The sequence below is a fragment of the Macrobrachium rosenbergii genome, chromosome 23 (assembly GCF_040412425.1).
Source record: "Macrobrachium rosenbergii isolate ZJJX-2024 chromosome 23, ASM4041242v1, whole genome shotgun sequence".
Taxonomy (NCBI): domain Eukaryota; kingdom Metazoa; phylum Arthropoda; class Malacostraca; order Decapoda; family Palaemonidae; genus Macrobrachium; species Macrobrachium rosenbergii.
In genome coordinates this window covers 46,308,269-46,596,626 of record NC_089763.1, presented here as the reverse complement: position 1 = coordinate 46,596,626, position 288,358 = coordinate 46,308,269, and the positions used below count along the sequence as shown (strand labels likewise).

At 39.4% G+C, this 288,358-nt stretch overlaps 4 protein-coding genes across 32 annotated transcripts; 3 read left to right on the top strand and 1 right to left on the bottom strand.

The window, feature by feature from the left end:
• Positions 1 to 5,129: 5,129 nt before the first annotated feature.
• LOC136851597 (glycerol-3-phosphate acyltransferase 3-like) lies at positions 5,130 to 47,069 on the top strand. Of its 4 annotated transcripts, none has more exons than XM_067125920.1 (9): positions 5,130 to 5,257; positions 29,515 to 29,804; positions 30,362 to 30,532; positions 35,804 to 36,052; positions 36,871 to 36,973; positions 37,296 to 37,411; positions 38,944 to 39,052; positions 39,639 to 39,826; positions 46,797 to 47,069. In XM_067125920.1, the coding sequence occupies exons 2-9, from the start codon at positions 29,530 to 29,532 to the stop codon at positions 46,981 to 46,983; spliced, it is 1,398 nt and encodes a 465-aa protein (XP_066982021.1). In that variant the 5' UTR covers positions 5,130 to 5,257; positions 29,515 to 29,529; the 3' UTR covers positions 46,984 to 47,069. The 4 variants fall into 4 exon arrangements, with proteins under 4 accessions (XP_066982021.1, XP_066982022.1, XP_066982019.1 ...); XM_067125921.1 differs by lacking the exon at positions 5,130 to 5,257 and adding an exon at positions 5,560 to 5,623; XM_067125918.1 differs by lacking the exon at positions 5,130 to 5,257 and adding an exon at positions 5,604 to 5,627.
• Positions 47,070 to 71,291: 24,222 nt separating this feature from the next.
• brm (ATP-dependent helicase brm) lies at positions 71,292 to 205,498 on the bottom strand. Of its 25 annotated transcripts, XM_067125897.1 has the most exons (25): positions 205,219 to 205,358; positions 191,861 to 192,957; positions 190,813 to 190,991; positions 173,030 to 173,151; positions 172,178 to 172,316; positions 171,583 to 171,785; positions 171,081 to 171,378; positions 154,915 to 155,149; positions 143,805 to 144,031; positions 142,987 to 143,196; positions 142,207 to 142,401; positions 140,673 to 140,846; positions 140,033 to 140,146; positions 136,365 to 136,600; positions 123,420 to 123,586; positions 120,095 to 120,303; positions 119,752 to 119,934; positions 118,839 to 119,009; positions 106,293 to 106,406; positions 95,967 to 95,990; positions 92,871 to 93,082; positions 87,374 to 87,500; positions 77,038 to 77,206; positions 73,506 to 73,651; positions 71,292 to 73,164 (listed from the first exon to the last, which is right to left on the bottom strand). In XM_067125897.1, the coding sequence occupies exons 2-25, from the start codon at positions 192,951 to 192,953 to the stop codon at positions 73,162 to 73,164; spliced, it is 4,950 nt and encodes a 1,649-aa protein (XP_066981998.1). In that variant the 5' UTR covers positions 192,954 to 192,957; positions 205,219 to 205,358; the 3' UTR covers positions 71,292 to 73,161. The 25 variants fall into 25 exon arrangements, with proteins under 25 accessions (XP_066981998.1, XP_066982008.1, XP_066982003.1 ...); XM_067125907.1 differs by lacking the exons at positions 95,967 to 95,990; positions 205,219 to 205,358 and adding an exon at positions 205,459 to 205,498 and having other exon boundaries at positions 143,805 to 144,022; XM_067125902.1 differs by lacking the exon at positions 95,967 to 95,990.
• Positions 205,499 to 209,256: 3,758 nt separating this feature from the next.
• LOC136851594 (CLK4-associating serine/arginine rich protein-like) lies at positions 209,257 to 260,184 on the top strand. Its single transcript, XM_067125891.1, has 18 exons — positions 209,257 to 209,428; positions 218,722 to 218,841; positions 230,741 to 230,838; positions 231,307 to 231,485; positions 231,756 to 232,007; positions 234,109 to 234,284; positions 234,414 to 234,484; positions 234,767 to 235,111; positions 235,992 to 236,153; positions 236,798 to 236,909; positions 237,393 to 237,616; positions 239,185 to 239,227; positions 242,146 to 242,212; positions 247,390 to 247,495; positions 254,009 to 254,225; positions 254,903 to 255,081; positions 257,484 to 257,813; positions 258,334 to 260,184. Exons 2-18 carry the CDS (start codon positions 218,731 to 218,733, stop codon positions 258,377 to 258,379), a joined length of 2,718 nt encoding a protein of 905 aa, XP_066981992.1. The 5' UTR covers positions 209,257 to 209,428; positions 218,722 to 218,730; the 3' UTR covers positions 258,380 to 260,184.
• A 7,938-nt stretch (positions 260,185 to 268,122) lies between these two features.
• LOC136851592 (interleukin-1 receptor-associated kinase 4-like) lies at positions 268,123 to 284,157 on the top strand. 2 transcript variants are annotated; one of them, XM_067125888.1, is made up of 10 exons: positions 268,207 to 268,341; positions 268,568 to 268,804; positions 271,371 to 271,594; positions 274,813 to 274,982; positions 275,401 to 275,926; positions 276,207 to 276,321; positions 276,935 to 277,090; positions 277,314 to 277,469; positions 277,692 to 277,754; positions 279,042 to 284,157. In XM_067125888.1, exons 2-10 carry the CDS (start codon positions 268,589 to 268,591, stop codon positions 279,240 to 279,242), a joined length of 1,827 nt encoding a protein of 608 aa, XP_066981989.1. In that variant the 5' UTR covers positions 268,207 to 268,341; positions 268,568 to 268,588; the 3' UTR covers positions 279,243 to 284,157. The 2 variants fall into 2 exon arrangements, with proteins under 2 accessions (XP_066981990.1, XP_066981989.1); XM_067125889.1 differs by lacking the exon at positions 268,568 to 268,804 and having other exon boundaries at positions 268,123 to 268,341.
• The last annotated feature ends 4,201 nt before the right edge of the window (positions 284,158 to 288,358 follow it).

The window sequence follows — 288,358 nt, the reverse complement described above, 5'->3', positions numbered from 1 at the left end:
ATAGGCCATACACGTCTGACAAATGGGCACTTAATGAGCAGCCCACGTGGCCTGGCTCCAGAGTGCAAGGTGATGGTAACGGTTAAACATGTATTGTGTTAGTGTCCAAAGTATGACCAACAGCGACTGTCAACTTTTGGAAATAAATCAGTAAATGAAATTTTGTCAGAATCTTTTACATTTCAGTCGTTCCGATATTGTTATTCATGAGGAACTGTGGTTTGATAGATAAAATTTAAAAATAAGTAAATAATAAAAGCACGAAAACAGCATTTGTCAAATTTAAATTTAAATTTTTTAAAAATATTACTTAACTTGTTATGAATTTCAATATACCTTTTTAGTGTAGAAGCATGAGTAAATGTATTTATTGTGTGTATGTTTTACAGTATGAGAACGTGAGCCTATCTGGTATTTTATCCTAATTCTTCCGGCCAGAGTTCCTCGTTGGACGAGTCGGTAGAGTTCTCGGATAGCACTCTGCTAGGCCCGAGTTCGAGTCTCCGACCAGCCAATGAAGAATTAGAGGAATTTATTTCTGGTGATAGAAATTCATTTCTCGCTATAATGTGGTTCGGATTCCACAATAAGCTGTAGGTCCCGTTGCTAGGTAACCAATTGGTTCTTAGCCACATAAAATAAGTCTAATCCTTCGGGCCAGCCCTAGGAGAGCTGTTAATCAGCTCAGTGGTCTGGTTAAACTAAGGTATACTTTACTTTTTTTCTTCGGGCCAGTCTTGTAAGAGCTGAAAGTCAGCTCAGTGGTCTGGTTAAACTACTTTTATGCTACTACTATCGATGAACATTCCTGTTCTTTTAGATATTACAAAGTATTTGCAGCGAGACAGGTACCTGTCTTCCCTCCAAAACACACTAACTTGCATTGGAATCTTGACTGATTGGAGGAACGCTGGGTTATGTCAGATGTTACATTTTGCTGTCGTACACCAGATATATTTAATAACCGCTGCTCTTAAACCATACGTTCCATGCCCTACATATACATTGCCTTCAGCAGTCATGGGTTTGTTAGGTTTTCTTGCTTGTGGATACAGTCAAGAACTTTTCTTTTTTCTCTTATTAAAATTCAGTTTTAATACATGTGTAACGTTTTGCTGTATTTACACAATCATTTCAATATTGCATTCATTTCATATACTAGCATTCTGTTTTGTAGAAGAACGTTTTGTTTTGCAATACAGTGGAATGATACACAATATTTGCTCTACTTGCCCCATATGAGAACTCACCATTCATAGGGATGATTATGTATGCTTTAAAAAATGCGTTCTCTTTGAAAGTAGATTCGACAGCTTAGTGACATTGAACGGTAAACAAGACTCCATGAAAGCAAACTTTCAGGGGCTTGTTTCGTCCAAAATTTGTGTGTCTGCTAGCTGTCAACAGCTCGATGAAGAATGTGAGATTCGAGATACTGGCTCATTGGAAAGCAGTGCATTAATAAAATTGAATATTTGTATGTTAATTTGAGCATGAGATGTAATTTTATTCGTTTTGATATTAAAAATTGCATTTTAAATCATGAATAGTATATCCTCTAATTGTAACTCTGCATTTGATACAAAAGTAATCTTAAACGATGCTAAGTAAAAAGGTCGTAACATTTTTTTAGAACTGACCTGCGATGGATCACTGTATTGGATAAGAAGCCCGATGCAGGGCTCAGGTTTTTGTTTAACCAACAGACACTTGTTTGTCAGTCTGTCTGAAATGTATCGACAATGATGGTATATCCTTAAGTTGTGTTTTTGCACTCTTAGTGAACGTACCCTCAAAATCTGGAACATTCTGGTCGCTCTAATTCCTCCTTACAACAACGATGGATAACTTGGTGAGTTTTCCCTAGAATTTCAGATATTTGTCGTCATTGCAGAATTCTTCGGATGTAAGTAATAAGAGATATATTTTGATTGCATAGTGACGTCAAGGTCAGATTTGCCCTTCACGTCCTTATCATTTGGTGTAAGCAGTGATGTCACTTCAGTGTTGCACATGGGAAGTATTGCATCATTTGGTTTAGAATTCAACCTCACTAAGGGATGGGTTACTCTGTGTTACGTAAAGATTTTTAATATCTGTGCGGAAAGAAACTTGTTCATATTAGTTTATAGCTTGGTTTTTGCAAGGGCTTGTTTGCTTTTGATGGACTTTTTTTTTTTTTTTTTTTTAATTTGCAGCGTTTTACAAAAAACCATAGGTTCTGGTCTTGAAGTTCATTCGATTGGTCTTTAGTGCCGTTGAAGTTAAAAAAAAAAAAAAAAAAAAGCAAAAATAAGCATACGGATGCTGACTTTGACGATAAGATTTATTTAACCCTTACACGGAAATCGGAACTCAGTCTTGTTTGTACGTTTTTTTATAATCACTCGATGGTCATAATTAATATAATTATGGGTGATTTCCAAGTAATGAACATATACTTTGGGTCATAATTTTGTTAGTATTGAAGAAGAAAAATTTCCTTCTAATTAACAAATAAACGTGAACGAGAAAATTAAGCATGTGAGAAAAATTATATGATCATTAAGCGCAATTAATTTAAACTTTTTCCATTTAATATAAAACATCGGCTAGTTACATTAAATTTTCCCCTATTATTTAAAAAAACCACCGTGAAGTCGAAAACGGTCAGACTCAAAAGACCTAACTGGAGGTAACACTGTACAAGACAGTGATCTGTGATTCAGTTGCATGATTGTAGATGAACCACCTGTGGAGAAAACTTCCACAACATTACCCATTTCATACACCTAATAAGACTCATCAGCAGTATAACGAACGCCCTCACACTGTACCATTCACCAGGTCCTCATTGGACGGGTGGGTACCGCTCTCAGCTAGCACTCTGCTGGCCCCGCGTTCGATTCTCCGACCGGCCAATGAAGAATTAGAGGAATTTATTTCTGGTGATAGAAATTCATTTCTCGCTATAATGTGGTTCGGATTCCACAATAAGTTGTAGGTCCCGTTGCTAGGTAACCAGTTGGTTCTTAGCCACGTAAAATAAATCTAATCCTTCGGGCCAGCCCTCTCTAGGAGAGCTGTTGATCAGCTCAGTGGTCTGGTTAAACTAAGGTATACTTAACTTGTACCATTCACCTGTCTTGTACAGGCACACACTTCTTGGGTGATGAGATCCCTCCTTTTCAATATCTCATTCATATATTCTATACAGTCCTCTCTAGGTAATGTTCTTCTTAATCATTCATTCATTCATTCCTCCTAACGCCTCCAAGTTGTTCACCCTTTTCTCCAGCCTCAAGTCTTTCCACTTGACTTGACCACCCCAAAACACACATCCTTTCACAAGAGCTAACCAATACTATCTCTTTTAAATACAAATTTCTCATTAGTTCAGTTCTTCTTCTACCACACGCTAATAAATTGTTCATCTCTACATATTTTTTATTATCATTTGCAATCAGCATCTGCACTTCACTTCTAAAAAGGAAGAGTTGACTCAACAATCCATTCCAGCTTGGCTTCCATAGACACTCCAAACTCCCTACTTAGCTGGTCGCTGGTATAGTGGTTAGTGTCTTGGTTCTTCCTCAGATGTTGGGAGTTTGTGCCTCCCCAAGAACAGTGAAAAATCACTGACTCTGCATCATGATCAGTTATTGCTGCAGTGTGGGGTCTGTAGTGGGAGGTTGGGGTTAACCTGGCTGACGTTCACCTGAGCACCATAAGGTGGTGGAGAATTGAAACCAGTCAACTTCAACTTTAACTTTACTAATCTTTTGCACACATCCTGCTATCTTCCTTTCTGTATTCTATGACTCGCATTGTGTCTCTTCCTACCATCACCCAATATATTTACTCCCAACTACTTGCACAAATCTATCGCTTCCATCCTTCTGCCATTCTAACTAACATTTAGCATTCCATCTTCTGGTTTCCTATGTTCCCTCATAGCCGTTCTCAGCTTTCTCCTTTTGTAACTGCTCTCAAACTTTTGCTAGTCCCTGCAGTTACTCTTCATTGTCCCCAGTCCCCAGTCAGTAATGCGTCATCTGCAAAGCATCCGCCATCCCACACCACTATTCAGGACCTAACTTATCCCACAACTTTACACCTATATCTACTGCCCTCTTGACTTTCCATTTCACTCCCTCCATAATGGTAATGAACAGCCATAATAACGTTAAGACACCCTTGTCTCAACCAGTTTTTACACAGACCAGTCACTTTTCCACTTATGAGTCCTCAACAAATTTTTCACTTCCATTATAACAACTCCTGCTTCCGCATGATCTGCCTGTCAGTTCTCTTATAAACTTTTCTCTTCCCTTCGCTTTTAAACTTTTTTCGCACTGTTTCATAACAAATATTTGACCCCCACTCTCATCCTTGCCTGGGCATATGGGGTGGGTGGGGGACAGACAGATTTTGCGAAATGTTGGTTTTATTCCCATAGATTTTTAAGTTAAAAAAAAAAAAAAAAAAACACGTGGCCTGTGTACAGAGGCAATTAAAGGAAAGCAGTAAGGACTAGAAGAAGATAGCAAGCAGAAAATAAGGGGACAATGAACGTAGACATATTTACCATTACAACATCTAAGAGTAATCTTAGACTTGAACAATATCAGTCAAATGGTGAGGTTAATGAAGATGATTAGAATCTAGTGTTCTTTTTTTCTTTTTTTACCAGATACGTATGTCATTGTAATAACTACTATACCCTCTTAGATTCTAAATATCTTCACACTTTTTTGGATGCGCTTGCCACTACAAAGCCTATGATCCAAAAGAAGAATCAAATGAAGAAATTCTGATGCCCGTAGCATTATACTGACATTATCCACGTCCTGAATAACTTTACCTCGTTCTGGTAGTCCGGGTGCTGATTCAAATCCTGTCACGGGCTTGAGAATGTTCCCATTTTGTTCGTCATTTGCATCTTGGGATCTGTAGTGACAAGTATATCCAGAAAAATATAAAGAAGTCGAAAAGTTAAGAGGGCATCGTGATAATGATAATAAGAAAATATAGAAAACCGAGCAGTATGTAAAATGATGACTTACACGTGATATCCTTCATGCAATGTTACCTCTGGGAGAGAGGTAGCTTATCAAGTAGTCAGCTCTCTCTCTCTCTCTCAGCTTATCAGTATGCGTACTAATTATCAGGGACACTGGGTGGGTACGTGATTCTATAAGACAGTTTGTTGACAGTTTCGGTGCATCTTCGTCACCGCTGGACCAGAAATCCTCTTCTTTAAAGGTTTCGACGAGAGGTGAGACGCTGAAATCCCTCTTTTGCTTTTTTTTTCATTCTTCTTTAAAGTTATTCTAATTTTTTTTAATTCCACGTAAATTAAGTACATTTCAACCATTGCAGCTTGAAAACATTGTGCTTCAAGTGTGCAAGTGCATGTGCACCCTCCAAGAAATTGCTTTCAACCGTCGAAACTGGTTTTGAGGGAACCCGGCTGAGGTTACATAATCCTCCTCCTCCTCCTCCCCCACCTCCTCCTCTTCTTCTTCTTCTTCTTCTTCTTCTTCTTCTTCTTCTTCTTCTTCTTCTTCTTGCATTTAATCTCCTTGCAGAACAGTCATTGCCTTCAAGACCGAAGGTTTTAGCTTCAAACATCTAGAATGCAGTCAGTGTGTTATACCAGCCCGTGATTCCCTATGGCGTGTGCTAAATACTCCCATCAGCCCTTTCTGTTCACATTCAGTGTCTCAAGTGTATTTTTGTTATTACATGGCTCAGTTGTGTTTGCGCAGTTGAAAGAGAACTTCGATAAAGTGCTGGGGGTGCGCGTCAATGATGGAACGAGCAAAATCTCTCAAACAGGAAAGGACTTATTAAAACATGGTGATTGTTTAGTGAAAATCACTAAAAAGACTCGTCATTTTTACTGTTCGTTTTTCTCTCTTTTTTTTCCGAGTTGAGAACTTGTTTTGTTACCCAAAATTGAATATCTTGTATATGTTGCATTCCAGTTCATTTTTCTCCAAGTTTTTGTCTCTTGTCTGTTTCTGATGTCTGGTGCGGTAGTGTGAGTTGATGAGCTTGTTGATGTTATTTTAGAGCTGTTAGGGTCATTACGGATAACGGAGAACAGTAAAAACAACAGGAAAGCAACTGCTTGTTGCGTATCTTTATTTTCCGTATTTGTAGTAATCCGTTGCCTGCTTTATAATATATATATATATATATATATATATATATATATATATATATATATATATATATATATATATATATATATATATATATATATATATTATCAATCAGTCAGTTATATATATGTATATATGTGTGTGTGTGTGTGTGTGTGTGTAAAAGCAGGCAACAAGATAAAAGCGATGTACCCATGTCGACCTAATGTCTCAGAATAATCATTTGACTGGAATACCATACGGGAAAAAATACTGATTTTAGGGAGGCATAGTATCTTATTTAAAAGAAAGAAATTTAATCGTTAGCTTAAAATATTTACTAAAATACGAAGCAGGGTCAGTATACCATACGCATTTAGTTGTAGATAGTATCCACTTTTTTTTTTCGACTCGAAGCTGAGCGAGCTAAATCCTTCTAGGCTAGGGACATCTTTTCGCTGCTAAGCTTTGGAATTCTATCTATGCTTCTGCTTTTGCTCAAAACTAAACTTTTCTTCCTTTAAGCCCACTAAAACCATATCCCCTTTTCCAGGGCTTTAAAATGGCACTAGGTTAACTATAACATTGCCCCGTGCTAAATAAAAAAAAAATTAAGGCACCAATTATAAATTAAAATCCGTGGAAGTCATTATCAAGCCACCGTTTCGTGCTTTGGTTTTATGTTACCCAAGGTTACTTTCTCTCTCTCTCTCTCTCTCTCTCTCTCTCTCTCTCTCTCTCTCTCTCTCTCTCTCTCTCTCTCTCTCTCTCTCTCTTTCAGAGCTTGCCCTTGTGGGTAAGCCATGCCATACCGTCCTCACTAGCGACAGGTGCTGCGTCTGATCCCGAGTGAGTACGTAGCAGTCTGAGTCAGTCACTTCATTTCCCTATTGTGTTTTTGACACATAAGCAATGAATGGCGTACCTGGCGGTCAGCCAGTTGTAGCGGGTCGCAGCCATGGCTGGCAAGAGGCAGAAAAATTAGTACTATTATTATTATTATTAAAATAGTGATTCCTCAAAATATGCAACACCCACATCCTAATTTACAAACGCGAAAACCTCGACTAGATCATTCTTACCCAACTGTGGTAGAAGCATTTTTCAGTCTCTCTCTCTCTCTCTCTCTCTCTCTCTCTCTCTCTCTCTCTCTCTCTCTCTCTCTCTGATCTACAAGTACTCATAAACACATGAATATGGTGATATAAATGCTATTTATGATCCTAGAGTCATGAGCTACATAGTCCAACATTCATTGTTGATCTTTTGAAACTGAAGATAATCACAATCTCTGGAGAGGCGGGGAATAGAGTCACCTGATAAGACCAGTGATTATGTTGTGAACATTGAAATTTCAACTTTATCAGTTTAACCAACAGCTGATTGCTTGTACTTTTCTTACACTTGCATGCATAATTATGTACGGTTGTGAATATTGTAGTTTTGCTGGACGTTTTATTGTCTTTTGTCAGTAGCTGAGTTGTACACGGTATGTTGTGCATTCCTTTCTACCCTGAATCTGACTCACTACTAAGAACATACTTCACTTTTTAGGTTTACAGAGCCACGGAGGGTCTTCTACCGTGCCTTACCACTCTGGGTGAGGCAAGCGTCTTAACCAGTAAATTACAGAATAGGCTCAGACACTGAAACATATACATGTATATATATACACACTAGGAGATGCTCGCTTTTGCTAGTTCCCATATCAATAAAATAGTTCCTCATTTGACGGGTGGGTATCGTTCTCAGCTGTTCGATTCTCCGACCGGCCAATGAAGAATTAGAGGAATTTATTTCTGGTGATAGAAATTCATTTCTCGTTATAATGTGGTTCGGATTCCACAATAAGCTGTAGGTCCCGCTGTTAGGTAACCAATTGGTTCTTAGCCACGTAAAATAAATCTAATCCTTCGGGCCAGCCCTTGGAGAGCTGTTAATCAGCTCAGTGGTCTGGTTAAACTAAGGTATACTTAACTTCATATCAGTACCATACCTATACCCATATCTGTATCATACCCATACCCATATCTGTATCATAAACATACCCATATCTGTTTCATTCCCATACCCACATCTGTACCATACCCATGCCTGTACCATACCATATCCATACCTATACCCTTACCCATACCCATATTCCACCCTTAATAAATTCCCCTTCACGTTCCACCCTTAATAAGATCCCCTTCATGTACCACCCTTAATAAGTTCCCCCTTCATGTTCCAACCTTAATAAGTTCTACCTTCATGTTCCACCCTTAATAAGTTCCCCCTTTCATGTTCCACCCTTAAGTTCCCCATCATGTTCCACCCTTAATAAGGTCCCGCTTCATGTTCCACCCTTAGTACATCCCCCCTTCACGTTCCACACTTAACAAGTTCCACCCTTGATAAGTCCCCCTTCATGTTTCAACCTTAATAAGTTCCCCCTTCATGTTCCACCCTTAGTAAGTTCCCCCTTCATGTTCGACCCTTAATAAGTTTCCCTTTCATGTTCCACCCTTAAGAAGTTCCCCGTCATGTTCCAACCTTAATAAGTTCCCCCATCAAGTTCGACCCTTAATACATTCCCCCTTCATTTTCCACCATTAATAAGTTCCCCTTCATGTTCCACCCTCAATAAGTTCCCCTTCATGTTCCAACCTTAATAAGTTCCCCCTTCGTGTTCCACCATTAATAAGTTCACCCTTCACGTTCCGCCCTTAATAAGTTCCCCCTTCATGTTCCACCTTAATAAGTTCCCCTTCACGTTCCACCCTTAATAAGTTCCCCCTTCATGTTCCACCCTTAATAAGTTCCCCTTTAATTTTCCACCCTTAAGAAGTTTCCCTTCATGTTGCAACCTTAAGAAGTTCCCCTTCATGTTCCACCCTTAATGCATTTCCCTTTCATGTTCCACCCTTAATAAGTTCCCCCTTCATGTTTCACCCTTAATAAGTTCCCTATTATGTTCCAACCTTAAGAAGTTCCCCCATCATGTTACACCCTTAATATGTTCCCCCTTCATATTCCACCCTTAAGAAGTTCCCCTTCATGTCCCACCCTTCAGAAGTTCCCCCTTCATGTTCCACCATTAAGGAGTTCCCCTTCATGTTCCACCCTTAATAAGTTCCCCCTTCATGTTCCAACCTTGATAAGTTACCCCTTCACACTCCACCCTTAATAAGTTCCCCCTTCACATTCCGCCCTTAAGAAGTTCACCCTTTATGTTCCAACGTTAATAAGTTCCCCCTTCATGTAAAAGTCTTAAGAAGTTCCCCTTCATGTTCCAACTTTAATAGGACCCACCTTCATGTTCCACCCTTAATAAGTTCCCCGTTCATATTCCAACCATAATAAGTTCCCCTGTCACATTCCCCTAAAAATGTTCCCCTTCGTATTCCACCCTTAAGAGGTTCCCCTTCATGTTCCACCCTTAAGGAGTTCCCCCTTCATGTTCCAACCTTAATAATTTCCCCCTTCATGTTCCACCCTTCGTAAATTTCCCCTTCACGTTCCACATTTAAGAAGTTCCCCCTTCATGTTCCACCCTTAATAAGTTTCCTCTTCACGTTCAACCCTTAAGAAGTTCACCCTTCATATTCCAACCTAAATAAGTTCCCCCTTCATGTTCCACCCTTAAGAAGTTCCCCTTCATGTTCCAACTTTAATAAGTTCCCCCTTCATGTTCCACCCCTTAAGTCCCCCCTTCATGTTTGACCCTTAATAAGTTCCCCTTTCATGGTTCAACCTTAAGAAGTTCCCCCTTCATGTTCCAACCTTAATAAGTTCCCCCTTCATGTTCCAACCTTAATAAGTTCCCCCCTTCATGTTCCAACCTTAAGAAGTTACCCCTTCATGTTCCAATCTTAATAAGTTCCCCTTCATGTTCCACCCTTAATACATTCGTTCCCCCTTCATGTTCCACCCTTAATAAGTTCCCCTTCATGTTCTAATCTTAATAAGTTCCCCCTCATGTTCCACCCTTAACACATTCCCCCTTCATGTTCCATCCTTAATAAGTTCCTCCTTCATGTTCCACCCTCAATAAGTTCCCCTTCATGTTCCAACCTAAATAAGTTCCCCTGCATGTTTCACCCTTAATAAGTTTCCCCTTCATGTTCCACCCTTAATAAGCTCCCACTTCATGTTCCACACTTAATAAGTTCCCCTTCATGTTCCACCCTTAAGAAATTCCCCCTTCATGTCCCACCCATAATAAGTTCCTTCTTTATGGTCTAACCTTAATAAGTTCCCCCTTCATGTCCCGCCCTTAAAAAGTTCCCCCATCACGTTCCACCCTTAATAAGTTCCTCCTTCATGTTCAGACCCTAAAAAGTTCCCCCTTCACGTTCCACCCTTAATAAGTTCCCCATTCATGTTCCACCATTAAGAAGTTCCCCCCTCATGTTCCACCCTTAATAAGTTCCCCTTCATGTTCCACCCATAATAAGTTCCCCTTCATGTTCCAACCTTAATAAGTTCCCTCTTCATGTTCCACCCTTAATAAGTTCCCCCTTCATGTTCCACCATTAATAAGTTACCTCTTCATGTTCAACCCTTAATAAGTTCCCCTTTCATGTTCCACCATTAAGAAGTTCCCCCCTTCATGTTCCAACCTTAATTAGTTCCCCCTTCATGTTCCACCAGTAATAAGTTCCCCTTCATGTTCCACCATTAATAAGTTCCCCCTTCATGTTCAACCCTTAATGTTTCCCTTCATGTTCCAACCAGAATAAGTTCCCCCTTCATGTTCCACCCTTAATGTTTCCCTTCATGTTCCAACCAGAATAAGTTCCCCCTTCATGTTCCAACTTAATAAGCTCCCCCTTCACGTTCCACCATTAATAAATTTCCCCTTCATGTTCTACCCTAAATAAATTCCCTGTTCACGACCCAAACTTGATAAGTTCCCCCTTCATGTACCAACCTTAAGAAGTTACCATTCACATTCCAAGCTTAATAACTTTCCCCTTCATGTTCCGTCCTTAGTACACTCCCCATTCATGTTCCACCCTTAATAAGTTCCCCCTTCATGTTCCACCCCTAATAAGTTCCCCCTTCATGTTCCACCCTTAATTAGCTCCCCCTTCATGTTCCACCCTTAATAGGTTCCCCTACATGTTCCACCCTTAAGAAGTTCCCCCTTCATGTCCCACCCTTAATAAATTCCCCCTTCATGTTCCATCATTTATAAGTTTCCCCTTTATGTTTCAACCTGAATAAGTTCCCCCTTCATGTTCCACCCGTAATAAGTTCCCCCTTCACGTTCCACCCTTAATAAATTCCCACTTCATGTTCTACCCTTATAAGTTCCCCATTCATCATCCACCCTTAATAAGTTCCCCCTTCATGTTCCAACCTTTAGTACATTCCCTTTCATGTTCCAATCTTTAAGTTGCCCTTCATGTTCCACCCTTAGTACAGTTCCCCTTTCATGTTCCAACTTTCAGAAGTTCCCCTTCATGTTCCACCCTTAATAAGTTCCCCCTTCATGTTCCAACCTTGATAAGTTCCTCCTTCATGTTCCACCCTTAATAAGCTCCCCCTTCATGTTCCACCCTCAGTAAGTTCCCCCTTCATGTTCCACCCTTAATAAGCTCCCCCTTCATGTTCCACCATCAATAAGTTTCCCTTCATGTTCCACCCTTTAGAAGTTCCCCCTTCATGTTCCATCCTTAATAAGTTCCCCCTCATGTTCCAACCTTAATAAGTTCCCCCTTCATGTGCCACCCTTAATAAGTTTCCCCTTCATGTTTCACCCTTAATAATTCCCCATTCATGTTCCATCCTTAATAAGTTTCCCCTTCATGTTCCACACATAATAGGTTCCCCTTCATGTTCCACCCTTAAAATGTTCCCCCTCTCATGTTCCACTCTTATTAAATTCCTTCTTCATGTTCAGACCTTGAAAAGTTCCCTCTTCACTTTCCATCCTTAATAAGTTCCCCCTTCACGTTCCATCCTTAATACATTTCCCCTTCATTTTCCACCCTTAATACCTTCCCCCTTTATGTTCTACCCTTAACAAGTTCTCCCCTTCATGTTCCACCCTTATGTTCCCCCTTCAATTTCCACCCTAATTACATTTCCCCCTTCATGTTCCACCCTTAATATGTTCCCCTTTCATTTTCCACCTTTAATACATTTCCCCTTCATTTTCCTCCCTTAATACATTCCCCTTTCATGTTCCACCCTTAATACATTCCCCCTTCATTTTCCACCCTTAGTACATTCCCCCCTTCATTTTCCACCCTTAATACATTCCCTCTTCATTTTTCACCCATAATGTGTTCCCCTTTCATGTTCCACCTTAATACATTCCCCCTTCATGTTCCACCCTTAATACATTCCCCCTTCATTTTCCACCCTTAATACATTCCCCTTCATTTTCCACCCTTAATACATTCCCCCTTCATGTTCACGGGAAGGGTAGACTGGGGAAGATTGAATGGGGAAGTGAAGAGGGGGGAAGGGCTAAGGGGGAGGAGGAAAGGATACGGGAGAGGGGGAAGGGATAAGGGGAGGTAGAAGGAATAAGGGAGAGGGGAGAGGGATGGGAAGAGAGTAAGGGGGAGGGGATTATCGTTTTTCCATGAAGGAGTTGACATCGTGGGGAGAGGGGATGTGTTTAGGGACCACCCTGCTTAAACCGGTTTTTCGGGGCAGGGAAGTGAAGTGAGAGGAATGGGGACGCGCGCGCGCGCAGAAATACCTTTAAGGAAATTAATATAATAGACAGATATGTATATGTGCGTGTGCATGCGTACGCGCGTTTGATAATCACCGCAACACGTGATTTCAAGATGCTAATTACTGTAATTTAACTGCTCCTTCCTTTTCATAAATTGTAAATCTTTTTTGCAACCGTCTGCATGTTCGTTTGTACTGTCAACTTAGCATATATATTAAAATATAAATTTCTACCTCTGTGTATCATTCCTCTGGATGATGTATCGGAAAACTTAATATGGAACCGGCCAAGATTTACGTCCTCTTTCGTTTTTCCAATAAGTCATCATCATTTCTTCTGTAGAGCAATTCGCCCAAAATATTTGGCGTTTTCTGCCCATCTTTTTCCCTTACTGAGGTGGATAATGGCTCGCTGGAGAATACAGTAATTACTGAACAGTGTTTTTCAAAGAGGAATCATTTTGAAATTTCACGAAAAAATGTCGAAACATTATTTGTTTTTCTCATTCCCCGTTAATTCTTTCACATCTTGTTATCAGACTAAGTTTTTCATTGTCGAAAGGGTTCCATGAAATCATTTTATTCCTAAAGACGGTGTTTGTGCACAGTGCATTACTGCGTAGCCGTTTAATGAGTATTACTGCTGCCTAAAGACTGTAGCCCATCAACAGAACTTCTTATATGAAAAAAACTTTGCAGAATATTAATGAATATAAATTGATTAATGAAATCGACTTAATTTTAAATATTGTTACGCGAATTATGAGAAAGAGGAAAGCCATTAAGTGTTTAATAATATTTATGGAATCGGTCTGTTGATAAGTTTCTTATACATATATAAGACTGTTCTCAGGAGACTTTACTGAAGTCACGATAAAGTGAAAGAAAGTTCTATAAAACGAACGTATTAGCACTGCTTGAATTAGGACTGTTCCCAGTGAGATGTTAGTGTTTTGTACACCTGTTCTCATCCTGTGAGGCGTTGCGTCAGTCAACTGTACATACTTGGTAATGAATTCTATGCAAGTATTTAGAAGGAACGCTATCTGAACGAAATCAGTTTCTCTTCCCAAGGCTGTGTTGCCAACAAAGATAACTTGTTTGCTTCGCCTGCAGAGACTTGGTAATTAGGCATTAAGAAAATGTGACTTCATGTAATGTCTGGGGTATATATAGGATTACTACTGTATTTCATATTTTTCCTTGCACTGTTTTGGCGTAATTTGTCGTGCCTAACATGATCAATTTTCTTCATGCTACCATAGTCCCTCTTTTATAGTACTTATGAATTTTTCATAGATTCTTATGTTCCTAATTTTATTGTTTCTTCAAAAACTGCAAAGGCTTCGTTTAATCGTTTTGTCTTTAATGCAGTTTCCTAAGACTACTGCAGTTCCAGAACTACACTCATAGAGTATATACAGCCTTAGACAGGTAGACGAAAAGTCCCCGTGAATGTAATTTTTAATAATTTTTTTTTTTTTATCCACTAAAGTAAGATCAACTAAGAAGTGAATCTTGAGCTCTCTTTGATCTTGTGTCTCCAGAGACTTTGGTTCTCGGTAATTTCTTCCCAATCACATACTTTGCATGCACACAGGATGTATTTCACAGTCTAGGGTGGAGCAAAGGAGCTTCTCAACCACGGATTTTACTTCTTTCTTCAGTCACCAGCTAGAGGGCTGTGGAAGGTATTTAACTGCTTAATGCCTTATTTTCATGTGGAGGTAAAGTGACAAGTGGATAAAAACAGTTTAGTAAACGATAGAATGCTTTGGAAAATCTCTTAACTTTAAAAAACAAGTCATTTTAATACTAGGTGGTGCCCTAGATTCTGAGGTTATGCAGTCTTATTGCTACAGTTTATAGCTGCTTCTCAAGGTCGAGGGTATATTAAGGGCTTTTGTGCTATTAGACGTCAGCTACTTAAGAGGCGTCCGTGCAACCTTGACTCTTCAGTGCAAGAAAGACGCTGAGATTGTCGACAGACAATTTGATAAGTTAATCGGCTCCTCCTCCAGCTGACGTTTGCTCTTTGGCGTGATATCTTAATCTTGGAATAAACTAGTTCAAACGAGAAAGTCCTGTCAGTATCTCTCACTTCAGTTGCACTGATATTAAAAACCCCATAGGATTATCGTCTTTTTTGTCATGGAGGCTTTTTCATGTATCAGCAAGTTTTTAAACAATTACGAAATTTAGACTAAATTTCAGTTTTATTACAAAAATTTTGGTGTGTGGGTCTAGAGGCCCCTTATCTGAGAAGAAAATTATTTTCAACGTGCAACAAACATGAAAAGTTGTTGGGAAGTGGCTGTGGGTCACAATGAGGTTCGAGAATCTCGGAGAGTTTTTAGACTAAACATTGAAAATTTATGTGTGTGTGGGATATATTAAGTGGGTGACTGTGTCTTAACTAAATTAGGCGAAATTCTCCAGTGTAAAACAAACACTGGCCCCACAGTGGAAAATCATGCACATTCATGCACCTATAGAAATAATTGTGTATATAATATATATATATATATATATATATATATATATATATATATATATATATATATATATATATATATATATATATATATATGTGTGTGTGTGTGTATATATATATATATATATATATATATATATATATATATATATATATATATATATATATATATATATATATATATTACTGTGCAAAGTGTCGCACTCAGCTCTATAGAAGGAAATTCCACGATGATATGAATTGTTAGGAACAGGGATGGGCACCCATTTTAAATGTGCGTTCCCAAATCGGCCAAATCTTTCATAGAATTTGTTAACTTGCCAACCGAATTTTCCACGGAAGATATATTATTGGGTGTTTTATAAGTATTGGGATAGTTTATCTGTTAGTCTTTAAGTGTAATACTAGTTGCCATATACATCCACAATTTAAAATCGCTGTTTTTAGCACCAGTAAAATAGGCAACAGTAATTTAAATTTTTAACGGATAAATTAACCATCAGTTTTTTCAGTTTTTTTTCCATTGCGTTACGATATCCAGTCTCATTGTCGAGAATTTCTCGCAACGATAGCTCAGTTTATGGCTCTTGCCCGATGTTCTGGGCCTGATACACAATCTAAAAATGACACCGACTCCGAACCAGCACCAACAGGTGGTGGCTACACAGACAGAAGTACATTTTCTAAGTTTTATTACAAAAATATGACAAATTTTAAAAGTAATTTGTATTTTTCCTAACATACGAACCAGAGGTCGTTATATAGGAATTACCTTTAGTGCAAGCTGGAGCAGGGTATTCTTCACAACAAGGTTGTTTGGTAGTTGCACTACCGGTGGGAGAGGCGAGGGGTACCCTCACCACCTCCCTTTGCTGAGTCAATTAACCATTTGCCTTATAACCCAGGTAACAGAATGAGGGGTGGCTAGAGGTGGGCAGTTTATGTAAAGACCTCAGGTTTGTATGTTAGGAAAAATACAAATTTTACTCTTTAAAATTTGTCATTTGTTCCTACACGAATACAAACCATCGATCTTTGCATAGGAAGACCTCCAGATTGGTGGGAGGATCTGAGTAGGCTTCCTAACCAACTAGAGGTTCGCCTTACCTAGAGCTTTATCTTGGTCGTGTAATGTCCCATGCCTCTGATCAGGGGAACAAAAGCGTGCTTGACTGTCAGACTTCTGGACTTTTCAAAGTATTGAGTGTGAAAGCAGCATTACTCTGAAAAAGGCTTGGAAGAGCATTGCGTTGGAGACACTAAAGCTAAGATAAGTAATGGGTTAGTTTCATTGTCCATCCCTCTCTCCCCTTGCTAGAGAGAGGGCAGGATATGCTTTTGTTAGATCATTACAGTGAAAAATCAGAAAGGCTGATCACTCACCTGCATCTGTGTCAGCATATGTCAGTCTGGAAACCTACCCTCTGCCCACCGTGAGAGGAAGGGACGAGAAGAAGAAAGGTGGGAGGCCAGCCACACACACACACACACTTTCACTTCTACTACCATACATCTTAGACCAGATGCTACCTGTCCTGCTAGGGGAACTGGATAAGCTACACAACTTGTTGAGCTGCCACCGCAGGACCCAAGGAAAAGGTGTCCAAGGAACTATGGGCAATGTCCCCCAGTAAAAGGAGGTGAATGTCGTCTGACACGACCGCACTCCTGCCCTCAGCACCTGATATGCCGACTGGTTCTTCTTGAATGCGGGGGAGGGTGCAATACCCCTAACTTTGTGAGCTCTGGGCCAGAACGTACTTGAGTCCTCCTCGTTTGATGTTGAGTATGCCCACTCGAGAGTCTCTCGTAGCCAAAAAGATATTGTGTTTTTGGACACCTCTTTCTTGGTCTTGCCAGTGCTAACAAAAAGTTGTCGACACTCAGGCCTGAGTTGCTTAGTCCTTTTAAGGTAGTGCCACAGCACTCTAACAGGACAAAGTAGCATTTCTTCTGGATCATTACCTACAAAGTCCTCTAGGTAGGGGATCAAGAAGGACTCGAATCTGGCTTCAGTGACCGACAGATCTGAGCCTTCGCCATGAATTCCAGGATAAATTCAAATGAAACAGATTCCCATCCCCTCAAGTGTTTAACGTTATAAGAAAGACCTTGAAGTTCGCTTACTCTCTTTGCCGTTGCCAGGGCAAGCAGAAATACAGTCTTGAGGGTCAGATCCCTGCCTGATGACTCTCGTAGAAGCTCGTAAGGTGCACAAGTCAGGCTGCAAAGGACAAGGGTCACATCCCACTCAGGGGGCCTGAGTTCCCTGGGAGGGCAAGACTTTTCGAAACTTCTCATCAGCATGGAGATCTCCCATGAGGAAGAAAGATCTATGTCTTTTAGGCATAGAACCAAGCCCAGGGCGGCTCTGTAGCCCTTAATTGCTGTGACAGAGAGATGCTTCTCTCGGTGAAGGAAGACTAGAAGTTTCGCTATCTGCTGAATAGTAGCTCCGATCAGAGAGAAACCCTTTCACGACACCAACCACAGAAGATGGCCCATTTCCCTTGATAGACATCCACAGAGGATTTCTGCGGTTATCTGGACATCTCCGACGCTCTTCGGCGAGAAAAGCCTCTCTCTCTCTCTCTTAGGAGATGCTGGATAGTCTCCAGCCGTGAAGGGATAGGGATTCTATGGACTGGTGGAACCTCTCTACATGGGGTTGGCAGAGGAGGTTGTGCCATGGGGGGTGATTTCTCTTGGTGCTTCGGACAGCAGAGCCAGCAGGTCTGGATACCACTCGGCTTGCGGCCATTTGGGAGCCACCAGGGTCATTCTGTGATTCGTGGTGATCATTACCTTGTACTTGACAAAGAAGACAGAATGGAGGAAAAGCGTACTCATCGAGATTGTTCCATGGGTGCTGAAAGGTGTCCTCCGCCACAGCCCGAGGGTACAGGATGACTGAGCAAAACACCAGCAACTTCCTGTTGTGCCATGTTGCAAAGAGATCTATCACTGGTCATCCCCACAGACTGAACAATCTTTCCACAATGTCTGGGTGTAGAGACCATTCTGTCACTATCACTTGACCCTGACAGCTGAGTTTGTCTGCCATTACACACATTCTTTTTGCCTGGAATGTATCTGGCTGACAACTCCACTGTGTGCTATTGCCCACTCGTGCACTTGCACCGTCAACTAATGAAGTTGGAGAGACACTAGACCCCCTAGTTTGTTGATGTAAGACACTACCGTGGTATTGTCGCTCATGAGTACCACGGAGTGCCCCTTGACTTGATCCTGGAACTCCTGGAGAGCCAGAAAGGCTGCCTTGAGCTCCAGGATGTTGATGTGCAAGCGCTTGTCGTTCTGATTCCACATACCTGAGATTAATATCTCCTCCAGGTGTGCGCCCCATCCTTCCCTTGAGACATCCAAAAACAGAAGCATCCCGGGAGGGGGAGTGTGAAGTTGGACTCCTATTGTGAGGTTCCTGTCATCTAGCCACCAGGCTAGGTCCTGTCTCACTTCTCTCAAGAGAGGAATGGGAAGAGACGGTGAATCCCATTGCTTGAGATCAGAACTCCTTCATTCTCCATTGGAGGGAGTGAAGGTGAAGCAGCCCATGAGGGACCAGCTTCTCCTAAGACGACAGGTGACCGAGAACAACTTGCCACATTCGAGCTAATTGTTCCTGTTGGGACAGAAATAACTGCGCTGTCTCCTTGAACTTGTTGATACGGGAGTCTGATGGAAAGACTATCACTGCTCCTGTATCTATCAGCATGCCCAGGTACTTTATCCTCTGCTTGGGTATGAGGTCTGACTTCTTGAGATTTATTGCCATGCCTAGGCTGCAACAAAAATCGAGGAGATAGTCTCTGTCTTGGAGCAACTTCAAACAAGAGTTTGCCAGGAATAGCCAATCATTGAGATACCTCAGAAGACATATCCCATGCAAATGGGCCCAAGTTGAAACAAGGGTGAACACTCTCGTGAACACCTGTAGAGCGGTTGATAGCCCAAAGCAAAGTGCCCTGAATTGATACACTGTCCCGTTGAGGATAAAGCAGAGGTACTTGCGAGAGGACTGATGGATGGGTATCTGAAATTATGCGTCTTGCAGATCCACCATAAGCATGAAATCAGAATCCTTGATGGCTACCAGAACTGACTGAGTCGTTTCCATTTTAAATCAAGTCTGTTGAACAAATTGATTCAAAGCCGACAGGTCTGTGACCGGTCTCCATCCCCCTGATCCTTTCTCCATGAGAAAGATCCTGCTGAAAAAGCCTGGAGACTGGTCTGTCACGACTTCCACAGTGCCCTTCTTCAGCATCATCTTCACCTTGTTCTGAAGGGTGAAGTCCTTTAACGAGCAGGGAACATATGTTTGTAGATGGGCTGGAAGATTGATGAGAGGTGGGGAGACTCAAAGGGGAGTAAATAGCCCACCCAAAGGACATTCACTACCCAGGACTCCGCTCTGCGTTGCTGCCATGTTGCCCAATGTCTCAACAGGCACCTCCCCACTATTGGCATCATATGAAGGGGACCTCTGCCCCTAGCGTCCTCCTCCCTTCTTCTTCCCCTTACCTCCGCTCCCTAGATGGGTAGAGGAAGAAAAGGGGTGCTGTCTTGCACTCTTCCTGATGGCAGCCAAAGAAGGCTGGGTATTCTTGCAAGGGGCCTTAGGGACTTGTGCTTTCCTAGGACCTGCAGAAGAAGGGCCAGCCTGACTCGAGGGTCAGGCTGCAGTGGCACACGAAGGCCCTGAGGTTTTTGTCACTGTGCAGTGGACAAGGTGGTCATTGTCATCCACCCTGCAATGATCCACTGCAGCATCCACTTGTTTTCTGTCAAAGAGAGAAGTGGAATCCAGCAAAGGTCCATTTCTTAAGGGTAAGACTGATTCGGGACTTGCAAACTTCAGAACTCAGCAGAGAGCTGTGTCTCGCCTCTTAAGTATCAAGTTTGCCCATAGGTTAGCTGTCTGGTGGGCCAGGTAAGTAATGGTCTTACCTCATGACAGGAATAGTCTGTTAAGGTTATCCATTTCCTTTTGGGGAGTGATGAAGAGAAAGTGATAACCTTGGCTACTGTTGTAGACCAGTGGTTGATCCAAGAGACCGCTTGAAATGCTGCCATGGCAGCCATTTCCTGATGCAAGAGGCAGATGTTTTCTGCTTGGAGTTGCTCTAATGACAGACCTAGACTCCTAGACTGAGACGAACTAAGTCCGGGTCGATCTGTGCCATCGGGATTGACCTCTTTGATGGTTTGTAAAATTTATTATGATGGAGGAGTGGTGGAGGAAGCACCTCAAACGAGCAGCTGGCTCGAAGCGAGTTCTCCCTTCCAGAGACGAGAGAATTCACCTGACCCAGGTCTGATTCTACATGCTTCAACCATGGCAGCTCTATTGATGGTAGGGCTTCAAGGCCTGAAGGAACAACTCCCTCATCAGCCAGGGTCTCGTCGCCAAGGTTGTTGTACTGACAGATCAGTTTAACAGTCTCAGTGTAGGAGCTCTGCAGCTTTGGGGTATCCACATCCTTGGGGAGAGGACCTTCTGGACCTTCCAAGTCGCGGTCCTCCCAAGTGGTTCTTTCTGAGGATGAGAGACCTTCATCAGAGACGTACAAAGGGCTGCGATGGGAGGCCAAATCCTGATTGCCAACCAGAGTCCTGTGCATTCCACAGCTTCCTGTATAGCCCCAGGAAGTTGAAGGAACCGTGAGAGGGGCCTAGCACCTTTTTTTGATCTTCCATAGGCCAAAGCCTCGGCAGGAGAGGAAAGCCATGAACGATTGTCAACCCACGATAACGATCGGTGTACGGGTCTGGGAGAACTCCCATCACGCAAAGGTGAATGGGGGTTGTCCCTGGAAGAGCACGCATGCCCTTGCAAATGCACGCAGGAGCTATCCCGGGGAAAGCAGGCTCTCTCACGCAAACGTGAGCGAGAACTGCCCCTGGGAGAATGATTGCACCGTGTCATGCAAGAGCATGGTCTGTCCCAACGACATGTAGGACTTTTCTTCGAGGCTGAGGCCTCTACTGGTCTATCTAGTGTGCAAACCATAGGGTCAGCATCGCTGACTCAGGACCCTATCCTCCGAACATACAAGGCACGGTTTGATGAAGCCTCGTCCTGGGGTGGGGGCGACGTCTGCATACTGCACACCCATTCTCTCTTAGTAGGCTGTGTCTTGGCCTGGGGGCCGTGAACACTTATTGTAGCAGTGCCTTCGGGGGCATGGATCAAGGAGACCCATGAGCTTGGATCGACTGGGGCACTGGAATGTTTCCTGGACGACATTGCTACCAAGAGGGGAATGAGCCTCCAGGTCGAAACCTTGGAGCTCTGTACAGAGGAAGGATCTTTACTGGGCATCAGATGGTGTCTGGTACTGGTGCCCTGTGTATCAGCTGTGTTGTGGCTGGTCCAAGGGCGGCTGCTTCTGTGCCTCAGATGTCCGGGCCACCTGAGACATTGGTCCCCTGTCCTGAGACAGGGTATAGGCACATTCTGCACCTCAGATGTCCGGAGGCACCCGAGACGGGGGTCCCCTGTCTTGTGATGGGGGAGAGTTGTGGAGAGGTCTTTGTACTTGTTCCGGAGAACAAGACACGTCATGAGAGGGCCCAGGAGCCTTTTCACAGTCTAGAGCTGCCGCCCTTCCCCTCTTCGGGTCTGTCCACCTAACAGGACCCAAAGAAGAAGAGAGAGAGATGCAAGCCAGTGGAGGAGATACTGGTGATGTTGAAGGGGAACGGGGTCTCTTCCTTGATGTCCTCTCATGCTTATACCACTTCATCAATTCATCCAGGAGAAGATCCTTAACGTCAGGAGACATCAGAGGGGGCGTTGATGTTGATGGGACTGGATGAATGACCGAGGGAGCCATAACAGTTGTCATGGCAGTCTTAGATCCCATAACTGAAACTGTAGTCCCAGTTACTGATGCCGTAAAGATGGGGGGCTGGAAGGCCTAGGGATGGCCAGAGGTTCTTAAGATCTTGAAAGGTCTTCCTGATCTCCCCCAACCCTAAAAAAAAGATGGAATATCAGAGGCTTCCCCCCTTTGCCCAGAGGGAGAATGCTCCCCCCAGAGCAACTGGAGGAAGCCCTCGAGAGATTGTGAGAGGGCCCCGCTCCTCCATACCAACCCCCCATTGTTGAAGCACTAGGGGAATGTGGAGGAGTGATTTCTTCCCTAGATGAAGAAGCAGCAGATCGGAATTGCATGGGAAGAGACGAGGAGCTACCTGGCATCCTCAGATGAGAATATCCCTCCCAAGATGGATGAGCAGCCTTCTTGGATTTCCTTTTCCCAGCGAACCTCATCCACTGCTCTGGGGGCCAATCACAACACTTGGGACAAGTATTAGTCACTGAACACACTCGTTTGCGGCATTTGGTGCAAATGGTGTGTGGGTATACCTCAAAAGGTGAGGGGAAGCAATTGAAACGTCACTCTCCCACACCCGGGTAAAAGCGAGGTTTAGGCTTAGTAGGTGATTCTTGGGTTTGCATTATATCCAAGAATAAGAACAGATGTATCACAGTTATACTCCAAGCACAACAAAGGGAAGGAAAATCCAAGATAAGTGCAGGTAGAACAGCCAGGAAACATCCGGGCAGAGGAAGACAGGATTGGGTCCACTATTGACAAAGGCTATAAGGCAAGTGGTTACGCGACTTAGCGAAGGGAGGTGGTGAGGGTACGCTCACCTCTCCCACTGGTAGTTTAACTACTGAACAACCTTGTTGTGTAGAATAGCCTGCTCCAGCTTGCTCTGAAGGTAATTCCTAGTAAAGACCGATGGTTTGTATTTGTGTAGGAACAAAAACTAAATCACACGAAAAACATACTAAGCTATCTAAATTTACGTTAATTTTAATCAAGAAAAAAAGACGAATTCTGGACCACGTGCAATCAAGATTCAAAAACTACCAGATTTCTGACACAGTTCACTAACATTGCAACTTACTTAGGCTTGAGATTGTAGCCTGACTACTGGACATAATACATGTCGACGGAAAGCAACGATCGGCCTCAATTAAGTTGGATAAAACGAAGATACAGATACTTACTGTTTCAAAACAAGATCTAGCCAATGTCCGGCCTTCTAATTAAGAACACACCTGCTACGCATCTGACGTCTGTCAGCGCTGAGAGAAGAGTAAGCATGGAGCGTTTTGCAGTGGTTGCTACTACGTTTTTTCCAGAAATTTCCAAATTCCCAAATTTACAATCACATCACTACAAGCAAGTTTCTCAGATTCAAAACTGTAGTTAATTAAGAGTGCAACCTACAGTACACTTTTCAGGAATAAAAAGCACATAAAGGAAATAATAACAGCACCTTTTAGGTCAGAACCATTGCACAAGTATCCACGTCAGTCCAGCTAAAGACGTTGGGAAAATCCCTGCAGAAGATTTTGTCGACACTCATTATCGTTTCATTGACTAAAACACCGTAAAAGTATAGTAAATGAAAGATATTCTTACATGGTTTTAAATACCTTATAAATGATGCATAAAAAATACTTAGGAAATTTAAAGTTAATATTCACTTACAAAACTAGATATTACGTCGAGCAGGGTGAATCTCTACCATCTTTATCTCAGAAACATCAAATCAGAACCAGAGAAAAGAACAAATTTTGGCCTTTGCTTATTTACTATGTCAGTGAGACTTCTGCTGTTGCATAATTGAAGAAAGATATCAGGTTTATATTTTGTAACCTCGAGAGATACTCGTGTGTTACTAGTTGCATACATAAGGCTCTTTCTATTACGAGACTTCATACAGTTCATCACGGAGAACATTGAGTCACAAGAATTTGTGGAAGAAAAAAAATGGATATTAATGCTGTTGGAAGTATTTTAAAACATAAAATTTTCGGGAATATTCCGGATATTAATGCTGTTGCAAGTATTTTATAATTTTTTTGAAAATAGTATTCTCTCTGTAGTCAACAAATTTCTACTTCCAAACTTAGCTACTTTGAATTTCAGTCGGATGCATTTCAAAATCATGTATGTGTATCCATGAAAAAAATATCTGCAGGTTTAGTACATCCAGTTTAAGCTGTCTGGGAACTCAGTGAATTGTGCAGTCATTTTTAATTCTCAGAACTTAGAAAGTCATGTAGGGAATTACTCAACAGTTGACAGAGTGACGTTTAAAAAATTTTTTTAATACATTTATGGTATGTTATGTCATCCTTTGGGAGATCATGATGTAACAAAACAGGAAAACAACTTGTCCCGCCTGTTACCTACTCTCCTTCCCCCGTCACCAAGGCAGAATGTGATTGCCGTATAAAAGAAAATTTGAGATTTATCCATTTAATTATTTTTTTTTAAAGGAAGCCTCAGGTTTTGCGGCCCGGAAAGAAGGGGATAGAGGGTCACTTTCAGCAAGCTTGCCAAAGGGTTGCTGACACTATTTTACTTTTCTGTAAAAGAAAACTATTGAGATGGCTACATATCTGTCTATCTGCACTTTTTCTGTCCACCCTCAGATCTTAAAAACTACCTAGGCTAGAGGGCTGCAAATTGGAACCTTGATCATCCACCCTCCAGTCATCAAACGGACCAAATTGCAGTCCTCTAGCCGGAGTAGTTTTTATTTTATTTAAGGTTAAAGTTAATCATGATCGTGCATTTGGCACCACTATATGTGCCAACAACACAGGCCACCGTGGCTGAAAGTTTCATGGGCCGTGGCTGAGAGTTTCATACAGCATTATAGGCTGTACAGAAAACTCGATTGCGCTGAAGAAAGTTCAGCACATTTTTTACTTGTTATAGTTTGATAAACTTAGCAGTGGCTATAGTGAAACCTTGCTGTCTAAATTTATATTTTTCTTGATAATTCATATAGTGAAATATATTTATATATATATATATATATATATATATATATATATGTGTGTGTGTGCTTAAAAAATCACAGTAGATGCATGTGACTTCAATGTATAAGCGAATCCCACAGGAAAATGACAGGCAGAAATTCAGTACCAAGCGCTTTCACGTTTATTAACGCATCGTCTGCGTACAAATGAGATACAGATGAAAGGAAGGTTACAAAGTAAACAAGAAGAACAAGATGGTCAATTGTCAAAGGGTAATAAACAGAAAGATAATCCAGGATAATCTGGGATCAAGTAGTCACAAACTAAAACATAGGCCTAACCACAAGAGATACGAAAGTTTAGGCATACAAAATCCAAAAGCATGAATAAAATTAAATAGCAGATGGTTAATTGCCAAGGGGTAATAAACAAAAGGGTAACCCAGGAAAATCCGGGACCACGGGGTCACAAACTAGAACCTAATAACATAAGAGATGTGGAATCTTACCCATTCAAATTGCAGAAACATGTATAAAACTGAATACTAATTTTGCTTATATTTATCAACAACTTTTTTTATTATGAAGGCATCAGGTTTAAACAAACCAAGACTTAAATTTAGAACACTTTCATTACTTGACTTGATAAAAGAAGATTCGATGATATTCCTTTTAACAGTGCCGTTGCACGGGACTAAAGATCTTGCTTCATGTGCATCCACTGTGATTTTTTAAGCATAATGGAAACCACTCGCAACTTCTACACCTTTGTGAATTTTCCGAGCTCACCCATGCAATTTCATAGAAAGTTAAGTCGAAGTTTCAGCTTGTGAGATTTGGTAAGGGTATTGCAGAAAGACATCACGAACAGAATGAGGCTCGGAAAATTCACAGAAAAGGTGTAGAAGTTGCAAGTGGTTTCCATTATGCTTAAAAAATCACAGTAGATGCACTTGAAGCAAGATCTTTAGTCCCGTGCAACGACATATTTAAAAGGAATATAATCGAATCTTGTTTTATCAAGTCAGGTAATGAAAATGTTCTAAATTTAAGTCTTAGTTTGTTTAAACTTGATGCCTTTATAATTAAAGAAGTTGTTAATAAATATAAGCAAAATTAGTATTCAGTTTTATACATGTTTCTGCAATTTGAATGGGTTAGATTCCGCATCTCTTAAGTATTTGGTTCTAGTTTGTGACCGTGTGATCCCGGATTTTCCTGGGTTACCCTTTTGTTTGTTACCCCTTGGCAGTTAACCATCTGGTATTCAGTTTTATTCATGCTTTTGGATTTTGTATGACTAAACTTTCGTATCTCTTGTAGTTAGGTGTATGTTTTAGTTTGTGACTACTTGATCCCGGATTATCCTGGATTATCTTTCTGTTTATTACCCTTTGACAATTGACCATCTGTTAGTCTTGTTCTTTTTGTTTACTTTGTAACCCTCCTTTCACCCGTGTCTCATTTGTGCCCAGACGATGCGTTAATGAACATGAAAGCGTTAGGTACCGAACTTCTGCCTGTCATTTTCCTGTGGATTCGCTTATATATATATATATATATATATATATATATATATATATATATATATATATATATATATATATATATATATATATATATATATATATATAAATCCACGTCGGAAGGTGAGTGACAACCAGGACTTTAAGCAAGCACTTTCGTAGTTTATTCTACATTTTCAAGTTCACACTGAATACAAAAAAAGTTGACAGAGCCTTATATACAAAAACAAAAGGTGGGGGACGGGGTTACAGTTTGTTAATCTGGGCAGCATGTTCCTTAAACAAAAATGACAGGGACAAAAGATCAAGGGATAATCCAGGGTGGAGATTAACATTCCTGGTGGAAGTAGCTTCAATAAACATAGTCTCTAGCAAATTCCTATTCCAATGGTTGTTGACCTTGTAGATTATCGCTGACTTATCCTAGTTCATTGTATGGCCTGTCTTAAGCCAATGATTCGCAATGCCATTATTTGATAAGCCTCTTGAAATGGCATATTTGTGTTGGGAGCTTCATACTTTTAGTCCTTGTGATGTTTGACCAATATAAATCTTATATTACATTCTTTGCAAGGAATACTGTATACAATATTTTTTGAATTGGGTGGGCTATTCTTAATTAGTTTATTTCTCAAAATATTATTATATTTAAAAACTAAGTTAATATCAATAATTTTTAAAATGGACACTGCAGGAATGAAATTAAGATGAAATGGTAAACACAGAATATTCGTAAGTTCGTTGTTAACACTGATTGGATTGTAATGTCTTTTTTGCTTTGTTTTTACAAAGTTCTAAAAAATATGGAGGGTAACATAATGAATCTCCTACTTTATCAATAATTTTAAACTCCTCTTCCAAAAATTCGGGACTACAGATTCTAAGAGCTCTAAGATACATACTGGAAAATGTTGACACCTTGATTTGTTTACAGGTTTAGAGTAAAAATGAATATATGACAAATTATTCATGGATTTCCTATATACTTTAAAACAAAAATTGGTGTTATTTCTAATAACTAAGACATCCAAAAATGGTATACAATTATTTTCTTCATATTCTGTTGTGAATTTTATGGATGGTACAAGATTGTTAATTGTTTGCAAGAAATCAGGAATGTTTACATTTTGGTTTGCTCTACAAAAACAATCATCTACATATCTAACCCAAAACACCTTAGAGAATAAATTTCTTGGAATAAGTCTAGACTCAAAGAACTCCATGTAAATATTAGACAAAAGTGGCGAAAGAGGGTTCCCCATAGCCATACGAAATATTTGTTCATAAAAATTACCATTGAAAGTGAATTTACAATTTTTCTTATACAAAGGGATATCAAATTAATACTGTAATAACATTGGTAGGTAATTCTAGATCGTACAAGTCCAAATGTTGTGATAAATATTGCAGTAAGTCATCAATACGAACTTTAGTAAGTAAAGATGTCACATCAAAACTAGTTAATTTGTCTGTACTGGACAATTCAATATGGGAAAGTCTGTCACAGAAATCAACTGAGTTTTGTAAATGGGAATTTGAAATAGTACCCAGGATAGGTGATAGTAATTTTACTAGATATTTAGAAAGTTTATAACTAATAGAACCGGTGGAACTGATAATGGGCCGAATAGGAAAATCTCTTTTATGGGTTTTGATTAATCCGTACATGTAAAGTAAGACTGGGCCAATCGTTAATACTTTCTCTTTTATTGAATTTTTGGAAGAGGAGTTTAAAATTATTGATGAAATAAGAGATTAATTATGTTACCCTCCATATTTTTTAGAACTTTGTAAAAATAAAGCAAAAAAAGACATATTACAATCCAACCAGCGTTAACAATGAACTTAAGAATATTCTCTGTTTACCATTTCATCTTAATTTCATTCCTGCAGTGTCCATTTTAAAAACCATTGATATTAATTTAGTATTTAAATATAATAATATTTTGAGAAATAAACTAATTAAGAATAGCCCACCCAATTCAAACAATATTGTATACAGTATTCCTTGCAAAGAGTGTAATAAGATTTATATTAGTCAAACATCAAAAGGACTAAAAGTATGAAGCTCCCAACACAAATATGCCATTTCAAGAGGCTTATCAAATAATGGCATTGTGGATCATTGGCTTAAGACAGGCCATACAATGAACTGGGATAAGTCAGCGATAATCTACAAAGTCAACAACCATCGGAATAGGAATCTGCTAGAGACTGTGTTTACTGAAGCTACTTCCACCAGGAATGTTAATCTCCACCCTGGATAAGCCCTTGATCATTTGTCCCTGTCTTTTTTGTTTAAGGAACATGCTACCCAGATTAACAAACTGCAAACCCACCCACCTCTTTTGTTTTTGTATATAAGGCTCTGTCAACTTCTTTTGTATTCAGTGTGAACTTGAAAATGTAGAATAAACTATGAAAGTACTTGTTCAAAGTCCCAGTTTTCACTCACCTTCTGATGTGGATTTTAAGATATTCTCAAGCACGTGTCCCTTCATGCTGCATTGGATTATATGCATATATATGTGTGTGTATGCATATGTGTAATCACCTACATTCACAACTTTTTATACACATAATTCCACAAATACCCCTTAACATTCAATTCACTATACCTTGTGAATAAATTACACCCAAGGGGAATTATAACTTGTAAGTGCGTCTGTCCTGGCCAGGTTTTGAACCTGGACCTATGGTTTAGATAGTGATTGACAGCTGACTTGACCGAATGGTAAATGAGAAATACTGAATGCAGCAATAAAATACATGTGGGAACAAGTGTTGAAAATGAAATATATAAGACAGTAAAAACGTGGGAAAAAATAAGAAATAACACATTTACAGACGAGGCGTTTATTTTCAAACCTAGGAAAAGGGAGAAAAAATGATGCTGGACAGCTTTCCCGAAGTTCTGAAATATGTGGCGGATTACCAGCTGTTGGTGTGGGAAACCCTGAGACCGGTCATCCTCGGAGGTCAAGTCTTAGCTTTTTTCTACTTCCTCTTGGCGGCCACGATAGGCGGGAGGCTTAAGCTGCGCAAGAAGTACATCGACTTGTTGGACCACGTTTTCAATTTCGCCAGTTTCACTCTGTCCGAGAGTCCAGAGGAGGAAGACGATGAGGATTTGGCTTCATTGGAGGAGGAGGAGGATGAGGGGTACGTGACTCAAGGCTCGTGTCTGCTGCCTTCTTAGTCTCTTCTCTTTCTCTGGGTCTGGGCTAGAAAAGGGCACAATGAAGCCCACACTAGTGATTCAAATTTCTTTCAGCTCAACATTGATTTCTGATGAATATTAGTTTTGTAAAAGCTTTACTATTAGTAAATTTTTCCTTTATAAGTTTTTCATTGTACGCCCTTTTCATGGAGTGCTATTTTGATATTGTAACGTGGGAAAATTAAAATACAAAGTGGATAATCATCAACTAGAGAAAATTTATTAACTGCTCTTAGTGTGCACACAACTTAATTGACTCATTAGAACTGTCCCCCATCTAAATGGCAAGATCTATAGAGATTGGTGCTTACTGTGCACTATCCAGTCCTATTTCGGTGGATGAGGGGGATTGAAACAGAATATACAGTAGCAATCATTACAAAGTTTTTCAAATAGCGATTGGGAGTTTTTTGCCACGAATCCAGACAGTGAAACATTTTTGTGTGATTAGGCAATTTAATTCTATAAACTGGCATCACTATTTTTTGTCTTCTACTAGGGTGGTCATATCATCAGAATCACCTTCAGCTGGTTCAGTTTCAGCAACTGGATCCTTTAGCTTTCAAGATGCTATCCCATACATTACAGCTGGGATGAGGGCCGTGGTCCAGGATTGTGTTCTCACAAGCTTTACAAAGCCTGAGCTTCATACCTGGAACATGCTCTCGAGGTAAGGATATTGAATAAAATTTGCTATCTGAACTCCTATGGCATGTTTTTAAAGTCGATGAAATTAGCTTTCTAAAATTTGCACAGCTCTACACTTTTAAGGTAGAATGCACTTTTCAATATTGTACCTGTAAAATCTTACATGATTTTAAGATAATAAGAATGCATTGTCTTCAACTTGCACACTCCTCATGTTTTGTGGATAAACAAAAAGAGCTTTTTGGAACTTATGTTATTAGGCTCATCCATAGGATGAACGGCAACATTTGTTCACATGAACCCACTGACCACAGCAACACTAAATGCACAAACAGTAGGTTTTGAAAGAAGAAAGACCTCTCTGCATCCCAGAATTATGATCTTTTTTCCTATTATTGTGACATGCCATTCATTCGTCTTCATCCATCCATTTACTCATTCATTTTACTTTGCTTTGATGTGTTATGCTTTATATCATGGGTATATTATCACCTAGTTCATTGCCTTGTACCTTCAGGTCAGTGGCTTGTTTACTACTGTTATGTCCCATAGTGCACCCCACATGGTGCAGTGTAGACATTACTTAAGGTTATTTGCAGTGTCTCTTCAGCCCTAGATGCAGCCACTTTCATTCTTTTTACTGTACCTTCATTCATATTCTCTTTCTTCTTGCTATGCACCCTCGCCTAACAATTGTTTCATAGTGCAACTCCAAGGTTTTCCTCCTGTTACACCTTTCAAGCCGTTTTACTGTCAGTTTCCCTTTGAAAGCTGAACGACCTCATAGACCCCAATGTGCGGCCTTTGGCCTAAATTCCACATTCCAGTCCATTCCACCACTGTTATGTTACTCTTAAGTGCTCATCTATTCTCAGTATTTCATTCATTTTGATCCCAAGGTTCCTGTTCTTTGACCTTCAGGGTTTTCTGTAATGTTCACAAATCATGGGGATCCTTTTGATTTTGCCATTTAATTTTTACTTAGTCATTATTTGCTGTATTATTTTATGAATTTATTTTTTCTTTTGATTGCGTGGAAGCTTACTAGAGTAAACCTTGGAATTTTTCTTGTCACTACGGGGTTTATATCCTTATTCAGTGAATTTTCCTACTTACAGGGATTTGATCTACCAGTCCACAGTAACAGTTACCTTCAGTTCTCCATTGCTGTTTCAGCTTTCACTAGTGTATATTACCTCTTGCTGTAAATGAAATAGTGGTATTTGCATTATTGTGAGTAGTTTTTACCCTAATCCTACCACAGAGTACTTTTGTGGGTTCAGAGGGTATCTCCATATCATCTTTAAATAAGGACTGCATTTGAAGTACAGTACTGTACAGTATTCTTCCTGAAGGTGCTAGTAATATTCACCTCAGAAAACATGTTCAGTTTGTTTGTGTTATCAATCATAAATCATTGGTTTCTCTACAATCAGACATGAAGTCTATAAACATTATGTATCAAAATCTGCAGTTGGTGATTCTTCTGACTCTTCCTCATCTTGTCATGCCCACTGTTTGATTCAAGACTTGAGTCTCGTCAGATGAGGCTTCCACTCCTGTATTCCTTCCTCTTCACATGGAGGGGGCTAAGAATGAAGCATGTAGGCCATCTCCAGTCTTCACCTCCTCTTATCTTCTCGTGTGATGAAGTCTTGCCTCTAGAGAAGTCTCCTTCTTGGGAGAGATATTCTTGTCTCTTCATTGCTTGCTTCCTCAGCCTCAGAATTTGTTCCTCCTATTTGTCTTCTGCCTTCTTCTTTGATTGTGCCCTACCTTCTCTTTCATTTGGAGTTCCATCACCCAGTGGACACTTTATTCTGGGCTCACCTCACAAAAGAGGATGCATTTGTGTTCTAGAACTGGTACGTGGCCATGATTGATTTATTCATTGATACATAAAGGCTCTGGCCTGTGGACTTACACTTCACCTGTGCCATTTGCTGTCTGTGCATGTGTTAAGGACTACTACCATATCAGGCCGTGACACCTTCTAAATTGCATCATCCCGACCACCACCCCTCCTTTTCCATGCACTATATGGTCTTGACTTCTTACTTGTCTTGGCTGCTCCATTTTATTCAACTGTTTTAATGTACAGTATTCATCTACTCCAGTGTTCTTGCCCATGGCTTCTGCTATATCTACAGTTCTAACAAGACATAGTCTGCCTTGCCTTCAACTTTGGTTGCTATTGCAGAGCCTCATATAGAAGTCATTACATTTCCAAATTGCCATCAGACCCTTGGTTAGCCCAGTCCCACAGCAGGCTTGAGTATGTAAGTGCTTTCAATTCCTCAGGCCCAGTCATGATGCAAGTGCCAACAAATGGAGCTCTCTTAATTTTTTCCCCACTGGACAATTGTCTCATTACTCAAGCAAGTGGGGGTCAGATCTAGCAAGGGAGAACAAATTAGCTTCTTGGAGTTATGAGCAGTCTTCCTAAGCCTCCAAGCATTAATGACCATCTTGTTGGATTGTTGCCTCAGGGTCATATCTGACAATAGCCAGAGTTTCTTAGTCATTTAGCAGTAGTGATATCTTGGGCAGAAAAAAAATCATTTGACTTCCTTCAGAGTGGTTCCTCCACTGGATATCTTCACTGACAGGTGTGAGGGGCCTCCTCATTGCATCATTGCATTGTAGACTACCATTTTACTTTTATTCACAGCAAGACCAGTGGCTTGGGCAGTGGATCCCACTCACCAGATTAAGATGGTCTAGATATTTATACTTTCCCCCTATTCAGAATGCTTTGATAGGTCCTGTTGAAGTTTTCTTCTACAAACTCCTAGATGATACTCATCACCCTGTTTTGTCTGCAACAGGAGTGGCTTACACACCCACTGAACTTCATTGCGGACAATCCAAGAGCTCTTCCCACATGGAGGAGACTCCTTAGGCAGCTCCACTACACTGCATGCTTTCAGAGTCATCCAGAGTCCCTACAGTCTCCCCCCCTCGATTTGGGACCACCTTGCTCTCCGCTTGCAATAAAAGTACAGTAGTCTTCATTGTACAGGGAGACCTAGCGGGATACACCTGTAAGAGCCCTGTCGCACCGATCGCGGTCTCTTTCGAGCACACGTGTGTTCGTCATCAGAGGGGACAAAGAGAAAAACAAGAGCATCCCGTTTTCTCTCTCTCAAGGAACGCAACTTCTACCATACAATATCTCCGTCTGTTTCTCCCTAACCATTGTTGTCGCGATTTATGTACAATCACCACTACTTGCATTGCCATGCAAGCATTCTAATCATGTACTCATAATGTTCCACCGAATCTTCTGTATCAAACTGTGTGTATGTTTTTGTTTGTGAAGACGCCAAACGTCTCGCCTTTTCACGTATATTATGCTACTGCATTGTATTCATTAATCTGTCTCGAATCTCATGCAATTGTTCATATGTGCAATCTCCTGGCCTTTCCATTGATATATGTTTTATCATTGTACGTTTATTATGTCTCTCACAATCGCCATCTGTTTGTCTGCCGACAAACACAGATGTTTGAAACATTGCCTCTGTTTTGCCCTGTCTGCATTAGATGCTACTTTGCGGCTCGCACCAGCCAATAACAACTTCGAAGATTCTGTACATTCATTTACGGGCTGCTCTAGGAGCAAGAGCCTGTGCTGGCACAAGGCCAGCTAAATCTAAAACAACATGTACATTCATTCAGTAAGGAACCACCAATAAACCAGTCAACACCCAGCCAGTATGTCACTCAATCCCGTCCTTACACACCTCCAATGGACTGAATCTTTCCAGCCCTTTTCTTCTTGTTTTTTCCATCGTACAGGTTGCAAGATTTTTTCTTTTTTTTTTCAAAATTCAATTACATATTTGCTTTGGCAGGTTATTTTAAAAGACTGTTCAGATGTTTCACAAGACGACTTCTTGCAGCTCAAAAACAGGGGACACAAGACCTGAGAACCTTTCATCTTCCCCAGCTTTCAGGCTCACCATGAAGCTCTTTGCATACTTAGAGAGAGCACTTGGCATTGTTAGGACACCATGGTTAGATTTTATTTGCTTGATATATCACCCATTAATCTCTGTGTTTTTTCATTAAGACCAGTCATTGCGATGGGCCATGTTTTGCCAGCTGAGAGGAATACAGTTTAGTCATCCTCATCTTCCTCATGGCCTTCATTCCTCAGGAGTATGGTATATATAGAGGCATGTGTTTCCTGTACTACATGACTTCAAAGCTAATGTGTTTGCTGAATGTACAGTGTTTGGTTTTATGTTATGCATTACAGATCTTTTACTTTATGAAAGCTCCTGTGGTTATGGATAATTCAACTATTTTTTTAGCTACCAGACTCTGGAAGAGGAGGTGCTACATCATTGTCTTCTCTTCTTTTCCACTGGTTCTTGTCATCAACCTCCCTCCTAAATTGTGATTCTGGTTATTTTTGGAGAAACTACTGTATATCTTGCAATAAAATAGGTTTTTTTTTTTTTTTACAAATTTGTTAATGTTAAGTTTTAGTTCCTTCCTTCTTCCCTCGCTCTTCAGATGGAAAAACTGTATGTGCATTTTGAACTTGCAGTACAGTACTCAATATGCATTCAAGGCACCTTCTTGAAAAGTGTTCCTACATGATTTCAGAGTTAGTATAATCCGGTTTTAGGAGTTTACAGTACATATCTAACTTTCTTTGTAACTAAACAGAATGAACATGCGTCAATTTTTTCCAGAATGAAACTTGTATATTTGAAAAGTTACAGTTTCAGTATAGAACCTGCTGATTGTAGGTTTTACTGAATTCATGAATCTTGTGATTTTTTTTCTGTTGATGTCAAGAATTCAGCAGTGATGTTCCTATTGACAGTAGGGAAAGTGTGCTCAACTTCAGTTTGCCACCAGTTTAGCATCTTGATAAAAATGCTAAAAGATGCTGTCATAAGCATGTTTGACATTGTGCCTTACTGCATACTGTTTATTTTTTATTAGACATAAACATGCTAAAGGATTAATCTTGAAATATATGCCATGAAATTCGAACCTTATCTTGAACTAAACCCAACATAAATTTGTACATGCATGTTGAAGTACTGTTCCTCTTTAATGTAATGTGAGTTTTTTGTTTGTAAAAAAAGAGTCAGTCTGGAAAACTTGCTGATATTGTAGCAGTGATACTTATTTACATGTTCAAGACCACAATCATAATACAGCAGAAATGCAGAGGTTAGAACTTGAAATCTACTTTTGCCAGTGAATATGAAAAACAACTATACGTTGAGGGAACAAATTAATGAAGACCTTACCCATTAAATACTTGCAGAACCATCCGTCGAAGGAACCTCAGGCAAAGTCCTTCTCTGATAGCGTTTTGGCTGGTTGGTTTCATCATAAGATGGGCTATTCTGATGCCTGTGAGGGTTTTCCTCTTCCTCATCAGCCTTCCAACCCTCATAGTCCTCTGCATCGCTGTTGGTCTACTTCCCGACTCCAAGATAAAGAAGAAGATCAATGCTCAAGTTGTCATGTGGTCATTTGATTTTGTAGCAGGATCTCTCTCCGTCGTAGCAAGGTACAGGGATTTCAGGACACGTATTTCTTACTCGCTCATCTCAAACCAGGGGGTTATTCTTAGACAATAACTGCATTCTCCCTGCTATTTTACATATTAGAATATGCAGATAAACTCTTTGAGTATATTGTGAAACTTTTTTTCCAGTTTAACAGTCACTGAAAATATGATTTTAGTATGAAATGTCTGAGATACTGTATTTTTTCAGAATATTATGTACTTCCATATTTTTTATGAAACGAAAACTGTTGAATACAGTATTAACAAATAAAGTCCTAACCTCAGCAAACTTAATTTTGTTTACAGTGTTGGGATTCAGGCCTCATTATATCCCAGGCCGTATCGCATCAGCCTTTCGTTGTTGCATGTATCATTAACCCTTTCTTATCCAGGTTAGAACCAGCATTAGTGCAAAACCTCCCATGGCAAAGTAATTGAACTTTTCTGAGAAATACAGCAGCATTTTCCCAAACACTTCATACACTTTTGTTTGTACAGAGCTCCTGCATTGAACTTTTCATGTGATAGTTTCATTTCCTCTGTTGCAATTGCCTATCCTGAGTCTGTAAACCCTGACATTAAAGTTTCCACCCTCACTTGGTCCCAAGCCCAGATATATAAGGAGAATTGATCATTGTGTTAATGCTCATACTTTGTGAAATACCAAGTGTTACCAAATTTACTTCAGATCAAAGTAGGCAAATGCAAATGGCAGTGGGTCATCATGAAACCTGAAAGAGGATAGGGTAGAAGTATGTCAAATTTACTCTGAAATTACTTGCTGGATATTCTTACCCTACCTTTCTTGCCATTTTCAGGTTCCATAATACTGAAAATCGGCCAACGCATGGCATTGCAGTAGCAAATCACACGTCCCCAATCGATACAATGGTTTTGTCTACTGACCAGTGCTATGATATGGTAAGTGCTGTATTACTCATTGGCTTTTGTAAGTGCCTTTTGTTTCTCTTCATTATACACAAATTATAGATATTTCCACCATAAACCCTTTCTCCATACTGCAGGTGGCTCCAGAAAGTGTTAACCTTCTGATTCTCAACAAATCCTTTCATATAGAGACAGAGAAAGACTGAAGTCTTTATTTTAATAGCAAACATAGTGAGTGCTTCACATATCATCTAAAATAATAACCTACAAATCTCTTGTATGTTATGTTAGGTAGATGTCTGAACTATTTTATTGATAAATCTAGTATGAAAATAATACATTTTCTCCTTTGCAGGTAGGGCAAAAGAGTAAAGGTATACTTGGAGTTTTCATGACAGCCCTCTCCAGGTCATCCTCCCACATATGGTTTGACAGGAAAGAAACCCGGGAGAGATCAAAGGTTGCTCAGATGTAAGTTTATTATTACTTCTAACAAATAATTTAACCAGAACACTGGAGGTGACTTTCCTACCTCTCATAGATTGATCTGAGGATTATGTCATTAATAAGTATATTAAATCTTATTATCTAATATACATATTCCAACTCCTTAAAAATTGAATGATTGCATAAACTGAAAGAGTTGAAGATTCTGACCAAATTTCTATTAAGGATTATTCCAATACTTGTTATACATTAGAGAATGAAAACTGGACACCATAAAATTTCTTTATTGTTCTTTAGCATTCATGGTTAGGATTGGATCATATGGCTTATTCATCCTATACTCATTGGCCCAACGGATGTGACCAGTTTGAAGATGGGATAATATTATTACAATACAATGCGACATTATCTATGGAGAGATGACATCACAATCCAACAGTTGGTTTTAATTTGTTATAATCAGATCCATTATTCCACAATGCCTGCCATTTACTCAAGATGATGGGTTTTGGGGATAGTAGGAAATCACTGACAGGAGCTAGTATATTTGATCTGGTCATAGTAATTTTAGGCATTTCTTTAAGCTTATGCCCAAATATAATGTAATAATCCTAGTGCCTTCAAGGTTGTGCTGAGCTTCTCTCAGAAGCCTCCCAGTGCTCCCACCCATTGGAAGGTTCTAGGAGTCAGGGGGCTCAGATATAAGAAAACAAAAAGACCTAGAGGCAGCAGATCAAAAGAGAATCAGAGACGCTCCATAATCTGCTATTGGCCTTTTTGTCAACTCATAAATGCCTAAGCATCACACATTGAACAACGGAAGCACCTTTAGGTGGTATATTTATATAACCAAAAGTAACCAAAATTGACTAAAGCAGATGTGCAACTGTACAGTAAGCTTCATCATCTGTATATACAGGCAGTCCCCGGTTTACGACGGTTCCGACACGACGTTCGAGGTTACGACGCTTTTCAAATATATTCATCAGAAATTATTTCCTGGCTTACGACGCATGTTCCGGGGTTTATACGCCGATCCGACGGAAGAAATATGGCCCCAAAATGGCAGAATAATCATAATTTGAAGGTTTTTTTATGTAAAACTCAATAATAATGCAGTTTACATCGTTTTCAATGCACCCAGAGCATTAAAAGTAAGGTTTTCTTATGATTTTTGACGATTTTCGACGATGTTCCGGCTTACGACGATTTTCGGTTCTGACGGCGCGCAAGAACGGAACCCCCGTCGTAAACCGGGATACAATACTTTCACCGATTCACCCGTAAAACATTTATTCATTCTGTTTATCAACTCCATAATCTAGATGAGGCATATCTTTTGTATATCTTTTAAGTTACCAGAATGCTAAAATGCCCACCTTATTGCACCTGAGAAACAGTTGTGGGTTTTGAAAGGTAGAAATAACCAAAAGTTTGACAGATAATGGAGCTCAGCAAAGTTGTTACATAAAACCAGAAAATGACTATCAAGTACAGATAGGAAGTGAAGTAACAATCAGCGGCTGAAAAAAATCATCTTTATTCTTTCTCAACAGGTTGCAGAGTCATGCACAAGACACCACAAAGCCTCCTATACTAATCTTCCCTGAGGGTATCTGTGTGAACAATACAGCCGTGCTGCAGTTCAAGAAGGGAGCATTTGAGGTTCCAAGTATATTTTGTATTGCACCAGAGGTGTTATGTCACTATTGTTGTCAGTTGTATACAAATGATTTGCTACATAAAGTAAAAAATATAAATCTCAATACCGTATGAGAGTACAGTAATCTATGTAAAGCTCCGGAAAGGACAAATATTCTTCTTCATGCTTATCCTTCCTAGTTATTCCAACTTTTTACATTTGGCAGACATTGTCATGCCTGTAGTTTTTAGTGTTTTGCTTTATCGCTGATGACCATGTCTCAGTGTTTGACTTGACAATTAGAGTTCTAATGATTAGCTACTAGAAAGTTGTAAATTTTTTAGGAGTTTTTTGTAAGTGCCCCAACCAAAGTCAAGATGAGGCCTTGTAAAAGTTTTGTAGCCTTGGAGATAATTTCATGATTGGCTATCAAAGCTGGTGCTGAACCAGATTTCAGCATAAAGCTTGCAAACTTTACAGCCTTCAGGGTCCACGATTATTAATGAATAGATACCCATTACCTAATGTAGCCAACCAAAATTTGCTGCAACTCAGGAAAAAATTTGGACAAATTTCCGTTTTTGAAATTTCTATCATTTTCAATTTCAGATTGACAGTGTAATCTACCCAGTAGCCATTCGCTTTGACCGAAGGTATGGTGATGCATTTTGGCAAGAAGATCATTTTGGTGGGCACATTTTCAATATGATGACATCATGGGCTATTGTTTGTGATGTCTGGTATCTACCACCCATGCGCAGAGCAGAAAATGAGAGTGCTGCAGCATTTGCAAATAGGTAAAATACTTTGACTCATTTTAACTGTAATTCTCCTGGCTTTTGTGATTTATTGTACCTCATCCATTATTTGCAAGATTTATAACTAAAGTTAAATATAGAAGTATTGAAATTTAGTACAGTACAGTACTTGTAAGAACTTCCCTAAACTTAATAACAAAGACTATGGATATACACTTTACTTCTGTAGTTGTCAAAGGCTGAAACTGTGTTAGACTTTTCTCTTGTATTCTTCAATTAATTATAAAAATTAATTACACATAATCAGGGAAGCATGGTCATAATACATGCTCTGTATGTTGTTTTCTTTGTTCCATTACATTAACCACTACAGAAAGTGGGCAGTATAAACTGCAGACTAATTGTAAGGAAGGAGATGTTTATATATAATTATGTACACCTGTTTTATTTTCTGTTTATGTTCCATCATTGTCCCTGCTCATACTGTAGTTCTGTTCCTTGTTCATTATAATTATGAATGGCTGACAAGTGTGCTTGGTTTATTTGACAGGACAGTAAAAATCTCCTAAAATTTTAGGTCTGCATACATTTAGTATTTCATTGAATGCTTGCCATCTTCTGTGTGACTTTTTTTTTATTGTACTGATAAATGTCATAATTTCTTATGTCTTCCTCTTAAGCATTTTATGGTTTTTTATAATGTAATCACTTGTTTTGTCTTCAAGGGGTTACCTTCCGTGGGTCTGTCAGAGCTCCATGGTGACCAAACTAATATCAAAGAATTATCTTTTAGTCAGTCTCGTGGCCAGGTATTGTGTCGTAATGGTAAACACTATAACACTAGATGGAGTATGTATTGGACTCAAAGATTAGAGGGCTTTTTCCCTTATCTTACAGCAAAGCTGTACCCAGGTTCGTTCCTTCACCAAACCTGCAAGAAGAGGAAGTGATGAATGTGCATTCACAGTCCACCATATTGTCAACAATGGACGTACACAGAGACCAAGAAGCCATTGCTTTCCGTGGTCATCTTTGAACAGATTACAGTAGTTTTATTTGTCAGTGCTCCAAAATTCAGTAATTATGGAAACACCCAAAGAAGCAAGTTAAGTGCTTAGTTTTTAAGAGGTGCAAAAAAACGAACAGAATAAGGTTACTGCTGATTTATTGAGGACACAGGCGGTTTATATAGCGGCGGACTGACGTCACGCCGAGGAATACAATAAGAACTAGGGTGACCTGAGGTCAATAACATTTGACAATAAATACAATGAACAAATAGACTTTGAGTTACACAAATGGACAGTAACTAAGTTGAATATATTCTGATACCTGAGAAAAAGAAACACATAACATACAATTTGGTGACAGGTAAATATTTACATAAATCAATTTAAATGTTTGGGTATGACTGGATCTGCGTGACCCATTATCCTAGGAGCTGCGATCCTAGGAGGGGCAAAGAAAACGGTTGCCACCACAGAAAACCCGCTTAGCGGGGACTTTACAAATACTCCCCCCCCCCAAAAGACGTGGGTAACATCTGATTAATCACCGTATCTGCTGGGGTGCTGAAGGGTGCCACAGCTACGTGAAGTGAGCGGGGGGTTGTGCTGTGCTTGGGAGCGGCTGGTTGCGAGTGTGGGCGGATGTTTCCGGGGGCGGCCGCGTGTCCTCTTTCTGTGGCGACCCAGCTGCGGAGATGACTGCTCAGGCGGAGGGTGCGGTGCGGTGACGTATGTGCCCTCCTCCAGGAGGGCGGGCTTGATGCAGTCGACCGACACCCAGTCCTTTCCGTGCAGGGCGAACCGGAAAGCCTTGTTATTCCTCTCCAGCACGCGGAAGGGCCCCCTGTAGGGCCTGGTCAGTGGTGGGAGGACGGCGTCATCCCTGATGAAGACGTGAGCAGTGGAGGACAAGCCGGGCGTCTTGAAGGCAACAGATCTGTCGGTGTATGTCTGCTTACAGGAGGCGAACTTGCCGACTATATCACAAAGCCTCTGGGCAGATGGGTTGTGGCGGTCCTCTGTGACTAGTTCACCCAGGACTACGAGAGGCTCGCCGTAGATTTTCTCAGCTGCGGACGGGTCGCCGTTGGCTCTGGGGGCAGTTCTCAGCCCGAGGACCCACGACAGCTGGTATTTCCAATCCTCAGCGGTGCAGCGGGCCATGAGGGACGCCTTTAGGGACCCGTGGAAACGCTCGACCAAGCCGTTGGCTGCGGGGTTGTAGGCGGTGGTGGTGTGATGAGCTGTGCCCAGCAGGTGTGCCAGGGGGGACCACAATTTGGACAGGAAGACAGGGCCCTTGTCGGTGGTTATGTGGTCCGGGACGCCGAACCAGCTGATCCAACTGGAGAGGAGGGCCTCGGCGCATGCACTGGCGGTGGCTTCCTGCATGGGCGTAGCTTCGGGCCATCTGGTTGAGCGGTCGACAATTGTCAGCGATTATGACTGAGCACCGGCCATTTGTTAGCAAGAAAAGCCGGGTTTTCGGTTTTCACACACAATTTAACAATCCCAAAAGTTTAAAACTAAAACATTAACTGGGACTTAAAAGTTGTAAAGTCCCCGCTAATCGGGTTTTCTGTGGTGGTGACCTGTTTTCTTTGCCTCTCCTAGGATCGCAGCTCCTAGGATAACAGGTCACGCAGATCCAGTCATACCCAGTCATTTAAATTGATTTATGTAAATATTTACCTGTCACCAAATTGTATGTTATGTGTTTCTTTTTCTCAGGTATCAGAATGTATTCAACTTAGTTATTGTCCATTTGTGTAACTCAAAGTCTATTTGTTCATTGTATTTATTGTCAAATGTTATTGACCTCAGGTCACCCTAGTCCTCATTGTATTCCTCGGCGTGACGTCAGTCCGCCACTATATAAACCGCCTGTGTCCTCAATAAATCAGCAGTAACCTTATCCTGTTTGTTTCTTTTGCACCTCTTAAAAACTAAGCACTTAACTTGCTTCTTTGGGTGTTTCCATGATTATTGAATTTTGGAGCACTGACAAATAAAACTACTGTAATCTGTTCAAAAGACGACCACGGAAAGTAATGGCTTCTTGGTCTCCATGCACGTCCATTGTTGACAATATGGTGGACTGTGCATGCACATTCATCACTTCCTCTTGCAGGTTTGGTGAAGGAAAGAACCTGGGTACAGCTTTGCTGTAAGATAAGGGAAAACAGGTCACCCTGACTCCTCTGTCTGTACAAGTGACAATACATACAGATGCCTCATTGACAGGTTGTGGAGGACAGTGGGAAGAAGACATTTGAGGACTGTCAGGTGGCAGGAAGGTGGTCAGCTACTCGGAGGAATTGTCATATCAGTTTCCTGGAGCTGATGGCTGTCTTTTTGTCTCTCAAAAAACTCAAACCTCCAGAAGAGACACCCATTTTGTTGGTTCTCGACAACATGACTGCAGTGTCCTGCATCAAGAGGTTGGGATCACGTTCACCTCCTCTTATGGTAATGCTAGCTATCCTTCGGATGGTGCAAGCAAGGAAGTGGCACTTGTCTGCAATTCATCTAACAGGGTCTCTCAGTGTAATAGCAGACTCTCTATCAAGGAAAATGACAGCCTCAACAGAGTGGATATTGGACAACCACTTTTTTCAAATAATAGCTAACATGCTTCCACAACCGGAGGTGGACCCGTTTGCCACATACGAGAATCACAAACTTCCAGTGTACTGTTTGTGTCTCCGAAATTGGTGAGTCAAGCAACAGCAAGAGGTGCCTTCCTTCAAGACTGGAGCAAATGGAGGACAATGTACCTTTTTCCTCCAATGTCCCAGATTTCGAAGGTTTTGAGCAAGCTTCTAACCTTCAAAGGAACAGCTTATTTAATAGACCCAAATTAGCCAAACAGGCATTGATTCCTATTACTCCAACAGCGGGCGAAGAGATCAATTCCACTACCATCCACTGTTCTGTCCCAGACAGTAGGAGGGAAAGTCATCTACACATCCTTTCTGAGCCGAGACCTTCTTGTGTGGATTTTTTAAATATTGTCCACCGTGAAAATTACTCACCCAACATTACTAGGTAACTAGTGCAAAAACTATGGACATCATCTGTCTGACACTACCAGTCTGCATGGAAGATATGGTTAGGTTATATCCATACTGAGAGCCCAGTTGAGATCTCTATGGAAACACTTAAATTTTCTCATACACCTTTTTGAAGACAAACTCCGTGCTGTTACAACAGTCATGATATACAAGGCAGCATAAACGGAACCCTTGCTTTATGGATTCGGTATTGACTCTAGTATAGAAATTGTCGCTTCCCTCCTGCGATCTTTTGCACTACAAAGACCCGCTCCCGAAAGGCTCCCAACTAATTGGTCCCTGAACAAGTTGCTTAGATTTCTGTCAACCCCTCAATTCAGTGGACCCAATACAGGCACAACCACAACTCACATGCTGCAAAAAGTGACCTTGGTTCATCAGGTTCCATCATCAATTACAGAGAAATGGCCTGGAAAGACTGGCAGAAGCCGAGACAACAATGGGGAAAGGGAAACAACAAAACCAGCAAAATAACATTAAAACTAGTTTATTAACATTAGGTAATGTACATATTTACAAATGAGTCAAGTTTGGTCAAAAGTAATTATGTAAATCACATCAAACATACATAGTCCACGAGTCAATAAAAAAAAAATACCATAGATGTAGCAAAATTACAGTACTTTAAATAAACATTACCACAACAGCAAAAAGTAACAAACATCATATAAAAGAGAACAACATTTAAGCTACATCAAACAATAAGCAATACAGACAGCATAAATAATAATATCAGACAATCCACGGTATAACCAACTAACCATAGTAATATAATATACAAGTATCTGAAAAATCAATAAAGCAGCACAAATAACAATAAACCAAATTATCATAAATACCAATTCACTCATAATTCATAAATATCTGTAATAATAATTCACAATCCTCCTACAGTGCAAAACTGAACATCTCCCCAGAGATGTCAAGACCACTAACAAGGGTCACAGAGGATGACCATCAAAGGTCATCGAGGATGACCATCCGACAGCTGCCGTGAAGTCGTCAAAACCGCCTCATGACGGCAAACAGGAACATCTCCACGAAACACAGACATTCACAGCAGAGTCGATGCAACAGCCAAACTGTTGTCCCAGAGGAATGCCTTCTCTCCACTGATGACTACTGTTAGCCATCAACTCATCCTCAAACTCGAATGAAGTTCACATCCTCGAGCACTGTAGGGGCCAACAGGTAACTACTACCTGCTGTTAAACACATCCATGCTGCTAAGCTGTCTGGACCCTGACTTGATGATTACCCAAACTTGACTGACGTTCTGCCGATGAAAGCAACAGACGTAAACTATAAACACAAAAAAAAAACAGGGACCACCGGAGGAGGAGTGCACCAACAACAAGGAAACAATTGTTCCATACACAAAACAAGCACTAAGCCTTACAATTAGCAGGAGCTCGTATTAGTGAACTGGGCTCTCTTAGACGGGGATGATACATGACGCAAACAGTGGGCCATCAATTATTATTGTCCCCTGGCCCATCATTCCTGGCCAAGAATGAGAATCCTTTAAGAAGGAAATCTCCTATTTTGATGAAAACTCATAGCAGACAAACATTATCCCTGGTTCAGGCACTTAAGGTTTATCTAGAGGTCCGGCAAACATCCCAGACGGTCCGATTTTCCTACACCCTAGCACAAATAAACCAATCTCTCTACAAGGGCTGAGAATAATTTTGGTGTCCCAGGCAAATGCACACTCCTTTCCTAGGTCACATGATAGTGTATTAGGAAAGCAAGTATGTCTTTGGCCTTCTTCAGAAATGTGTCTTTCAAAGAAGTTTCCGAATGTACAGGGTGGTCATCAGAGACAGTATTCTTAAAACATTATTACCACGAGCTTGAACAAATTCGACTATACTGCATATCAGTAGGTGATATGGGTAGTCCTAACCCCATAAGCGCTACAGCGGAAAAACAGGGATCTTCTTGACGGGTGGGTATGCTAACTATCGCTTGAGGAAGGTGTGGCAATACTGCAACCAAACCCAGCATGCTTAGGTAAGTCACTGTTGAACTATATCTTAAAACATAAGTTCGTGTTTAGTTTCTTGTTCTTTATTACCAAAACTTATGGGGTATTTGGAATAAAGAATGGGGTTTGAAACTTATGGTTTGACCTGGGGCCAAAAATGTTTTTTCTTTGGGCTGTTAAGAGCTTTAGACATTTTGTCACCTGTCAATTTATTTTTAAAGCTCCTTGAGGATCAAACAAGCAACTACGCTGTCAAAAAATAGGTTTTGACGTAGGAAAAACCTATTTTTGGTAGTCACTGTTGAGTCCTCAAAACCTACCCACTTTCCTGACGAAAAGGCATGGAATTTGGGTGAGGGATCTTCCTGCATTGACCAACAGAGAGTAATGGATTCTTGGCCTCCATGCCAGTCCGTTGTCAACAATATGGTGGACTGCACATGCACATTCATCACTTCCTCTTCTTGTGGGTTTGGCAAAGGAAAGAACCTGGGTACAGCTTCACTGTAAGATAAAGGAAAGAGCCCCCTTATCTTTGAGTCCATTACATACTCCATCATGTGTTATAGTGTTTATCAGTATGACACAGTACCTAGCCACGAGATCGACTAAAGAGAATTTTTTTTATAATAGTTGGGTCACCATGGAGCTCTGACAGACTCATAGAAGGTAACTCCTTGAGAAAGAAACAAGCGACTACCAAAAACAGGCCTTTCCTACGTCAAAACCTGTTTTCTTTATATTTCCTCTACAACTATGTAAAAGAAATAGGAAAGAGGAAGAAGTCTTAATAAGGATTGAAAATAAATAATAGAGCTTAAAGCAGAATTACTGATCACTAAAATCTTTTTTTCTTATTATTCAGATAAAAACTTCAAAGCAGATAAAGAGCCTTTCAGTATTTATATTCATTCATATTCCACTTTTCCTATCACCAGAGTCAGAGCCCTCATTGCTCATCGTGGTGGGTTCGTTGAGTTGGCTTGGGATGGATCTATTAAACTGGCCCAAGGGTCTACAGAAGGATGGAAGGAGAAGCAGCAGCAACTAAGGAAACGGCAACAGATTCAGTATGCAAGAAATTTAAGTCAAAGTGATGATGAAAGTGTAATTAAAGCAGCGTAATAAGAACGTATGTTATATTTCTTTCCATTCAGTATTTTGTAAAATTTTTGTAAATTGTTATTGTCTAAATATAAGTACAGTATATATACTGTGTTCTCTATTCAAATATTTGTCTTATATCATATTTATGAATTTTGTTGCTTTATAATCCTATATACAGTGCCTCACCGACTTACGGCTACACTGACTTGCGACAGATTTAATCTTACAGCGATTTTTCAGCACCGATAATAGCATTTTACAGAACCATTACAGCATTTTACAGCACTGTAACTTGATGTTGCATCAAGTTACGGCGCCGTTAATGGCAAAATTAGGCATCATGTTAATGGCACTTACAGCGATGTAACTTGATTCAACATCAAGTTATGGTAACTTGATTCAACATCAAGTTACGGTGCCATTAAAGCACCGATAATACTGTACATAGAAATCCAGATCAGATGATAGTTATCAGAGTATGGCAAGACAAAATGCCCTTTATATGAAATATATTTTGAATGGTAAGTCTGCTACCTTTTCTATGCATCAAATAAATACATCCAAAAATTATCACTATCTGGCGTAGCAAACACTTTTGTATCTGGTCGTAATTTAATTGATGTTTTATTATATACAGTATATAATTAATGAAAACATATTTGGACAATAATAACTAATTGTATTTTAGAAGATTCTCCCAGCATTTTTCATGCATATTTTTTTCAAATGAATCTTATCTCTCTATTATGATATCTGTATTCTCCTTGTCAGGTGGGAGGACTGTTGGCTGTGAAAACTAGGAAATTAATAGGATAATTTAGTTTAAACCAACTGTTCGAGCATCCATTGTTTTCCATTCAGTTTTTTTTTCTGTCATTCACGTGCAAGAACATACTGGAGAGTGTTGTTGACATTTATGTTGCCTATTTGTATTGGCTTGATATTGATTTTTTTTTTTTGTTATTTAGGATGGATATCCTGAAAGATAATGGCAAAACATAGGATATCTAAGTGTAATACCCGTCTTTACTCTTTAGCTTATGATGGTCTCAATATGAACATAAATTTAGGAACAAGGATGTTCTGTTAACAACTGTTGCAGTCATTGTGCAGATTGGCCAAATGATGATGTGAATAATTATTTAAAGTATAAAAATAGATGAGAGGCTGAAAAGAACATAAAAAGAGAGCAGAGGAATTCTAAAGCTAGTATAGGAAGCAATGATAGAGGCAAGAGCTTTTCTAGTTTTCATGAACTGTCAGAGCAGCTCTTCTCCCTCTTCCAGTGTACCTAGTACTGTAATCCTTCGCTCTCTAGACTTTTTTTTCACCACTTAAAGCTCCCTGTATCGTTCAGATATGAGGTTTGGGAAATTAGTATCCAATGTAGCAAGTCTTAGGGCTGCACTCAAAAAGTTTTGGAGTTTACCACCACTACACTTGCTTTATTTCCAACCCAAATGAGCCATTCATTTTTGGTTTGCTCATTGTAGCAGAGCTGTATTAGGAAAAAATGTCCTAGCATATAAATTGATGGGGATAATGCAATTTGAAAGTTGCTAATTTTCAATCTTGTTTTTTTCTTTTTTTTATTGTATACAGACACATTTGTCCTTGCACCTTTTTCCCACCTCCTTTTCTTCGATGCGTGAATCAGTTATCACAATAGAGAGGTAAGATTCATTTAAAAATAAAAAATTTTTAATAAAATTTATTTTTTAAATACTTACCTCTCTATTATGTATCACATCCCTGACCTCCCCACTCATGTTGACTGAGAAAAAACTGAGTGGAAAACATTAGATGCCCAAACCAGTTGTTCACCAAAAGGGATGGGTCAATAGATGGTTCTATAGAGGGATGAATAAATTTGTTTGTATTTAGCATTTCCCAACGTTTTGTAAGAGAGAGAGAGAGAGAGAGAGAGAGAGAGAGTGTGTAATGGTCGTTGGTGAGTGCTTCGGTTGTTGGAAGAGGGATGAGGTCGTTAGTTTGTTTACGGCGCTGTCTGTCTGTGGAATATGTGAAGGATTTTTCGGTTTTGGAGTGAGTCTTGAGCTGAGTTCTGTGCAAGGCGGACATTGATGGTGGATTATTGTATGCTTCATGAGTCGTGTGTTTTCCGTTGGATGTCATTGTTGTCTGTGCATCTGTCTCTTTCTTTTTGCTCGTTTTTTTTGGTTGGAAGTCTGTTTTCCGGTTTTGTTTGTGTAATTTTGTCTACTGTGTTGGCGACCGTGGACACCCTTAACCATCTCCCAGCAACCGAGGATCATAGTGAGTATTGTATGTGGTTATATGTTCGGTGTATCTGTGTTGTGTATTGTTTTTTGTGTTTTAAAATCCCGCCACATTATATTTGGCGCCCAACGTGGGGCAGCTGGTATTGCAGCTGCAATTGAGATTGGTGGCTGGTAGTGTGACTGAAGAGAAGGATGGAAGAGGAACTGGTGAGGTTGAGAGAGGAGAATACGTGGTTGAGGGGTGAGAATGAGAGATTGAGGAGTCAGTTGGAGGAGATGGGGGGAATGCTAAGGAGTGCAAAAGAAGAAATGAAAGGGGAGATGAAAGAGTCAGAAGAGAGAATGGAAGAGCGGATGGATAAAAAGTTGGAGGGAATGATGAAAAGTGTGGAAGAAATGATGAAAGGTAGGTTCAAGGGTGGTTTTGGAGAAGGGGCTGTTGGAGGCAGGTCCTCTGGAACGTGTGAAGGGGCAAGAGAGAAAGAAAAGGAGGAAGAAGTGAATGGAAGCGTGAGTGATGAAAGTGATGTGGAAATAGGAAGTAAGAAACGAGAGGATGAAAGGCAGGGTAAGGAAAAGGGGAATGAAAAGCAAGGGAAGGAACGGAGGGAAAGTAAGGATAAGTCAGGGGAGGAAAAAGGGAAGAAGGGAAAGGGAAAGAAAATTGGTAAGAAGGGTAAGGAAGTGGGAAAGGCAGGAAAGAAGGGAGAGGGTGAAGGCAGTAGTGATAGTGAGGTGGATGGAGGGGAGTGGATAAAAGTGGATAAAAAGAGGGGGAAGAAGAGTGTAATGAGTAAGATGAATGTAAGTGCGGAAATGGACTCTTTGTATTCGGAAGAGGGTATGAAAGGACAGAGTGAAAGGAAGCGAAAGTGAGAAAGAAGTGAGAAAGGCTATGTATGTGAGGGAGGTACCCTGGTGTGAAAGGTATAATGAGTATGGAAGTAGGGATGTGCATGATTTCTTTAGGGAGTATGAAAGGTTTTGTCAGGATAAGTATGGGGAAAGTAAGAGAGTGTGGGCACGAGAATTAGGAGAATATTTGACTGGTTTTTGCTTGATATGTATAGGGTTATTATGAGTGTGGGAGATGTTGAGTATGACAAGGTGAAAGCTAGACTAGTTGAGCAAGCGAGGCGTATGAAAGCGAGTGTTAAGTATAAGAGGAAGAATGAATTTGATGAGGCAAGAATGAAAGCTGGGGAAACCTTGTCACTGTATGCTTGTAGGCTGGAGATGTTGGCAAGGAAGAAGTTTGGGGATGATGGGATAGATGAATTTAAGGAGTTAGTATGGAAGTTGTTAGGGACAGTGCCAGATGGAGTTAGAGAATTTGTGAACTTGAAGTGGAAGGAGAAGAAAAGATGGACGAATGAAAGGTTGACTTGGGGAGAAATTTTGGAAATTGTAGAAGATTATGAGCTTGACAGGGTTATAAAAGAGAGCAGAAGTGTAAGTGTAAGGGCTGGGGTAGATGAGAGAGTGCCAGAGTTTGGAAGCTTTAGGGATGCAGTGTTGAGGGGCCCAATGAGAATGGCCGATAGTGTAATAGATAGGAGTGTAAGAGCAAGTAATGTGGAGGTGCCAGTGAGGATGAATGATGGGTTTGTAAGGGAACAACGGGTTGGACGGGTTAGGGATAGTAGTGTACAAAGGGGAAGGTCGGTGAGTGGAAGTCGATATAAGTGTTTTAGATGTGGAAAGGAAGGACATACAAAGAATGAGTGTAGGTGGGCTTTAGGAGCGTGTTTCGGGTGTGGGCAATCGGGACATTTGGTAAGGAGTGTACGAAAGATAGGGGTTAAATGCTACCGGTGCGGACAGGTGGGTCATATTGCTAATGGTTGTAGGGTTTTGAGTGAATGTAATATGTGGCAACTGTGGTAAGAATGGGCATTATGCGAGAATGTGTTCAGAACCGAGAGCGAAGTGTGTCGAATGTGGAATGGAAGGGCATGTATCAAGTGTATGTAGACGAAAGAGGGTGACTGTGACAGCGAATTCGGGAAACTGAGTGTAAAGGGGGTTCAAATGGGTGGATCTCTCCAGGATGCAAGCGGTGCGTGTGACATGTACGTGAGGGGTTGTTGCATGAGGATCAGCGATTTGTTTTGATAGAGTATGGTAGGAAACGTAAGAAAGGGAAGAACGTAAGTGAACGGAATGATCGTAAGTTGTGTGATAGGGGTGTGAGTGCCAAAGTGAAAATGAGTGATAAAGCGTGTAATACGGATGAATGGGATGGTATGAATAGAATGTATAGCATATGCGGGTTTGATATAACTGAGTTGCCTGAACGTGTAGGGGTAAGTGAACGGTTGGAGGTGAGCGAAAGTGTAAGAGTAAGAGAGCGTAGCAGTGATAGATTAGTGATTGAAAGCATGAATGAATCATTGCAAGAATTGGAAAGGTCAATGAGCGAATGGGATGGGTTAGTTGAAGAATTGGGGGAGGTATTTGGGAACGAGTTAGAGGGTATAGGCTAGATGAGATTGTGGATGAAATTGAGAGTGGTAATAGTGAAGAAGATAGCGTGAATCTGAGAGAGAATGGAGGAGAAGATGTGAGTTTGAATGTTGCTAGAAGAGAGAATGATTCTGAGAGAATGATTGCGTGCCCACAAACGCGATCTAGAGAACCTGCTAGTGAGCATCCGTGGGGGTTACGTAAGGCGATTTGAATGCAGTGTGAAAGGTGTTGGTTAGGAAATGCTAAAAGGGGGGAGAATTATAGAGGGATGAATAAATTTGTTTGTATTTAGCATTTCCCAACGTTTTGTAAGAGAGAGAGAGAGAGAGAGAGAGAGAGAGAGAGAGTGTAATGGTCGTTGGTGAGTGCTTCGGTTGTTGGAAGAGGGATGAGGTCGTTAGTTTGTTTACGGCGCTGTCTGTCTGTGGAATATGTGAAGGATTTTTCGGTTTTGGAGTGAGTCTTGAGCTGAGTTCTGTGCAAGGCGGACATTGATGGTGGATTATTGTATGCTTCATGAGTCGTGTGTTTTCCGTTGGATGTCATTGTTGTCTGTGCATGTGTCTCTTTCTTTTTGCTCGTTTTTTTTGGTTGTAAGTCTGTTTTCCGGTTTTGTTTGTGTAATTTTGTCTACTGTGTTGGCGACCGTGGACACCCTCAACCATCTCCCAGCAACCGAGGATCATAGTGAGTATTGTATGTGGTTATATGTTCGGTGTATCTGTGTTGTGTATTGTTTTTTGTGTTTTAAAATCCCGCCACAGTTCAAACTAAATATAGTAGTCCCATTAATTTTCTAATTTTCACACTCAATCGTCCTCGCACCTGACACGGGGAATACAGCCATGAAAATAGGGAGATAATTATTTATAAAATAAATTTTTATTTTTAATTCAAGAAATTTTTCATTCATTCCAAAGCCATAATTCATAATTTCAAAAGGCAGACTGAAGAACCAGGCATGAACACATCTAAGCTAAGTTTCCGGTTACAGTAAATCTATAAGGAATGTCAAACATTTTAAAGATTAATTGTATTTTTCATGGGTTTACAAACCCCAGCATTTGTTTAGAGTATCTTTTTTAACAAGGTAGTCAGGTATCAACAGGTCGATGAGGGATGAAGGAATCCTCCAAATACGTGACTCTTTTGACCCCACTTTGCCTGCGACTGTAGGGACAAGTGCGGTTAGTATACCTTGGACAACACAGAGTATCTTCAAAAACTGTGATGTGTTCTTGCATGAACACAAACCCACGTATTTATTAAGACACTCCTTGGATGGGAGGTTTTTCCTCATAGAATGTGACTGATCCCATTCTGAAGGAATCAAAATGTGATATGAGTTGCTACATTCAGTCCGTATCCTAGTTGAAAGATTGGAGAGAATGGTCAATGTACAGGCAGGGGAAAGCTGACTTGTAATCTCTTATACAGTCCAACACCCATTGTGAAAGATTGATAGGACTGTGTCAGAGTTTGGTTCATCATGTCGAACCTTACTCCAAGAAAGGTTCAGGGGAACCTGACCGTACTATTTAGAGGACTGGAAGTCAAGGTTGGTAGGTAGGAGTATCATCGTCCAGGGGTGAAGGATTTGTTCTACACCAAGCATCCCCCCTGTTAAAGAGAGAACACTTTGTCAGACCTAAATCATCAGACAGGTGTTTGGTTGTTTAGCTCACTTGCATTCAGACTGCAAGAACATGGGTTGGATTGTCTGCAGTAAGGAAGGGCATCGGAGAGAAACTTTGTCCAGTCCTGCTTCCTGTCTTCAGTCTTTCTGTTCAACCTCTCTGACTATTGTCTTTGTAGTCCAACTGTGGGCTTAATCTCATTTACACCTTAAATCTGTGTACAATTCTTCATCTCATTTATTTTTTGGATATCTCTCTCTTGCTGTCCAACTTCCAGTTCTCTTTTTCCACTGTCTTAAACAATGACTGGCTGAAAGTACCCCAGTGCTTTGCTTGACAGCCTAAGTCTCATAAAATCAAATTGATATGTCTCTTTGCCAACCTAGTCTAAGCCTAAGTGGGATACAGACATGTTCAACAGGAGCTGGTAAAGCTGCACTACATCTTGAGTAACCACCTCCAGAAGTCAGAGGTCACATTCAAGAGATCAAAGGACAACATTCTTGGTAAACTCCTTGACCTCTTCTTCTGTGTCTGCTACATCAACGGCTTCCTCATCTTCTCTAAGAATAAGAAAGACAAATAAAACCATATCAAAGCCACATTGTCCCTACTTGGATATAATGGCTTAGTGGTATGCACTGACAAATGATCATTTGGGGTACCCTTCATCAAGTTCCTGGGTCATCAAGTCACAGAAAGCAGCACATGCCCCCTACACTCCAAAGTGTCGGCCATCAAGAAATACTCAACTCCAGCCATCATGAAAGGACTGTATAGGAATTCACAGGAATAGTGAACTACCACCAGTTCCTCCCAAGCACTGCACTAACAGTGGCCCCTCTCTGCAGTGCCCCCAGCAGAAATGGCAAGAGTCAACTGAGGCATTGCCTAGTGCAATGCCTTCAGAGCAACCAATGATACCTTGGCAACTGATACCAGTCTGGTGTTCCCCAATCCCAGAGCCAGACTCATGCTTGAATATTGTTTACATTTTATTGATTATTACAGTATAAGGATTGAAAAATTAGGTAACAGTAGTCAGAATATGGTGATTGACTGTTTTACTATTCCTTTTTTTTAAATGAACATATTTTGATATGTAACGGTATTTTTTTTATTGTAGAGTTAGGTGTTCTTCTTTTTGTTACCATATATTCATCCTACCATTTTCCAGTTATGTTTTGGTTTCCAATTTGAAAGTCATCCTATTTTCTGTGTACAGTATTGCATGAGTAATTATTGTTAGTTTCTGGGTTGTTTTGTTTGTTTACATTTTCTTTATACAGTTGGTAATTACATACCTGTATTTAGATTGTTCACTTGTGGTGTACTTGCATCTTGTATAGGCTATTTGTCAATCTTACCCATTTCTCATGTGAAAGGTAACCATATTGTTTGGAATTTTATCTACTTTTATTCCTATTTCTTCACCCTGTATGGTATTGTTCATCTTCAACTATAATTCTTTTGATTAATTAATTCTCTTTTCTATATAATTCTTATATTTAATATTTGTGGCATGCACATTGGAGACTGGTGAATTCTAATAATTAGGTAAATTCCATTGCACACTAATTGAAAGCTGTTAGCATGATAAGCTGCAGAATTTACTTGGTTTCCTTTTCAATACTGTATTTCTATCTTGTATACTACTTGGTGATCAGCTTTGGATTTAGGATTAGTTATTGTCGCTGTTAATTTGAGATTGGAGTTTCATTTTGCTTATTGATTGATTGATTGACCATGAAATTTAGGTTTCGAAGACCAAGCGCCAGAACCCATCAGGATTATTCAGCGCAGCGATGAAGATGAAATATATAAATTAATGATGTGATTGATAATGACAAGGTGAATGATAACATACTGTACTAGTAAAATTCAGTGTTAAAATATGAATGTAAAAAATAAAGAATGATATTAGATAAAAACCATAAAAAATAAATATAAAAATTTTATATTTAAAATATATACTAATATATAAAATAAATATGACAAATCTTTAATAAACATACTAAATTATATCTCATTAAAAAGATCATATTCTCTCAGATAACCCATAAGGTTATCTACCTCAACATCATTTAAAATTTCTAAAAGTCTTCCCCACTAATAAGTACTTTGCCCTAAGGCAATTAAATCTAGGACAGTGCACCAGCATGCACTTAACGGATAGCTGATCGCCACAGTGAACACAAACTGGGGCACTGGCTCCCTCTAAAATATAACTATGGGTGAAGCGGGTATGGCCAATCCTAAGCCGTGTTAGGAAGATCTTGAATCTTCTGTTATGATTAAAACCCGAACTCCAAAAATCAATACTTTTTCTCATATTTCTGTACTTCCTATTTGTGGATAAAATGGAGAAAGTCCACTTCTGGTATCCTCTAATAAATGGACGCATATCCAAATGTGGCACCTTACTACTGAAGAAATCACATCTTGCAGCATCCTTTGTGTTACTATCAGCCAGTTCGTTCCCTTCTATACCAGTGTATCCCAGGAATCCAACGAAACATAACTGATTTGTGGCGAACAGAGAGATAAAAAAGCCATTCCTGTGCCATTTGAATTAAGGGATGGGTAGGATTAAACTTCTGTAGGGCTTCTAAAACACTCCTTGAGTCACTATATATTACTGTGGATGTAAATTTCTTATCAGATGTAAGATTTAAAGCATCAACTATGGCTGTTGCTTTAGCAGTGAATATGGATGAGGAGTCTGGTAACTTTTTTATATGTGGTTCCCCTGCACACACCACTGCACATCCCATTCCATCTTCTGATTTTGATCTGTCAGTATAGATTTTCCTGTCATTTATATTGACTTCTTCCGGATGTTCTTTATTCTTTGTCTCTTTAATGCAGACATCTATTGCTGGAATAAACCATGGGGGGGATAGCAGGATGTTTAACTTGTAGGATCTTCTGCATTTTTATGCTTTCATCCCCCAGTTCACCCAGCTGTCTGATTTGAAATGGTATTGAAGATCTAGATCCAAAAAGACTTGAGTCACACCGTTTTAAGATCTCAAAAGAAGGATTCTCCTTTGAGTTTTTCAGGCGCATGGTGTGTCTCAGACCTAGCTCATGCCTCCTTAAGTCCAGTGGCAGCTGATGGGAGTCTACATAAAATACTTTCAATGGGTGAAGTTCTAAAAGCACCAGTGCAGATTCTTAGCCCTATATTATGCACAAAGTCCAGTTCCTTAAGTTTAGTGATCTCTTCACTTTCACTTTTAACTAGTCAATATGATTATTCCAATGAGCTTTTCATAACCTGCAGCGATTATCAAATTTTGGAAATAGACCAATAAAAGAAATTTTGTCGGAATCTTCAGCATTCTCAATAGTACTCATTTTAATGTTCATGAGAAGCTGCAAGTTAATTGGTAAAATATAAAAAAAAATCAATCAGTCAGTGTAATGAATTCAAAGACAAGTAAATATTATGATTTTACTTAATTTATTTAGAATTTTAATATACCATTTTAGTGAGTATATATGGAAGCATGAGTATAAATGTATTTATTGTGTGAATGTGTTCCAGTATGAAAGCATATGCCTTTTTACAGCTTTTAATTTCATTTACATTTTCGTTCATTCATCATTGACGAGTGACCTATTAGGTCCCAGTGCTATGCTTCTAGCCTAGACTTGTCATTTCATCCTAATCCTTCGGGCCTATGAGAGCTGATAGTCAGCTCAGTGGTCTGGTTAAACTATTTTTAATAATAATAATAATAATCAAAGACTATTCCTAAAAATTTTACTTCATAGAGTAAGGTAAAATAATTCCATTTAAGGTAAGAGTTGGAATGGTTTCCTTAGTTTGGAGCCTGCAGAACCGAACAGCGACAATTTTTGATTTGGAGATTTGAAATCCTTGCTCATCAGCCCACTTGCTTACTTTATCGATGGCTCTTTGCATGAACCTGCTGGTAGACACTGCATCATATCCTGTGCAGTACAGAGCCAAATCATCTACAAATAAAGAGCCTTTTACTGGTGATGATCCCTTTTCTAATACTCCATTAATGGCAACAGCAAAGAGGGTGACACTAAGGACACTACCCTGAGGAACTCCCTCTTCTTGTAAGAAAGGTCACGATACATGATTCCCAAGTCTTACCTTTATATGTCTTTCTGATAAAAACGAATTTATAAATCTTATGATTTTTCCTTTAATGCCCATCTTATACAACTTTTTTATAATACCAAAATGCCATGTGGTGTCATATGCTTTTCCAAATCAAAGAAAACTCCTATTGTTTGGCTCTGTTTAGCAAAACCTTGTTGTATTTGGTTTGAGAGCCTGAGCAAGGGATCTAAAGTAGATCTCGCTTTCCTAAAGCCAAACTGGAATGGAGAAAGCAATTTATTTGTTTCTAAGTATCATACAAGTCTGGTGTTAATCATCTTTTCCATCAGCTTACAAACACAACTGGTGAGAGCTGTTGGTCTGTAGATGCTAGGTAAAGAAGGATCCTTGTTTGGTTTCTTCATAGGGAGGATTAATGATAATTTCCAGCTCTTAGGAAGAATACCAGTTTCCCAGATTTATTTATTATATCTAAAAGAAAGTTCTCTGTTCTGGGAGATGTTTCAGCATTTCATATAGTATTTTATCGTCACCAGGGGCTGATGGATTGGTATTCTGCAAGGCATCTTTCAGTTCCTGCAGTGTAAATTTTGCATTATATGGTTAAAATTATTTTCAGAAATCTGGGCATTTCTAATGTCTTAGAATTCTCGAGAATAGCTCACGCTACTCGATATCCTTGAGAAATGTTCTCATAATTTTTCTGTGACCCTCTCTGGTTGGGTGATTAGGTTACCATTTATCTTAACGATAGGCAGAGGTTCAGAGACAAACTTACCATTTAGTTTTTTAATTTTCTTCCAAATCATTTTGGATGGTGATTTTGAGTTAATGCCATTTATGTAGAACATCTGTGACTTTTTGCTTTTTTAAAATATTTATTTTGTTTGGCCACAGCACGTTGGTAAATAACTTTGGCTTGTGCTGTTCCACTCCTCTTATATTTTTTATAGCATTTTCTAGTGATCTTTCTCATACTACTGCAGGTTTTGTTCCACCAAGGAACTGCTGGTCTAGAGGGCTTTCCTTTCATTGTTAGAATAGAGGCAATTGCACTGTTGATGGTAGTGTCACTAAAATAATTGTATGCCTATGAGATGGATGGAAATGATTTTACATTCTTCTCCATGAGAGCAGACTCGCTAAATTTCTTCCAGTCTGCTTCATCTACCTTCCATTTGGGAGGTGACTCAGATGGCTGATTCTTAACTGATTTTATATGAATTGGGATGTGGTCACTCCCATTTGGATATTCATTTAATGACCATTCATAATCAATGTAAATACTAGATTAGCAAATGCTCAGATCAGTAGCTGAGTAGGTATTGGAGTGGACATCATGGTAAGTCATGGCTCCATTATTAAGTACTGTATAGTGATATTATGACCATCCATAATACCCTCCAACATCCTACCCTTTGCATCTGCTGTGTTCCCACCCCAAATGGGGTTGTGAGCATTAAAATCTCCAAGGAGAAGGAAAGGAGTAGGAAGCTGATTGATCAGTAAATGAATATCATTATAAGTGGAATCCAGATCAGGAGGAAAATAGATGGAGCAGACTGTAATCTGCTTGTCTAAAACGAAAGTTACTGCTACTGCTTGGAGGTGAGTGTTAATTGATAGCAATGAGTGTTGCAACGATTTATGCGCAATAATTGCTGAACTTCCCTTAGCACTATCTCTGATTGGTGGTGGAGAATTATATATTCTGTAATTTAATCCAGGATTATATTGTGTGTTTCCAAGCTTAGTTTCCTGGAGACATACAATACTTGGGCTATGATCATGGAGCAGTACCTTCAGCTCTTCACTTCGAGCCCTAAGACCTCTACCGTTCCATTATAGTATTGACGTGAAAACTATTTTTTGGGCGTGGTGGAAGACCCTTTGGATGGAGCCTTCTCATTTACTCTCTTTTGTATATGAGCATTGTCAAGAGATGATTTGGAAAGGACTGGTCTTGACAGGTTTGGTTTATTAACTGTTGATTTACTGGTGTCATTTTGTTTCCCTTTCTTGTCAGTTTGTTTAAATTCAGGCTGGGGTTCTTGCATTGAGCTTAGTACTTCGTATCTATTACTAAGTGATCCATGTTTAATTAGATTTGAGGGAGGAGAGGATGAGGGGGAACGTCTCCTCTTTTGGTGGTTTTGCTCCTCAGTCTCCATTAAATCAGGCAGACTCTGCCTGAGACAATTCCAAGGTGGTTGGGTTTAGTGCTATCTTATCCACCTTGGAGGCTTGTGCTCTAGCCTCAACAGGCCAAGCACCTGACCCAGATGGCTGGGCCACTACCACAGGGTTGTTGCACCTGCTACATTAGAGGTTGCTGCCACTGCACCCCTAGTGGTAGAAAGGGGTTGTGGCTTAAGAACTTGAGCATAGTTCCTAATTGTCTTTTTGCAAAACCAATACTTATATGGTCTGTATTGGCTTTATTTAGTGCAGACAGTTCAAATTTGTAAATTTCACAATTTTTGTTATTGGATTTATGTTCCAGTTGACAATTAACCATTAAACGCCTATTTTATCATACGTCGACTAAAATTGTCTGTTGGGTGCCAGTGGACGTACCAACGTCGACTACAAAAATTTCAAAATCGGTCAACTTTGACTCGACCGAAATGGTCGAAAAACGCAATTGTAGCTAAAACTCTTACATTCTAGTAATATTCAATCATGTACCTTCATTTTTGCAACAAATTGGAAGTCTCTAGCACAATATTTCGATTTATGGTGAATTTTTTGAAAAACTGTTTTCTTACTCACGGGTGGTAACTCAGCTGAAAATTTCATAAATTCTTTCGTCATTTTGTCGTAATTTTTGCACTGTTCTATATTAGTCGTTACATAAAGTTTTATATATGAAAATGTGCGCAATTTCATGTACAATACAGCAAAATACAACCCATGGTTGTAGCTTTTATCAGTTTGGAAATATTTTCATATAAACCACGATAACTGCCAAAAATTTCAACCTTCGGTCAACTTTGACTCGACCAGAAATGGTCAAAAAACGCAATTTTAAGCTAAAACTCTTACGATCTAGTAATATTCAATCATTTACCTTCATTTTGCAACCAATTGGAAGTCTCTAGCACAATATTTCAATTTATGGTGAATTTCTGAAAAAACTTTTTCCTTACATCCTTTGCCAGAATTTCTTTCATCACGTTGTCGTAATGTTTGCACTGTTTTATATTAGTCGTTACATAAAGTTTTATATATTGAAATGTGCGCAATTTCATGTAGAATACAACAGAAAATAACTCATGGTTGTAGCTTTTATCAGTTTTGAAATATTTTCATATAAATCACGATAACTGCCAAAATTTCAAGCAGGTCAACTTTAACTCGACCTGGAAATGGTAAAAAACGCAATTATAAGCTAAAACTCTTACATTCTAGTAATATTCAATCATGTACCTTCATTTTGCAACAAACAAAGTCTCTAGCACAATATTTCGATTTATGGTGAATTTCTGAAAAAATTTTTTCCTTACGTCTTGCAACATTTGGTAACTTTCAGCCGAACATCTCAGAAATTCTTTCATGTTGTCGCAATGTTTGCATCGTTTTACATTAGTCGTTACATAAACTTTTATATATGAAAATGTGCGCAATTTCATGTAGAATACAACAGAAAATAGCTCATGGTTGTAGCTTTTATCAGTTTTGAAATATTTTCACATAAATCACGATAACTGCCAAAATTTCAACCTTGGTCAACTTTAACTCGACTGAAATGGTAAAAACGCAATTGTAAGCTAAAACTCTTACATTCTGGTAATATTCAATCGTTTAACTTCATTTTGCAATAAATTGGAAGTCTCTAGCACAATATTTCGATTTATGGTGAATATTTTAAAAAACATTTTCCTTACGTCACGCTGTAACTCGCCAAACATCTCAGAAATTCTTTGTCTCGTTGTCGTAATATTTGCACCGCTTTATATTGGTCGTTACATAAAGTTTTATATATGAAAATGTGGCAATTTCATGTACAATACAAAAAAAAATAACTCATGGTTTTAGCTTTTTATCGGTTTGAAATATTTCCATATAAATCACGATAAATTTAAAAAATTCGACTTTCCGGTCAACTTTAGCTCGAAGAAATGGTAAAACTGCAATTGTAAGCTTAAACACTTACAGTCTAGTAATATTCAATCAATTAGCTTCATTTTTTCAACAAACGGGAAGTCTCTAGCACAATATTTCGATTTATGGTGAATTTTATTAAAAAAACATTTTTTACGTCCTTTGCAGCGTCACAATTCATGCATCATTTTGTGATAATATTTTCTCTGTGTTGCTTTGATCGTTTTAAAATTTGTTATATACCAAAATCATCACAATTTAGTGTACAATACAACTAAAAAAATTAACTCATTAGCTTTAACCGTTTTGCTTACAGCAGCGTTTTTGTATACAATTATATACAAGTTTTTTTTTCGCTGTCATATATTCCAATACAGGCAGTCCCAAAATTACGGTTCCGATTTACGGCGTTCGGTTTTACGCTTTTCAAATATATTCATCAGAAATTATTTCCTGGCTTACTACGCATGTTCGAGTTCTGACGCAAACATTCGTTACGATCCGATCATAATAAAATATGGCCCCAAAGCGCAGAATAATCATAATTTGAAGTTTTTTTGATGTAAAACTCAATAATAATGCAGTTTTTACATCGTTTTCAATGCACCCAGAGCATTAAAAGTAAGGTTTTCTTATGATTTTTGACGATTTTCGACGATTTTCCGGCTTACGACGATTTTCGGTTTCGACTCATGAAGAACGGAACCCCGTCGTAAACCGGGACCGCCTGTATTTATATATGATAATGATATTTTTTCATTTCTGATGGTTGCATACTAAACTTCAGGCAATGATAAAAAAATGAGCCAAAAATGAACTCTTAATCTTAAAAACTAAGCGTGCTGTGATTTTTTGAAAAAACTTTTTTTTGGCTAACTCACGTGCAGACAGTTCAAATTTGCATAAAGGAGACATTTTTGTAAATAGGGCTTCCGGCGTTAAAGGGTTAACACATTTTACTTTTTTATTACAATCATCATCGTAATGGACACCAGAGCAATTTATACAAATTTTAGCAATCTCGCAGTTTTTAGATGAATGGCCAAATTTAAAACAATCATAGCACTGCATTGGTCTTTCCTGGAAAAGACATACTCGTACCCTTTCGGTCTTTCCTGGAAAAGACATACTCGTACCCTTTCATTTTCAGATATTACATAAGGTACTTCAGAGTCTACAAAGGTTAAAATGATCATGTTGGCAATAGCTGCCTTTTTCACTCTCCAAACTGAACTGGGGCTCATTTCTAGGATTTCTTCTTCTGTCATGTCATATAGGTCTTTATCAAGTAGTACTCCTCTCCCATAGCTAAAGCCTAAGTGGGGCTTGATCTTTGTAATCATTTCATCATTTTTAATGTCCAGCAAGGTCAGCATATATGCTTCAGTTGTGGATTTTGCATGAATAAGAATGGTGTTCTTCCCAAAACGAGAAATATCACTGCTCTTTATTCCTCCCACCTTTTTCTGGGGAAACCTACAAAAGTTTTCTTCCTTGGCTGAAGCTACCAGCCACATAGGAGGTTTAGGAGTCCTTACTTCTGCATTCTGATTTCTCTCTGGTTTATCCTGAGCCCATTTAGATGGCACATAAACGTCCATGTCTTTGGAGACTTTGTCTGTTGAGGGTCCTCTTATACTGTAGCTTGACCTATTTGTATGGCACTTATCATACTACTAGCCTTTAGAGCCTCATCATGGCTACTAAAGGTAAGGATTTCTCCAACAGTTCCAAATGATTTCAAAGCTGTTGAGAGCATTTCATAATCACAGCTGACTGATAAGTCTTCAATATGGAGCATTCTCAAATTTTTCACACAACCTGGCTGTGCTGAGGATTTAATTTTCAGTGAAGGTTTCTTATGCTTGAAGTCGTCATCAATGAAGCATGGCTAGAGGGTCCAGGGGAGGGGAAGTCAGGAGGGGGATCAGGAGATTTGTTATTACCTGTACTGCTGGCTGTCAAATTATTTTTGGAGAAGTTATCAACATTTGGAGAACTTTCAGTCTCCAAGGTGGGTGCAGAGGTCGTCATCTGTGCCAGAATAGCACCATCATAGGGCCCAGGGGTACTCAAATCCTTATAACAACTAGACATAAAGATTAGAGAGAGAAAAAATAAATAAATAAACCTGAAAACCTTAAAAAGATATCAGCCTTTCATGGGGTTTATTCTTCCACCAATGGCACAAGTGAGGACCAACTCTCAAAAGTCTGACCGCCTACCCTACGCAAGAGGGGATTAGAGTGGCCCAAGTGTAAGCCAAACGTGCTTGCTAGGACTGAGAGTATTACAAGAATATAATCATCCACACACTAATCATGTTATGGGCAAACCAGATAGAATGCAGAGTCCTATCCCCAGAGCCAGAACCCCCTGGAACCCATGGTCCAGCCGTAAAGAACAGTTCCGCCTTTGAGATATCAATCCAATATCTCTCAGGTCCGATCATTATCAGGTTGGTGATGGTCCTACCACAGTTCCCACTATTTAGCTTCAGATATAAACCCAATCCCAGCTTGATATCTTTTTCTGTTTATCAGGTCCAATGAATTTTACAAAAAGTGGAAATTCCACAAAAATTAATCCAAATATATAATGGCATATGGGACTCTTGGACTCAAACCCGGGAACAAATTCTTGGGGTTCAAGAGCCCATTCACCACGTCAAGGTGGTGCCACATCGATGGGGTCACTTTGCTTATTAACTCCTTGATATTTTGTTCAGTTCTCCTCCCATATTACTTCTTACATATTTTATTACCCTTTTCTCTCAGCCCTACATAAACAGTTTTTTTTAATGGTTTGTAGAATCCTCAGACAGTCAGGTATTAATGACTTCATATTTATTTTCAGTTTAGACTTTTTCTTATTTTTTCAGTTTCCATATTAATTTCTTTGAATTACTGATTGCATTGGTTTATTTTTTTCTGTTTTGTTTAGCCACCATTTTTGTAAGTACTAGATATTTTGGATGTCATTAAAGCCCCATATTTTGAAATCTGTATTGTACACAAAATTAAAATCATGCATAATGGTTTTAAACCACAATTAATATATTTTGGTGTCAGTTGTTTGGTCACTATCCACAGTACAGACACTACCCTACTTACAAACATTTAAGTTACGAACCCGATCATAAATTAAAATATGTTTGGAGTGCTCCCTTTGCCACCAGTAAGTTCAAATTTTGTTCTCCACAATTTATTTAGGTTTTATGTATCATTCGTATTAACCCTTAAACACCGACTGGACGTATCATAAGTCGAATAAAATTGTCTGTCAGGTGACGAGCGGACGTACCGTACATCGACTATGAAAAATGTCAACCTTCGGTCAAATTTGACTCTACCGAATGGTCGAAAAACGCAATTGTAAGCTAAAACTCTTACATTCTAGTAATATTCAATCATTTACCTTCATTTTGCAACAAATTGGAAGTCTTGGAAGTCTCTGGCACAATATTTTGATTTATGGTGAATTTTTGAAAAAACTTTTTCCTTACATCCGCGTGGTAACTCAGCCGAACATCTCAGAAATTCTTTTGTCACTTTGTCGTAATGTTTGCACCGTTTTATATTAGTTGTTACATAAAGTTTTATATATGAAAATGTGCACAATTTCATGTAGAATACAAAAAAAAATAACTCATGGTTGTAGCTTTTATCAGTTTTGAAATATTTTCATATAAATCACGATAAATAGAAAAAATTCGACCTTCGGTCAACTTTGACTGAAATGGTCGAAAACTGCAATTTTAAGCTAAAACACTTACAGTCTAGTAATAATCAATCAATTACCTTCATTTTGCAACAAACGGGAAGTCTCTAGCACAATATTTCGATTTATGGTGAATTTTTTAAAAAAACTTTTTTTACGTCCGCGTGTTACAAATTCATGCATCATTTTGTGATAACATTTTCTCTGTGTTGCTTTGATCGTTTTACAATTTGTTATACACCAAAATCATCGCAATTTAGTGTACAATACAAAGAAAAAAAAATAACTCATTAGCTTTAACTGTTTTGCTCACAGCACGATTTGTATACAATTATATAAGAAAATTTTTTTTGCGCTGTCATATATTTTATTATTTATATATGATAATGATATTTTTTTCATTTCTGATGGTTGCATACTAAACTTCAGGCAATGTCAAAAAAAGGAGCCAAAAATTAACTCTTAATCTTAAAAACTAAGCGTGCTGTGATTTTTTTAAAAAACTTTTTGTGCGCTTCGGCGCTAACTCCCGAACGCCGCCGGCATATGGCAGACACTTTCGTAGACAGAGGCTCGGCGTTTAAGGGTTAATAAAGTACTGTACTCTAAAATACAGTACAGTAAACCCCCCATAAACACTTTGAACTGCCTATTTTGATAGTTTAAACACAAAAACCCCTCTAAAAATGCTTGTACCCGAGTATTTTAATAGTTTTACCACAAAAAGAGCATTTAGTCATGAAAATGATATGAAAATACAGTAATTAGTGAATATTTCTAAGTGAAAAATACTGCAAATGGGCGAATTTTCCGTTAATAATGGGTAGATATGTTACATTCCACAGAGAAATCGGCGAATACTTGAGACTGCGAATACAGGGGGTTTACTGTACTGTATTGTGTTTTAGGAAGAAAAAACATACAGTACTGTATTGACTTTTATATCATCCTGTACTTAAATAGGTGTAAAGACCAACTTGCAAACAATTCAAGATACAAATGGCCATTTGGAATGTAACTCGTTCGTATGTAGGATAGTGTCTCTGTGCATTAGGGTCTGACTTTTTCTTTTTGTAAGTCAGTACCTTGAACTTTGAGTTTGGGAATATTTAATCTGGCATTTTAATGGTAAGGGTCATCTTTTAAACTGTTTTTACCATATTGATATTCTCACTTTGGTTGGTATATATTTTCAAGTCTTGCACGTTATCTTTTTTCATTGGTTCATCTTCAATATCAGTTTATGGTAAAACCACCATACCTTGACTATTATTTATTGTCATGGAACTTTTGACATTTACTTAGTAATTTTCATAATACGTTTTCTGACTATTGAATTGTGCTCGTTTTTTAATATTAACCATTCATTTTCTTTTGTCTGTCTAAAGTTATTTCTTTTGATGGCCATCTTGTTACTGAATTTTCAAGTTTTGGTGCTGATACTCGTTTTGAGAAATTGGAACCTTGGCCAATTATGGTTCCCAAAAAGGAAGTGAAACTACTCTCAATGAATGGATCAGACCCAGAACCAAGAGCAGAGCTTGACATCAGACTTTCACCACACTGCTACATCAGCTACTGAAATTCTATGGTGAAGAAGCAAGCCATTTAACCTCCCCCCATTTCTAAGTGTGTCCAGAAATGTTTACAGCCATGCAGGAGCCATTATTTAAAGGCCAATGATAATAGCACAAAGAGATGGTAAAAGGGGAGGGGGGGAAAAGCCTGGACAATTTATTTTCAGTTTATCATTTGAGCCAAGCTTTGAGAAATGTCTCTTAAGCCCATAAAGTAAGCTCACTTTTTGCATAAAGTTAATGGTGAACAGTTTTTTAACAAATTATTTAAAAACTTTAATGTTCAATACTTGGACCACCAGCATTTCCCTTTGACATACCAACTAGTATGACTTGTGTAGTAATCTGCCCTAAGTTTTGTATGTTTGCCCATATTTATTTAGAAGGCAAGTTATTTAATCTTTAAACTTTCATGTGTTACATATTGGTGCAGTGTGTTATGTTGTTTCTAAGTGTACTTTGTCAGATACTTTACATGATTATCATAGGTATAGTCAGCTACCTACATACCTGTACTTTATGGTGTAGAGTGACGTGAGTTTGTGCAGGAAGGACTGTTATAAATTTGTTCCTTCTTCAGCTATTCACTGTAATAATTACTTTATGTACTTTACACAAAAGTGTTGTATATACATTATATAATTGTTAGTTTACTCATACTTCAGATTACTGAATTTGGAGTCATATATATTCCTACTGCCACCCATCATACCTTTTTGGGTCTTAAAACCTGGCATTATGATGAACTAGGAAGTGCTGTTACTGCAAATATTAACATTCATCATCTTTTTCTAGTAACCATAGTCTACCACTACCCCTGATTTTGCTTTGTATTACGGAATTATTTTCTTTGCTTATGAAGGAAAGAAAACAGTGAATGTATGTGGAGGATAAGATTGAGTACAGTACTCAGAGTCCTGGACGCTGTTAGCCACTACCAGGTCTGCAGTCTAGGTGTACATGCATTCATGATGTACTTGTTTGCTTTTATTTTGTAAAGTTTATTGTACTTTTGCTGATCTCAACAAATGTATATATTTCATATCTTCCTGCTTCACCCACTTTACTTTTTCTTCTATGTTGTATCAGTATCATTATCCTGCCTTTATTTTTATATTCCTTGCTTGGTTAAATTTCAAAAGTTGGCAAACCTGATGAAAATATGTTGAGGTTAAGATCAAACACTGTTAAAGCTTAAACCACTAGCAGGTCTGAAGTCCACATCTGCATGCATTCACACTTTCCTGCTTTACTTATGTGTAACTGGAACTTGGTGTAGTGTTCTTTGGTAATTGTTTTTGTAATTTACTTCCTTTCCTAATAATTGTCATCCTTGGCCCTTCCCTTGTATTTCATCTATATATTATGACCAGGGTCAACATGCAGCTGTTGAATTGGAGACCTGTTACTTAAGATTTCTCGGGACTTTTTACTAGTAAAAAGTTGTCAGCATGCCAAGGCACTGCCCTCTTCCACATTCACATTTCCTGTTTCTCTTGATATCTACAATATTGATGTAGCCACTTGAACTGCATATACAGTACAGTATAAGGAGTTGTTACGTAGCTTTTTCAATTTTTTATGTACAATAGTCATTTTACTCTGTGGGAGCTTGCATACCTAGTTAGACTTTTTTTGTGTTGTTCTGCATGACTGTTATTTTCATGTTAAATATGCCAAACTTTTTAAGTACGGTGATACCTCAGTACTCATCTGCTTCAGGACTCATAGAATCAGTACTCGACACATTTTGACATGTACTGGACTGGCTAGCAATGAGGGTACGCAGGTGAAGATAGGGGAGAGAGGATACCCAGTCTCATTATTTGATACTACCCATTGTATTTCTGACCACAAAATGTGTGAAAAACCAAAGAAGTGAAGCAGGGTGGACAAGGTAGGTTACCAATATGAAAGGCTCTGGTTTGTATATCTGTGAAAAATGCAAATTACTTTAACAGTTTGGCATTTGTTCCTGTGGGAATACAAATGCTATGCCTCTCATATATGGAGACACTTCATAGTTGGGAGGAGTTGCTCAAAGGTTAGGGTGAGTACTTGCTCCTGGTGAGAATGTGTCAGCAATGAGCAGGAGAGCTACAAACATACCACCACTCCATGTAGCGGGGCAGCACTGTATGGCCCCACTCCATACCTTGCAGGCTGTGACTCCAACGAAACAAATCTAAGAGAATTCTCAGGTTCAATGAGGTGAAGGTAGTCCAGTGTCTCCATACTGCCGCCCTCATTGCCTGTTGGCCTGAGAAGGTCCTATGCCCCTCATGCTATGAGCTCTCAGACAGGCAGGAGGGTCTGCAGCTGCTTTGGGAGAACCCCAAGCCTTAGAAATAACTTTACATAGCCAGAAGGATATTGTATTCAGAGAATTCCCCATGCCCACAAAAAGGCACTTACACTCTGACCCTGAGGTTTTGTGATTTTTAAAGTCATATCTTGGGGCACAAATCGGGCATAACATCACCCAGTGCCCACTAACAATAAAAAAATCCTCAAACCTTGGGTTGGGGGCCGAGGGATTTTGTGTTTTAGCCACGAGCTTCAGAATGAGAAAAAACAAGAAAAAAAAGCAAGTCCACCTTTCCGAGTGCCAGATGAAATAGTTCCCAGACACTCTTGGCCAAGGCAAGGGCCAAGAGGAAGCCTCTTCATGGCAAGATCCCTGTCCTAGGATCAGGATAGGTTCTGGAATCCCATTAAGGGGGCTGACCTCACGAAGAGGTCATAATTGTTCGAAACTCCTCATAAGCATGAGAGATTTCCAAAGAGGTGGACAGGTTCATTCCCATTCAGCAAAAAATTTGCAAGAGAGCTGCCTGGTAACCCTTAACAGCAGACTCTGAAAGACCCTTGTCTCAACCAAGGAAAACCATAAAGTCTGCTACCTGTTGAAAAGAGGTACTGATCAGTGAGTAACCAATTTGCAACACCAATTGTAAAGATTTCCCACTTTCCTTGGTAGAAATTTTCTAAGGAGAGGCAGAGAGGACCAGATATTTCTTTGCTCTTCTGAGAGAAAAAAAAAAAAAAAAAAAAACTCTCGCAGTTGCTGGAAAGCCTCCACCTACAAAGTTGCAGCAATTGCACTAATCGATGGAACTTCTGGATGTGTGATTGTGAGAGAAGAGTGGGCCAAAGGGGATGTCCACTAGGAGAGAGAGAGAGAAGGTCCCCCTACCACTCAAGTGTGCAGTCTGCAAGGAGCCATCAGTGTCATATGAAAGCCTGGGGTGACATATACCATTTATCACCTAGTGGAAGAGACTGAATAGGGCAAAAGTGTATACATTGATTTTTTCATACAGATGTTGGAATGCATTATGCAGTTCAGGTCTGGCACCAGGGAGAAGACAGGAAGTTTATGGTTGTGTCTGGTCACAGATCAATCATCAGTGGTCCTCATAGATCAGTTTCTCCACTACCACCCGCTGTAGGGACCACTCCATCCCAACTACTTGGCCCCAGCAGCTCAGATAGGATGTTCTTTTTGTCTGGAATGTTCCTGGCCTTCAGTTCAATCCTGTGCATCAGTGTCCAATCGTGCATCTGGACAGCTGGCCAGCACAGTGATAACCCCTCAGTTGTTGGCATAAGCTACCACAGTGGTGTGTCACTTAGGACTACCACCAAGTTGCCTTGTAGATGTTGCTGGAATGTCTACAGTGCCAGCCACACTGTTGTCATTTTCAGTTTGCTGATGTGCAGTTTTTGCAGGACCAAGATCCACGTCCAAGAAGCAAACTCCCCTCTTAGATGGGCTCCCCCAGAGCATTTCCAGAGGGGCAAGCTTAGAGAGATCACAGAAGAATATTTTTGTCAGAGAGCCACCGTTCCGGTCCTTCCAGACCCCCTTGTTGAGGGTAACCAGAATGGCATTTCATTTGCTATTGCAGGAATCGAAGGTGGCTTCTCCCATTTGTTCCGAGTTTCTCCAAGGCCACAAGCCGACGCAAAATCACTTGCCATGGTCGAGCCAGTTGTTCCTTGTCCCCCAAGAATATCCTCTGAATTTCCTTGAGGTTCACAGTCCAGGGAGTTACTGGGATGGCCTTCACTGCTACGGTGTCCTGTATCATCCCAAAGTACTTGATCTGTTGCTTGGGAATCATGTTGGACTTCTGCCAGTTCACCAGTACATCCAAGTCTTGCAGAGGGACAGTTGTAAGAGGGCACTGTGGTTATTAACATTAAATGGGTGGAATAATGTTTACACTTATGTTCAACAATGTTTTAACAAAATATCTCAATGTAATTCAATGGACTTTTGATCCTATCTTAAGAAAACACCCAGTGGGTGGCATCTTGAGTTATCAATTATTGGTAATATCCATAATTATTAATATAAACAGAATATAAATAGTATCCATGGCAACCATACTGTTCTCATAAATTTTAAGTAGCACAGATTCACAAGAAAATGCAGCTCAACAGGAAGGCAGATCAGAAATAATATCACTTCTTAATTACAACTATATATTTGAAGACATGATATAAGTCCACATCTGTTCACATACTGATAACCATACAAGTATACAGAGCAGGAATTACCGCATGGAATGAGACTAATTACTGAAAGAGATTCTGTAGCTTTTTGGTCAAATACCACAAAGTACAATATTGCATACACAACACTACCATATACAGCATTCCATCCAAACTATACCATTCAGGAATCGGTAATGATTTAACCGAAATATAAAAAACCTTAATGAGCGTAGAATCCTATGCCATTACAAGGATAAAAATCATCTACATCCATCGAGTCAGTATTTCCATAAAAATAAATCCTATGATTACCTGACAAAATAATTATAAAACCTTCAATAAAGTATCTTTGAACTATGATTTCTATCAGATTACAGTGCTACATAGTGATCTGCCAACAAATAAAAAATATAATTTGTGAATTTATTATTTATAAATAAAGAAACATGACTAATTAATAACAAAACTTCTCCACCTACACGTTTATATAGTATGCCTCTTGATTGCTTCCTGAACTTCATTATTCTGCAATGAACTGACTTGAAATGTTACATATCAATAAACTGGAATCCTATTAAATCACCAAAATTAACAGACTAGTAAATGAATACTGTCTCAATAAATCCATACAAATTAAATTTGTAATGATACCGAGTTAACATTTTCAACTCATAGGTCTGGCTTAAATTTGAACTGAAGCTAAAACAATTTAATGCCTGTGTTCATTCACAAACATGTGATTGTCTACAGAAATTGAATTTACTTCACCATGTACCATGTACTTCACCATGTCTAAAGAAAAATAATTATGCATAGGCTACATATCTCAAATCTGAATTGAACAATCTATGAAAGTAATACAAGGACTTTATATGAAAAAACTAATTCTGTTTACAAGCATAATCCATAAATATCTATCAGCTTTCCCCACGGACCCTGAATTTATGATGATTCTGGAATTTTTGCATAAATTATTCCACACCTGAATCACTGAGAATTAAATGTATTACCATTAAAAATAAATATTGAGACTTTTCCTACTTTTCCAAACTTCACATAACCAAAAACTATATATATACAGAAATTATGAAAGCAATTATATCAACTCACCTCTCCTTAGATTCTTGAAATATTAACTGAAGATGCATTTTAAAACGCCTTTTAACATGAATACTGTCAAGCTACGAAAACGTTCAGGCACGATATTTATGTATTTGACAAATAATTTTATAATGCTTAAATTTTTTGAACATGCAAAAAAAAAAAAACCCTGATAAAAACCTATACAAAGTAATACTCAAGATAATCAAATGAATTAATTAATAATTATCTACTGCACTACTTATATTGTCAATTCACACTATCATAAATTCCCCTATGCAAATGTCAATGAACAGATGTCTAATAGTCGGTGGCATTATGTATTCCAATAACAAGATTTATATAAAATACTATTTAGCAAATTTGTATGCTACCCTAAAATTTTAAAGTTCATCAATAATAGTTTTAAATGAAAAACCTTGACCTTAATAATGGTATTCGTATCATCTCAAATTTACATATTTCATTAACTTTCTGAAACCCCATTTCACGTAAGCCAGAAAGCACCAAAAATTTTATGCAATTGGAGTCGGTTATAGTCGCATTTCCTAATGGCCAAATGAAAAAACAAATACAAGCAAGTAAAAATTAATGTCAGCATATTGGTACGTGACCTTCTGTGGTATGGCGACGACTTCAAACTATCAAACCACATACAGTACATCAATCATTAAAGCCACATTCTGTGGCTATCCCCCTACCCTGGTTCACACACCTTCATCAGCGCTACCATTTTCACTTCACTGAAAAAACAAAAATGTGAAATCAGTTTTGACGCATTACACTAACCAAATATATAAAAATAAAATGTATAAAATGAAAAACACAAGAGAGGCAAGCTGTACAACTACTGACACTCAATAACTGATGACTGGAAAAGATCCTCCCATTATAAAATACCTTTTAGGAAACCTAAGTTTGATTTAACACTTTACCTTGAAATTGTACATTCAATTCGTGCAGTATACTTGGGAATAAATTTGCATCCTGTGTATGTCATAATCCTTCTGGATGTAGCACAAACTACCTAACATTCAAAAATATTTAACCTCATTTATGTTCACTCTACCTCTTTCTTACTCACATCATCATCATCATCATCGTCATCATCAGAATCATCTGCATATTTTACTCTTTTCCTTCTTCCTCTGCCTTTTTCACCCTTGCTCTTTTTCCCTTTCTTCACTCTGGTTTCTTCCTCTTCATCATCATCGTCATCATCTTCCTCTTCTGTAAAAATATTTCTATACTGTCTCAAGAAATATTAAACAATGTATATGCACTTGAAAGACTTAACCAGTCTATACCTACAAGGAAAGTCTTGCTCCACTCAGGAAAAAATAGCTTTCCGTTAAAAAAATCAATATGACTCAACAATGAAAAAAAACTGAAATAACTACAACAGGCGTGGTTACTGTAAATCTAAAGTTAATTTTGCTACAAGCAAAACCTGAAAGCAAAAACAAACAAACAAACCTGCAGTTACTTCCAAGATCATCCAACAAAAAAAATTAATAGTAGTGTTCTGTAAGAAGAAGTGCAAATTTAGACACAATAAGGTAAAAAAAGTAAATATGATGCATTTAAGAATATATTTACAGATGTTCCTTAAAACTTCTGCTCTGTTGACAGCATGCTCATCCTCCATATAAAAGAGCCTTGATGGGACTGCAATTATGAATAAGGAAAAATGGAATCCAATAAGAAAGTGAAATACAATATATAATGAATAGAGTACTCAAACAACATTGGCAGTTTTAAGGTGAAGGTGTACTCTAACCAAACTGAGGTAACAAACATGCCAACTGCACAAGTATCTTCCTAATACAGTATGAAAACTAAATTCAGAAATATCACAAAAAATTTATTTGAAGGAGAGATGACATCCAAAGAAGTATATATCCAAGGAAGTATATATTTACTGTATTTCACAGCTGTGCCATTATTATTGAAATCCAACTATTTCAACTGAAAATTTTAACTCAAATTTTCAAAGTAATATAAACAGATCCTTTGTATGTGCCTTAATCCCCTAATATAGTGGTAGGTGGCAGACCAACCTTGATTAAACTAACTGCTTATTACAGGTGGTAGTCACTTGCAGTAACAAAGGCATTCCACTATGGATATCATTCACTGTAAACAATAAGGAGCTCATCACATGTTTTAGGAAAAACCGAAACCTCCTTCACATTCCTGCAGAAATTTTTTCCCTTCTTTTAAATAAACCAGATTTGTGCACTATGAGAAGGAAGGACAAGCAGTTGTACCTAACATTTGTGTTGTCCTGCAATCAATGACTTCAACAAACAACTGAGTATCCTTCAATAAGAAAGCAATTTGAGGATACCTAGAACTGGAATGACTTTCTACAACTGCTTTATGAATAAAAGCTTCCGTGGAGATGAGATTTGAGAAAATGCTTGTTCTGCAGCTGGAAATGATCTAGAGAAGCAAATTCAGGTGACCCCATTTCTTTTTCAATGGATTATCACCACCAACACCATTTTTACATCAACTTATTTCAATCCACTTGTCAAGAGCCCTTTCTGCCTCGAGTTCCATTTGAACCAAGTTTTAAGGCTATCTACTCCTATCCCATTCCAAGAACATGTCAAAACTACATAAATCCTTGATATATTGTGTATTTTCAAGCATTCTGACACTGCACCTCAGAAACATCCTCATTTTTAAGAAATTCCAGCCATAAATTTTAGCATTTGGTATTCTCACCTCTTTGAATGCTACTTCATTTTCTTTGAGAATGCCCATACCTCTGCCGAGTAGATTAGTACAGCTTTTTATGCACCATATTTCCCAGTTAACCAATATACTGCTTTCCCCCTTCTCTACCAGTTGTCCAACTATCTCTTTAAATCACATCCAAGCTGCTGCTACTAATTTTTTCCTTGTCATTACTGCTTTTCAATACCAATACCATTCATAATTCAGCCCTTTGTCCAGGTTAATTTTGCCTTTCCCCACAGCAGTGTCTTCATCCTCTTCCTCCCTTCACCATTAGGTCTTCTTACATTCTGATTTTATACCAACTCTTCTATGGGACTATGACTATTTTCCAAACCAGACTTTTTCTTCATTTCCTCTCCATTAACCATATCTTATTTTTCCCTGTACAGATTTTTAACCATCTTTTCCCTATTCCACTCCTTCTTCCCAGTTAACTACATCTTTTTTTCCCCCCCTCAATGGATTTTCAATCCCGTTCCCTGTAACATTTCTAACACCTCCTCCTCAGCTTTTTGTGTTACCTTTAGTTAATGTGCATCAGCAGGTCATAGGAGACTCCCCTTTCTTCACTTCTTTGTATCTTCAACTCAAATTTTGATATACCTGTCAACTGGTTCACACCAACCTGACTGCTAGAAGAATGACAACCTATTAAGAATTAACCACCAATGGAAGATGAAGTATCTAGAACTGACTAGAGTATTCAGCATGTATTTATTCTCTATGACTGCTGAGGTTACACTTATGTTAACTAAGTTGTTTATTAAGTAGGGAAATCCAGATACAAATGTTAGTGTAAAAGCCCACAAAAGGTCAGTGACTCTTGACAACAGGTGACTGTACACTGTGACAGTTAAAAGTTTGTGGAAGATTGGGAAACAATGCTAAACTACAATACAGTTCAGCTATACCAATAAAATAATATATATCAACAATTTCCAAAGTAGTTATGCTACAACCAAATACACTAAACTACCGAACTTAGATGATCCATGTAATAAAACAAAAAAATGGCATAAGCAAGTCTTGACATGCAACAATGATGTGCATGCTTAAAATATATGATACAAACGATAGAAATGGAATGCTCTCCAATGGAGTTGCTTCACACATCAAATACATCTATCTGGGAAATCAGGATTCTGGAACTGGTCTCATCTGACATGACTGACAAAAATACTTTCAAAATTGCTTGTACTGTGTAAAAGTAAGTAATATGTTGGGTCTTACTATGATCATCAGAGCTGACAATGGTCAGTGAAGTGAACTAAAATTTTTATTTTGTGGTCCGCTTTCTTTCTATAACAAGAGATGAAAAGAGATGCACCATATCAAGACACCTGATGAATAACTCCAAAGAGTGCCCCACAAAATGGCAACATTCAAAACCATACCACTGCTATACAGTAGTACCTATTCAATAATTACTTCATTTATGATTATCTTCTATCCACTATATAAACCAATGAACCAATGAGAGTATGTATGTAAAACAGAGCACATCTATGATAAGCACATCTTATGATTTCATTCATCATTCTGATATAACTTTTTCTGAAGTGACTGCTGAAAAATACAAAATTTCACCATTGGGAAAGCAATGCAACTGGCAATACCTGTAATAGCAAAATTCACCCTCTCACCATAGGAACTATTCTTTCAACTTACAGCTCGACGGTTAAACAATTTTGTGAGGATTTCTTATCAAGGACAATGTAGTACTGAGAACAGATGCCTGGCACAGATATGATTATTAGGAAAATGCAAACATATCTTAAGAAACTATTTGTTTACAGTTATCATACACTAAATGCCACCAATTAAAAAGGATTATAAACATAAAAATAAAGGTACACTGAAATACTAACCTTCCTCTTGCACATTGTCAGCCTCAGCTTCAATACGTTCTCGTGCATTGAGGAAAACACTCTGCATAACAGTAGAATCTTCATAAATCATGGATGATTCTTCATTATATTCTTGGGCATTTCGGCACAACAGCATAAAATCGTGTTCAAGGTCATTCATATCATCATACTGAAAAGAGCTCACATTATTATATACAGTCTGCTAAATTCCCCCACATAATTCAGATAAGTTATCAAAACCTCAAAACATGATGAGGCTACCAATAAAAATGACACTTTTATGATAAAATAAAGTTTTATATATACTTACCCAGTAATTACTCAGCTATTAGCTTCATTTATCTGGCAGCTGAGAATTTTGAAATTCACACGTCGCGCTCATGTTTTGAGGTAGGTGACGTGCCCCGCCCACTTTCAGGGAGGGAAAAAGTGAAACAACTTAGCAAAAAGCTCAATTTATTTATGCCCCTATGTCCATGCGAGGGGAGGAGGGAGGGCTCCGATCATGTAATTACTGGGTAAGTATATATAAAACTTTATTGTACAAATTTTATTTTTATATATGTAACTTACCCAGTAATTACATAGCTGATTTCCCACATTGAGAGGAGGTGGGAAGGCTTGGACATGTTTACCCCAAAACATTACTAATGGTAATGAATTTGAGAACAGAAAAATTGCTAACATTGAAACAATGTTTGTTGTTCCTTACCTGATACTGCCTTTGGTTGGCGCTCATCTTATCTTCTAGAGGCGAGGCGGTATAGCCTGAAGTGCCTCTTACTATAGTAGGTGCCTTGCAGCGATGGACCAATTCCGATGACTAGCAAAGAATAACGATGCCCCTGCCCAGGGCACAGTACCAAACACAATAAACCAGTTAAAAAAAAGTCATCAAAACCTTATTAAAACACCAATACCCAACCGTTAAAACGAAAAGACTGGAGGGTACTCCAACCACACAGTACTCCCAGGCTCCCTTATGACTCAACACCCTATGCAAGGCAAAGACGTAAAGAACAGACGATGCCTTCTACGTTTCCTCACCCAACACCACACCAGCTGCATAAAACAGACCCAAGGTACTGCAATGTTCATATACAGTTTCTATATCCCTGAGTAATGGCAAGCAAAAACCAATTTACATTTCCAGAAGGTTGGTTGTAAAACAGAAGCAAGGGATAAATTTCGCTTAAACGCTGAAGAAGTAGCCACTGCCTGAATCTCATGAGCTTTTACCTTCCATGAAGAAAAGATTCCTCTCCAATCATGGAGTGGGCTTCTGATATAAGGTTCCTGAGAAAGAATGCCAAGGTCTTGGACAGAGGCCGTGAGGGGTTCCTTACAGAACACCAAAGGCTGCTGGAAGTTCCCGAATTGAATTCGTTTTGTGGAGATAATATTTAAGGGCCCTCACATGAAAGAGAGTTCTCTTTTCTTCAGCTGGGCCTTCAACTTCAGATAGGCTCTTAATTGTAATATAGTAAGGCCATGGTTTCGATGGCGTTTCGTTCTTAGCTAAAAAAATTTATGAAAAAGAACAGACTGCATTTCCTTGAGAAAAGCCAATCATTTTGTCAAGAGCATGAATCTCACTGGTCTTTTGCTGTCGCCAAAGCGACCAGAAAAAGTGTCTTCCTAGTAAGTTCTCTTAAAGAGACGAGACCATAGGTTCAAAGCGAGGGCTACATAGCCATCTCAGAACAATGTCTAAGTTCCATGAGGCTAATGAAACTTCCTTCAGCTTGACTAATTCAAAGGACTTAATTAGGTCTGACAAGTCCTGGTGGAAGACAGAGCCTAATGTTGCTCTATACCCCTTAACAGTGGAGGTAGAGAGCCCTCTAGAAGTTCGTAGGTATAGCAGAAGATCTGCTATAGATGTTTAGTAGAGGAGACATTGGGTCTCCTACACCATGTCCTGAAGATGGTCCACTTTGCCTGGCAGACTCTCTCAGACGACTGTCGTCTGCACCTTGTAATAGAATCAGCAGCTGCTTTTGAAAATCCGTTCTTCTTGAGCAGTCGCTTAACAGTTTGTATCCTGTCAGGGCCAGAGTAGACAGGTTTCGGTGGAACCACCTGAAGTGCAGCTGTCTGAGTAGTTGCTGCTCTTGAGGCAACAGTCTTGGAAAGTCTGCAAGAAGCTCTCAGATCCAGGAACCATTCCTTCGCTGGCCAGTATCAAGGATGCATTTTGGTGGGACCGGAATTTGTTCAATACCTGCCTCACCATACTGAATGGAGGGAAGGCATAAATATCTTTGTTCGACCTGTCCCGCAACATTGCATCGGTCACCCACGTTAGAGGATCCAGGACTAGTGAACAGAAAAGAGGGAGCTGATGGTTTCTTTTCGGGACTGGGAAAGCCTGAAATCTATGAGAATTTATACTCATCCCCAAATACTGAATCTCCTGAGGAATCAAATATTGAATCTCCTGAAAAGGAGTCAGTTGCGACTCGTCCAGATTTATAAGAAAGCCCAATTCCTGAGTCAGGAGAAGTTCTTGAAAGGTCCTCCATACACTGTTCTTTCGATTGAGGGAGCATATTAGCCAGTTGTCGAGATACAGAGATATTTTGATTGCCATCACATGAAGCCACCTTGCGAGGGGAACCAGTACTCTGGTGAACACTTGGGGGCCAGTTGACAAGCTGAAACATAGGGCTTGAAACTGGAACACCTTGCCCTTGAAAACAAACCTGGGGTACTTTCTCGAAACAGGATGAATTGCTATGTGAAAGTACACGTCCTGCATGTCGACGGACGCCATCCATTCTCCCTGGAGAATGGATGCAAGGACTGTCTGGTTTGTCTCCATCTTGAAGGTTGTCTTTTGCACAAGGAAAGACATTCAGGGCACTGACATCTAGTATAGGTCTCCAGCCTCCAGATGACTTGGGGACTATGAAAGTCAGTTGTAAAATCTTGGAGAGTAAATGTCCTTTACCACTTCTATGACCTCTTTTAGCATGAGAGAGCCGACTTCTTTCAAGAGGGCTACAAACCTCTTTGAGCCTGGCGAGTAAGCTGTCAATGCGACAGGCACGTTGACTAAAGGAGGTTTGTTCACGAACGGAATGGTGTAGCCCTCCTTCAGGACAGATACTATCCAGGGTTCTGCTCCCTTCTTCTCCCAAAAGAGAAGGAGCCTTACTCCTACTTGAGTACGGAGGACTAAGTCCTCATTTCTTGGAGGAGAACTTAGAAGAGGATTTCTTGATTGAGCGCTGATTAAAACGGGAGTTGGATCTCAGCCTAGAGTACTATCTAGATGTGCCGCTTCGAGAGGGCTGTGTCTGAAGGGGCGTCGAAGGTCTGGGAGTAAATGTCGTTGGCTCTTGAGGATATCTAGCAGACTGAGAGGTCCTGCATACTTTTCTTTTGAAGATCAGTAGTGATATTCAGCACTGTTGCCTGGGGAAAAAGATGGGTCCTGTCTAAGGGCAAGAACAGAAGAGCTGACCTCTGAGGTGTTACTCCCTAGGATGTAAAGGAACACCACAGTTCCCTTTTCTTGAGGATACCCATAGTATAAAGACCAGCTAACCCCTGGGAGCTGTCTCTAATACCCCTATCAACACAAGAAAGAATTCCTAGCCAGTCGGATGAAGAATCTTGAGGAAGCACCGTGTAGTCCCTGATCTTGTGAGCAAGTGCGTCTACCACCCAGTCTAGAAAGCTCATAACCTCAAAGACTTTAAAAATGTTCTTTAGCAGATGTGCTACCTCGGAAGTCGAAAACATAATCTTCGCTGAAGTGAAAGCTGATCTCCTTGCCGGATCTATCAGCCCGGTGAAGTCCCCCAGGGAGGAGGCAGAAACTCCCAGAGATGGAGCTTCCCATGGCATAAAAGTGGTAGCTTACTCATGAGAGTCTTGAAGGGGGAAAACTGACAGTCGCTGTGCCTTGGTCTCTCTTTTCTGCTAGCCACTCTTCATTATCACTCAGCGCTGTCTTCGCTGAAGAAGAGGGGACAACTTAGGCAACTTAGATGAACCAGCAGTCAGAGCCTCCATGAAGAACATAGAAGCAGGAGAGGAGGGGTTAGCTGGAGAAAAGAAGCTGGGAGAAGTAGCTAACGAAAACCTCAGCAAGGAGGCATATGCCACTGAAGGAGTGTCACTCAGTGCCTCCTGATCAGCTAAGACTTCCTCCTCGGAAGATATGGGCGACATGGATAACTCTGCAGGCGCCAGGCCAGATGGGGGAGCTTTCTTAAATAAACTTAAAATACTATCTAGTTTACTTTGTATAGGATCAATGACAGCAGGAGCCTAAACACCCGAAGAAGGTTCCACAGCATGAGCACCTGAAGCAGTTTGTACGGCAGGAAGAGGACTGGGCGCTGATGGGTGCTCCAATGACGCAAGAATGGGCGCTAGAGAAGGAACTTGCAGGAGCTCGGGCGTCTGATGTACATCGCTAACTGGGAGCTCAGGCGCCAAATCACGAACGGGAGCTGCTGGGTGCTCGGGTACTGACTGATGCACTGAAGATACTGGGTGCTCAACTACTGGAGGAAGTTCCAATACTGCAGGGTGCTTGGACTCCAAATGACGATCCTTGGCAGATGATGAACACCTACAAGATACCTGGTGCTTCGATGCTGAACGCTGATCCTCAGCTGAGAAATTATCAGAAGAAAATCATTCTGGGCTGTTCCAGTGACTACAAGAAGGGCACTCAGGATCCTTACTTCTCTTGCAAGGAACAGGAGAAAAGTTCATGGCATCCACTGCATGCTTTTCAACGGCCGTGACTTGCCCGATAAGCGCCACTGATGCCTTGGGCTTAGTTCCTCAGAACTAGAAGACATAGCATGAACATCAACTTTAAGGCCTTTCCAATGGCCTTTGGTTGCAGTCTGGGATGTGTCAACAGACTGAACTGAGGAGGCAACTGCTCGGGGGCAGACCCCACCAACCTCCCTTAGGCTACCAGTTTGACTCCTCCCAGGTGCTGGGGAGTATGCCAGGGACCTTGGCCTAGGAGAATCAGCGGGCCAAACAGCCACCTCCCCCACAAACACTGCACTAGCACTGGGCGCCACCAGGCACTCTGAATCACCTTTATTATCCATCAGCACTTTAACCAAAGAGGCTAACTGAGCAACTGATTCTACAGTTAATTCAAATCTCTTGTCAATTTTTTACTAAAAACCAGCCATGGTGTTGGGATCGGAAGTTGACAGCTGGGCAAAGGAGAGGTTTGAACAAGTAGAGGAGATGGGACGGTTTACAGAGATTAAAGGAACATTCGTGAATCATTTAGCAAACGAATCCTGACTAGCTAGTTTACTAACCTCCTTAACAGTCGCTTTCCTTATTTTGTCCCTAGCAAGTTTCTTCAAATGAGAATCTAATGTTTTCCACTTTTTTAAGTCCCAGTTGTTACACTCTGCACATCTCAAGTCAACAGAACAAATTTGTCCTCTACACACAGTGCACATCATATGAGAATCATACGATTCCTCAGATGAGTATTGCAGCCTTTCCAGCAATACCTAAAACTAGAAGCACTAGTGTCAGACATTATGAAAAAGACAATTAACAAGTCCAAAATGATGGGAATATAGTCGTAATCCAATGATCAGGGCTTGCCTATCACTAACTAATAAAGCCATAAGGCTTGCAAAGAAATACTTCACCAATTGACGAAAAAATAGAAACCACTAAAGTACAAATTCCAAAATCGAGCCGCTGCCAACCACGGTACTTCAACCATCAGCTACCAGAAACAAATGGAGCTCTTTGCTAAGTCGTTCCTCTCTCTTTCCCCCCGAAAGTGGGCAGGCATGTCACCTACCCCAAAACATATGAGCGCGATCTGTGAATTTCAAAACTTTAAGCTGCCAGGTAAGTGAAACTAACAGCTATGTAATTACTGGCTAAGTTACTTAAATAAAAATATGTAAAGAAAGGCAATACACTGTCAAAAGCAAACACACATTCAACATTAAACCTACATGTAAATTACAACTTTCCCATAAACTTGAAACAATCCATATATAAAAAACATAGAAAGTAACTAAGCCATAAATACTATAATCTTTAGTACCATTATAAAGCACTGTAGTTAAAAATAGACCACTGAGTCAATGCAACCTAAGGTATCTGATCCCGAGCAACAACAGATTAAACAAATATGAAATGAAAGTATAAAAATCTTTTGTTCTTACAATACAAACCCATTTATCGCAATTAGCCTTAATTCATTTGAATTTATCTTAGCTATACTAATTTGAAAGATTCTGACAGAAGAAAAATCCTACTGTGCAAGGCCAGCTCATGCTCCACTGGACTGAAAGGCAAGGTGTCATTCCCTCTATGTTACTTCTTCGAAATTGGTTGAGCCCACCTCGCCTGCCACAACTTAACTACCTTGCTACCAGGCTTCAGTGACTAAACCAACTTTTGCAGAATGTTTATCCATATACTGTAAGAGACTGTATAACAAAAATTTGTAATGCTAAATTTTGAAAATAATTTTAATAAATAATTTTTGGGTATTAGAAAATAATTTATGATTAATGGGTTTGTAGATTAAGAAGTTTTATTGTTAAAACCACTGTATTTATAGGCAAACTAATTTTTTTCATGTTTAACCAATCTTGACGCACTAATCATCAATAGGATGTCTAAACTTGGGGTAGGGGACGAATCCAATAACTCAACTGTTTGAAGTCATTACTTCCTTTGGCAACAGGATAAAAACTTTCTGGTATTTGCTATGTCAAGGCTGACAGGGACTTACATCCAAGTTTAGCTTTCTTGTAGCCTCACTGAGAAAATTAAGAACCCTGGTTTCCTATTTATGACAGGAATACTAGGTCAGACAGTACACAACATTACCCCAATAACACCAAGAGATAACAATGCTCTAACAACCTTTGTTAAAAGGGAGAACTACAGAGTCACATCTACAGACACTACAGTTATGAGATAGGATACTCTTGTTGCATGACTCACCTGGGTAAGTATATATAAAACTTAATTTTATCATAAAAATGTCATTTTTATATATGTAACTTACCCAGTAATTACTTAGCTGATTCCACATTGAAAGGCAGAGGGGAATCATGGACAAAAGCATAGGTTATAAATAATGAGATAAATGTTGTTCCTTACCTGGTGAGAGAGCTGCTGCAGGTAGATACTGCCTCTGGTGGCACTCATCTCAACCTGTAGCTGCATGGCCATACGTACCTCTACTGAAGTGGGACACTTCGCAGCGAAGGAGCACTCCGAAGGCTGACGAAGTATAAAACCAAGCTTTGCGACGAAGGTTTACACCGAAGGCTGACAAAGCATACATAATTGCCCCTGCCTTTGGCACACCAGAAAACAAAGTCACCTACACCATAATTTAAAAAACATAAATGATTAAAAGATAAAAAACAAGACCACTACCCAACACTAAAACTGGTGGGCTGTCCAGGTACTTGGTACCCTCCCAGGCTCCCGAAGAACTCAAACCATTTTCAAGACGAAGAGAAAAGGAAAGGAAGGGACAATTCCGCACCCATCACTACGCCAGCTACGGACACAGGTCCCAGGGTAATGCATTTATCATAAACTGTCTCGATGTCCAGCAAATAGTGCATCACAAACACGACTTGCATTTCCAATAAGTTACCTCCAAGATTGCAGAGAGAGAAAGATTGTGTTTGAACGCTACCAAAGTAGCAACTGCTCTTACATCATGAGCTTTAACTTTCAATAGTGATAGGTCAGTCTCCACTCTAACTTTCAATAGCGATAAGTCAGTCTCCGCTAATTGCGAGTGTGCCTCAACAATGATATCCCTCAAGAAAAAAGAAATGGCGTTCTTCAATAGGGGTCTAGAGGGTTTCTTCACCAAACATCAGAGATTACCAAACTGACCTCTAATCTTCTCCGTCCGATGTAAATAATATCAGGGCACGTACTGGGCACAGGTCTCTCTCCTCCTCTTCCGTGCCTTGAATATCCGTTAAACTTGTAATAAAAAAAGAACGGGGCCAGGGATGTGATGGGTTTTCATTTTTCGCTAAGAATCCAAGCAAAAAGGAGCAGACTGCATTCCCTTGCGAAAACCGATCCTTTTGTCTACTGCCTGAAGTTCACTTACTCTCTCTGCTGTTGCTAAGGAAACTAGAAAGTGAGTTCTCCAAGTCAGATCCCTTGGAGAGGAAGAATGCATACGTTCAAAACAAGGGTCAGAAAGCCACTTAGGAACTACATCAAGATTCCAAGAGAAGGACTCCTCTTTCTCGGACTTGGAGATATTGAAGGATTTAACCAGTTCGGACAAGCCTTGATTGTTCGAGATGTCTAGACCTCTATGGCGAAAAACAGAGCTGAGCATCACTCTGTAACCCTTAATTGTTGAGAGAGACAACCCCTTAGATGATCTCAAATGGAGAAGTCTGCTGTCTGAGTGATAGATGTTTCAGAGGAAGAAACTTTGTTTCTTCTACACCAACTCCTAAAAAGTGCCCACTTGGCCTGGTAGACATTATTAGAGGAGTTGCATCTACTTTTGGCAATAGCCTCCGCTGCCAATTTAGAAAATCCTTTCTCTCTGATGAGTTTGTAGACAGTCGAAATCCTATCAGGCCCAGAGATAATTAATTGATGCAGGTGGGGAAGGGTTAACAGTTGGAGAATTAACAGAAATGTCAGCCTTATCAGATCTAGGAGTCAAAGCCTGACTAGCTAATTTCCCCCTGGCTTTAGCAGCTGCTTTCCTCTTCCGATCTCTTTCTAACTTAGCTAAACGTGAAGTTAAAGTTTTCCATTTCTGTTCTCCCCAATCCCTGCACTCGTCACAAGTCAAAATTAAAAGAGCAAACTTGTCCTCTACAACCGGAACAAAAAGTGTGAGAATCATAAGTCAATTTTGTCATCCAGGTATGGCAGCCTTTACTGCAATACCGGAAACTAGAACTACCTTACAGGGTTCCTCGTTGGGCAGGTGGGTTTCCGTCCTCAGCTAGCACTCTGCTGGCCGCAAGTTCGAATCTCTGACTGGCCAATGAAGAATAAGAGGAATTTATTTCTGGTGATAGAAATTCATTTCTCGCTATAATGTGGTTCGGATTCCACAATAAGCTGTAGGTCCCATTGCTAGGTAACCAACTGGTTCTAAGCCATGTAAAATAAATCTAATCTTTCGGGCCAGCCCTAGGAGAGCTGTTAATCAGCTCAGTGGTCTGGTTAAACTAAGGTATACTTGACTTAACCAGTGCAGACATATGTAACTATAGTTGAAAAGTCAAAATCGTGAAAAGACAATTCCAGAAAAGTCACTATGGAGAAAAAATGCCAAAAAGGCTACAAAAATATTTCACCAAGGAAGAAAATTACAAATCCTAACTCTAAGCTGCTATAACAACACCAGATGTTGACTCTACAAGCAGCAGAAACAAATTGTCGTGTTGGCGGTGTTCCTCTGTCTTACCTCAAAAGTGGGCGGGGCATAGTCACCTCCACAAAACAAAAGAATCGCTACCGCCAAATTTAGAATTCTAACTGCCGTTCGAGTAGAAACTCTTAGCTAAGTAATAAACTGGGAAGTTACATATATAAAAACCTCCTTTAGAGCTCATACAATGACTGGGTGAGACTACATTGCATCAGCATCACATCTCCCATGACCAAATATGAGAGAAACATCTAAGCACAGTCCCATGAGCAGAAACAGGGGTCATGGCAAGGGATAATTCCTGAAAGTTAATCAGAGAAAACTGACGTATATGACCCTGAAAAGATGCCAACAGCACCTTCTTCAATATTTAGATCTCTGACCCCTTCTTCCATAGGACAGGTGACCAAGAAAGACACTCACACAATTCAACATGTATAAGCTCCTACCTCTCCAAAAAGAATGAGCAGAACAAAGGTCAATGTTCACTGACGACATAAAGTGACAACACACCCACCAATATTTACATAGATCAAACTTGATCAAAAGTGAAGAATCAGCTTAATTATTTGTACCATAATCACAGACTTCCAAAAAGAAAGCCAAATTCCTCAACATGTGTCAGAATGGGAAAAATCAAGCCCTCAAAAGACAACAGCCATGATAGTCAGGGAGCAGCAAAGATGTGTACAGCAGTACAGCCAAAGAAAAAAGTGAGTCGAAGGAGTGGGTGGATCACTTGCCCTCCAATTTGCATGTTGCAAGTTTACTATTGCCAAGCTTCAAAAATTGGACCAGCTTTCACCAAAGGTGAATCCACATAAAAGACAGAGGTCTGTATCCTAGTAAACAAACACTATTACAGGTTTTGATTTTAGGAAAATTGAAAACATAAACATCTAAAGGCATCAATCCATCACTTACTCTTCCTTCATCAATCCTATTGAGAATTTTGTGGATATCCATTGGTCTCTTAATAATGTTGTAGTAATCAGGGAGCTCACGACGTGACGGTAACTTCATAAATGGTTCACTAAGTACGCGACCATCACTGTAATATTAAAAAATTAAGGTTAATTCTAGACATTACAAGAAGCCTTGCATTCAAAAACTACACCTGTACCACAAGCAAAAGATTAAGCTAACTCTATATCACTATACTCATTATAATCATTACTCGTTACAGATTAGTTGTATGGCACCACTAGCAAATATTCCGACTATGAAAGGGGCTCACCTTATGAAAGATAATCAAAGTAATGTAATGTTAAGAAGTTGGACAGCTAGATGGGAGAAGACTGAAGGCAACAGAAGAAAAGCAAAAAAGAATAGGAAACCACTGAAACTTGATGCAAAGAGAGATACAAATACCCTTCAATACCATATACAGTGTAGAAAAGGACCAAAATCTCTACATAATCATAATACAGTCTAGTCAGTGATTTTGACATCAAACAAACATCCAAGACATCACAATTATATTATACTCCTGCTGCAGTTAACAATATCACAAGAAAAATATATCTCTGCTACACTTCTGAGTACCTCACTACAGTGCGAAAGGCTACAATTGTCAATAAATTGAAAAGAGTCTACTTAAAAGTAAACCAAGTTCAACTCTGAAGAGGGGAAGCACCATTGTTGCTACATTAATTATCAGTCAAGTATATTCCCCTACACTTCTTATTACAGTACCTTGAATAACCTAATTTGGTAGAATTATAGGCAACCCATGACTACTAATTTTAAATTTTATAAACAAAATACACTGGTATTAAATACTATTGGTTCAAAGAAGTCAGCCTTGATAAAAACACAACTATGACTACCATGGTCTAACCAACAGATTAAAGCAAAAAAATTTCATAAACAATATTCAATAAGAAAGAGCCTCTAGTTAAAACGTGAGGTCTGACCGATGATCACACAAACTGCCATACTGTATCCTTTAATGATGAAAAAGTATGGGTAGGCATTCACAAATAAACCTACGTGAAATCTAGTTCTTCACTATTCTGGCACTAATTTTAAATTTAATGGGACACTGCACATGCTACAGTTGCACTATATCTGTTCACCTATTGGCATGCTGCAAAGCTCACTCTTGTACGCACATGAGATCACTGTTTCTTTTCCAGCATTTATGTGTATTATAAAAGTTCAATTATTTCATAAGGGCTCCAGTGAATAAAGGAAGTGCTTCCCATTGATAGAGACAGGGAGGAGGTGGGTTATATGCCAATACAATATACTATGATATGCAATAACACAAGTAAAAGAGGAAAAAAGTAATAATTAAAATAAAATGAAGAAATATGAATTTTACCACCCGCATAATAACCAACTGGATTTTGGGTAAGTTACTAATCAAACTATGGAACACTCAAAATTGAAGTTTTTGATTAACTATCACTATCTGTAATTAGTGCTTAAAAATTTTATTATATGTTTAAATACACAATGATATGACATTTGCTAAACCATTTTTAAAAGACTTCTGTTCTATACAGACAGTGGTACATTTTCTTGATAGTTCGGGGCTGTGAAGAGAACTGAATTCAGCTGATGAAAGAAACAGATGACTGAAAATAGAGAAAAAAAACTCTCTCTTGTTGGAGGCCGTTAGTATGCATTTGAATATCAATAAAAAACAAAAAGTAATGATGAACCACTTGCTATCTTGCCAGCTACAAACATGTGAAAGTAGCAGATTTTGATATGTATCTGTAATGTATTTTTATTTAGTTTTGAATCAAGAACATTTTTCACAGCACACTTTTTCCATGATGTTTCTTCTTTGCCATGCTGTGCAATTCTGTGCATATTCTCAGGAGGAGGAACTTGGGGAACCCAAATGATAAAAGATAAACAGTGACTGGAATTATAAAGGATCCTCCCACTGGTGTTGCCAGTTGTAAGCTACATAACTATTCTGTCAATACTTCTTAAAATGTCCCTTTTTATATCTTCAAGTTTGGTAATCCTAGCCTAGTCTAATCTAACAAAACTCACGCAAAATTCCTGTAAATGTAGACAGTTTGTGTTGTTAATAAAATACCTCTTTATTAGAAGTGTATTACATGATTGCAATCCTTAATGTCTTTTTCTGTTACTGATTTATAAAAAAAAAAAATTAAAATGCACATGTTATACCACAGCACAGTATTGCATTTCATTTGATAAATGCTTTTATTACATTACTGTACCTGTCAGTATGATAATGAGTGAATCAAAAGCCCAATGCTTTGATGCAGTTCATGTGCTGATAATAAAATATAAGTGTTCCTATATTTTTTTTATTACAGTATATAATTTTCAAATTCCAGTTTTATTATTTTTAGTGCATATATTTTCTTAAACCACACAATAGTAATTTATGTTAACCCTTAAACGAAGAGCCTCTACTTACAGAAGTGTCTGCCGTATGCCGGCGGGGTTTGGGAGTTAGCGACGAATTGGAAAGAAAGTTTTTTTAAAAATCACAGCACGCTTAGTTTTTAAGATTAAGAGTTCATTTTTGGCTCCTTTTTTTCCTCATTGCCTGAAGTTTAGTATGCAACAATCAGAAATGGAAAAAAAATATCAGTATCATATATAAATATTGGAATATATGACGACACAAAAAAAAAAATTTCATATATAATTGTATACAAATTGGCTGTGAGCAAAACTGTTAAAGCTAATGAGCTATTTTTTTCGTTGTGTTGTAGACTAAATTGTGATGATTTTGGTATATAACAAATTGTAAAACGATCAAAGCAACAGAGAGAAAATATTATCACAAAATGATGCATGAATTCGTAACACGCGGACATAAAAAAAATGTTTTTTTTTTCAAAAATTCACCATAAATCGAAATATTGTGCTAAAGACTTCCCGTTTGCTGCAAAATTAAGGTAAATGATTGAATATTACTAGATGTAAGAGTTTTAGCTTACAATTGCATTTTTTGACCATTTCGGTCGAGTCAAAGTTGACCGAAGGTTGAAATTTTGGCACTTATCGTAATTTATATTAAAATATTTCAAAAACCAATAAAAGCTACAACCATGAGTTAATTTTTGTTGTATTTTACATGAAATTGCACACATTTTCATATAAAAAACTTTATGTAACAGCTAATATAAAATGGTGCAAAAATTACAACAAAGTGACTAAATAAATTCTGAGATTTTCTCAGCAGAGTTAGCGCGCGTGGAGGTAAGGAAAAAGTTTTTTCAAAAATTCACCATAAATCAAAATATTGTGCTAGAGACTTCCAGTTTGCTGCAAAATGAAGGTAAATGATTGAATATTACTAAAATGTAAGAGTTTTAGCTTACAATTGCATTTTTCGACCATTTCGGTCGAGTCAAAGTTGACCGAAGGTTGAAATTTTGACACTCCCCGTGATTTGTATGAAAATATTTCAAAACTGATAAAAGCTACAACCATGAATTACTTTTTGTTGTATTCTACATGAAATTGCGCACATTTTCATATATAAAGCGTTATGTAATGGCTAATATAAAACGGTGCAAAAATTACGACAAAGTGACTAAAGAATTTCTGAGATTGTAAGAGCCTGACGCTGTCGTGTGTTCGTCGTCCATCGGAGTGGCGAGACGTTTGGCGTCTTCACAAACAGAAACATACACACAGTTTGATACAGAAGATTTGTTGGAACATTGTGAGTACATGATTAGAATGCTTGCATGGCAATGCAAGTAGTGGTGATTGTACATACATCAAGACAACAATGATTAGGGAGAAACAGACGGAAATATTGTATGGTTGAAATCGCGTTCCTTTAGAGAAAGAAAACGAGATGCTCTTGTTGTCTTGTCCACTCCGATGGACGACGAACACACACGTTTGGAAGAGACAGCGTCAGGCTCTTACAAGATTTTCAGCAGAGTTAGAGCGGACGTTAGGAAAAAGTTTTTTTCAAAAATTCACCATAAATCGAAATATTGTGCTAGAGACTTCTCGTTTCTTGCAAAATGAAGGTAAATGATTGAATATTACTAGAATGTAAGAGTTTTAGCTTACAATTGCATTTTTCAACCATTTCGGTCGAGTCAAAGTTGACCGAAGGTTGAAATTTTGGCACTTATCGTGATTTATATGAAAATGTCAAAATTGATAAGAGCTACAACCCCGAGTTATTTTTTGTTGTATTCTAAATGAAATTGCACACATTTTCACATATAAAACTTTATGTAACGACTAATAGAAAACAGTGCAAAAATTACAACAAAGTGACTAAAGAATTTCTGAGATTTTCAGCAGAGTTAGTGCGGACGTAAGGAAAATGTTTTTTTCAAAAATTCACCATAAATCAAAATATTGTGCTAGAGACTTTTCATTTGTTGCAAAATGAAGGTAAATGATTGAATATTACTAGAATGTAAGATTTTTAGCTTACAATTGCATTTTTCGACCATTTCGGTTGAGTCAAAGTTGACCGAAGGTTGAAATTTTGGCACTTATCGTGATTTATATGAAAATATATCAAAACTGATAAAAGCTACAACCATGAGTTATTTTTTGTTGTATTCTACATGAAATTGCACACATTTTCATATATAAAACATTATGTAAAGGCTAATAGAAAATGGTGCAAAAATTACGACAAGGTGACTAAAGAATTTCTGAGATTTTCAGCAGAGTTAGCTGATGCTTTCTTTTGGGATAAAAAAGAAATTCGCGCATGCGCAGCTGGGTCACGCTTGTAAACAAAACAACAGCGTGATCCATGAACTCCCAGCATCCCTCAAGGCGTGTGATTTAAAACTTTTTGCAGTCGAAGTATTTTTATATTTAAAAACTTTTTGTCCACTTGGGTCCCGACAGACAACTTTTGTCGACGTAAAATACGTACAGTCGGCGTTTAAGGGTTAAAGCTTACTTATTTTAACTGCTGTTCTGATTATTGTACAAAATACTTAAATATTTTGATGAAGCTCATCTAGTGGCAATAAAATGTGCATCATTAGTTATTCATTTGGTTATATAACAGAATCTGACATGCTTCCTCTGATGTGTAAAGTATAGTCAAAAGTTCAGGTGCGAAATATAGCCTGGCGCAACTGTTGACCTCCTAGAAAATGAGGACTTGCATTGAACATGGAGTATATGATAATGATTTTTTGGGCATGAAGAGTCATTTAAAGAAAGCAGAATTGAACATTACACACTTACATACGGTACATGATATTTAAAAGGCATGATGAGGTGGTTAGAGGTATTATTCTAAAACTGAATTTTCACTAATCCAGGACTCCTAGGGTGCCAATAGTATTGGTTTATGTAGTGAAGGTCTACCTGTACTCATATAAAGAAATCCCTGCCCAAAGTATGAAGCAAAACCAGAAAAAAGTACAAACATCAGAAAATATGTCAAACGTTGGTTATAATCATGCACAAAAACAGTAAATACCTGTCTTCATATTTGATGACAATATCCATTAAACGTTTTAGCTGCCGAATAACACGTTTATTTTTTGGATTAGGTTTTTCCCTGGCAGGTCTGCCACGTTTCTTAGGTTTAGGATCATCATCCAGGTCCATGTCGTCACGCCTACGTTTCCCTTTAGAACCTCTCTTACTCTTGCTACTGCCATTGACTTCCTCTTCTTCCTCATCCATGGCCTGGAAACATATTGCTCCATGGTAAAATTTTTTTTACAAAAACTCACTAAACAAAGCACATGCACCGAGACCCAAGTACGGGTAGTACACTAGTGGTTGTTGTAAAAGGTTCTTCACTTTTCAAAATAACATAAGTTAATACAGTATCACCTCAACAGACACTCTTGGGGGTCTGGCCTTTCTGATAAATAACATAATCTATTAAATAACAAAGACCCTATATTATAGCCTGCACTAGAATATTTCCTAGATATCTTACAACGAACAGCAACTCCACACAGTTCTCAGCCTAAACTAACTTGTACTTCACACTTAACATTCAATTCAAAAGACGTATCTAATAATATACCACAACTAAAATGGAAGCATATGCAAAAAATAATCATAATATGGTAGCTGATAAGTACAAAAGTCAACTAACTTGGTGTTAATAAAATATTACACACACACTGATCGATTCACAAGAATAATTCTTCCTTCCCTTACAAAATTCAAATTTTTTATAGCAATATCAAAGGTAAAATATTACCCTTACAATACTGAGTTCAATTCTTCCTACACTAGACATACCATGTATGAAACTTGAACCTAAAGAAAATATAAATTTTTTAAAACTATCATCATGGAAAATATACACACTTTCACTAAAAGAAGTTCTGGTAACTTTTAACAATTTACTTTGTTGAAGTGTCATCACTCCCTAAAACAAAACCACATTACAAATACAAATCCACAGTGCACCTAGAGAAGCTTGCTTACAAATTCAGTCCAATAATGCAACTAAATTATAAAATGCATGCTAATCTTTCATTTGACACTGAAAATAGTAAGAACAGTTACTATCATAAATAGTAAGAACAGTTACTATCATAAAATTCCATGTATTGCATATGAAAATAATCCAAATTACAGTTCTCTTAACAGCAATCTAAAGTTTTTAAGAACATCTGTAACTCTCACTCTGAAAAGGTTGAGGAACAAAGTTTCAGATTGAGTAGTGCTGTAATGTATACATCATCATCATCATTATTATTATATTATTAAGTAGTTTAGCCATACCACTGAGTTGCAACAAATAAGGCTAGCACATATTAAGAAAAGCAATGATTAACAGTAGCCAGTAATTCAATTAAATTTTTTAAAAAATTCACCCCCCAAACACTACACTTTAATATTATACTATAATAATTATGGATATCATATAATTATGATGAACAGTATGTAATGCAGTTCAAAATTTAAACATAAAAAGGGCAAAAACATACAATGCAAACCAACTCGACCTACAACTCTGAATTATCTTTTCTTGTCATTAAGTGACCTCCTACCTCTCACAAAACATACTCTGTATTTCATGAATGCAAAATGGCTAGAAATTTTCTAGTCTAGTCTTGAACAAGGATAGCAACCAAAGAGTTTAACCCCTAGCATCCCATACGTATGATACAGTACTTCTTGAATTTACAACTCCTAATCAGCAAAAAAAAAAAAAAAAAAAAAAAAAAAAGTATGCTTCAAGCAGACAATACATGCAAGAAAATGGTTAAAAACATGCCTGGCTAATTCCTCCAATAGACTGTTTGATGTTTTGATAGTCAACAAAATATATGCACATACAATCTGAAGCAACTAATACTCCACTTGCCTGATGAAAATTAGCTCTGAATATGTTAATACTACAAAAAAAAAAAAAAAAAATGTAAAATTTCCATTACATTACGAAGTTTCAATTATCAGAGCCTCAAAGATCATGTCATAACAACCACTGGAAAAGGTGCTTTTAGAGATAAAGCTATATTTATTTGCATACAAAGTTTAATCATCAGCTATCAACATCTGTATTTTAACAATTTTCCATAAAAAGAAAAACAACTCTTATTTCATAAATTGGTTCAACTTGGGATTAAATTCCTATAATATATTTTTGACATGCTGAAAGAGAAAAATTACAAAAGACATATGAATATCTTACAAACATAATCCGAAAAGTTATAAGGTAAACAGTCAAAAACCACACTACAAAATAATAATCATTATAAACTAAGTTAACAATTACCCTTATTCTACCAAGTTATACAAATGACAAGGACAAACAAAATTCTATACAAAGCCAAGCTGTTACTGGTTAGTTGTCAACATCTAAAGGTAAAACAAGGAAGTAATGCTGTTTTGCACTCCTCGTTCCTCATATACCCAATAAATTAATCACAACAATCTTAAAAATTTGCACTTACAGACACATAGCAAAAGCATTCTCAGAAACCAACTGCATTTAACATACCCAACTTTTTTAACATTAACACACAAACATATTTATCACTGACTATCAAGATAAGCCTTAAACATACTACAAGTCAAATCAGTCAAGGATACTACAATATGTATCAAAATCCATCTGAAGCAAAAAAAGGTCTTTAAACTCAAAAAACACACAGCAAGCATACTAACACCACACCAATAATATCATTCATACAAAACTGATTCTAATCTGTAGAGCTGAAAGCCTATTCATACCCAGCGCAACAAAGTTTAGCACATATGGCAACAGCATTCTGCTTTGAGCTACGGTGCATAAGAAGCAACATAATATTAAACCAAAACTTTCAAAAAATTCCCCACAAATAAAAGTTTCAGTAAGCCACTTCAGTTGTTTCAAATATCCATGCCCATAAGATAGTTTACTTTATATCCAGCAAAAGCTATGGCTTTCATAGCATAGCTTAGATCCTTGTCTAGATTAAGCTAAAATCAGTTGCGAAGCCAGAGGAAAACCAGCACAATAAAACAAATGGCAGCATCTAAAATGATTATTTTAAACTGAGGTTTCATAACATATAACAAAATAAAAGATAACAGTACCATTCCATATCCTTTTACCCCTTACCTCCTTCCCATCCTCCTCAACTGCCTGCATGAAATGGTAATAAAATGCCAATACAGTCTGTTACATACAATTCACCTTCACTCTCCAAAAGGATGGCTTTCCAATTTCCAAAGGAGCACACGTGTATCAACAATTCCTTTCGAAATAACTTCTCTATACTAAATAGCAATGGGTCCAAAAGTTCTCTATGATATAACTTTACGTAAATGAACAGCTGATACAGTATAACAGAATGCAACAATTCTTAGCACGCAGAATGAAAATAATCTACATTATCAATGGTACATGACTGATATTTCACCAATTATTGTTCCTATGAAGCAAAATTTATAGAGTAAAATATTATTCAATACCTGAAGTGGAATACCATTATAATGCAATAAAATTCTATTACTAAGTCTATTTAAAATTCTGCAGAGATCTTGAAGGGATAAAATGTGTCAAATTAGTAGAAGCATCAATAAGATGATCATGAATTTCATCTATGTGCAGGCTTATATGTACCTAACAAAATCTAGTTACCAGTGTCATATGAGACTGTAGTAACATTTTCAAGAATCCATACAATTTTACTTATTGATCACCCCTTTCTTTGGTAGTCTAATAGAAAATTGCAATTAATTACCTAAAACATGATAAAAAATTGTAGAAAACAACTAGTATTGCATGACAAATTACCAAGTGATGACAGGAACAGATTGCAACTCCTTCCCTTGACATTTTGATAAGAGGTGATGGCTATCAGTTTTCCCTCTTACAATCCAGTACAGTACAGTATCATCATTTTACATTCCAACCACAAAATTTACTTTTCAATACAACCGCATCAATTTCTCTGTTTGCTTTTCTCTTACATCAATAATTATAAAACGCCAGTATACTTCAGTACAACTGGATCCATTTCCTGGTTGCTTTTCCCTTACATCAGTAATTACAGACACCCCAAAAAATACCAACACACATTGTGTGAGAATTAATCAATGTAAAATGACAAATTTTTAAATCAATTTGTATTTTTCATAGCTAACAACCTGCAGTCTTAATTTATGGATAATTCTTCTAGCGCCAGCTGGAAACCGGTAAAAATAACTAACAAGGAATTGGTGGCAATGAGGTAGGCTGATAGGCCTGGTGGCAACTGTCAAGTTCTTTTGTGCATGCATTAAGGAATGACACCTCAGTTTCTTCCATCCCAAGAAACTTAATTGAGGGGTGGCTAGAGGTGGGCCCTATAAATTAAGACAGCAGGTTTGTTGGCTATGAAAAAAAAATGGTTAAAAAATTTGTCATTTGTTCATATGCAGAAAAAACCTAGGTCTAAACTTATGGATAGACTCACTTTTGGATAGAGAAAAAAAGTCTGGAACTAACTGGAGGTTCAGCACACTTGGTACCTCATCCTGGCTTATGAAAGCCTATGGAATGGAACCAAAACCTCTGACACAATAAATAAGAGATTATTTAACAGTCAGACTTCTGGGATTTCACACAATGTGAAGAGAATGTAGGAGGAAGTTAAAGAACTATATCTGTATATAACAAACCTTCGCAGCCACTAACCGTTTTCTATCAATCCTCTCTCTTACTATAGAGAGAGGAGGTGACTTGCTTTTGCCGAAGTTTTATATTCGTGTAGGAATAAGCAAAACTCAAACAAATAGGCTGCAGTCTCACCTGTATCAGACCAGATCCAGCACATGATGGAATGATTTCTTCACCCAGTGGGTAGAGAAGAAAAGAAGGGAAATTGAAATTGACCAGCCATCCCACTCATTCTCATTTTCATACCATCATGTTAAGTAAGATACAAACTGTCCCACCAAGGGCACCGAATGAGTTACACAACCTGATGAGCAGCCACCACCGGACCCAAGGAAAAAAGTGTCCAAGGGCCTGGGGGCAACATCCCACAGATAGCAGGAAGTGAAGGTGGTCTGACAAAGCCATGTGCCAGCCTTCAAAATCCTTTGAACAGACAAGTTCTTTCTAAATGCCAAAGAAGGGCCTAGCCCCCTAACATCATATGCTCTTGCATGCACTGTGTTAGGATTGGAGAATGAAGTCGAACCATAGGCTTGTCTGATAGTCTCACGTAGCCAAAAGATCATATTCTTGTACACTTCTTTCCTGTTCTGGCCAGTGCTAAGGAAAAGTCTTTGGCACCCCGGCTGGGGATGGCAAGTCCTTTTCAGGTAGCAGTGTAGTGCTCCGACAGGGAAAAGGAGCAATTCGTCTGGATTGTTATCAACAAAGCCATTAAGAGACGGAATGGAGAAGGAGTCAAATATGTTATCATGACAAGAGAGGTTTTGGGTCTTAGCCATGAATTCCAGGACAAATTCGAAGGACGGATGTTCAACCCCTCATATACTTGACCTCATAGGATAGGCCATGGAGTTCACCAACTCGCTTCGAGGAGGCGTGGGCCAGGAGGAAAACCTTCTTGAGAGTCAGGTTCTATCTGACACATGATGTAGAGGCTCAAACAGAGCAAGGGTGAGGCTGCCCAGCACCAAAGTCAGGTCCCAACTGGGTGGTCTAAGCTCTTTTGGGGAAGAAGACTGCTCAAAGCTCTTGAGAAGCATTGAGATCTCCCACGAAGAAGAAAGATTGACATCCTTCATATGTAAAACTGCACTCAAGGCAGCTCCGTAGCCCTAGATGGAAGACACAGAAAGTTGTTTCCCTCTGTGGAGAAAAACAAGGAAGTCTGCTACCTGCTGAACAGAAGTTCCGACTGGAGAGACCACACCAACTAACCACAGTAAACAGCCCACTTGCCTTGGTACATGGCTGAGGAAGATCTGAGATAGCCAGACATCTCCGATGTTGCTCTGCAAGAAAAGCCTCTCGCTTGGAGGAGATACTGGATAGTTCCAGCTGTGAAGAGATAAAGTCTCTACCGAGCGGTGGAATCTCTGGAAGTGGGGTTCACACAAAAGGTTGTGATACGGAGGATTCTCTCTCGAAGCTTCTGACAGCAGGGTTAGGAGATTGGGAACCATTCTGCATGGGGCCACATGGGAGCAACTAGGGTCATCCCGAGGTTCTGAGAGACCATTGCAGGCATTCCCCGGTTATTAGCAGGCTTGGTTATCAGTGATCCAGTTTTATGGGGCTTGTCTAGTGACGAAAATCAGTAATTTTCGGCGCCGAAAATCACCAATGACTGCTTATCGGCACTGATACATACCTAACAGAGGTGCCAATAACCGAATATCTGTGATTTTTGGCGCCGAAAATCACCAATTTTCGGTTATCGTCACGCTGTCAGAACGGAACCCCAGCCGATAACCGGGGAATACCTGTACCCTATTCAGAACTCGATGGATTAGGCAAAATGGGGGAAGGAATAGACCAGATTATCCCAAGTGTTGCAGGGTGTCCTCTGCCACTGTAAATGGATCTGGAACCACGGAACAGACAAACTCTAGTTTTCTGCTGGACCTTATTATGAACAGGTCTATTGAGGGTCTTCCCCACATGTGAACGAGCCTGTTTGCAATGTCCTGGTGCAGAGACCACTCTGTCCCTATGACTTGACTTCAACGGCTCAGACTGACCGCCACTGAGTTCCCCCTGCCTGGCAGGGAGACCCACTGAATAATCTATTGCCCATTGATGAAGGAGCACCATCAGGGAGTGTAGTTGGCTTGTTGTCCAGCATGAGCATCACGGAGTGCCCATCAACCTCTCCTGAAATTGCTGAAAAGCTAGGAAGGCAACCTTGAGCTCCAGAACATTGATGTGAAGCAGTCTCTCTTGTGAAGTCCACGTTGCGGATGTTACATGACCTTCCAAATGTCTCCCCAACGCTCACATGAGGCATCTGAGAACAGGAGAGATATCTGGAGGAGGAGAAAGAAGAGGCATCCCTATGGCCAAGTTCCTGTCGTCCAACCACCATGACACGTCCTCTCTTACTTCTTGCAACAGCGGAACTAGAAAATAAGGAGGATCCCTTTCAAGGAGCCAAAATTCTTTCAGCCTCCACTGCAGAGACTGAAGATGTAGACAACCATGAGGAACCAACTTCTCTATTAACAGACCCAGCATCACTTGCCATTGATGAGCTGGCTGGGACTGCTCTGAAAGGAAGGACTGAGCTACAGCTTTGAACTTTTCCATTCTCTGGTATGACTGGAAAACCCTCAATGAGACTGTGTCTATGACCTTGCTCAGGCAAAGAATCTTCCGACTGGGGACGAGATACTACTTCTCCAAATTGATCACCATGTCCAAGTCGCGACAAAACTGAAGAAGACGGTCCCTGTCTTGGATTAACTTTTCCTGAGACCCCGCGGAGACCAGCCTGTCGTCGAGGTATCTAAGAGGGCGAATCCCCTAGGTGAATACTCTCGTAAAAACTTGAGGGGCTGTTGAGAGGCCGAAGCACAAGACTTTGAACTGGAAAACTGACTCCCCCAGGCTGAAGCAGAGAAACTTCCTGGAGGAAGGATGAATCGGAATCTGGAAGTACACATCCTTCAGGTCTATTGAAAGCAGCAAGTCTTCTCCCTGACAGCTGCTAACACCGTTCGAGGAGTCTCCATCCTGAACTGAGTCTTCCTGCTGTAGAGGTTCAGGGTTGACAAGTCTATCACTGGCTGCCAATTGCCTGTTGCCTGGGGAACGAGAAAGACCCGGCTGTAAAAACCTGGAGAAGGATGCTCTACCATTTCCTTTCTCCATCATCTTCACCACTTTGCCTTGGAGAGCTTGATGCTTCAATGAGCCGAGAGTGTAGGTTAGGTGAAGAAGAGGCTGAATGGAAAGAGGGAGGGAGGAAAGTTGAAAGGTAGTAGATACCCTACCCGAAGGGCATCTACTATCCATTCTTCTGCCCTGAAGGTCCACCACATAGCCCAATGGATCACCAGGCACCCCCCACCGGTGGCAACTTGTGGGGAGAGGCGCCTACTCTATCGCTTAGAACCTCTCGCCAGCTTGGAGGAATGGGACTGAAAGGGATGCTGCTGGGAGCTCTTGCTGGTTGCTGCAGCAGGAGCCTGCCTGGACCTGCTGGATGAAAAGGCAACTGTAGTCTTCTTGGAGGGGAGCCGACGATCTGGGCTTCACGGTACCAGGGCAGGGAGGATTGGATGACTTAGAGACGGCCTGATGAACCAGCTGATCATTATTATCAGCTCGCCACCTATCTAGGCCTAAGTTCAACTGATCTTTAGGGAAAAGAGATGATGTGTTGAGGATGTCACCGTTGCACAGGGCTAACACACAATCCAAACTAATGAATCTAGAGACCTTGGAAAGTGCAGCATCCCTGCTCTTGAGCAAAATAATCACCTAAATAGTCGCGGTTAAATGAGCCAAATACGAAATGGCTTAACCGCCAAACTGCAAAATCTTGGCCACCGCCATCGACCGTAAGTCTAACCAAGAAACTGCTAGGAAGGCAGAAGAGGCGAACGACTCCAAAGAGGCAGCTTCCTGAGAGGTGAAGGAAGGACGTTCTGCCCGAATCTGGTCTATGGAAACTTTGAGAGCCAACAGAAGAGCATCATTAGGAGCAGTGTAGAAACGTTTTGCCGAGGGAGAGGAGTAGGAAGAAGCTTGAACATTCTGCTAGAATGCAAGGATTGTCCCATCCAGAGGAGAGAGATTTTACATGATTAAGGATATATCCAAGCATGATCAGAACAAGGCAGTCCAATACAGGCAGTTCCCGGTTATCAGCCATCTGGTTTTACGGCGGCTTGTCTAGCGATGAAAATCAGCAATTTTTGGTGCCAAAAATAGCAGATTTCTGCTTATCGGCACCAATAATTAGGTACTGGCGCCGATACATACCTAACAGAGGTGCAAATAACTGCCGAAAATCACCGAAAAAGTGCTGAAAATCTGCAATTTTCGGTTGTTGTCACGCCATCAAAACGGAACCCCCACCGATAACGGGACTGCCTGTAGAAGCCCTTGATTCTTTCCTCGGTCCAAGGAGAGCTTCTATTCCCGTGGGAAAGTCTAATGAACCTGCTACGTCCTCTTGTATAAGACTGTTGTATTTGCGAATTATCCCAACAACCTCCCAGTAAGTAATAAAAAACTCCTGGTTTTCTATGTCTTCTACCTCCTGTCCCTGGGAGTCCCAATCTGATCTGTCGACAAAATGAGAAGAATCTAAAACATTTTGTCTAAGCCTGGGGTGTAGGCCCTTCTCGGACCTAAAATCTTCCTCAAAGAATCAACATCTGCGGATGTTGAGGGATAACTATCTTGAGCTGCATTCCTCTCGACAAAACGAGACCAATAAACCACACAAAAACCCAGTGGACGGACGTGGATCAACACACGGTCATGAGGGAGTTACTGAATGATTATTAGCTCACCTGGGAAGATGAACATCATCTGTTCTGGAGGGATGTGAACAAGGGGACAGACAAGAGCCCACATGCAGACATGTAGGGCTGACACAGCGCTCCTTACCAGAAGGTTGCAAAGAAACCAGAGTAGGAGCACAGCCGTGCTCGGTAACATGGACGTGCTCCTCTGTACGGGTACAGCCGTGCTCAGGAACACAGGCGTGATCTTCCGCACGAGTGTGCCCAACCACCCAAAGGCGGGAGCAGGAACGCCTACTACGGGTCTCATCAGGAGACCAAGAGGAATGTCTGCACTGAACGAAAGGGCTCCTGGAAAGCAGAATCCCAGAATGTGAGCTCCGGACGTCCTTAGGAGTAAATGCGGACATGAAGGATGATGTGGTGAGGGAGGGTGAAGGGGATGTGGACGTGCACCAAAAGAGCCCTCTTCATGGACGGGAATAGCAACACAAGTCCTTTTATCAGGAGCAAAATTACCCGTCCTATGAAAGTTGGCAGGAGGAACAACTGCAGACTTCCTAAATTTGTGTAAATCCTTGACGTCAAAAATGCGAACATCTGGAGGGGAAGAATCATGGCCATGGTCCGAAGAAAACAAAGATACGACAAGTCTGAGATGCTTCCCACTAAGGGAAGACGAAGGAGATGACATCCTGCAACCTTTCATTTGCACAATATGCCCATAACTCTTGCAAATTCAATCAACCACTGCCTGAACCAAGGAGTCGGAAGGAGGGGCAGAGGCCGGGGCAGGAGGATGCAGGACGAGATTCTGGGACAAGAGCAGAGTAGTCAGCTGGAAAAGTCGAAACAGCTGATGAACTGGGCACAGGAGGGGGGAGAGCTGCTGGGACGGGGACTGACAGGGTGGCTGACCCAGGCCCATGTGAATTCAAGTGGTGGGACAACAAGCCATCCAAGGTTGGTAACCCTGATAGGCCTAGAGAAGCTCAGAGACCAGCCATCTTCTGCGCATCAGAATCTGAAAGGGTAGAACAAGATAGAGGCACATCCGCTCGTAAGGGGGAAGATGTAACCCCCCAAAAGAGCAGAGGGGGCATTAATAGGGAAGTCTCCTGACCCCTCACCCAAAACTTCCGTAGGCAAACCTATTGAAGAGTGGGAAGGGGTAAAATCTTCCAAAGACAACACAGCAACTGGAGGACATGGCAAGGAGGAGGTAGAATAAGAAGAGGCATGTGATGCACCTATTGAAGGAGGAAACCCCTTCTAAGATGGAGCCCCTGACTTCCTCTTATGCTGCCTCTTCTTGGTAAAAACCCTCCACTGCTCAGGAGGCCAAGAACAACACTCAGGGCATGGATTAGTGATGTTAATATCATTAGCTCTACAGTGCATCAGCTACACATAGAATGGGGATCAGTCTCAGCCAATGCCAAAAAACGGGAGCAAGGGTAGCCATCAACGCCAGGCCACTTCCTCTGATGCTTGGAAGGGCTGGTGAAACAGGAGGCTGGGATGATTCTTGAGGATGCGTGATCAACACGAAAGCACACAGCACACAAACACACAGAATCATCCGAAAGCACAAGCAAGCACAACCACAAACAAAGTAAGCAAAAAGCACCGGCTTTGGAGAGACGAGCGAAAGCACATCTTCCTAAGAGGCCGGAAAGAAGAAACTGAGGTGTCATTCCTTCGATGCATGCACAAAGGAACTTCACGGTTGCCACCTAGGCCTATCAGCCTACCTTGTTGTCACTATTCCTTGTTTGTTATTTTTACCGGTTTCCAGATGGTGCTAAAAGAATTACCCATAAGTTAAGACCCACATTTGTTCCGCATATGAATAAAATGCAATTAGAACTAGCCAAAAAATAATGCTCTGTTTGAGCACCTAATTTAAAAATCACATTGAACAGTCAGTCCTCCAGCAGTATAGTAAGATGTAATAATAACTACAAATCTCTTAGAGTCTGCATTAATACAACTTGTAAATGAAAATACAAATTCATGTCCACGTTGGTACATGTTTGACACCATTCTCCACTTCACATTCAAAGCAGGTTCAAATGAAAAACTAAAACACTCAATAATTATTGTTCATCTCCTATTCCTCTCCTTGGTTAAACAGTACCTGATTTAAGTGTTATTCCTAATTTCAAGAGCTACCTCAATTATACTGACTTCCATAAACATTAAAATGGTCATATACAGTGCTCCTTTAATCTCAGTTGTCTGCAAGTCTGAGTTTTCATTATAATCCTTTTTTTTACAGTGTAAGTAATTTCCTTGTAAATGCCTTAAAGGCAAAATATCTTGCCCACAGTAGTTTCAATTTCCTTGTGGTACTAGTAATTTTATAGGCACTGTGAACATTTATGATTGTTGGGAATCTTTATTTTTTATGACCGTAGTGAGAGCAGGTTTTACATTGGAGAAATCTGGGAATATAAGGTCAAAATTCTCCATTCTGTCAAAATACTCTAATTTAAAGTTTTGTCCAATAATCTGATTTTTGCTTATTTATTGATATTTCCATACTTTTTTCCACTTGGTTTGGTGTATATAGTATTTAATACACTGTATCTTCAAAGTTAGGTTTATCTTCGTTTCCCTGTTTTGGTAAAACTACTCTGTCTTGAATGTTGCTCTCTCTCTCATGTTTTGTAACTGACATTTGCATTATTGATTTTTGTGGTTAAAAGATAGATTCCTGAAGCTGAATTGTAGTTGCTTTGATCAACTATTTGCTTAATTTCATCTGAGACACATTACTGTTGATGGCCATCAAATTTTAACAGCGATACTTGTGTCTATTGGAACCAGGAACCTTGACTGGTTCTGGTTCCCAAAAAAAGTATCAAAATGCATCAGGGTTGGGAAGGACATCTTACTTTTTTTCAATGTCATGGTTCTGCTTTTTGTAACTCTCTAGTCTTGGGTGATTGAATGCTTTGGAAGGGAGGAATCTTAGGAATTTTCCATTTACATACATTGGTCTTCAACACTAAGAGTTCAAATTGTCATGGATCTTAGATTACTTTATTTGTTTAGGAAAGCCTCCCAACCACCAAGGGAACCTGCAGAACATGGTGTTATCACAGACGGTGACTGTCCTGAGAGAACTTCCTGGATATATGCTTTATCCTCAGAGCCTTAGGCTTGGCATAATTATCTCATTCAACCATGTCAGCTACCTGAATTTTATGGATTACAGGGCATGCTATCCATCCTCACCCTCCTTCATATTCCAAGAATATTCTAATCCATATTCAACTATACACTTATGGTTTCAACAAAAGGCCCATCCTGACAAATGAAAAGAGCAAGGAATGGGAATAAGGGTAAGACAGCCTGGCTAATTTAGCTTAAAACATGTATTTAAGAGCAATTTATAAAATATCTATTTAAGAGCAATTTATAAAATATCTATTTAAGAGCAATTTATAAAATATCTATTTAAGAGCAATTTATGATTTTGACCTAGGTATTTGTTCTCTACAGCCCTCCACCCAACGACAAACAGCTAGGAATTGGGGAGAGGACACTACAAAGATTTTATGGGAATAAAATCTGCACAAACCACAGGAAATCCATTTTTCATTCCTAAGCAGCATACTATTTCTGCACTGATATAAACACACTCAAAGTCTCAATGTATAATAAATTTCAGAGTATAATGGCAACTCTATGTCTTGAAATTAAATGAATCGCAACCCTTTAGAAAGAGACATTGACAACAGTGCTGAAACCCCAACTCAAAAAAATAAACCTATTAATGTATCTTTCATATGCCATACATACACTTCTGGATAATCGAAATTCCCAGACTACCAGCAAGACTACATCATTCCAACATTCACTGGATCTACATACAATCCTTTACCTGGCTTAAAAATTGTTTCCATGATTGGGAAAACTAAAAAAGGAAGTTGTGGAAAGGAGGAAAAAACAATTACTAAACAATAAAATCAACAAGGATGAACGGTACTACAAAAAGGAAAACATACGGTCCAGTACTTACTCCAATGGCACGTAGCCATTCCTTCTCAGTCAAGCTATCGGAGTAATCAACCTCCTTCTTTGAACGAGCTCGACGATCACCAAGCTCTTCCGGTTCTTCATCATCTACCTCCTCCTGTGACAACATAAAATATATAAATAAAAAATCACATCTCTTACTTTTACTGCAAGTCATTTGCACAGGCAACAGTATCTTAAGGGGCGCACCAACCGCCGAATTTCGAGGAATTATCAAACTTTAGTTATTAACAGTTTTCAATTGTTTTATGTCTAAATAAACATATCCTGAAGTGATAATGATAAAAAAAATTTTTTAGATTGGTTTACTGACAATTTTGTTCATCGCTTGTATGACACTGTGAACCACAAATTGTAAAAAAAGACCTGTAAAAAAGGGATTTTGACAAAGGAAAAATCTATTTCTGGGAGAAGACCTGTGTCACCCGGTGAAATTACCATCTAGCACACATTTCTACGTAAATTCATTGCTAAACATACCAGAGAAAAGCTAAATGCAATGCTGGGGTTACTACCCCCAGTGCAAGCTCCATAAAATGGAGTCGTGTATAGGAAAGGGTGAGTATTGTCACTACCACAGGCCTCTGCCCTGTAGATATTCCCAATCTCAAAATCCCCCAGAGCGAGGTGCCGTTACAATGCCCGCACCAGCTCCCCGACTACCAACAACTCAGCCGCCATATTGTCATTCCAGGTTAGCACCCCCCCAAAAGCTTGGCATTTTACCTAGGGGGGGGAAAAGAAGGAATAGTGGCGGGTCACCGGGTGACACAGGTCTTCCCCCAGAAATAGATTTTTCCTTTGTCAAAATCCCTTTTCTGGGCTTTGACCTGTGTCACCCGGTGAAATTATAACAGAGAATTAAATATACCAGCTTGGTGAAGCTCTTGGAAAACTACTGTGATGGAAAGAAATAAAACAATTAGTAAAAGTGAGTTTTAATTACCCAAGCCGAAAATCTCTATAATAACGTGAGAATAACAAGATGTGGGAACCATGCCCCAAAGTAAACATGATATACAGAACATCAGAACACGGTTATAATTGACTTAAATACTAACAAAAAGGAACAATAGACAATATGCAACATGGTCAGGAGTCAGGCTGTGAAGCATGCCTGACCCAAAGAAGACGGTAAGGGGAGTAAACGAGGCAGGTAGGCGAGAGAGAGAGAGAGTGACAGAATAGTTAGGAATGCATAGTGAGATCAGTCAGAGGAAGGAACAATGCTTCCTGCTGCCACTGTGGAAAATTTTAGAGCCTCTAGGGATTTGAGGTAGTGGCGTTTGAACATCGAAGGTGATTTCCAACCCGTATGTTTTTTTGAGATCGTCAAAATTCATATGATGGAAATAATTAGTGGAGGTGGCCACCGCCCTGATATCATGGACCTTAGGAACTGAATCTGGGTTAGCTTGTTTAATAAAGTACAAGATTTGTTGTCTGATGGCCTTCAGAGAAATACTTCCTCCACTTTCTATCACAAAAAGAGGGCCTGAAGTTATATTAGAGGTTCTGTCTAAATAAGCCTTTAAGGTAGAGACTGGGCACAATGACAGGTCTTGTGGAAGGGGGACAACCTTCCATGGGGACCATCTATCTTGCGGATCTTCATTTTTAGCGAGAAACTTGAGATCTGGGGCTAACAGAACTTCTCCTGACGGGAGGAAATCAACATGATTCGGTTCTCTAGATAGAGCTGACAGCTCAGAAATTCTAGCACCTGAAGCTCAACTAATTAAGAATAAGGTCTTCCTTAACAGACTTAAGAATGAACAATTCTGATTATCAGTATCTGATGCTAATTTAAGAACGTCATTTAAGAACCAGGAAACCGTGTGTGGACGGGTTGCTGGTCTCAAACGAGCGCATGCTCTAGTAATTGATGAAAAATAAGAATAAGTTAAGTTAATATTAAAGCCATTGATGAAAAATAAGAATAAGTTAAGTTAATATTAAAGCCATGTAAAAATACCTTTCTTAAAGCTGATTTGGCTGTAGTAATGGTACTAGAGGCAAGACCTTTTTTGAACAATGACCTGAAGAACGAGATTGCAAGGTTCGTGGTCATTTCTGTAGCTTCAGATTCTTTCAGGAACAGTGCTAATTTCTTGACTGCTGAGTCATATTGTCTGAGGGTAGATTCCCTTTTGTCTGATTCTAAGAACAGTGTATTAACCCTTTAACGCCAAAGCCCTATTTACAAAAACGTCTCCGTATGCGTTCGGTGAGTTAGCGCCAAAGCAGAAAAAAGTTTTTTCAAAAATCACAGCACGCTTAGTTTTTAAGATTAAGAGTTCATTTTTGGCTCATTTTTTTGTCATTGCCTGAAGTTTAGTATGCAACCATCAGAAATGAAAAAATATCATTATCATATATAAATATTAGAATATATGACAGCAAAAAAAATAACTCGTATATAATTGTATACAAATCGCTGTAAGCAAAACGGTTAAAGCTAATGACTTAATTTTTTTAGTTGTATTGTACACTAAATTGCAATGATTTTGGTATATAACAAATTTTAAAACGCTCAAAGCAACACAGAGAAAATATTATCACAAAATGATGCATGAACTCGTAACGAGCGGACGTAAAAAATTTTTTTCAAAATTCACCATAAATCAAATATTGTGCTCGAGACTTCCGTTTGTTGAAAAATGAAGCTAATTGATTGAATATTACTAGACTGTAAGTGTTTTGACTTACAATTGCAGTTTTCGACCATTTCGGTCGAGTTAAAGTTGACCGAAAGTCAAATTTTTCTATTTATCGTGATTTATATGAAAATATTTCAAAACTGATAAAGCTACAACCATGAGTTATTTTTTGTTGTATTGTAAATGAAATTGCGCACATTTTCATATATAAAACTTTATGTAACGACTAATATAAAACGGTGCAAATATTACGACAACGAGACGAAAGAATTTCTGAGATGTTGGCGGGTTACCAAGAGATGTAAGGAAAATGTTTTTTAAAAATTCACCATAAATCGAAATATTGTGCTAGAGACTTCCAATTTACTGCAAAATGAAGGTAAACGATTGAATATTACTAGAATGTAAGAGTTTTAGCTTACAATTGCGTTTTTACCATTTGGTCGAAAGTTAAAGTTGACTGAAGGTTGAAATTTTGGCAGTTATCGTGATTTATGTGAAAATATTTCAAAACTGATAAAAGCTACAACCATGAGCTAATTTCTGTTGTATTCTACATGAAATTGCACACATTTTCATATATAAAAGTTTATGTAACGACTAATGTAAACGATGCAAACATTACGACAACATGACGAAAGAATTTCTGAGATGTTAGGCCGAGTTACTGCGCGCAAGAGCGTAAGGAAAAAACATTTTTTCTTCAGAAATTCACCATAAATCGAAATATTGTGCTAGACTTCCAGTTTGTTGCAAAATGAAGGTACATGATTGAATATTACTAGAATGTAAGAGTTTTAGCTTATAATTGCGTTTTTACCATTTCGGTCGAGTTAAAGTTGACCAAGCTTGAAATTTTGGCAGTTATCGTGATTTATATGAAAATATTTCAAAACTGATAAAAGCTACAACCATGAGTTATTTTCTGTTGTATTCTACATGAAATTGCGCACATTTCCATATATAAAACTTTATGTAATGACTAATATAAAACAGTGCAAAAATTACAACAACGTGACAAAAGAATTTCTGCGCGGACGTAAGGAAAAAGTTTTTTCAAAAATTCACCATAAATCGAAATATTGTGCTAGAGACTTCCAATTGGTTGCAAAATGAAGGTAAATGATTGAATATTACTAGAATGTAAGAGTTTTAGCTTACAATTGCGTTTTTTGACCATTTCGGTCGAAGTCAAAGTTGACCGAAGGTTGAAATTTTGGCAGTTATCGTGATTTATATGAAAATATTTCAAAACTGATAAAAGCTACAACCATGAGTTATTTTCTGTTGTATTGTACATGAAATTGCGCACATTTTTTATATATAAAACTTTATGTAACAGCTAATACAGAACAGTGCAAAAATTATGACAAAATGACGAAAGAATTTCTGAAATTTTCGCCGAGTTAATGCGGGCGTAAGAAAAAGTTTTTTTTAAAAATTCACCATAAATCTAAATATTGTGCTAGAGACTTCCAATTTGTTGCAAAATGAAGGTACATGATTGAATATTACTAGAATGTAAGAGTTTTAGCTTACGATTATGTTTTTCGACCATTTCGGTCGAGTCAAAGTTGACCGAAGGTTGAAATTTTTTGTAGTCGACGTTTGCTACATCCACTAGGCATTCAACAGACAATTTTAGTCGACATTTGCTACGTCCAACAGGCATTTAAGGGTTAACGGGATCAATATTAGCATCTTTCTGAGCTGCAAATTTCATGAAATCCACAAAGCAAGGGCATCTTGGACTCTTGAGGAAGCTGACACAGTCCGAGTTTGTACTATTTGTGTCAATTTTGGTCTGGGGATCTGTATGCACCGGAGCTTCAGTTCTAGAAGAAGAGGAAACCAGTTGCTCTTCGGCCAGCTGGGCGCTACCAGAGACACCTGACCTTTGAATGTCCTGAGCTTGTGTAAGACTTTCATCAACAAGTTTACTGGAGGAAACAGGTAGATCCTCTGCCACTTGTTCCAATCTATTGACATCGCATCTGTGGAGTGAGCCAGAGGGTCCAGGTTGGGGCCACATAACAGTTTGTGGGTTGGCAAACAGGCCACATAACATGGAAGTTTGTGGTTGCTTTCTGTGGCAAACAGATCTACCTGGAGACCTGGGACCTGATTGCAAATCCACTCGAATGATGTTTTGTCCAGGGACCATTCCGACTCCAGCGGAGTTGTTCTGGACAGAGAGTCTGCAATGACATTCTGAACTCCTGCCAGATGGGTAGCTGACAAATGCCACTGGTGCTTGTTTGCTAAGGAGAATATTGCTATCATTATTTGGTTGATCCGGCTCGACTTGGAACCTCCCGTTTATACAATACACCACTATCGCACTGTCCAAGACCAGCCTTATATGGATTAGTCTGGTTGGACGCAGTTTCTTTAAGGTTAGAATAGAAAGACTGCCATTGCTTCGAGAATATTGATATGGAACTGGCGGAACATAGTGGACCATGTTCCCTGCACTTTTTTGTGTTGAGAGTATCCTCCCCACCTGCTCAGAGAAGCATCCGTGTGAATCACTAATGCCGGAGGGGGGAACTGGAGCGGTACTGACTTTGATAAGCACTTGACTGTTGTCCAGGGTCGAGTCTCTTCCTCAGTACTTGCGGAATTAGAGACACCTTGTCTCTGAATCTGATGTTGCACGTCTCCGCCATACTCTGTTTATGTCTTTCAGTTTGGCTTTCAGGAGTAGATCCGTTAGTGAAGCAAACTGAAGGGAACCTAAGACACTTTCTTGGGTACGGCAGGAAGCTTTCCTGTTCATGAGGAATTGCCTGGTTGCTTTGGCTATTTCTTTCCGCTTGGCTGGCGGAAGAGACAGCTTGCGTGAGTGTAGGTCCCACTGGATTCCCAACCACTGAAAGCGGCTCTCCGGAACTAGGCGGGACTTCTCCCTGTTTATTTGGAAGCCTAGAGATTCCAGAAAACCGATTACTATGGTTGTTGCTTTCCGACATTCGCTGGCTTTGGGTGCCCAAATTATCCAATCGCCCAGGTATGCGGCTAGCATGATCCCTTGAGACCGTAGTTGTTGAACTACTGTATCTGCCAGTTTGGGGAAAATTCTGGGGCTATGTTGAGCCCGAATGGCATGACTCTGTAAGGAGAGAACCTTCTCACAACGCTGATAACCTGCTATAGAGGTGGTTCAGGATTGTGAGCATGCGAATTGTGAGCATAAATTTGTCGCATTGAATGTATAAATTGAGACGAGACAAGTCTAGGATTACCCTTTGCTGACTGAAGCCTTTCTTCGGAACGCTGAACAGTCTGCCCTGAAACTTCAAGTGCCTCGCTTTCTTTATAGCCCTCTTTTGTAGTAGGTCCTTCACGAAGTCCTGGAGGGCTTTGGATGGTGATTGATGGAACCTGACTAGTGGAGGAGGGCCTCTGCTCCAGCTCCAACCCAGGCCCTTGGAGACTATGCTGTGGGCCCACGGACTGAAGGTCCATTGGTCCTGAAAATGATACAGCCTCCCGCCTACCTGAGGAGTCTCACTGGGCGAGAGATGATCTGCCTCCTCTCCCTCGGGAGATGGAGCGAGACACCGACTTGCCTCTAAAGGAGCCTCTGGCTCTGCTTCCCCTGGCGTTTTGGTTAAATGCCCGAAATGCCCCATGACTTTCGAATGAAGCATTGAAAGCCGGAGGCGTTACGTATGTAGGGAGGCGGCGTGTGCTGGGCTGGTTGAACCAGCACATACTGTGGTTGAGGCTGAGCCTTAGAGGTTGAAGGCTGGCCGGCTGGAGAGACCGAAACAGCCTGCAGCACCGTCTGGGTAGGAGGCCTTTTGAATTTCTTGAACCTCTTCCCGGGTCTGGGATGAGGTCCGGCAGACTCCGTTAACTTCGGCTTGTAGGGGAGACCCCAGCGGGAGCGGAGGCTTTGGTTAGCCCTGGTAGCTTCCTGACTACCAGGGCTAACCAAAGCCTACTACGTCTACCTCTTCCTGGGGGAAGAGATTAGCCCCCCAGATGGAGCTCTTCATGAGCCTATTGGGCTCGTGCCGAATAGAGGCTGCCGTAAAGATGTGTTTCCGGCAATTCATCCGAGCCACTATGAAATCATATAGGTCCTGCTGGAACCCCACCAGTAGGGATTTAGTAAGGACCTGAAAGAGGGCTTCTTCGTTATAGACAACCGAAGTTGCCTCCGCCAAAGTCAGGGAATGTAGGGACTGACTTAACCTGCCCTTGGTCTCAGCTTCGGCCTTCAGGAGAGAATCCGGGATTTTCAGAAGCTGCTCGCTGAAGAGGGCAGAAGCGCAGTCAGGGCCGAGCCTACCCACCGTAAAAGTGGCCGGAGCTCCCTTCCAAAAATCAGAATCTCCGGGGAAGACTAGAGAGGTGGGATCTGTCTCCCGGAGTTGTGGAAGGGGCTTGCCCTCAATGCCTGCCTGACTGGTAAGCAGGGCTACCTTAGTCGTGCAGGGGTGGGTATAGTATCTCCCACCGAGAACATCGTGAAACGCAACCCTTGACAGGGTAAGTTTCGTGTTCTCAGCTTGCCACTCTGTAAGCGTGCGCAACAGGGTGGATTGAGCCTGGTCCCTTGGAAAGATGACGGTTTCTTTGGGACCTTGTCCGATCTTATCCAGGCTTCCTCGGTAAGCCTGGCATAACCTGGGAAGGGGGGCAGTAAGCCAGGTGGGAAGAACTCTAGTTCCTCCAACCTGCGAGTACCCAGACCTTCGATGGTGAGGGTGTCTTCATGCTGAGGAGCATAAAGAGCCAGGCGCCAAGGGTTTCCCTTATCGAAGGGGGGAAGACCGGAAGCGTCCAGAACAGCCAAGGGCTGAGCGACTGTCCCGGCGCGCATAAACCCCGAGATCAAGCTCTCCTGGTTTTTCACCTTCTCTGCTAGGGATTTAACAGAGGCATTTGATGACTTCAGGTCGGAAGACAACTGGGAGGAGAGTTCGGTCAACTTCTCTTCCACCCTCTTGTCGAACTTCTCCATAAGAAGTTCAGCAAATGACTCTGGGTCAAAGGAAGGACGAGGGGGACTCGCCTTACTCTGCTTGGATCTCGATCCCTTTCCAGAGGGGGGGCCTTGCTCGTAGATGGCACGGGGCTAGGGGCCCGTGACGACTTCGAGGGAGCCCCGGAGCGAGACCTCTGGGGTTTGAAGGATTTAGACAAGGTCTTTGTTTTCACAGATTTTACCTTGGGGACAGTAGACCTTGACCTGTCCTCAAGGTAAGAGGATTTTCCAAACCCTCTAAAGGAAGAAACGGAAGAGGAAGGAGAGCTGAAAAGAGGATCAGAACTTTCTGCCTCACTTACCCCCTTACCTGCAACTTGGTGGTCCGGGTCAACGCTCATAGGCTCTAGGTTGAGGTTGATCGCCGCAACCTCCTCCGCTACCTCTCCGCAAATGGCCGCTTCTTCGTGGGAGGGTTCCGTCATCTCCCGGATCCCAGTGATCAAGGGGGCCGCTACTTCCGCCGGGACGGACGCTGAGACCCAGGCGCCGGGGTAGAGGATACTACAGATATCCTGAGACAGAATGTAGGGCTTCCCCGACCCGACGTTCCTCCCAAAGCCACTGACCCAGGTCTTGAGGGTTAACAGCGAAGAGTCGCGGGAGCTGCGGTCGGCCTGGAAGAAGGAGATTGCTAACTAACGAAATCTCCAACTGTCATAAATATATCAATAAAAGTCATAAACTCAAGAAAGAACAATGGTTAGGGGACATGTAGCTTACCGACTCATCCAACACTCGCTCGTAGAAAGCGTAGCACACCTCACATCCGTCGGGGTGCCAGACGATCAGGTCCCCGACTCGAACTGCACAGCCGGAGTGGGACTGACACACTTCGTGTTCACAAGCCTGTTGTAGGACCGCCGTGCACCCCTGCTCCTGACAACGTACCATCTATAAATGGAAAGATGATACATGAGTATGCTAATAAGGCACACCGGAGTAGGGTGCCAGAGCTGAGCCTTAATTTAAAATGACTGACGGAGCATGCAATGGTTCGGTCAGACCCCGCCGGAGAGATCCCGGCAATAAGGGGGTATATCTAACATACATGCGTAAAACGATAGGGACCGCCGGAGTAAATCCGGAGTTACTAGAAGGTCCAAAGTGTGAACATGCGTCATAAACAAAATAGCAGATTTACCAATACCCCCAGACATGGTCTGGTAGAGGTAAAGTAAATACACAGCACAAAATGGTTAACCCTAGTGTTTGCCAAAAAACAACAGATATGATACATTGGTTATAAAATTCCGCTTGGTGCCGGGGGAATCGAGTTACACCATACTTATGGTGGCGGCGGAGGAGGCAGGGTGAGCGCCGTCCAACCACACACCATACCCACCAGAGTGGTTACAATAACGAGAGGGTAACGGGAGACCCGACAGCACGGCGGAAGTAAGATCTGGCCAAAGTCACGATAGATACCCAGGGAATATGGTCGATGTTCTAGTTGTATAGAACAGGGAACAAAACAAGGACAACAATAGCTAGCAGAAGAGCGGACACCGAGACGGAGGCCAGTCAGGTGGATAACACTAATTGGATACCGCATTAACTCTCCACGGGGTGACGGACTAAAGAGAACGACAACCCTGGGCAGGGAGAAACTCGGTCACGCGCTGATGCTAGGGAAGGGTAGGGGATAGGCAAATGGAGGGAACCTACAGCAGCGGCCAGAGAGTGGGAGGGCACCCCCCGGACGCCGATAGCGACCCCCCCCCACGAGGCGTCGATCATGGGAGAACGACAACCAAAAGGGGGGAGAAAACTAGGATACACTCCATAAGCTAAAAGGATGCAAAGAGGTGGTAATGAATTAGTGGTGGCCAGGAGTGGGGAAGCACCCCAGACACCAAAAGAACTCCCACGGGTGCCGATCAACAGAGATTGGCGACCCTGGATAAGGGAGAACTAGGGAGAACCACTCAATGCAAAGGAAGGGGTAAGGAATGTTAGGCTAGCGACATGGAAAAACAGGGGTAGGGCTCAGAGCACCCACCCAAGGCACACTTCACGATGTACACGAAGACAGCCAAGGGTGGAAGGGAGGAGGGAGGGGGGAGGGGGGTGGTAGGAGAGGGGGGGGACCCCACGAAGCTAGGATGCCTGCCCAGACACCGACGGCTCGGACAGGAGTAGGCTACGAATAAGAAGACCCTCGCTATTCTAGCCTAACCTTACTAGGACTCAAGAGTTCAATCGGGAAGGCCGAAATAAGGGGAGGGGGAAAACATAGGCCTAATAACACCCATCCGAACCAGACGACATCATCGGGAAGGTACAAAACGTGAAACTCTCCTACTCACCCAAACCTCCCTCCAAGCTTAGGGGAGGTGAGCAAAGAGCCGTAAGGTAGCCTAACTTCCTAGGCTAACCTACTGAAGCCGACCAGCGGCCAAGAAGGCTAGCCCAGGAGGACAAACACGGGAATTATCAGACTAAGGTAACACTAAAAGTTAACCACATAATGTATAAAATAACGTACATCGCATATATGAAAATAGAACTTAAATAATAAAAGACACATGTAGAAGGGCGGTCCAAACCAATCGCGATATGAGACGCGGATGGTAAAATGGCCAACCCTTACGATCAAGCGTAAACAAATTAATCCAAAAATATCAATGTCATCCGTTAACATATAAATTAGTGAAAATAAATAGCATAACTGTACCATCTCAGAGAATATACCCGTGAGCTGGAGGAGGAATGGGTCCAAGGATAAAATGGAATTATGATCACACAGGCGAGAGGGGGAAATCTCATAGCCTAAGAGAGGAGAGGACCCGCGCCTCCCCAGGGAAGGGGTAATTCAGAAAAAACTAACTCCGACGAGGAGTGAATATGAAATTATGTAAAAACACACATAAAAACATATTATCATATAAAAAGGGGACAAAGTCCCACCGTAAACCACACAAAGACTGAAGGTCACGTGAGGTCGGGAGCAAGGCGGCCGAGACCGGCGTCATATTCAACCCCCTAATTATTGAATTAGAAGGTAAATAAAGAGCCTCAGCCGCCTAAAAACAAAAGGGAGATGGTACTCAACTTAGGTGAAGAAAATTCCTGGACGGAAGACATAATATCGCACAGAAAAAGGCAAATGAAGCACACCGTTGATAACAACAACAAGGCGCTGACGCATGCTAAAATGGAATGACAATATGGCGGCTGAGTTGTTGGTAGTCGGGGAGCTGGTGCGGGCGTTGTAACGGCACCTCGCTCTGGGGGATTTTGAGATTGGGAATATCTACAGGGCAGAGGCCTGTGGTAGTGACAACACTCACCCTTTCCTATACACGACTCCATTTTATGGAGCTCGCACTGGGGGTAGTAACTCCAGCATTGCATTTAGCTTTTCTCTGATATGTTTAGCAATGAATTTACCTAGAAATGTGTGCTAGATGGTAATTTCACCAGGTGACACAGGTCAAAGCCCAGAAAAGTCTGTATAAATAATTCAGGATAGGATCAAGTCAGTTATGTATGTTTCGGACTGTTTTATGTGCCAATTAACATATCTAGATGATCAAGTTATGCATGTTTTGGACTGTTTTATGTGCCAATAAACATATCTAGAAAGTTATTGCTAAAAAAAATTGTTTAGACTGATTCACAGACAATTTTGTTCATCACTTGTGTGGCACTGTGAACGACAAATTGTAAAAAACAAGAGACTATGAATAATCCTGGATAGGAACAAGTTTCAGTTATTAATCGTTTTGGACTGTTTTATGTGTAAGTAAACACATCTTGAAACGTTATTGCTAAAAAAGAATGTTTAGATTGGTTCATGGCCAATTTTGTTCATCGCTTGTACAGCACTGTGAATGACAAATTGTAAACAAAGCATGTAAATCAAATGTGAAAAAAATTTATTCAAAAATAACTGTCAACCACTAAAATATCCGATAAAACTTTTCTTTAATTGCGCAGCCTGATTCCTGCCAGTCGTCAACCGGGGCAGGTTCCTCATACATGGACATAATTTTTCCTATAATGCCAGGTCCTGACCTAATCAGATCTTACCTACCTAACCTAACCTGGCTGGGGCTGAACCCCCCCAAAAAGGCAGTAACCTGTCCCAGTTGGCAACTGGCGGGAATCAGGCCGCACAACTAAAGTAAAGTTTTACAATACATCCCATTCTCTCTACAGGATGTGTCAGAGAAAACAGGTTATAATTATATAGGGATAACTTCCTCTACATGTCCAGTTTCTCTCAAGATTTTTGAAAGCCCAAAAATATTTTCCTTTTGCAGTATAGTATTCTCAAAAACTTACCTTTTCAAAACTAAATGCTTATTTCTCCAAGAAAACTGAACCAAATTCAATGAAACTTCTACAGTGTAGTATAACTATACAGTATATCATTATTCTGTGATCGGGAAAATCGCTTTTCTGTGCAAATTTAAATTTACATATTAATTTTGAAAAATTACATCATGATTTTTTTCAACTGCAAAACAAATGAACTTAGAGGTTGAATGTCTAAATTTCCCCACAAGAGAATTTTCATTATTAGTTGTAGAATAAGTGGTAAAAATTTGAAGCAAATCACTTCAGTCATACGGCAGAAACAGTCATTTACTTTATAATGGGGCCTTATGGTGGCAGCGCTCCCCTTAAACACAAAAACTGATTTCTTAATTTCTTAATAAGCAATTTACCTATAAATTACCAAAACCACTTTAAATAAAGCTAAAATATGCTTCTTTCTGGGGCTTCAGATCTAAATGTAAGCCAATAAACACCATGGAAAGGAGCAATAAATTCACTTTTACATTACAATAATTAACTGCTCCACTTTGAGAATATATGACCTTCACATTCTTAAACACTGCTGCTAAGTGGAAGTACTTACGGAATCTTCTTCCTTCAACATCCATTCTGGCAATTCATCTTCTGCCATTAGACGTGCCCTGGTTTCTGTGCTCTTTCTATCCTGATCAACTTTTTGGAAGATTTCAAACTCATCTTCCCCTCGAGCAATCATCTGATTGATGGTCTCATCATCTGGAGCTTCATCCTCTTCCTAAAGTTAAAAGTCACAAATGAAAGATTATGATCTTAAATTATTAAAAAAATCCATTCTCTTATAAAAATCTTTGAGATTATAACCATTAGGGAAATTAAAATAATATAATAAAAGCTCCTCTACCTATCAATATAACCCATTTTTATTTTTATTAACCCTGGGAAGTAAACAACATTAAACATGCCTATCTTTCAAATGTTAATACACTGTGGATGGACTACTCATGCCTAAGATTGTAACACTCGATCAACTTGGACACCACGTCTACTTGCATAATACTAGGTGTTACAGTAAACCCCCTGTATTCGCATATTTCTGTGGAATGTATATACACATTATTCGCAGAAAATTCGCCCATTCGCAGTATTTTTCACTAAGAAATATTCACTAATTACTGTATTTTCATATTTTCATCACAATATGCACTTTTTGTGATATAACTATTAAAATACTCAGGTATAAGCATTTTTAGAGATTTTTTGTATTTGAACTATCAAAATAGGCAGTTCTAAGTGTTTTTAGAGGGGTTTTAAGTATTCGCAGATTTTAGCTATTCAGGGGGGGGTGTGGTATGCATCTCCCCAGTATGGGGGGTTTACTGTAATCATAAGCCATAAGACAAAGTGTTTCACTCCCAACTTTGGCATTCATCAGTATAAATTTTGACAAATAGGGGGATAGTTGAAGCATGTTAGAGAAAGATAGGTTCCATCATATGGGGATCATGATTCACACTTACTTCATCTTCTTCATTATCATTTGAGAGAATAGCTTGGAGGAACTGTCTTCGGTCAGATCCTGTAGACTTCTGATCAAACATACCAGCTTGAATGACTTTCTCATCCATGTTGAGCTTGTAACGTGCAGCAGCCAAAATACGTTCCTCCACGGTGTTAACAGTCATGAGACGTAACACACGCACCTAAAATGAAGCATATTATAATTTTAACAGAAGTCTCGCATGACATATCAAATTAACCACATTTAAACTATAAGAAAAATTTTTATAAATAAGCCATAATAAAATTACTTGGAACAGGTTTAATTATCAAGTATTTACAGAAAATACAACATCAACAAACCTCATTCTTCTGACCAATACGATGGGCACGATCTTGAGCCTGTAAATCTTGATGAGGGTTCCAATCTGAATCAAAGATGATGACAGTATCTGCTGACTGTAAGTTAAGACCCAAACCACCAGCACGAGTAGAGAGTAAGAACAGGAAATATTCCCGGGATGTGTTGAACATGCGCAGCAATTCACCTCGATCCTCTGACTTGGTCATGCCTGTTGATAATGCATTTAGATACAGCATAAATTATCAAACTTCATAAACTTTAAAAAAACATAAATACAACTGTCAATACCACATTAACAACTAAAAACACTAATAATATATAAAGAAGTTCAACCAAACCAATAAGTAAAATTTTTGGCTACTACAATGACCTCAAAGTATTTGCTCTTGAACTCTACTGTAGATAAAACCTGGAGCAGGAAAGTTGAAGCCCATGAGCCACCTATAGTTTCAGAGCCCTAGCATTAGGATGTAATGAGCATCCACTGTGATTTTAAAATGGCCCTGGTAGGCAATTATTTGCATAGAACTGAATCTATATGCAAAAGAATGATAAAAAATAAATTTGACAAGATACTAATTTGGCAGCTTGTGGCTTGTTATAAACAACAATATTTTTTCTACTCTTCTTATGCAGAATATTCTTCTATAAAACTGAGCCCCAATGCAGACCCATATCCTAGCCTTGGAACCAGTCATTCAAACCAACCTGAATTTTTACTACAAAAGTATCTATGGATATTACAACTGACATCTGCAGGTTTGTTATTGTTATGAAGAAAGCTTTCAAAACTGTGTTCACATATATCATAATTTATGTGTAAGACTTCTGTCTATTGTAGTCCACCCCAGATGAGAAGGAACATGACTAACGTAAGTAAAGGCCCTTGGATGAGCCCCTTCACTGGCCTTGCCCTTAAGCCAGACATTAGCATGTGAGAAACATTTTCTTGGACTCTCTCGTGAGGTCAATTCTGCGCTGCTTACAAATTCACTTCCCACAGCTTCAGGTGGCATCACTCGTGAAGTTGTCTCTATTCCTACAACCATAGGTTCCTAGATGTGTGACCCTTCTTCCTTTGTGTGTGATCTCGTTCAGGGCCCAAATCTCCCTACACTCTACATCTCCTCGACTTCAGGATAGAAGCCCTTCTGGCAGGTGGCACGTTACCCAAGGTCATGGCTAGGAATGAGTTCCCCGACATTTTGGCTTCCCTTCAGGCCAAGGTAGTCTTCTTGGACTTTGAGTGATGACCACTTTATTATTATTAATTATTATTATTATTATTATTAATTATTAATTATTATCATTATCATTATCATTATTATTATTATTATTATTATTATATTATTATTATTATTATTATTATTATTATTATATTATTAAAGTAATTTAACCAGACCACTGAGCTAATTTATTCAGCTTTCACAGGGGTGGCCAGAAGGATTTGTCTTTATTAATGAAGAGGTTTAGATTTTACGAAATTGCAGTGCTTCAAAAATTTTATAACTGGGTTAACTGAAAATTATGGAGACTGTCCAAATTTCTTTAACTGATTTGATTCCATAACTTGATATTCGTTGTCAATTATATTTTAAGTATTTACACAAAAGATGTGCAACTGTTGAAATTACTCTACAGTCTGTACATATAGGGATTGGCTCATGCGGACTATTCGTCAAATATCCATGGGTCAAATGTGAGTGACCAATTCTAAGACAAGTCAAAATTACTTGTCTCTCTATCCGTTTGATATAATGAATTCCATACCCCAACACTGGGCTTGATTTACTTTGTTATTGTCATGTTTACTGTTCCATATATTCCGACATTTATTGATTATAAAGGGTTTTTAAAGATGTAGCATAATCAATAACAGGAATATATGTGTGATCTTGTCATAGTAGCTAACGCTGCAACTTTGGCAGTTTATCAGCTTCACTTGTTGTAGTCAACAGCATCAACTCCATCTCCTTCCTGCAAGTCCATTAGTGTAAGAGTCAGAATTGCTTTGTGTGCTAGCTATGAAGACTTTTCACTTCTGGGCAGAGGTGCTAGCTTTCATGATCCAACTGTTTTAAGGTTTAGTTTATACAAGACCAACCCCTCAACAGGAGTCCCAAGTTCTCCAGTCAGTATGGTCTCTATCCTCAGTTATCTGCAACCTAGTTAAAGACAGACGGAAGTTCCTACTCAGATCTTCAGCGGAGTTACTGAATGTTGGGATTTGTTCATGTAATCTTCTACCACCAGTCATGGCAGATTCAGGCTTGGTCTGGCAAGGGCAAAGGCAATAATGCTCCCCACACTTGATCTGTTGAGATGGCAAATTTTTTATCTTGTCAAATGTTGGATGGCCCCTTTCGCTCTCTGGCCCAAGCAAGAGTGGTTACTTGGCATTCCGGAAGAATTAACCATGAAAGTGTCAGCAAATGCCACATGAAAGTTCGGTATTGTTCTTAAGGCCTCATATACTTGTAAGTGATAAAATCAATGCAACCTGTTTTGGGTCATTTGTCCTTCCTTGACTAGAATACTGTTCTCCAGTGTAGATGTCTACTTCTGCCAGAGATTTATCTCTTTTCGATAGTGGTTCATGGTAGTAGGTTTTTGTTTCCTAATATGTATTAGCAGCTGTATTTTAACATAGATCTTTCACATTCACAATTGATCCCTGATCCCCTTTTCCTGCTGAAAGCAACCAGATTCGCTGAACAGCACCCCCAATATGCAGTAGATGTGCCTTGCTGTTGCACTTCTCAGTTCCAGAGATCCTTTAATCCTCACATCACTGGACTGTTAAACAGCCTCCCTGAGGAACTTCAAAAGTTCAAGCGAAGATGCAATGCATTACTACCTCTAATACAATTCTCCTCATGTTTTAATAATTTACTTACATTTTTATCAATTTATTTTTTCTTTTTAATAAGCGATCTCTTCCTTCTGCATTTCCCATTACCTTCTGTTACTTCTTTCTAATTCTTTAGAAGCTTGAATTTCTAGTCTGTGTCCCTGTGAGCTTGCCCCATATGAATAGGGTTCCTTTGAATAATAATGGCTGTCATTGTTAAATTGTACAAAGCAATGTAAGTAACAATGAGGATTCTCAAAGTTTTCATACATTGTCTTGCTCTTCTACCCTGCTTATTTTTCCACAGTGATTGTTCAGCTTTTCAATTTTCCCTGCTACAGTTCTTCCTCTTCAATAAAGAGTCTAATAAATTTGATAGAAGTCTGGTGAACTCCTTCATACATAAACAAGTATTCCTAACAAAGTATTAAATGCCTTCATATATGAAAATGCATGACTGAAAAGCCTCTTACCATCCAATCTTAAATACTTGAAGCCTTTAAACATGAGATAATCTTCCATAATGGTCATCAGCTGGGTCATTTGACAGAAGAGCAGTACACGATGGTTTGTAAGGTGAAGCTTAGGAAGAATTCGATCAAGTAGTTCAAATTTACCAGAGGCACGGTAAATATCCGGACTGTAAGGAAAGACAGAAATTACTTCACATAACACTAAACCAAATTCACAAACTTACATACTACCATACTATGACACTAGCATAAGAACAATTATCACTCATTACACCATACATGTGCATACAAAAATAAAAATGACAAGTGATCATATGTTAGTTTTAGAAGTTTAATCATTATTATTTTATTTTTATTTTCTGCATTAGTGAAATGGTATGGGCGTTACAAAATGTATAAAAAGCACGTTTAATTTTATAAGATGGTTTTATAGCAAAACATGCTTTATATATGTTTAAAAGTATCGGTTTGTGTTGTGGCGTCATAGGAAGTGACGTCATAGGGCGACAAATGGCAGGAGGGAAAAGATGTAAACAAATGCAGGCAGGAGTGTTAAAAAGACTAAGGTGCGGTAGAGAGAGCTCTCTGATGGTTAGGTTGTCAATTTAGGGTTGTAAGTCTGTTTTGTGGTTTTTTGTAGTCGTAAGCTGGATTATAAAAGAACATGAACAGATGGGTGGATTGCATAATTGTAGCATTTTTGGATGGGTTAAGCTAGGAAAACTTTCAAATGGTAGCAGAGCACGGTTAGTTCAAAATGGACAGATCTAATGGTAAACTTTTGGAGATGGAATGGAGAAGAGACTGTCCAAGATTTAGCAGGACGCAGGGCGATTATAAAGGATAGAGAGGACAAGTCAAGGATTGGCCTGTGGTGTGTGGAGAAGTTTAAGCTTTAGAAGTAACTGAAGGAATAAACAGAGATGAACTTAAGGATAAAGAAGGTTCAAAGATAATCCTGTCCAAACCAGATGAAGTGTATCTAAAAGATATGCTAATGGAAAATTACAGTAAAATGAAAAACTATTTTGAAACAATGAGAATCTAGTGAAAAGATGACAGATTTTATAATTACGTATGAAAAGGCAGAGTTAGAATGTAGTAGAGCGACAGGGAAAAGCATGCTTGAAGGGGAAGCAAAAGGTTTTCACATACTAGAACACGTGAATCACACAGAAAATCAAACACAAATAGTATTAGCAGCTTGTGGTCAAGGAAAGTTGGAATATACAACAGTGTCACAGACAATGAAAACAATATTTGAGGGATTAGGGAATAAAGAGGAGGGGGAATGGTTGGGATCAGAAGGCTATGCTAACTTTGGGAGGGGGAGGGAAAACCAAAGATATCAGGGAAAAGTGAATCGAGGTAGAGGTGGAAGAAAACCTATAAATAGAGAAGGGAAAGTAACAGTGTGTGCAGTATGCAAATCAGAATGGCACTAGGCTAGAGATTGTCCTCAGAATTTTCAAAATAAGAAGAAATCAGAAACTGGACAAAAAGAAGAAAAAGTTTATATAGGAGAAGTTAGTAAAATGGAGGAAGAATCTTGAGGAGAGGTTGATGCAATTTTAGACACAGGATATAAATCAACAACTTGTGGGGAATTGTGACTAAGCATGCATTGTCATGGGTCTGAATCAGGAAGAGTTGAGGAGAACGAATGATACTAAGAAAGAATCTAATAAAGTATTTAATTTTGGTGTTATCATACAAGTCAAAAGGAGTAACGGAAATACCAGTGAGATTGAAAAAAAAGTTTTATTTGAAGACAGAAATTTTGTGGGGTTATGTATCATGGTTACTAGGTAAGAAAACCATGAGTAAAATGGGTATGACTATAAATTTAAAAGAGAACTGTGTTAAAATAGAAGTATTAGGGGAAATGATGGTAAAGTTAAGAGAAGACAAACAGGGCCACTTAAGAATACCAATTTTGAGGAGGAAGGCAGAAGAAGAATTGTTACTGGAGAGATGAAAGGGAAAGAGTCTAAGGGAAATTAAAGGTGCAATGATGAAGTTACATCAACAGTTTGGTCACAGAAGTGGAGATAAAATATGGAAGCTAACAGAAGAAGCACGGTGGAGTGATGGTTTGAGAGAGAAATGAAGAGGAAATAAAAAAGTTACTAACAGACTTGACTGCAAGTTGTGAAGTATGTAAAAGATACAAAAGAAACCCAGCTAAACCAGTAGTGGGATTTTCTTGGAGTAAAACATTTAATGAAGTTGTAGCAATGGATGTGGGAGAGATAGAAGAAAGAAAGTTCTTGGTAATGGTAGATATGGCAACGAGGTATTGTCAGGCTTTTTGGATAAAAGGCAAGAAACCAGAAACTATTATAAAGAAACCCTTTGACAGGTGGTTGCTATATTTGCAGCGCCTCCAAAAATATTATCGGACAATGGGGGAGAATTTCAAAATGAAAAAGTAAGGAGGATGGCAGAAAGATGGAATACTAAAGTATTGGCCACAGCATCTGCATCTCCATGGAGCAATGGAATGTGTGAAAAGACGGTAGGCATAATCAAAGAAAGCTTAAGAAAGATGAAAGATGATGAGGAAGTGGATTGGTCCATAGCATTAAGATGGGTAGTGAGTGCTAGGAACTGCTTAATAAATAATGGTGGTTTCTCCCCTAACCAATTAGTATTTGGAAAAACCCCTTCTTTGCCAAATTTAATGGGAGAAGAAAGTTCAAGTCCTGCAAGCAGAGAGAAAGGTATGGAAGAAAGCATAGTAAGGGATACGCACTGAATACAATGCATAAGGCCAGAGAAGTCTTCTTCTTCTTTTAACGTGCTTTTTTCCCATTTTTGTATGGGGTAAGCACGATGCCTTCTTTTGAAGGACTTTTGATTTGGCTTTGGGGTAGACCTGTAGTCTCGATCAGCTGCCCTGCCTGACATCGCTTAGACCCCAGTAACGATGTTTCATGTATCATACAGGACCCAACGCCCTTTCTTCCCAGCAGCACTGGAAGTTGTTGCGCGGGTTAAAAGAGACGTGTGAGATGTTTGTTATGTTTTTAGAAGGTGTTGTAGTGGCTTTGTTTTGTGTGTGTATTTAGTCTGTAACACCCATTTGCTTTTTAAGCAAACCTATCCGTTGATTACATATATAATCCCGGGAAACGGATAGCAAAGTGTCTGCCTCTCTGATCAGTACTAAATTTGAACCGCGCCACAGACCTCTACGAAGTCAAGCTGCTGCTGTAAGACTGAGCCATCAAGGGTGATAAGGCCAGAGAAGTGTTTATCAAAAATGAGTCTTGTAATAAAATAAGAATTGCTCTAAACAAAAATGTCAGAGAACACAAATTTGAAGAAGCAATAGTGGGAGATGAGGTATTCTATAAGAGAGAAAATGAAAATGAATGGAGAGGAGCTGCTCAGGTAGTGGGAGTATAAGGTAAAACAGTAGTGGTTAAACTTGGGGATTCTGTAAGAGAAATAGCTAGAATACATGTTACTAATATTCAAAGACTATCACCAGAAAAAGAAAAGGTACCTAAAATAGATAAACACACACACACTGTGAAGGAAGAATCCTGTGCATCAAAGGAAGGGAATATAGATAGACAGGAAGGAAAGGAGATGATAATGGGCTGGAGAAGGAGTTCAGACATAGAAGAGACTATAGAAAGAGATTTGGCAGAGGAAACACTGGAAGATGAAGGGGAAGGTGAGGTAATAGAAGGTGAGGTAATAGAAGAGATACCCAAATTCAAAATGGGAAACAGAGTTAGAGCTATAAACAAAAATACAGGAGAAGTAGAAGAATGGACTATATTAAGTCTTGCAGGAAAAAGATCAAGCAAATCTTGGGCTGATTCATACAATGTAGAAGACTCACATTCAGGTGACAAAGGATGGGTTAACTTAAAGAGATTAGAGTCATGTAGAAAAAATTGAAGATGAAGAAGAGGTTTTGCTAGGATTTGAAAAATGACATTTTTATAATAAAATAAAGTTTTATATATACTTACCCAGTAATTACTTAGCTATGAGTTTTACTCAAACGGCAGTTAGAATTTTGAACAAAGACAAAAAGCGATTCTTTTGTTTATATAGGTGACTATGCCGCCCACTTGGGGAAAGGAATGCGAAGAGGAACACCACCGCCAACACGACAATTTGTTTATGCCAAAAAGAGTCCATGTGCACGGAGGCGGGTGGGCTACATCCGTAATTACTGGGTAAGTATATATAAAACTTTATTATAAAAATGTCATTTTTATATATGTAACTTACCCATCGAAAGGAGGAGGGGAATCATGGACAAAATCTTACTTTAAAATCAACAAGATAATTAGTTGTTGCTTACCAGATGACAAAGTTGCTGCAGGTAGATACTGCCTCTGGTGGCGCTCATCTCACCTGTAGCGGCGTGGCAGCATGGCAGGAAGTGCTATACTTAAGTGGGACACTTCGCCGTGGAGTACTCCGATGGCTGACGAAGTATAAGGTTAAGCTTTGCGACGAAGGTGTAAACCGAAGGCCGCCAAAGCATAAATAGTTGCCCCTGCCCTGGGCACAGTACCACAACAACAATAAAAAACAAAATAACAAAGTCACCTATACCATAATTAAACAATGATTAAAAATAAAAACAAGACCACTACCCAACACATAAATAACTAGTGGGCACTGCAGGTACATCGTACCCTCCTAGGCTCCCCAAGAACTCAACACCATTTTCAAGGAGAAGAGGAAAGGAAAGGAAGGGAGACTTCCTACACTTCCTCACCCATCACAATGCCACACAGGTCCTAGGGTACTGCAGGTATCATAAATCGTCTCAACCGACTTGCACTTCCAATGTGTTGCCTCCAGGATGGCTGAGAGCAAAAGATTGTGTTTGAATGCTACCGAAGTGGCCACTGCTCTAGCGTTAAGTCCGTTTCTGCTAATTGAGAGTGTGCCTCAACTGAGATCCCTCAAGAAAAACAAAATGGCGTTCTTCGAAAGGGGTCTAGAAGGGTTTTTAACCGAACACCAGAGATTACTAAACTGGCCTCTAATCTCCTCCGTTCGATGTAAATAATAATGGAGAGCACGAACAGGACACAGCTCTCTCTCTTCTTCTTCCGTGCCTAGGATATCCGATAAACTCGGAATTGAAAATGAACGGGGACAGGGATGTGACAGATTCTCATTTTTAGCTACAAAACCAAGCAAAAGGGAGCACACTGCATTACCTTGCAAAAAACCGATCCTTTTGCTTATAGCTTGTAGCTCACTCTCTTAGCCGTTGCTAAGGCCACCAGAAAGAGAGTTTTCCAAGTCAAATCCCTTAGAGAAGAAGAGCGCATTGGTTCAAATCGAGGATCGGAAAGCCACTAAGGACCACAACAAGATTCCAAGACAAGGAAGCCTCTTTCTTGGACTTGGAGATAATAAAAGACTTAATCAGATTGGACAAGTCTAGGATGTTCAAGATGTCTAGGCCTCTATGACAAAAAACGGAGCTTAACATAGCTCTGTAACCCTTTATAGTAGCGACCGACAACCCTTTCGAGGATTCCAAATAGAAAAGGAAGTCTGCTATTTGAGTGATAGAAGTTTTAGAGGAAGAAACTTTATTTCTTCTGCACCAACTCCTAAAACGTGCCCACTTAGCTTGGTAGATGTTATTGGAGGAAATGCGTTTACATTTGGCGATAGCCTCTTCTGCTGATCTAGAAAAGCCTTTTGCTCTTATGAGTCTGTAGACAGTCGAAATCCTGTTAGGGCCAGAGAGAATAGTCCTTGATGAAACCTCCTGACATGGAGATGTCTGAGCAGACTTGGAATTTCGGGAAGGAGCCTCAGAAAATCTACAAGTAGATTGATCAGGTCTAGGAACCACTCCTTCTGCGGCCAGAAGGGCGCCACGAGTGTCTTTGCATTTTGATGAGAGCAAAACTTCCTTAATACTTCCCGTATCATTCCGAACAGGGGAAAAGCGTAAAGGTCTAGTTGGACCAGTCCAGAATCATTACGTCCGTCGCCCAAGCCAGGGGATCCGTGAACAGGGAACAAAAGAAGAGGAAGGCAGTAATTCCTGGAAGTTGCAAATAGGTCTATGCTCGGTTGACCCCAAAGTTTCCAAGGGCTGGCACAGACTCGAAGATCTAACGTCCACTCTGTGGGTAGAATTTGCTTGTGACGGCTCAGCTCGTCCGCCAGGACACTGCGCTTGCCCTGTATGAACCGGGTGACTAATCATGTCTGGTTCTGATCCGCCCAACATAGCAGATTTCTCGCTACTTTGCAGAGAGAAAAGGAGTGTGTGTTCCTTCCTGATGTCTGATGTACGCCAGGGCCGTGGTATTGTCCGCATGTACCGCTACAATCTTGCTGTGTACCTGCATTGCAAAGTGTTGCAGACCTAGATGTATAGCCTTCAGCTCTCTCACGTTGATGTGTAATCCTTTTTCTTCCGATGACCACTTCCTCGAGACTTCCAGGTTCCCCAGGAGCGCTCCCCAACCTACATCCGACGCGTCGGAAAAGAAGTCTAGGTCGGGGCTCATTGGAGCGAGTGACTTCCCTTTTGAAAGTCTGCCTGTGGACCTCCACCACCGCAGATCCTCCTTTATCTCTGGAGTTATTGGAAAGACATGGCGGTCTTGATGAACTTTCGATCCCAGCACGCCCTTAAATAGAACTGGAGAGGTCTCATGTGAAATCTTCCTAGTCTCACGAATTGTTCTGGAGAAGCAAACGTCTCCAAAAGATTCATCCACTGCGTGGCGAAGCATGAATGAAGTGAGAGGAAGAGGTTTACTTTCCTCAGACAGTCTTCTACTCTCCTGGTTGACGGAAAAGCCCGAAAACTCAGAGAGTCTATCAGAACTCCGAAATAAAGAGTCCTCTGAGTGGGAATCATTTGTGACTTCTCGAAGTTGATTGTTAGTCCTAAATCCCTGTGTCAAGAGAAGAGTTTTCTTCAAATCCTTCATGCATTGTGTCTTCGTGGGCGAACGAATTAGCCAATCGTCTAGGTACAACAAGACACTCACTCCCGCTAAACGTAGCCAACCCACCAAAGGAGCCAACACTTGAGTGAAAACTTGTGGGGCCGTAGAGGGACCGAAGCAAAGTGCTCGAAATTGAAAAATCTGGTCCTCGAAAATGAAACGTAGGTATTTCCTTGAATTCAGATGAATTGGAATATGGAAATAAGCGTCCTGCATGTCCAGGGAAACCATCCAATCCCCCTGATGGATGGACGCCTGATGGATGGACGCCAGAACTGAGTGGATGGTTTCCATGTTGAATTTCGTGTTCTCTACGAAGACGTTCAAGGCACTTACGTCAAGCACCGGTCTCCAACCTCCTGACGCTTTGGGAACTACAAAAAGGCGATTGTAAAATCCTTTCGTGTTTACTTTTCTCACTATTTCTATAGCCTTTTTGTTCAGAAGAGATGACACTTCCCGACAAAGCCAATACTTTCTCTGAGCCAATGGAGTAGGCTGTCAATACAAGGGCGTGTCGGTCAATGGCGGATTCTCCTTGAAGGGGATAGAGTATCCCTCCTTTAAAACTTTTACTACCCACTAATCTGCTCCTCTTCTGCTCCATCTCTCCCAAAAGAGACGAAGCTTGGTCCCTACTAGAGCATGAAGGACTAAATCCTCACTTGCGAGAGGATGATCTTGCTGAAGATTTTTTGATCGCTCGGGGAGCAAATCTAACCAAACCTCGGGTCCTGGGGCGTGCTCTCTGAATTCCTCCACGAAATGTCTTAGGATGCTTGAGCGGAGATGATGGTTTAGTCGAGAATGCAGGTCGATCCTTCTGGCGCTTCGTCGACTGAGTCAACAAATCCTGCGTTGACTTTTGGTGCAGGCTCACTGCAATCTCATTTATGGTGGACTGAGGAAACAAATGCTGTTTGTCCAGAGGAGAAAACAGTAGAGCCAATTTCTGTGAGGCCGTCACACCCTTCAAAGTGAATGAGACCCAGAGTTCACACTTCTTTAAGATGTCCATGGCATACAGTGCAGCTAATTCATGGGAGCCATCTCTAACAGCTTTATCTGCACAAGAAAGAAAATTATCCAGGTCTGTGAGTCCATTGCATAAAAGAGCTGGTTCTTGAATTTTCTTGGCAAGCGCTCCTAAACACCAGTCGAGAAAACTCAACACTTCAAATGCCTTAAAAATACTTTTCAAAAGATGATCCATCTCCTGTGCTGAGAAGAAGGTTTTTGCTGACACTAGAGCCGATCTCCGTACCAAGTCAATGAGCACAGAGAAGTCCCCTTGGGAGGAGGCAGCCACTCCCAGCGAAGGAGCTTCTCCCACTGCGTATGACAAATACCTCATACGTGAGAGGCAAGAGGGAGGAACGCTAAAACAAGCTCTCCCTGGAACCCTCTTCTTGGAAAGCCAGTCCTCCACTAGTTGAAGAACTTTCTTAGAAGATTTGGAGAGAACCATCTTCGGTAGTCAAGACGAATCCACAGACTGAGAGCTCATCAAATAAGACGAACCTGGAGAGGACGGAGAGCTCGGAGAAACAAATTCCGGGAAACGCTGAAGAAGGCACTTGAGGAGAGACACATAGGGCGTCAAAGATGTATCTTGCTCCTCTTCTTCATCCGCCAAAGAGACTGGAGAAGTCATCGCAACTAAATCAAGGGCAGCCTGAGCTGTAGGCTTCTGCAAAAGGTTAAGAATGTTATCCAACTTGTGTTGCAACGGTTCAAGAGAGGGGTCCAACACAGGAGAAGGCTGATCGGAAGTTGCAGGGCGCTTGGAGACTCGAGGGGTTTCAAGCGCTATGGGAAGATCAGCAGCTTCGGGGCGCTGACGAAAGGGAACGTCCGGCCACTTCAAGGCGCCTGAAAGCGTCAGGGCACTTGGCCGCATCAGGGCGCCTGGCTGCAACAGGGCACTTGTCTGCTTCCTGGCACTCAACAGGGCATTCCTTCTATACTAAATGAGCCGAGGGAACAGGGCACTTACTAGAAGACTGATGCTGTCCGCCCAAGAGGAGAATCAGCTAGAACCTTGTTCCTGGCGCAGAGGAGAGGAGAAACGTTCTGGAGTGTCCCACTTGCTGCACGACAGCTGAGGACTAAAAGAAGGCTCCCTCAATCTCTTGCAAGGGAGATGCGGGGACTGATCCTTCCCCGAGAATCGTCTCTTCAGCGGGCAAGATTCGTCAGGAAAACTACGAAGACGGATCTTGCAAGGCGACGACTCCTGTGAACTAGACAAAAGCCGATGAACTTCCGAGACGCCTTTCCAGCGACTGTCTCTAGTCGCAACCTGGGATGCAACAGGTTGGACTGAGGGGACGACTGCTTGTGGGCAGACCCCACTGACCTTCCTTGGGCTACTGGTATGCCTCCTTCCAGGTAGCGGGGAGTATGGCAGGGACCTGCGCCTAGGAGAATCAGCGGGACGAATAGCCGCCTCCTCCACTGACACTTCACCTTTTGCACTATTTTCAAATTTGTCCATCGACACGCGTTGATGCCCCTAACTGGGCCACTGTGCTTAAAACAAGATTTAAGCGTTGCTCAAATTTATTTTCAGGGCTGGCGAAGTGATCGGGTTCGGAAGTGATGGAGCCAGGAGAAGGAGTAGGTGGTTTAGGATAATTAATTGATGCAGGTGGGGAAGGGTTTATAGCTGGACAACTAACAGATATGTCAGCCTTATCTGATCTGGGAGTTGAAGCCTGACTAGCTACTTTTCTGCTAGCTTTGGCGGCTGCTTTCCTCTTCCTATCTCTTTCTAGTTTCACTATATAAGAATTTAAGGCCTTCCATTTCTGTTCCCCCCCATCTCTGCATTCATCACAAGTCAAATCTATTGAACAAACCTGACCTCTGCAACCGGAACAAAGGGCATGAGAATCGTAGGTCACTTTTGTCATCCGTGTATTGCAGCCCTTAGTACAATATCGGAAACTAGAACTACTAGTGTTGGACATTTCCTAACTAGTCAAAAAAGTCAAATGCGTGAAAAGTCAAATAAAAAAAAATGCTGAAACGGCTACAAATACTTCATCAAAGAAGAAAATACAAAGCCAATACGAATTCCAAAACTCTGAACTGCTGTAACAACACCAGGTGTTGACGCTACAAGCGGCAAAAACAAATTGTTGTGTTGGCAGTGTTGTTCCTCTTTCGTAACCCGAAAGTGGGCGGGGCATAGTCACCTATACAAACAAAAGAATCGCTACCGCAAATTCAGAATTCTAACTGCCGTTCGAGTAGAAACTCTTAGCTAACTAATTACTGGGTAAGTTACATATATAAAATAGAAGTGTAACTGAAGCTAAAGAAAAAGAACTGCAAAGTTGGAGAGAAAACAAGGTATATGAGGAGGTAATTGACATTGGACAAAAAGCTATATCTACAAGATGGACAGTAACTGAAAAGGTAAAAGAGGGGGGGAAAGGATACGTAAAGCAAGATTGGCAGCTAGAGGTTTTGAAGATGAAATAGCTGAATGGGAAAAAGACGCTGCTACATGCAATGCCGAAATTTAAAAATTTTGTCTGACAGTAATAAAATTGAAAGACTGGAATTGTTATATGTTAAGATGTAAAAACTGCATATCTACAAGGTGATGAAATACAACGAGAGGTATATTTAAAACCACCTAGTGGAGATGGTTGGAGTGGATTATGGAAATTGAAGAAAACTGCTTACGGGCTCAAGGATGCAGCAAAGGCAGTAAGGTGGTAAAAGTGATGGAGGAGCTTAAAGGCAAGAGAAGTAGATTAGAACCTAATATATTCTTTTGGAGGAAAGACAATAAATTGAATGATATTTTATGTACACATGTAGATGATTTTTGCTATGGAGGAACCGAAGGATTTTTAAAGGAAACAATTGGGAAATTGCAAGGAGGAGAACAAGAAAGTAAAAGTTTTAAATATATAGGAATAATTGTAGAACATAAGGAAAATGTGATTTGTCTTAGTGGCAGTATATAAATTCTATAAGAGAACCAGAAGCTAGGAGATTTACAGGTAACAGAGTATTAGGACAAAGGGAGTTAACAGAATATGGGTCAGTGGTACATACCATGCAAGAAATATCATAAGATGTTAGTGAATTAAGTAAAGCTTTTAAAGAAGGAACAACTCAAGATATGAAAAAGCTGATTAAAATGCTGTAGTGCGAAAAACTAAGAGCATAATGGGAGAAGTGATAATAAGTGAGTTAAAAGAAGAAAAGATTTATTGGGAAGCCTATGCAGATGCTTCATTTGGGAATACTGAAGATGGTCATACACAATTGGGTTATGTGATATCTTTGACAGATGGTAAGAGAAGTCCATAAGGTGGAAATCCAGAAAATCCAGAAGAGTAGCAAAGTCCACCATTGAAGCAGAAGCTCTGAGTGTGGGGGAGGCCACAAAGGATTGATCTATTTCAGACATTTGTGGGAAGAGATAGGAGGAGGGAGAAAATTAGAAGCATTGGTTAAAACTGATGGTAAAACCCTAATGACTGCAATAAAATCAAGTACTGGAGTAAGTAGTAAGAGATTAAAAACTGATATTGAAGCAATAAGAGAAATAGAATCTGGAGAAATAAAGGTGGTGAGATGGATAAAAGGAATGCATCAAATAGCTGATGTATTGACTAAAGCTGGAGTTTCAGGGAAATATTAGAAATTATGTAGAGGGTAAAGAATTGGAGAATAATGGAGATCAGAGGGGATGAGGATAAGAAGAGGTTGGAGGGGAGGGAGAAAGATTTAAGTGTGATTATATGCTAGTTTTAGAAGTTTAATCATTATTGTTTTATTTTTATTTTCTGCATTAGTGAAATGGTAAGGGCATTTTGAAATGTATAAAAATCACTTTTAATCTTCTAGGATGTTTTTACAGCAAAACATGCTTTATGTTTAAAAGTATCAGTTTGTGTTGTGACATCATAGGAGGTGACGTCATAGGACGACAAATGGCGGGAGGGAGAAAATGTAAACAAATGCAGGCAGGAGTGTTGAAAAGACTGTGGTGCAGTAGAGAGAGCTCTCTGATGGTTAGGTTGTCAATTTTGGGTTGTATGTCTGTTTTGTGGTTTTTTGTAGTGTAAGCTGGAATATAAAAGAACAACGTGAACAGGTGGGTGGATTGCATAATTGTGGCATTTTTGGACGGGTTAGGCTAGCAAAACTTTCAACAAGAACAATCACTAGTCACCCAAGTGTCTTTAAAAGTCTTAGGAGTCAACAGTATTAATTCAAAATTTTAAAAATACTCAGTGGTATTGGTTGATTTACCATAACTTTACAATTCAAAACCATTTCTACTTCTGTCTTGTATGATGATCAATATTAATGAAGGCAAACTTCCAATATTCAAAGAAAAGGCAATAGTTTCTTTTGTAATTAGATATTTTGTAGGATCAACAGCGTCAAAACGGTCAGTTAGTTTTGGGTATGCACTGGTAAGTTACAATGTTTGATGAAGTGCTTATGGAAACTGACTCCCCTTCTCAGATAAGTGGAGAAGATTCTTCTCCTTCTTAGAAATTAACTAGGAGTGGCTGTCATTGGATGACTACAGAAGAAAAGAAAGAAAAAAAAAAAAATTGCAGTATTTGTGCTAGAAAGTTAATTTTCTAATTAAATGGAATTTGCCCTTCCTCTTAGTTTGGGCATTACATTTCTATTTCATTTCAGATTTAGTTAGTATTTTTCATGCAGCATTTTGTTTTGGTTGATTAGTTGGGGCCATAAATAATATTTTACAGCTCATCATACTTACAAGCTAAGATGCCTTAGGGCAAAAGCCTAGGCTGGCAAAAGGCCAGCTTAATCTTAACCATAAAACCAATACCCAAACTGCACATATGCATTTCAATGTCCTTGTTGAAAAGTTTTGCTTATCTATTAGTGCCTCACCAAATCTAAATGATCATATGAACTTCCAGCATAGCATGAAGATTTTTTCAGCAAAATTATTTATCCAGTCACTTACCCTTGCACAATACCTCCAGAGAACCCTGCATGGTTGCAGTATGCCTCTTCAATATGTTGGAACATGAATGGATGGTTGCAGAGTTTTCTGAGCTGCATAATAGTGTTCATGAGGGCCTTGGTGTTGCTCTTTTGTCCCTTCTTATCTTCAGCACAGAGCATAACACCCCGCGACTGCATTGAACGGTAGAGTACATGCTGAAGCCCGGACATCTCACATTTTATGATGTATTCAACCTGGAAATAAGGTTACTGAGCCGTATTCTTCACAATTCCCTCACCCATTATCTTTACCACTTATTCCCATTTTACCATTCACTCTTTTACAAATGATTTCTTCAGTGATAACTCTACTCTTTTCTTCTGTCCTCAGACCTTATAATTTATAAACTTTTGCTTTGATTTAATTTTTGCCTAATAAATTATCATTTTTTTGCTTCTTTTGTCCTCTCATCTTTATTTACAATTTTTCTTCCCTTGCATGCTTAGCTTTAGAATATAGGCTAATATTAGTTAAAAGCTAGAAAGTGACACTTATGAAGGCTATATTTATTTTTATCTAAAATGCCATTTTTATAACAAAATATAAAGTTTTATATATACTTACCAAGTAATTACATTGCTATTAGTTCCCACTTTTTGCGGCAGCTTAAGTTTAAAAAATTTCGCGGTAGGGCTCATATTGTTTTGGTGTAAGTTCGGGGTATGACTGTATCTTGGTCCAATGGGGCGAAGAGTAGTTGATTTCTGAGGAGTGATTCCTCCAGTGACATTTCTGAGGAATGGCTCCTCTAGTGACAAACAAACACCCCAGCTCTCTCTTCTTCAGTATGCCTAAGGCAAAGAGAGTAGCCAATTCTTGCGATCCATCACGAACTGCCTTGTCCGCACAGGATAAAACGCCTAGCCAGTCTGAAGTAATATTGTCTGGTAGAGCTGTACAATCCTCAATCTTCTTTGTCAAAGCTCCCACTGTCCAATCAAGGAAGCAGAATATTTCAAACACTTGTGAATAAGTCTTTCACTAAATGATCCAACTCTGCTGACGAAAAACCTATCTCGGCCACAGGACGAGATCGAAGAAGAAGCCAAGTCCTTTTGTTCTTGAACTGTAGTCGAAGGCTTCTTTAAAAGGCTCAAGACGTTATCGAGACGACGATGAATCGGTTCCAGAGAGGAGTCTTGCGCCACCGGAACGTTGACACTCGTCAAAACTGGCTGCGCTGGACGATCAGTAGCAGTGAGATGTTAAACGATTGTCAGGATGTGGCGCCAAACAAGGTGGTGAGTGCGGCAACTGAGTTCGGTGAGATTTCACAGGAGGCGTATGATGATCTGGTCTCAAACGATGGTCAGAACGCTTGGCTCAGACAGCATGCTCACCTCCATTCAGGTGTTCAAAATCGACTGGGCGTCTGACTGCTATGGAACGTTCGAAACGCATGGTAGTACCACCAACTGGCCACTCGACGCCAGCTGACTGCCTGGCGCCAAACAGTGGTTGGAGCGCTTGGCTCGAACAGTGCACTCACCTCCACTTGGGCACTCATAATCCACAGCACCAATGAACATCACTGGCGTCCAAGTGCTATAGAACACTCAAAACGCACTGTAGTACCACCAACTGGCCGCTTGACAAGCGATCGCCTGCATGGGACGATCCGGTGCCAAATGGTGGTTGGAGAGCTTGGCTCGGAAAGCAAGCTCACCTCCTCTCGAGCGCTCATAATCCACTGCATCAACATACGTCACTGGGCATTCAACTGCTATCGAATATTCGAAACGTATGGCAGTACCACCAACTGGCCTCTTGACGCCCACCGAACGCCTGGTGTCAGACGTGCAATCAGGCATAACACTGCCTCCCCTCACTGGGCGCTCGGCTGACGGTGAACGCAACCCCACCGGGCGCTCAGCTGATACTGGCCAATCGAAACTCTTCTTAAACAAGGGTTGCGGTACAAGCAACTAGGAAGACATCGGGATGTCTTCCTGGTCCCAGGAGCTGCAAGGAGGTTCAGAAATCTGTCCTAGATCTTTGGAACGCTTACAAGTATGCAGAGGATTGTGCCTGGGATCTGCTGACTTTTACAACGGTTTGACTGCGCCTCCTGCCCTTGTCAGAATCAGGGTCCCTAACTGATAAGCCTGGCACATATACTCGTAAGCCTTTTCAATGGCTGTCCATCAAAAACTGTGGACAGCAGGATCAACTGAAGAATAACTTGCTGGATTCCCATGGACCGACAGTAAGCCCCTTCCCAGGTTTAGGGGAGTCTGACAGGGACCGAGTTTAGGTGATCCGCAAGACGCCTTCTCCAGTGGCTGTCTGTTGATACCTGGAACTGTCAACAGGCTCGACTAAGGTGCAACAACCCGTGGGCAAACACCACCGACCTCCATTGGACATTCGGTTTGCCTCCTCCCAGGTTTAGGGGAGTTTGACAGGGACCTAGGTCTACGAGCGTCGGAGGGATGAGTAGCCACTTCCTCCACCGACACGACACTTGCACAGACACTTTTTGCACTCAACTCATTTACCAAGATCTTAACAGAAGCGGCCAATTGGGTTACGGTATCTCCCATAACACTAAACTTCTTATCTACTCGGGCTTCAAGGCTGGGCAAGGCACTGGGCTCGGAAGGTAGGGAGCCAGGTAAAGGAGTTACAGGTAAGAGGTAAAGGACTTGGAATAGGGAAAAAGGCTGTCATAGGAGTCGAAAGGACAGACACCTCCGGAGAATGCTGCAACCTAACCTCGGTTTTAGCAACCGCCTTTCTCTCTCTCTGTCTCTTTGAAGTCTCACTAAATGAGAATTTAAAGTCTTCCATTTCCCCTAATCCCACTCCTTACACTCATCACAGTTAATGTCAGGAGAACAATTTTGCCCTCTACAAGAGATGCAGATGGTATGAGTGTCATACTTAGCAGATGTCAGTCTTGTCTTGCAGCCCTTGCTGCAATACCCAATACTATAAGCACTTGAGTCTGACATATCCAGTCACAATTAACGAAAAAAGCTGATCACCGCTACCAAACACTACAACGTAGTTCGCCAAATTCGGCGATGTCCGTAAACAACCGATGAAAACAAATCAAAACAAAAGCTACCCAGCAACCAATGTTCAGTCGTAAGCAGCAGGAATGAATTAAATACCTGAGCCAGCTGTACCTATTCTTCCCCGAGAGTGGGCGGGGTCTTTTACCTACACCAAAACAATATGAGTGCTAAGGTGGAATTTTCAAAGTTAAGCTGCCGCAGAAAGTAGGAACTAATAGCAATGTAATTACTTGGTAAGTTACTTATATAAAATTGGTTTTTTATAGCATCTTATGATTAAAAATATCTAAAACTCATGTTTAAATCACTCACAATATATTATACTGATAATAATTTATAATTTATGAAAATCTAATACTGCAATAGGAAATTACATCTTGAAAACATTGTAATTTAACCATAAAGAAAACCTAGATGTAAAGCTACAGAAAAACACTGATATGAGAGGAAATCAAAACCAAACCCCACTTTTTTCGTTATGGTATGCTACAAATTTACTGAAAAAAAAAAATTATAAAAACAGTATTTTTCACAATAACATTGTCCTAGAGTATTTAACTGTGGTCCATCAAACAACTTCACATAAAAAAAACCTATACTACCTACCTTCTCAGGTAGCTGAGCTTCTACCTCTTTCTTCAACCTTCGAAGCAAGAATGGTCGCAATACTTTGTGCAAACGACGGATAATCAAAATGGTTTCTTCTTCATTCAGCTCCACCTACAACAAAAAAACACAATTCCTTTGAAATTAAATTTCTTAAAATTGCAGCTTTAAAACTTTAAAAATTTTAAATTAAGGTATTTATTGCTTCTGTACCTTCCTTAGACACATACCATGCTTTTGAATCTTAGGCACATACTACATGTTTTTTCAATATATAGTACTGTAATCTACTTAGATATTTCTAATTCACATTGTTTTCAGTTAGATGTCAAAACTTTGGCAATAGGTATGGGAAAGTAAGGCACCTGTCGGAGACCAGCAGTCACAATGTATCTTTGCCCTCTTGAGTGTATTAAGAAGTTTAATACCAAACTGACAAGAGCTGGGCTACCTGGCCTAATTTATATGGTTATTACCTGTGAAAATCACCACCATGGTAAATGTAAAGCGATATTCAAATAAGCTGCAACAAAGCAATAAAGTAGTACCAAACTGCTACAATACTAACATCCAAACAATAATCAACAGTTAAAAATGTTAAACAATCCTTGATTTTATCGTTGCCCTGAAGCAAACTCACCTTTTCTCCTGTTGTGGCAAATGGAGCATTGAACCACTGCTCAAAAGTGGAACAGGACTTGAATATGGATGGGAGCAGGAAATTGAGAAGAGCCCACAATTCTGGTAGTTTATTTTGTAGAGGTGTACCAGTTAAGAGGAGACGATGTGGCGCATTGTAGAAAGTGTTCAGGGTCTATCAAAGAAATAAAATTATCAAGTCTATTAAAGAAATAAAATTATCAAAAGGTTAGCAGATACAGCAGTACTATGCTATAACAAGAGTTGATAACAGGACAGAACATAAATTCACCAAATATTACACACACATACACAAGCAATTCACATAAGAACATGTCTGTGACTTATATATGCTCTTATCTGACTGCTCCCCTTTACTATCCTGAGTGTACTCATGATCCACGACCATGTACCAATACTTTTTTTTACAATAGCAAGAATAAGCGTTCATCACCCTAAAATATCCCTGCTTGTTTCTATTAACCAAATTTTACTCGCTCTTTGATGCATTTCCACTCTCTATCCTTCTCCCATTAGTGGGCGTTTAGTGTGCATTTTTCTCAATACTGGCCCTGTGTCTTGTTCATTTTTATGAGTGCTTCAAGTGTCTATTATATCGAGCAACTGCCAAAATACATTCTTATTTTTACCATTTCATTATCATCCACAATCAAGATAAAAGACAAAAAAAACTACTAATGACAATTACAAAAACCTAATGAATTCAGATGAAAATAACAGCAAATATCTGTCTTCAGCTTCAGAGAAATGTTCAAAAGTTACAGCAATGGCATGGAAAGACAAAACAGGCTTGTCACTATTATCAGCCATTTACAATGCAGATATGGTGGAAAATGACAAACAAGGAATTATCATAAAGAAAGCCAATGCTATCAAGGACTTAAACTATACATTGGGTGGTATTCTCCATTTTTTAATGAATTAAAAATACTGTACATTTAAGGTTTTACTTCAACAAAAATGCTAAATCTCTCTCCCTCTATGAAGTTGAATAATTAAGTTGATAATCACTTTTTAATCCTTCCAATTGTTGTATGACTCTAGAGTTAATATGGGAATGTAAAAATGTCACATTTCAAGTCTAATAACTTCCAAAGCAGTGAATATTTTTCAACAAAAACTATGCATTGCATATTATCCTATACAGCATCTAGAACTTAAAAATAAAACAAAATCCTGTCTGTTTTTCGACCCACTTGAAAAAAAAAATGTGAAAAAGAAGGGGGTTAACAATAACAACAGTGGTGGCATACACCTTCATCCTATTTTCTTGCTTCTTACAGTTCTCAGTCTTCAATTTAAATCTTGACTGAATAAAGATCTGATATTTCAATTGTTTCACAACTTATCTTTACTACATATCACCACTTAAAGGAATGTTCACAACAATGCTCTTCTTAGGATAAACCTGAAAAGCTCAAATACAGTAAAACTAAATCTCTGCAAAATACCAGAGATGAAAACAAATTCATTAAAAATGATAGGAAAACTTTCAAAATAACTATTTAACATACCTGAGTAAGTTTGCAATGATGATTCTTCATACGATGACCCTCATCGATTATCATGTATTTCCAGCGCAGTTTTGAAAGTACAGCTTTGTCTTTAATAATATATTCGTAAGTTGTTAGAAGCACATTCAATTTGGTGGCGCGCATCTGACTCTGCACAATTCTTCGAACCTGCGGTGACCCTTTGTACGTCACAACCTAGGGAAGAAATATTGAGGAGGGGAAAAATTAATTAACTGATACCTCAACAGTGTGAGACAATTTTTTAAGAGAACAAAAGGTGCATTAGAGCATCAATACAAAAAAAGATGCATTAGAGCATCCATAAAAAAAGGTGCATTAGATCATCAATACAATGTACACAAACCAAGAATGAATGAGCTTGGAACTTCCACTGACTTCCTAATTAAGATTTTATCATACTAAACCACAAAATTTACTGATTACAATATGTTAGCCTTTTAACAGTTTTAACCAAACCAAGCTTGAGCTTTTCACCATTCATCTTGCAGGAATTGCTAAATTATTTGCTTTTTTTATATACCTTCAATAGAAATTCTAATCTAGCAAGAGCAAATGTTTTTAGCTATAGGGGATAAAAAACTAAATTCCAAACAATTTCCTTTCTCTCAAAAAATCAATCTGAACACCATATTCAAAATATTGCATCCACTACCATGATTCTTATTATATTTTTGTCTTACTCCCAAAATCCCAGAAACCACCAACCACTTAATTTCCACTGGGAAAAGTCATTTGGATAGCAACTAAAATTCAACATACCTGAACAGTTGGTGCCCACTTTTCAAATTCCAAAGCCCAATTAGATATGGTAGAAAGTGGTACAATGATGAGGTAAGGCCCATTATTCTTCTTATTCTCTATCAGGTACGTAATGAGACCAATAGTCTGAATTGTCTTACCCAGACCCATTTCATCAGCTAAAATACCATTGAGGTTGTTATTGTAAAGAGACACCAACCACTCCAAGCCCTGAAAAAGACATGACATCAATTATCAATCTGTACTGAGTTTCCACTTTAACAAGTTTTCCTCCAACGCTAATATTTAATCCTAATGGTCTGTGGCAAAAAGTGACCCAGAATTAGTATCAAAGATATGGGTAGGCATTCAAGATGACTGAGTCTTCTGGGACAAGAGTAAAGCAAACAGATGGAAATTTAAAGACAAAAAGGAATGAAGTTGAGACAATGGGATACTACAAAGAACCACGGTATCCAACCAGAAGTCCCCTTGAATGAAATAACCTCTTTAGGAAAGAATGACAAAGGAAAAAAATGCAAAAGGGTTTTTTGGTCAATAGCCTCTTTTGCAAAGAATAACTGAGAAAAAAGTAAGTTTTTACTTCCACAACCATTTATAAAATAAAAATATTCTTAAAACTCATGAATTTTCTATGGAATAAAAAGACTGAAGAACTCAAAAGAACAACACAGTGAATTAGATATTCAGCACTCACTGCGACACTGAATGGTCTTGTCTTTATGGTAAAAAAAAATGTCTAAACTTGGAAACAGTATAGATACCTTAATCTATATATAAACATATTTGTAAACTCAACAACTAGTAAATGCACATACCTTAACCTGGTATTCTTTCAGAGAACCATTGACCATAATCTTTGCCTGCTCTGTAACAGTTTCCTTGATAGTATGGGCAATGGAGTAATAATTCTTTTCTCCAGTTACATCTTTGTACTCATCATCTTCAACCTTTGCCTTCTTGAGGACCTCTTTGGGATTCTTCTCCGCTGCATCCAACTTATTCTCAGTCGTTGCTGGAGATGTGCTTTCCTCCTCTGAAAGGACTATCATGTCTTTAGAAACAGTTTCTCCATCAGGTGACAATATAAATTCCATACACCACAATCTCATGGTAGATTATCCAGTACAGAATACCAGTACAATTACCTCAAAAAAGCCTTTCATGGGGATATCTCTTGAAATAATTTAACATAACATTCTTTATTTCTTATATATGCAAAACCACAGCTGATGCACTGAAGGATAAGTGCCCACAGCTGATGCATTCAAGGGTGGTACAAGTTCAGTTTGTGGTATGATTTCCATACCCATATCCACTAAACACATTTTTGAGATGAGACTTACCCTCTACCATCAGCTTTATCTGCTGCTACTTGGCGTAGGTTCGACAAGTGTTAAAATTTAAACAACTGTTAACGTACGCTCCCAATAGTTACTCCCCCACCCTTTGTAGGGTGGAGGGTCAGTCAGCAATTGTTATGGTTGTTCATTCTACTCTTGTCAGTCAACACGGCTGGTAGTGTAGATAAGTGCTCTAAATATTTTGTTTATTTTTGGAGTTAACGATTGGATCATATGATTTCTGGTCTGTATTTGGCAATATGGATTCTTCTTCTCTATCTTCCCTATTGAAATCTATTAGATTTTGTAAGGTAAGTTATAGACCAGATTGAGTAATTGACGTACATACACACTAACTTGCATGGATCACCTAGTGTTGACTTATGATTCTGACAATCTTCGTGATCATTGCAGGATTGTTCTTTGGAGAGATAGAGAGAATAATTGCTGAATTACAAGAGAAAGACAGACTTAGGACCTGAGTATAAGAACAGTCTTGAATCTAGGATTTCTTTAGAATCATTACCTAGTCAAGAAGTTAGAAATAAATCTATAATTTCTTCTTAACCCTTAAACGCCGAGCCTCTATTTACAAAAGTGTCTGCCGTATGCCGGCGCAGTTTGAGAGTTAGCACCGGAGCGGAAAGGAAGTTTTTTTCAAAAAATCACAGCACGTTTAGTTTGTACGATTAAGAGTTCATTTTTGGCTCCTTTTTTTCTCATTGCCTGAAGTTTAGTATGCAATCATCAGAAATGAAAAAAAATATAATTATCATATGTAAATATTGGAATATATGACAGCGCGAAAAAAAATTTCATATATAATTGTATACAAATTGCGCTGTGAGCAAAACAGTTAAAGCTAATGAGTTTTTTTTTTATTATATTGTACACTAAATTGCGATGATTTTGGTATATAACAAATTGTAAAACGATCAAAGCAACACAGAGAAAATATTATCAAAAAATGATGCATGAATTCATAACGTGCAGACAAAGTTTTTTTTCAAAAATTCACCATAAATCGAAATATTGTGCTAGAGACTTCCCGTTTGTTGCAAAATGAAGGTAAATGATTGAATATTACAAGAATGTAAGAGTTTTAGCTTACAATTGCATTTTTCGACCATTTCGGTCGAGTCAAAGTTGACCGAAGGTTGAAATTTCGGCACTTATCGTGATTTATATGAAAATTTCAAAACTTATAAAAGCTACAACCATGACTTATTTTTTGTTGTATTCTACATGAAATTGCACACACTTTCATATATAAAATTTTATGTAACGGCTAATATAAAACAGTGCAAAAATGACTACAAAGTGACTAAAGAAATTCATAGATTTTCAGCAATTAGTGTGTGCGGAGGTAAGGAAAAAGTTTTTTAAAAAATTCACCATAAATCGAAATATTGTGCTAGAGACTTCTTGTTTGGTGCAAAATGAAGGTAAATGATTGAATATTACTAGAATGTAAGAGTTCTAGCTTACAATTGCATTTTTCAACCATTTCATTTGAGTCAAAGTTGACCAAAGGTTGAAATTTTGGCACACCGTGATTTATATGAAAATATTTCAAAACTGATAAAAGCTACAACCATGAGTTATTTTTTGTTGCGCACATTTTCATATATAAAACGTTATGTAACAGCTAATATAAAATGGTGCAAAAATTACGACAAAGTGACTAAAGAATTTCTGAGATTTTCAGCAGAGTTAGCGCGTGCGGACATACGGAAAAATTTTTCAAAAATTCACCATAAATCAAAATATTGTGCTAGAGACTTCTCGTTTGTTGCAAAATGAAGGTAAATAATTGAATATTACTAGAATGTTAGATTTTTAGCTTACAATTGTACTTTTAGACCATTTCGGTCGAGTCAAAGTTGACCGAAGGTTGAAATTTTGGCACATCATGATTTATATGAAAATATGTCAAAATTGATAAAAGCTACTACCATGAGTTATTTTTTGTTGTATTCTATATGAAATTGCACACATTTTCATATATAAAACTTTACGTAACGGCTAATAGAAAACAGTGCAAAAATTACGACAAAGTGACTAAAGAATTTGAGATTTTCAGCAGAGTTAGAGCAGACGTAAGGAAAAAGATTTTTTCAAAAATTCACCATAAATCGAAATATTGTGCTGGAGACTTCCCCGTTTGTTGCAAAATGAAGGTAAATGATTGAATATTACTAGAATGTAAGAGTTTTAGCTTACAATTGCATTTTTCGACCATTTCGGTTGAGTCAAAGTTGACCGAAGGTTTAAATTTGGCCACTTATCGTGATTTTTATGAAAATGTGTCAAAATAAATAAAAGCTACAACCATGAGTTATTTTTTGTTGTATTCTACACGAAATTGCACACAATTTCATATATAAAACTTTATGTAAAGTCTAATAGAAAACGGTGCAAAAATTACGACAAAGTGACTACAGAATTTCTGAGATTTTCAGCAGAGTTAGCTGATGCTTTCTTTTGGGATAAGAAAGAAATTTGCGCATGCGCATCTGGGTCACGCTTGTAAACAAAACAACAGCGTGATCCGTGAACTCCCAGCATCCTTCAAGGCGCGTGATTTAAAATTTTTTCACAAACGAGGCCTATAAGTATTTTTCCGCGAATATTTAAAAAAACTTTTTGTAGTCGACGTATTTTACGTCTACTCGGCACCCGACAGACAACTTTTGTCGACGTAAAATACGTCCAGTTGGCGTTAAAGGGTTAAGTAAATACAGATCCTTCTACACCCAAATATCAGCTACAGGGTAGCTGATATTTGGGTGTAACAGAAAGAAAACCTATCAGTTGCACTATGAAACAATTGCTGGAGAAGGTAGAAAGTCAGAGGGAAGAAAGAAAATATGAACGGAGGTACAGTGAAAGGAATGAAGAGGTTGCAACTTGGGGCCGACGGGACGCTGCAAAGCCCCTTAAGTAATTTCTACAGTGCACCACATGACATGCACTGATGGCTCGTTCCTTATCCCAGGTGTTTCCAGATGAGGACTAACATCCCAAGTTGTTCTAGGACTGTGCCTTCTGTCTCCTGCTTTTGTGTTTTGGTCCTCCATGGACAGAGTTAGACCGTGGTTGCATAAGAAAGGTATTAAAGGCCTAGATCTTGTGTCTGACCCACAGTTATTCTAGTGATTCAGACGAGCCAGGTAACCCCCTGCGTTCCATAGTGAATGATGCTGCTGCGGCTGCTGATTGCGTTCCTTAGTGAAATTGTCGCTGCACCTGCATCCGCCTCAAGGAGTTCGGAGCCCTTAGTCAGCAATTCTTTCAGAGTCTCTTAGTTAGCAACGTTGTCAGTAAATGTTCGTGCCACGACTCCCTCTTGTTGATTCATCAAGGCCTTACTTATGTCTGATTCCAAGGCTTTTGCGGTTTGTTTGGGCTGTCTTTCCCAAGCAAAGACTAAGCATGTCAGTTATTGGCATTCGTCCGAAAGTCCACGGGAAACGTCGAGTCCAGTTGAGCTCCTGCATGCGCCTTCGTCGAGGCTGCACCAGGCATATTCTAGGCCGTGGTAAGCTTCACTGAGTCAGCACACAGCCTCAGCTAGGCTACAAGCCGCAAGCCGCCTCAGCGAGGACACATGCCACCTCATCGAGTCCAGAGAAGACTCTGCTGTTTCTCAGGGGACAGTAGGCTGTAGTTTCTTTAGGACTGCAGTTAGTGTCGACGACATGCGAGTCTTTGAACAGCAAGAGGAGTGAGAAGTTAGGTGCGCATGAACAGATTCACAGTGACAGCAATTGGACATGCTGTGCTTCTCCTGCGTTGGAAGGTAAGTCGTGGTTAAAGTGTTCTTTCACCCCGCATGTGTCAGCTGGGTCTTCTCTGTCAGGCCTTGAGAAAGATCTTTCCTAGTTCAGGTAGTCTACGCTATTTGCCAGAGTGGATTACGAGAACTTTAGTGCTGGGTCTTACAACTCTAATACTGCCTGCTTTCAAGAGCTTCCAGGTTGAGGTTTGATTATTGCCTCTCCCTTCCTTTAAGCTATCAGATTTTGTACATGGGAGGTTTGACTATTGCTAAGGGCTTGCCTAAAAAGTTCTACTCTAACAATCCTCTCTTTTGTCCCCCTTCCTTCTTGCTAGGAAGTCTCTAGTGTATCGGACAGGTGATTTTCTTCCCTTTTCTCCTGACCCAGCAGTGGATGGTACTTTCCTGTCCATGTTTTTTCCAACTAAGCCACTATTGCTTCAGGCAGGTTGCATTTCTCTGTTCCTTAGGCTGAGAATATGAGCTTGACTTATGCTATCGAAGCTGTCTTTCAGTGAAATTGTTCTGCACACAGTTGAACAGTGTTTGAAAGAGTTTGGTGAACATCTTCCTTTAGCCAGGGATCCTCTCGTTAAGGCCTTGTTGGTTTTTTTTTTTTTTTTTGCTTCCCTAGATGAGGCATTTTCTTGTTTTGATAGGGGATCTATCCCATATCATGAGCAACATTGCAGGAGCAGCTTGATCTCTGCTGATTCCTTCAGTTTCCCTTCTTAGTCCAGCTATGTTCCAGATCCCATTTACAAAGGGAGGGAAGTTTATCTCCTCCTCTTACAGCAAGACTCCCAAGTCTGATGAAGTTTAGCTCCTTGAGCCCTCAGGTACCGGGGGGAGGGAAGCAGGTTAGGTCTCTTCACTCAAGTGTGCGAATGATTAGGGGTAGACAAAGTGCTTTTGGAAGGTTATTGCATTCCTTTCAGGCTTTGCTTCCTCTATCAACCAGCCCGCAGCTTTTTGGACTTACAGAGGCAACTTAGAGAACAGAAGGGTCTTGAGTCAGGAAGTCTCTTCACTGCTAGAGAAGGCAGTAATATAAGAAATACTGGCTGCGTCGCCAGGTTTTACAGAGGCTTTTCCTGGTTCCAAAGGCAACGGGAGGTTGGAGGCCTGTCTTAGATGTATTCAAGCTCAGCCTCTATGTCCAACACTCCTCCCTTTTTCCTTGGATTCGGCTCCCACGGTCTTAGCTGCCTTGGAGGAAGGGGCATGGTGTTTACAGTGGACATGAGAGGCGTGTATTTTCATGTTCCCATTCACCAATGTTCAGTAAGTTCTGACACTTTGTCTTTGGGGGAAAGATTTACCATTTTCAAGCTCTTTGTTTCACACTAAGTTCCACACCTCAGGTTTTCAACAGGGTCTTATTCACTTGCATATAGCTTCACTCGCTAGGAGTGAAGATAATTTTGTACTTCGACTGATTATCAGTGCAAAGTCCAGGGAGGTTTGCCTGAGTCTGGGAGTGACCTACCTGGGCATGGTAACAGATTCCGTTCTTCTAGGTTTTTCCGACACGTGCTTGAGTAGCCAATCTCTTATCAATTGCCAGCGACTTTGCCTCCTAAGAAGCATGCCAGTCAAATGCTGGCTGTCTCTGTTAGGTCACATGTCTCCCCTGACAAGCTAGTCCCAGGTGCTTGACTTGGTTGAAACCATTTCAGCTGCACCTGATGATGCACTGGCACAGAGGGTCACAGCCAATCCACGAGTTAGTGCCTTAGAACAAAGTTCTGTTTCCTTACCTTTGTTAGCAAATGTCTGCAGAACTTCTACTTGCAGGGAAGTCTATAGAGTCCACGAGCCCAGTCCTCTCACCAGTTCCAAACCCTCTAGCCTGGGCAGTAGTTGATATGGGTTTACACTGGGCAACCCTATTTGTATAAGCATTCCCTCTGCTTCCACTGTCGAAGGAAGTGCTCAAGAATTGAGGGAATCCCAGAATACCACCATGATTCAATTTACGCCTTGGTGGCCAAGGAGGCATTGACTTACAGACCTTCTAGAATGTAAATAGAAGTTCCCAGACAATTACCATTTTGGACAAATCTACTTCAACAGTCAGGGACAGGGAGGCTGCAAGGATATATCAGCATGCTTCATCTAACAGCTTGGAAACTGTCGACAAGCTCCTTAGAGCTAGAGGTTTTTCAAGTCATCTAGGGACTCTATCCTTGCAACAAGGGGAAAGTCTACCAATACATTATATTAGAAACAGTGGAGCTTTATGGTTCATGGTGCAAGTCCGAGGGCATTTCATGTCTTTGCAACCAGCACTGATAATGTAATCAAGTTTCTGCGCTTCTTAAGATTTGCTAAAGGTTTTCCTGTTGCCTCCTTCTAAGGTTATAAATCCATGCTGGCTTCTGCTTTAAGGCATACTGGATTGGATTTTTCAAGGATGTTTGTCTTAAGTGAAGCTGTTCACTCATTTCAACTGGTAATGCATTTCGAACTGAAAAAAAAAAAAAAAAAAAAAAAAAAAAAAACACTGGAACCTGGATGTGGTCTTATTATTAAACCTTAGAGGCCCTTCTTTCGAGTGAGAGAAACGTCTCTCAAGGCTCTTTCTTTGAAACCTTCTTTCTGATGGCCTTGGCTTCGACCAAAAGAATAAGTGATTTACAAGCAATCTCATTGTTAGTAGGGTTTTCAGGCACTGAAACAGAATTATCCTTTTGACTTCCTTGCATGCCAACAAGGCTAAAGCTCTTCCTAGAGTTTTCTCTATTCCTTCACTAGAAACTCTACACTAACTCCTGAGGAAGGAGAGCTGTTTTTATACCCTGTTCGGGCTCTGAAGTACTTTACATCCCATCCTTAACCTTTAGGGAAGCAATGTAGGAACCTATTTTGCTTGGTCTGGTAGCCTGAGGTTCCTGTGTCTAAGAATGCCATGGCTTTCTTGATTGTCCTTCATTCTGGAGGCACATCATGCAGTCTCTTAAGAGGTTTGTCCTCTTTTGAAGGTGAAATAACACAACGTCAAAGTAATGGCCATATCTATTAGTTTTCACCAACACCTCCCTCTAGACCATCTAGTATTGGCAGCACAGGGGAGGCATAGTTCTTTGTTAGCTTCCAACTACTTGAGGGACGTAGAGATCCAATATGAAGATAGCTGTACACCAGCACCACTGGTTTCAGCAGCGGAAATTATTTCCTAGTCTTCCCTTTGTGTTATGAACAAGTAAAGGTTCTCTCTCTATTGATCTCCTTCCTGGGTAAATGGGAATTGTATGTTTGAGTTCGTACATGGAATTTTACTCCACTTTATTTATTTAAGTCAATTTGTAAACTGTAATTGTCCTGGCCTTGTTTGGTCTCAGATAAGGGCAAACAAGGTTTCTTTGCTTTCGTTTTGGAGTAAATTATGTTATTGTACGTTGCAGAGCCATTACTCCTCTTTGGAGAAAACTACCTGAGCTGATTAAGTAACACTTTTTTCCAAATTAACTTATTGTTTTTGGGTGCGAGGTGCCACAGTAACTCCATTAGGTAGGTGGTAACTTTTGAGAGATCATGATTCAGTTTTTGTTTTAGCTCCCACATCAGCTCTGCAGGCCTGAGGCACAGGGGCCAATAAAATGCCATTCTGCACGGCACATCATCAACCAATGGCCACATTTGGGTTTCACATTCCAACCCCTAAGATAGTGGACCTCCCCTGATGATGATCCTCATTGGACAGGCATTTGCCATGGGATCACATTCATCAGGTAAGCAGCAATGAGGATATTTATAATGATATCTGATAATTTGGTTATAGGGAATCTCTTGCCCACCTCCAGCACTCAATGCTGAAGTCAGCTAATGACAGAGGGGTAAGTTTCACCTCAAAAATAATGATTTTTATGGTAAAATCAATTTCTTAGGTACTTACATTCTATCATTAAAAAAACCCTCCCTCCTCCCCTCTTCAGGGATTAACAGTAGAATGGACAACCATAACAATCGCTGACTGACTGCCCCCCCCCCCTCCCTTTCGTTAAAGATTGTTTCAATTTTAACACTTGTCGAACCTGTGCCAAGAAGCCGCAGATAAAGCTATTGATAGAGGGTAAGTACACAAAATTTAAAGCATAACTGAAAGAACTGTAGTGATTTAGGTACAAAGTGGCATATTTCTCTAATCTGACCCAGAATTTTTATTTTTTGCAGTAAACTTTCTGCAGTGCAATACAGGCTGTAAATTCAACATTGGCAATTTTCACTGCTGTATCCTAATCTTTTACTTTTTGTGACCCTGAAATATCCATACATCAAGGACGTTATACCGTAACTTTTGTGATTTTATTAATAAATTTTTTTCTGAAAACTCTTCATTTTAAAGGTGAGAAGAATTACCTTTCTTTGGATACAACTTAGCAGGTTGCTAATAAGCATTGCTTGATTCCTTAATTTCAATATGGATTATAGACATCTAAGCTTTAGCTTTAAAAAACCATTCACCATTTTTAGCAACCTATAGTGGACCCCGCCCCACACGCACATTTCTCCGTGGAACATATATACACATTATTTGCAGAAAATTTGCCTACAAGTATTTGCAGTATTTTTCATACAGAAATATTCACAAATTACTGTACAGGCAGTCCCCGGTTTACGACGGGTCCGGCTTACGACGTTCCGAGGTTACGACGCTTTTCAAATATAGTCATCAGAAATTATTTCCCGGTTTACGACGCATGTTCCGGGGTTACGACGCGTCGTACGCCGATCCAACGGAAGAAATATGGCTCCAAAACTGCAGAATAATCATAATTTGAAGGTTTTTTTGATGAAAAACTCAATAAAAATGCAGTTTACATCGTTTTCAATGCACCCAAAGCATTAAAAGTAAGGTTTTCTTATGATTTTTGACGATTTTCAACGATTTTTCGGTTTATGACGATTTTCGGTTTACGACGCGGCGTAAAAACGGAACCCCCGTCGTAAACCGGGGACTGCCTGTATTTTCATATAATTTTCATAACTAAATGCATTTTTTGTGATAAAACTATTAAAATATTCAGGTATAAGCATTTTTAAAGTTTTTTTTTTTGTTTTGAAGTATCAAAATAAGCAGTTATAAGACTTTTTAGATGGGTTTTAAGTATTCATGGATTTTAGCTATACATGGGGGTAGTGGTACGTATCCCCCGCGAATACTGGGGGTCAACTGTAAACACATTTTCCATGTCATATTTGTGAGAACATGCAATCCAGACCAAATTATGTATTCAAAATATACAATGAAAATTAATGAGTTTTAAATTACCTCTAATGCCTCTTTTCTTTTCTACATTTGTCTGTTGGTATCCTACCAGAGTAGTGATATTGGACTTTTCCCTTTTTGGAAGGAGGGTGACCCACACCCATGTATACCTCATTACCTGTTCACTGCCCTAGAATGAAATATTTTACATTGCACACAGAGATTTTGTCTAGAACTGTCTTTTTTTTTTTTTTTTTTTTTTTAACGTTAGTCTAACCAGACCACTGAGTTAATATTAACTCTCCTATGGCTGGCCCGAAGGATTAGACAAGATATTTAAACTAATAATTTAATTAAACCTAGCGACATATGTTAATCTAAGAACTAATTAAGTTAATTAGGAATATATTATAAATTATTCTATGAATCTTATATTTTATCGTATAAATGATTAAATTTAAGGAATTTTAAAATATTAAAAAGTGAAAATTTGTCATTTTCTGACAGTATATCTTTAAAGGAATATCTTCTAAATAAAATGTCTCTTTGGATTCTATATTTTGGACATACCTTTAAAATATGCTTTACTGTTATTTGTATATTACATATTTCGCACATAGGTATAGGGGCATGGGGGTTACTCATCAGGTAACCACGTGTCAGTTTAGTGTGACCAATTCTTAGCCGTGTCAACATTACTGAAAACCTGCGGTAATTCTGATAGGATGATGGCCACGGGTCTAGTTTCTTTTATTTCTCTTAATTTATTGTTAAGATTGCTTTCCCTCCAGTTATTTTGCCATTTCTTCTTAATCACCACTTTACTGTATCTAGTATAATCTTCTAATGGTAATAATTCTGCTGATATTGGGAGTGTTCTAGCCTCTTTTGCATAGGTGTCAGCTTTTTCATTGCCTTCTAATCCTATGTGAGATGGTATCCAACATAGAGTAACAGAACTGTCTCTCACCAAGGGGACCCTCATGAGAGGAATATTGTCTTAGCAGAACTGGTGACTATCCTATGAGAACTTTCTATTGTATACAACTCATCCTCATTGTCTTAGGGGTAGTCTGTTTGTCATAATCCATAAGTAAGGATAAGATATAACATGAACGTTTCCCTTCACTCAACCACATTAGGTACTCCAGGTCTATGGGTGGTGGTGCATACTCTCATATTGCACTGTTATCAAAGCCCAGACATATTAAATTCTGGTCTTTCCCTAGGGAACTGTTGTCAACAGTACATAAGTTACAGATTAACATGGGAAAAAGAGGAAAAAGCCCTAACAAACAACACCACTGACATTTAGCAAAACAAACACTCCTCTACACAGAAATTCTAATGATACAAGCATACAAAAAAAATAAAAAACTGTACCATTCATACCCATCAGCAACTACTCAAAACTCTATTGAAAGTCAGCAAGAACTCTTAATCATACTCGAGTATCTAACCACATAAATTCACACTTGCAATAGTTAAGACTATTTCTAAAACAATAAACAGCTTTATGCTACTATCTTACAAAAAAAAAAAAAGACACGGCAGGTAATCATTTAATACAGGTTAATGGCAAAAATACTAACCTTTCTTCTCTGACTCCTCCTCTTCGTTCTCATCATCAGATGTTTCAGAATCATCTTCCGGTAATACTTCCCAGCCAGGATTTGCTGCCAAGAAAGCCTCCAAGTTGCTAGCCAAAGGAGCAGCTTTTCCACTAACAATAGTTCCTGTAGCAGACTCCATAACAGGTATGTGACGTTCCTGAGCACCACCTTCTTCACTATTGTCAGCTTCCCGTGCTTTGCGTCTTTCCTCTCGCTGTTTGTGGGAAGATGAAAAATCTGTAGGATTACGCTGATTTTTAAGAGAAAAGTATACTGGAAAAACTTAATGGCCCATACATATAAAAGAATCTTAATACAATCTTAATGCTTTGTATGTGGGGGGGGGCTGCTATACATACATTTCATCCAAAACTACATAAAAATCCTTTTGTGAAAACATGACCCACTGTTCATGCATGCTAAAACTATACCTAAGACAGTATTAAACAAAATCATGCTTCACTATATAAAAATGACATTTTCATAATAAAATTAAGTTTCATATATACTTACCAAGTAATTACATAGCTAACGTTTCTACTCACACGGCAAGTTTTTAAAAATTTACGGTAGCGCTTCTACTGTTTTGTGTAGGTGACATGCCCCGCCCACTATCGGAGCACATGGGAAACAACCCAGCAGGTAAACTCACTTTGTGCCCTTATGTCCATAAGAGGGGAGGAGGGCAGACTTTGATTCTATAATTACTTGGTAAGTATATATGAAATTTAATTTTAATGCGAAAATGTCATTTTCATATAAATAACTTACCAAGTAATTACATAGCTGTATCCCACACTGAATGGAGGTGGGATACATGGACATACTCTATTCCAAAACATTAAAGCATGGTAATGACTTTGAAATAGAAAAATTGTTAGCATTGGTATGACAAATTTTTAATTGATTTGTACTTTTCATAACTAACATAACTGCAGTCTTAACATTAGGATAAATCTTCTGGTACCAGCTGGAAACTGGAAAAAAATATATGATATTTTTATGATAAAATAAAGCTTTATATATACTTACCCAGTAATTACTGTACTTAGCTAAGATTTTCTACTCAAACGGCAGCTTAAATATTGAAATTTGTAGTAGAGATTCTTCTGTTTTGTGTAGGTGACAAGACCCTGCCCCAATTTCGGGGTGAGAGAGAGGAACACCTAAGCCAATAGATCAATCTGTTTATGTAAAAAAAGTCCATGTGCTGGGAGGAGGGCAGCTCCATCCATAATTACTGGGTAAGTATATATAAAACTTTATTTTACCATAAAAATACCATTTTTATATATATAAGTAACTTACCCAGTAATTACTTAGTTGATTCCACATTGAAAGGTGGTGGGGAATCGTGGACAGTAAAATAACAATCAAAATATGAAAAGTTAATGACCTAATACAGGCTAACATTGAGACAATGTTTGTTGTTTCCTTACCTGGTGAGAGAGCTGCGCAGATAATTACTGCCTCTGGTTGGCGCTCATCTCGACCCATAGAAACATGATGGTATAGTCAGAGTCGTCTCTATGGAAGTGGGATATTCTTCAGCAGGATCTTTGTGACGAAGGTGAATACAGAAGGTGAACAAAGCTCATATCATTGCCCCTGCCCTGGGTGCAGTACCGAAAAACAACAAAAATCCAGCAATAGAATTACCTACACCACAAAAATTAACATGACCACTACCCAACACTAAAAACCAGGTGGGCATTCCACTCTTGTACCCTCCAGTCTTCCCAGAACTCAACATCACGAACAAGGCAAAGAGCTAAATACATAGGAAGGGATACTTCCTACACTTCCTTACCCATCACTACGCCAACCCTGGACATCGGTCCTAGGGTACTGCAGTTTTCGTAAACAGTTTCCACTTCCTGCATTGCAAACACTGGCTTGCTTCTCCAATATATTGCTTGAAGACTGGAGGATAAGGAAAGATTGTGCCTGAAAGCCACTGATGTAGCGACTTCCCTATCATCATGAGCTTTAACTTTCATGACTTTCAAGTCATTTTCCTCCACTTGGGAGTGAGATTCAATAATAAGAATCCTTAAAAAGGAGGAAATGGCATTCTTAGATAAAGGTCTAGAGGGATTTTGACTGAGCACCACAAATTAGAAAAGTGCCCTCTAATTTTCAAGGCAACAGGAGTGTTGGTCAAGGGAGGCCTCTCCCTGAAGGGGATAGAATAACCCTCCTTGAGTACTCTGACTACCCACTGGTCTGCCCTGTTGAACTCCATCTCTCCCAGAAGAGAAGGAGCCTCGCATCCACTGAGGAACAAAGGACTGAGGTCTCATTTGCAGGTTGAAGGTTTATTTGATGACTTCTTGATGGCTCAGGGTGTGAACCTAACTGATCCTATGGGCCTAGATTGAGATCGCTGTCTAACCCCCAGAAAGGGCCTAGATAGCAGAGGAGAGGAAGTCCTGGTGGGTACTGCAGACCAATCTCTCTCTCACTTTGTCAACTGTGCCAGAAGATCCTGGGTAGACTTCTTACGCAGGCTAACAATCTCACTAACAGTTGTCTGTGTGAAAAGATGATGCTTGTTCAGCAGAAAAAATAAAAGCGCTGACTTCTGAGATGAAGTAACACCTTTAGACATAAAGGAAACCCAAAGTTCCCTCTTCTTGAGCACACCCATTGTGTGTAGTGAAGCAATCTCCTGCAAACTGTCGCTGACTGCTTTGTCAGTGCAGGAGAGAAAACCCAGAAATTCCAAAGAGTAATCAGGTGGAAGCAATGGCTCTTGAACTTTCTTGGCGAGAGTGCCTAAACACCAGTCCATGAAACTTAAAACGTCAAAAGTCTTAAAAAGACTTTTCAGGAGGTGGTCCACCTCTTGGGCCGAAAAGAATACCTTCGTTGATTGTAGCACGCATCTACAGACTGCATCAATGAGACGAGAAAAGTCCCCCTGGGAGGAGGCAGCCACTTCCAGGGAAAGAGCTTCCCCAGTAGCATAAGATAAGTAGCAAGACCTAGACAGATGAGAAGGAGGGACACTAAAGCAGGCCTTCTCCTGCTTCCTCTTCTCGGAAAGCCAGTTCTCCACTTCACTAAGGGCCTTCTTGGATGAGGATGAGAACCAACTTGGGTAGTCCAGCAGTGTCCGAAGGCTGACTACTCATCATGAAAGACGAAGCCGGGACCAAGGAGTTGCAGGTGAGAAGAATTCTGAGAAATTCTGGAGTAAAAACTTCAGAAGTGACACGTAAGGCGTCGTTGGAGAATTTTGATCGAAATCCTCTTCTTCAGATGAAACCGGTGACAAGGGAGCATCCGATGGAGGTGCCTTAGCAGTGGATGGTCCATGAAGAAGTTGCAGAATGTTATCCAACTTGCATTGAAGAGGAGCTAAAGCTGGATCCAAACTTGAGGCAGACTAACAATTCGTCGCCAAACTGGACAAAACTGGCGCTTGAAGCTTAGAAGCAGACATCAAAATACTGGTTGGTTCCCATGAGGCAGCAGCAGTAGGTGGAAGAGAAGATACACTGCAACGTGTCGGAGCTCTAGAGTAAGCGGGTACATCAGGGCTTTTATTCGAAGGTAGGTGTTCAAGTAATATACGGCGCTACGCCGCTACTGGGCGCTCGTCGTACGAAAAATGCTCATCAAGCATATGATGCTCAGCAGAATCTGGGAGGTTAGAAGTGTTGTACACTAGAAGCTGGGCGCTTGGAGTAAGAAAGAAGAAGCTTCTTAGGCGAAGAGGAGTGACTAAATACTTGTTCCTGGTGTCCAGAAGAGAAGCGTTCAGGGTAGTCGCGCTTACTGTAAAAGGGTTGAGGACTAAGAGGAGGCTCCCTCAACCTTTTGCTTGGAAGTCGAGGAGCTAGATCCTTGAAAGAAGAACACCTTTTCAAGGGACGTGACTCATCGAGACAGCACCACTGTCGCCTACGGTACAGCGAAGAATCTCCTGAACTAGACGAGCTGATGCACATCCGAGGCGCCTTTCCAGCGGCTGTCTCTTGACGCAACCTTGGATGTAACAAGCTGGTCTGAGGGGGCAACTGCTCGTGGGCAGACCCCACTGACCTCCCTTGGGCTAACGGTATGCCTCCTCCCCGGTTCAGGTGAGTATGGCAGTGACCGAAGGAGAATCAGCAGGACAAACAGCCACCTCCTCCTTCTTATTGAACTTATCCATAACGACACGCATCAATGCGCTAACTGGACCACTATACCTACCACCATATTAATTCTCTGTTCAAATTTATTTTCCATGCTGGCGGCGATCGGGCTCGGAAGTGGAGTAGGTGGTCTAGGAGTATGTACTGATACAGGGAAACAGGAACAATAGGAGGAGATACAGCAGGAATAACTACATCATTAGATTAAGAGTTATCTGAAGCTAAAGTTTTAGCAGCTGCCTTCTCTTGTTTTCTCTCTAATTTATTTAAATGAGAAGTCAAGGTCTTCCGGTCCCAATCCTTGCAATAATGCCAAATCAATGGTTCTGCAATTTGTGCACAAGGTATGAGGTAACTTTCATTTTTATGCTAGAAAAAGTGTCTCATAATAACTAACTAAAAAGTCACAGTTAGTAACAAAAATCCAATCAAGAAAAACAATGCTGAAAGGCTACCATACAAAGAATTTCACCAGATGGGAAGAAACAACAACTGTCAAAACTGAGCTGCTTAGTCAACATAGTGTGTGGATGATACAAGCGGCAGAAACAAATTGATCTATTGGCTTAGTTGTTCCTCTCTTTCACCCCAAAAGTGGGCAGTATCTTGTCACCTACACAAAACAAAAGATTAGCTACCGTGAATTTCAAAATTTAAGCTGCCGTTCAAGTACAAACTCTTAGTGAAGTAATTACTGGATAAGTTACTTATATCAAAATAATTGTGCAGGTGCTCATCTTACCTGTAGTTTGCGTGGCAGCTGAGCACTGGGTTTTTTTAAGTGGGAGCTTTGCAGCAGAAAGGCTTGACTAGCAAAGCATACAAAAGCACCCTTGCCATTGGCGCAGCACCAAATTTAAAACCAAAAACTGTCACCTACTTTAAAAACACCACAACCCATCCACTAAGACTGGTGGTTCCAGGTTTTCCCAAAAAAACTTGAAAACCCTACACCACGCAAAAGGATAGCAGGAGAAAAAAGTGCATCTTTACCATGCCAGCCACTGATAACAGCCCCAAGGTATTGCAATTACAGGCAGTCCCCAGGTTTTACGGGTCTGGTTAAGAGGCTTTTTCAAATATATTAATCATAAATTATTTCCCGGTTACTGACACATGTTCCGGGGTTATCTTATCGTAACGAGCCGATGGAAGAAATATGGTTCCAAAACGGCAGAATAATCAAAATTTGGAGGTTTTTTTTATGAAAAACTCAATAAAAATGCAGTTTACATTGTTTTCAATACACCCAAAAGCATTAAAAGTAAGGTTTTCTTAGGATTTTTATGATTTTCTACGATTTTTAGGACGATTTTCGGTTTTTCGGAAAAACGGAACCCCCATCGTAAACCGGGGACTACCTGTATCAAACATTGTTTCCACCTCCTTCAAATAGTGAGATGTGAAAACAGACCTGCACTTCCAGTAGGTCTCCCTCAGGAAGAGCAACAAGTCGTTCTTAGGCAGAGGACAAGAAGGGTTCTTAACTGAACACCAGAGGTTGCTGGGTGGACCTCTGATCTTTTCTGTCCTACTCAGATAGTACCTTAGAGCTCCGACTAGACAAAGTACTCTCTCTTCTTCCTCAGAGCCAAGGATGTCCATTAAATTCTTAATGGTAAAAGAATGAGGCCAGGGCTTGGACGGGTCCTTGTTCTTGGCCAAAAAAACACCTAGGGTAATGGAGCAAACTGCACCTCCTTGGGAAAAACCTTTTATCAATTGCTTGAATTTCACTAATGTGTTTAACAGCAGCTGAGGCAAAGAGGAAGTGTGTCTTGCGAGCGAGGTCCCTAAGAAAGTGGAACGAAGGGGTTCAAAAATAGGACCGTCAGCCACTTCAAGACTACAGTACATCCAGGTTCCCAGAGACCAGGTTGTCCTTCCTCTGTTTTGACGTATCAAAGGACTTGGTCAGGTCATTAATATTTGAGTTTGACGAAAGATCCAGGCCTCTATGTTTAAAAATTCAGCTAAGCATAACTCGATACCCCTTAGTAGTGGAAGACGACAAATTCCTGAATTCCTCAGATATAGGAGGAAATCAGCAATCTGCATTACAGATGTCTCAGAATAAGAGACATGGTGGTTGAGGCACCATCGATAGAAAACTGCCCACTTGGCCTGGTAGACGAGGCTAGAAGATCTTCGCCTGCATCATGCAATAGTCTCTGCAACTTCTCTTGAAAAGCCTTTTGCTCTGACAAGGTTGCAGACAGTCTGAAGCCTGTCAGGGGCAAGAGCAGACAATCCTTGGTGGTGTCTTCTGAAGCGGGGTTGTTTGAGTCAAGATGGATTTTGGGGAAGGAGCCTTGAAAACCTACCAATTGTCAAAGAAGGTCCAGGAACCACTCCTTCAGGGTCATACTCACATTGTGATGAGCTTGAAATTTGTTCATCACCTCATCATGCTGAAGGGTGGAAAAGTGTACACACCCAGACTGGACCAGTCTTGCAGCATGGCGTCTGTTGCCCATGCAAGAGGATCTGGGGCTGGAGAGCAAAAGAGAGGAAGGGAGATGTTTCATGCAGGTGGCAAACAGGTCTACTGTTAGCTTGCCCCACACTTTCCAAAGATCCAGACAGACCAGGGGATCCAAGGTCCATTTGGTAGGAAGGACCTGCTTCCAATGGCTCAGCTCGTCCGCCAAAACATTAAATTTTTCCCTGGATAAACCAGGTGACCATAGTCACTTGATTTTGATCTGCCCGCAGGAGTGGATCTCTTGCTGCCTGGCAGAGAGAAAAGGAATGCTGGCCGCCTTGTTTCCAGACATAAGCTAAGGCCGTGGTATTGTTCGCATGCACTAACACTATCTTGTTGCGGACCATGGTCGAGAAACACTGAAGGCCTAGATGAACCGCTTTCAGTTCTCTGACATTTATATGGAGGCTTGTTGCTCTGGGGTCCAAGTACCGGATACTTCCTGATTCCCCAGTAGGGCTCCCCAGCCTATATCCAAGGTGTCTGAATAAAAGTCTTGGTCGGGGTTCAGAGGTTGAAGGGACTTCCCTTTTAACAATCTTTCTTCAGAGAGCCACCATTACAGGTCTGATATGATCTCCAGGGTGACTGGAAACACGTAAGTGTCCGGCTGTGTTTTCCTGTTCCAGTTGGCCTTTAGAAAGAATTGGAGAATTCTCATGTGCAGTCTGCCTAGTTTGACAAACATCTCTATGGATGCCAGAGTTCCCAGTAGGCTTATCCACTGTTTTGTCAAGCAAGACGAAAGGGCTAGAACACTGTGGACCATCTGAAGGCAGGTGGAAATTCTCTTGGGAGATGGAAAAGCCCGAAAAGTCAGAGTTGAGAGTCATCCCCAAATAGGGGATCTCTTGTGATGGGGTCAATCGAGACTTCTGGAGATTGGTAAAAAGGCCCAGCTCTTTGGTAAGAAGAATCTTGTGTAAATCTTTCATGCACTTTTCCTTTGATGGGAATTAAAGTAGCAAGTTGTCCAGATACAGACTGACGTTGATTCCTATTAAGTGGAGCCATTTTGAGAGAGGAGCGAGGACTCAAGTGAACATTTGAGGGGCCGTCAAAAGGCCGAAGCGAAGGGCCAGAAACTGATATACTTTGTCCTGAAAGATAGACATCAGATACTTCCTGGAGTCTGGATGGATCAGAATGTGAAGTATGCATCCTGCATATCTAATGTTATCATCCATCCAGTTGCCCTGGTGAATGGATGAAAGGACTGAATGGTTCCTCTCCATCTTGAATTTTGTCTTCCGGACAAAATGATTGAGGGCACTTACATCGAGGACAGGTCTCCAGGCCCCTGATGTTTTCAGAACCACAAAGAGACGCTTGTAAAAGCCCTCTGCGTTGATGTTCTCAACTTCCTCTATGCCCTCTTTTGGATGAGGGATGAAACTTCCTTCAAAAGGGCCAAATGTCTCTCTGAGCCTCTCCAGTAAACAGACAATGTGATGGGAGAAGTGACAAATGGGAGGTCTTCAGGAACAGGATGGTGCAGCCCCCTTCAGAACCTTCATGATCCATGGCTCTGCTCCTCTGATCAGCCTCTTTTCCCAAAACTCTAGGAGTCTGACTCTTACCGTGCATGAAAGACTTCCTTCTCACTTTTTGGGCACTGTCTTGGCTGAGCCCTTCTTAATGGACCTGGCCATGAATCGGACATTGGAACGGGTCCTAAACTGAGATCTGTGTCTACCCCCAAGAAAGGGCTGCTGTTGGAGGTTGAGAGGCCGTTGTGGGTGTAAAGGCTGGTCCAGAGGCGAAAATAACAGGGCCGATTTCTTTGTCTGTGTGACTCCCTTAGTAGTAAAGGGGGACCAGAGCTTTCTCTTCTTTAGCACTTCCAAGGTAAATAGAGCAGAAAGCTCTAGAGCGTCATCTCTAATGGCCTTGTCTGCACAGGACAGGACTCTCAGCCCGTCCGAAGTGATGTCTCCCAAGAAAGCTAAGAATGCCAAAAACCTTGAATAAATCCTTGACAAGGTGGTCTAATTCCACCAAAGAAAACATTATCTTCCCCGATGGGAAAGCAGAACTTCAAGAAGAGTTGATGAGGCCAGAGAAGTTCCCTTGGGTGGAGGCAGCGACTCCCAAAAAAAGGAGCTTCCCGGTGACGTCTGAAAGCCAATCTCCCATCTCCTAGAGAGACTTCTTGGAGGACGAAGACGGTACCATCTTGGGGAGCCTAGTCCTGTCATCCAGTTGATTTCTCATCAAAAATCAAGGCAGGTGAGATTGGGGCAGCTGGGGCAAAAAAGGTGGGACAATTCGCCAAAAGATACTGTAGGAGAGCTGTATAGGAAGGAGGAGGAGCAGGTTCTTGATCAACCTCTTCCTCTTCTGAGGAGACCAGGGACATGATAGCATCATGAGAAGTCTTGGGCGCTGAGGGAGCTTTCTTCAACAAACTCATGATTTCAGCTAACTGTTGCTTAAAAGGAGCCGATGAGGGCTCGCTTGATCTTAAGGTGAAGGCAACAGAGACTGTGGTATCTGAGCAGACTGAAGAGGCGAAACACACCTGGGAGCGAGTGCTTGGCGCTCAGAGGCAGGTGTCAGGTACTGAAGAGTTGGCTCCAGGCACTCGGTAAGTGGTGCCAGATGGTTGGGAACAGGTGCCAGGTGCTCAGGAAGACCAGCCAGATGCTTGGTCGCTGACGCTGGGCACCTATGAGTGGACGCTGGGAGCTTGGGAGCCAGGTGAGGGTGCTCAGGTGGGAAGACCTATGGACTATCCCATATAACCAAAGTGGATGCTGGAAAGGGACAGGGACAGAAGGGTGTACAGAGTAACTACAAAAAGGCTGTGGGCTGGTACTAACCTTCTTCTACCGCTTAACGGGAAGTGGATCTGAACGTTGACCAACATCATCTGAAGGGTGTTTAAGTGGTCATGAAGAATCTAGGTATCGTTTGCAGTGCCTCCTGCCTGCACCAGAATCGTTGGAACTAGAAGACAACTGATGCACCTTCAAAGCGACACCTTTCCAATGGCTGTCTGCCGACATCTGGGATCGTGCAACAGGCACAGCTGAGGGGGCAACTACCATGGCAAACACCACTGGCCTCACTTGGACTTCCGGTATGTCTTCTCCCAGGGTCAGAGGCGGGACAGGGACCTTCATCTAGAACTGACGGGACAGATAGCCACTTCCTCTATTTGCATTACACTGCCACTCATCACTCTCCCAATTCTGCCACTGTAATCACTACAAGGTTAATCCTCTCATCGAACCTAAGATTCGAGACTGGCAGTGGTATTAGGGTCGCAGGCAAGGGAGCCAGGCACAGGAGTAGGTGGATGAATAGTAGGGGGGCCAGTACAGTAATAGGAGAAAAAGTGAGAATAGGAGTAGAAGGAAGAGCAGGACTAGCTTCTAAACTTGGTTTAGGAGTATTTTCTAGGCTAGATGAACATCTCTCAGCTCTAGAAGCCACTTTCCTCTTCCTATCCCTCTAATTTATATAAGTGGGATTTAAGCACTTTCCATTGTTTCTCATCCCATGAAGAACATTCTTTACAAGTTTTCTCCCTGCTACATTCTTGCTCCTTACATTTACGGCAGATGGAATGAGGATCATAAGATTCTGTTAACCTAGTTTTACACCCTTCGCTGCAATAGCGAAAACTAGAAGAGCTAGAGCCTGACGTAATTCTGCAATAACTAGGGAACTAATCCAAAAAAAGCTAATAAACTACCAAAAGCTTGCTGGCTACCAAAACAAAGTAATTGTACTTCACCAAAATCAGCAAAGACAACTGAGTAACCCATAAAAAAAGCTGCTGCAAACGACGCCGATTCGCGCACCAGAGCAGGCAGAAATTAAGTGAGTTTATCTGCCAGGTTGTTTCTCGTGTGCTCCGATGGTGGGCGGGCTTGTCACCTACACGAAACAGTAGAAACATTACCGCGAATTTTTAAAAAACTGCCGAGCAAATAGAAACGTTAGCTATGCAATTACTTGGTAAATTACTTACATGAAAACGTATTTTAAATAAGAAAAAAAATCGTTAATGGAAAAACCTGTCTCAGGTGGCTCAAAAGAGATATCCTCATACTCTTAGACTAAGTTACCATATCCATCTCTCATTATAGAGGGATGAATAAATTTGTTTGTATTTAGCATTTCCCAACATTTTGAATTGTCGTTAATGAGTGTTTCGGTTGTTGGAAGAGGGATGAGGGTCTTTAGTTCGAGTTTGTTTACGGTGCTGTCTGTCTGTGCAAATGTCGAGGGAGTTTTTTTTTTCAGTTTTGGGGAAGTCTTGGGCAGTTGAGGTCCAACCTTGAAAGTGAACGGGGAGTTCGTCTGGTTTTTTTTGTTTTGGATACCGGTACCGATATTGATGGTGCATGTGTCTCTTTTTTTTCGTTCGTTGTTGGTGGAGGGTTTGTTTGCAATTTTGTTTTGTAGTTTTGTGTGCTGTGATTGGCGACCGTGGACCTTTACCCATCTCCAGCAACCGAAGATCAGGGTGAGTGTTGTTTTGTTTGTGGGTTTGAATTCCGCCACATAATATTTGGCGCCCAACGTGGGGCAGGTGGTATTGCAGCTGCAATTGAGATTGGTGGCTGGTAGTGTGACTGAAGAGAAGGATGGAAGAGGAACTGGTGAGGTTGAGAGAGGAGAATACGTGGTTGAGGGGTGAGAATGAGAGATTGAGGAGTCAGTTGGAGGAGATGGGGGGAATGCTAAGAAGTGCAAAAGAAGAAATGAAAGGGGAGATGAAAGAGTCAGAAGAGAGAATGGAAGAGAGGGTGGATAAAAAGTTGGAGGAATGATGAAAGGTGTGGAAGAAATGGTGAAAGGTATGTTCAAGGGTGTTTTTGGAGAAGGGGCTGTTGGAGGCAGGTTCTCTGGAACGTGTGAAGGGGCAAGAGAGAAAGAAAAGGAGGAAGAAGTGAATGGAAGCGTGAGTGATGAAAGTGATATGGGAATAGGAAGTAAGAAACGAGGGAATGAGAGGCAGGGTAAGGAAAAGGGGAATGAAAAACAAGGGAAGGAACAGAGGGAAAGTAAGGATAAGTCAGGGGAAGAGAAAGGGAAGAAGGGAAAGGAAAGGAAACTGGTAAGAAGGGTAAGGAAGTGGGAAAGGCAGGAAAGAAGGGAGGGGTGAAGGCAGTAGTGATAGTGAGGTGGATGGAGGTGAGTGGATAAAAGTGGATAAAAAAGAGGGGAAGAAGAGTGTAATGAGTAAGATGAATGTAAGTGCGGAAGTGGACTCTTTGTATTCGGAAGAAGAGGGTATGAAAGGACAGAGTGAAAGTAGCGAAAGTGAGAGTGAAAGTGAGAAAGAAGTGAGAAAGGCTATGTATGTGAGGGAGGTACCCCGATGTGAAAGGTATAATGAGTATGGAAGTAGGGATGTGCATGATTTCTTTAGGGAGTATGAAAGGTTTTGTCAGGATAAGTATGGAGAAAGTAAGAGAGTGTGGGCACAAGAATTAGGAGAATATTTGACTGGGTTTTGCTTGATATGTATAGGGTTATTATGAGTGTGGGAGATGTTGAGTATGACAAGGTGAAAGCTAGACTAGTTGAGCAAGCGAGGCGTATGAAAGCGAGTGTTAAGTATAAGAGGAAGAATGAATTTGATGAGGCAAGAATGAAAGCTGGGGAAACCTTGTCGCTGTATGCTTGTAGGCTGGAAACGTTGGCAAGGAAGAAGTTTGGGATGATGGGATAGATGAATGTAAGGAGTTAGTAACGGAAGTTGTTAGGGACAGTGCCAGATGGAGTTAGAGAATTTGTGAACTTGAAGCGGAAGGAGAAGAAAAGATGGACGAATGAAAGGTTGACTTGGGAGAAATTTTGGAAATTGTAGAAGATTGTGAGCTTGACAGGGTTATAAAAAGAGCAGAAGTGTAAGTGTAAGGGCTGGGGTAGATGAGAGAGTGCCAGAGTTTGGAAGCTTTAGGGAAGCAGTGTTGAGGGGCCCAATGAGAATGGCCGATAGTGTAATAGATAGGAGTGTAAGAGCAAGTAATGTGGAGGTGCCAGTGAGGATGAATGGTGGGTTTGTAAGGGAACAACGGGTTGGACGGGTTAGGGATAGTAGTGTACAAAGGGGAAGGTCGGTGAGTGGAAGTCGGCGAAGTGTTTTAGATGTGGAAAGGAAGGACATACAAAGAATGAGTGTAGGTGGGCTTTAGGAGTGTGTTTGGGTGTGGGCAATCGGGACATTTGGTAAGGGAGTGTACGAAAGATAGGGGTTAAATGCTACAGGTGCGGACAGGTGGGTCATATTGCTAATGGTTGTAGGGGTACCAGTGAATGTAATATGTGGCAACTGTGGTAAGAATGGGCATTATGCGAGAATGTGTTCAGAACCAAGAGCGAAGTGTGTCGAATGTGGAATGGAAGGGCATGTATTAAGTGTATGTAGACGAAAGAGGGTGACTGTGACAGCGAATTCGGGAAACTGAGTGTGAAGGGGGTTCAACTGGGTGGATCCTCCAGGATGCAAGCGGTGCGTGTGATGCATGTACGTGAGGGGTTGTTGCATGAGGATCAGCAGTTTGTTTTGATAGAGTATGGTAGGAAACGTAAGAAAGGGAAGAACGTAAGTAAACTGAATGGTCGTAAGTTGTGTGATAGGGGTGTGAGTGCCAAAGTGAAAATGAGTGATAAAGCGTGTAATACGGATGAATGGGATGGTATGAATAGAATGTATAGCATATGCGGGTTTGATATAACTGAGTTGACTGAACGTGTAGGGGTAAGTGAACAGTTGGAGGTGAGCGAAAGTGTAAGAGTAAGAGAGCGTAGCAGTGATAGACGAGTGATTGAAAGCATGAATGAATCGTTGCAAGAATTGGAAAGGTCAATGAGCGAATGGGATGGGTTAGTTGAGGAATTGGGGGAGGTATTTGGGAACGAGTTAGAGGGTATAGATGAGATTGTGGATGAAATTGAGTGGTAATAGTGAAGAAGATAGCGTGAATCTGAGAGAGAATGGAGGAGAAAATGTAAATCTGAATGTTGCTGGAAGAGAGAGCGAGTCTGAGAGAATGATTGCGTGCCCGCATGACGTGTTCTAAAGGACCTGCTAGTGAGCATCCATGGGTGTTACGTAAGGCGATTTGAATGCAGTGTGAAAGGTGTTGGTTGGGAAATGCTAAAAGGGGGGAGAATTATAGAGGGATGAATAAATTTGTTTGTATTTAGCATTTCCCAACGTTTTGAGAGAGAGAGAGAGAGAGAGAGAGAGAGAGAGAGAGAGAGAGAGAGAGAGAGAGAGAGAGAGAGAGAGAGAGAGAGAGAGAGAGAGAGAGAGAGAGAAGAGTAATTGTCGTTAATGAGTGTTTGTTAATGAGTGTTGTTGGAAGAGGGATGAGGGTCTTTAGTTTGAGTTTGTTTACGGTGCTGTCTGTCTGTGCAAATGTCGAGGGAGTTTTTTTTTCGGTTTTGGGGAAGTCTTGGGCAGTTGAGGTCCAACCTTGAAAGTGAACGGGGAGTTCGTCTGTTTTTTTTTGTTTTGGATACCGGTACCGATATTGATGGTGCATGTGTCTCTTTTTTTTCGTTCGTTGTTGGTGGAGGGTTTGTTTGCAATTTTGTTTTGTGGTTTTGTGTGCTGTGATTGGCGACCGTGGACCTTTACCCATCTCCAGCAACCGAAGATCAGGGTGAGTGTTGTTTTGTTTGTGGGTTTGAATTCTGCCACATCATACCACAATTCCTTGTAATCACTGGTAATCTAAAATCTTCAGACTGCATGAATAGCGATGGTTAACCCTTAGTGGACGGATTGAGTTTCAATGTGAAGTAAAACAGGTTTGGGGAGGTGGACGGATTGAGCTTAAGTGTGAAGCAGAATTACGCACCACTGTTATGGTAATAATGATTCGAAACAAAGGTGCCAATACTTCTATAAACTATAAATTCACCAATGGCAACTTTTATACAAACGTGAGAGCCAGGTCAGTATCAGTAATGCTTGTGACTTCAAGGGGGAAAGTACTGCATCTCTCTCTCTCTCACAGTAGTCTTTTTTAAATTTGCTTGTGAATATACAAAGGGGTTGCTGTTGTTTTTTGTTTTTGTCTTTTATGATAGTATGTCGGTTGTAAATGTAATTTTACAAAGAAAATTGCAAAGAAATATTAGAAAAAGCATGCAAAAGTAAAAAAAAAAGTTACTGAATCTTCCTTCTCGTAAATTTACGTGAATATTTTGCAACAAATATGCAAAAAATTTGTTACTGCTTTTATTTCTAATCTGTTTTGATATTGTGTGAGCAGTAATAATAATTTTACAAAATACAATGAATTTATTTATTAGAAAAAACATATATAAGTTGGTAAAATTTACGATTGTCTTGTAAATGAGGCCCCACAAGGGATTGTAAATAGTCATTTTCAACTTCTCATGGAAGGTAGGGAAAATTTTTTATAATTTTTTTATTTATACAGTGTGAATGTACGTGTCATTCTCTTTCCACTGATGTGATTTTTTTTTTATTTTGCCGACCTCAAAGTTTCCCCGGTCTGGGGTGCTGCGCATCGATAAATTATGCCGTTCCTTAAGGGTTAATCTTGTACTGTATATAAAAAGCATGTGACATGTACCATAGCAATGGTTTACTCTGTATGAATGGTATGTAAAATTCTAGTAGTGAGTAGTCCTGTAGAATAGAAGATAGATAGAATACACAATTTAGGCCAAATGCCAAGCATTGGGAGCCATGAGGTCATTCAGTGCTGAAATGGAAGTTGACTGTAAAAAGGTTTGAAAGATGTACCAGGAGGAAAACCTCACAGTTGCACTATGAAACAATTGTTAGGAGTGGGAGGGGGAAGTAAGATGGAAGAAAGAGAATATGAATGGAGGTACAGTAAAAAGAATGAAAGGGGTTGCAGCTAGGGGCTGAAGGGACGCAGCACAGAACCTTAAGCAATGCCTACAGGTGCTCTGATGGCACTCCCCTACAGAGAGTAATCTGTACAAATATGATGTATAATATGTATCACTACTTATACAGTCTGTTTTTGCATCTCACTTCTTCAATTGTCCCTAGGTGTAAAAAACTAATGTTTACCAATTCAATCAAGCCAAATAACCTCTGAATTTTTTTTAATAGTTTTCATGGTTACTGGCCTCAAATATATCCCAACCTGCAACCAAAGATGCAGGTATTCAAGGCTGGCCTTCAAACCACAGGATCATACTAAAGAGATATATACAGTACCTTCCAACACTATCATAAACAAATTGCCTCCCTAGATGAGATTACAAACTTCTACCAACTTTGGGAGAATTCTTGTGCCTAACATTGGAGTAGGAGATGGAATTTTAAACATTTCTTATTCTTTTCTTGACTATCATTATGAACTCAGACTTATTCTAACTGTGGCTAACATATTACAGTATATCATTTCATTTAACCAGACCATCATGACTAAAATTTCTCAGCTCACATGGAGACGCCAATCACGAAAAATACAAAACTCTGATAGCCCATAACTATACCTAAAATTTGTCAAGGCGGTTACAAAAGATAAAACACCTACCTGCTTCTTTCTCTCTTCTTTGCTTTTAAGTCGCTGGTCTTCTTTGTGTGCCTTCACCATCTCCGTGAGGTTTGCAATGAACTCATCAGTCTGCGTGAGGAGATATGCTAATCGTTTGTCTTTCTTTTCATCGATGAGCTTACGATAACCTTCTTCATCCTCCAGCATGAGACGACGCAAACGTTCTTTCTCTATACGCTCCTGCTCCTTCTGCTTCTCTCTCTCTGCATTCATGTGGTGCATTAGCAATGCCTTGTTTAGCTTTATAATCTTCTGAGTATTCTGACGATGGAAGTCCCTGAAATCATCAGTTACTATGAGACCAATCTCAAAAGAGAAACCACTTCATATGTCTTTAAAAATTTCAATAAACTGCTCACTACAGCAATTAAATAGAAAAATATGCTTTAAAAAGACACAATATTATTACAGGTAAATACAAAACCTCAAAGCATTTAAATAGTCACTTAAAACAAAAAAATCTCAAACAAATAATACATACTTGAGTTCTCTGCCATGCTGTAACACAGCATTGAGGTATTCCTGGTGTTTCTGCCGTTTCTTCCTCTCAGCTTCAAGTTTCTGTTGCTTCTCCAATTTTTCTGTAATACGTGCTTCTCTCAACCCTTGCCTCTTGGTTCTCTTGTATGCCTTGATATTGATGGCAGTTTCTAATGTAGTGTCCTTTCTATTGCAACCAACAACCTTCAAAGTAGTAAACTGATAAACATAATGCTCCCTGTATAATAATTTTAGAGATTTTACATTCCATTCTTTAAAATAAAAAGTACCACTTCAAGAGAGCAGAGGAAATGAGTGCTTCTTTAAATAAATTTATAAAAAAAAAAAACATGCGAGCATTCTACTATTATGCCTGTGTATTCAATGTCTGATATACTGTTTTTTTCAAAATTAAAACATACACCATTATGAAGTCCTCACAACCTATGGTACATAGGTAGCTTTTTCATGAGCCCTACCAAACAGTTTTCAGAAGTTACCTTTGTTAACCAAATACATTTTCTCTGAGTAATTCACGTAATTACAATTACTCACAATAAATAACAATATACAAAACTTTGAAAAACTCAATATACCTCAGCACGTAACTGACGCTGGAAATTTAAAAGTCGTAAAGCTCTAAGCTCAATCTGGGCTTTCATTTTCAAATCTTCAGCCATTGTAGCTGGGAGACCACTCAATTCATCTATGCGATGAGCAATACGAACGGCCAATCTGCAGAATGTAAATTAATATGCAATTTAACCAGAGCAATATATTAAAGAAAATTAACACAATAACCCTATTTTAAATAGCTACTGTCATAAACTTTAACGGAGTCACACCAAATTCCCAACCCACTGATATTTTTTACAACAGCATAAGAAAAAAGATACCTCTTGATATATAAAAAAAATTTTTTTTACATTAACTGCCATCTCTTACATAAAATAAGTACAGTACAGTAGTGTAACAAGGTCAATAAAAAAAAATTAGCACAAATCAACAAACTACTTGCTCTGGGTCTTTGCAAAGTGGAGACACTGAATGAACAAATCAAGTGTGCAAACAGTGGGGCATAATAGGTCACTAATCCTGTAAACAAAGGACCTACAAGGTTCGTTTCACTAACCAGTGACTATAGTATTCTTGGCATATTATTCCACTAAGAACAAAAGGTCATCCTCTTTGACATCTTCCTTCTGCTGTCCAATAACTCAAGGGTAGTACTTAGTGGATTATTCCGTCAAGCAAGAAATATTTTTATATTTACTGGACTCTGACAAGTCTGCTAAGTAACAAAATCCAGTAAGTTACAGCCCACTGAGGTGCAAATGTTTGACATTTTGTTAAGATTACTCTCATGATACAAATATCAAACATAAGTTGTAAACTGACAGCAACCAAGCATGAAAACATGTGAAGCCATTGTTGATATTTTGAATTACCTGTTTTCTCTTTCTTGCAAGAGTATCAAAGGATCAATTCCACTAGGTTTTTGAATGGGAGTTACACGACTGATTTTTCCCCCTGGGGCAGTGACTGGAGCTCCAGGTGCTGCCTGCGGTACCTGAAATATTAAACAAATTTATTTTCCCCATGATTCTAATCATCATTAATGCTTTTAGGTCAAAGTTCCATTTCACTTGGTTAGATAGAAAGCGTCTTCTATCTAGTGCACTTCATCTCAATTCCTGTTAAGTCTAGGTGTTTATCTACATCCTTATGCCATGATTTTCCATTTTCCCACTGGTCCTCGACCTGTTCCTTTCATATCACCTTTCTTTCTGACTAAGAATTCCTTACCCTCACATGTTCAAACCATATCAATCTTTCCCAAGAATTCTACAACTTTTCTTACAGTTTGCATATGAATTAAATTATTCGGTCTATGAATATACCTTCTTAAAACTGAGCATTTAAGGTACAATCATTTCCATTATTCCTAACCATACAAACTTGAAGACTTTTATATGAATATATCTTTGGCAACAGTTGGTATGGTTGTTGAAGCTTCATAACTAGACAGCTATAGGTGGCAGACAGACAAGTGGTAGGGTACCACCCACTCACCGGTGGTAACCCAACTAATTGTTCCCTCAACTACAGGGACAAATGCAGGGAAGGTTGGAGGTGGGATAATGTTAAAAAAAAAAAAAATCAGGTTTGTATACCTACTTGATTAATAAAAAATTGTCGCTCAAAGAAAAATGTTAAATTATCTTTAATACAGTATGTGATTTATTTCTACAGCAATAAAAGCCTTCATCTTGATAAAGTGAGAACAAAGTCTAAATCATCAGACCTGAGCCCTCAAATAGGTGCCTGGTCATGTACCTTTCCTGCATCTGCCCAACCAGTGAGAACACAGTTATGGTTGTAAAGTCTGGAATGCAAAGGAGAAAAAGAAAAGACGGGTATCGCATCCACCACTTGCTCAAATAAGCATGCCCATGAACCTTAAGCAGGATGCGTACTCTTCCTATCACTATTGGGAGAACTACAATTACAGGCATGGTCCTACATGTGTCCTCTTTGTAGAGAAGGAAGGAAGGAAGTCAGCAAGGTTGGACCTTTCCTTAAACCTAAAAGGAGTTCTACTTTAACAGGGGTTGCAACTCCGAACCTTGTGAACTAAACACAAGCAAAAAACTAGGTTCTTCTCTCACTCAAGGAACCTGAGAGATAGATTCAGGATGCAGGGTTAGAAGAGAAGTACTAGGCTCCATTTCTAGTTGACTGGCACTCCTGAGAAAGTGGTAAACACTGCAACTGATGGCAGTGACATGGAAGAAGCAAGAAAATGTTCTAGTGGTTCTGATTTCAGTCCTCCAAGAAAATATAGAACAGAAGGAACTTTGAAAGATCATCCAACTGCTATAAATTAAGCAACCACACAGGTAATATTAGGGGCATCTCATATAGGAAGGTATCTTCCCTTCTTCCTCAGTGGATCCAGACACAATTTAAAGGACAGGTATTAATTCCCCTAAAGGAATGGTTGGCATAAACGAGAGATGCTCAAGAGAATCACAATAAGGCAGGGCAATTTAGGTAAATGAAAAAGCCAAGAAAAGCCACTTTCCAGGAGTTCCATAGCTGGAGAGAGGCACCGAGGTTATCAGTAAAGCAAAAGATTAGTACGCATGCATTTTTGATGGGCACAGAAGCACAAGACAGAGGTGAAAAGAGCTGTAACTATGCCTGCACTTCATGAGTACTGTACTAAAAATTTTCATTCGTGGGTTGACCTGTTCCAAACTAATCACAAATTAATTTTGTAGGTTTAGGTTCCTTCTTGAAAGAAAAAGGATGCCCTAACAGCAGAAACAGTATTCGCTTCACATAATCCTACCCTTTCCTTTTCCCAATCATGCGACAGCCATCTCAATGCCAAGATCTTTGCCAACATCTCAGAATCTCCAATGATAAAGGAGGAACGGCCTCAACCACATCAGAGTGCTGGAAGGCCCAGTTGTCAGGGAGGGAGCCACACTGAGCATCAGAAGAAAATTACTGACCATCAATCATGAACTCTTATGACCAACTTAAAGCTTCTCCATCCCTATACGGGGTCAAAGATCAGCATTTCTACTACAGTAGAAAAGAAAGCTCCAGAGAAATACCAAAGGATAAACTCGAGAATACCGTCAGTCAGTAACCAATTTTTCAGCAGTCCAAGAAGGAAGAGAGGGCAAGAAGACAGAAAAAAAAAAACACTTCTCTGGAAAATCCTGACAGTCTAAACCTACAGAAATAGGAAGTATGAAAAATGACAAATTTAAATTAATATGACAAATTTTTAATCAATTTGTATTTTTCATAGCTAACAAACCTGAGGTCTTAGCATTAGGATAAATCTGGCACCAGCTGGAAACTGGCTTAAAACAAAAATTGTATATGCAAGGAATCTGTGGCATCTGGCATCTGATATACACACAGATGAGGTGGAAGCAGGTCAGAGACCCAGCTGGAACCTCGTGACACATTCAGGCTTTCTTCCAACCCAGTATAAGACATAAGAGGGGGTGGCTAAAGGTGGGCAGTCTATGTTAAGGCCTCAGGTTTGTTAGCTATGAAAAATACAAATTAATTAAAAATTTGTCATTTGTTCATAGGTGGAACAAACATTCGGTCTTAACATTAGGATAGACTCACACTTGGAGGGAGGTATGAGAATCCTGAACTTACAGGAGGTTTGGCAAACCTGATCACTCTTCCTGGATATTAGGATTCCAAGGAAGAGGACCTAAGCCTCCGAGTTGTTATATAAGTGGGTATCTAACACACCCAGTCCACTGGGTTAAAATACAATGCAGCATATTAGATTCACTGCATAATATATGGAAGTCACACGTAACAGGTTTGTCACCAATTCTCACTCCCCCTGCCAGAGAGAGAAGTAAAGGCTACTGAGAAGCAAATTTTTATGTTGTATGGAACATAAAAATGCTGTAACAGTATCGCTGCAACACTCACCTGTATCAAGCCAGTTGCAATGTATGATGTGCCTTATTCTTCAAAACTGTCTGTAGGTAGAGAAGAAATGAAAAAGGGAAAGAAAAGAGACCAATCATCTCACTTATTCTCTCTTCCACACTACCATCTTTGGCAAGATACAAACAGTCCTGCCAGGGGCACTGGATGGGCTACACAACTTGCTGAGCAGCCACCATCGGGCTCAAGGAAAAAGTGTCCAAGGACCTGTGGGCAATGTCCTTCAAGCAGATGGAAGTGAAAGTGGTCTGACGGAGCCAAGAACCAACATTCAAAATCCTATGAACGGACAAGTTCTTCTAAAATATCAGAGAGGAACTTATTCCTCTGATGTCATGTGCCTTAGCATGCATGGTATTGGAGACAAAACTTCACGGTGAGGCATAGGCTTGCCTAATTACCTCAAGCAGCCAAAACGAAATGGTATTCTTGGACACTTTTTCTTGGCTTGGCCTGTGCTAACAAAAAGTATACGGCACCTAGTCTTGGGTGACAAGTCCTTTTCAGATAGCAATGCAGTGCTCTGACGAGGCAAAGCAGTAACTCCTGAGGATCATTGTCAACAAAATCCCTAAGGGAAGGAATGGAAAACGAGGCAAATCTATCACCGTGAACCGAGGATTTTGAGACTTAGCCACGAATTCTGGGACAAATTCAAAAGCCACAGACTCCCAACCCCTGGTGTGTTTAACACCATAAACTAGACCATGGAGCTTACCAACTCTCTTCAAGGAAGCCAAGACCAGGAGAAAAACTGTTTTCAAAGTCAGATCCCTGTCTGACGACTGACGCAGTGGCTCAAATGGAGCTCGAGTAAGACTACCCAGCACCAGAGTTAGGTTCCATATAGGAGGCTTGAGTTCCCTAGGAGAACAAGACTGCTCAAAGCTCTTGAACAACACAGATATTTCCCAAGATGAAGAGATGTCCACATCTTTCAGATGACAGAGAACTAATCCTAAAGAAGCCCTGTAACCCTTGACAGCAGAAACAGGAAGGACTTTCTCTGTTCTAAGATAGATTAGGAAGTTCGCTATCTGTTGAACAGAAGTTCCGAGTAGTGAGAAACCTCATCGACAACAACAGTCACAGTAGATGGCCCATTTCCTGATACATGGCTGACGAAGATCTCCTGAGGTAGCCAGACATCTGAGTTGCTGCTCTGCAAGAAAAACCTCTCACTCATAAGAGATACTGGATAACCTCCAGCCATGAAGAGACAGGGACCCTACCAATTGGTGGTACCTCTCTACAAGAGGTTGGCAGAGAAGAGTGTGCTAAGGGGGAATCTCTCTCGGCATTGCTGAGAGCAGAGACAGAAGGACTGGGAACCACTCTGTTTGAGGCCACCAAGGAGCTACTAGGTCATCCTGAGAATCTTGGAATGCATCACTCTGTTCAGGACATGATGGATCAGGCAGAATGGAGGGAAGGTGTAAACTTCCAGGTTGTTCCAAGGATGTTGAAGGGTGTCCTCCACCAGAGCGAATGGATCCAGGACCACCGAACACTAGACCTCTAGCTTTCTGTTGAACCTTGTAGTGAAGAGGTCTAACATGGGTCTTCCCCACAGACGAAACAGCCTGTCCACTACATCCTGATGCTCAGACCACTCTGTACCTAGAACTTGTTCCTGATGACTAGCTTGTTAGCCACTACATTCCTTTTGCCCAAGAATGTACCTGGCCATGAGCTCCACCGAGTTGTCAATCGCACACTGGTGCAATTCAACCATCAGTGAGTAAAGATGGTGTGACACCAGCCACCCCCCCACCATTGTTCACAAACACTACCACCATAGTGTTGTCCAACATCAGAACGACGGACTTACTACCTTCTCTCAAAACTCCTGAAGACCCAGGAAGGCAGCTTTCAACTCCAACACGCTGATGTGGAGCTGCTAGTCCTGAGAGCTCCACACCCCCAAAAAGCCAGGAGCTCTTCCAGATAGGCACCCCAACCTTAGGAGGATGCGTCCGAGAACAGGAGAAGATCCAGAGGGGGCAAATGAAGAGCAACTCCCACCATCAGGTTCTGGTCGTCCAACCACCACACGAGGTCACTTCTCACCTCTGCCGACAGAGGGACCTGGAGATAAAGGGAGTCTCCTGCTGGGGACCAAAACCCTTTTAGTCTCCACTGCAGGGATCGAATATGAAGATGCCCGTGAGGGACGAGCTTCTCCAAAGAAGTCAAGAGGCCCAGAACTACTTGCCAATGGTGAGCTGGTTGCTCCTCCTTCAAAAGGAAGGAGCGAGCTACTGCCCTGAATCTCTCTACCCTCTGGTACAATGGGAAAACTCTCGACAAGGCTGTCTCTATTACCATTCCCAGGTACAGAATCCTCTGGCTGGGAAGAAGATTTATCACAATACCTAGGTTGTGATAAAACTGGATAAGACGGTCTGTCCCGAACCAGCCTTTCCCGGGAACTTGCTAAGACCAACCAATCGTCGAGATATCTCAACAGGCAAATCCCCTGAGCAAGAGCCCATGTCGACACTAGGGTAAAGACTCCTGTGAACACTTGTGGAGCTGTTGTCAGTCCGAAACAAAGGACCTTGAACTGGAACACTTGCTCCCCAAGACTGAAGCGGGGGAACTTCCTGGACAAAGGGTGGATAGGAATCTGAAAGTAGGCGTCCTTCAAGTCTACAGTCAATATGAAGTCATTGTCCCTACGGCTGTTAAGACTGCCCAGGGGTGTCTCCATTCTGAACTTCATCTTCCTGACGAAAAGGTTCAGAGCTGAGAGATCTATCACTGGTCTCCAAATGCCAGTGGCTTTTGATACCAGGAAAACTTGACTGTAGAACCCCAGAAAAGGATGAACTATCTTTTCCACTGCCCCTTTGTCCATCATCTTCCTCATTTCCTCCTGGAGAGCTAAGTGCTTCGGAAAGCCTTGGATGCAAGTCAGGTGTAGGAGAGGTCGATCGGAGAGAGGAGGAGGGAAGTCGAAAGGAAGTAGATATCCTACCAGAAGGACATCTACTACCCATGGTTCCATTTCCTGCATCTGCTACATAGCCCAGTGGCTCGCCGGGCATCTCCCCACCAGTGGCAACAGGTGGGGAGTGGCGCCCATCTATCGACACCCTCCCGTCTTTGCCACTAACCTCACTCTCAGGTTTCAAAGGGCGAGATTGAAAGGGACGTTGTTGCAGCTGCTTCCTTGGTGCTGGAGTCGGCTGGGAAACCTTAGTTGAAGCCGCAGGTCTTGAAGACGTCCTGGGAGGAGAATGCCTATTCTGTCTTGGAGCGGAAGGGTGAGACTGAGATGAAGACTTAGCCACTGCCTGTTGGACAAGGCGAACATTAGCATTGGCCCGACGTCTGACGATTGCAGCTTCCAGCTGTTTCGTAAGCAGGAGAAGCTAGGATCCTAGGAGATCTCCATTCCGCAAGGATAGCAAAGAGTCCACATCACTGATTTAGCAACTTTCGAGGGGGCTGCATCCTTCTCATCAGTAGGATGTAAGTCCATAAATTAGCATTCAAATGGTCTATGTATGATAAGGCCTCAGTACTAGATTGTAGTAACCTGATGAACGACAGACTTTCAAACGAAACTCTTGCAGAACGGGATGAAGAAATCCTAGCTACCACTGAAGACCATAAATCTAAGCCATGAGACAGTCTGACAGAGCTGTCTACTCAACAAGAGGTACATACAGTAGGTACGTGACTTGTTGAGTAATACTTCCTATGACAAATCAGAGGAGGGAAAGAAGCTTGAAAGATCTTTGGAACCCAGAGAATTATCCCATCCCGAAACCAAAGAATTCAAATGCTTCAAGATTGAAGTCGCATGCCTGGAACAAGGTAACTCAAAAGTTCCTACATCCTTCTTCAGTCCAAGTAAAGCTTCTTTGCCTGTATGAGTCAGTGAAGAAGGAGCCTCAGGCCTCTCACAGAGATTGTTCAACTAACAAATGAGATCAATAACCTCCCTGTAGGAAGCAAGAAACTCTTGACTCTCCCCCTCCTCTGCTTCATAAAAAGAAGGCTGACGTCCTGAGGTACACGGAAGAGAAGGATCCTGATCACTTGACAGACGTAGGCTATCCCTTGCCATCGACGAGTCATGTTCACAAACTTAGGAACACGGTCGTGCATCAGCTCTTGGACCAGAAGAGTCATGTACGCAGACGCTCGAAGACAAACGACATACTTGACCCCTTTCAGGAGAACGAGAAACCGAAGCATGAAACCTAGTTCTTGACGAGTCACGTCTACGGACTCGGGAAGACAAACATATGTGGGTCCTCCTAGGAGAACGAGACATGAAACGTTTCAGTCTCTTGGGAGCCGGTGAACCACGGTCACTATCAGACCCACGAAGGTCCTAGAAGCACGCCCATGGTAAGCTAAATGTCTGTTCCCATCATCACGGACATCGCTAAGAACATGTCCACAGACGACACAATCAGGAGAGGAAACCCTAATCCTCAAACGAGAATGTCTTGTAGGCCTCAGAACAATTGGACTTCTAAAAGGGGGTCCACCACTTTCGACTTCTTAATCGGAGCCTTATCATCTTTCTGCCGAACTTGCACGAACAAGGAGGAAAAGAATGAATGACTGAAGCCAACTTCTGAGGGGTTGTAGAGCGATGAACACCATCCACAGGAACGCAGACGCAACTACATCCGCGTACACGAATTGGAGACACACGACCATGAGAAGCTGACGAAACAGTCCTTGGCTTCTCCGACGGCAAAGCGACAAAGTCTTCAATCCTCCAACGTCTAACTCGAGCACAAGTAGGGGAGATGAAGAACGACAATGATGACGAAGAGGACGAAGAAGAAGAAGACGGAAGCCTACGCCTTTTCTTGACAGAAGGACCGCCATACCTCTCTCAAAATGCAGAGTCCAGTCTGTCCACCACAGACTGTACAAAAACTTCCCAAGGATTGCCAACTGCAAAAGATGATGTCTCGGCAGCAGCTGGTTGTGCCATCACGAGCGCAATCAGAGGCAATGACACCACAGATACTGTTCTCGTGGGGAGAGAATGCAGGGAGTGATGTCACTGGAGCAGGAGTCTGATCCAGGCCTGATGGAGTTGCTGCAGGTAAAGACGACCCAGGATTATGCATAGTTAGTATCGAAGGCGTCCCACTATGTGTCTTCACACGAGAACCAAAGTAGTGGAAGTTGGGAGGTAGGGGACTTCAAGGGGAGCCGACACTGGTAAGCGTGAAGAGACGAAATGAGATAACAGGCCATCCAGAGAGGGTACCCAAGGTAGGCCTAAGGAGGCCCAAATAGATGACATCTTTTGTGCATCAGAATCTGAAACAAAGGAACAAGATAGCGCTGCCTCCTCTCTCCACGAAGGGGTAATATCACCCTCCAACCCCAAGAGAGACGGGGCAGCATGATACATAAAACCACCTTGACCAACTCCCAAGGCTTCCAAAGACGAATCAATGGAAGAAAAGGAAGGAGAAAAGGCATCAGTGGATGATGAAGTTGATGAAATAGGTGCAGAAGAAGGAGGAGCACAAATGTCCATTTGAGGAGGAGGAAATCCCTCCCAAGGTTGAAGCTCCAACTTCCTTTTGTGTTCCCTCTTCTTGTAGAACTTCTTCCACTGCATAACAGGCCAGGAATGACATTCCGGGCACGGACTGGTGATATTACAAAAATCAGAAAGACACCTACTGCAAGAAGAATGGGGTCTGGTCTATCTCAGAAGAAACCAGGAAGCGGGAACATGGAAACCCTCAAACGCCAGGACACGTGCTGGCGCTCACAGGGCTTCTTAGGTTGATTAGTGGAAAGCATAACACCACAAAACACACACATGCACCCAAATCACAACACAACCAGTAGGAAGGTATCACAGGCTTAAGTAAAAAACTGGCTTGGGGAATGGAGAGCAAAAGCAAACATCTGCTCTCCAAGGCGGTTGAAGACAGACTGAATTCGTTATGAGGTTCCGGCTGGGTCTCTGACCCGCTTCTACCTTACCTGTGTATCAGATGCTAGATGATGCCACATATTCCTTGCATATACGATTTTTATTACGATTCTTTATTGTTTTTAAACTGGTTTCCAGCTGGCACCATAAGATTCATCCTGATGTTAAGACCGAAGGTTTGTTCGGCATTTGAACAAGTGTATTTTTGATAGCTAACAAACCTGCAGTCTTAACATTAGGATAAATCTTCTGGTGCCAACTGGAAACTGGTAAAAATGAAAACAAGAATTGTTTATGCAAGGCATTGGTGGCATCTGGCATCCATCACAGAGATGAGATGGAAAGCAACCAGCAACCTGATCTCAACCCCATGATGTCTTAGTTTTCTTCCTATCATTGAGAGAGGTCGTTTCTCTCTCTCCTTCCTCTCCATAGCCAGTTGTTTTTGCTTTTGCCCGTGTTTTTTGGTCGTTTTTGTGATCAGTGTTTGTAAAGCGTGCATGTATTTTGGTTTTTATCACGCAATCCCAAAACCCAGCTAAAAGTTCCCATAGGCCTCAGAGAAAATGTCCTGGTGTAGGCTCCTATCCTCGCTCGCGTTACATGGCTTCCTTTGGGACTGGCCCCCTTTCAACTTGTAGCAGGCACAGATCAAATTATTGTAATGTGACTAACCCTTATATTTCTCTTATATGAAAACCCTAACGGTTATGAACTGTAAGTGTAGTTATAAACAATTTTTGTTAAAAACTATTGCTAAAATGAGAGGAACACAATTACTAAGAGCTGAGTATCCCTAACAGTAAAAAACAACACAAAAATGCAAAAAGAAAATTTATACACCATTCAAATATTACTGAACAACAGACACAATTCAGATAAAAATATAAAATGATATTTTAATAATAAAATAAAGTTTGTTCATACTTACCTGGCAGATATATATATAGCTGTATTCTCCGAAGTCCGACAGAATTTCAAAAAACTCACGGCTCGCAGTGGGGCCAGGTGGTTAGTACCCATTCCCGCCGCTGGGAGGCGGGTATCAGGAGCCATTCCCGTTTTCTATTCAGATTTTCTAGTGCCACTGTCTCCTGAGGGGAGGAGGGTGGGCACTATGATTATATATATCTGCCAGGTAAGTATGAACAAACTTTATTTTATTATTAAAATATCATTTTGTTCATGAGACTTACCTGTCAGATATATATATATATATAGCTGAATCCCACCATTGGAGGTGGGGAGAGACAGAATAGGATTTAGGAAACAAATATATGTAGGCGATTGGCGCCTTGGTTCCTTACCTGTTAGCATAGCTGACCGTGATACTGTCACCCATGCCTGCTTCTGCTTTACTAGAGTCTCCAGCAAGGTAGTGACCTATATAGCTGGTGAGATCTAGATGATCTGTCCACGGGGCGTGACCACAATGGGACTAGATCATAAGACCATAATGTGAGGGGCAAAAGGAGCAACGACCAACCACCTGACCGAGCCTATCCAAGTAATAAAACTTAGTATAAGCTAAAGACTGGGACGTCCACCTCCGTTGGCCTAACCCAACAACCATAAAAACACAAAATCAAGATTAAAAATACTTCCTAACCTCTAAGGGATAGGAAGAGTATTGCTCTCTTCCCCCAAGCATGCAGAAACGTATGGTCCTAGCGAAGTAGCATTTTAGGTATGTCGTCTTCACGTCCAAGAAATGTGAAGGCGAACACTGAATCGCTTCGCCAGAAGGTGGTACCCAGAAGATCGCTAAGGGACATGTTCTTCTGGAAAGCCACCGAGGTCGCGATGGCTCTACTAAGTGAGCCTTGACTTCCAGGAGTCTCATGTCGCTGTCTTGGCAGGTAGAATGAGCCTCCTGAACGTACTTCTTAAAAAGAATGTCAGAGCATTCTTGGACATCGGAAAGTCCGGCCTTTGACAGAACACCACAAATTGTCCAAGCGGGCCTCGGCCTCCTTTCGTCCTATCTAAGAAGAAATTGAGAGCCCTGACAGGGCACTGGACTCTCTCTTATTCTTGCCAAGAATTTCTGCTATATCCTTGATCCCAAAACTCTTGGGCCAAGGGTTAGAAGGGTTCTCGTTCTTGGCGAGAAACATAGGGCTAAGGGAGCATAAGGCCTTATGCTCTCTAAAGTCTATGTGCTTGTTGATGGCTTGAACTTCACTAATCTCTTCGTTGTCGCCAGAGCAATTAGGAAAAAAGCCTTCCTTGTCACATTCCTGAGCGATGCCAAATGAAGAGGCTCGAATGTAACCGACATCAAAAATCTAGGACGATATCCAGGTTCTAGGAAGGCGTCCACGGATGAGGTACCTTAGAAGTCTCAAAGGACCTCAAGAGATCGTGAAGATCCTTATTGTCGGTTAAGTCTAAAACTCTATGTCTGAAGACTGCCGAGAGCACATTTCAACGTCCTTTAATTGTCGAGACTGCCAGCTTTTCCTTCTCCCCAAGATGAAGAAGGAAGTCTGCTATCTTCGGCACAGAGATTGAGGCTGAGGAAAATCCCTTGCTTCTGCACCATTTCCTGAAATTGGCCCACTAAGATTGGTACACCAAATTGGAGGAGGGTCTCCTGGCGCCGGCGATAGCCCTTGCCACTGCTCATGAAAAACCCCTCGCTCTCACCAATTTTTGATAGTCTGAACGCAGTCAGACTCAGAGCGGGGAGGTTTTGTGGTACCTTTGAAGTGGGGCTGTCTGAGCAGATCGGTTCTTGGGGCGCTCTTGGGAAGTCCACCAGGAAGGTCATGACCTCTGTGAACCACCCTGCCGCTGGCCAAAAGGGGCGATCAACATCATTGGCGTCCCTTCGGCGCTGAGAACTTCCTGATGATGACCTCCCCAGAATCTTGAAGGGAGGAAAGGCGTAAAGATCCAATCCCTTCCAATCCCAGACGAGGGCATCTAATGCTACTGCTCCTGGATCTAGTAGCGGAGAGCAGTATAGAGGAAGCCTCCTTGTCCTGGATGTCGTGAAGAGATCCACCAAGGGACATCCTCATAATCTCCACAGCTCCTGACACACCTCCTCATGAAGGGTCCACTCGGTCGGCGGAAGATGACGTTGCCGACTGAGAAGGTCCTCGTGGACATTCTCCACTCCTGCCAATGAACCTCGTAAGGATCGTGATACCCCGAGCATGCGCCCAAAGCAGGAAATCCTTCGACAGTACAAACAGGGACCGGGAGAGAGTTCCTCCCTGTTTCTTGAGGTATGCCAGGGCTGTGGTGTTGTCCTAGTTTACCTGTATCACTTGGCCTGAAGCTTGGCTCTCGAAGAAAAAGCAGGGCCAGCAGAATCGCCCTAATCTCTTTGAGATTGATGTGCCAGGACACCTGTTCCCCTCTCCAGGTGCCTGACACTTCCTTCCCCCCCTAGTGTTGCTCCTCATCCCTCCCTGGACACGTCGGAAAACAACACTAGATCAGGGCTCTGAAGGTGTAGAGAAAACCTCTTCTGCCAACTTTGAGGGGACGAGCCACCACCTCAGGAGATCCTTGACTACAGGAGAGATCCTCAGGGACAATTTTAGATACTCCTAGTTTATCTAGTTTTCCGCCAGGAAAAAACTGGAGGGGTCTGAGATGCAGTCTTCCCAGGGAAACCAACTTCTCCAGCGAGGAAATGGTCCCCAGCAAACTCAACCATTCCCTCACCGGGCATGTTTCCTTCCCCAGGTAGGATGGGACTTTTTCAAAGCATTGCTGCCGTTCCTGGGACGGAAAAGCTTGAAAAGCCACTGAATCCATCTGAATCCCCAGAACACTATGGACTGCGTCGGGATCAGATGGGACTTGTCTATGTTTACTAAAAGTCCAAGGGACTTCGTCAACTTCAAAGTCGATTTCAGGTCCTCCAGACATTTTGACTGTGAAGAGGCTCGAAAGAGCCAATCGTTCAGGTAAAGCGAGATTCGAATGCCCGCTAAGTGAAGCCATCTCGCCACATTCTTCATGAAGATCGTGAAGATCATAGGGCTGTGCTTATCCCGAAGCAAAGAGCTCTGAATTGGAACACTCGTCCCCGATACAAACCTCAGGAACTTCCTCGACTGGGAATGTATGGGAACGTGAAAGAAGGTGTCCTGTAAGGTCCAGCGAGACCAACCAATCTCCTGGTCTAAATGCTCCTAGAACAGACTGGGACGTCTCCATCGTGAACTTTTCCTTCGCCATGAAGTGGTTCAGTCCGCTGACATCTAGGACTGATCTCCATCCTTCCGACTGCTTGGAACTAGGAACAGTCAGCAGAAGAATCCTGGGGAGTCCAGCTCCAGGACTAGCTCCACAGCTTTTTTCTCGAGCATTTGCACTAATAACTCCAAAAGGGGCTGTTGCTTCTCTTGATGGTAGAAGGGCGACAAATCCCTGGGCGGCGTGCACAGATGTGGCGTGTCGAGAAAGGGGATCTTGCATCCTCTCTCGATAATTAGGAGGGACCAGGAGTCCGCCCCTCTTGCTCTCAGGCTCCGCAAACGAAAGAAGCCTGGCTCCTACAGGTGTCTGGAGGCGCTGCAGGTCACTTCTTGCCCCTAGGTTTAGGCAGGGCTCCGCCTCTGGAAAGACCTCTTCCTCGGGAGAGGATCTCGAGGAAGAAGCTCCTCTATGAAAGGGCTTCTGTTTCCTGGAGGTCTGACCCGGCGACGACGACAAAGGACTGCCGGGCGTTTGACGAGTGGGCCAAGAGATCTTGAGTGGCCTTCTCCTTCAAGCTGGCGGCGAGATCCTTGATCAAAGACAGGGGGGAGAGATGGCTCGACAACGGGGCGAACAGCAATTCTGCCCTCTGCGACGGAGAAACTGATTTAGTGTAAAGTTACAGTACAAGGCCGTCTTCTTCAAGAGGCCCGTACAAAAGAGGGAAGCCAGTTCCTCCGAGTCATCCCTGACGGCCTTGTCCAAGCAGATCAAGACGCTGGACAGCTCCCTCAGGCTGATAGAAAAGGAACTTCTAATCTTAACGTCTATAGTCCCCAAACACCAGTCCAGGAAATAAAAGACTTCCATGGGACGAAAAAGTCCCTTCAAATGGAGATCCGTCTCCGACAAAGTCCACGACACTTTGGTTGCAGATAGGAAGGACCTTCTAGGCGCGTCGACCAAGGTAGCGAAGACCCCTGGGACGACGAAGGAACACTTGAGCCGACGTCCTCTCCGGTCTAGTACCACAAACCTGCCTTGTCGCAAAGCTTGGACGGAGGCAGGGTAAAAGAAGTCTTGCCTTGGGTCTTTCTTTCCTCAATCCAGGTGTTAACCTTCTTGAAGGCCTTCTTCGTCGCCAGAGACGAAGTCATCTTAACAAACCCCGACGCTCTCATCATCGCTCTTGGACGAAGTTAACTGCGAGGAGGGAGAGAGAGGAGCGAGGGTTTGAACTTGTCGCCAAACAAGTCCTTGAGAAGACCGGCTAACACCTGGTAGACCGTGAAGCGAGGAAGTAGGAGGCTGCTCAAGGTCTGCAGGCTCCGACTCACAAGAGACTTCTCTCTCTTCAATGGGAGAAACCAGAGAGTCTCCCAAAGTCCTTGGGAGAAGCGAAGACCTTGCGGTGCAACATGCAGAAGGAGCTGATTCCCGCAGTCTTTGATTGCTCTGAAGCGTCACATTGAGCGACCAAAGAGGCGTCCTGATGAGCGCCCTGACGAGCATCCAGTCCGCTGGCGTCCTGCACGGCAGCAAGAGGAGCGTCCTGACGGGCAGCAGCTACAGAAGCGCCCAGGATAGCTGCTTGCGGAGAGTCAGGCTGCAGCCGATGCGCCACGATGGCAATCCAGCGGCGGTCTTTGATTGCTCTGAAGAGTCACGACGAGCAACCAAAGAGACGTCCTGATGAGCGCCCTGTCGGCGTCCATCCGGGCGTTTTGCACGGCAGCGAGAGGGGCGTCCTGACGAGCAGCTACAGAAGCGTCCAGGATAGCTGCTGCGGGCGTCACGCTGCAGCTCCGATGGAAAAGCGTCGAAACACTCAAAGAAGCGAAAATAAGCCTTGAGAAAGAGGGCGTGGCGTCCTCTTCTCTGAATCTTCTCTAAAGCGGGCGAGAGTCCTTCCGAGAGTTCCACCCTTAGGGAGGGCGACGGAGGGCGAAGCAAACCTTCAGGATACGTGCACGAGCACGATCCTTGGCAGCCTGAGAAAGCGTCAACAGATCCTGCGAAGGGGCGCCAGATCGGTGGGAAGCCCCGTAACCCTCTTGCAGCTTTCAACATGTCCATTCCCGAGTCCTGGGAGTCCAACAGAGGTCCAGGCCTAGAAGCATTATGGGGCCGATCTGAGAGGACGAGAAGCAGTCCTTCAGGATACGTGCACGCGCACGATCCTTGGCAGCCTGGGAAGCGTCAACAGGTCCTGCCGAAGGGACGCCAGATCGGTGGGGGGCCCCGTAACCCTCTTGAGGCTTTCGACTTGCCCACTCCCAAAGTCCTGGGAGTCCGACAGAGGTCCAGGCCTAGAGGCATTATGGGGCCGATCTGACGCCCCCTCCACTGCACTAGGGGATCACAACACTTACTGCACTTTAAAGAGAAATCACTTTCGATTCCAGAGCACGGATGGTGTTTATAATTTGTAACGTTCAATTTTAGTATAAGTACTGCCGAAGCAAGTACTTGACAAAAATAAAGGGCGAAAGTATCACCTTCCGCTCCAAATTGTTGTCTTAAATTTGGATCTAATTGCTTTCCCCGAGAAGCTCGGGTTTACAGGAGAGCAATAAATATCCTACTCTACTAGCACTCCTGGAGGAAGACCTCCAGATCCTATCACGCTCCAACTTGCGGATAAAGGCAACAAACACCTTCCAGCTTGCATCCGGCAAGTCTCACACTCCTTGTAGCAATCATTTAATATTCACCTCGTACATACAGTGTGAGGATTACACTCATTCAATCACTCACACAACATACTCTGAAGCTAGCAGAACTAGATTCAGACATCATTCAAAGAGCAATCAAAATCAAATCCAAAAACACTCCACAAAAAGCGTATGCCAATTCACAATCCAATCACGATGCAGCCGTGATAAAAACCAAAAGTCAAATCGAATACTTAAGTGAAAAATAACGAGTTTACGAAATCCAAAGACGGAGATACTGAAAACAGATGTTGACAGTACCGGCGACAGAGAAAATCTGAATAGAAAATGGGAATGGTTCCTGATACCCGCCTCCCAGCGGCGGGAATGGGTACTAACCACCTGGCCCCACTGCGTGTGCCGTGAGTTTTTTGAAATTCTGTCGGACTTCGGAGAATACAGCTATATATATATCTGACAGGTAAGTCTCATGAACAAAACAAAGTTTCGAAATCAAGTCGAGTATCAGTGGAGACATGTAGGCTAAACAATGGCCAAAGAGTGCTTGGGATGCCAAAAGGTGAATGGGTCATACCCAGCCACCTACCTCTCTGCCACCATTAACTATTTATTACCTAGTTTCACAACCAGCTGCTGCCAAAAGTATATCCACACAAAAGATGAAGGTTTGTATTCTTGCAGGAACAAAACGGCCTACTGTTCGTTAGGCAATAAAAAAAAAAACCCACTCAAGAAAAAAACTGAGGAGCCATAAAAGTTCAGTGGGGTAAAGTAAGCAAAACTGTAATCATTCAAAACCTTAATTTCATTAATGATACAACACTCCTGAAAGTCTGATTCCCTAAAATTGCACTTACATCTACCTAGAATCAAGATGACAAAATCCAAATGGCCTAAGTAATCACTTCTCAAAACACTTAAGCAGAACTTTATTCTTATCAACATTACTCTAGATCTGAAATTTTTGTTAAATAATTCTCTTACTTTTACTACTGAACAAATTTTTCCCTCAGTTTTCCCTACAGTACCTTCAGATTTCTACCAAAGGTACCTTTTTATTTAACAACAAATCTTGCTAGCATATAAATACTAAAGAAAATATCTTGGAAAAATAAGGCTCATTTACTGACGCGAGTTATTAGGGCAATGGCACAAATGGTCATGAAGAATAAGAAATACTGTGAAGAAACAGCTAATGCACATATTCTCTTGGGGTGGTTTACACAGCCCATTGTGAAGTGAATTATATACAGTACACGAAAGAGATGACTAATGGAATGTCAGAGGCCCTCTGCGTCACATGGTGTTCAAGGCAATGACAGTGTTCCTTTGCCACCTATTTGGCCACCAAACTAACCTTATTTGCAGTAGCCTTGACAGTGTGGTCGTTGTGTCACACAGCAACAATAACTTGATTGAAATGCTCATACTATATTTTTAAGTGAACTATTGGCAAAGACCACAAAATCACCTAATTTCATATACAGTAAACACCCCGTAGTCACTCGGAAGTGCACTAACATCGCCCCCTTAATAGCTAAAATCTGCGAATACTTAAAAACCCTCTAAACACACAACTGCCTATTCTGATAGTTCAAACACAAAAAAAAAAAAAGCTCTAAAAATGCTTATACCCTAGTATTTTAATAGTTTTACCACAACAATGCATTTAGTCATGAAAATAGCAACTATTTCTTAGTGAAAAATACTGCAAATAGGCGAATTTTCCATGAATAATGTGTATATATGTTCCACACAGAAATCCACGAATCGGTGAGTCCGCGAATTGTGAGAATGCGAATATGGGGGGTTTACTGTGTCTCGTTATAGTCTGCCTCTTCATGTAACAAGAAGTAAATTCTTCATTATCAAAACTTACAACCTCAGAACAATTTAAAATAAATGGTCCCCAGTTTTGTACACCACTGTGATTATTTTATTAGAAAGAAAAAGTTAACATAATTACTGGTGGTCTTGGAGTTGCTCCAGGGAGAGGGCCATTTGGCCCAGGTTGAGATGTTACAGCGCTAGGAGGGGGAGGAGGTGTTTGTGATGGATCTGTTCCATTGTAAGGTGGTCGTGCCCCTGGCATAGGACCTGAAACAGAAGTTCCATTGAAAGGAGGATGCACACCTGGCATAGGACCTGAAACAGAAGTACCATTGTAAGTATGATGAACATGGCAAGACCTGAAACAGGTGACAATAAAACCTTACAATAAGCAATATGCTAACCAACAAAATTAGGGCAGAGATGCTTAACCTATGCCTAACATGTAAAATACAAGAATATAAAAATGCAAAAGCACAACTAAGGTGTAAACACAAGAATGTTAAAAGAAAAAAGCACACACTGTGTTGCAACAAACCAATGGGGAAAAGTTGCGTTTAAAATTTACCAGAAAGGTATATGAGGTATGTATTAATTTAACTGAATTTTATTAGTGATTAACTAATGAAAAAGATATACAACACGATTAAAAATAGACCCGCTCACACAAAATGACCAAAATCAATGACAAAAAGTGATGGGCTCTACAAAATCAGTAACCATACTGCCAAACAGATATACAAGCATAGCCTTAACTCATAAGAATGTGAGCCTTTATACCTCATAAATTTCAGCAGATATTGCAACAATACTTTTAATAATGAAGGTATGACCTGAATCATTAAAACTACAGTATAACCTGTCATAAACATCCAGTCCATGCTACACATCTCAATATGGTGTGAATACTAAAAAATATTAATAACTAAAGTCCATTTTGCCTAAGAGATCTTTTTATAGTCCACACCCCTCCACTATGAACATGAATTATTCATCTTACAAACACCAAATAAAATAATGAATTTAAAAATCAATAAAAATCCTAAATTCAAAAGCTGTGTGAAAACCAAAAACTTAACATGTATACTGTAGTATATTTACGTATACCCATCCACTTTACAAAAATATTAATAAACACATCAAAGCAAAGTTAATGTAAAGACAGCTTACATCTGCATATTTACCTGGATGTCTGGGATACTGCATAGTAGGTGGTCCTGGAGGGCCTGGTGGGCCAGGTGGTCCTGGTGGACCCTGAGGTGGACCGGTAGTTGGGACAGGTGGTCCCTGAGGAGGACCAGTTGGAGGACCTGTAGGTGGACCTGGGGGTCCTGATGATACTGGAGGGCCAGGAGGACCTGAAGGGCCTGGTGGGCCAGGAGGCCCTGAGGGTCCTGGTGGGCCAGGAGGGCCAGGTGCTCTTGATGGATCCTGATCAAGACGTCGGCCCTGAACAAGCGCAGTGACCTGAGGAGGTACAGGTTGGTTACGAGCAATACAACGATACGCCATAATCTGCGCCCTTAACTGATGCATCTGAGAGGCATTAAGGAGTCCTGGTCGTGGACCCTCTGGACCACCCGGACCAGAAGGCCCATAACCAGGCCCACTTGGAGGGCCTGGTGGACCTCCAGGTGTAGTGCCAGCACCTGTTGTTGCTGGGGGTGGCCCCATACTGCCATACTTGGCTCTCATGCTGACTAAGTCTGCATATCTAGGATCATTTTGCATTCCTTTATCTTCCATAGTGTTGATGGCCTTTTGCAGAGCATTAAGATTCTCTTGCTGGTAGCTCCCACCACTGGGACTTGGACCATTAGGGCCGCCACCACTGGTTGGAGGTGGAAGTCCACTGACTGGAGGACCACCTGGAGGGCCCTGTGCTGGATGGTGTACTCCAGGACCTTGCTGCTGTTGTTGAGGTTGTGGTTGATAACTATTTGCATAGGGTCCTGGTGGAGGCTGTTGCCATCCCTGAGACCCTTGTGGTCCTTGAGGGTAAGGATGGTGAGGACCAGGAGCCCCTTGGGGTACCATTCCAGGAGCAGGGCCACTGGGAGGAGGTCCCTGTTGTGCTGGTGGTGGGCCACCTGGACCTGGAGACATGACAGGAGGACCCATTGGTGAAGGAGTCTGGGGGGGTCCCATAGGAGACTGGGCCTGTGGAGGTCCTACAGCAGGCGATGTTGCCTGTGGTGGAGGCATTGGTGACAATGCCTGTTGGGGAGGACCCATAGGGGACGCTGCACTCCCTGGATTTGGACTTGGAGCCGACATCCCTCTGGAAGAATCAAAATGGACATTAACCCTCTAAATGTTAATATATTTTATCATCTCATACTTACATCTACATTCAATGCTATAGAACACAATGAATACTAAATACTATTAGTTGAATCTAATGAGAAAACAAAAACAATCTACAATATCATATGAAAGGAAAAATTATATTTTCATAATAAAATTAAGTTTTATATATACTTACCAAGTAATTACATAGCTATAGTTTCTAACTCGCATGGCAGCCTTTATTTAAAAAAATCGGGGTAGCGCTTTGATAGTTTAGTGTAGGTGACAAGCCCCGCCCACTAACGGGAGTACTGGAAATGACTTAGCAGAAAACCTCACTCTGTTTGTGGCCTTATGCCCATGAGAGGGGAGGAGGCCGGGGCTCCGATTCTGTATTTACTTGGTAAGTATTTATGAAACTTAATTTCATTATGAAAATATAGTTTTCATATATGTAACTTACCAAGTAATTACATAGATGAATCCTACATTGAATGGGGGTGGGATACATAGACAAATTCTATTCCAAAACATTAAGGCATCGTAATGACTTTGAAACAGAAAAATTGCTAGCACTGAAACAATGCTTGTCGTTTCCTTAAGTGGTACGAGAGCCACTGAAGGTGAATACTGCCTCTGGCTGGTGCTCACCTTAACCTGTAGTGGCGTGGCAGTAAATCCATGGGGCGCCTCTACTTAAGTGGTAGCTTTGCAGTGAAGGATAGGACCAATGGCTAGCAAAGCATATATAAGTGCCCTTGTCCTGGCAGCAGTACCAACATAAAAAACAACCAGACAACACTGTCACCTACACTGAAAACACCACAACCCATCCACTGAGACTGGTGGGTACTCCAGGTACACTGTACCCCCAGGCTCTTGAAAATTTGACACCATACTTCAAGGCGAAGAGATAGTACGAAAAAAACAGAGATTCCTGTGCTTCCTTCCCCAATACCATGCCAGCCACTAAAAATGGCCCCAGGGTACTGCAATTTTCAAACACTGTTACTACTTCTTTTAAATAACGAGACACGAAGATCAGTTTGCACTTCCAGTGGGCCAACTGCAGAATGGGAGTGAGGGACATATTGTGCCTGAAAGCTAATCCGGTAGAGACTGCCCTAACGTCAAGAGCTTTCACTTTAAAAGTAGGCAAAATGTCCTCCTCACCCTGAGAGTGCACCTCAGAAATTGTCTTTGACAAAGAAGGACAATGCATTTTTAGTCTGAGGGTGAGACAGGTTCTTGGCAGAGCACCACAGGTTACTGAATGGTCCTCTGATCATCTTGGTCCTGCTCAGGTAAAACCTTACAACCCTAGCAGGACAAAAAACTCTCTCTTCTTTCTCACAACCAAGGTATCCATTAAGGTCTTAATGGAGAAAGAACGGGGCCAGGGCTTGGAAGGGTCCTTGTTCTTAGCTAAAAAAAAATCCAAGGGCAAAGTAGCAAACTGCATCTCCTTGTGAAAAAACCTACCCTTTATCAATGGCTTGGATCTCACTAATATGTTAGCAGTGGCCAAGGCCACGAGGAAGTGTCTTCCGAGTAAGGTTTCTCCGCGAAGAAGAATGAAGGGGTTCAAAAGAGACCTGTCAGCCACTTCAACACTACGTCCAGGTTCCAGGAGACTAGATCTTCCTTTCTTTGCTAGACGTATCAAAGTACTTGACGAGGTCGTTACAATCTGGGATTGATGCAAGATTCAGTACCCATGTTTAAACACTGAGCTAAACACAGATCAACACCTCTTAATGGTGGAGGACAAGAGATTCCTACATCTCCTCAGATAAAGAAGGAAATCTGCAATTTGAGTCACTGATGTCTCAGAAGAAAAGACGTTGAGTCTGAGACACCAACTTCAGAAAATCGCCCACTTAGCCTGGAAGATACAGCTAAAAAATGACGCCTGCATCTTGCAATAGCTTCTGCAGCATGTCTTGAAAACCCTTACGCTCTGACAAGCTTCTGGTCAGTTTGAAGCCTGTCAGGGCAAGAGCAGACAACCCTTTGATATCTCTTAAAGTGAGGTTGTAAGAGCAGATACGGTTTTTAGGGGAAAGTCTCGGAAAGTCCACTCGCAACTGTAGCAGGTCCTGGAACCATTCTTTCATGAACCAGAACGGGGCTATGGGAGTTATCGTAATGTTGCGATGAGCCCAAGACTTGTTCAGCACTTCCCTGACCATGTTGAAAGGTGGTAAGGCTTAGTGGTCCAAGTGGGACCAATCTTGCAGTATGGCATCCATTGCTCATGCTAGAACTGGAGCCCCGAGAGCAAAAGAGAGGAAGGCGATGGTTCCTTGAGGTGGCAAACAAGTCCAATGTAGGCCTGCCCCATAGTATCACAGATTCCGACTGACCAGGGGATCCAAGGTGGGAAGGACATACTCTTCTATGACTCAATTCGTCCGCCAGAATATTTAGTTTGATCTGTCCACAGTAGAAGGTCCCTTGCTGTCTGTCAGAGAGAAATTTAGTGATTGCCGCCTCGCTTTCGTATGTACGTTAGGCCTGCGGTACTGTCTGAATGGACTACCACTGCCTTGTTATGAGCTAGGGTCAAGAAGCACTGAAGCCCCGAGTGAATTGCTTTCTGGTCTCTGACGATGTGAAGGTTCTGTTCTTCCAGCAACCACATCCCGGAAACTTTCCGGTTCCCCATGAGGACTCCCCAAGACAGAACTGAGAAGCCTGCATAGAAGTCTAGTTCTGGGCTCAGAGGGTGAAGGGCTTTCCTTCTAAAAGTCTATGTTCAGATTGCCACAACTGCCGGTCCAACTTGATCTCTGGGTTTATCAGGAAAAGCGTAGGTGTCCGGCTGTTTCCCTGTACCAGTTGGCCTTGAGAAAGAATGCAAAACTCTCCTAAGAAGTTTGCCTAACTTGATGAAATGCAAAACACTCCTAAGCAGTTTGCCTAACTTCACGATGGACAATGTAGTCCCCAGTAGGCTAATCCAGTAGGCAAAACGAAGGGGCTAGAAACCTGTGGACCGTCTGAAGGCGGCTGGCGATTCTCTTGGAAGACGGAAAAAGCCCGAAAAGTCTGAGAGATGAGACTCATCCCCAAATAGAGGAACTCTTGCGATGTGGCCAACTGGGGCTTCTGGAGGTAGATGATGATTCCCAGTTCCTGAGAGAGGAGATGTTCAAGTCCTTCCTGCGCTTTTCCCTCCAAGGGGATCAAAAGGCAAGTCGTCCAAAATATAGGCTGACATTTATGCCTGTTAAATGAAATCATCTTGCTAGAGGAGCAAGGACTCGAGTGAACATTTGAGGTGCCATAGAGAGGCCTATGCAAAGAGCCCAAAACTTGAAGATTTAGCTGGCGCTGGGCACTCCAAGAGGAGACAGGCGTTTAGATGCTGACGTGGGGTGCCTGAGAGTGTCCTGAAAGATGAGCCTTAGATACTTCCTGGAGTCCGGATGGATGGTGGAAGTGGAAGCATGCCTACTGCATATCCAAGGATATCATCCAATTGCCCTGGTGAATGGATGAAAGGACTGACTGGTTCGTCCCCATCTGAACTTTGTCTACCGGACAAAGAGACTGAGGGTGCTTACGTTGAGGACTGGTCTCCAAACTCCGAAAATTTGGAGACCACAAACAGATGGTAGTAGAACCAACCAAGAGAGCTAAGAACATGCCAGTGATGGGGAGGAGCGTGGGGCATCAGCAGATCAGATGGATGGATGTGGTGAGGAGGGATATGGGTGAGGTGGGACTGGGGGAAGCAGATGTAAGGAATAGGAAGAGATGGAGAAAGTTGACTCAAGCAGCTGACCTTGCTATACACTGGATTAATAAAGTCGAAAGAAGAAGAAGAAGAAAAAACAGATGGTAGTAGAAGCCCTCTGAGTTGATGTCCTCGACTTCTTCTATGACTCTTTCGAAGGAGAGAGGGGACCTCCTCCAAAAGGGTCAAATGTTTTCCCAAGCCTCTGAGTAGGCCGTCAAAACGATGAGAAAAGTGACTAAAGGGGGGGGTCTCCATGAATGGAACAGAGGAACCCTCCCTCAGAACCTTGACAATCCACTGTTCTGTCCCTCTGATACTCCACTTCTCCCAAAACTTGAGAAGACTGGCTCTCACTTGTGCATGGAGGACTTCTTCCTCATGTCTTGGGCAAGGACTTGAGGTCTTCTTGATAGTTATCGCTGAGAAGCGGACACTGGAGCGGGTCCTAGACTGGACTTGGGCTTACTCCCATGGTAGTTCAATTTCTGGGCCTGAGTGCCTCCTTTAGTGGAATGGGAGCACCAAAAAATTCTTTTCTTCAAAACTCCCAAAGAGAAAAGGGATGCAAGTTCAAAAGAGCCATTACTGATGGTCTTGTCTACACGAGAAAGGACTCCTAGCCAGTCTGAGGTGGAGTCTCCTACTAAACCATTGCAACTTTAATCTTCTTGGCTAATGCTCTTACCATCCAGTCCAAGAAACTGAAAGCTTTAAACAACTCAAAGAGGTCTCCTTGTCAAGTTCTGCCAATGAAAGAACATAATGCCCAACTCAAAGAGGTCTCCTTGACTGAAAAAATGCCGAGACAACGTCAGGAAGGAAGGACGAGTTTCCTCAATGGCACAGGAAAGAAACCTCCTACGGATTAAGCGTGAGGGAGGAAAGACGGAGGAATCCTTACCCTGCTCCCTCTTAGCAGAAAACCAAACTTCAATCTCAAGTGCATTCCTAGAAGAAGAGGAAAGCACCATTGTGGGGAGCCTAGGTCTGTCATCTGTATGGCTCCGCATTCAGGAAGGTCAAGGCAGGTGAGACCTGGGCTAGCTGAAGCCAAAAAAGGGTAGGAAAGCTTGCCTGCAAAAATTGATGGAGAGCTGCATAAGCTATGAGATCCGCAGTCAGAAACAGGCACTTGGTGGTCCAACAGGAGACTGATACTGAAGAGTTGGTGCCAGGCGCTTGGGAGCTGGCGCCAGGTGCTTGAAAGCTGGCACTGGGTGCTTAGCAACTGGCGCCGAGCAATTGGGAGCTGGCGCCAGGCACTCAGAAACTGGGGCCAGATGCTTAATCGGAGCAAGAGCAGGCCCATCAGGGCCAACAGGCGAAGGCGACGAAGTAGAAGGTCTGACTGGAGGAGGCAAAGGAGATCGCAGTCTCTGGGAAGATGAAGCTGACAATAGCACCTATCATGGGCGTGGGCACTGGGTGCTCATGAATGGACGCTGGACGCTCGTGAGTGGGTGCTGGGCACTCGGGAGCTGGCACCAGGCACTTGGTAGCTAGTGCCAGGTGCTCAGAAAGCAGCAAAGAACACCTGGAAGTCGGGCACTTGGGAGCCAAGTGTGGGCGCTCGTGGACAAAAGTCGAGCGGACAGGTGAGACGTTCTCCAGACTGTCCAAAGCCAACAAGTGTGGGCACACGTGGACTGAAGCGGACACGAGTAACTGTGTGAAGGCCTGGGACTGCAAAGAGAATGCTTGTACAGTACTTCTTAACAGGCACTGGACTCCCCATCAGATCAGAACTCTGACCGAGGCTTGCAGAAGTACGCTTAAATGGACGGAAAGAGTCCAGGTAAGTCTATGCCCTTTCTGTCCACGCTGCTATCATCAGACGAGCTTGAGGACAAGCCTTTCCAATGGCTGTCTACCAACACCTGGGACTGTACAACAGTGCGGTTGAGGGGACGACTACCTGTGGGCAAACACCCTCAGCCTCCCTTGGACTTTCGGTATATCTTCTCCCAGGGTTGGGGGAGCAGGACAGTGACCTTGGTCTAGGAGAACTGACAGGATGAGTAGCCACCTCCTCCACTTACACAACACTGTCGCTTGTCACTTTGCCGGAAGTGGTGCCATCTGAATAAGTTTTCCCATAAACGCCTTCAGTGATGCACCTAACTATCACTGTACTCACTTGTAGGATAATTTTCTTGTCAAACCTAGACTCTAGACTAGCAATGGCACTGGGTTCAGAAGCAAGGGAGCCAGGCGCGGGAATAGGTGGATTAAAAACAGGAGGGGTAGTTGCAGGAGAAAAATTAGGAAGAGAGGCAGAATGAATAGCAGAGTTATCTTCTAACCTAGGCTACGGCAGAATACTAGGCTAAAGGAAACTCTTTTTTCAGCTGTAGCGGCTGCTTTCCTTTTTCTATCCCTCTCTAACTTGTCTGGTTGAGATTTAAGTACCTTTTACTCTTGCTAGTCATACATTTAGCACAAGTTTTCTCCCTACTATATTTCTGCCCACTACATTTATTGCAGATTGTATGAGAATCATATGAAGATTTGATTAATCTGGTTTTGCAACTTTCGCTACAATAGCAAAACTAGAAGTACTTGAATCAGACATAATAATAACCAAAGAACTAGAAAAAATGATCCTGAAAGCTATTGAAGCTTGAAGGCTACTCAAATAACCGATAACACTTCACCGAAATCCAGCCATACAACCAAAAATCATTAAACAAAAGCTGCAGCAAACCCCTGATTTTACTCAAGAGGCAGCAGAAACAGAATGAGGTTTTCTGCTAAGTCGTTTCCAGTACTCCCGTTAGTGGGTGGGGCTTGTAACCTACACTAAACTATCGAAGTGCTACCGCAATTTTTTAAATAAAGGCTGCAGAGCGAGTTAGAAATCATAGCTATGTTATTACCTGGTAAGTTACTTATATGAAACTTGATATTCAAGAACATCTTAGAATCTACCCATACAGTAATCCTTGAATTATCCAGATCACCATTATCTGACACAGGGATCAAGGCCCCAAAGATATATACAGTATCTACAATATTTAAAAAATTGTAAAAAATAATCTCTGATGGTTGGCAATATTGCACGGCCTCAGGAAAATGTTGGTGAATCTGCTTACATTCAAACAGAGAGAGAAAGGGTTTTAGGGGTGGGGGAGGCCTCAAGAAGTTTCCGAGGGTGGGGGTTAGATGGCTGGGCACCATGAGAGAGAGAGAGAGAGAGAGAGAGAGAGAGAGAGGCACCAGAGAGAGGGAGAGAGAGGAGCAGAGAGAAAGACTAACTGAAATGAAATACTGAGTGATAAAATATTCTCTTTTTTATACTGTTATGATGATATGTGTGATAATCATACCTAGAGTCAACTAAATTTGTAATGAAATACTGTACAGTAAATCAAGCAAAGCAGAGAAGAAAAATGGTAAATGTGATACCACACTAAAAAACACACAAACGCATATACAGTACTAGGCTATGTAGATGGTAACGTCAACTCTGATGAAATACTACATGTAGATGTAAACGCGTGCATACAAGTAAAGCTTCCGTGATATTATGAGGTGAAATGAAAAATCACTAATTCCCATAAAACAAGAAATTAACTACAGTATTTTTATGTAGTGTTCTTTTAACGAATTTGCTCTGGACAGTCGTCACTGAGAAATGCCATGTGTACTTTATATGTACAGGGTGTTTTACACAACACAATTTCCATGACATTCTTTATTTACCAAACAAATTTCATTTTCAGTAGGTTGTACTAGGCTAGTCTTTCAAACAAGATTATCCAACTTAAGGCTTATGTAACAACTCATAAACATGTCTTACAATTAACAACCACTTACCAAAAAAACTGACATAAACAACATCGAGTATAACATGAACAAACAAATCAGGAAACAGCTGTTTTGCAATTTTGAGGGATTTTACTTTAACATAAAGTATGTTAGTTTACCAGCGCATACCTGTTTTACATTTATGTACAAAAATAAAAATAATACTTAAATTAACACATTCATTTCTTTTAGTAACTGAAAATGATCCTCCTAATTCTTTTGTTAGTAGGCTCACTCAGCTGATTCTGAGAAGGTAAACATTAGTCATTGCAAATAGCGGACGATCAGTTATTTTAACACTTATTACGAAGATATAACATCATAATAAAAAAGTACCGTATAAGCAGATTCAGTAAGTAAAATATCAGTTTCATTACCATTACCTTTGTATAAAAAACTGCTGTAGTAGCTTATTTGACTTAAGCAAATGGATACTGTGAGTGTAACACCTAGCCTAAGTCAATATTTCCCACACACACATTTTGGATCTCGTGTATGGTAAAACAATATGGTAACAACTGATCAGAAAGTTGCTGTATAAAAATACATTAATGGTCATAAAGCCATGGAAGGTTAAACAGATAGGCTACCTACCTACTGAATTGTATCATTTACGAACGAGGGAAAAAGCAGGGTACATTTTTTTTCAATGTGTATTCATGCAGTATATTTTGTTAAATATATAGGGAAAAAGGGTAGATAGCCTGATTACCTTTTGCATAAAGTTTTCAGTTCAAAGTGTGATGGCTGTTGTTTATAGGCATACTGAGTACAGTATTTACAGATAGGCCTATGTGGTATTGACAAGGTTAGGTGAGGAAGGGTATGGAGTTGCCCTTGAACACCCAAGAAATCTTAACTCAGTGGATTAGTTAACCTCCTTCTATATTATCATTATGGTCATACCATACCTAAAAAAAGTGTTATATAATCTGGCGAATTTACGAAGAAACTCATACCTGGAGCCACTGTTTCTAGGCCTTTCAATCCTAACTTTGTTAACACATCCTATTTCATGTATCTATTTTCTTATAAGTTGAACAGTGCACATTTACAAAATTAAGATCACACTTTTTCTTTATAAATATAACTATGCAATTTTATATACATCCTAAAATACATGACAGCAGGAGAGAAAATTGAGAAAACTATTACGCAGTTCCTATATCTTGCATTCTTGCATAAATAGACTTTCCTGACATTTGAAGTATGTATATAATATGTTTCAAAAGCTTTTTTTTTTTTATTTTGCCACAGTGCTCCATAGAACTGTCAAGAGATATGTTCATTCTGAGAAGAAATGTACTTAAAAACGATGACTGAGTCTGGCAATAGTGCTGGCCACAAATACTCAGCATGGATATAAATGTTAAAAATGTGAATTTAGTTCAAAATAAAACGATGCAAGTTCAAGGTCATAAATGAAAAGTTTTATATTAACATTCTGTATAAGTATGGTAACTTAACAATAATTTATGACTGTTGATGGAGTCACGCTTTTCAGGACTTCCAGGTAGAAACAGCATTCTTATTATCAGTTGTAGTGTTACTGAGGTTTTGACAGGTATGATACAATGCTTGTCATTAAAAATGTGTACAAGCAAATAGGAGTGAGGGTCCTGCAGATCACCTTCATCATAAGACAGGGCCTGATAAAGAAAGCTAAATAGTAAACAATTACCTCTAACCAAGTTAGGGTGAAGCAGGCAAGAGTCTAAGGAGACAAAGAATCCTAGATCAGGTAAGATGTCACCTTAGTTTGTTGAGTTAGGTTAGGAAAGCTTGGGTCACTGAAATTCACCCTAATCTATGGTGCCTTAGGCTAGTCCCATTAGTATGGGATGGTTGGACAGATCAATTAATTTAAGCTTAAAAGCCAAGCACTCAGGTAACAAGGCCATTTAACATCTAGGTTAGCCTAGTTGGGGTGGGGGCACAAGAGACCCCAGTTAATGAATTAAAATATCAATGATGGAAACAGCTGTCAAATTCATCATATAAATAATTAATAAAAAATAATCTGCATCCTGTCAGAAAATCTATATGTTACAGCTGTACTCAATTAGAGAACCAGAATTAGACCTGTAGGCTAGACTGAATAACATTTTTGCAGACTTCTGTTTCCTGAATATTAAGCACAGCAATGTCATGGGTGTAGTGAAAAGCGCAAAGATACCAATCTAACATACTAGCCCTTCTGAGGCTAGGCTATTCACAAGCATGTCAACTGTTCAAAACACTTTTCTTTACAATACCACATCCTACAACAGAAGACAAGCTTGGGATAGCAAATGGTAAGATGTTTGCCTAGAATTCATTCAGTCTAAAGATGTTCGTGAACTCATGACAGCAGTGAAAATATTCAAGTTTACAACTTATATAGCCTTAGCAGTATTATTTTAGTTTAATATCAGTTAACAAAACTAAGTCTTTTGCTTTGTTTTGAAGTCTCCTTAATATGCTTCATAGAAAAATACTCAAAATCTATAGGAAATTTACTGTTACCGAGATATTTACTGATGAATGTTGTTATCCACTTGGACATTTTCAATTTCTTTGTGTATTTTAAAATTTCAAGCTAATGGTGGTCCCAATCATTATTTTGTCCCATTGCACTGTGGATAAGGATATCTTGCATATCTAAAATATCTTTTGTTATTGTGATCTAGAAATGTGAGTATGTGGATATTGATGAAACCTGATTTGGATCTTTTGTTCCTTCACCACTTAAGTGTGATTTTTTAATTCAGGAGTTGCTTGAAAACAACAGCTTTATTATTGGTCATGATTCATTTGGTGGGGCTGATTTGAATTTTTCCTTTTCAGTGGATATTTCCAACAATTTTGGTAACAAATTAATTTAAAGTTACTGGAACCCCTTGTAACACCTACAACTAAGGGGTACCACAGTTAGAAACTGGGGTTTCTGGGTGAGGGAAAATACAAGAGATACAAGAATGTATCCTAAGAGCCCATGATAACCTACTTCTGCAAGTTCTGGTTTACTGATAGAACTTTTAAAAAAGTAACACCACACACTAATTTAGTTCTGTAGGTTACACTAGACTGGGAGAGTTCTTTGCCCTCAGGCCTAGGATTTGTTAGGTCACAACTCTATAATCTATTTTAATTCAGTGTGCTAAATTTAGATGGGGGGGGTCCAGAGGGAAGGCAAAGCCCAAGGACAAGTTAAGATCCAGTGCCCTGAGTTACATTAGGTTAAATATAGGGTATGGGTAGTTTGCAGAACAATACCAGCCTACAGTTCCGTAACAGGTAGAACTAAGCAAGAGCTCCGCATCAAGTATTACTTTGGAAATTGATTTTTCCTATAGTATTTTGGTTGCTTATTAAGAATTTACAATTATTTTTTGTCAGTTGACTGTAATTAAGTTCTGAACTCATACGTTCAGCATCTTGTGGAATGCTATCGCACATGCCCAGTGTTATAGAGGAGCTTTTGGTAAAAAGTGGTTTCCTTCACTGGGGAAGCAGCCCCCTGACTAAGCAACACAACCTGCTAGGTTAGGTTAGGTTGGGGTACATTAGGTTAGTATAGTTCATTTTATAATCAGTTTCTTTAGCCAATCCCTTCTTAATATATGGGTCCCTAATGACCTGCGAATGCATGGAACCGTTCCATAACAACAACATAGCAGTCAAGTCTTTCTCCCATTGTTTCCAAAACCCCACCCGTTCCCAAAGGGTCCCCAACCATGTTGGGTAGATATGAGGTTAATAACAATTGACTGACAATAAACAACACCACCTCCTTCATCAGCAACACTAAAACCACAGGATAAATCAATTTCCAAGGTAATAGTCCATGTGGAGTTCTTACTTAGAAATACCCCATAACAATAGTTCTAAATAAAAAATAGGTTGGAATAAAAGATTTTCAGTTTCCTGTACCAGCCTGATAGGAATGAATATTAAAACAATTCAAGATGGTAAATATCTTGATTGGCTAACAGTATATTTTCTATAGAATTTGGTAACATTTTTGTATTGTGCACACCCTGGCATAGGCCTTTAAAGGAGATAAAGAGAACAAAATAAAAACTCAAACAAGGTGTTGTAGCAACAAAATAATACCGTTCCCCAACCTAGAGCCCTGGTTTCCCACTGGGGGGGGGGGCAATATTTACAAGGTACCGTTACTGATAGGGCCTGGGACTACTGAGGCACAGTTAGTTTATCTCTAAAGATGCTACCTTAATAAAGAATTGAACGACAGAAACGTTCATAGAACACACTAAAAACATACGGAAATCATGTTTTCAAGCAACAGAATGTGACTATGATATGGCATTATTAGGTAAATATTTACAGTCTACGTGTTGCTTTCCCCGAATAACTGGTACCCAAGCATACGTAACCTACAATGGCGATTACTCTGGAAGGCTATTCGGTCTAGGCCTAAATGAATGCTTGTAAGAACATATGATATATATCGTTGCAACCATTGGACAAGGTTCAATAGAGCACCACAGCTGAGTTATTTACTAAAAAATGCTACGATGTAGAGCAGAGATGCCTGTAGCCAAGAGTCGACCATTGTCAGAACCTTTACCGTACCCGGCCCACATTTACCACCATTTTTCATATTAAATACACTTATTGCGAAGTCAAAACTCTGCGCTACTCAATCTTCACAAATTTTCGAACACCAAGGCACAGTATTACCGTTAACAGACGTACTTGTATTCAGAAAATCATGACGGAACAAGGAACTCTCTTTTATTTTTGTGCTCTCACAAATGACCCAAACACCACTGCAAGCTTGCGGCGTTGCCAAATGTAAACATAGCGTGCGTATTTATTCAACAAAATTTGGTCTCAGAACTTTTGTGCATAAGCAACCTATTATATATAAATTTAGTATCTATTATCAAATCAAAGCTATCTGTTTTCCATAAGATTTTACAAATAATTACTAACATTATGCGCACAGAGGACAACAAACATTGACAGTCAGTGTACTACAGCAGATTAACCAGTTCATTCCTCAGTTCCACGATTAAAAGAAATTACAATAACAATAGCAGTTTCTGGATGCAATCCTGCCTTTTTAATCTGTGCTTTTCATTTGCACTAAAATAAAATTATATTACTTGCTGCAAAGGTTAGTACCTAGGTCGTGTTATTGACAAAGAATATCCACACGCGGAAATGTAATAAAATTTATTACGTATTAGTATTACCTCTTACAGAAATCAGATCCTATCTGAAAAAGTTTTTCCTAAAACGGAAGAAACTACGAAAACACAGTTACTGGCCCTTTCACTCTCTAATAGATTATTGAGAATTAAATTCCAGATAACAAACATTCCAAATAACTACTTAAAAACATATACAGAATTCTGCGCATTGTGTAAATTAAATGCACAGTAATTATCATTTACCTTGCATGTACACGTAATTATTGTAGTATATATTTTCCTCTTCTTTAAGCCAAAATAAATGGCTCCATCGACCTTTACAATGATGTGTTCCCAGTTCTGACCACCCAAAAATGTTATTTTGTGATTTTTTTAAATATATTTTTACACACCTGCTCTATCTAATGGTCTAGGTGACAAAAAATAAGTCTTTGGAACAGATGGGCTTACTTTATGCATGCTTTCATTGCTAGTATTCTTTGTAGTCATGGTAACTTTGAATTATGAATGGCTGGTTGTGATAATTGTCATAAGAAAGTTTTAAAACCGGGTAAGTAACAGTAAATGAGATGGTTTGTAGCTGTTGGAAGAAAAGTACAAAACAGTTAAGGACCAAATTTCTAGGTTCACTGGAGACAGTTGGCGCTATAGGGCAGCCAGGGGTAAAAACTGATATTAACTGGGAAGAATGTAAAATATTAAAGAACACGTACAATTATATCATTAGAAAGAAAACCAAAAAGATCCACGAAAAGAGAGTGAATATCCGTAAAATCTATTAATTTCTTGAATGTTAACTGGGAGTGTTAGAAAGACATGGATTCCGGTTGGTGTCGCTGACCAATTAAAATTGAAACTCCCTCGATTTTTTAGAAGCAAAATTGAAAATATCATAGTGAATATGCCTAATCCGAATGGCACTGACCTAATACGGGGGTGAGGGTGAGGGGATATTAAGTCGGGTGTACACTTGCTGTGTATTTATGTATAGGCCTATCATCATTGCGTATCACCCAGTGTTGCGACACAATGCAACAAACTCTTTCGGTGTGTCTGTATGACTGAAGAAATGAGTTCATCTCTGCAGTTGACAGAGGTTTTGTATCTTTTCGGTCATTATACAGTAAGCAGAATCAAAAGAAAATAACTCTCTTCGCGAATTTCAAAGCCATATGCAAACAGGAAAGCGTAGAATAAATCAAGTTTGCTTACTTAAATTTCGACGATATGAATGGATTGTACACTACTTCACTTTTTGAGCTTCGCTTAAGTGCAAAATTTGCTGAAATAATCACAGCATTTCGGAAACAAATTCCCGTTCGGAAAATGTTGCTGATAGCGTTAACGTTTTTTGGCGATCGACTACTAGACATACTTCAGCCTTCAGTATATTAAAAAAAAATCTGGTCAAGCTACCATTGCTTGGTGTTCGAGGTCCTTAAGTGTTTTGCAGCACAAAATACATCCAACGAACGGTGAGAACGCAGGATTAGCTATCTGAGCAAGATGTTCTTTGAATGGTGGTTTAAGAGCCTTCAAGTTGTAGCCCCAAGATTGTATAATCTGCCACCTGATACTGGGACGACTGATAATATTAAAACTTCCAAGAATGTCGACATTCTTACCCTGAGTGTTAGTATGTTACAGTTAAAGTTAAAGTTGTTGGTTTCAGTCCTCCCACAGGCTGTTGCCTTTCGGGCGGACGTCAGCGATAATATTACAATTGATATGGAATATAATGGAAGATTTATCGAATGCTTTTGTATATATTATGTATATGTGACACACGTGTGCCTCTCTTGCAGGACGCTATTGGTTAAAGTGGGACCAGATAGACAGCCCTGCAGGAAACAGTTAACAAAGCTTCTTAATTCATTATTTTTCGAAGTTCTTGAATCCCTATGTACTTTTAAGCTAACTCATTCACATTTACATTCATTGCCCGCAGCTTAGTTCCACACAACAATGAACCTAAGTTTAAACCTGCCCTTGTTTACTTGTTTATATATATATATATATATATATATATATATATATATATATAAAAATATATATAAAATATATATATAAAAAAAACAAAAAGTAATTCTACACAAATTCCAAGGAAGAGATGTGGAATGCAAAGTAGACTGTTCTGAGTACCCAAGTCCAGATAGTAAAGTTAAACGATCAAGAAGAGATACAAAAGAATACCCGGACCAACAGGCTGACGATGTCGACGAAACCATATATTCAAGGAGTGGCGCTGGTTTTAGGTCTAGCTTATAAAATTATATTGAAAATATTCATGGGTATAAAAAAAAGTAAAGAAGGGATAGGTCATTACCATAAGAAGAGGAAGAAGATAACTGATATACGAGAAGCGGATGAAGACCTGAAGGTACTTATGAATGAATTCATAGCTTTGGAAGTGGAGGCATTAACAAAGAAACTTAGAAGAAAACACCTGGTTATGACGGAATCACAGCAGAGATTATTTCAAGTGAAACTGAGATTATGTCCTGTATATTATCTTGACTGTTTTGCAGAATATGGAATGAAGAAACAAAATCTGACAGAAAAAAATTGAAGTCTTAGTAAAAGCGAGGTAAATAAAGAAAGGTTACCTGAGTCAATGTGGTAACTTTGAGGTAATGAACTAATTATGTCGGTTGTATTGAAAATATTCAGTATGCTCATTCTCAACAGACTGGATAAAGAATTGATAAAAAGCATGGAGATGAACAAATTGGGTTTAGATAAGGCACGAGTTGCACAGCTTAAATATTTTTTTAAAATCATATTGTACAGAAGAGTATGGAATGTAAAACTCCCCTTCTAATGGCTTATGTTGCTTACGAGGAAGTTTTTGGCAGTCTTCAGTCTAATATTTTAGAAGATTTTGCGTCACTGTGATATTCCCGTTAAATATGTTAAAATTACTGAAATTATCCATAAACGAAGCAGATGCTAAGTTTAATGTTGCCGAGGCCTTGTCAAACGAATTTGCAGTAATAATAAGATAGTACAAGAAAATGTTATTTCGGCTTTGCTATTTTCCGTTCTTACAGATTTTACATTAAAAAAAGTCGGAGATGGAAAGAACATGGAAGAGATTGTCAAAACTTGCTTAGCAGAATGCATCAGATGGCTAGACCAATGGTATCCAAATAAATCTTTGAAAAAAAGAAGTGGCGAGGATAGTGTATGTACAAAGGGATGGACTGATATGAGATGGAGAAAGGATTAATGAGGTTGAAACTTTCAAATATTCAGGAACAATGGTATATAGCACAGGTTGTAATGGGCTGGAATTTACGAAAAGACTAAAAAAAAGGCAAATCGAACAGTTATTTGTTTTTTTAAGTATTTTTGTTCATTTTCTTTTTCATCAAACAATTTTAGCTGTCATGTATTTTCTGTTTATTGAGTTTAGTTGTCTTAAACCAATTCGGATTTACTGCTGTCTTAAACCATCTCTGACAGAAAAATAGAGAGAGGAGTAACTGATTGAAAACCTACTTTAATGACATATGTCATTTTCGTCCACGTATTTTATATGAGAATCATTATAAAAAGCCAGAACGGTTCCTCATCCAACTTAGTAGAATAGTAACAAGCAAGAAATGGCAGACTTCGTCGTCGCTTTGATTTAGTGTCACATCTATAATTATTACAACTGGGAACGACACCCCTTTTCTGTGGATGCTCTAGGGTGAAACCGTGCCCCAATTGACATTCATGTAATAAATTGCTACAATTCAAGAAAGGTAATGACCTATTGTAAGGTATCCCCACGGCTGCTTGGGGGATGTTTGAAAAGGGATGCGGGTAGTTTTTTGCCCATGAATATTATTTTATATTATATTTAAACAGTTTTTCGCTCATATTTTTTCCTTTGGTTAGCACCGATTTGTGTCTTTTGCCGCTGGTTACTCGTTGGACTTTCCATGGTAGACCTAGAGCTTTAATCTCAGGTTGTCGGCACCTGACTGGTATAGCCCATGGTGACAACCAAAATAAAAACCTACCAACTGTTTGTTTTGTTTTCCCCAAAATGAAAATAAATCGTAGACCATGGTTTAAAATTCATATGGGAATGGAGGTAAAACTACCCTTATTCACCTTGAACTCACACAAACATTATTTTGGTTAATGAATGAGTGTCTGATCGATTTTCCATGTTAGGGCGTAAATATTGGGTAAGGGGGATCTATTTTTTCACTCGTTTTTTCTCGTTAAAACTTTTATGGGACTCCCCTCTTGCTGCCAGCTGTCTTACCGGTAAATTATTCCAATCTTTATTTGTGCCATCTGCTCTCCACTATTTTATTTTTCCTCCATCATTTCCATGTTCTGGATAATCATGAGTTTTTCTCTAAGTAGCCTATCTTATTCTGTGCATTGACATCCTTTTGAGTTGGTGCTAGTTTTCGCTTGCTCTCTCATATGTTACACACGTGACTAGGTTTTGATTTTTTACTTCCACATGACCAGATTTTTATTTTGAACTTTCACTTATCTCTTCCCATTGCTTCTTACCTCCTTAGAGCATTTAACTCTAAATCTGTAGAGCCCCTTCACTTTATTAGCGCCATTTTAATTGATTAAATATGATTCTTCATTTGATTCTAGCCCACTGTATTGCAACCTAGTTAGTGTGAGCATTAAATTCGGAAAGTCTACTTCCTACGTTAGTGACATTCTTCACTATCATCGAGTGCCCTAATTGAGCATGTATTGTTTACATGGACATGCCTCGTTAATGTTTGAACTGTTCTTTTCACCAAGATAGCCAGCAACTATTTGTCTCCAGAACCTCCATCTTTGCTGACTGGTAGGCTGAAATGACTATAGTAGGCTAGCTCTGAGCCAATATCCCATTTTCATTTTACCTTGGGGCTACCTTTGAATAATTTTCTGTACCTGTGAGATGGCACTGTTGTCAAGGCCTGTGGTAGATCTAAGTAGTAGCTCGGCAGCGGCGATTTCCTTCTAACTTGACTTTTTCTACAGTTTTTTGGTTGCTAATTATGGATTTACCTTCAATTTTTGTCACACAAATGTAATTAACTTGTAATTAAAACTGAAGTCCATCCAACAAAGGGTTTCCAAACGCAATCTTCACGAGACAGAGCACGGGTACGTCTGTTTCAAATGGTTCACATCCCATCCGGCAAGTGCAATAACTTGTTAACGTATGGGTAGCCCCCCCCCGGACCAGTACTAAACATGGTGAAGGGACATTCCATTTGGCTGACAACAAACAAATGCACTGCCAATATCAGAAGCCCTAAAAGTGTAGAAAAAACCAGTTTTCAAGGTAAAAACAGGCGCAGAGCTAGTACTTAGAATTACCAGGCCTTTATCAAGAACATCGTTTCTTTTTGCCTTTTCTGAGAATTTGACCAATCTATCACTGTTGTCAAGACTTTTATTAAGAACAATATTTTGTTTTGCCTTTTCTGAGAGTTTGACATGTCTTCAGAATGAGTTACTTCTGTCCTCAACATCTGTGGTAGTTGGGTGTGGCACCCAACTACCACAAGAGACACGGCACCATCTTGTTTGTTATCCAGTGTGTCTCTGCAAATAGGAATAAGTATGATATCAAGCAGTTGAGGAGCAAAGTCTTTTACAACTGAAATGAACCAGTATTGCATATATAGATGAGATTTAAGATTAGTCTAAGAAAAACAGAAGTTTTTACATAAGTATTTACTGAGTATTTACTTAGCTAAGAGTTTCTACTCGCACAACAGCTTAAATTTTGAAATTCATGGTAGCGATACTTTTGTTTTTTTGTAGGTGACTAACCCTGCCCACTTTCGGGGTAAGAGAGGAACAACTTGGCCAAGAGCTTCAATTTGTTTCTGGCGACTTAAGAACACATACGGTTCTAAGGTTGCAGCTTCGTTTATTGAATTTGGCTGAGATCTTCCCTTATGGTGAAGTATTTTGCTGCGGTAGCCTTCGACTTATGTATTTAGCTAGGTTTTCACTGAAAACTTTGTACTACCTGCAGAGGACAAGTATGTTCTATTGACCTGACCTGTGAAGAGTGTAGGGACTGGGACAAGAAGAAATTCAAGACTTTATCTTCTCACTTGAGTAAGTTAGAGAGAGATCGTAAGAGAAAAGTGGCTTCTAGAGCTGAGGTTAAATCATTAGCTAGCCAGAGTACGACTTCGAAGTCTAGTAATGTAGACTTACCTGCTATCACTCCTCCTGCTAACCTTGTCTCTCCTGTTTCCAGCCCTATTCTAATACCACCTAATCCTTCTCCTGGCCTCCCTGCTTCTGAAGGTGATCGCTTAACCAGCCTCGAGACCAAGTTTGACAAAGTTTGATATCATTGCCAAAACAGTGGTCCGATTAGGGACATCAGTGCGTGCCGTTATGGCTAAGATGAGTGATAAAAGTGTCAGTGAAGTGACAGTGGAGGAGGTGGCTGCCCATCCCACTGATTCTCCTTGGTAAAGGTCACTGCCATATTCCCTGAACCTGGGAGGAGGCATACCAGAGGCCCAAGGGAGGTCAGTGAGGGTCTGCCTATGGGTAGCTGCCCCCGCAGTTGTGCCTGCTGCGTCTCAGGTTGTGACAAAAGATAGCTATTGGAAAGGCATCTCAGACATGCATCATCTCTCGTCGAGTTCTGGAGATTCCAGCACTAGTAAGGGCCGCCAGTGGCGCTTCTTGGATGAGTCCCTCCCCCTGAAGAGGCATGTGGCGTAGAAGGACCAGTCTCCCCCACTACCCAGCAAAAGGTTCAGGGAACCTTCCCATAGCCCTCGACCGTCTTGCAGCACTTGGGACAGTCCCAAGCGTTTTTCTCCATCTGAGTGCCAGTATTTGGCTCCCAGGACCACGTCCTCATCTGTTAAGCGCTCTATTTCGTCTTCCAAGCACCCTTCTTCTCATGAGTGCCCACAGACCTCTTTGAAGCGCTCAGCAGTGCCCGAGTGCCCATTAGCACCCAAGTGCCAGGAAGTATCTGAGCACCCTCTGGCGTCAAAGCGCCCATCTTCAGTCAAGAGCCCGATTTCATCTGACCACCCAGCGCCAACTCCTGTTAGTCTGGCATCGTGTTCCAAGCGCCCGGCGCCAGCTCCGATTCACGTGACTCCTACTAGTCTGTCTCCTGATATGAACCTTCCTACCTACCTTGGCAGAGCTGGACCCTTCCTCAATGCCTATCCAGTGACAATTAGATAGTATATTGGGCTTTCTACAGAAATCTTCTGCCTCATTCAAAGCCCCTACAGACCCTTCCTTGTCTCCAGTTTCTTCGGGTGAGGAGAATGTAAGCCAGGACTCTGCCCCTTCAGCTTATGCATCCTTACTTAGGTATTTATTAGTGAACTTTCCTGGTTTCTTCACCCCAATGGCACCTACTCGACTGGCTTCAGCCTTCATGATGTCTAATCAGCCAGCTGATTCAGCCAGCTGATTCAGCCAGACTCCCAAAAATGGTTCTTTTGTCATCTTTGAAGAAGGCATTAAGTGGAGTTGAAAGTTGGCTCTCTGACAAGAGACACCAGGGCAAGGCCTCTTTTAGTATTCTGCCTTCTTGGCTTTCATGTAGAAGGTACCGGTCTTACGCCATGGGAGAAGCTCCTTCCTTGGCAGTGGCTGCTTCATCCCAAGGGGACTTCTCTGGGCTTATTGATTCAGCGCATAGGTCTGCCTTCTCCTCTTCTAAGGTGATGTTGAAGTCCTGAGTTTCCTAGATTGGTCTGTGGGAGCTTTAGCCAGGAAGATTCTGTATTCTTCCTCACTACCAGATGACTGTACTGCGGACTCAGCATACTCTCCTGTGCTGTTAAGGCTGTTAGGGATGGTTCCCAGGAGTTGGCCTCCCTCTATGCCATGGGCATTCTCAAGAAGAGGGAACTCTGGGTTTCCTTTACCTCCAAGGGCGTGACCACGTTGCACAAGTCAGCCCGTCTCTTCTTCTCACCTCTCGATAAATGCCCCGTTTCCGCAGGATACTGTTAATGAAATTGCGTCGCACCTGCACAGTAAGTCAACGCAGGACCAACTGACTCAGTCTACAAGACGTCCCAGAGAGTGGGCCACTAGTAGCACCAAGACAAGCTCACCTCTTCAGCTGCAGCCCTTTTGAGACAACAGACAGAGGTCGCAATCAAGACCATGAGCTACTTTGCTTCACCTCACGAGCCATCAAGAAATCTTCAAAGCCTGCTGCTAAGTGAAGAATCAGTCCTCTATGCTCCAGTGGGTGCTAGACTCCATCTCTTTTGGGAGAAGTGGAGTACAAGAAGAGTGGAGCAGTGGGTAGTGATAGTTCTGAAGGAGGGATACTCTATTCCCTTCAAAGAGAGACCTCCATTAATGAGTACTCCCGTCGCATTAACAGCCTACTTTGTAGGATTGGAGAGGTATTCAGTCCTCTCAGAGGAAGGCTCATCCCTCCTCGATGTGAGTGCTCTGAATTTCTTCATAGTAAAGACAAAGTTCCACATGGAAACAGCCCTATCTATCCTGGCATCCATCCGTCAAGGAGACTGGATGGTGTCTTTCGACATGCAGGACTCGTACTTCCACATCCTCGTTCATCAAGATTCAAGGAAGTACCTCAGGTTTGTTTTCGAGAACCAAGTGTTTCAGTTTCAAGCTCTCTGCTTCGGCCTGTCGACAGCCCCACAAGTGTTTACATGAGTTCTCGCTCCCCTGGCAAAGTGGCTTCATTTAGTGGGCATCAACATATCGCTATATCTAGATGATTGACTGCCTCATTCATCCATGAAGGAACGGTGCAGGGAGGACCTTCAGAAAACTCTGTCACTGACAAAGACCTGGGTTTATTGTTGAACCTGCAGAAATCCCAGCTGATTCCTTCTCAGAAAAAATGGTTGCCAGAACTTCTTGATCTTGTGGGCTTTCCAAGGCTCTTTCCTTCAATTCCAAGTCTGCTCAGACAACCCCATTTCGGGAGGTTTCATATAGATACATCCACACTGACCCTGGCAGGATTTTGACTATCATCAAACTCATTCAATCGAAAGGGTTTTCAAGAGGTACGGCGGAATCTTATTGCTAAATATAGACGCAAATCTTCCAACAGAGTCTACCAGGCGAAGTGGACAGTTTTTAGACTCTGATGTAGGAGACATATACAATGTTTCATCTTCTAAAACAACAGAGCAAATAGCAGATTTCCTTCTCTACTTAAGAACTTCCAGGGGTTTGTCTTCTTCGACCATTAGAGGGTAGAGGTTGGTGCTTAGCTCCATTTCTTGACACATAGGTTTGGACATCTCTTCGAATCAAGATCTGTCTGACCTCATTAAGTCATTTAATACCTCCAAGATTAGGAAAGGAGGAGACATTTTCCTGGAACCTGGGCAATTGTCCTTAAATGGCTCTCAAGTCCACGCTTTGAACCCCTTCGCTCCTCCTCTGTGAGAGATCTTTCCAGGCAGACTATTTTTCTTGTGGCTCTAGCCACAGCAAAGAGTGAGTGAGCTGCATGCGATGGATAAAAGCATTGGATTCTCCCATGGGGCCGCAGTTTGTTCTCTTACCTTAGGTTTTCTAGTGAAGAACGAAAATCGGTCACAACCCTGGCCTTGTTATTTTACCATAAAAAGTCTGGTAGATTTGCTAGACACTGAAGAGGAGAGGACTCTTTGCCCTGTAAGAGCTCTTAGACACTATCTCCAAAGGACTGAGAAAATTAGAGGACCATCAATTAATCTTTGGTGCTCGGTAAAAACCCGTCTAGACCCCTTTAAAAGAATGCCCTCCCATTCTTTTTAAGGGATCTCATTTTGGAGATGCACTCCCAGATTGGAGAGGACACATCACCTATATGAAGGTTAGAGCTCACGATGTTAGGGCTGTTGCTACCTCGGTAGCTTTTAAGCACAATCTCTCCCTCTTTTCGATTTTACAAGCTACATACTGGAAGTGCAAATCAGTGTTCACAATGCATTATTTGCGGGATGTAGAAATAGCCTACAAGAATTGCAGTACCTTAGGAGCTTTGCCCATCACTGGCGAAGTCTTGGGTGAGGAAGTGTAGGAAGCATTCCTTCCATCCTATCTATTCACCTTGATATATGGTGTCGAGTCCTAGGGGAGCCTGGAGGATACTATGTACCTAGAGTGAGCACCAGTTTTTTAGTGTTGGGTGGTGGTTTTATTGTTTTTTATGTGATGTAGGTGACAGTGTTGTCTGGTTATTCTTGTTTGTGATACTGCACTCTGGGCAGGGGCAAATATTGTTGCTTTGTTGGCCTTTGGAAAACTTCCTTGCCGCAAAGCCCCTACTGATACTTAGTCAGCGTTCGGATTACTCTTCTGCTTGAGTAGAGGCGGTCTTGGCTATAGTGCCATGCCACTTCAAGGTTGAGGTGAGCACTGACCAGAGGTAGTATCCACCTGCAGCAGCTCTCTCACCAGGTAAGGAAACAACAAGCACACTGTATCAGTGCTAGGCTATTTTTTCTTCTCAAATTCATTAACTTTTAATGGTTTGGGGTACAAGATGCCCATGAATCCCCACCACCTGTCAATGCAGGTTCAGCTAAGTAATTACTGGTTAAGTTACTTATATAAAAATTACATTTTTATAATAAAATAAAGTTTTATGTATATAATAGTAATTTTGGAAGGAGCCTGCCCTCCTCCCCTTGCATGGACATTTAAGCAGTTTAAATTTAGCAGTATATTTCCTTGATGATCTTTTATCCGTACTGAATAAGGGTATAATGTAAAAATATATCAGTCCTATTCTACTTAATGTCATTTGTGCCATAACCTTCGGTAATTGTTTATTACTGTATGATGGTTGAAGTACTGTACAGGTAGACGGCTGTTGTTATCCGATTCGGTTATAAGCAAAACAACAGTTTCTTGGTCCGTTGTTTATGGCTGTACGCATTTACGCAAGAGTATGACGTTACTAACAATACTTTATAACGTTACTAACAATACTTTATAACGTTACTAACAATACTTTTATCATTCTCTTTTACTTTTTTACCTAGAAGATGGGATAAAGAGATGGAGGAAAAGTTGTCTATTGTAATTTGGTCTCTCTCACTGCCTGATTACGCTGCTGCCTGCACCAGCGCGAAATTTAAAAATATTTTATTATAAATAATATTGTTGTATCGGTGTTAATTGCTTACCCCATTGCAAAATTGAATTATCGTAAGGCAATTATCGTAACTCGAGCATTACCTGAGTATTTTTTAGTTTTATCACAAAAAGTGCATTTAGTCATGAAAATGAGATGAAAATACAGTATTTAGCGAATATTTCTCAGTGAAAATACCGTGAATGGGCCAATTTTCCGCAAATAATGGGTAGATATGTTCCAAAGAGAAATACGTGAATCCGCGAATTGTGAGAACGCGAATACGGGGGTTTATTGTATAACTGAGTATTTTAATAGTTTTATCACAAAGAGTGCATTTAGTCATGAAAATGATATGAAAACAAAGTAATTAGTGAATATTTCTCTGTGAAAAATACCGCGAATAGGTGAATTTTCTGTGAATAACGTGTATATACGTTCCACAGAAAAATCCACAAAAAGGTGAAGCTGTGAGTAGGCGGGGATCGACTGTAGTTTAAAACCATTTAAAAGTTAAAAATGTTAAGAATATTGTCATATTAGCATGAAATATGACTATACAATATGTACAGCCATCAGTCATAAAAATGCGCAAACCAATAGAAATGTGCCAAGTACCAAAAACAAATTTTAGAATACCCAGTATATAAAATAGTATCCTTATACAGTTAAATAATGTGTATGTAGAGTAAAACCATTTAAAAGCTTAAAAATATATAAATTATGCACATGTGTTGTTGTAGAACTGTACAACATTTTAGTTCTAGCATTTGGCCTTGTAGTGGTATTTCTTGGCGGAGTATTCAAATGTGGGTTTCATGTGTTATTTGCGGCGTCAGCTTTGCATTGAATTTTTATCTTCAATTAGTGTCATGGCTATGAAGAAAGTATGTAGTGCAATTCCTATTGAGGTGGCTGTGATAAAGCATTATAAATAGGTTGCTGTCATAGCTTGTTCCCTTGGCTTTAGTTGGACAATGGTATTGTCAGTTGTTCAATGATGCGACACAGATTTTAGCCCTAGTCAAGGGTAATGCTCTTGAGAAGAAAAACACTATAAACAAGAAAAGGGGGAAGATCTACAAAGAAATATAAAAGTTCTTTCTCTTTGAATTTAGCAGCAGACTCACCAGCATACCCACATATGCCAGCTATTGATTTAGGAGGAAGCATTGCCTTTGTCTGAAGACCTCAAGAAGAGGTTGCCTGATGAGAACGAGAGAATTCTAGGAAGTTGAAGATGGCTTCTTCGGTTCAAGCAGTGACACAAACCTCACAGTGTCAGGATCCAAGGGAAAGAGTGTTGCTGATGAGTTATCAGCATCCAAATTCCTTGCCATGGTGGTAAGATTACGGAGGAGCAGCAGTTCTTCCAGAACAAATATTTAATGTGTGTGGGACTGGCAACACATGACTCAATTGTTGTTAGAGGATGATTTTGAATGAAAAGAAGTGCGACAGAGTTCAGGGCACTCTCTGACTAGTTCTTTCAGCGTACAAATCTAAATGAAGTTGAAATTCAACCTTCATCATTTATATAGTCCCCTCCTCATCCTCCACCTTCCTCTTCCCTAGCATTGAGCACGTTGATACCACCCATCAGGGAGGCACAGACTGTGGTGCGCAGTACTACATACATACTGTAATCTTGTTCTTTAAATTTTTGTAATATGTATAAATTTATTGTTTTAAAGTGACAGCATAATGTTTAACTATCAGACTATTTATTGTACATGTATTAGCAACATTATTGGGTTGCTTATAGTGGTTGATAGGGTATCTAGGTAATTATTTTTACAGGTCTTACTGAACCTAGGTTATTTTTCAACTTAGTCATGTGTCTTGGAACGAATTACAATGTAGTGTGTTGCGTGAAGTATTACTGAACTATTTTCATGGATAATTGTCATTATAGATTCTAATTTGTAATATAAATTGAATTCATTCTGCTTACAGGTCTTCTAGATGCCAGACACAATGTGGCACGAGGCAAGAAAGCAAGAGAGGAAAATACGGGGTATGCTGGTGGATTACAAACGACGAGCAGAAAGGAGACGAGAATATTATGAAAAAATTGTAAGTTTTCTGTTGATTCTTGATAGTATAGTCGCTTGTTTCATCCTTAAGGAGTTACCCTTACATGGTCTACCAGAGCTCCATGGTGACCAAGCTAAATATCAAAGAATTCTCTTTTAGCTGGTCTTGTGGCCGGGTATGTGTCGCAATGCTAAACACTATAACACATGATGGAGTTTGTAATGGACTCAAAGATGAGAGGGCACTTTCCTTTATCTTCAGCGAAGCTGAACCCAGTTTCCAACTTCAGTACCCGCAAGAAGTGGTTATTGCGCCTGCGTGTACGCCATATTGTCAACTAATGGACCCGCACAAAGACCAGGAAGCCATTACCTTCTTGGTCAAGCAAAGTATTGTTTACTGCAAGCCAGCACTCAGTAGATTCAGCCTTTTGATTCTCCAATTTCATTAGCGAGGATCATGGAAACATGTAAAATTGCAAGTTAAGTGCTTAAGTTCCAGTTAAAGTTTTAGTTTTAAACTTTTGGAATTGGTACATTAATTAATTTGGGTGTGAAAGCCGGAAAACCAGCGTTTCTTCCTAGCAAGTGGTCAGTGCTTACTCAAGATCGCTGATCGCTAGTTATAAAATGCGCAAATTGTTTTAAAGAATTTGTTATTCTAGTTAGGTGTTTTAACTAAAAGAAATGTGCCACAATTTATCATTAATACTGTATAGGTAATCCTTTCAGATAACAATGTCTACAATCTAGGCAGTAGCCTACATCAGATTCAGTGGGAATAATTTAGAGTAGATTAATAGTGGATGTTGTCTATAGCCTATAGCCTAGGATTATATATCCTAAGTGTGAACTAAATAACCTGGATTAGGTAGTAACCTAAATTAAGGTAAATAAGAACCTTTTAAGACATGTCCATAAGAATACTGTATACCCTATTATGGGCCTAGACAGCAGCCTAGTTTATACCATGGACCCTAGAATTAGATAATAACAATAATCTGGTCAAAATAAGATGGTAGTCTAGCTTTAGGACTACATATTAAGGTAATTGTGTTTTATGTAAAGACAAATGGTTAAACCCATACCCTTAAGTGTGAATTAAATATAACCTGGATTAGACAATAACCTAGATTAGGTAAGTGACAGCCGAACTAAAAGGTACACAGTAAGTTACTTTTTAATTTAGTAGACCAAATAGCCTAGGAGTGGATATATACAACAACCTGGGTTAGGTAAAAATGGTACCCTAACTATAAGGTTTCATATTAGTAGGTTTCTGTTTTTATATAGCTTATACATTTAAGAGTGATCTAAAATAATCTGGATTAGGCAATACCCTATACAGACAGTCCCCAGTTAACGGCGATCCGGGTTTATGGCGCTTGTCTAGCAACGAACATCGGCAATTTTTGGGGCCGAAAATCACAGATTTTCGCTTATTGACGCCGATAATTGGGTATTGCCACTGATACATACCTAACAGAGGCACCGATAACTGAAAATCGGCGCTTTTCGGTGCCGATAAGCCCGAAAATCACTGGTTTTTGGTTAACAGCGATTTTCGGTTATCAAAACCTCAGAACAGAACCCCTGCTGATAACTGGGGACTGCCTATACTAGGCTAAGAGAGAAAAATTTAGGAAATATCCTATCATTGGTCTAAGAGGTAGTTTAGTCCAAATAGCCTAGGATTAGATATACAGGTAAACAGTAACCTAGGTTTAATAAAATAACGTAGTTTTTACGACTTGGTGGCCTGTCTTTAAGGCTACGTATTAGTGGGGTTCTTATGTATCCTATATCCTCAAAGGTGATATAAACCTAAACCAGGAAGTAGCCCAACCAGATTAAGTAGGAACCCCTTTTAAGGGAATATCCTACTATTAGCCTAAAACAGCAGTGGCTGAATATCAGATAAAAGGGTAGTCTCGGCCAGATAGACCAGAAAACTAGATTACAAGAGGGTTCTTTTCTGTATAGCTCATATCCTTAAGTGTTTTAAATTTTAAATAAGCCTGGAATAGGCAGTGGCCTAGAATAGGTTAAGCGAGAACCCTCTAAGAAATCTCTTATTCTTCGCCCAATGTAGATTATGCTAGAAGCATTAACCTAAGCCGTATGAAACAGTAGCTTGGGTTAGTTAAACAAATTAGTTTATAGCAGTTAGTCTGAATGGCATGACATTCAGAATTAAATTTCACATAGCCCTTGCAAAAGGACTAACTGTGTATAGTATAAGTAATACAGCCATATACTGGTGTCAAAACTAACCTAAACCGTAGAAGGTTTAAGTTAACATAGATATTTAATCAAATATATTATAGCTACACACTTGTAATCAAATTAACCTGTAATATGGAATATGTATACTATATATTTAAGGGACCACAGACAGTACTAACTACTTTCTAGTAACAACTTGTTTTATATCACTACAGGGCTGCCATTATGCAGGACCCTCAGCTCAAGTGTTCTGCATCAATTGCTCAGTTCATTTTTTGCCAGTGGGTATGGCCCATACCACCTGCCATGAGCATAGTCCTTGTAGAAAACAAGGAAAATTTGTTTGGTTGCAAGATATGTGCAAAATTTGTAGCATGCTCCTGGCAGCAAGTTTTAAGGATGAAACAGCTTGTTTTAAGCTGTCTCGACAGGTCCTAGGGTTCAGTAAGAGTGAGGAAGGGGGAGATTATATCTTTCCAGCAGAACTCTGCCAGCAGATATTTAACCCTTTCTCAGAAAAAGATCTATGTTTGGGCCAAAACCCAGTAACATCAGTCCCCAGTACCTTCCAAGTTAACTGCGTGGAGGAAGTAGAGGAATCTTTACATGGGGTGACATTCTTACTGAGGAATATGACGCTGCTGAACCCAGAAGGATCAGGGATACAAATTTCAGTTAACCATGGGAGAAACCTTCCAGAATGAATTCTATCCCCCATGCAGCTATCAGATGCTGAACAGGATCTTTCCCCCAAAAGGGATACAAGGATCCATCTAACCCCAATTGAAATGTCTACATTTTCTGAGGGGTATAGTAACTCACCCAGGACTTCTGCCCCCTGGGTAACAGGAAATACTGAGTAACATCAAAGATGTCCTTGCCACAGAATGGCAATATATACAGTAATGGACATACTACATGATTCCGAACAGGAAATTAAGGAAATTAAGTCGGTCATGTACACCCCAAAGTGTAAAAGTACTGCATTCTGTAACCAAAAAATGAGAGAGGGTGCAAATTCTGCCCAAACAAAGTGGTGGTTTTCTGAGAAGGGGGAGCAAGGTAAAGCAGTTTTTTGTTTCCTGCTTTCCAAATTGTCCAGATTGATTTATAGGTTTTATGCAACCGGAGAAGTCCCTTCCCTGGGAGTCTGTCTCCTCTCTGGGAGACTTCTCTGGCCTTATTGACTCGGCTAGGAGATCAGCTTTCTCCTCAGCCAAAATTATATTTTCAACTTTCGAAGTGATGAGCTTCCTAGATTGGGCAGTGGGCTCACTAGCACACAAGAAATTTCTTCGGATCTCTTAGGAGTACTTTCCTGTATTGACAGGGGCATTCGCAATAGTGCGCAAGAGTTAACTAGTCTTTATGCCATGGGTGTGCCTAAGAAAAGAGAGCTTTGGTGTTCTTTTACTTTGGAAGGCGTCACTCCATCTCAGAGATTGGCTCTCCTCTTCTCCCCCTTGGACAAGATGCATCATTTTCCCCAGGCTACAGTACTGGACATTGCCTCTGACCTGCTGTAAAAGAACACTCAGAACCTGCTCTCCCAATCTGCAAGACACCCCAAGGATTCTTTGGCTGTTCCTCCCAGATCTTCATCTCTGCTGCAGCCTACTCCCTTTCGGAGCTCCCATTCTAGAACACATACTAGAACAAGAGCACGTGCCCATTTCCCACAGCGTTCCCTCAAGAAGTCTTCCTCAAAGTCTCCCTCCAAGAAATGAAGTCATAGTCCTCCACACTCAGGTAGGAGTGCAGCTCCTCCACTTTTGGGAATGGTGGGAACAAAAGGGAGTGGAAATCTGGATAGTGTCTGTCCTGAAGGAGGGCTACACTATCCCCTTGCTGGACAAACCTCGTCTAGTCTGCAAGCCTGTTGAATTGACAGTTTACTCTCCAGGCTCAGAGAGATTTGCTGCTCTCTTGCTAGAGGTCGAGTCTCTTGTTCAGAAAGAGGCTACAGAGTTAATAGAGGACTTCCATTCTGTGGGATTCTACAACCGTCTCTTTGTAGTGCCCAAGTCATCGGGGGACTGGAGACCTGTTTTGGACGTAAGTGCTCTAAATGACTTTGTCAAAAGACAACATTCAAGATGGAAACAAACCAATTGGTCCTTGCATCCATTCGCCAGGGAGAATGGATGGCGTCCATTGACATGCAGGATGCGTACTTTCATATTCCAGTGCATCTGACATCGAGAAAGTACCTCAGGTTTGTGTTTCAGGGCAAGGTGTTCAATTTCAGGCTGTGTGCTTCGGTCTCTTGACGGCTCCGCAAGCGTTCACCAGGGTATTGGCTCCCCTAGCGAAATGGCTTCATTTGATGGGGATAAAGTTCTCTCTATATCTAGACGACTGGTTACTACATTTCGGCTCAAAAGCTCAGTGTACAGAGGACATTCACACAGCTCTTTTCTTGGCCCAAGAATTGGGTCTTCTCATCAATCGGGACAAGTCTCTCCTGACGCCTTCTCAGGACATTCCTTATTTAGGTATGACGATCAACTCTTGAGATTTTCAGGTTTTTCCATTCCCAAAGAGAATAGACAAGTGTCTCCAAACAGTGGAAGAATTTCTGGAACTAAACTTTTGCTCGGCCAATCAATGGATGAGTCTTCTAGGCACCCTCTCGTCCATGGAACAATTCATCACTCTGGGAAGACTTCATCTGAGACCTCTCCAATCCTTCCTCAGAGCCAGCTAGAGCAGGAAAAAGTTTCCAGACTCGTTTGTGTTCCCGATAACGGTGGAATCAAGGAGGACCTTCGGTGGTGGAAATCTAGGAAGAGGCTATCAGAATGGAAATCTCCTCAACCTCTGAACCCCAGCCTAGAGTTCTTTTCAGACTCATCAAACCTAGGTTGGGGAGCTCTTTTGGGGTTAAAAGAAGTGTCAGGTACTTGGTTTCAGGAACAGCAAAACTGGCACATCAACGTAAAGAGTTACAGGCGATATTTCTGGGCCTACAGTGCTTCGCTACAGAAGTTCACGGGAAGACAGTTGCAGTGCATTCAGACAGCACAAGGACACTGGCGTACATCAAGAAACAAGGGGGAACCCACTCTTTCTCCCTGTATGAAGAGGCAAGGGGTCGTCTTCTTCAGTTACACCAGAACGACACTCAAGTGACAACGCGTTTTATCTAGGGGAGACTCAACGTTCTGGCAGATGAATTGAGCCGTCAGAGACAGATCCTTCCCACAGAATGGGCTCTAGACCCGTTAGTTTGTCTGGATCTGTGGAAGCTCTGTGGGAAACCCTTGATAGATTTGTTCACGTCCTCTAGAAATCACCGACTTCCCCTCTTCTGCTTACCAGTACCAGATCCCTCAGCATGGGCAACCAATGCAATGTTGCAGGACTGGACAGGTAAAGATCTGTATGCCTTTCCCCCATTCAGTGTAGTGAGACAAGTCATCAATAAGTTCCAGCCCATCAAAACCTGTCCATGATTTTGATAGCCCCCTTCTGGCCAGCAAAGGAGTGGTTCCCAGATCTGCTGGAATTTCTTACGGACTTCCCAAGACTGCTGCCACAGAACCAACAACTCAGGCAACCTCATTTCCTATGTTTCCACCAAAACCTGTCTTCTCTGGCCATAACAGGATTCAAACTGTTAGGCAACTGCTTCGAAAGAAGGGCTTTTCAAGAGCGGCTGCAGACGTGATTGCGAAGTGCAGAAGACAGTCATCAGATAATGTCTACCAGGCTAAACGGCTCATCTTCAGGTCTTGGTGCAGACAAAATAATGCGTCCTCTTCTAATACCTCTGTAGCAGAAAAAGCGGACTTTCTTCTGTTCCTACGCTCCACTAAAGGACTCTCCACCTCTACCATTAAAGGCTACAGAGCTATGCTTAGCTCGGTTTTCTGCCGTAAAGGAATGGACTTATTGTCTAACCAGGATTGTCCGACCTTATTAAGTCCTTTGATACTGCAAAGCTTAAGGAAAACCTTTGCTGTCCTGGAATCTAGACATGGTACTTAAGTGGCTGGCCAGTTCACGTTTTGAGCCCATGCGATCTATCTCTTTAAGGGATCTTACCAGGAGAACTCTTTTTCTGGTCACCTTGGCCACTGCCAGAAGATCCAGTGAAATCCATGCTTTGGACAGAAATATTGGATTTTCTCAGGGGAATGCAGTTTGCTCCTTTTCCCCAGACTTTTTAGCTAAGAACGAATCGCCATTGAATCCATGGCCTCGTTCTTTTACGATCAAGAGCTTGTCTGAGATAGTGGGCCCGTCTGAAGAAGAAAGAACTCTCTGTCCAGTAAGGGCCCTTAAGTTTTATCTTCACAGAACGAAGAACATTCATGGTACTTCAAGGAACCTTTGGTGTTCTGTGAAATATCCCTCTCGACCCTTGTCTAAGAATGCCCTGACATTCTTTCTCAGGAACTTGATTTCAGTGGCACATTCCATGGTGAACGAAGACTCTCTCTCCTCTTACAAGGTAAAAGCCCATGAGATAAGAGCAGTTGGTGCACCTTGGGCATTTAAGCGCAATTTATCTCTCACGTCAATTGTGCAAGCGACATTTTGGAAGTTCAAGTCGGTGTTTGCATCGCATTACTTAAGGGACATGGAAACTACTTACGATCAGTGCAGTACCATGGGTCCGTTTTACATGGCTGGTGTGGTGTTGGGGGAGGAAATTTAGAAAGCAATATCCTTTCTTTAATCTCATCGCCTTGCTTAGGGTGTTGAGTTTTTGGGGAGCCTGGGAGTACTACACACTTGGAGTGCCCTGCAGTCTTTTGGTTTTAATGGTTGGGTATTGGTGTTTTTAATGTGTTTTTTGGTGGTTATGGTGATTATTTGCTCTGGTTATTTTGTGTGATACTGCACCCTGGGCAAAGGCATCTTGTTTTACTTTGCTAGCCTTCGGAAATTAGTCCATCGCTACAAAGCACCCACTGTAGTAGTAGGCCCTCAAGGCTTTACCGCCTCGCCTCTACTGATAAGATGAACGCCAACCAGAGGCAGTATCTACCTGTAGCAGCTGTCTTATCAGGTAAGGGTCAACAACATTGATTCAGTGTTAGCAAATTTCTATTCTCAAACTCATTACTATTAATAATGTTTTGGGGTATATATGTCCAACCTTCCCACCTCCATTCAATGTGGGAATCAGCTATGTAATTACCGGGTAAGTTACTTATATAAAAATGACATTTTTATAATAAAATAGTTTTATATGTACTTACCCAGTAATTACATGATTGGAGCCTGCCCACCTCCCCTCACTTGGACATAAGGGCATAAACAAATTGAAGTGGGTGGGGCATGTCGCCATAACGAAAGCAAACTAGCATGGCCCCCTTTTTCAAAATTTTAAGCTGCTGGTTAAAAGAAACAAATAGGTATGTAATTACTGGGTAAGTATATATAAACCTTTATTATAAAAATTTCATTTTAAACAACCTTCATTGTTGTCTTTTTGTGGTAATTTTCATTTTATTAAAGCTGCTATTTAATGCTGTCTTAGTAAGTTAATTATTATTTTTACAGGTAAAGTGCAGTGGTCTGGAATATCTGATAATCCAGAAAATTGTGAAGGTCTTTTGCCAAATTATAACTAATAAACTGTCACATTTCCAGATGTGTGGAATACCAACCAAGGGTCTTTTAAAGTAAAATAAATAGGTTGGCTATTGTAGAAAAATTGTCATCATCAAAGTTCCAAATGTGTCAGATTATTAGAATAACACTATAACATGGGTTTTTTTACTTATACCCTACTGTTGGTTGTAACCATAGGTAAATTGTTCATCCTATTAGAATATAAATCTCTGCCTTTATGTAGGCATATTCTCAACTCAAGTTAGAAACAATTAATGGGTTAGTTGGTGGCAAAAAGGTGAGTAGTGATGCACCGCCTGGTCTCTTGTTGGTAGCCATTCACACTTTCTTCAGCACAGTTGAGTCCAGATGACCCAGTTTTCTGTGTAGTTACTGTTTTCAGCTGTGTTGTGAAACTTATTGTATATCTTTATTGTTTTTGTGGTTGCTCATTAATTGCTTTTTTGGACTGCTTAGGATGGGAAGGGTGTTAGAAGTCTTCTTTGCTCTGTGTTTTGGGATTTCTGTTGGAGATCACTTCCGTAGAAGAGACACTGCTCTCCGTTCCCTTCATTGGAACCGATTACTTGAAGTGACTGACTGACTTTCAGTGAGATTTCCAAGGAAGGAATGGATTGGTTGCCTCCTTGCTGGCTAGTCGTTATGGAGGCTGCCCTTGTAAGTGTGATCACGTGTTCACTGCTGTGCCTGTTCGTGCAGCTCACTCTTCACAGAGGCTTCTGAGGGGTTAGGAGAGGATCTTGAAGAAGGGATGAGTTCACATATGCACTCCTCTAATCCTTCTGTATGCCTCCTACAGGTTTTTCACTTTACCCCCGACTCTAAAGTACCAGCTATTACTTGACAGGTGCGCAGGGGTGTCACTATTCTTTGGATACCAGGAGGCACTGAGCTTATGACTAACTCTAATAAATCCTGATCACCAGAGAGAAGAATCAACTTCACTGAACAGATGCGGAATAGACACGGGGCGAAAAGAAAAATTTTCTCCTAAAAAGAGGAACATGTTCGTACTGTTCTCACTTCCTTTGGTTTGGGAGGTCAGGTGCTAGTCTAATTAGATATAAAGAGGTAAAGTGTTACACTTGTGCTGAAAGTTCAGTACAGGAAGGAAAGAACAGCAGATGAAGGTACCTGAACCTAACCTCAGTGGCTACAGGGAGGATGTCAGATGAGGGAGACATCTGAGTGAAGAGATGAGATTCAGGAGGGAAGAAGCCATAACAAAGTCTCTGCAGGGTGGGAAAGGCAGCATTGAGATGAGACTTGAGGGATAAAGATAAGGGTTGGCTGCAATTGTCATCATCAAGCACAGCACTATGCAATATGCCTGCCTTGAGGGGAAAAATGGCCGCCATTTATTACCATTATTATTATAATGTTCTGGGTTACAGTGTTTTTCAGGTTATGGCTTGCCCCTGGGAACGAAACCCCAGCCATACACTGGAGATTGCTTGTGCTTAGTGAGAATTTCTTTTCTTTTTTTTTTTTTTTTTTTTTTCAACTATACAAATTAGTGTGGCAGGGCTTGCATCTCAGAATAAGGCTAATTATGATTAGTAAACTCCCAGTATTCATGTTTTCACAATTTGCAGAATTTTCTGTGAAACCTATCTATAAATTGTTCGTGGGAAACTCGCCCATTCAAGGATTTTTTCATAGAGCAATATTGTGTATTTTCATAGTTTTTGTGACTAAATACTGTACTATATCTACATATACATTTTATGATAAAATTATGATTTACAATACTAATTTTAAAATATTAATATTAAGTTTCATAAGATTAAATAATAACAATTAAGAAAAATAATAATTCTCTCTCTCTCTCTCAGGAAAAGATAGAATTTTTATGGTATGTTTTTGTATGATAAATAAATGATTTACCTAACAATAAGTACTAATTTCCAAATAATAATACATATACTGTAATTACTACATTTATGCATTTCTGTAGTAAGTTATGAATAATTTTAAACAAGCAAATTTCAACCCCAATCTTTTCTTGAGTCTTGGAGCTCAGGGGCGAGGGTGAACCTGCCAGATATGTCAAATTACTCAACATTTCTGACCAAGGGTAGATAGATGCTGCCACATGATGAAGTCAATTTCTCTTTCTTTCTTCCTTTCTCTCTCTCTTGCCAAATTAAATAGGTAGACAGATAAATAGATACTTAGTTCAGCTCTCTCTCTCTCTCTCTCTCTCTCTCTCTCTCTCTCTCTCTCTCTCTCTCTCTCTCTCTCTCTCTCTCAGGAAAACATACTGCTAATTTGAGTCTCTTTTAACCAGTTTGTATTAACACACATGCACACTGTGTGTGTGTGTGTGTTCATAATGTTTTAAAAATGTGTAGTTAATAAATCTTTGGAAGACAAAAAACAAACATATAACTTTTGTAAAGAGAAATGGATTAACATTCCTCAAGAGATTAAGAGATAAATATCTCTCTCTCTCTCTCTCTCTCTCTCTCTCTCTCTCTCTCTCTCTCTCTCTCTCTCTCTCTCTCTCTCTCTCTCTCTCTCTCTATTTTTGCTGGAAGAGTGAATGTATATATTTTCAAGGGTACTAATGTTTAGGATGACTTTGAAATTATGTTAAAAATATAATTTCAAAGATTAATATAGTACTAGGGAAATAATTTATGGCATATTTGATGTAGGATGATACTTTAAGTATACATTTGGTATTTGAACTTCAAGATAAGCAGTTATAAGCATTTTTAGATTAACATTCCTCAAGAGATTAAAGAGATGAACTCTCTCTCTCTCTCTCTCTCTTAGGAAAAGATGCTGCTAATTTGAGTCTCTTTAACCAATAGGTATTAGCACATAAGCATACACTGTGTGTGTATTCCTAGTGTTTTAAAAAATGTGTAGTACAGGTAATACGTCTTTACTATTACAAACTACGGACTGTATTTAAAACGTGCACTTACATCATCGTTAGCTTCACATGAGCAAAACTTTCTTTCTCAGACAGAATACTGTACAGCTAAAACTTGATTGACTGGATGGTTACCATGGAGAGCTGTTAGCCAGTAACAGCCCTCTACTTATGTTCTATTTATAGACATTTCGATCGTGTGTACAGCACTAAGTTTGAACATTGCCATGAGTGTGATTATTTGACAGAAGCTTTCAAACAATTAATCACTAATTTGCTTTATATAAAAATTCACAAGTTGAATTACAATTATTTTGATCATGTGTATTTTTGCATTTTATGGATTGTTTTTGTTGAAAAAATGTGTTGGTGAACATATGGTCTTAGTTGTCCCACTATTTTACTGTTGATGATCCTAATTATCTCACATTCATTTAACAGTATATTTTAATATAAATAATAATAAACTATAGTGAATAAGTGACTATAATGAAAAAACATGAAAAAAGACAAAGGATTGTGTACCTTATTGTGAGAGCAATATACGTACAGTATTCCAGTAGACGCTGTATGAAATTTACCATAAATACTACTATACTTGAACGTTTACTTGTTATCGCGGCAAGCCACCAGGGCAGTGCTATGGTTTGTTTACATCCATTCATGGCAAATGGCTGAAAGGCAAGCTGCCAACCTATCGTAAACAATTTTTCGTAAGTTTGTGATAAAAGAAATAATTTGGCTTGTTTCCAATATTTTATTAATTTACTGTAATGATTAGGATTGTTTTCTGTGTTTTATTATTAGCAATAATTTTTGTCCCTACCCAGTACAGTACAGTACCTAGCCTAGCCTACGACGCTCGGTCTCCCAACAGTAATATGGGCACATTGGAAGTAGAGCAGTTTTTTTATATTGTATACACATTTAAAAATAAAAAAAGTGCATCCAGTATGGTATGTTATTTAACTCTGAACTTGTTTAATTGTAATTTATGTGTAATTGTTTTTTTATAAAAATACAAGGTTAGGGTAATAACTGGTGGTCAAGAATGGATTAATCTGTTTTCATTTATTCCCTATGGAAAAAATTGATTCAGATCACGACTGAATCACATCTCAATGCTTCTTCTGAAATAGGTTAGCGTTGAGGTCCGGAGTTCTACCGTAGTAGTTTCAAGGATGGGTAAACAGCACTTTGGTTTGTGTTACTGTATTTATTAATAAAAAATCTATTATTGCAGAAGCAAGATCCAACACAGTTTATTCAATTACATGGCCGTCCTGTCAAGATTCATTTGGACCCAGCTGTTGCCTATGCAGCTGAAGCCCCAGGAAGCATGTAAGATTACAGTTTTGTTGGTCATTCTCCTTGGTGGTTGTCAGTGGATCTCATGCGTATTTGTGTGAAAGTGCAAGCCATTGTTATGTGATGTTTGTATTTCTTGTTAATCAGCACCAGTCTTGAATTATATATTAGATTCTAATGATGGTAACCAGGTTAGTGACACTATACTTGTGCGATTTTGTGGTCTGGAGCTAAGTAGCCTTGAGTAGGTTTTGGGAGGGAAGGATGTTACATAGATTCAGCAAACTAGTAGTTTACGTTTACCTCATTGCCACAAGCTCAAGTTTAGTGACTCTGTAATATTGCATTTTTTTAATCGTAGTTGTTTTCAGTAAGTGAACATACAAGTACCATTCTGAAATCTTATGTCACATAAATCTGGGACCGCATCATACATTGTGTTTTATTCTAGTGTTGGTGAGGCAATTAATTTTTGTAAATTTTTTTTTGCTCTTCACAAAGGATGCCGTGGCGAGGTGATGCAGATTCCATGATAGACCGCTTTGATGTTAGGGCTCATTTGGATGACCTGCCACCAACTTCAGTAACCTCACCTAAACTTACTCCAGAAGAGGATTGGGAGGAGCGTCAGGCAAATTATGAACGCTATAGGATTCTAATTCAAAATGATTTTCTTGGGAGTAAGTAGTTGAGTTTTTTGTTGACATTTGTAAAGAATTAGCTCACAAATTTCATTTTCATAAAAATAAGTCCAGAACTATTATGTTGAAACTTTTGATTATGATTTTTCAGGGATAACAGTTGAATTTAAGTTTTGTAGATATTCTTTAGTGTTTTTGACTGAATTCATTTGTAATACTTCATAAATTTTGATTCCATAGAATAGTTGGTAGTCAAGGGTTCTACATTCATAAATATCATCTCTGCTTATGTAACATTGCACATTACAGTTAAAGAAGAGAAGTTCCTGCATCAGATTAGACTGGAAGAGCAGTTTGGTCCCATAGTTAACAAGGCAATTGAAGAGGAGAAAAAAGCCTTGGCACCTAAGAAGGCTGCAATTGCATTCTCATATACAGAAGAACTTGAGGAAGAGAATGAAGAAAGGCCTGGTTCTGCCAGTGCTGATCCTTTGGTAGATGGAGCAGAGGAAGTGGTTGCTGAAGGATCAGATGATGATAGCGATAGTGATATTGATTTAGGTGAGTCAGTTGAGCCATTGCTGCATTTTTCTGTCATCAGTTGCTTTTCTCCTCTATCTTCAGCTATCCTTTTCATTAAATGGTTCTTTATAACTGGGACTAGCTCAACATTATGCAAATAAAGATTTCAGATGTTTCATGACCAACCCATCAGCAATAATTGGCATACCTTGAAGTGTTGAATTCTGCAGACACATAACTTCTGAAGTTTTGAAGAATTGCTTGAATGTCAGTTCTTCCATTGTAAAAGACTTCTGGAGTATGCATACGTCTGACCTATTGGTTGAGAAGAACAGCCAGCCTTATGTTTTTGCATGTCCAGTTAAATAAAATTGCAATTGCACAATGTTCAAAATAAATTTTTATGGTGTCCATGTGGTTATAAGCATAATTAAGTAAATGTTTTTTATGTGTGTGATATTTTGACGTAGAAGCATGATTCAATAGTACAGTGTATATTATGTATGTATTACTTGAAGGGGAATACAGTACTGTGAGTAGGGAAATTTATCTTGTAATAGACCATAAAACTATGTTCTGGACACAAACTTATGTTGTTCACATCAGACAAAAGAGTATAGTGTAAACTAAAGTAAACAACTGTAGTGAAGTTGAAGAAAACAATCCTAATGATTTAATACTATAAAATAGTATATTCAGAGCACAAAGTCACATTTTTAGAGTAGGGCAGACCCAAAAGATATGGTCTTAATGAGGAGTGAAAATTGCAGCAAAACAAACCTAAATCAGTTTGACAACTAACTGAAGAGAGAGATCTAAATATCAAAGGGAGCAGATAACAAGAAAAAAGAGCAAAATCACTGCAGGTGATGCCAGTGGATCACTACCGATACCCATTTAATGTACTGTAAAATGTCTTTCATATGTACGCTGTATTAATACCCCACAGTTACATAGGATAAGTGGGTTTATATATGGAAGGGCAAAGTAATGAATGCAATACTGTATGCTGAATAAAATGGAGTAGGTAACAGAGGCAATTAGGATTGTACCTGATAAGGGTCACCAGCAAAGAAAGGGAGTAGAAAGACCATGTTATGGAAGGGCAGGCCTTGGAGGAGGTAGAACTTTGTTACCTTGGTATAGAAGTTTCAATTATTTTGATGGCTTATTGGGTGATCAGGTTGCTAGTGAAAGGGATGTAGGAAAAAGAAAAGAAACATCTGGATTAATTAGAAAGAGATTGCTTGGCTATTAGTTAATAAGATTAACATATTAGTAAAGATGGCAAACTTCTTAGACATGCATAAGGGGAGCACTTCTCTTCACTGTGGTGGCACTTAAAAATAAAATTGTGGAGATTTCAAAGAGGGTAACAACAAAATTTTAAGATTCATAGCTGGAGTTTATTGGGATCATATTACAATTGTAGTTGCTGAGAGATATGGCATTAAGAGGCTTGAGAAGAGATGCCAAAGATTGCAGTGGCTTATTTTTGTGATAAAGTGCTAAGAGCAACCAAATAGGAAAGTAGCAGAATGGAGAGCACTGGGTGGGAAGGGCTTGAAAATCATGGACAAAGACATGGACCAGATGGATGTTCAGGCAGAAATTCCTAGAGACAGAAGGCTCATTGCAATAAGTAAGTTTAGCAAGACAGTTGAGTTGTTTCTGTACTGTACTCTTACAGGGTTTGCTTCAAGGGTTTGTTTTTGAATGAAGTTTTCAAGTTGGAGCAAGGTAAAGTTAAAGGTGGGACATCTACGCATGAAAAGATGGAAGGGAACGAATGAAAAGTCAAGGCAGAAAGCATTTCAGGTGGGACCTAAAGACCATGGCAATAAATTTTCAATACCATCTACAGTGTATTACATTGGTAGAAGATAGTGGAGAGAACTCATTATCTAAACCCATACATACTGTAAAAGAGTTGATGTGAAAACATTACCAATGATGACAATGATGCCTGTGACTCTTACTTCACTTACAGCTACTTGTTAACTTTGGATTTCAGTGAGCTTTAATAACACAGAATCTAATTCTTAAAGAATATCTTAATGAGTAAACCAAATTTGTGTCGCTGTATTATTCATATTATATTACTGCAGTAATAGATGTTATTTTTTTTACTTTTTAACAGATTTAACAGTGGATGTGATGTCGCTCTCCAACACTCAGCAACAGGAGATGAATCTTTCAGGAGTGGAATATGGCCTCAACCAAGAGGATTTCATGTCGCTTATAAGTCGTGATCTTCAGGAAGCTGAAGAATTGAGGGTAGCAAAGGAACACGAAGATGAAAAGGCTATGTATTCAGTCAGTATTGGATGTACCTATTGTTCAGTGAAGTTTGGACACAGTGACTGTTTTTACAGTTTAACCTTTTTGTCACTTCTACCCATTATTTTGTTAGAGCTCTCTTAATTTTGACGTCTGATGTTTCAGGGTCGCAAATCACGGAAAGAAAGGCGTGCACTGAAAAAGAAGCACATGGATCGTAAATTTAGTCCACCAAGGTATGTAGAGATTGACAGATTTAAGTACTTGGAAATTATATGAAATAAAAACAGATTTAAGTACAGTACTTGGAAATTATATGAAATAAAAAAAATCAAGATTGTATGTGGATTCATTTTGTTACATAAGATTTAATCATGTCAGTTTGTTTACTTAGGAATAGACATAAAACTACAACCAGGGCAATTTAGCCATATTGGTTTATTGGAATAGACATAAAACTACAACCAGGGCAATTTAGCCATATTGGTTTATTGTTTCAAATAATTTTTTCTTTTCAGTTATGCTGCTAGGGCAAGCCCTACTTATGCACCCTATCGGAGGTCGTCATCTCGTTCCAAATCCCGTTCCCCAACACCACCAGCTGCTGGGACTATAAAATTCATCACTAGCTTTGGTGGAGAATCCGATGGGGCAGGAACAGATGATGATGGTGTTACAGGTGTTATTATCTTACCCAAGGAACAGCGTTCAGCTCGTGATCGCCGTAAGAATCGCTGGGACCAAAAGTCGAGAGAGAGCATGAGTCAGCGTTCTGGCAGCTCTGGACCAAGTGGCAGTCATGGAACATCCTCAGGCCATTCATCTTCCTCTTCAAAGAAACGCCGCCACGTGTCTCGAAGCCGGTCGGTATCTCCCCCAGGCGGTGGCTAAAACCCCCTGGCGTGGCTCCCTCTTTTGTCTCTTCAGCCAAATACACAGACTTTTAAGTCCTCCTGACTCTACTGGTCTTGAACAGCGCTAGTCTAATGTGACCAGTACATTTCAGCCATTTGTTTTATCTTGGCTGTTAAAACTTCTAGTGAAAAAGCTAAAGTAACTTAATTCAATGTGGTAATAAGGGTGTCTTTGAACTTGCCAAGGACAATCAGACTGTTAAAGCTGTCTACAGCAAGCATTTCTCCTAAGTGGTAAAAGGTTATTGTGTTGAGTTGTTAGGTTAGTATCTTGGTCAATTATATCTTGAAACTTTAAGAGCATGTGAATTAGAATTCTTTGTTGTGGTTGTTGAGCCCCATGAATCATCCCAACATTATCATGGTAAGTGAGAAGGGGGTGATATGATGGTCTGTTTTTGTGATTTTATATAGTTAGCATAATGTTCTGAAAATTTTATAACCCAACAGTAGTACAGTATTCATTTTAACTTGCCATTATTTCTGGATACTTGTATGGTTTTTACACAATTGTATAGCAAAGAGGATGAGGACATTTCAGTTAGGATGTCATTTTATTCATGTGACTTATTATAATAGTGCAAGGTAGGGTAGGGGTGTTAATTTTGTAGTGTTTCAAAGTTTTTCCAGTACCTTGATGCTATATTCAAAATGGGTAAAGTCACAAGTGAATTTTTGGGTGTGGTTATTGCTATACATATGTTCTTAACAGATATATATATTTTAAATTTATATAGTTATAACTAAAAATTTGTTATGATATACCATATATTAGTGACTTGAAAATTTTGTCTTTATATAATTTTGTTTTCCTGGCTTTTAACTACAGATCAAGGTCACGTAGTGGTTCCAGCAATTTGTGTCGTCGGCGACAAAGGTCCCGATATTCTCGCTCACGCTCTCGTCACTCCAGATCCAGGTCTCGCACCCGCCGTTCCCGGCGAACTAGGTCGTGTAGTAGGTCTCGTTCACGATCAAGATCTCGAGAAAGGTAAGTAGATCTTTTAAGTATTAGAAGTACTGGACCCCCTTTAGTAAAGGGAAGTAAGGTGCATGTCTTGACAACCAGGCTCAGATAAGTATGCAGGAATAGTCAGTAATTATAAGTTACATTTATCATACCAGTGGGGCTTTACTTTGTTTCTCCCTGAGATGTGTGCAGTGGAAAACAAGCATTGTAACTTTGTAGTCTAACTGAACTTTCTAGTGATAAACTACATTGAATGTTTTGGTAGAGCATATTACAAATAATGAAGCTATGTAGATACTGTATATGTTGTCTGTTGGTTGACAAGTGAACTTGAAGTCTTGGGATGAAAAGTGTTGAGGAAAGATTAAGATGTTTGGTCTTGGGATGAAAAGTGGTTAGGAATGGTCTGTTAACAGTTAATGAATAAGTAGCAGGATGGAGACCAGTAGGATTGCCCGGGAAATTGTGGAAAAGGGGCATTAGTTATGACCTTGACCAGATTAGAATTCAGGCAGAATGTACACAAGATGAAAAGATATTGGAGAGAGCTCCCTTTACATCTAGTGTCATAAAGGGAAAGTTTTGCATAAAAATATTTATGATGATAATGTGGAGTGCTGTGTTATGGTATCAGTAATTTCAAATTTTTCTTTTTGTTTTTTCAGACATGGTGTCAGCTGGAGGAGGCACACAGGAGGATCTCATAGAAGGTCGTATAGTCGTTCTAGATCTAATTCAAGATCAAAAAGTGTAAATAAGAAGAGTCCCTCTCCTAAAGTAAGTGCCTGCTTTAAGCTGAATTGTTATGAAATGGTAGTATTTATTTATCTTATTAGTGAATGAATTATTTTTGTATGAAGGATGCCTTGCTATTGAGTGATATTTGTATGTATTACGTATAAAGTATATTATATATTTAAATATTTTAATATTTGTAATTTATTTTCATATTGTTGAATAAAAAAAGAGAAAATTACTAAAGTAAGATGAAAATGAGTTATTACAGCATTTTTAAAGTCAATAAATTTGGATAAAAAACTCAGCTATGTCTAATAAGAGGATTAAATTTTTATATAGAAGCAGTTCAACATATTGAAAAGGCCAATAATGGTTTTGTTGTCTGGTATATTATCTGTCTAACCAGTGAATTGAAGGGCTGCAGTTGGATATTGTATGAACTGTTAGTTTGGCATAAATGGTTTTTTTTCTCCTGTAAGTGTTAGTACACTATATGTGAATAATTTTCCAATTTTATGACAGGGCAATAACAGTACCACTGTAGCACCAGCACCTCGTATTGGTCTGCGGGTGTCTCCAGACCCCCCTGTGAAATTGCCTTCACCGCCATGCCGTCGATATTATGGACGACGGGGTGCGGAGAGCCACTCAGAAACTGCCTCTGAATCAGAGACAGAAGACTCTAAAGCTTCAAGTACAAATGCAGCACAACCACAAAATAGTGGCGGTGTCAAATCTAACAATATGTAAGTTTTTGCTTTTCGTACTAAAAGTATGGAATATTATTTGATTTAAATTATGTAATATTATTTGATTTAAGTTACCTGTTTAGAATATATTTATATCTTAGAAACTAGAATAACAAAACTAGCAAGTCTTATTTTGAGACTCATAGGGCTCTGCCAAAAAAACTGCTTTTAGAGAAGAAATGAAAATTGGATCAAGGTAAAGTTAAAGAAGGCAGGCAACTATTTAGGACCAAAATCGAGTGGCAGGCTGGAGATAAAACAGATTAATACAACTCTGCCAAATTTCACTTTGGAGAACATTCATTTATGTATATCTTGGGGATCATACTATTCGGCCTTTGACCCACACATCCAAGAGGTAATGATTAGGACCAGATCCTGGCCATGGCATCTTTTGAGAAATGCTAAAATCTGCCACATGAGGTGATTTTTCCTGCCAGCCTTGTTGTGCTGGACGAGTTAATCCTTTTATGAGATGCATGGGCATTTGAGTCTCATAGTATACGCCTATTCATTTCATTTGTCTGGCTGTTCATATTATGTATGCATACGATATACATGTATGTATGTATGTATTTATATACTGAGAGAGAGGTTTTATGTTCACATCATAATAGAATACATATATCTGTTACTTGAGTTTATGAAGGTGTTATGGATTTAGTACATTAAGTATATACAATAAGAATATTTTCATATGATTTTTTTGTAAATAATATTTTATATTTACTTACTCCTGTTGTAACAGTCACACGATCCTTCAACCTTGAAATTTCAATTAGTGGTCTGCTGTTACCTAATTCCTGCTGTAAATATTTAAAAAACAGGGTAGACAATTTCACATGCCTGGGCACTTAAACATGCTTTAAAGGGACTTTCCCTTGTCTTGTATGGTTGGATCATGGTTGTTAAATGAGATTAGAAGACATTTTGACCGTGTAATACATTGGGCAAAGCTCTTCAAAAACCATGCCACTTTTACAATGATTATAAGATTTTTTGATCTTCTGGTAATTAAAAAAATGTGAATCGGACTTTTTTAGCTGAAAAATTATGATTTCTGGGACAAATCTGTGTAAGAGTTCTTTAAAAATCCTAGTTCAGTATATTTTATATACCATGAATTTTGTAAATTTCATACCTCTGTATTGATGTACTTTAGCTCCACCCTGCCACTCAATTTTGATTTTACAATAGGTGGGAAGAGACCACCAAAAATGGGTGAAAAGTAAAAGGCTGAAGACTGGGCACTGAAGGATCTCTGCCAAGAGCCCTCAATATCATTTACAGTGTGCTCTGCAAAATGCACAATAAGAAATACCCTCCTATAAGGAGTGTTGGTTATAGATTGCCATTTATCTGGTGCAGTATTTACAAATACTGTAATGTGTCCTAAGCAAAATACTGGTATGCACAGAAGATTCTTTGGACCTTGTATTCTGATTTGTCATGTTCTGATTGACCTGTCCCTTCAGAACGAAATTCTCTGGTCAACCCTTGGCTCTCAAAATTTTGTTTGGTGGTTTTCTTAAACTACATTATGATAATGTTTTTGTTTTTAACAGGGTGGCCTCATCAACTGTGGGTAATGGGTCCTCTGCCGCCAAAGTCAGTAAGAACCTGTTATTGTTGTCTATGTTAATTAGTCCTAGTCTCTCACATTCATTTCTTTTTATTGGGAAGGTCAAACTCTCACAAAGTTGTCTTTACACTCTTGGTGATCTTTAGTGTTATTAACATGGGGTGCTTTTTCCTTTTGAAATTCATGAATACATTGGCATGCTTTGCAGTTTGAACATTTCTTGCATGTTATTTTGAAGAAAAAAATTAGTGATAAATATGCTAAATAACTAGTTTTAAGTTTTAACAGTTTTGTTCCAGGTTCTTAAAATCCTCGTTTTTGCTATATCACATATGTATATATATAAGTTTGCTTTGCATTTGCTTCAGTTGGGAAATATAAAAGGAAATGCATTAATCGGCAATACGCTTTTAGACAGTTTTGTCTAGCAAGAATATCTTAGAAATGAGGTTTGTTATTATTAGAACAAGCATCACCTCTGAAGAATATTAATATGCTGTACTAGTGTTTTTCATACTGTAAAAAGAAAAGTCATAGTACCGTATTGTAAAAATTATATCTCCTAGTATGTATGTGTTTTAATGTTAGTACTGTGAAACATTTTATTTTAATTTTGATGCTAAAAAAGGAACTTCTTGAAATTAGTCAAGGATGAGTTGATTCAGATTTTAAGAGTATTTTGTTGTTTTCTTATAGATGACATTGAATATTAAGAACTTTTTTTTTTTATTAAGGGAAACAGTGTTATTTTTACAGTGTTTAGTTTTATAAGATTTATTGATTATTAGGGTATCATGTTATTACTAAGACATTAGAGTAGTGTTGTTCTAGGGTCCTGCAATTCTTTAATTAGGACCTTCTGTACTTGAAGAGTTACCTTTAGTGCTATATGAAAATGATTTGTTGAGTGTTTTAGATGTATTTTCCTTAGTTATACACGTAAAATAATTCATGATAATTGAAGGTAATGCCCAAGGTTTACCATGACACAGTCTCACAGAGGGCTGATTAGTGTATGATGCCTCAAAAAATTATTAGGTTATAAAGTGCCGATGTATCAGCATAGTTTTCAAGGTATGGATGATAAGCAAAATAACTGAACTAACTCTGGAATGTAACCAGTATTGGAAAACTATACATTGAGAACTATGAATAGTTTTTTGGGTTGGTGATATTTCTATGACAGACTTGCTCTCTAGTAACAAATTTTCCATTGGTGCCTCTGATTGCAAATTAAGGAAAGTGTCAAGAGACTAGTATAATAGATTAATTGAAGAGCAAGGTGAATTTGGAGAAGTTTGATAGGTAGGTGGGAAGAGAAGATACCAGAGGGAAAGAATAAAAAAAAGTAACAGACTGAAAACACTGCAGCTTGGATCAGATAAATGCTGCAAAGACCTGTGAATACCATGTGCAGTGTACCACAAGGCACAGAGGAGGATTGAATAAACATACCTAAGCATATATACTTGCGTTACACCATTTGTTAGCTCACCTCTAGTTGCTGTAGAGATTTTTAAAGATTTGCCTACATATAGTATTCCTAATTAAAACCAGACCACTGTTGTGCTCCTCACTTGGCCCATGGCTTGAACAAACTTTAATCTACTGTACATAAGAAAGCAGTTGCTAACAGCCTAGGCTGGTTGAATACACCATTCTTATGGACCAAGAATCGATTCACTGGGGCCGGCACTTATAATTCCTGTGATTTTGCAGGTACAGCTGTATATTCAATCTGATTGTAGAAGTTTTGTGCAACTCATCAGTTGGAAAGCAACACTGAATGGCCATTATATGGTCACAGTGCCTGGTCATCAGCCCCAAATACTATTTATCTAACCATCTCAGCTAGGAAGACAAAACTAGCCCAGCTACTGTGGAATGAAATCCATTTTTAGAAATGTGATGGCAAAAACCATAAGCCTTACAAAAGGCTTATGGAAATGGGTAACGGTGGGGATAATGAGCAGGGTAGCTAGATGACAGATCTCAATTTTGTGAATTATTAAGATAGTAAAGGAGATGAAATATGAGTCATACATTTCAGTGAGCAAGCAAGATCTTCATAGACAGATGTCCAGATCAAATCTACCATACAAACATTTTTTGCCTATCATGGTTCAAGTACATGGGTTTTGCCATAATTTGCAAGTTCACAGGGGAAAGTACTTTAAGAATAATTGCTGGTGATATGACTGCAGAAAATTTTTCCAAGGGCTTTATAAGATAACACAGCCACTCCCATACTTAGATCTTTGTTATGTTCTAACCAGCTGGATACATCTTAAAATGGATGTAACAGACTACAATTCCGTTTAAATAAAAAGGATCAGTCATTCATGAGAGAGAGTTTAAATAAAGAGAGAGAGAGAGAGAGAGAGAGAGAGAGAGAGAGAGAGAGAGAGAGAGAGAGAGAGATTCTGCTTTTATATGTTTGCCTCTTATTTCAGTAATTTGATCTAATTTTTAATGTAAAGCCAAAAAATTGAAAGAAGGAAAAAAGTATTGTTGTTTGGCAGTGTTACATACAAGGCACTCTACTAAAGTAGTACCCCATATGGGGTATATCTATCCAACTATACCAAAGACAGTGTGTGTCAAAGTTGCAATATAATCATATACTAATTAAAGTTTCTGTGAGACTGAAGTAAATGGTTCAATTGTTGCTCTAAACAGATTACATGCTCCTTGAATGTTTTTGTTATAAAGTGGAAGAATAGTTAATATAAAATTCATGTTGTTGCAGTGGGTTTTGCAAGAATGTTTTTTAGTAATTTTTTTTTGCATTACTATTAAAATTCATGTTGTTGCAGTTGGTTATGCAAGAATGTTTTTTTAGTGATTTTTTTTAGACTTTGATTAGCAGTCAGGGGCAAAAGGTGTTCAGGTTAAAGTTAACAATTATTTTGAAGGTGTCTTCTAAGTTGAATTTTTGTTGCAGGCTGCAGTCAAATTGACGCCCCAAGAAAGATTAAAAAAGAAGATGCAAGCTCTTCTCAGAAAGCAGTGTGAGTGTATTTTAACACTCCTATTTATGAGTAAAATTAGTATATATTCTCTCTTTTCAAGCATAGTGAGTAGGTTTTTCAGAGTTCTAACATGGTCTGCTTAGATGCTGCAGATTTCATAAGATGACCTAAACAAAATTCTAACTCATTTCCATTAGATTTTTACTGTTTTACATTTCTGACTCCTTTGATATGTAACATAATTCATACAGATATATTGGAGTACACATCTTAAATAAAATGGATTTTCCTTAGGATTTCTGGTGTATTGAAAGTAGTTGCCTATATTACTTTTCAGTAGGTCATTCTTATGCTGACTACCTTATTTGGATACTAAGTTTGCTCATCTAAAATGCCCACTAGTTGTTATGAAACAATCAAATCAGTTTGTTATATATTAGATATGTTTGTAAAGTTTTCTTGAAAATTTAAATAGGCAAACTGTATACCTTTTGTGATTGCATTGCTTTGGTATTAGCTTTTCATTTAAAGATTTACACAATATGTAAATGTCATCCTGCAAGTATGATTATCACCTTTTGATTTGTAGTATTCCTGGCTTGAGCTGGAAATGGTCGTTGAAGCTTAGTAACAAGGTGGTTGATAGGTTTTAGGTAGGTGAGTGTGGCAAGGCACTGCTCACTTGTGCTTTGGTAACCAAGCAGTTTTTCTTTGACTGCCTTTCAGTGTGGTCTTGCTCATTCTTCATTGACTTGACCTTTCGTGTTTAAGCTCTTAACCATTTCTTCTGTTGATGACTATTTTCTTTGTGACCACTCTTGAAATTTCTCATTATATATTTGTTTTAAGATAAGGATCATGTGGCATTTGAGCAACAGGTTTGTCGGGTGAGATAGTGTGTATGGATTATTTTTGTCACCCATGGCTGTAGATTCTGACCACACAAGGGTATAGTCTGCTGTCCTGATTTGCTATGAGGAATGCACTGGCTGGTCTTCTTTTGCAGTGGAAATGCAGGAAGGCCAAGAAGCTTTTACTGTTTTCTGGAGGGCTATGTGTGTTCTGTTAGTGATACCCCTGGTGTACATGAAGATAACTTCCCAGGTTAATCTCCATATGCTTATGGTCTGTCCTTGTTTCCCTTTGCTTTCCTTGACTACTGAACTTCAGCCACGAGTCTACTAATCTTGGTGCTCTTGCTTTGGAAGTCAACTCTGTTGACGATTCCATCGCTGTGCTGGTTCCTGTTGTTTATGCTGAGAGAAGATTGTGCTGCCCGTAGGTCCCATATGTTGGCATGTTGCATGGCCTCTTATATCAAGTCAGGCAGTCAGCAGGTTAGACTCACTCTTGTTCTTGTTTGCACCCGAGTTTGTGATGAAAACATAGAACTTATCAGTTCCTGGTGAGAGATTTCAGAGCTCTCTTTACCTCTTTGAGATTTCATTTGTAACAGTCCAGATGAGATATTTCATGTCAAGCAGGAGCCATGTGGTACTATCTGAATAGGACCCAGCATCTTAGGCTTGAGAAGGATATGTGTAAGAATTCTTTAGTTTTGTGAGAAGAGCAAGTGTGCATATGAGTTGTCTGGTGAGCAGCATAACTGTCTAGTCTGGGCAAGAGCTCATGCAGTCAGTGGCCTCGTCCATAAGTTTTAGGAGAAACTTTTTGGCTCATTAAGTAATGAGGGCAGTGGTCCGGTGTAGACAGACCACCTTTACCTCATTCTACTTGAGGGATTTCACCCACAAGTTCTTGGACACCTCCTTATGACCTGTGGTTGCTGCTGAACAGTTTGTAGAGTTACTTAAGTTTCACACGGACAGGAAAGCATGGTGCCCTAAGGTACGAGAATGATAGAAAGTTGGGGTTGACTGGTTGAGTGATTAGCACCCTCTCCCTCTCCCATCTTCCTTATCTCCTCACTAGTCAACATTCAGGCTGGGTAAGTGCTGGAGTGGACCTTGACAGAGTGCTCTCTGGTCCCTTTATAACTTTGGGGACAAAGGAAAGGGGGTTTTAGGACAGTATCATGTGGACCCTTTATGCCCCATCAAAATTTAGCTATTGACAAACCTGTGGTTCCCATCCTATATGGGAAGGACAGGATCCCCCTTTCATCCTCTGCATGTTGTTGGTCTCATGACCAATAAAATGTCATCATCTGGTTGTGATGGAACACTATTAGTGAAGTGTGATATGCAGTCTTCCCACTTAAATAATAAGTCTCATACATACAAGGCAATAATTTATATTCTTGTAAGAACAAATATCAAATTGTGTAGTGTATTTTTTCAGATATACTGACCAGAGCCTTTTGTCATAATCTCACCTTGACCATGTGCACATAGTCCTTGATGCTGAAGGAAAAAGTTGTCTACTGGTAGGTGAGTTGGTGGTGCTCTGCCGCTCACCTACCTCCCACCAATGAACCACCCTGTTATCAAGCTTCAGTGACCATTTCCCTCTCAGACTTGGATACTCATATATAAATGACTGGGAAAATATCAATTATCCTTATAGAATTTAATATTTTTAGCCTATTGATAATAATATCTTCTTCATCTAACTTCATTTTTTGTGGTATATACTGTCATTACAACTTCGCATGGGTTTTCACACACACACACACACACACAACAAATTGCTCTGATAACGTCATGGTCGCCCTGATTTTTTTGTGGTGTTTCAGAAATGTACACTACATGGAACATACAAAAAAACTTGCAACATTGCTCCAAGGTCTCTTGTTAGAAAGGGATAGATAAGTCATGATTCTTGTGAGCTAAGATTGTTTTAGGAGTTCAGAGCATTTGAAGGATGATTGTTTGTATTAAGGCAATTAGTCAAGGTTTTAAATTGGGCCATATTGAATCAAACACCACAATACATGTGGGATGTGTCTTTTCGAATAGAAATCTTCTTAGTCATGATGTAATGCCATTGAAGTGTATATTTGGATCAAGCAATAAATGTCCCTTTGTTCTTTAAAGAAAGGAACATTAAAAAATTGTAGAATTTATATGTTAGAGAACCTATTTTTAGTTTTAAATGTTTATTAATTACACTGTAATTCAGAGTTCTCCATGCTTAAATTTTTGCCTTCTTCATCATCATTAATGTTTTTGTTAGATTTTCTTTCAAAGGGTTTGTTGTGAAGTGCATTTTCTGCTCTGTCCTCTGTCTTGTTCACATTCTGCCTGGTGCTCCAGCTCTTCATTTGGGTTTTTTGTGATTTTGTGGTCCTTCTTAGCAGGCAGTTGTCCTCCTGCTGCTTCTATATTTACTACTAGTCTGACTAACTGTTCCTCATATCCCTTCTCATAATATGTCCTCCTTAAATCCCAGCATTTTATGGTTACACCTTACAGAATGTAATTCTTTTTCTTTATAGGTGTACATGCCTTTTATACATAGAATATTACAAGACCCATATGAAAAGTTTAGTGGGAAAGTGTTTCATGTTCAACCAAAACTGATTTGGGCAGTAATTGTTTTCTTTCTGTGGCTTTTGAAATTCCATACAGTGCTTTTGCAGCATGGTTTCATGTAGTAAATCATAATGTTGGGAAGAAAGCATTTTATAGCAATTTTTACAGAATACCAAGATTAGGAAGTAGATGGACATTGCTAAGGAGTACTGAAGATTCATTGAGAATTTTTTGGTTACTATTATGTGGACTTGCACAGATATTTAATATTTTGATCAAGGGTTTGAAATATATAGTTATCAAAGGGGTTGTTCACTTTAGAAGGTGGTGGAACATGTAGATAGAAGTGTTTGGTATAGAACTGCCAGGAGGGTAACCTGTAAAAAGGATCCAGATTGTTGACGAAGTCTATTGATGAGAACTTGTAAGGGAATTTAAGGTGTGGAGGTAATTTGTCAGATGTCAGAGGAAAAGATTGGTATAAAAACAGTGACCAAATATTAATATAGTAGATGTAAACTCAATAGGTCATTCAGTTTTTTGGAAGAGACTTTGCAGTTCAAGGATTATTAGTAATCAAGGCCTCCCCATGAAACTTGAATTAGCTAACATACCATAAATTGTGGCCGTAAATTTAATTGTAACAGGGGGTGTTTTTGAAGACAACAAGGACATATCTCAGGTTGTGTAAAGGTTGCATTTTTGGGTCATTGCAAAGGAGTAGTGTAATATTTGAGGTATTGGGAATTGAACATTGCATTTATTTAGGGTACATGACTTATTCATAACATGTAGTTTAAATTTGAATTAATGTATTGAATTTTAGAGATAGGAATGAGGAGACAGGAATGGTATCATAAGGACAACTGCACTACAGTAGAACACAGCCATGTAAGGCTATTATTATAAGAGAACACTCCTGTGTGACATTTATTAGTAGAGAAATTAGTCCTTATGATGATTTTATGTCTGTAATGTTTCTATATGCCAGTGTAGTGTGCTGTTGTATGAGTAACTCTATCAGAAGATATGTCAGTTTAGTTACCTTGCCTGTTCCCATATTGCCATATTGAGAATTGTTGGGGACTGGCATAAGTTGTGGGCAATGATGTCTGGAATGGAGTCAGGTGGTTGCTGCGTGTGAAATAAGGGAAAGGAATTTTAGGGTATGGGAAGCAACAGAAGCACATTAAGAGAAGCAATTGTATGTGTGATTGCTAGTGCAGAATGCATAGTTGCATTTAATTCATGGATGTTGGTATGTGGTGTGATGTATTGCCATCAGGTTTGTGTTCTGTTTCTAGTAGAATGTTGTTCTTTTGTAGTGTTTTTTCTTTTCAAGGGAATTACTGAAGTATTTAATTTTTCTGCAGAGTATTAACTTAAATTCTCAACTTAGGTGGTTTTATAATTTTTACCATTATTTTCACATTTACTTTCATTACATGGATTTTATTAGGATACATTCTCTTAATAAGATTAAGGATGTCAGTCACTGTCATTTGATTAAAATGTTCCTATTTAGTGCTTTTCAAAATGTATCCTGTAATAGGGGGCAGATTTAGTTTTGAGATAAGTATTTTAGCATTGCTTGTAATTGTATCGGAAAGGAAATTTATGTCATTTTGTTGTGTTACAATTTTTTTCTAATTATCAAGTCACAGAACTAGTTTAGATATACATGATTACCTCTGTCTGTTTCCTTCATCTATTATACACAGTGTATGTCAGTGTATAAAAATGTTTTATTTTACGATTTGTTATGAATACTACACAACGTAGTCAAGGCGGATAAGCGTCTTGAAAGAGAAAGGGCAGAAAAAGCTGAACAGGAGCGTCAAGATAGAGAAGAGGAATTGAGAGAAATGGCCATCAGATTGCGAAGAAGGTGAGTTTTATCTCTTTATTTCGTGGCTTTTATGAGGATCAAGTTGATAATAAGGAATATAAATCTTCTGGTAATCATGAGAAATCCATAGTTCTCTAAAGTGGTGATGCAGTATTTTTAAATATTGCAGTAGTATTTGTATATTGTTTCAGTTTGGGAATGGAAAGTTAATATTGATACCTGTTATGAATATATTAAAAAAAGCTTGTAGTAAACTGTGGCATGATAAAGATAAAATAATATTCTGAACACTAACACAATTGAGGGCAAGTTTATAAAACACACTTAAAAATGCAAAATACCTTAGCACAGTACACTTATTAGCAAAAAATGTGTAGTAGCAACACAGTCATACCCCGAACTTATGCGAGGTTAGGTTCCAGAACCCCTCGCGCAAGGCGAATTTTTGCATAAGTTTGGCACGGTCTAAAAAAATGTTAATAAAGGCTTATTTCTGGAGTTTAAACACTAGATATGACCCTAATCATGCTCCCAAAGTATTAAGTTAACTTTTAAATGAAATTAAAGTTACTGTAATTTCATTTAAAAGTTGGCATAACACATTACCCTTAAAAAAAGAAATAAATGGTTGACATAAAAATAGAGTTGGAAGAGAATTTCTCTCTCTCCCCCCTCCGGCTGATCTATTTTTAGGAGTCTTCTCAACCTTGTTTTAAGAACTTCTTTGTTCTGCGTCTCTTTCTTTTTGTTCTGATATGCTTTTTCGTGAACAAACAGTGTTTTTTATTTGAACTAATACAGCTCTTAGTTATTATATCTCTGTTGTAGAATGTATTTGCCACACTAGCCTATTTACAGTTCATTAATGGTACAGGTAAAATTAGATCAATTTAAACTGTCTACTGTACAGGTAAAGATGTACAGAGAAATAAGTTGTAAAAATGTTTGAGCACTAACTACGAATGAGAGAGAGAGAGAGAGAGAGCGTTAAATTATTTATGAATTATTACGGAGGCAGAGAGAGAGAGAGAGTTAAATTATTTATGAGTTATTATGGAGGCAGAGAGAGAAGTTATTCTTATGTTAACCCTTAAACGCCAACTGGACGTACCATACGTCGACTAGAATTGTCTGTTGGGTGCCGAATGGACATACGGTACGTCGACTACAAAAAATTTCAACCTTTGGTCAACTTTGACTCGACTGAAGTGGTCGAAAAACGCAATTGTAAGCTAAAACTCTTACATTCTAGTAATATTCAATCATTTACCTTCATTTTGCAACAAATTGGAAGTCTGTAGCACAATATTTCGATTTATGGTGAATTTTTGAAAAAAACTTTTTCCTTACGTCTGCGCGGTAACTCTGCCGAAAATTTCGGAAATTCTTTCATCATTTTGTCATAATTTTTGCACCGTTTTATATTAGCCATTACATAAAGTTTTATATATGAAAATGTGTGCAATTTCATGTAAAATACAACAAAAAACAACCCATGGTTGTAGCTTTTATCAGTTTGAAAATATTTTCATGTAAATCACGATAAGTGCCAAATTTCAACCTTCGGTCAACTTTGACTCGACCGAAATGGTCGAAAAACGCAGTTGTAAGCTAAAACTCTTACATTCTAGTAATATTCAATCATGTACCTTCATTTTGCAACAAATTGGAAGTCACTAGCACAATATTTCGATTTATGGTGAATTTTGAAAAAACTTTTCCCTTACGTCCGGGCACAGTAACTCGGCCGAACATCTCAGAAATTCTTTTGTCACTTTGTTGTAAAGTTTGCACCGTTTTATATTAGTCGTTACATAAAGTTTTATATATGAAAATGTGCGCAATTTCATGTAGAATACAGCAATAAATAACTCATGGTTGTAGCTTTTATCAGTTTTGAAATATTTTCATATAAATCATGATAAGTGCCAAATTTCAACCTTCGGTCAACTTTGACTCGACCGAAATGGTCGAAAAACGCAATTGTAAGCTAAAACTCTTACATTCTAGTAATATTCAATCATTTACCTTCATTTTGCATCAAATTGGAAGTCTCTAGCACAATAATTCGATTTATGGTGAATTTTTGAAAAAAAAACTATTCCCTTACGTCCGCGTGCTGTAACTTGGCCGAACATCTCGGAAATTCTTTTGTCACTTTGTCGTAATGTTTGCACCGTTTTATATTAGTCGTTACATAAAGTTTTATATATGAAAATGTGTGCAATTTCATTTAGATACAAACAAAAATAACTCATGGTTGTAGCTTTTATTAGTTTTGAAATATTTTCATATAAATCATGATGTGCCAAAATTTCAACCTTCGGTCAACTTTAACTCGACCGAAATGGTCGAAAAACGCAATTGTAAACTAAAACTCCTACATTCTAGTAATATTTAATCATTTACCTTCATTTTACAACAAATTGGAAGTCTCTAACACAATATTTCGATTTATGGTGAATTTTTGAAAAAAACTTTTTCCATACGTCCGCGCGGTAACTCGGCCAAACATCTCAGAAATTCTTTCGTCACTTTGTCGTAATGTTTGCACCATTTTATGTTAGTTGTTACATAAAGTTTTATATGTGAAAATATGTGCATTTTCATGTAGAATACAACAAAAAATAACTCATGGTTGTAGCTTTTATCAGTTTTGAAATATTTTCATATAAATTGCAATAAATAGAAAAAATTCTACCTTCGGTCAACTTTAACTCGACCGAAATGGTTGAAAACTGCAATTGTAAGCTAAAACACTTACAGTCTAGTAATATTCAATCAATTACCTTCATTTTGCAATAAACGGAAGTCTCTAGCACAATATTTCGATTTATGGTAAATTTTTTGAAAAAAATTTTTTTTTTTATGTCGCGTTATTAATTCATGCATCATTTTGTGATAATATTTTTCTGTGTTGCTTTGATCGTTTTACAATTTGTTATATACCAAAATCATCGTAATTTAGTGTACAATACAACGAAACAAAAAATAACTCGTTAGCTGTAACCGTTTTGCTCACAGCACTATTTGTATACAATTATATATGAAATTTTTTTTTCACGGTCATATATTTCAATATTTATATATGATAATGATATTTTTTTCATTTCTGATGGTTGCATACTAAACTTCAGGCAATGACAAAAAAGGAGCCAAAAATGAACTCATAATCGTAAAAACTAAGCATGCTGTGATTTTTTGAAAAAACTTTTTCCGCTCAGCGCTAACTCCCGAACGCAGCATACGACAGACACTTTTGTAAATAGAGGCATAATAAAAACTAAGCATGCTGTGATTTTTGAAAAACTTTTTTTGTAACTCCCGAACGAGGCATCGACAGACACTTTTGTTTAAGGGTTAAATATCAAAAGATGGAAATTCATGATTATTTGAAAATTAGTACTTATTGTTAGGTAAATCATTTATTTATCATACAAAACAAATAAACATTTATTGTACATGTAACATTAAAAATTCTCTCATCTCAGTAAGAGAGAGAGAGAGAGAATTATTATTTTCATCATTTAATGTTATTTAATTTTCACATAAAAGCTTGAAAACTTATAAATTACATAATAATTTAAACAAACACTTTTGCAGGGTTTCTCAAGGATTCGCAAATGTTGCATGTCTGTGAAAAAATCGCCCATGACACTTAGTTAGGTTCCAATGAAAAGTTCACGTATCTGTGAATTCGCACAACTCGAATTGTGTAAGATCAAGGTATTACTGTACAAACCAATAGTCTTTTCTTCATATAAATAAAACCATGAGTAACAACTTTCATATTCCCACCAACTTAGTAAATGCACTGCAGTTTTTGGTCAGAATACAGTAATGTCTGCAATGGCTCTTTATGCCCCTTTTGATCATTACACAAACTTGCAACCAGTTTTCTTGTCCTGTGTTGTTATTGTTTACAGTAACATGAATAGATGAACTATTTTTCATGGTAATAAAGTTGGTAGTATACGGTACAGTACTAATAAAATTCAATAATATTATAAAATATTAGTACTGTATGATTATTAAAAGGAAGAGAAGAAGAGATTCTGGGCCAGGCAATCATAGACTTTCTGGATCAAGACTACATTGCATCTTGGCTCATCTGGTAGTTGAGATACAGTGAGGTACACAGCTCCATAGGTTAAAGTCACTGAGTGCAAATTATGATATATAAGCAGGCTCATCTAGATTGTGATATAGATTAGATTGAGGCAGAAAACATCTTAAACCAGTTTTACCACCAGGACTGTGGTAGAAATGAAAGCAAAGATTCCTGATGTTAATGGGTGTACAGGTAGATTTGGAATCAAGCCATCTTTGATTTTACAGCATTCATGCCAAAGCTGTATGTTATTCAATATCATCTTCAGTCTTGCATATAATAAGTTATAATTGTTAACTTTCCTTGTGAAGCTGCATATTACACTACAGCCTATTTGGTCTTGTGAAGCTGCACATTACATACAGCCTATTTGGCCATGCTGGGGAGCATTAGTGTATGGTTGGTTTAGTCATCATCACCCATAGAATGCACATGGTGTCAATACCTCTCTCTGGAATATTATCAGCATCCATGCCAATTGCTTATAAGAGTTTACTTTGATTCTTTTATGGGTAGACCATCTTAAGTCTTTGAAAACTTAATATAGACCTTTATCATAATGGGATTTCTGTATAGGTCAAGATAATAATTATTTCCTAATAATTTCTTACCCACAAGTTTGTTTTTCAATTTTTCCTTATGTTAAAGGTTCCTTTGTGCAAAGGGATAGACGATACCATATTAGTTTTGACAGTATTCACAGTTTTTGCATGAGTCTGGTAAAGTCAGGACATGAGAATCATCAACAACTTGTATATAAATAAGCTTTCCAGGTGGTTATCAATGTTGATGATGCTCCATTAGCTGGTACTTGAAGCATTCAATTGGAGAGGAAGTCGTGAAGTCAGACTCCTCCAGGTCCACCTATCCATTTTTCCTTGAGCTTGTTGCATAGTTTGAAGTGGTCAGCTTTGTCAAAGGGCCTTGGTAAAGTCAAAATAAATAGTGTCAGTTTCACTGACCAGTTCTGGAATTTTAATTATTAACTATATGGGTGATTAGCTGTAATACTATAGATTTCCCATGTATGCCACCAGTCAGATGATTGATGACTGCTTTCCTTGTGATTTTCACAAGTCTTGAAAAAGTGGGATGTTGGAGATATAGGACTGTATGGTTTTGGGAGACAGCTTACAATATTTGGCTTTAGTTTTGCGAGAGTGACTGTGTAATCAAAGATATTCGGAATGTCATTATTTGTTAATGATTCTCATTTAGTTCTCTTTTACTTGACTTCAGTAGCATTGCCAGGAGGCAGTCTGGTCTGGCTGCAGAGCTAACTCTAAGCGAGTAGAATTTCCTTTTCAATCATTTCTGTAAAGTCAGTATTTCATACTGTTGCAAGATCATTGCCACTTAGGTCAAAGAATGCAGTTGGATCCCCTATCTTGTGATCTGAGTTTGGGGCTGAATACAGACGAGTAGCACTCTGATTGGCATTCACAAATTTGCTATAGTCCTTTGTTGAGGGATCTTTTTACTTTTATCAGAGTCTATTACTGCCCCTTCCTTTCAGTTATTTTGTATATTTTCCTCTGCCATGTTTTTATTAGCTTGGTTTCAGATTTTAAAAAAATTATTAAGACTGTTTGATCAACAGTATTATAGCTGTTAATAATAAAGACATGGGTTAAGTTTTCTGTGTAATGGCATACAAAAGTTTACTCAATTTTTTTAGCAATGTACTGCAGAAATAACAATATAGTTGTTTATGTAAATAGCTTTAAGAGGCTTACTCTTATAATGAATGTGCAATTTATGTTATCATACTATAAATTAGACACCTGTTGTTACTAAAGAGGTTTGAGAGCAGTTTACCTGTATGATATCACTGTAATCAGTAGTTGCCAGTAGCTTGGTTTTCAGATCTGTTGACTGCACTCTTAACTCACAAATTTGGAGGAACAGCAGTAAATGTTTCTACAACTGAGAGAGAATTCTAAAACACTGACCTCAGCTTGGTTACAGTTTTGACTTTGTACGACAGGGAAACTTAGTCTGTCAGTCAGCGTATATAATTTTGTGTGATTAACCAAGTTTTATACCTAAATTTGAGTGTGGACCTGGATAAAAAAGAAAAAACTTTTTGCTAGTATCTGAAAATTACTGTTGTTCTTCATACATCCTTGTTTATCATTAATGTACACATTTCTCATTTATCATTGTTTAGAAATTTTCTGGTGCTGAAAGTCATGTTTTAATACAAGTAAATTCAATAAATTATTCTCCCCATTAAATTAGTTGGAATGGACACTGTCATGAGTATCGTTTGTTTACAAATACAATAATCTTTAATGATGTTTACTTAGCTATCAGTGTTTTTTTGGCAAGTATTCTTTTTTGTTTACATTGTCATAAGTGTATGTTTACAATACTGTACTAATTTTTATTGACACTGCCATCGTTGTTTTGTGTTTATGAATATTCTTCTTTGTTTACAGAGAACGAGAGAAACGCCACAGGCTTCAAGGTGAAGATTCCAGTAGTGTGGGTTCTCGGTCTCGCTCTGGTTCACGTTCTCGATCTAATTCCCGGTCAAGGTCACGCTCACCTTCTCGACAAAGGTCAAGATCCAGACAGAGGTCAAGGTCACAGCAAAAAACTAGGTCACGTCATGAGTCAAGGTCCAGATCAAAATCACCTCTTTCTCAAAAACAAGTAAGTTTGATATTGCTAACAGTTGAATACCTGTACATCATCATTTTAAAATTTTAGAGGAGTGGGTTTTGTTGTGAAATATCATTGGTAGTTATTTGAGTTAATGAAAGATTTTTATTCTTTATCATGTGAAATAGACATTTGAGCAAACCAGGTATTCTGAAGTTACAGGAGTTATATTAGTGGTCCTTAAAAAAGACATTGAAATTGAATACAGTATTAGTATGTAAGATGAAAAAGTAAATTTAATGAAAATCAATATCTTGGAATTTCCTCTACAATTTTAGCATTATAGAACAAAGTTTGGAAAGAGGAGCAGTATTAAAGGTCATTCCATCTTTCATCAAAAGAGTGTAGTGAAGTACAAGCATAAGATTTTATGAAACTTCAGTCATTAAAATCAGTGATGTAATTATTGTCATGCAGTTCTGGTAACTGATTTGTGCTCAGTGTGCTTTCCATGGGCTGGTGCTTATGTATCAGATTTGGTTCTTTTATCACAGGATATTTAATAAGTATGATGAATTTGGCTCTGGCACCCCCAGTTTTTAAAAAATTACTCATTGTACTCATTCTTGTACCTTAAAGGTATGTTTACCAGTCCAGGTAAGAGCTGTAAATTATGTTTAAAAGTTCTGGATTTTAAATTAATTTCTGGTTGTTTATTAATTTTTCAGACTAACTCTGGTAGATGGGGAGTTGATGGGGCTCGTAACAGGGAACGTAACATTGCAGAGTACAGTCGTGAGCATTCTGGTCGTCAGTGGGATTCTTCTCATAAGGACTCCCAGTCTTCTCTTAGATATCGAGAAGTTGTTAAAAGAAGATCAAGATCCCACAGTCCTGCAAGTCGCTGGTAAGTCTAATTAATAAATATCAAACAAATTTTTCACTAAAAGAGAATCTGATTTTACATCTGTGACCCTCTTATTGAAGTGGAATTGTTATATGTTGACTGCTAAACATACAAGGTTGTAAGGTTATTCCAAATGAATCTGTTGTAGCTCAACATAAACTGGTAGTGGTAGATTTTAAGTTGAAAGCAGTAAGGAAAAGAAAAGTTCCAGCCTGGAATAGGAGGATCAGAACTTGAAGCTGAAGGAGGAGAAGGCAAGAGAGTTCAGAAGTAAAGTGGAAAGAGCCAGAGAAGAGAGATATGTAAATGGAATGTCAGAATCACCTGAAGAGATACGGGATGATATGAAAGAGATTGTGGTTCCAGCAGCAGCAGAGGTATGTGGGAGGACAAGTGGTAAGCAGCAACAGGAAAGAGAAATATAGTGGTGGAATCAATAGGTTCAAACAGCTGTGAAGGAAAAGAGTATAGCCAGAAGAGGGTGGGAAGAAGATAACAACCAAACAAGTCAGAAGTATAGATGGACAAAGAGGGAAACAAAGAGAAAGATAGCGATTGCAAAGGGAGAAGCCATGACAGAGTAGTATGAGAAGATGGGAACACCAGAGGGAGAAAAGATAACCTACAGAATTGTAGAAGCAAGAGGAAAAGACATGCAGGATGTAGGAGAGATAGGAATTATTAAAGATGAAAATGGAAATATCTTAATTGAGGAAGAAGAGGTCAAGAGAAGATGGAAAGAATATTTTTCACAGCTATTAAACACTGAGAATGAGTGTAAAGAACTGGAAAATGTTCCTCCATTAGGACCAGTAGCAAACATCAGAGACAGTGAAGTCGAGAATGTTATAAAGAAAGAAAAAGTAAATAAAGCTGTAGGAAAGTCAGAGGTAACAATAAAAAAAAATTAAAGTATTGGGAAATCTAGGCAAAGAGTGGGTGCACACACTATTGGAAAAGATGCGGTGTGTAGAGGAAATGCCAGCGGACTGGAATGATATTTGGCTGATTAAAACGTATAAACAAAAAGGAGACATGTTAAACAGTGGAAACTACAGAGGAATAAAGCTTTTGGAATATGTATTCAACATACTAGAAAGAATAGTAGAAGGAAGGTTGAGAGAGTTGACAGATGTACATGAGGAGCAGTTTGATTTTATGAAAGGGAAGAGCACAGTGGATGCTATTTTATAGTAAGACAGGTCCAAGAGAAGTATTTAGAAGGAAACAGGAAAGTTTACTTGTGTTTTGTGGATCTTGAGAAGATGTATGACAGGGTACCAAGAAGAGTAGTTTATTGGTGTTTGAGAAAGAGAGGAGTACCAGAGAAGTTGGTAAGGCTAGTGAAGATGATGTACGAGGGGGCAAGAACCAGTGTACAGACAAAATATGGGGAGACGGAGGCATTCCCTATGGAGGCTGGCCTCCATCAGGATCAGCTCTGAGTCCATTCTTGTTCCTCGTTGACATTAGAATTAAGGAACAAAGAAGAACTGTGGGAACTGATGTTTGCTGATGATTTAGTCATTATAGTAGACACAGAAGAAGAATTGCAAGATAGGTTTTTAGCATGGAAAGGAGCCCTAGAAAAGAAAGGAGTGAAAGTGAACATTGGAAAGAGAGCCTATGATTAGTAGTAAAGAAGGACATGAAGAAGTAGTAAACATTCAAGTGGAAGATGGTAGAGTGTTAAAACAGAATGATGAGCTTAATACTTGGGATCAGTAATAGCAGAGGAGGGAGATACTGAGAAAGCATTGAGACAAATAGTGAAAGAAGCATGACAAAAATGGAGAGAAGTAACTGAGTTGTTTTAGACAAGACAATGCCATTAAGGCTCAGAATGAAGATTCATAAGAGTTATCAGACCTGTAATATTATATGGGGCAAAAACTTGGGCACTTTAGAGGAAAGAGGAGGGACTATTGGAAAGAATCGAGATGAGGATGGTGAGATGGACTGCTGGAATATCACTACTTGAAAGGAGGCAGAGTCAAGATATAAGAAGAATGTGTGGTATATGTAAAGGAGAAGGCTAGGGAAGCTCGTCTCAGATACTATGGCCATGTAATAGAAGAGAGGAGGTGGAACCAATCAAGAGAGCTAAGAACATTCCAGTAATGGGGAGAAGTGTGGGGCATCAGTGGATCAGATGGATGGATGTTGTGAGGAGGGATATTGGTGAGGTGGGACTGATAAGGTCGAAAGTAGAAGAAACATAAAGATTGGTAGATTTTGATTAGATATAAAATCAAAATAGAATAAAGTGGTTTTGGTTAAATAAAATTTAAAATCACATTTAGGAGAAAATGAGGAAATAAGAATAGTCTGTTTGTTATTAGGTCAGAATTTTGAGAAATATTAAATTTGATTTTTAACTGGTGATTTGTTTTACAATTTAGGGACAGAGATAGAGACCATTATAGTAGTCGGCGCAGTCGCAGCAGAAGTCGTGGTAGAGATTATGTTTCTGGTGGAAGAGTCAACAGTAGCAGTAGCATTAGAAGAAAAATGAGCAGGGATTATGAAAGGCCAAAAGAAGAACGCTCAGAGCGTGATCGAGGTGACAACTATAGAGATCATCAAAGCACGTCACAGAGGGATTATCAGCACCGAAGCTACCATCATCGAGACAACCAGAGCTCGAGAGACAGTCACCGTGACTATAACCGAGATTATTCTCAACAAAGTAAACACCAGCCTACAAATCAGAGTTCAGGAACAGAAGACAGGTTAGTAGTAAATACTTTTGTTTAAGGCTAATTTTATTTTATGTAATTACATGTAAAGATATTTACCATTGTTATTGTTTATCAGTGTGTACTGTGTTAGATGTTAAACACAGTTCATATTACCAGAATAGTTTCGGCAGGAGAAATGCAATTTGATTGGCACATAGAGATTTGTTGATCATAATGGCAACTGGAAAACTGTACTTTCAAGATATAATTTAGCCTCATTGGTAAACAAGAAATTAGCTGAGATAGAATTTTGATAGCTAACACTTGTTTGAAGAAGTTATTGTAGATACTGTAGTAGACTTGGAGATTTTGGATGCAATTCTTTTGAAAGTAGTTAGCCCAGATTCCCTAATTTTTTTATAAATCATGTAAGTAAATTCTCATATTGGGGCTTATTAGTGTACGCTACTGGGTATGTACAGTACTGAATAGTGCAAAATTTGAAACTTAAAAAAATAATGAAAAATGAGCTGCACCATACACCATGTTAACTTTTTTCTTGTACTTTCAGAGATCCCAGTGGCCGCATAGGAAGAATACGCTTAGTTGATTATTGATGGACAGAACGTTTATCTCAATTTATTAAGGTACGAATTGTGAAAACTATTTTTTTTTAATGAAAAAGAAAGTTTGATACATGTAAAGCACTAAGTTTGATACATGGGAAGCCTTCTTTGTGAAGCCTGACTGTTTACAATGCCATTGTGGACAGAGCACTGCCAATAATGATCCTATGCATGGGTAAAAGAAATACTGTATTGCTTTAATATAAAGTGTATATTTATCCGGAAAATATGGAGCAGCTGATATTACCTGGCTTTTGTTTTGGGAATTGCCCTCAGCGGAGGGCTGTTAAGTTCACTGGTAGACAGTTTTTTGTAATTACATTTCCTAGGATGTATAATTTAATGTGTCATCAAACTGAATTTGATATGGTAATCAGTAATTTATCTACCTTACATAGGTGCTTTTGAAATCAGTAGTTTTGATATACAGTAGCAATGAATATGATGAATATATATGACTTGACACTTTTGTCATTTTACTTGGGGACTATATTGTCCATCTAAAAACTGATATTGGTAACATCTTCCCATTCTGACAGGTATTCTGTACATTTTACGTGACTTGATTTTATATAGTGTTACTTTGCTAATAATATATTTTCTGATGTAGTACTATGTCCTCAAATTATTTCATAGATAAAAGAAACTGAATAAATGTGGTATGAGTAGCTCAGTTTCGTAACTTGAGTAAGCTACATTGTCATATGTCAAGGTTTGCACAGCTATTTTGCCTCGCACATTTACATTTTCCAGTAGCACAGTCAGTTAAGTTTACTACTTGTACGCAAGTATTGCAAAGATTAAGTTTGGTGGATGAAACAATAATGGTTGCTCTTAATAGCCAAAAGAAATTAATACAGTAGATGTTTCCTTGGTATTATTGGTGGTGATTCCATAATGCCACATTTAATTTTGGGTGTAGAAGATATGTGGAAAAAATATAATTAAGTGTTATATTGGTTGTAGCTCAAGTTGTTTTATCATTCATTAAAAGTACTAAAAGAAAAAATATGTTGCCATATTATGAGTAAAAAGAAAATTGCCAGTAAACTCAGATTAGCTCTTTTGGGCAAAACCCATTCAGTGTGTTTGTGATATTTAACAAATAAGTTGAAGAATTGGAGTTAAGGTTAAAGCTATAATATTTTTGTTCAGAACTATTGAAGGTACAGCATTTGAACAGCATATCCTTGTTGTTTGTGAAGCATAATGAGTGTATGAAGATGAAATAATGTGGGATTGAAACTAAAAGATGTGGGTAAAAATGTTGAATATTAATTGACACTGCACTGGATTTGAATAAGCATCCTTGTCAAATACATATGTTTTAAAAATAGTTTTCCCACTTACAGCATGTAAAAAAAATGGTATTTATTAGGAGGTATTGGTGTTTACAATTTATATCTCAACAACTTCATAACAGCATTATTTTATACATCAACTCTGTATCTTATTATGAACAGGTCAGGAGTATCTGTTTGGTTGGATTATGACTTTCTTTGAGATTATTTACTCTGAACTTGATGGATTATATTTTTCACAGGTTACAAATTTTCAGTTTGAGCTTTGTCCAAGATTGAATGGTTTGAATGTGCCATATTTGATTACTCAACTGAGAGTCAGTTCCTTTACTAGTGTACCTGTGATATAGCATGAATGTTGTATTTTAGAGTTTATTCTTTGCCAGAATTTGCTGGTAAACAATATTAGAAAAAGTAGGATCAAGTTCCCTTATCAAAAGCTGTATGCAGAGATATTCTTTCTAGAGGGTTTGTGCATATGAAAGAATATATGGGTATTCTATATATATATATATATATATATATATATATATATATATATATATATATATATGTGTGTGTGTGTGTATATATATAATGTATATATGTGTATATTATATGTATATTTATAAATATGCATGTGTATATATTTATATGTATATTTATGTGTATATACTGTATATTTATATATATATAATTTATATGTATATATATTGTATATATATACTATATGTATGTATATATATATACATATATAATATATGCATATACATATATATGTATTTATACATTATATATATATATTACATATATATATGTATTTATATATAGATATATATACATAGTACATATATACATGACTTTTTATAAACTGTATTTGTGCGTGCCCTTCTTTCCTTTCATTTTTTTTATGTCAGGTAATTTATTACAAAATTTGGTTTTTCATTCAATCCAGTTAATGTAACTAGATTTGATAGGACAATAATTGTTTATCCCATATGATTCCTTGTAAGGTGCAGCTTTCAGTGCAGAACATACGTTTCTAACTTAGATGGGGTACATCTAAAAGATTAAGAGTGTGGTTCTGATGGATTCCCAATGGAATGGAAAGTTGCTTAGTTTTTTATAAGGGTTAAAAAAGTCATAAATAAAATATTCATGAAATGGGCTGCACATAGACAGACATTTTCTTAATGTAGTCCTGTTCATAGTCTTCCTTTTTTAATGTAGTTTGATACCACTGAGTTGCATCTTCTGAGTGTTGTTGGGCAGACCGAAAGGATTCATTTCAAGGTGAGGTGTAAATAAGAGCAAGACAAAGTCAAAGACATTAGACAGCTAGGTTGAACCAGCCAAGTGGTGTGGATGAAAGGCAGTTACATAATGGAACCCAGTAAGTTGACACAGCAAAGAACCTTAGTACTGCTTGCAGTTTAACTTGTAAGACACATTGTAGTTGATAACCCTCTCCCCTTACATAGTTCTTGATATTAGGATGATATTTTTGGCACAAGTATATGGATACTTTAGTTGCCATATGTGATTATGATGTGGGTATTGTTAATTTTATTTTTATGGTTAAGCATTAGAATGCTATTTCCTGGACACTTTTTTTTTATTCTCATGAGGGAAGAAATTATTAGGATAAACTTTATGCAAGCTTATTTGCTAGGAGAAGCAAATTGTATAGGATTTCTCCCTACTGAAAGGTAAATGTTTGTACATATGTATATAAACATGACACATGACAAGTAAAGGAAAATGTACATAAGTAAATGATATATTCCAAGACCACTGAATTTCTATAGTTATTTTCATATGGTAATTTGACAATAAATGCTCATGTACAGTATTTGCTTTATGCCTTAAAAGCACATCTTTCACAAAGTGTAGCATATTTGTAACCTTCATTGTCATGCATCATAAAAGTGTTGCAATTCTTTCATAATCCTTCTACAAGTGTTTTTCATTATTTTCTACTGTACCTGGATGTATGTTGTAACTAGGAGGCTGTAGTTATGGTTTTGCCAATTTGTGCTGTGGTATTTCTGTGAATAGAAAATTAATTTTTATTGAATGATATCTGAATTGATATCAGTAGGTCTCAACATTTAATATATTATTGGCTAGTATTTGATATATTATTGGCTAGTATTTGAGTAAGCCATCTTCAAGCATAAGTATTTACACTGCGGTGTTCAGATCAACTCCCTAAACCAGAATTTTGTCAAACTGAAACTTTTTTTTAATCACCGACATCTGTTCGGACACTGCAAATATATTTTGTTAATATAGAATTGGAGCATCATTATATGGGTTTTAGAGAAAATTACTTCAAGATCTTTACACATTGTAGTTAAAGGTATGACAGTTGATCCCCAGCACTCGGTTTATTATTTTCACATGTTATATATGATTGCTAGTCTTTGTTGCAACTGGACTATGAATTTGCATAATTTTAACAATAGGCTTCTACTTCACACCCTTGCACTCGTAGCTTTTCATCCCACTTCTTCAGTGACAAGTTTCATGTTACTTACCTTTTGGGGAATGTTGAGTAGCTGCCTGTATTGTGTTGTGCCCTCATAAATCTGAAAGATGTATTGGAAATGCAAAATAAACTCTCTTTGAAGCAAAATGTACCTTTGTTTAATATGCAAGTTAAGCATTGTTTCCAGTTTAAGATTATTTTAGTTTTTAGTACCCATGTGAGTAATTATTCATTGTGAAATTCTCATTTGGTTGCTTTCATGTCATCCATTTTCAAAGAAATTCAATGATTGAATCATTTGGACAGGAAAGCTCGTACTTTCATGAATGACAAAGAAAAAGGTATAAAATTTTCAATTGTGTGCAGTAAAAACATTTGACATTTTTTTTGCACTAACCAACACCAGATGCTTGACCTATCTGTAATAAATAGTATATCAGATTTAAAAACACTTGGCTCAATATTTATATTTACATATAATGTTCCTAAAGTACCTAGACCCATAGGGTATTGAGTAGTACTGTGGGCAGTTTCCAATTACTGGTTTGCTTCAGAAAGCTTATGTCTTTATCAAATGTAAGTCTTACTATGCGCTTATGGAACTTCTTTTGGGAAACTGAAGTTCACTATCATGATGGGTTGATACCATCAGCAAAAAAAGTATACATTTGTTAATGGTGCTGCTTTGATATCCCTTTTTATATTTTGTGATGAACATAAAAAATCAGTGAATTTCACCGTCTTCAAAACACCACTTTTCATGTATACCAACATTCCATACATGCTGTGTCAACTTGAATACAGTGAATATTTTAAAAGTAAGATGATGTGGTTCGTTACTGTAAAGTATAGACTACTGGTCACTTTTACCAGAAGTTTATGTATTGGTAATAGCCACAATGCCCTCTCCAGAGGCCATTGTGGGTATTACAGATATATCTTGTCAAGTATGTATAACAGACATAAGTCTCTTTAAAACTGAGCAGTGTGTGCAAAACCAGTCATCCAGCTATATTTTTTTCATTAGTATTAGAGGTAGCGGAGTGTAGTTACATTAGCAAATTGTGAATGAAAGTAGTAGTTCATGAGCTTTGAAATTTTATAGGGGAATTTTAATAATCTACTTCAGTCCCATATATAATAAGTAAATTCTTATATCATTTTGTAGCAGTTACTATTTCGAAGATTATTTCTAGAGAGGGAGAGAAAACTCTTATTTTGCCCTGTCTCTTTGGTTGTTGTTGAGTTAAGGAACAACAGAAGCTCAGGTGGTAGCTTAACCTCTGTAACTTGAAATTGTTTTGTTGCCACAGTTGGTTTAAGGAATCAGATTTATATGAATTTATTGTACATATGTATTATGTATATGTTTGTTCTTGTGTACCAATAAAAGTTATTATTATATTTTGTTTCTTGTAACCCCCCCTCTTTTTATTAATAAAAAAATATTTTTAGGAATATAGTATCAAAGCTTTGATTTTTTTATTGAGAGGCAATAGCATTAAGCATGGAGCTGAATATTTTATACTATAATGGTAATGGTGCAATGGCCCTAAGCAAACAGATCATGACCTATACAATGAGTTTCAAGAAAACTGCCATTTAAAAAGTTTCAACGGAGCATTTAGTATGAGGAAGGATTTTTTTCAACCCCATAGATAAAAGTCTTTTGCAAATGATTGGGATGATAATGTTGGTTAATGATATAAGATGAATATAATTTCAGAAACATCATTTTTCAACAAATGCAGCTGTACAATGTACATTTAAAATAAGCAATCAGTTTGCTGACAATACCAACAGAAAAGCATTTCCAATGTTGTATGAGAGGTGGTTTTGATTTTGTTGATATTCCATTCAACCCCAAATGAACAAAGCTAATTCAACATGCAAATGATTGGGATGATAATTTTTGGAATTCCTTTTATGGAACATTACACATTAATGGGGTTCAATGATGAACTATAGAAATTTCAAGAAACTTAAGTTCATTCTTCACAAACAGTTTTTGCTCAAACCTTGGTTTCAAGTTCAGAAAGTTTTTCATCACTTTGCGTCTTTTATGTAGATGATACAGTCACAATTTCATACAAAGATTCCTTTAAAACAAAACGAGAGCCGAGCAAAAATCACCTTTACCAAATAACTGTCACAAATACAATCACATTTTGTATTCTAATGAGATAAGCAATCAAATTTAATATATAAATACCAACATATCGAACATGATCTGCAGCTTAATAGTTCTAATATCCAATGTTGTGACGATGAGAGGTGGTTTTGTATGATTTGTTGATATCGAGAATATAATATATAAAGATATGGGAATATAAATCATATATATATATATATATATACATGACCATTACTAATGCAACTGATTAACTTTGGAAAACAGTTAATTACAATAATTATGCCCATAGAATATGGTGCATGTAAGATGAATTCTGGAGGAAATTTTCTCCATTTCCAATGACTGTAATTGCAAACCAGCCCAAGATGCAATTTTTTCCTGTACCTCCATTTTCATTTTTTCCATCTTGCTATCCACATTGACAAATGTTTCATTGTCGGGGTTCAATGTTACACCTTTCAAACCCACCTACTCTCATTTCCCTTTCAGCGCTGAAACCTCATAGGTCCCAGTGCTTGGTCTTAACTAAACTCTATACAATTCCATTCCTTTGCAAATCTGACCCACAAACCCCAAAAACAACATGGTTACTCTAGGAGGCCAGGGGTGGTTGTGTGCACATTTCAAGTTCTAATTTTCTCTCAACGGTTTTTAGGTTTTAAGGTGCTAACAAAAAATTTGTCATAATTTTCTTTGGTCAAATCAGGCCATTTTGCCCCATTTCTTTGACCAGAAGTGGTAAAAATTCTTGATACATTTCTGAAACAACCTCTTCCTAATTTGTTAACAATATAAAATTACTATTAATTTTTTAAACAAAATACTCTATATATATTTATGTCCATATGCAAAAATCATATTTACCAAATAATATATATATAATATACAATCACATTTTAAAATTATTATATATATATACAATACATAACATTAATTATTATATATATATATATATATATCTATATATATATATATATATATATATATATATATATATATCTATATATCTATATATATATATATATATATATATATATATATATATATATATATATATATATATCTATATATATATATATATATATATATATATATATATATATATATATATATATATATATATATATATATATATATATATATATATATATATATATTTATATATATATAATATATATATATATATATATTTATATATATATATATATATATATATATATATATATATATATATATATATTTATACATATATATATTTATAATATATATATATATATATATATATATATATATATATATATATTATATATATATCAAAGTCGAAGGCGGTTGCTTTAAACCTGATGAACAGCATCGAGTTAGGGGAGAAGGAGAATTCCTTGTATTTCCTTTCAATGTACTTTATTATTAGGTCCTATGCAAATATTTTCATGTGCTCCCTGGAGGAGCGCCTGCTGAACGATTGCCCTTTAGCTTGCCTTCCGCTTTTTTAAATATATGACACCTTTCTACTGCTCAGGAACAAAGATCGAGCAGATGAATTTCTTGCCAACCAAATGCATCCAAACATAAAGTTTACATTCGAATTCTGAAAATAAATTGCCTTTCTTAGATATAATGGTTTCAAGAATGATCATTTTAATACCACGATTTTTAGGAAAAAATGTTTTACCGGTCTGGTTCTAATTTTTATAGCCACTGTTTCTTTAGTTTTAAGCAATTCTTTGTCTACCTCTTCCACAGGGCCTTAGTTTAACATCTGATTGGAGTGGTTTCACACTGAAATTCTAAACCAATATTTTATTAATAACTGTTTTCCATCTGAGCTCTTTTACAAACATTTGCAAATTTTTTAAATAATATTTTTCAACCAAAATTCAGCTGGCAAGTGTCCCGCTTATCACGATTTTTACCAAGATTTGACAGACAATAAACAAATATTTGTTTCTGAAGTACCTAATAATCCAATGTCTTGTTTAAATATAAAGAAAGTCTCACCCTTTGATGACCCAGTCATATACCTGTTAATTGCCCCAGATTGAAAATGTGCTCCAAGGTTGCTGAAGGTGAGATTAGACCCTCATCGTGGCGTAAGTTACCACGGGTGCTAAATTATGAATTTTCACAGATATTGATCAACTTTTCATTTAAACATCATGTTTCATGAAAGACTGGATAAAACAAACTATTCAGACTGCAAAGCAATATATCTGGCTGGAGCAGATACTCTTGACAGTGCTCTAGTACAATCCAATGTTTGTATCACTGTACCAGAGTTAAAATGTGAACATGAAGAGGCAGATGACAGAATTATTTTTCATTTATATCATCTTGTGACCAAAGGACATGATGTAAACACTATTGTTGTTGCCACTGAAGATACAGATGATGTAGTTTCCTTACTGTACCACTATGGAGAAACATGGAACATTTTGGGCCTCAAACATTTGTGCTTAAACAAACGGTCTGGAACTATAAGAAAGATCCATCCTATCCATAGTCTTGTTCATGATATTGTAAAACATATACCTGCAGCACATGCTCTCACTGGAGCAGATACGACATCAAAAGTTGGCACCAAGGGTTCTCTAATGAAAAGAACAGGAACTTTCAAACTACTTGAAGGTTTTGGATCGTCAGTTATCAGAGATGTTTCAGAAGGTAGAAATTTTTTTAGTTTACTGTTTTACAGGCACAGAAACTGACTGCAATAACTTTAATGAGCTTAGAGTTAAGTTCTATAACACTTACAGCAAAAATTTAAATCTGCAAAAAAATGCCCTGCACAACTGTGGCATTACGAAAACATATAAAGCGGTCATTATCTTCAAGCTAATATGTGGATGACTACCACAATGGCAACAAGACCAATACTTGATAATAAAGAAATGTATGGATGGACTCGAAGTGATACTGGAGAACTTAGTGCCACATTACTTCCAGCAGAAATGCTTACATCCCCAGCAAACTTACCAGATCCGTTTACTTGTGGCAAGTGTGCATTTGAATATAGATGCATGTGCAGAATATAAATGAAATAAAGCGTTGCAGGTTTTGTAGATGCAATAAGGGGATGTATAAAAATCTATATTAACATTAACCTAAACACTATCCTTTCAAAATAACTGGAAAGAACTATATATGACTGCAATATCAATGCACATCATAGACTATTTCTTGACTAGAATTTTGTTAATATTTAATGGTAGATCAACTTATAAAAACTTTCAAGAAGGAGACTGGTTATTTTTTTTTTATTGAAATGATATTTTATCTTTTAGGTTTCAGTTTTAACAGGAGTAGTGTTTGAAATTATCAAAACTATTTTTTTCTTTATTCTCGTGTACACTGTACTTTCCACTCTTCTATAATGTTTAGATATATGAATTTCCTTCGTTTTAATTTTAATAACAAAATAAAAAAATCATCTGCTTAAGTTCCGTGTTCTACAGTGCGATGTATGTTATTCAGTTCTTTATTTTAATGCTAGGGGTCGATCTGAAATATAAATTTTTACTCTTTACCCAAGAGCTCTAATTTTGTTTTGTATATCTATAAATGTTGTTTCATTTCATTTTAAATTCTTTTTAAGGGCTTTTATGCTCACCACATGCAAGTACGTAGGTTATTACGACTGAGAAAATCGTCACATCTTTGGGGACGAATAAAGGCCTTCATTTGACCCCAAAAAATTATGACACCAATTACTTGTTTCAGCACCTCTGAATTGACTAAAACCCTTGAGAAACTTAGGACACCTCGAAGTGCACACAAAACCCCCCTGGTCCCTCCCCCCACTATACTTCAAGTAATATCTTTCTTGTCCGATGCACATAACCCCAGTGCAACTCTCACCAAATGTAAGTTGACTTGGAGTCAACTTACACTGTTGATGTTTACATTACTTGTACTGATAAGTGTCAACCACAAAACTGTATGCTGTAAACTGTGAACAGGAACAAGTAGCAGTACGACTTGAGGACATCGAATAAACGTACAAGTCTAACCTACATAACGAATTAGTAGTCCTTAGGATACGCATAAGACGGTAATAATATTATAAGTTTCTTGATAAACATGAACCATACACGTTTTGGATTATTAATTAGGCCTTCTCATGTTTTAAGCATTTCTGATGATTGTTGTTGTAGTTGATCGTTTTGGCGTTTCTCAGTGAGCAGTTGCCTTTATAACACAATGGAAAATTGCTCGGTAATTCTATATATTAGCTCCGCGCCTGTTTTAACCTTTTCAACTGGTTTTTCCACACTTAGGGGCTCTGATACTAGCGGTGCATGTTTGTTGTCCGCCAAATGGAATGCCCCTTCACCGTGTTTAGTACTGGCCGGGGTGGGGTTACCCATACGTTAACAAGTTATTGCACATGCCGGATGGGATATGAACCGTTCGAAACAGACATACCCGTGCTGTGTCTTGTGAAGATCGCGTATGGAAACCCCTTGTTGGATGGACTTCAGGGTTTAATTACACTCGAGCGCCAAAAATTGAAGGTAAATTCATAATTAGCAACCAAAAAACTGGAGAGAAAGTTAAGTTAGAAGGCAGTCGCCACGCCACGGAGCTACTATATAGTTCTATCCGATTCTTTCTTATAATAGGGATTTATCACTCACAAAATGATAGATGAAGCTTTCACAGGGTTAAATATAGGGTTGCATAGTGCAAACCTCTCCAAACTCAACTTAGGGCCTAGACTAGCCAATAGCCTAAGCTATTTGATTAGAATTCTTAAATGTTATTTTTTACTTATTCGACATCAATTGAAGAGCGTAAATTATTCATTGGATTTGTCTTATTGGTGAATTTTCACCCTACCAGATTAGGCCACAGGACTGCTGGGGCCCTGTCTCCCCTGAGGTCTTGAACCTCCTCCCTAACCTGACCTAGACCTCTGTAAGTCATGGGGTTAAATAAAACGATACTTCTTAACCATAGTTTCCCTCACCTAACTTGACCTAGAGAGCAAGTCCTTGACAATGTTTGAACCCCCACCTAGGCTGCAGGTCCTTACTTGAAGGGGGTAGGACCCCCATTCCTAATTGGCAAAGCCCCCTTTGCAATGTAATGCGCACACCATGTACCTTACTTAAAGGTTTCAAGGTCCAAGGCTAGAAGGCTTATACTTTCCTGGTAACTGAGTTCTTTAGTTAGATTTTGTGGAGAAGAGGTATTTCTCATTGTAAGGGATTATTACCAGATAGATAAAGAGTCATTTTATTATTTTATTTGGCATACAAATTATATCATTTCTTATGTTTTCTGTACTTCTTATTTACGAGGTAGCATTGTAAAACTGAAAAGACTGTCTTGAAAAGTGGCCGAAGTATGTAGATATCACAATAATTAAGCATAAGAATTTATAAAGTTTCAAGTGGTTGGTAATGATTACATAACAGAAAACAAAATGACTTTCACAAGTAATCAAGAATAAAACATTCTGCATGTGGCTGTTGTCTCCTAAATATGTCCCAGAACTTACAAAACACCTTGAAAACAACAACAATAGACTTGAGAGATGATGCAAGCCTTCATGTTTTTACACATTGGTAAATATGTGCTTCCTATATTAACTATGAGTAAAGTGATAGACTGACCATCATTCGACCATTGTTGACACTGAATTCGGTGCTGCCAAGGAGTTAAAGTATCAGAGTATTACAGTACCCATAGATTAATTTATTAATTAGGCTTGTGATTATTTCTCAAGCTTAATGTACCATTTAGTCAAGGTGTAGAGTGGATAGTTAGGTTAATGCCCATCCTACCCTTAGACTAGCAATTCTAGGCCAATATTGTTTTTATCAGAGGTATACCTCAACTTGTATTGCCACCAGAGAAATAGAGTCTCAAGTAATAAAGTAAATCTGGGCATGTCTGACCTGGAATAAAGCTTCTCAATCCTTCCATGATTCAGTGGCAGCAAGCAGTGAAGGAAGCCTAGCCTACATAGCCCTATGGCTATAATCAGACTGTAGAACAGGTTAGGTTATTTAGATAGGATGCAGTGCTTTAGGATTTGTGTGATGAGAATCAAGAGGGTGAAATCACAAAGAGAGATGGAGACAGTGCTCCATGGCTGCGGAGATCTTGTCTAGTTTTAATGACAATATACTTAGGACATGGCGAGTCAGTTGTGTGCCAAAAATAGAGCAGAGACTAGGTTTGGGTTATGTTTTTCCTGCTGTATATGCAATATTATATTTTGTTTGCTTAGACTATCATAGTTGAAGCAAGGTAAGAAACTAATGTTATGTTAGAGACAATTAAAAACAGTGTGAATGATTAAAGAGGCTACACTAAATATTACTAGAGAATTGGTGGAATGAACAGGTTAGAGTTATATACTTTCATGTTTACTTTCATTAGAGAAAAAAAATTCTTTGAACAAATACAAAATGCTGTTCAACAGGGTTATATTCTCACTTAACCACACTGTGTCCTGCATAACTGCAAACTGAACTTTACAGTGCTGTGTTCTGCATCTTTCTTTCTTTTTTATCATCCATTACATATCACCTTTTTCACTCTGAAAGGAGTTGGGTGATTAATTGGTGTTCTTGACAGCATGTTGATGGAGTTGTTTATCATTGTGATGGGCTAAGCAGGATTGTCTTTGTAATTATTGCAGATAATGGTTGGGAATGTGTTGTAGGATATACCAGTGAGGGTAATTCTAAATCGTAGGCTGTCTACTAGTTTCATTAGACTATTAGGGCTCATTAACAGTTTAACTTATCATTGTCAGTTGAAAGAAATAATGTTAAAAGTGGTAAAATTTTTTGCTTAAACTAATCAAATCTAACAATTTTTAAGTGATTGGAATTGGTGTTTTTGTTAAAAAGGAATGGCAAAAATGAAAAATGGAATTTATATTTCTGTGAGTAGCCTACTTAGGCTAAAACATTGTTTAAAGAATACAGTTTTTTGCATTTATCAAATTTTAGATTCAAGTAAACATAGAATGCTGTTTTCTTTTACCTTATCATCATGTTCAAGTGCTGATAAACACTCATATCTTCACAAGATGATGGACTTAATATTTACTCATTCTTGCAGGAAATGCAGGCTATAGCTTCTAGTAACAACGGTTTTGGAGTACAAGTGTCACAAGAGCTGCGTTTTTTACCAGCAAATGCCATAATAATGTTATCACGAATCCTAGAGAGTAATCCTGGATGGAAAGAAGTTATGGGTCTTATCCCAAATGACCCATGGAAACCAGGAGAACCTATTCCAGCTGGGGTTCAGTATCCTAAGAAATATACTTGGGATGACATTAAGTAAGACCTGTAGTGTATATTAGAATGATTGGCATCCACTAAATATAATATAGTAATGTAAAACTACCTGTAGAGTAGTGTTTTGTATTACATTTACAGAACTAAAGTTGTCTAAAGCTTGTCATTAATTTGTATCATCATTATTTTTATTTTATATATACAGTAGTTCGTTAAATTTTTATTTATGAATTTTCTAAAGAATTGTAAGCTCATGCAAAATTTTTATACTCATCTTTCATGTATGTTTGAAATTATCTTCTTACCCTTATTCGTCTACATGCTAGGAACAAAATTCGTCATCACATGTTATTCATGGATATTTGGATTATTTGTCTTGCATTTAGAATGTAAGGGATAAGAGAAATTTTCTCATGAGATGAAAACTCATGTTGTCAAGCTAGTACTGCTCTTGCAATTTGATTTGTTCATGATAAGCCAGTCCATTATTAATTAGACTTATTTGCAGTGTTGAACTCACCCTGACATGCGACATCATCAGCTTTGAAGACAGAAGAAGAATTGATAGTTAATTATCGAGTACAGTAACCTCATTTAGAAGAAGAATTGATGGAAAATTAATTACAAAGTGATTGTTTTTACAGGCACACTTTAACTTCCAGTACCCCATGAGTTTACTTTGGACACTTAGTTCTTGATCTGTTCTGTCTCTAAGTGCTTTGTTGGATCTAGCAAGATTTTACTTTAACTGGGGTTCATACCTTCTCAGCCTTCCACCCAAATAGCATTTCAGGTTAAGATAGATGTTTGTCATGAAATAAAGGTTGTAGCATATAAATTAAATTTTTCATGCAAACCTACAAGTTGACTTAGTTTCCTTGTTCTGTCAGTTACAATTTTCACATGACAGATTGAGGCAGGCATTTCTTGTCTAACAGTGGATTAAAGGTGCACATGCACGTAGGGTCACTCAACAGTTTTTTTTTTTCTCCGGTAATTCCTCTTCTTTCTTTCAAGGCTTCTGGGGTTACATGTCTTGGGGAATTCAACACTACAGGTGAAGGCTAATTATGACTGATAGGTTTGTTGAAAAAAAATTTTTGTACTAAAAACTTCCTTTTCATATGTATGAAATGTGATATTTGGTTTATAGTTTTGTAATATTTCAAGGAGTTTGAGGGTATTACAAAATACTAATTGTTGATGTATGTTTAGGTTAGTAGGAAGAGCTATCATCATCATGATCATCATGAACATTTTACATTGGTTTTTTTTGGTGTCCGTTGCAGTGACCATCTAATGAATTCTCTCTGTAATCTCTTTTATCTTGTAATTTGAATTTCCATATACATTTTTTCGTGGCCTTCCCACAGGCTATTATCTTGTTCCTTCTCAATATACAGCTGTACGTCTCTCATTGGCCGTTCCTTTCTTAAAGTGCCAAAACTTCTCATTTTTGAGATTTTAATAAATTTTTTAGCTTTTAGGTATCACATCAGTTAGGAGCTTCATCCTCTGTAATACTGTAGAATATTTTGAGTTTATTCCAGTCATGATTCTCAGCATTTTTAAGTCTTTGTATTTATCTGTGGAATTGGTCTTTTTTACTAATGGAATGTTTTTAGAGCCCCCAGTCGGTTACAGCAGCCATGCTGAGGTCTGTGCTCGGGTTTTCCTACTGCCTTTTCAGTATGAGCCAGCTATCCATAATCGGGATTATATATAATAACGGAAGGTTTGCTTAAAAAGCAAATGGATGTTACAGACTAAATACACACACAAAACAAACCTCTTTTAACAAACATCTGTGGTGCTCCTCCACCATCTTGCTGCTGGGAAGAAAGGGCGTTGGGTCTTATTTCCTTTTATACATTTTGGGCATCGAGACTACAGGTCTACCCCAAAGCCAAATCCAAAAGTCCTTCAGTTATACAATTTTTTCACGTTAAAAGAAAAAGAAAGAAGAAGAACATCAATGTTTTTATTCCCCCACTTTCATCCATGCTGATCTGCTCTTTTTACTTTTGATGAGCCAGTATAATCTGGTATATAACTAAGGAACAGAAATGCTTTACCTCTTTGAGAATTGTGGTGCTCCTCCACCATCTTGTCACTGTTATTTCCTTTTATACATTTTGCATCTTAATGACCCTTTTCAAAATTGGATGTTCTCTTTTGCATCCTTGCCACTCTCTATAATTTTGGTCTTACAGTGTTAAGACAGATTTTCATTTTCCTTTCCAGTTCACCTTTCCATCTTGTAAACATTTGTAAGATCTATTCTTTGATACTTCTGTTAACAGTCATCTATGTGCAGTAGTTTACAGAGGCCTCCCTTCAGCACTCCCTTGTAGCATTTTCCATTACCTACCATGATAGAGTAAAGGACTAGCTGCTGAGGAATTGATGGACACCAGCATTTATTGTAAATTCTAATGTTCCTGCCATTTTCTTCTCTCTGTACAGTATTTTGTGTCATGATACCCTTCATGTTTGCAGTGCCCATCAAATATCTTGTTAATTTGTCAAATTCATTCCCAAGAACTAGTTACTATACTGTTTATGATAAAAAATCTTCCTTTTTCAAGGAGTTTCATCTGTAGTTGTCTAAGACAGCTGCTAATTTAAAATTACTCCTTAGACTTTCTTCTGTAACCTTCGTTCATACTCTCATAACTTGCTCCAGCAGTCATACATGTGTACGTAATATATTTTTGTACTTAAATGCATCTTTTTTTATATTAATGTTGTAGTTCTCCTTTACTTTTTTGACTCTATCTTTTCCTTTGCCATGTTTCGTATGTTTTGGTCAGCTCTTCAGTGAATCACTTTTACAATTTTTCTTCTTCAGATGTTACATTCTCTTTTGGTTCCTCTGTCATATTAAGAGCCTCCAGTTCATATCCATTTTCTTCATTTGGTAGATTCCCCAAGCATTGCATACATTGTTCTGTTACAGTTTTTCCTTCTTATCAACTGGGTTTCCTTATCACAGTACAGTATATGTGCAGTAGTTTATCAGTAAGTGCGCCCATCACTTTCAGTTTTTAAGAAAAGTCTCTGTTGTGTGCTTGTTTAACAATGACATGTAGAACAGTTGCATGTTTTCCTTTTACATAGAAATGTAATCCCCCAAAGATATATTTTTGTTACATGAAAATAGTAGTGTCTGTTTTGATTTTTACTTTAATTGCATGATGATTTTTATTTGGTAAGTTTTTCTTTTGGTTGTTATATTGATATACAGCCCATTTATAAAGGACAATAACAGAGGAATGTAGCCGTTCCGGCCGTGAGGGATTTCAAGTCTTGTTAGAGGAATGGGGAACCAGTGGGAGACAGCGGCCAACTGTACAGGATCTTATAAATTTGCTTCAGAAAACTAAGCTATATCGAGCTCTGGATTATCTTACTGTTAACGTTATGAATGGTAATTTGTTTTTGTGTTTGGTTTATTATGTTAGGTCTTAATGTTTTCTTATCTTTATGTAGTCTTGATTTAGTTTTGCATTAAAAGTATAAAGTATTGGTTCTGTAATTAAAGCAAAATGCAATGCATTATTTATCATTTTGTTTACGGTCTTTTTCAAATTTTAGTTGCATTAAACGTTTATTTTAAGAAGTATTGTAGAATGTATTCAGCGGTGCTATTTTGTGGTCTTTAACCTGTATTCACTGAATGAGAGAAATTTTCTCTACCAAATTGTAGAACTGCAGGGTATTGACAGTATAAAATGTGCCCCTGACACCATATAACAAATTTCATGATCCATTATGAGGAGCAAGTACACTAGTTTAAGGTTACTTATTCTTTCCTAAAAGTTTATGCATTCTTCATTCCTTCTCAGGTGAGGCTTTGCCAAGAGAAGAAGGGCGCAATCCAGTTGATGAATTAAATCGAGCTAAGGAAAATGAGAGGTCTCATGAGACTGTTGTTTTTGGAACCTACCTTGTGAGTTCAAAGGATATCCCTTTGATTTCACCTACTGCTGAGGCATATAATGTTGATGGTGTAAGTTTCAACAGTCAAATGGATCAGCCTACCAAACTAATAGACCCAAGGGAAGTGGATCCTGCATCTCAAGCAGTGCAGACTCATTTCTTTGACAATGATCTTTTAGAAGGAATGAATTGTGGTGAAGTGTTCCATTTTAGTTACTCTTGTTTGAAAACAATAACCAGCGATTTTTCAGATATTCCTTTCAGAGATGGAGGTAATAAGCTTGGTGAAGGAGCATTTGGAAAGGTGTATTTTGCAAAGATTACTCAAAAAGGAAGAGAAAAAGAAGTGGCAGTCAAAAGACTTCATGCTAGCGATTCTTCAGAAACCAGAATAGAGTTGCAGTTCAAGACAGAAGTAGAAGTCCTTTCAAAGTAAGTTATGTATTGATTTTATCACCAACTACTTATTGATCATAATATTGTTCGAATAATGTTAAAAACTTAATTTTTCAGTCTGAGATAGTTAGTCCCAGATCATGAATTCAGAGGGTCATTGCATTTATTGATTGTATGGTAAAACCACTAATGATGACCCATAATTCTTTCATCTTTCAAAGAACTTAGCTAAAACACAGCTTTCAGGTTTTAAGCAAAGCACAAAAGGTTTTTGATTTAAAAAAAATGAAACACTTTAAACTAAGCATTTTTTCAGATGCATCCATGAAAATTTGGTACCATTAGAGGGTTATTCATGTGATGGTCCTGAATGGTGCCTTGTTTATGCATTTATGCCAAATGCTAGTCTTCTAGATTGCTTATCTTGTGCTGTAAGTACTGTATTAGTTTTCTGATGACATCTGTTTTATTTAAAGCTTATTAATATCAGATACTTGTGATGGAGGAAGGTTTTTGCACAGAATTTTTAAGGCAATTTTCAGGCCTTCCCAGTTTTATTCAGGGATAAAGTCTCCCTCTTTTCCTTAATCTACTTGTGCCTCTTTTCCTTAATCTACTTGTTTTTAATCGGCAATATAGCAAGGGTTGTCCAGTTTCCAGAAGTTAAATGATTAAAAAGGGCTGCAGAGTATGACCTGATGAACTGTAAGTTATCTTTGTAAAAATAATAAAGTGCAGTAGCCATTACCTAACATTGCCCATTGCACTCTTTGTGCATTTGCCTCTTCGCATATTTATTCATGTTATGAAAATCCAGTGTTGATAAATATGTTCATCGTGGTTGAATGTAGTTTCCATAAAATCCCATTATATTGTAATAGTTTAATTCTTTCTTAGCAGTTATATTCTCAGATGTTTGTGAGTAATTGAGTAATAGATGGTATGTTGTTTACTAGTGTTCTTGAAGATAACTGAATAAGATCTACTTAAAATACAGTATTTGGATAACAAGCATATTGAACTATCCGTTACTAAATTTTTCAGAATGAAAGACAACCTCTTGACTGGAAAGTACGTCTGCATATAGGAGAAGGATCAGCTCGTGGCATTGTTCATCTTCACACATTCCAAGAGCGTCCCTTTGTACATAGAGATATTAAGAGTGCAAACATACTGTTAGATGAAAACATGACTCCCAAGGTAAGTTCTGTACAATATCTTAAACTTTATTATATACAGAATTGTAAGTAATTACTCATATTTCATTACTCATACTCCACTTATTTATTAATTTATCATTACACTTACTGTAGTTCACTAAATAACATTTGGGTTCCATTGATTATAAAATTCTGTAGAATAATTTCACCTGATGATCAGGATGCTTTGTTCACATTGAAACTAAGGACATTTTCTTTTACAGGTTGGTGATTTTGGACTTGTGAGACTAGGAGGATCAGGAAATAATACACGTACCCTTATCAAAACTACCACAGTGTTTGGGACATCAGCTTACATGGCTCCAGAAGCATTTAGGGGTGACATTTCTGTCAAAATGGATACCTTCAGCTTTGGGGTGGTATGTTATCCAAAGGGTTAAGGGAATTGGTTTGTTCCAGGATTTGGGAGCAAGTTAAAGTTTTAGATTTATTATTTTTCTGTTGAAGAGTTATCAACAGGATTTAATTCTGTATAACTGCTGTATATGCATGTCTGGCTTAAATTGCAGTGGCACCCTATTGTAAAAATAAACATTGATAGGGGATTTAAAGAGATCTAATTCTGGCCTTTTATTTATTAGGTTTTGTTAGAGTTGCTGACTGGCTTACCTGCACATGATGAAGAAAGAGAGGAACCAGACTTGGTAAGCGTGCTTCATTTTTGTGTGCTGTATGCTGGTAATGTTGCTGTAATTATAATGCAGGGGCCTTAGGTATGATACAGTGTACAATAATGACGTTCCCTCCTAACAAACAAATCTTTTAATTTTATTTATGCTTTGGTGCTTGGTATCTTCTGTACATAGTACTAATTTCGAATTTCTATTTATGAAAGAAAGTAAATGGTGATCATGCAACAAATGTTGTTGGTCATAAACACAGAAATGGAAAAGCATCCCGTACACTCACATCGTCAGGAGATTGAAACACCTTTGGATGTGCAATAGATTTGAATGTCATACTCTTCCTACTTAAAGGAGATATTTATGGAATTCATTGTAACTTTTGTTGTGAGAGGCTTCTGGAGGGAGTCATTCAGACAACTGAGAAATATACAGTATATCTTCTAAAGGATAGCATCATTACATTATTCATTATAACTTGCACTATAGTCAAATGAGGCACAAGTGACCAATACAAGAGGTTGGGTCATAGGCAAAATATTATTATCTGATTCTTTGGCAAAGAATCAGGTGCTAGACATGACATAATGTTATGGCACTCTTCACAATTCTTGTTGTAGAACTCGATTGAGGGGGGTAAAGGTGCCATGCTCTCTTCGTTGAGAGTACTACATTTGCTTGCAAAAGGATGACTTGAATCAGTTATGTGAAGAGCTATTGGCATTGCAATTCTTGTAATAATTATTTCTGTAAAATAAAATGTAGTATTATTTTGTAAGAACAAATACTAAAAGTTGAGTGGTTTTGTTTCATAAGTACAATCTTTCTCTTTTATTATAAATTTTTCTATCCCAGCTCATCTGATAATAAGAGTTGTAAACAGGTTTTTCAGTGAGATGAGGGACTCCCTGTAGTTATTTTGACATAGGAACTGAACACTTGGTTATTGAGCTTACCGAGTATTCACACAACTGTAATGTATTTGTGACACAAAGATTATTTTAATTATACCCTGGGTATGTTGTAAATGAATGACTTATTGAAAATATGAGTCATGACATGAGCAAAATATGGAAACCTTGAGCAACAATTCCCCCAAATTGAAGTAATTTTAGTTCCTGTGAGGACCTATATCTCATCCTATCCTGTAGGTTAAGATTGGGGCACATTTGTTCCCAAGTGTATTATTGCTGGTTGGTCAGGTGACATGGAAATATGGTTATCTAGCATCTTTTTTTATTATTAAAGAAATTTGATGAGGACTTTGAATTCAGGGTTATTACTTTAATAACTCCTTTTCCCTTGCAGTTGAACCATTTTTTAGAGGCTCAAGAATCTGAAGAAGGCATAGGAGAACTGGTTGACTGGAAAGGTGGTGACTGGGATATGGAAGTTTTCAGAGGAGTCCTTGAACTGGCTGAGCTCTGTTGTACAGAGGTCAAGAAAAAGAGACCGACTATGGTGGAATTGCTACAAAAATACTCTTCGGTTATTCAGTCTGTTAACTAATCATATGATGTTCTTTGGAAGAGGTGATGGAAGAACATTTTGAATGGATATCATGGTTGAAAATGTAATATAGTACAGATATAGGCTGACTGACAAGAGCCATATATATTTCTTCTTGGTATTACTATTGTTTACTAGTGATACCCACACATTCTTATATGAACAAACTCCTCTGTATGTTTGAACCTACCTTGTTTTATTATTACTATCTACTGTATAGAGTATGCAAAATTTACTGCTTCATATTTTTATGTTATTTTGACATTAAAGTAATTTTAGATAGGTAATCACAAGAGTTTTAAAAAAAGCAATAAAAAAAGAAAGCCAGGTCCACTTTACTTCTGAAGTATTAGTAACAAAAATGTAATTGTTGTTCTATTATTCTTGTTATATTATTATAGAGTAGTTCAGTGAGACTGCTTTATGGGGCTAGCCTGAAGGATTTTATCCTTCAATGAGGGGTGTAAATTGGGAACAAGTGAAGAGTAAGAGGACAAAAGCAATGCAGCTTGGGCCAAAGGGACACTGAAAATTCAAATATCGGTATCCTGAACACAATAAAAAAATTCAATTTATAATTTGGACACGCATTTTTTACTGAAACTATCTTAGTGAATTTTCTTAAATTGTATACTCTGTTGGATGCAAGTTCATACTGTATAAGCACATTATTATCTTAAAAAAAAAAAAATTGCATTCCAACCCTTTGAGATTGTTGATTGCACATATCACTGATAGGGTGCATAGGCATAAAAGAGAATGTCGTTGTTTGTTCTTTATTCATAGCTTATTTAAGTACACAAGAAGCCTTAAAATTTCTTTTTTGCCAGCTACTGTGCATTTCAGGACCGTGTCTAATAGATTTTTGTCGATAAAATCGTTACAAAGCATCGGATAGGGATCGTATTTTGGAAATAGCTATTTGAAGCCACAGCCTAATTGGCAAAAATATGCAGTGATGTCTAATTTGGATAATTAAGGCCCTCATCAGAGTAAATCAAATAAATTTAAAGGGAAACTTAGGTAAATTTAGTAAGGCCCCAGAGAGAGGCTAGTTGTGACGTAAACTATGACGTCAGACGTGATAGCAGTGTTCCCAGTACAGTAGTATGATAGTGATCGTAGAAAAGCAAATAATTGACCCTCTTGTACAATAAGCAATACCTTGAGTAGGATATGCAATAATTATCAAAATTGTAAGATAATATACTATAAGTGAATGATAATCTAAACATTTTTATCTGTACAGTCAAAGTAAATAAATAAATGAAATTGTTAGAGATTTTGTCTAAACTTAACATGGTAATAGTAGCAGTTGAAACTGCTACTATTACCAAGCCCAAGAGAAACAGGTCTGCTCACTTCCCCAAATCCCCCATGTAGGCAGAGCTTTGTCTGCCTCCTTATTGCATCACCAGGTGAATTGCCATAATGAGCAGATACCTCTAAGATACGTCATCGCGTACGTAGTTATCCCAGGTGGGAGGTGACTCCACCCAATTGGGTAGATCTTGTCTCTCTTGGCTTTGACTATTACTACTACTACCAACATCTGAGTCTTCATGCATAAAGTATATGAGCGGGGTGTCTAGTTATGTACCGTACGTCAGACTACAGTATCAATGATGTTTGACAAGCCTCTGTCTACAAGCTTGCTAGATTTAGCTAAGTTTCCCTTTAAATATCTTAGATTTGCTCTGATAAGCACCTTAATTATCAGCATTAGACATCACTGCATATTTCTGCCAATTAGGCTGTGGCTTCAAATAACTATTTCCAAAATACGATCCATATCTGATGCTTTGGTAAGATTTTATCGATGGAAGTCCATTGGACTCGGCCCTGAAATGCACAGTAGTTTCATTCTCTTCCACTTCTGAGAGGCTTACATAGTGTCATAAAGGTGATGAAATGAGTCAGTATCATCTTCCATTGACCCAGCTGAAGCCAGCCATGGTTATATTTCATAATTGGGTAGATATGCTAGGATCTTCAAGAAAACCTATTCTCTTAGCATTTCTGGAATGCCTTGTATCTTGGAGTTGATTGTTACTACTATTGTGAAGTTAACCGTCACTTTACAGGTGCCAGTACAGTATACAGGAATGAAGCATGTTTTATGGCTTGAATTAGTTTTGATCTCCCTCATGGGATAGTTTAGTTACCTCTGTAAAGTTTATTTACTTGTGTAAAAAGTATGTAGGTTGTACCAGGCCTTTTCTGGTAGAAATTCTTTTGAAGGCAAAGCTTGTTTTGGCTTACCGACCAAAAAATATGTTTCCTGTTGAAGTGGGTTGCCAAGCCACAGAGTCTGATATTTTTTATATTTCATGCAGAAAGGAAGGAGGAAAACACCATCAAAGTATGACAAAACTTGTGACCTCCCATTCTGTTTTTGATAAGCTTCATTTACATTGTATAATGCTGGCAGACTGTTGTTAGTAGATACTACCAAACCTGAGTGGTGCTTATGGTTTTTGTGAAGTTAGTTTCACTTCTGTTTTCCATGTGTGGTTCAGATTATAATAGCTACCTTTATTATTCTTTCTGGATGTTGAAGTAGTTGTCTGAGGCTATTGCCAATGGAAGACACAAGTGAAATGTTTATACTTTTAAACATAAGTAATCCCTTGATTATCTACATTTAGGCTCACCCCAGGTCTTCATTATCTGCAGGCACTGCAGCACCCCAATATATAGACAGTACATATATTATATGAACAAATAAAAGTGAATACTATATATGGTTAGCAATGCTAACTGGGGTAAGCATGTTTAGGATGGGATGGCTAGAAGAGTTGGCTGGGAAGACTGAGCGGGCTTTCATCTGCTTGAGAGCTTTTGTTATTGGCTTAACAGTCATATAAAACATCGTTACACATCATTTTGTTTATCACCTTTGAGTGGCTCATAGAGATACATCATGACTACATCCTAGGAGTTTCCCTTTCTCATTGGCTGCCCATGAAGATACCAATATACTTGTTGTAATGCACGCTCCGCTGCTTTGTCCTGTAGTGTTTCATTTGTCAGTATGTAATCGCATATTAAATGGTTGCTGTGTTTGCCTTGTGTCATAGCACTTTCTGCAGATTTTGTGGCATCCCTAAGGCATTGCAGGTGCTGTTGTTGCTGTGTCGTAAAGTGTATTGTGCGCATGGTCTCACAACTTCCTAAGAGGGCCAGGAAGGTGCAATGCTTCAGAAGCTTGAAATCATTGAGAGGATCTATGACGCTGATCATGGCTGAGTATGCCATAGCACAGTCTACTTTGAAGGACATCATGAATGCCGTGGACAAGCTGAAAAAGTATGTGACTGACTTTGTGAAGGTGTTTAGGAGTGAAGCCAAGCCCTGTAGTGAGGTTGAACATTAACCTTGATCTGGTTTCATCAGCAGAGGTCAGCCAGGGTGCATGTGCATGGTGCCGAACTGAAAGCCGTTGGTACAAAGTTGACAAGTCTGTAGTGAGTTGTGGACTTTAAGGCATCCATTGGTTGGCTATTTTGGTATAAAATTCAACATGGGTTTTCAATGAAAAAGACTCTTGGAGAAGCCTTGGATGCTTCCAAGGAGGGAATAGAGCGATTTTCACAGATACTGAAAGACCTGATTATAAAGGAAAGCCTTGATTTAAGCCAAATCTACAACACTGATAAAACTAGTCTATTCTATCACTTCTGGCCCATGAACACCTTGGATGATGAGAAGGAAAAGAATTTACCTGGCTGAAAGCTTTTCAAGTGACATGTGTCTGCTTTGTTAAGTGCAAATGCTTCTGTTAGCCATCACTGCAAACCAGTTGTAGTTGGGCATGGAAAGCAACCTCTTGAACTGCATGGGTTGATGGATAGTCTCCCAGTGATTTGGTATCATTTGGCAAAAGCTTGCTTCATTGCTAAGACTGTCTCTGATTGGTTCCATAACCATTTCATAAGGGAAGTTTCTGTCATCAAACACAGGATCTTAGCATTGTTAGGTATTGGGTGAAGGCTTTGCTTCTCATTGACAGTGTGCCTGCGCATCCTACCACAACCCAATAACAGGTGACAAAGGTCGCATCAAGTTCATGGTTTTGCATCCTGTTACAACTGCACTTCAGTAACTCGGTCATTCAGCTCAGAAACACAAGCAAACACTTTGGCAGGCTGTGATAACTTGCCAGATACTTCCAGTCAGGAATCTGATGTGTCTTTGCCACCTTTTGAAGACCTACGCACTTCAATGCCTCTTCCAACTAGTTTGTCACTTCATGACCCCCTAGAGGAATAGGAGACTGTGAAGGAGGAGAGGAGGATTGTAGACCCTCCTCACAACTTTTACAAGTCCAGCCCATGTAACAATTTCGGCATTGCTCACAGGTGAGTGAGAGAGAGAGAGAGAGTGTTTTGTTTTTACTTTGTGTACATTACTATAAAGAGTTTTGTGTGTGTTTTTAGAAGCATATATTGTGTACAATATGTTTTGTGACAAAATAGGGAAAAGTTGGGGCATGAACTTATTGTTTTACATCCATTCAGTACTGTGCAATGTAATTCTTGTGTGCTGACATTTGCATATACTGTAGTGTATATAGTGCTAATGCGTTGTGACAAACTAGGAAAAAAAGAGTACAAACTAACCACTTTACATCCGTAGAGTGTTTTCTAACCATATCTGCAAATTTCTAATATCCTCAAGGACCTTGAATACATTACAGTATATATTGCTGATAAACGAGGGATTACTTATAGCAGAACGTTGAAATTTGTTAGGGTACTCACCTATTCACATATTTAAAGTTTGGCCTTGTTATGAGCATAGTCCAAGTAATTGAAATATTCATTTAAAAAAAGTAGCTTTAGGTAAGGTTCTAACAAACTGCAAGATTTTATATACTGTATTTTTTATAGGAAAAGAAAGTGAGCTTTAGAAATCTTGTATTCATTATATTCCCCCAAAATTCTTACAGTTATATTGGTGCATAAATTTAAAGTTATACTTTAAATGTCTTACATATTACAAACAGTATCCATCAACACATTTTTTTTTTTACTGAACATGGGAAAGGATAATAGTTTAAGAAGCAGAAAATAAGTTTGTATTATTTTGTAATCAACAGCGACCAATGACCGACATTTCATATTTCATTCATAATTTTGGATACAAAGGAATACCTTGCCATTTATGTGGTGCTGCTGGAGAATCTTAATTGCAAGATCCCCCATTGGGGGTTAGTGCTGTCAGTGCACCTCATGTAGTGCACTGTAGGCATTCCTTAAGGTTCTTTGCAGCTTCCCTTCAGCCCCTAGCTGCAACCCCTTTCATTCCTGTAATTGTACCTTCGTCCCTATTCTCTTTCTTCCACCTTACATTCCACCCTCTACTAACAATTGTTTCATAGTGCAACTGCGAAGTTTTCCTCCTCACTTTAAAACCTTACTCTCACATTTCCCTTTCAGCGCTGAATGACCTTATGGGTCCCAGCATTGGGCCTTTGGCCTAAATTTTATATTCCATTCCATTCTAACCGCAAGATCACCTTGCAAGATTAGGTAATAGTGACAATCTCTTGTAAACAACCGGTTTATGCAAGGGCAATTATTAACCTAGGCAACTTCAGAAAGAAAGCCAATTTGTTTACAAGAGGCATTTTCTGTCTTACTTAACCATCACAACGAATTTACTGGTTTACTAGAAGTTAAAAGCGCAAAACCAGAGAAAACTCTTAGCAACCTTACGGTTTCAGAAAAATCGTCCGCATCTTATGGAAATGTAAAACATACTGTATGCTTCAAATTTTTCCCTTATGCGTGTTAATAAAAACCAAGGTCATTCAGCATCATCTGGATTCAATGAAAAAGACTTCAACAATACCATAAATGCAGAATATCGGAAAACAAAGTGGTGGCGAGACATACCTTCCTCTACCTCATATTTGGCAATGAATTTGCAAAACACTGAAATTATGCCCGTGAAAAGAAAGTGGCCCAATAGTGCAAAAAATTAGTAGTGCTCTTTATAACTAAAGAAAATCAATTTTGAAGCAAAATTACGCCATAAGTCTTTAAATGGATTTTACTTTGTTAGTAAATGTCTCGCACTGCAAACAGTTTCCAATAATTATATAGACAGATGGTCCTGTGCTGCTCTTTTAAACTCAGGGATACAAAAGAAGAAAATGTTCTAACCAAGTTGTCTGTAAGTGTACTCGTATGTCATTTTGATGTTTTGTTTCAAATTAGGCCCACTATATTTACCATTGTAGTCTACTGCTCAGAGCTTTCAGTAGCCTGCAGGCGTTAATCTTACATATTTCAACCAGATTAGGCTATCCTAAAACCAAATCGACTCGTTCAAAGAGCGAGCATATTTTTTTCTGAGCCTACTGTTGCAAGGCATATTGTATTAAAGGGAAATTTGAAATTCCTAGACAACGCCTCTTGCAACAACAAATTAGGCAATATTTCCAGTGGGATTCTTTTACATGCATGCAAAATGCTAAAAACTGACAAATCTCTACTTACTCAAAAAAAAAATTACATATGCTGAAAACAGTACCGCATGAACTCCCTAGAACCTTCCGAACTGATGTTTAGTTCAGGCGGGAAATTAATAAAGCATTTAGACTGGCAACTGAACGCACCGGCATTTCGAACTACGATAGGTTGGAGAAGTTTAATTTGTTGTTTTCGGAAATGTGTACTTGCATAAGTCGTGGTGTTCACAATCTATGAACTAAAGTGCATGCAGTATGTAATATGCATTCTATATTCAGAGGCAATTTCAAGTATTTTCAGTAGACTGCTTGAATGCCGCAAATGAAGCTCATTTTACTTTCAAATAAATAAACGGAAAGTTAGTAAATGGAAATAAAATTTCTGTCTTCGACGCACGGTTACGATTTAGGTTTTTTTTTCAGGTTCCACGTAGCGATGTGCAAGACCTGCAGAGACAGTCTGAGATTTATATGCCATACTCCATATTAATTGTCAAATCCACACTATTATAACACTTGGAGAATAATTAAGTCTTCCATTTTTCTTGAAAGACTTGACTTTTTCAACCCTCCTGATGTCAAGTGGGGGGCTTATCATACGGTCATGGAGCTGCAAATTTAAACCAACAATGAAGTGCAGCTTGGCTCCTATACCTTGAACTATGTGTATCTATTCTTGTACTGGCTGCATCTGCTGGCTGTTATACATAGCCAGTCTTTCAAATATTTTTGACTCTTGTCTTGATGACCTGATGAGTCATTGCACATACTTAAAATATTATTCTAGCTTTGATACGGAGCCACTGCAACCCAAACAATACAGGGGTAATCCTGTCCCGAAGTGCAACACCCATTATCAACCTTGCCCCTCTAATATTTTTTTTCAGCTTCCTATGTGGCATCTAACGTGGATTATGATAGAATTGCAATAGCCCCCTTTATCTATGACAATAAAGTACTGATTTTTTCTCCCTGTAGAATGAAATGGAATATAAAATTTAGGCCAAAGACCAAGCGCTGGGACCAATGCAATCATTCAGTGCTAAAAGGGAAATTGAGAGTAAAAAGGTTTCTTAGGTGTAACGGGAGGAATACCTGGCAGTTGCAATATAAAACAATTGTTAGGAGAGGGTGGAAAGTAAGATGGAAGAAAGAGAATATGAATGGAGGTAGAGAAATTGAAATAAAAATGGTTGCAGCTAGGGGCCGAAGGGACGCTGCAAAAACTTTAAGTGACGCCTACAGTGCACCGCGTGAGTTGCATTGACGGCATTACCCTACATTTTCCTGTAAAACAGTCATCAAGGTATTTTTCACCAAAAGGCAGCGCTGTATTCCTAGGAAGATGGCCAATAACCCTGACAACATTCTTGATTTGAGTTCTAAGAGAAAAATTATATACTTTCTGGATTACTACTGAAATTCAGCCAAATAGCACCAAGTCTTCCCACGTTATTTTTTCTTCTTGCAACCTAAACTAAGTTTCATTTTTATCTAGTGTTAACAGCTTAAATGCCACCCATTCCTTAACAATGGTAACAACGTCAATTTATTTTTGAGGTAGTTTATGGAGAATAAAATTGAGTGTCATCCACAAATAGTTCAAGTTGACTCCCTTCCCCAACCCCTCAAGTATGCAGCTTACAGTCCGGTTCAATCAATTAGCGTGCAGCATAAAGAGCACCAAGACTAGGGATTTCATGAAATCTCTAGGAACTCCAAGGATTACGTGAAGCCACCGAGTGAAACAATAATCACATTTATTCATTGCAAATTTCAGTGATTTCACGAAATCAATTGTTACACTACTTCCCTGTAACATACATACAATATAGGGCTGGAGCTGACACTTCACTGGGGTAGTCCTCATGAGATGAAGAACTCCAGTCTGTATACAGTACTGTCCAAATATTCAGAGGCGTCATTGACAATTACAGTGGATTTTAAATCAATTAGTAGTTCATGCACAGCTGAATGAAAAGCCGTTCTAGGAGAAGGGTACCGCATTGCCCCCTCATCCATAATTTCCAATGATTTAGATAATTTACAAGAGCTTAAGCCTGTCTCTCTTAATATAATTGTACTGATCTAACGTACAAAATGCTGGAAGCTTGAATTTGCAAAATAAGTAACTGGACATGAACACAGGCTAGTTTAAACAAGTTTGCTTTACAGGACGAACATTCCAAGCCTATAATAGTCATTCAAATAGGCTAAGTACATTAGTCTGATACACTTTGGCTGATTATGAGAAGGTAAAAACGATGGCTTTTACACTTGTATGCTAATTCGAATCTAATAAAAGACTTTACTCCATGGGTTGTCTATTAAATTTAAAAAGTGAACGATTTACTTAACTTTGACGTCATTAGTAAATGCACAGCAACTAAAATCTAGAAACTGTAAATCAGAGCAGTCACTGAATGCTCGTACCTTTCTTAATTTGATGGCGACTCATTGACATGGTAGTGATAGTAAATATTTTGGTACATAATTAACATGCCTGAATATCTTGAATTTTCAGTTTTTATAAAAACTGGTGTTTGTATAAGAACGCGTCTATATAGCCTATTATAATTTTTTCTATAGTAAATATTAGCACTTCGTAAGTGATATCCAGTCAAAACCGTTCCAGAGT

What these genes read in the sequence shown, in the direction of transcription:
- LOC136851597 (XM_067125918.1), top strand. An exon ending in CTGACCAGTGCTATGATATG is followed by an intron (nt 36,974 to 37,295) that starts GTAAGTGCTGTA and finishes TCTCCTTTGCAG; the next exon opens with GTAGGGCAAAAGAGTAAAGG. An exon ending in TCAAGAAGGGAGCATTTGAG is followed by an intron (nt 39,053 to 39,638) that starts GTTCCAAGTATA and finishes TTTCAATTTCAG; the next exon opens with ATTGACAGTGTAATCTACCC.
- brm (XM_067125894.1), bottom strand. Translation starts at nt 192,953, where the DNA reads ATGTCGGCTCCAAGTCCAAATCCAGGGAGTGCAGCGTCCCCTATGGGT. An exon ending in TTGAGGAGGATGGGAAGGAG is followed by an intron (nt 93,083 to 95,966) that starts GTAAGGGGTAAA and finishes ATATGTTTCCAG; the next exon opens with GCCATGGATGAGGAAGAAGA. An exon ending in TGACAATGTGCAAGAGGAAG is followed by an intron (nt 73,652 to 77,037) that starts GTTAGTATTTCA and finishes ATATTTTTACAG; the next exon opens with AAGAGGAAGATGATGACGAT.
- LOC136851594 (XM_067125891.1), top strand. Translation starts at nt 218,731, where the DNA reads ATGCCAGACACAATGTGGCACGAGGCAAGAAAGCAAGAGAGGAAAATA. An exon ending in CGATAGTGATATTGATTTAG is followed by an intron (nt 232,008 to 234,108) that starts GTGAGTCAGTTG and finishes ACTTTTTAACAG; the next exon opens with ATTTAACAGTGGATGTGATG. An exon ending in CGCCACGTGTCTCGAAGCCG is followed by an intron (nt 235,112 to 235,991) that starts GTCGGTATCTCC and finishes TTTTAACTACAG; the next exon opens with ATCAAGGTCACGTAGTGGTT.
- LOC136851592 (XM_067125888.1), top strand. Translation starts at nt 268,589, where the DNA reads ATGTTTGTTGTCCGCCAAATGGAATGCCCCTTCACCGTGTTTAGTACT. An exon ending in TATACTTGGGATGACATTAA is followed by an intron (nt 271,595 to 274,812) that starts GTAAGACCTGTA and finishes CCATTTATAAAG; the next exon opens with GACAATAACAGAGGAATGTA. An exon ending in GAAGTAGAAGTCCTTTCAAA is followed by an intron (nt 275,927 to 276,206) that starts GTAAGTTATGTA and finishes GCATTTTTTCAG; the next exon opens with ATGCATCCATGAAAATTTGG.